Consider the following 288,358-nt stretch of genomic DNA (forward strand, 5'->3'; position numbering starts at 1 on the left):
GCTCAGTGTCCATTTTGCGTGGCCAGCATGGCTACATTCCCTCCTTGTGATCCTCACAATCATACTATTGTGAAGGATCACCTATGTACTTTGCCTTCCTTGTGTTCTGACCTCTTGCCAGTTCCTGTTCTACTCTGTTCTAAACTATGGGAAGAAGAGAAAATTTTTTTTAACTAACAGTTCTACTTGGCCCTATGTCAAAGGGACATGCATTACTACAACTGGGAACCTCTACCTATCACTCTAAAACCTTAACCATTCACACCACAACATCACACTTCCCAACTCGGCAGTCGAGTATGGAACAATATAATACATGGCTGAATTTTTATTTACAGAGTGTTGTAATCAGTGAGGGGTTGAGGGGTTTGGTGGAATCCGAAGATGGGGGATTGAACTCTATAGATGGGTGAGGTGCTGGAACGAGAGGCTCTCCTCTTCCATTTCCTCAACCTGAGGGTCTGCACTAGGATGATGAGGATCGCGATCACCAACAGTGATTCGATTATATAGGACATGGAGTACCACGTCATGAATTTAGTACACCAGGTCTGAACCTCGCTGATCAGAGCTGAGCACTGGGGGTTTGCTGTAATTGAAGCATTTACGGTGGGGGTTGTGGGGGAAACGTGTCTTGTTTCCACACATATACATATGACATTAAACAGTAATAAGTGGGCTTCCATCATTTTGCTGTTCTTCTTCTTTCTCTTCCTTCTTCCTCCGGTATTGACAATCCTGGCTTCGACCTCTGTCTCGTCCTTTGAAACCTTTGGGATCAAGCACAGTATCTGTCAATACACAGTTTAAGACCTTTACTTGTTAGTGCATCTGTCTTTCAAAACCCAATTGACCCTTTAAAATGACTGGCTAAGTCACACCCTGTGACTCCCCTCATTTTTTTTTTAAAAAGCGAATTTAAAGACCAGCATACACCTAACAATCCTTCCTTCTGCGAGCCGTCTCGCAGGCTTTGCTGATTTACCATCCGAATGTTTCCGGATGTAAATAGCATGTGGGATGGCGGCCGAAGGGCTACCTAACGTAAAATGAAAACAAACTTTGAAATAAACATCCGAATGAGTTGCGTATGGGCCGCGACGGGTACGAGTTGGATGGGATCCCCGGGTAGGGCGTGCTGTGCCATACCCGAGCTTGGCTGACCAAGGGTTGGTTCTCAGACAGGGCGGGTCCTCAGTGCCGTTTGTCCACTGCCTGAGTAACCTGGAAAGAAACGGGTACGAATGTGTTGACCATGACTTGCAGCCTCTATTTCGCCGAATAGAGGGGCACCTAAAAAACCAAGGGAGCCAAGATGCTCCAACTGAGGACATCACTGAAGTTCTCAGAGATATCTGCGGACAAGCTATTTGGCGTGTGGCCTTACAACTTTGGAAAAGATCTCCAATCAAACCGAAGTTCTCAAAATTATCTGCGGACAAACTAACGTGTATGTGAGGTGGTCACAATCTTTTCAGCTGAAAAGAAGGTGTCCATCCTCCAACTGAAACATTTACATTCCTGAAAACAAGCAAACATAAAACGAAGACAAACATACGTGCAGGTTCCATCAGAAAGGACATCGTTTCCCTCAAACGATTCCTATCTTACATCATCTGGACACCTCACTTTGATTCTGCCTCTGTGAACAGGGTCACAAAGGGGTTGCCGTGTCGGGATTCAGACATCGTGTCGTCCTGCTCTCCCGGATCCCACACCCTTGTGTGGATCAGGCATGAAACTTTGGAGTTGTGTGACCGGGGGTCACTTTCATCATTGCGGACAAGTCTGTAGGAATTGTCCCTGTGCCATTGTGTAGTGTCGAGTGTGTTGTCGGGGTAGTCGGGGTCGGGTGGTGGTTCTGGGTATTTGAGGTAGGTGACTTCCATGGGGTCACTGGAGTCGGGGTCGTAGTTGGTGCAATGTGGGCTGTATGGCTGTGTGGTGTCGCTGTCTTCAGAGGCAGTGTCTGTCCTACTGTCTCTGCTGTGGCAGCTTGTGGGCGTGTCGGGGCGTGGTCTGTTGTGGTCAGTGGGCGGAGTCGTGGGCGAGTCCGTTGATGAACTGGTCTGTGAGGGGGATGGTGGAAAAGTGTTTCTGGTGGGCGGGGTGAAGTGTTCTGCTGCGTCTAGCAGGACATGGTGGGCATGGTTGGCCTGTGTTCCATATGCCTTTAACTGGTTTATATGGAACCACGCGGTCTTCCCATTAGGATACTTTATCCTGTAAACGGAGGGGCTAATTTTGTCCGAAATTGAGTAGGGACCGGAATATTTTGGAGCCAAAAAACTGCTGGGGTTATAAACAGATAACATTACCTGTTGCCCAACCTGGAATTCTGTGGTGTGTACGGTCTTATTGAAACAGGCAGTACGTTGCTGGCGGCGTTTCCCTAGCTGGACTGCGGCTGCGAGCTGTGCAGACCTCACAGTCTCAACTAGTTCTTTAACTGCCTTTTCATGTGTGAGGGCCGTCACTTCGGGGCTTGTCATGTCCAGTCCTAAAAGGAATTCTGTACCTTTCATAGGGCGTCCGGTCATGAGTGTATGTGGTGTGTATCCTGTAGATGTGGAGACAGTGTTCCTTATGAACATGAGTGCAAATGGGAGCACTGAATCCCATGTGGAATTGTTCTGTTGAACCATTTTCCTAAGGGTAGTTTTTAGGGTCCGATTCATGCGCTCCACAATCCCGCTGGACTGTGGATGATACGCAATATGGAAGTTCTGTTTGATTCCGAATATTGTCAGGACGTTCCTCATGACCCGTCCTGTAAAGTGAGATCCCTGGTCCGAATCGATACTTCGGGGTAAACCCCATCTCGTGAAGATGTGGTGGGTCAGGATCTTTGCAGCTGTCTTTGCTGTATTTGTCCGTGAGGGAAATGCCTCTACCCATTTGGTAAAGGTATCTATCACCACCAGAACGTATTTATAGCCATTCCGACAAGGGGGCAATGGACCTATAAAATCGATCTGGAGGTTTGTCCAAGGGCCGTTAACTGGGCGAGTATGCCGAAGTTGTGCTTTCTTAGAATACCTCTCCGGGTTATTCTGAGCACAAATCAGGCAATTCTCAATGTAGTGCGTTACATCAGTCCTGAGATTAGGCCACCAACAGAGTTGCCTGAGGTGCCTCGTTGTTGCATCAATTCCCTGATGCCCGTGTCCGTCATGGAACAAGGCAATCATCTGATTCCTGTCCTGCTTCGGGACCACATAAAGTTGGTCCTTAATGATCACACCCTCATGTGTGGTCAGTGTGTGTTTAAAGTGCTCGTACGCAGGCACAAAGTTTCCCTTGAAAACCTCCCTGAGGTCTCCGTCCTGTTTCTGTGCTGCCACGAGATCTTTAATATCAGTCTGTGAGACTTGGACTGCGCTCACAGGGGCGCTAGCTGGTGCGCTAGCTGGGGGGGTCCATAAGTGTCCTCTCCTGAAACCTGCCTTAGCCAATGCGTCGGCTTTTACATTCCCAGGGGGTGATGACCTATGGTGGCTGCGAACTTTTATAATGCCGAAGGTCCTGTCCTTTGCTTTCTCTAGGATATGCTGGAGTAAGGGGGCTGATGGAAGGGGTTTTCCGTCTGCGGAGACAAAACCTCGTGTCCTCCACAGGGGCAGAAAATCTGTTAGGCTATTGCATACATATAAGCTGTCTGAATATATGTCTGCTGGGCTGGGGAAAGAATCGGGGTGGTCCACTATGTACGCTATGGCTGCTAGCTCTGCTGCCTGCGTGCCTAAGTGACCTGGTAACTTAAGAGCTATCTCTTCGAGAGCGCGCCCCTGCGCGTCCTCGACATAGATGCCGCATCCTGTGATACGCTCACCATTTAAAACTGTGGAGGAACCGTCTACATAAATCCTCAAGGGTCCACACGTGTCTGTGGGCTGGGGGCTTTGTTTCGGGTTCCCTATCTTCCTGGGGGGTGTTTTTGCTAAAAAGGGTCCTGTGTTATGCAGGGGAGCTACAATTTCACAGTCATGGGGCTGTCCGGGGTATTGGAGGTTGTCTGCTAAGTATGTGTGTGTGCGTGTCCGTTTTACTGTAATGTCCCGTCCTTGTAAAAGTAGGGTCCACCTAGCTGCCCTAATCTGGCTAACTGAACCGTCCTTCAGTCGACCGTCTAGTAGTAGCTGTGTGGGTGTGTGTTCGGTTAGAATGGTGATGGGGTTTAGTCCGGTGATGTATGAGAAATACTGCACTGCCCAGAAGACAGCAAGGAGGTGCCTCTCACAGGCTGAAAATCCTTGTTCTACCGGGTCTAACAGTCGGGAGGCATAAGCCACTGGTCTTAGCTGCTCGTGCCGTTCCTGAAGCAACACGGCCGAGAGGGTTAGATCTGTGCTAGCTACCTCGATTGCGTACGGTGAAAGTTGGTCGGGGACTAGCAGCGCGGGTGCTGCACTAAGGGCTCGTTTCAACTCTTCCACAGCGCCTGTATGCTGCGGAAGCCATTCCCAGGGGGCTCCTTTCTTAAGGAGGTCTGAAAGTGGGGCGGCTTTTGTCGCGAATCCGTCTATGTGGTTCCGACAATAGCCAACCAGTCCTAAAAACGACCGGAGGGCTGAAACATTCTGGGGAAGGGGCAATTTGACAATCGAATCAATTCTTTTGAATTCGATCTCGCGTTTGCCGTGCGTGATGACTGTTCCCAAATACATCACTTTACTTTCCAATATTTGGGCCTTTTTCGGGTTAACTTTACAGCCAATTTCAGTTAAGAGTTCCAGGAGTTCGGCCAGAAGCGAAATGTGCTCTGCCTTTGTGTCTGTCTGCAGTAGTAGGTCGTCTACATACTGTACCAGACATTCGGGTCGGGAAAATTTTTCTAATCCACTTGCCAGCTGTCGGTGGAAAATGGAGGGTGAATTGTGGAATCCTTGTGGGAGGCATGTCCACGTGTACTGCTGAGTTTTAAAAGTGAATGCGAATTTGTATTGGCACGCTTTTGCCAATGGTATTGACCAGAATCCATTACTGATGTCCAATACCGTGAAGTACTTGGCGTTGAGACCCTGCTTGAGCATGGTCTCGGGACTAGTAGCTACCGTTGGGGCTACTGCGGGGGTTACTTTGTTGAGTTCCCGATAATCGATGGTCAGACGCCATGATCCATCGGGCTTCCTCACTGGCCAAATAGGGGCATTGTTGGTGGAGGCTACCGTTCTCAGAACACCTTGGTCCAACAAGCTACCTATAACTTTTTCTATTTCCACCTCTGCCTCGAGGGGAAATCTATATTGCTTTTGCGGTCGGGGGTCCTGTCCGGTAACATGAACTTGTCCAGTCATTCTGCCACAGTCATGACGGTGACTTGCAAATGCTGTCCTGTGTTTGTTTAGTAGGGCCTTAATTTGTCTGTCGGTGTGGAGTGTAGTCAGGTCGAATGAGTACTCTCCCACTGCGCTAATCCGATTAGCGTAGTCTCCTACTGTGAGGGTGGCTGGGGCTCTGTCTGCTCTAGCCATTCGCCAGACACACTGGTTCACTGGGTCGAACGACAAGCTGTGAGCGTTCATAAAATCTATCCCCAGGATGTGTTCTGCTGTCCGGGGAAGATTTACTAGAACTACGGGGTGCCTTGTGCTAATGTTCCCTAGCTGAATGGCTATGGGTGCTGTAATGTGCCCCTGCTGCGAGTGTCCGGTGAACCCGCTAAGTGTGATGGTGGAGGTGGTCGGCCACGTGTCTGCGTGTGCCGTGGTTGTGGAGTTAATGGTGGTGCGGGATCCTCCTGTGTCCCACAGTAACTCTATGGGCTTCCCTTTGACTTTCGCCGTGACTACGGGCCTCCCTGATGAGTCCCATAGTGTGTCACAGACCCAAGTGGGGGAGCCCGAACACCGTCAGTTCGTCTCGTCCACATTGGTGGGTCCTGACTGTACTGCTACATTGTGGATGGGTTTTGCTTTGTTGCGGTTCAGAGTGCCTGTCTGCTGGCCTCTCTGAGATCGCTGGGGTGCATTACACTCTTTTGCCCAATGCCCTAACTGTCCACAGTTATAGCATTCCTGTCCTTTATGTTGTGGGCTGCTCTTGCCTTCATTTACCCATGCGGGCTTCTGGTGCTCTCTGACTGCTTGGATATCTGCAGCAGCCTGAGCCTCTTCTGGGGATCTAACCTTTCCTTTTGCCTGAAGCGATTGCTCCCAAGCGCGGGACAATCTTTTCAGGACCCATTTTTCGTTATGGGCCTCTTCTGAGGGGTCGTAACTATTGCAAGCGCTCTGTCCTGCTTCTGTTGCGTGTGAGATAATTGTGCGCGTCCACTTAACCATGTTTTCGCGGGTTAAATGCGCTCTATCTAGCTGTCCGAAAACTGCGCTGAAATGAATCCACAGCCTTCCTGCGAATGCTGTGGGGTGTTCGGATCTCTTCTGCCTGCACTTACTCAATCCTTCTACGGGGTCACCTCTATTGTACCCGATGGCATCTAAAATGGCGGTGTGCATCTCCTCTAGGCTGCCTCCTGCCACGTTCTGTGGGTCGGGGAGGGCTGCTACTACACTTTGGTCTAAGCTCAGCACGGTGAGCTTAACCTGCTCTCTCTCATCCAGGCCGTACATGGTAGCCTGCTGTTTTACTTTAGCGAAAAACTGGTGGGGGTCTGCGGTGGGGAGGAACGGAGTGATCTTTTCACAAGCGTCCCTTAGCTGGGTTACTGTTAAAGGGGTGGTGTAAGTTATGTCTGGGGCGCCTTCGGATTTGGCTTTTCTCTGTGTGGTTACGGGATTCATGGGTGCGGTTATGGTCTGAGTTGTGGGGGGTTGGGGTGCCTGTCGTTTCTGCTGAGCTGCTGGCGCACATGTTCCCTGAACATAACGCTGCGCTGTCTCACTTAATTCCTACCAATCTGGGGCGTTTTCCCCATCTAACTGTGCTCCAAAGGTGCTTTGGAAGCCATTCTGCACCGAAAGCAGAGATTGCAGTTCCGCAATCTGTTTCCTGCATTTCGCGTGGTCAACTGTGCTTTGTCTTTGTTCGGTCGTTGCAGCATGGAGTGCTCTCAAAGCTGCTTTGAGATCGGAACATTGCCTCTGCAATGCCTCCACCTGCTTTTCCGATTCCTGTCTTATCAGAACGGCACGTTGCACGTCCTGATAGGCTTTCTCATACTGGGTCTGGGAACTGTTCAGATGAGCTAGACAAGACTGGTGAGCCCTCTTGGCATCATCCACCTCTCTATCCTTCTCTGCCAACTTCCCTTTTAATTCCAGGTTTTCTTTCTCGATGTCCCTGACATCGACCTTACTCATCCTATTCCTCTCTTCTAAATCTGTCCGGAGCGTCCTGATGACCTCCTCTGCGCCTCGCAACTGTGCCAAGCAGGACACAATCGCCATCGGCTTGCGTGCTTTACCTAAACTCTTTTTGTGTATTTGAGAGAGGTTCTCCCACCAAGTATGACCTATACTCCCGGGACCTGTCTCCTCATTTGCACAAAACTCTTTCCAAAGGGGCCATCCCTTTCCCTGCAGATATTTGCGGAGTTCCAGCTCCCACGTGGGACACTGGCCTACTCTGCTACTGCTGCTGGTCGCTGCGACCACAAACTTTGCTGGATCCATCAGACGTTCCATTGCCTGCATGGCCATTTCCTCTGACTCTCTTTTTATAATTTGGAACAGGGGGTTGTTGGGGTGGTGTTTCGAAAAAAGGGTACGGCTTACGCTATTTTCCGATCACAAAACTACCGAAAGTTTGTCGCAACAAAAAGCTTTCAGTTTTACCTTACAGCCCTGTTAGTACGCATGCACTAAACACACTTCCGAATTTCGCTTATTATTCTGAACACCTTGAATACTTGTGATCTCTTTCTTTCTCTGCAATTTGGAGTTCCAATTCAAATTTCAGGGTCCTGGACGCTGTGGTGTTTCCACTTACAACAGGGTCCCGGCGGATGTCGCCACTAAATGTTGCACGTTTTACTATGGGCGTAAAACGCGTTTATTGGAGTGTATTAACACGCCTCCGAGTTCGACGTGTGCTTAACACTACTAGGCTCTGTTCTATGTAATTATTTAGCTCTGGAGTCGCCAGTTGCCGTATAGGCAACGTCACAAGTATTCCAAGGTCAAGTTCAAAGTAATAAAGACGATACACCGATTAGTAAAGTTCAAATGATCAATATTTATTATATAGTTATAATAAATACTCATGCACACTCTAAGAGACTAAGCTATAACTAAACTTAAGTGAACAGAATACTTATCTAACAGGAACAGGCAAGGTCAGAGAACGAGGCCTTCGTCCTGGTTTTGTCTGCAGCCTTCAGCAAGCGTTCTGGTACTTGGGAGTCTAGTGGGCTTGGATCGCGTAGCGAGCGTTGAACTTACGGTTTCGGCGGCTGGTGCTCAACGGCTGGAGTCAGGATGCAAGATGTCAGTCAGAGCCGGAGCATGGGTTTAACAGACCGGGGCTCTGTGGGGGATTTGCTTTTATACCCCTCTCTAATGTCCTTGCCCCCTTCTAGGCGGGCTCTACCTTTCGGTACCGATTGGAACGTTTCCAAACGGCTACCTTCGAAATCCTCCAATGCGGGGCTTTCCTCGATGTTGGGGGGTGGTTTCGATATTTGTTACTCTGGTGCCATCCTGTCTACTCCACCAATTAACTGCTACATTGAGATGGAAATGTTGCCATTGTGTGTGTCTGGATCTGGGCCGCCTCATTAGGATGTTAAGCGCTTTGCCATTAACACCTTTGGCTTGGAGATCTGCACCTGGCCAGAAAACTGGTTTGCTGCTTGCAAAATGCTAATTAGTTGAGAGCAGGCTGTCTGTTCTTACTAAACAGGCTTTCCCTGCAGTCATCCATTTTAGTTTGGCTCAGTGTCCATTTTGCGTGGCCAGCATGGCTACAGGAGCTCGATCCTCCACCTCAAGATCTTATCATTTTTGATCTTACGCCGCTGTGTGTTGTTAAACATGAAGGCAACCGACCATTGGTCAGTGAGGAGAGTGAGTCTCTTGCCAGCCAGGTAATGCCTCCAATGTCGCACAGCTTTGACGATCGCTTGGGCCTCCTTTTCGACGGAGGAGTGCCGAATTTCGGAGGCATGGAGGATGCGGGAAAAGAATGCCACAGGCCTGCCTGCCTGGTTGAGGGTGGCGGCCAGAGCGACGTCTGATGCATCGCTTTCGACTTGGAAGGGGAGCATCTCGTCAACTGCGTGCATCGCGGCCTTGGCGATATCGGCCTTGACACGGTTGAAGGCCTGATGAGCCTCGGCCGACAGTGGGAAAGCAATGGATTGAATGAGTGGGCGGGCCTTGTCCGCATAATTTGGGACCCACTGGGCGTAATACGAAAAGAACCCTCGGCATCGTTTGAGGGCCTTGGGGCAGTGAGGGAGCGGAAGTTCCATGAGGGGGCACATGCGATCGGGGTCGAGTCCAGGAACTCCGTTCTGAACCACATAGTCGAGGATGGCTAATTGGTTCGTGCTGAACACACATTTCTCCTTGTTGTAAGTTAGGTTGAGGAGAGTGGCGGTGTGGAGAAATTTGGAAAGGTTAGCGTTGTGGTCCTGCTGGTCGTGGCCGCAGATGATGACGTTGTCCATGTACGGGAAAGTGGCCCGCAGTCCGTACCGGTCAACCATTCGGTCCATCTCCCGTTGGAAGACCGAGACCCCGTTGGTGACGCCGAAGGGAACCCTAAGGAAATGGTAAAGGCGGCCGTCTGCTTCAAACACAGTGTATGAGCGGTCTGCCTTACAGATGGGGAGCTAGTGGTAGGCAGATTTCAGGTCCACTGTCGAGAAGACCTGGTACTGTGCAATCTGATTGACCATATCAGGTATGCGTGGGAGGGGGTACGCGTCGAGCTGCGTGTACCGGTCGATGGTCTGACTGTAGTCCACGACCATCCTGTTGTTCTCCCCGGTTTTCACCACTACCACTTGGGCTCTCCTGGGGCTGTTGCTGGCCTTGATAATACCCTCCCGAAGGTCCTGTCCTGGGTGCTGTACCGTCTGCTCATGGTGGCAACGGGTTTGCAATCCGGGGTTAGGTTTGCAAAAAGGGAAGGTGGGTCGACCTTAAGGGTCGCGAGGCCGCAAACAGTAAGGGGTGGTAAGGGCCCGCCAAATTTCAGGGTTAGGCTCTGGAGGTTGCACTAGAAGTCCAGGCCGAGTAGCAAGGCAGCGCAGAGGTTGGGGAGGACGTAGAGCCGGAAGCCGCTGAACTCTGCCCTGGACGGTAAGGGTGGCGATGCAGTACCCCTGGATCGCCACGGAGTGGGATTCGGAGGCCAGGGAGATTCTTTGGTTAGCGGGTGTACCGCAAGGGAGCAGCGTGTTACCATATCGGGGTGGATGAAGCTCTCAGTGCTCCCGGAGTCCAGAAGGCAGGATATCACGTGCCCGTCGACCTTCACCATTGCCGAAGTAGTCTCAAGTTTGTGCGGTCGAGACTGGTCAATCGTGACCAAGGTGAGACGCGGCCGGTCGTCGGTGGTTGCAGGCGATGAGCGGCCTGATGAGGAGCTCGACAGGCAGGGGTCCTGAGGCGGGTAGGATGGCGGCGCCCATGGGCCGCACGTGTCCTGCGGCAGGCAAGATGGCGGCGCCCTCGGGCCGCACGTGTCCTGGGGTAGGCAAGATGGCGGCGCCCACGGGCCGCACGTGGTCCGAGGAGGGGAAGATGGCGGCACCCACTGGCCGCATGTGGGGGGTGCCGGGACAATAGCGGCGATTGAGCGGGCCTGGCACACAGCAGCGAAATGTCCCTTCTTGCCACAGGCCTGGCAGAGCGCGCTCCACGCCGGGCAGCGCTGCTGGGGGTGTTTTGTCTGTCCGCAGAAGTAGCATTTGGGCCCCCCGGGGTTGGTTGGCTGCCACGCGGCGCAGTCGTGGGGTTGGCTGGGAGCGATCGCTGATGGGATCCACGATGCACAGGGGGGGGTGGGCCGCGCGGTCGGGGGCATAAGCCTGTACGTTGCGTGAGGCAACCGTAAGTGAGAGCGCTAGTTTCTTGGTCGCCGTGGTCAAGCGTGGCCCCTTCTAAGAGGTCCCTTCTAAGAGGTGCTGGCGGATGTAGTCAGACCCTATGAAATGAAATGAAATGAAAATCGCTTGTCAATAGTAGGCTTCAATGAAGTCACTGTGAAAAGCCCCTAGTCGCCACATTCCGGCGCCTGTTCGGGGACGCTGGTACGGGAATTCAACCGTGGTACTGGCCTGCTTTGGTCTGCTTTAAAAGCCAGCGATTTAGCCCAGATAGGAGATGCCTGGCGTAGATCTTGTTGGTCCGCTGAGCGTAATTCTCCTTCAGTAGCGCCATGGCTTCTGCGTAGGTCAGTGCGTCCTGGACGAGGGGAAAAACGTTGGGGCTCAGCCGTGTGTACAGAATTTGGAGTTTCTGTGCTTCTGGGATTGGGTCTGGCGCAGACCCGATGTACGCTTCAAAGCAAGCTAGCCAATGTTCGAAGTCTTTTTTGGCGCTGTCTGCTTGAGGATGCGGCTGCAGGCGATCCGGCTTGATGCGGAGGTCCATCTCTGAAAAATCTCTGTGTAATTGATGCACTATCAATTACGACAGGACGAGAGTAGAATGTAATCAAGGCTTTATTACACAGAAATGTGTGGCTTACTACAGCAGCTGACGAAATGGCTGCTGTACGGAGAGCATACACATTTATACTCCGCCTACTGGGCGGAGCCAGCAGGCAGGGATCTACCCCTGTACCTGTAGTACAGGGGCCTTACCGTAAAATCCATATATACAATATAATACAACAGTGGTGACTACCACATGGGGCAGACTCGATGGGCCGAGTGGCCTAATTCTGCTCCTATGTCTTATGGTCTACCTGAGCAAGACTGTCCACTTGTACGTCTTATAACCATCTGCTGATGGCTGATGTGCCTCCACTTATATTGGAGTGTCTTGTCACATGACCAGTGTCTTGAGACTGCATGGTCTGCCTGTACCACCACCTGCTGGTTGGTGGTTGCATCACCAGCCATCTATGATATTGCTTCCAGGCATATCACCACAGGTGCATCCTGGATTTGGACACCTACGAGTTAATAGTAGGGGGGGGGGGAGGGATTGGAATATACAAGATCCAAGCTTAGACAGGTGTCAGCCGCGCCAGATGGCTCAAGTCAGTGGGGGCGAAGGTGCTGGCTGTGCTCATGAGAGAGATGGGAGTAGTAGTCCCATGGAGGTTCCTGCACCCGAGGGAGCGGGAGTATTTGTTTCTCTCCCGGGACATAAAGTGTATTCGAGGATAGACTTTTTTGATGGTGGAGAAAACGTTATTCGCCGGGGTCAAATGGTCGGAGTATTCAGCGCTATTGATTTCGGACCATGTGCCACATTGGGTGTTTGTGATTCTGGAGAAGGGGAGGCCCAGAGGCCGAGGGAGGTGGCGGCGAGGGAGATAGTCCAGGCGCGGGATAAGGTGGGGAAGCTGGTGGTGGCATCGGAGCAGATCAATAAAGTTTTTGAGGAGTTCTGTGAGAAGTTGTGTAGGTCGGAGCCACCGGGAGAGGAGTGAGAGATGAGGGAGTTCCTGGACGGGATGGAGTACCCAAGGTTGGGGGAGGAGGACAGGGCAGGGCTGGAGGGGCTGGTCGAGGAGCAGGAGGTAAAGGAGGCTATTGAATGTAGGTGCCAAGATATTGGCAGCAAGGTTGGATGGGTGTCTCCCGAAGGTGTTAGAAGATCAGACAGAGTTTGTGAAGAGAAGGCAGCTGTTTCTGATTGTGGTAATGTTGTTGAATGTAATCATGTCTCCGGTGGAGAGAAAGGAGACGGAGGTGATGGTGGCACTGGATGCAGAGAAGGCGTTTGATCGGGTAGAGTGGGGTTATTTTTTTTTTAATTTTAGAGTACCCAATTATTTCTTTTTCCAATTAAGGGGTAATTTAGCGTGGCCAATCCACCTAACCTGCACATCTTTGGGTTGTGGGGGTGAAACCCACGCAGACATGGGGAGAATATGCAAACTCCACACGGACAGTGACCCAGGGCCGGAATTCAAACCCAGGTCCTCAGCGCCGCAGTCCCAGTGCTAACCACTGTGCCACATGCCGCCAGGGTGGGGTTATTTGATGGTGGTCTTAGAAATAGTTGGGATCGGGCCGAGGTTTGCAGCGTGGGTACGGCTGCTATACAAGGAGCCGATGACAAGTGTTCATACTAAATTTGGGATACTTTACTCCGATTGGGGTATTAGGCGGGGTGAACTATGTCCCCCCCTGTTGTTTGCACTGCCTCTAAAGCCTATGAGGATATTGCGCTAGAGAGCTTGGGGTTGTGGAAGGGGATAGTGAGGGGGGGTTGGAGTATAGGGTATCCTTGTACGCTGGTGATCTGCTACTGTACATTTCAGAGCCCAGCACGTCGGTGGGGAATAAAATGGGGCTGCTCCAAAGATTTGGGTCGCTCTTGTGGTATAAATTGAACCAAGCCAAGAGTGAGTATTTTATGGTGTCCCACCCAGGAAGGGGGGGCGGGGGTGGGGGACTGCCATTTTGTATGGCGGCAACCCACTTTAGGTACTTGGTGTAATGGTATGTATAATGTAAGAAGTGTAAAGGGTTAACAAGATGATGTTCATGTATCTCAACACTAGATGGCATCACTGAGTAGTCTTATCAAAGGCTGCGTCTCTAAGATTCAAAAAAACTGACTGCCAATTATGTGACTACAATGGGAACACAATTACTTCTTTGGGGTCTTGCTATCTCTTAGCGACAAACAAAGGCACTGAGATATCCTTGCGATTCAAAATTGTTGAAGCTAGATGATCATCACTGTTAGATGCACAAGCCTTTCAAGACATATACCTTGTGAAACAAATCTACAACACCGACAAAACTCTTCCACCTGTGCAGGAACACTTTGAAATCATCCTAGCAAAGTTTCCTCAGGTATTTGAAGGCATGGGCACTCTTCCTTTCCAATACAAAATGCAATTAAAAGCGAATGCTAAACCAGTGGTACACCCTCTGCTCTGTTACATGACCGTCTCAAGCAAGAACTGGAACAAATGCAGCACCTTGGGATTATTTCCAAGACCACTAAACCTACAGATTGGGTCAGCTCGATGGTGTACGTTAAAAAAACCCAATGGCGACCTCAGGATTTGTCTTGATCCGAAGGATCTGAAAATGAACATCAGACGTGAACACTATCCAATACTATTCTCACTCTAACGTGAATATTCTCACCAATAGTAATATTTTCTTTTTTTTTAACAAACAATTTTATTGAGGTATTTTTGGCATTATAAACAGCAACAATATACAGTTGTGTGCAAATATAAATAAAAAAACATAGTGCAAACAAAATAACTCCTCTCTCGCAAACAAACCCATCTATTCTTCCCCTCCTACTTACTCCACGCTATTCTACCCCCTCCCCACCCCCCCCTCCCCCCCCGCTGACGATTAATTCTCCGCAAAGAAATCGATGAATGGTTGCCACCTCCGGGCGAACCCCGATAGTGATCCTCTTAAGGCGAACTTAATTTTTTCCAGGCTGAGAAAGCTCGACATGTGCGGAAGCCATACTTCGGTCTTTGGAGGCTTTGAGTCCCTCCAGGCCAACAGTATTCGTCGCCAGGCTACCAGGGAAGCAAAAGCCAGAACATAGAACATACAGTGCAGAAGGAAGACATTCGCCCATCGAGTCGGCACCGACCCATTTAAGCCCTCACTTCCACCCTATCCCCGGAACCTAATAACCCCGACTAACCTTTTTTTTTGGTCACAAGGGCAATTTACCATGGCCAATCCACCTAACCTGCACGTCTTTGGACTGTGGGAGGAAACTGGAGCACCCGGAGGAAACCCACGCAGACACGGGGAGAATGTGCTGAACCTACCCTGTCTAATCCTGTTAGAATTTTCCAAGTTTGAGATTCCCCCATACTCTAAACTCTAATGAATTAATCCTAAAGAATTTAGTCTCTCCCCATATGACAGTCCCGCCATCCCAGGAATCAGCCTGATAAACCTTCACTGCACTCCCTCCACACAGGCAGTGACCCTGCCGGTAATCGAACCTGGGACCCTGGTGCTGTGAAGCCACAGTGCTATCCACTTGTGCTACCGTGTTGCCCAGAACGTCGGCCTCTAGCCCCTCCTGGACTCCCGGATCTTCCGAGACCCCAAAAATTGCCACCTGTGGACTCATCGCCACCCTTGTTTTCAGTACCTGGGACATGACGTCCGCAAATCCCTGCCAGTACCTCCTGAGTTTTGGACATGCCCAGAACATGTGGACATGGTTTGCTGGTCCTCCCGCACATCTAGCACACTTGTCCTCCAGCCCCAAAAAATTACTCATCTAGGCCACGGTCATGTGGGCCCGGTGGACGATCTTGAACTGAATCAGGCTGATCCTGGCACATGTTGCGGTTGCGTTTACCCTCCTCAGAGCGTCTGCCCATAAGTTCCCCCTAACTCTCCACCAAGCTCCTCCTCCCACTTGAGATTCAGTTCCTCAGACTGTGTGTCCTCTGCTCCCATAAGCTCTTTATAAATATCCAAGACTCTCCCCTCTCCCCTGGAAGCTACCCTGTCCTGGATCCCCCTCAGTGGAAGGCATGGAAAGGACGGGACCTGTCTACTGTCTACGTACCTGAAATCTCGCCCGAATTTCTCCTCCAGCGCCCTCATGCTCGAGAAGTTCCCTTTTCGGAACAAGTCGCCCATCCTTCCTACCCCAGCCCTCCGCCTCGAAACCCGCCGTCCATTTTCCTCGGGGCAAATTGGTGGTTGAACAGTAATAATATCCTCACCCAGACAGTAATAATATTCTCACCCAGACAGTAAAAATATTCTCATAGGACCATAAGACATACGAGCAGAATTAGGCCACGCGGCCCTTCTCACTCTAACAGGACTATTCTCACTCTAGCAGTGGGCTGGTTTAGCTCACCAGGCTAAATCGCTGGCTTTTAAAGCAGACCAAGCAGGCCAGCAGCACGGTTCGATTCCCGTACCAGCCTCCCCGGACAGGCCCCGAATGTGGCTTTTCACAGTAACTTCATTGAAGCCTACTCGTGACAATAAGCGATTTTCATTTCATAACAGTAATATTCTCACACTGATAGTAATAATATTCCCACAGCAATAGTAATAATATTCTCACTCAAACACAGAAACATACATAGAAAATAGAAGCAGGGGGAGGCCATTCAGCTCTTCGAGCTTGCTCTGCCATTCATTATGATCATGGCTGATCATCGGGTTCTATACCCTTTCCTGCCTTCCCACCGTATCTCTTGATCTGTTCAGCCCCAAGAGCTCTATCTAATTCCTTCATGAAATTACCTCAACTACTTTCTGTGGTAGTGAATTCCACAGATTTGCCATTGCCTGGTTGAAGAAATTTCTCCTCACCTCAGTCCTAAAAGGTTTACCCCTTATCCTCAAACTATGACCCCTAATTCTGGATGGATTCCCCCACATTCTTTCTGAACCTACCCTGTCTAATGCTGTTAGAATTTTCCAAGTTTGAGATTCCCTCATACTCTAAACTCTAATGAATTAATCCGAAAGAATTTAGGGCGCGATTCTCCGCAAATGCGGCGAGTCGTAAAGGCTGCCGTGAAACTGGCCGTGTTTCATGGCAGCCTCCGTGCCCCCTCCCGGGACCCGATTCTCCCCCCCGGGCGGGGCTAGCAGCGCGGCCCCATGAAGCATGGCATCGCGGGCTTAGCGACCGTCGCTAAGCCCGCGTGCCAAGCGTCACGGCGGCTGACGCGCATGATGACGTCAGCCGCGCATGCGCGGGTTGGACGGCTCCAACCCGCGCATACGCGGATGACGTCATCACGCATATGCGTCAAACCCGCGCATGCGTGGGCCGTCATGCCCCTCAGCCGCCCCGCGGACTGATCCTGCAGGGCGGCGGAGGAACAAATAGTGCACGGGTATCGGACCCGCTGCGGCCGTGCCAATCGGTGCCATGGTTGTCCGGGACGGCACTTTGCGGCCGTTTTCACGAACGGTGAGAGCAGGTGTGTTTGAGTTCGTGAAAACGGCCGTAAAGGCCTGGGAACTCGGCCCATTGGCCTGGGGAGAATCGCTGTTCGCCGTAAAAAACGGCGAGCGGCGATTCGTGTCGTGGGGCGGCCGTGGGGGGGGGGGGGGGGGGGGGGGGGGGAATAGCGGGAGGTGGGGAAAAATGTCGGGAAGGCCCTCCCGCTATTCTCCGACCCGTCGTGGGCAGCGGAGAATCGCGCCCTTAGTCTCTCCTCATATGACAGTCCCGCCATCCCAGGAATCAGCCTGGTAAACCTTTGCTGCCCTCCCTCCGCAGCAAGAACATCCTTCCTCAGATCATGATACCAAAATTGCACACAATACTCCAGGTGTGGCCTCACCAATGCCCTATGCAATTGTCATAAACATCACTATTCCTATCCTCAAATCCTCTTGCTAAAACGGCCAACGTACCATTTGGCTTCTTTACTGCCTGCTGTACCTGCGTATTTACTTTCAGTGACTGATGTACAAGGACACCAAGGTCTCGCTGAGCATCCACTTCTCTCAATTTACACCCACACAAATAATAATCTGCCTTTCTATTTGTAGAATCCGATGGGAGAGACAACAGGAAAGCACGGTAGGGTAGAAATGAACAAAAGGTTTATTACGGTGTACATAAATAACAAAACTACAACTCCACTTCCTGAAGGGCCCCCTCCCTGACCTGCACCCAGGCCAGTGTAGTTATACTGAGTGATTCCCCCTTGTTAAAGGAAAACCCGCCCCAATTACTGGGGGAGCTCATACTCAGCTATGTAAGGGAGGAATTGTATAGTACACAGTCCTTGGTCCCCAAAGGGGCCCCACCACCACCAAGTCTGGAGAAACATCCATGTTTAGGGGCTGGTTTAGCACAGGGCTAAATCGCTAGCTTTTAAAGCAGACCAAGGCAGACCAGCAGCACGGTTCAATTCCCGTACCAGCCTCCCCGAACAGGCGCCGGAATATGGCGACTAGGGGCTTTTCACAGTAACTTCATTTAAAGCCTACTTGTGACAATAAGCGATTTTCATTTCATTTTTCATTTCATGTCTTCAGGCCGAGGCTGAGGCCCTCTTGTTCATTTGGGGATTGGATGACAATCCGGCTTCAATAGGATGGGTCCGGGAGGCGTGTAACGCACCTGTGACCGACGTTTTCAGGTGGAGCGTCGAGGCAGGAGTAGTGCAGCTGGCAACGGTGCCGGCGTTGAGGGCGGCTGGTCGACTACAGCGGCCAGGCCAGTGTTAATGTCTGAGTCAGTGTGAGAGTCTTCTGATGAGGCCTCTGGCATCACAGCTTCCTGGGTTTTGACGGCAGAGGTGACAGTGATAGGCGTGGCGACCGAGGCGGCGATGAGGGGCGTTGGCAGATCTGATTGGTGCATCAGGAGCCTGTTCTGGAGGCTCCTGCGTGCGGCGGCAGTTGTGGTCCAGGTGTTGGCTGGCTTCACATCTATGTGCCTGGATCAAATTGCAAACTGGACCAGTTGCCAAGAGCATGATGCCCGGGACCCATGTGGTGCCGGTGCTGAAACTGCGCATGTATTCAGTGTCCCCTACTTGAGGTTGCGCAGCTGCGAGCGTTGATCAGTTCCGTCTCAAAGTGGTCCTGTTGCTGGTGGATCTGAGCCCCTATGTCCAGAAAGACGAGACTGAGAGGGGTCTGGATCCGACATCCCTTTAGCAACTTTGTTAATTTAACACCCATAGTAGCATTAGGGGTTGTCAGGTAACTGAAGAGGAAATGGGCCAGTCACGTCTCCCAAGATCCTGTGGTCAGTTTCTTCATTGACCTTTGGAAGATTTAGACCGCCCGCTCGGCCAAACACTTTGAGGCTGGGTGATAAGGGTTGGTTCATAGATGCCGAATTCCGTTTGAGACCATTAATAACTCTAACCCCTTGCTGGTGAACGCGGTGCCGTTATCCGACACTAGCACATTGGGTATTCCATTGGTGCTGAATATGTGCCGCAGCCCATCCACGGTGTCTTTGTGGTCACAGTTTGCATCTTGTGGACCTCGAGCCAAGTCGAGTGAGCATCTACTGTCACGAGGAATGTTGCCCGCTGAAACAGGCCAGCGAAGTCTATGTGGACACGGGACAAAGGTTTTCCCGGCCATTCCCGAGGGTGCATTGGCCAGTGGGGCTTTTGGTGTTCTTGGCAAGGGCTGCAGCACTGGGTTACCTTCTCGATGCCAGAGTCTTTTCCAAGCCACCAAACATAGCTGCGGACAGGTTTCTTCATCTTGGATACCTCCGGGTTTCCAATGTGGAGGTTCTGTAGCAAGAGCGCCCGGGACGACCACCCATATCCCCCATATTAAAACTCCATCCTCCATGATCAGCTCCGGGAGCATCATCATATAGGCCTGCAGATCGTCGGGCAAAGCTCTACGCTGGCCCCAGGATCATGTGTTAAACCTGAGATAGCTGTGGGTCTGCCTGAGTCCACTCTTTTATGTGAGCCGCCTGTGACTGGCAATGAAGTGGAGCGGCCGCGACTACGTAAGCGGCTGAGGCGAGTGCCGGGAGTCTCGTGCAGAGGGGCAGGCGGCTCAATGCATCGGCATTTGGGATCCGCGTGCCCGGACGGTGTTCCAGTGTGTATTCGTATGCTGCTATGCTGATAGGAGTAACGCCCATCGCTAGACCCTGGTGCACACGATCACAAAATCTCTCCACCCTCTTTGAATATCCCAAGTAAAGGTTTGTGGTCGGCATAGACCATAAATGCATAAATGCATGGCCATAGACATACCGGTGAAATTTCCCTACAGCAAATATAACAGCGAGGCCCTCCTTCTCAATTTGGGCATAGTTCCGCTCGGCAACGGCTAGTGTGCGCAATGCAAAAGCGATTGGCTGTTCTGACCCGTCGGGTATCCGGTGTGCGAGAACGCTTTCTGGTGCGGGGGGTCTAATGCCCACCGGTGTCCTTTTTGTAACAATTGGTGGAGCGGGCTAAGCAGCATGGCTAAATTGCAGATGAATTTCCCATAGTAGTTGATGAGCCCTAAAAAGGAGCGGAGTTTGGTTGTGCCTTGTGGGATTGGAGCTTGCTGGATGGCCCGCACTTTGTTTTCAACCGGGTGAATCTCCCTGCTGTCTACCTAGTATCCTAAATAGGCGACTTCAGGGGCGTTAAAATCACATTTCTCTCTGTGGAGGTGGACGCTGGGTTCTTCAAAATGCCGGTGGACTTTTGCTGGTTCTCGAAATGTTCATTGTCCGAAGCCCTGGTGTCAAGTACATCATCCAGGTGTACGGCCACCCTGGGTAGGGTTCACAGGTTGTTTCCATCATGCACTGGAAAATCACTCAGGCCAATGAAACCCTCAAAGGCAGTCGGGTGTATTCATACAATCCTCTGTGGATATTTACCGTCACATACTTCCAAGAGTCCGGATCCAGGACTAGCTGTAGGTGTGCGTGGCTCATGTTGAGTTTCATGAATGTTGTTCCTCTCCTGAGTTTGGTGTACAGGTCCTTGATGCAATAGATCGGGTAACGGTCAAGGGGAAAAAACGGTTTACTGTCATCTTGTAGCCCCCCCACAGACGTATGGACCCGTCGGGTTTTAGCACCGGGACCACTAGCGCAGCCCAATTGGTGAAGTGGTTGGGGCGAATGATGCCCGAGGGTTCCAAACGATCCAGCTCTGCATCGACATTTGTCCACAGCGCATATGGCACTGGGCGGGTGTGGAAATAACCGGGTTGTGTGTTCTCGCCCCACTGATTTTGGCCACTGTGCTTTTTATCATCCTACGGCCTTCAGTGAAAACTCCTGGAAACTCCTTGGCCATAGGGGACATGGGGCAGACACGTTGCCAGTCCAATTTTAAGTCGCACGGCCAATCGCGGCCCAGTAAGCTGGGTCCTCCTCCGCGGACTATCACCAGCGGCAAACATGCCGGTTGGTCCCCATATGCCATGGTCACGTGGGTGGTGCCCTCAATGGCCAAAGGCTCTACACGGTGCATGTCACCAATCCGGCATCTGTGTTGTGTCCTAAAGATCCAAGGTCTAGAGATTGGACTCGATCACGGCGAATGTCCAACGGCTGATCACCAAGTCTGCCGTTCCAGTATCGAGCTCCATTTCAATGGGGTGTCCATTCACCTTTAATGCGATTCAAATGGGTGCGACCCTGGGGGCTGTAACGCAATACTTATACTCTTCCTCTTGGCCTTTAACATAGTATGTTCGGTGCCTGTGGGGGGGGGGGGGGGGGGGGGGGGGGCCTAAAACACCTGGAGGTTGGGTGGGAAATGGCACCTTCACGGGCCTGTCCGCCATCCCAGCCCTTTATGCGATGTCCAGTCACTATCTTGGTGCCCATTCAGGGGAATCATCCAAGTTGCACCTGGACGCGCCATAGCGACAGCTTTGGTTCCCGTGGTCAGTCCCTCTTCACAGAAGCTCGCGCCTTTTGGGCCCTTGAGCGGCCGGTCGGCCTTCGCTTCGGCAAATGATGTTCAGGGACTGACAAATCCTGCAATTCTTGGACCCCACGCTCCAGCTCTCCCAGGAAATGATGATGTTGACTGCCCGCTGGAGGGTTAAGTGGGCCATCCTAAGGAGTTTCCAGCAGGATAACGGTCTGCCGTTCATCCCCCAATAATTGCTTTAGACAGAAAAAAATACTGTCCCTGTTCTACATACTGGGTCCAGTCATCAGTACCAACATCAAACTGTTCAAATTTCCCAATATGCGGCATCTCACCGTTCAGAGTGCCGCATATTGTGGGCTGGAGCAAAGTGGGTTTGCGGTATAACGCACGGTTGTTGCGGCAGCTCCACTTCACCCTCGTCGCCAGTGTAGAATCCAAGGGAAGAGACAACAGAATACACAGTAGGGTAGAGATTAACAAAAGATTTGTTACAGTATACACAAATAGCAAAGCTACAACTCCTCTCCCCGGAGGGACACCCTCCCTGGCCGGCATCCAGGCCAGGGTTTAATAGAGTGGTTCCCCCAATTACCAGGGGAGCTCATACTCAGCTGTGTAAGGGGGGAGTTGTATTGAGCACAGTCCTTGGTTCACAAAGGGGTTGTAACACCATTTTTGCGACCAAAGTGGTTAACCTTACCTTTCTCCATATTATACTACATCTGCAATGCATATGCCCACTCACTCAGCCTGTCCAAATCCTGCTGAAGCATCTCGGCATCCTCCTCACAATTCACCCTTCCACCCAAATTTATATCATGTGCAAATTTGGAAAATTACATTTGATTCCCTCATTCAAATCATTAATACATAATGTGAACAGTTGGGGTCCTAGCACAGATCAGAGCGGTATCTCACAAGCCACTGCCTGTCAATCGGAAAAAGACCAATTCATTCCATCATTTTGCATCCTGTCTATGAACCAGCTTTTTATCCATCTCAAGATACTACCCGCAAACTCATGTGCTTTAACTTGACATAGTAATCTGTGAGACATTGTCGAAAGTCTTCTAAAAATCTGAATAAACCACATCCACGGGGTCTTCTTTGTCAACTCTACTAGTTACATCAAATAACTATATACTAACAGTAATATTCTCACACTGACAGTAATAATATTCTCACTAACAGTAATGATATTCTCACAGTAATGGTAATAATATTCTCACACCAACAGTAATAATATTCTCACTCTAACAGCAATGAGCGGCACGGTAGCAGTGATTCAATTCCTGGCTTGGGTCACTCTGTGCGGAGTCTGTACGTTCTTCCCACGCGTGGGGCGAGATTCTCCGAAAATGCGGAGAGTCATAAAGGCTGCTGTGAAACTGGCCGTGTTTCACGGCAGTCTTCACGCCCGTTTCCGGGACCCGATTCCCCCCCCCCCCCATTGGGGCTAGGAGCAGGACCCCGGGAATCACAGTGTCGCGGCCTTAACGACCGTTGTTAAGGCCGCGCGGCAAGATGACGCGCTGCCGGCTCCAACCCGCGCATGTGTGGATGACGTCATCACGCCATTGACAGAACCCGCGCATGCGCGGTTCCGCATTTCTCCACCGCCGCCCGACAAGATGTGGCGGCTTGATCTTGTCGGGCGGCGGAGGGGAAATAGTGCGTCCCGTTTGGACGCAGGCCCGACAATCGGTGGGCACCGATCGCGGGCCTGTCCCCTCCCGAGCACAACGGTGATGCTCCCGTCCCAAACGGGCCTCTGGATGCCCCAAGCAGGCATCCAGTGCCCGTTTTTACGATGGCAGCAAGCAGGTGTGTTTGCTGCCGTGAAAAAACGGGCGTAAAGGCCCGGCCGCTCGGCCACGGAGAATCGCCGCTCGCCGTAAAAAACGGCGAGCAGCGATTCGTGACGTGGGTCGGGCGTTGGGGGTAGAATAGCAGGAGGGCGTGAAAAATGTCGGGAGGCCCTCCCGCTATTCTCCCAACCGGCGTGGGCAGCGGAGAATCGCGCCCGTGCTGTTTGGCAAATTGAACATTCTGAATTCTCCCTCAGTGTACCCAAACAGGTGCCATCTTGTGGCGACTAGGGCATTTTCACAGTAACTTCATTGCAGTGTTAACATAAGCCTACGTGTGACACTAATAAAGATTATTATTATTATATTCTCACAGTAATAATATCACACTGACAGAAATAATATTCTCACTCTCAGTAATATTCTCACACTGGCAGTCATATTCTCACTCTAATAGTAATAATATTCTCACAGCAACAGGAATAATAACTTATTGCCACAAGTAGGCTTCAATGAGGTTACTGTGAAAAGCTCCTGGTTGCCACATTCCGGCACCTGTTCAGGGAGGCTAGTACGGGAATTGAACCCTCGCTGCTGACCTTGTTCTACATTACAAGCCAGTGTTTAGACAACTGTGCTAAATCAGCCCCTGACTAAACCAGCCCCTGACTAAACCAACCCCTAGCTAAACCAGCCCCTGGTTTAGAATAATAACCAGAATAATATTCTGACTCAAATAGCAATATATTCATATTGACAGTAATAATATTCTTATTCTGGCAGTAATATTCTCACTTGAGGAGTAATATTTTTTACTACTGTATTGAGAATGATGGGTCTGTGTCACACCCTCATTTACATAGCTACTTTGCATGTATTAACAAAATGACGATATACGTACGCACGACAAACGTAGTGACGTCATCGCGCCGCCTGCAAGACCCACCGGAGCTGCAAAAACAAAACCGCCTGGAGAATAAACAAGATAATACATCCATAACCGGCGGAGAAAACTGCAATCACCTGTCCCGTCCTGAAGCCCCGTCCTCTACCCGAACCCGATCCGGAACCCGCTACCGGTCTGCGGGAAGCCCGAGCCGCCCAGGGGGTCCGGGAATCTCCATGACACCAGCCCGGGAAGATGGCGGCCGGGTGAGTGTGAAGGAGTGGGAAGGGGGGGGGGGGGGGAAGAGGGGGATGGGAGAGGGAAGTGGGAGGAGGGAAGAGGGGGGGGTGGGGAGGAGGGAAGAGGGGGGGGGGGGGAGGAGGGAAGAGGGGGGGGGGGGGGGGAGGAGGGAAGAGGGGGGGGGGGGGGGGAGGAGGGAAGAGGGGGGGGGGTGGGGAGGCGGGAGGGGGGGGGGGGGGGGGGAGGAGGGAAGAGGGGGGGGGTGGGGAGGAGGGAAGAGGGGGGGGGGTGGGGAGGAGGGAAGAGGGGGGGGGGTGGGGAGGAGGGAAGAGGGGGGGGGGTGGGGAGGAGGGAAGAGGGGGGGGGGGGGGGGATGGGGAGGAGGGAAGAGGGGGGGGTGGGGAGGAGGGAAGAGGGGGGGGTGGGGAGGAGGGAAGAGGGGGGGGGGGTGGGGAGGAGGGAAGAGGGGGGGGGGTGGGGAGGAGGGAAGAGGGGGGTGGGGAGAGGGAAGAGGGGGGGGGGTGGGGAGGGGGGGGTGGGGAGAGGGAAGAGGGGAGAGGGAAGAGGGGGGTGGGGAGAGGGAAGAGGGGGGGGTGGGGAGAGGGAAGAGGGGGGGTGGGGAGAGGGAAGAGGGGGGGTGGAGAGGGGGAAGGGGGGGGGTGGGGAGAGGGAAGAGGGGGGGGTGGGGAGGAGGGAAGAGGGGGGGGTGGGGAGAGGGAAGAGGGGGGGGTGGGGAGGAGGGAAGAGGGGGGGGTGGGGAGAGGGAAGAGGGGGGTGGGGAGAGGGAAGAGGGGGGTGGGGAGAGGGAAGAGGGGGGTGGGGAGAGGGAAGAGGGGGGTGGGGAGAGGGAAGAGGGGGGTGGGGGGAGGGAAGAGGGGGGGTGGGGAGGGGGAAGAGGGGGGGTGGGGGGAGGGAAGAGGGGGGGTGGGGGGAGGGAAGAGGGGGGGTGGGGGGAGGGAAGAGGGGGGGTGGGGAGAGGGAAGAGGGGGGGTGGGGGGAGGGAAGAGGGGGGGTGGGGAGAGGGAGGAGGGGGGGGGGGGGGGAGGGAAGAGGGGGGGGTGGGGGGAGGGAAGAGGGGGGGTGGGGGGGAGGGAGGAGGGGGGGGGGGGGGAGGGAGGAGGGGGGGTGGGGGGAGGGACGAGGGGGGGTGGGGAGAGGGGGTGGGGAGGGAAGAGGGGGGTGGGGAGAGGGAGAGGGGGGTGGGGAGAGGGGAGAGGGGGGTGGGGAGAGGGGGGTGGGGAGAGGGGGGTGGGGAGAGGGGGGGGGGAGAGGGGGGGTGGGGGAGGGAGAGGAGGGGGGTGGGGAGAGGGGAGAGGGGGGTGGGGAGAGGGGAGGGGGGGTGGGGAGAGGGGAGAGGGGGGTGGGGAGAGGGGAGAGGGGGGTGGGGAGAGGGGAGAGGGGGGTGGGGAGAGGGGAGAGGGGGGTGGGGAGAGGGGGAGAGGGGGGGTGGGGAGAGGGGGGTGGGGAGAGGGGGGTGGGGAGGTGGGAGAGGGGGGGGGGGGAGAGGGGAGAGGGGGGTGGGGAGAGGGGGAGAGGGGGGTGGGGAGAGGGGAGAGGGGGAGGGGGAGAGGGGGGTGGGGAGAGGGGAGAGGGGGGTGGGGGAGAGAGGGGGGGGGGGTGGGGAGAGGGGGGGGTGGGGGTGGGGAGAGGGGAGAGGGGGGTGGGGAGAGGGGGGTGGGGAGAGGGGGGTGGGGAGAGGGGAGGGAAGTGGGGAGTGGGGGGTGGGGACTGGGGAGAGGGGAGTGGGAAGAGGGGGGTTGGGGAGAGGGGGGTGGGGGTTGGGGAGTGGGGGGGTGGGAAGTGGGGGGTGGGGGGTGGGGAGTGGGGGGTGGGAAGTGGGGGGTGGGGGGTGGGAAGAGGGGGGTGGGGGGTGGGAAGAGGGGGGTTGGGGAGTGGGGGGTGGGAAGTGGGGGGTGGGGGGTGGGAAGTGGGGACTGGGGAGTGGGAAGTGGGGAGTGGGAAGTGGGGAGTGGGGAGTGGGGAGTGGGAAGTGGGGAGTGGGAAGTGGGGGGTGGGAAGAGGGGGGAGGGGAGTGGGGGGAGGGGAGTGGGGGTGGGAAGAGGGGGGAGGGGAGTGGGGGGTGGGAAGAGGGGGGAGGGGAGTGGGGGTGGGAAGAGGGGGGAGGGGAGTGGGGGTGGGAAGAGGGGGGAGGGGAGTGGGGGTGGGAAGAGGGGAGTGGGGGTGCGGGGAGGGGAGTGGGGGTGCGGGGAGGGGAGTTGGGGTGCGAAGAGGGGGGGAGGGGAGTGGGGGTGCGGGGAGGGGAGTGGGGGTGCGAAGAGGGGGGGAGGGGAGTGGGGGTGCACAGAGGGGGGAGGGGAGTGGGGGTGCGCAGAGGGGGAGGGGAGTGGGGGTGCGAAGAGGGGGAGGGGAGTGGGGGTGCGAAGAGGGGGAGGGGAGTGGGGGTGCCAAGAGGGGGAGGGGAGTGGGGGTGCCAAGAGGGGGAGGGGAGGGGGGGTGCCAAGAGGGGGAAGGGAGTGGGGGTGCCAAGAGGGGGGGAGGGGAGTGGGGGTGCAAAGAGGGGGAGGGGAGGGGGGGTGCAAAGAGGGGGAGGGGAGTGGGGGTGCGAAGAGGGGGAGGGGAGTGGGGGTGCGAAGAGGGGGAGGGGAGTGGGGGTGCGAAGAGGGGGAGGGGGGTGGGGGTGCGAAGAGGGGGAGGGGAGTGGGGGTGCGAAGAGGGGGAGGGGAGTGGGGGTGCGAAGAGGGGGAGGGGAGTGGGGGTGCCAAGAGGGGGAGGGGAGTGGGGGTGCCAAGAAGGGGAGGGGAGTGGGGGTGCCAAGAGGGGGAGAGGAGTGGGGGTGCCAAGAGGGGGGAGTGGGGGTGCCAAGAGGGGGGAGTGGGGGTGCCAAGAGGGGGGATGCGAAGAGGGGGGGAGTGGGGGTGCGAAGAGGGGGGAGTGGGGGTGCGAAGAGGGGGGAGTGGGGGTGCGAAGAGGGGGGAGTGGGGGTGCGAAGAGGGGGGATGCGAAGAGGGGGGGAGTGGGGGTGCGAAGAGGGGGGAGTGGGGGTGCGAAGAGGGGGGAGTGGGGGTGCGAAGAGGGGGGAGTGGGGTGCGAAGAGGGGGGGAGTGGGGGTGCGAAGAGGGGGGGAGTGGGGGTGCGAAGAGGGGGGGAGTGGGGGTGCGAAGAGGGGTGGAGTGGGGGTGCGAAGAGGGGTGGAGTGGGGGTGCGAAGAGGGGTGGAGTGGGGGTGCGAAGAGGGGTGGAGTGGGGGTGCGAAGAGGGGTGGAGTGGGGGTGCGAAGAGGGGTGGAGTGGGGGTGCGAAGAGGGGTGGAGTGGGGGTGCGAAGAGGGGTGGAGTGGGGGTGCGAAGAGGGGTGGAGTGGGGGTGCGAAGAGGGGTGGAGTGGGGGTGCGAAGAGGGGTGGAGTGGGGGTGCGAAGAGGGGTGGAGTGGGGGTGCGAAGAGGGGTGGAGTGGGGGTGCGAAGAGGGGTGGAGTGGTGGTGCGAGGAGGAGGGGAGTGGGGGTGCGAAGAGGGGGGGAGTGGGGGTGCGAAGAGGGGGGGAGTGGGGGTGCGAAGAGGGGGGAGTGGGGTGCGAAGAGAGGGTGTGTGAGGTGCGAAGAGAGGGGGAGTGTGGGTAGGGGAGAGCGGGAGAGTGGGGGTGCGACGAGGGGGGAGGGGAGTGGGGGTGCGAAGAGGGGGGAGTGGGAGTGCGAAGGGTAGGGGAGTGGGGGTGTGAAGAGGGGGGAGTGGGAGTGCGAAGGATAGGGGAGTGGGGGTGTGAAGAGGGGGGAGTGGGGGTGCGAAGGGTAGGGGAGTGGGGGTGCGAAGGGTAGGGGAGTGGAGGTGCGAAGGGGAGGGGAGTGGGTGTGCTGAGGGGAGTTTGTTTATTGTCACGTGTACCGAGGTACAGTGAAAAGTATTTTTCTGCGAGCCGCTCCACAGATCATTCAGTGTATGAAAATAAAAGAAAATACATAATAGGGCAACACAAGGTAACTACATGACACCGCATCGGATGAAGCATACAGGGGTGTAGTCTTAATGAGGTCAGTCCATAAGAGAGTTGTTTCGGAGTCTGGTAACAGCTGAAAATAAGGTATTTTTAGTCTGTTTGTGTGTGTTCTTAGACTTTTGTTTCTCCTGCCCGATGGAAGAAGTTGGAAGAGTGAGTTAGCCAGGTGGGAGGGGTCTTTGGTTGTGCTGCCCGCTTTCCCAAGGCAGCGGGAGGTGTCGATGGAGTCACTGGATGGGAGGCAGGTTCGTGTGATGGACTGGGCTGTGTTCACGACTCTCTGAAGTTTCTCGCTGTCTTGGGTAGAGCAGTTGCCATACCAGGCTGTGATGCAGCCAGATAGGATGCTTTCTCTGGTGCATCTGTATAAGTTGGTAAGAGTTAGTGTGGACATGCCGATTTCCTTAGTTTTCTGAGGAAGTCTAGACATTGTTGTGATTTCTTGGTGGTAGTGTCGAATTGGCTGGACTAGGACAGATTTTTGGAGAAGTGTAGCCCGAGGAATTTGAAACTGCTAACCATCTCCACCTCGGCCCCGTTGATGCTGACAGGGGTGTGTACAGTACTTTGCTTCCTGAAGTCAATGACGAGCTCTTTAGTTTTGCTGGCATTGAGGGAGAGATTGTTGTCGCTGCACCACTTCATTAGATTCTCAATCTCCCTCCTGTATTCTGACTCTTCGTTATTCAAGATCCGGCACACTATGGTCGTATCCATGATGTGGAGATGCCGGCGTTGGACTGGGGTGAGCACAGTAGGTTAAAGTCCAACAGATTTTTTTCAAACACAAGCTTTCGGAGCACTGCTCCTTCCTCAGGTGAATGAAGAGATATGTTCGAGAAACATATATACAGACAAAGTCAAAGATGCCAGGCAATGCTTGGAATGCGAGCATTTGCGGGTAATCAAATCTTTACAGATCCAGAGATAGGGGTAATCCCAGGTTAAAGAGGTGTGAATTGGCTCAAGCTAGGACAGTTGGTAGGATTTTGCAAGTCCAACAAACCTGTTGGACTTTAACCTGGTGTTGTAAGACTTCTTACTATGGTCGTATCGTCAGCAAACCTATAGATGGAGTTGGAACCAAATTTTGCCACGCAGTCGTGTGTGTACAGGGAGTATAGTTGGGGGGGCTAAGTAGCCAGCCTTTTGGGGCCCCGGTATTGAAGACTATTGTGGAGGAGGTATTCTTTATTCTTACCGATTGTGGTCTGTGGGTTAGAAAGGGGAGGATCCAGTTGCAGAGTGAGGAGCCAAATCCTAAATTTTGGAGTCTTGATATGAATTTGGCTGGGATTATGGTGTTGAAGGTGGAACTGTAGTCAATGAATCGGAGTCTGATGGCCGAGTCCTTGCTGTCGAGATGCTCTGGGGATGAGTGTAGGGCAGGGAGGGAGCGCAAAGAGGGGTTGGGGAGAGGGAGGGAGGGTGGGGGAGGGGGCGTGAAGAGGGGTGCCGGAGGGGGAGGGAATGCAGAGGGGTGGCGGAGGGGGTGGGAGAGTGAAGATGGAGAGTGAAGAGGGGTAGGGAGCGCAAAGACGGGGAGGGAGCGCGGGGAGGGAGAGGTAGCGCGAAGAAGGGGAGGTAGAGCGAAGAGGGAATGTGAAGAGGGAGAGGGAGTGTGAAGAGGGGAGGCAGAGGGGAGGGATGTTGAGGGATGGAGGAGAGGGGGAGGTGGGCGGTTGAGGTGGGGGGAGGGCAGGGGAGGTTGAGAGGTGGGGGAGAGGGGTGGTTGCGGCGTGGGGAGAGAGGGAGGGGTCTTTGAGGGGGGGGTGAGAGGTGTTGGGTGGGGAGAGGAGAGAGGTTAGGTGGGGAAGTGGTGTGTGGGGTGGGTAGGCAGGTGACATATGTGTGGGGGGGGGGGGGCAGGTGGGCGAGGGGCCAGGGGAAGTGTGGGGGATGAGGGGAAGTTGTTGGTGAGGTGTGGGGGAGGGGCAGTGTGGGTGAGGTATGGGGGAGGGGGAGTGTGAGGGAGGTATGGGGGGGGGGGGAGTGTGGGGGAGGTATGGGGGGGAGTGGGTGAGGTATGGGGAGGGGCAGTGGGTGCGGTATGGGGAGGGGCAGTGTGGTTGAGGTATGGGGAGGGGCAGTGGGTGCGGTATGGGGGAGGGGGGAGTGTGGGTGAGGTATGGGGAGGGGCAGTGGGTGAGGTATGGGGAGGGGGAGTGTGGGTGAGGTATGGGGAGGGGCAGTGTGGGTGAGGTATGGGGAGGGGCAGTGTGGGTGAGGTATGGAGAGGGACAGTGTGGGTGAGGTATGGAGAGGGGCAGTGGGTGAGGTATGGAGAGGGACAGTGTGGGGGAGGGGCAGTGTGGGTGAGGTATGGGGAGGGGCAGTGTGGGTGAGGTATGGAGAGGGGCAGTGTGGGTGAGGTATGGGGAGGGGCAGTGTGGGTGAGGTATGGGGAGGGGCAGTGTGGGTGAGGTATGGGGAAGGGCAGTATGGGGGAGGGGCAGTGTGGGTGAGGTATGGGGAAGGGCAGTATGGGGGAGGGGCAGTGTGGGTGAGGTATGGGGAAGGGCAGTGTGGGGGAGGGGGCAGTGTGGGTGAGGTATGGGGAGGGGCAGTGTGGGTGAGGTATGGGGAGGGGCAGTGTGGGTGAGGTATGGAGAGGGGCAGTGTGGGTGAGGTATGGGGAGGGGCAGTGTGGGTGAGGTATGGGGAGGGGCAGTGTGGGTGAGGTATGGGGAAGGGCAGTATGGGGGAGGGGCAGTGTGGGTGAGGTATGGGGAAGGGCAGTGTGGGGGAGGGGCAGTGTGGGTGAGGTATGGGGAGGGGCAGTGTGGGTGAGGTATGGGGAGGGGCAGTGTGGGTGAGGTATGGGGAGGGGCAGTGTGGGTGAGGGGCAGTGTGGGTGAGGTATGGGGGAGGGGCAGTGTGGTGAGGTATGGGGAGGGGCAGTGTGGGTGAGGTATGGGGAGGGGCAGTGTGGGTGAGGTATGGGGAGGGGCAGTGTGGTTGAGGTATGGGGAGGGGCAGTGTGGGTGGGGGAGGGGGTGTGTGGGTGGGGGAGGGGGGGTGTGGGTGAGGTATGGGGAGGGGCAGTGTGGGTGAGGTATGGGGGAGAGGCAGTGTGGGTGAGGTATGGGGAGGGGCAGTGTGGGTGGGGGAGGGGGTGTGTGGGTGGGGGAGGGTGGGTGTGGGTGAGGTATGGGGAGGGGCAGTGTGGGTGAGGTATGGGGGAGAGGCAGTGTGGGTGAGGTATGGGGAGGGGCAGTGTGGGTGGGGGAGGGGTGTGTGGGTGGGGGAGGGGGGGGTGTGGGTGAGGTATGGGGAGGGGCAGTGTGGGTGAGGTATGGGGGAGAGGCAGTGTGGGTGAGGTATGGAGAGGGGCAGTGTGGGTGAGGTATGGGGGAGGGGAAGTGTGGATGAGGTATGGGGAGGGGCAGTGTGGGTGAGGTATGGGGAGGGGCAGTGTGGGTGAGGTATGGGGAGGGGCAGTGTGGGTGAGGTATGGGGAGGGGCAGTGTGGGTGAGGTATGGGAAGGGCAGTATGGGGGAGGGGCAGTGTGGGTGTGGAATGTGACGGGCAGTGTGGGTGAGGTATGGGGAGGGGCAGTGTGGGTGGGGGAGGGGGGAGTGTGGGTGAGGTATGGGGAGGGGAGTGTGGGTGAAGTACGGGGTGGGGCAGTGTGTGTGAGGTATGGGGAGGGGCAGTGTGGGGGAGGGGCAGTGTGGGTGAGGTATGGGGCAGGGTGATGGGTGTTGAACTGCAGAAATGAGATTTCTGGATGTTGAACCTTAGTGGGCGGGCAAGAACTGACTGTGCACTGGGCAAAGGATCAATATTGGGAGGGTCAAATTTTAAAGGGGTTTGTAAATTTGGGTGTCACAGCCAGGTGTTTAGCACTGCTGCCTCACAGCACCAGGTAACCAGAATCGATTCCGGCCTCGGGTGACTGGAGTTTGCACTTTCTCCCGTGTCTGCGTGGGTTTCCTCTGGGTGCTCTAGTTTCCTCCCGCTGTCCAAAGATGTGCAGATACGGTGGATTGACCATGATAAAATTGCCCCATAGTGTTCAAAAGTTAGGTGGGGTTACAGGGACAGAGTGGGGGCTTGGGCCGAGGTAGGATTCTCTTTCAGGAGGTCGATGCTGACTTAGAACATAGGTAGAACATTACAGCGTAGTACAGGCCCTTCGTCCCTCGATGTTGCGCCGACCTTTGAAACCCCTCTAAAGCCCATCTACACTATTCCCTTGACAGGCAGAATGACCTCCTTCAGCACTGTAAGGATTCTACGATTCTAAATTGGGGGTAATTGGAGTAGGAGGGTCTGAGGATGTGGGATGATGCCCGGGGGTGGGGCCGGGGGGGGGTTCATCTTCAAACGTTATTTTTTTTGCCTATTGCTGTCAGTGTTTTGTGTGCAGTTGCATAAAAAATATTGTGGATCCATCCCTTGGTTGTTTGGGCAGGAGGGTTTTATGGATTTGTATAAAACTCCATTGACATGAATAAATGCTCATGAACAAGCAAACAAATATCATAACAACTGAAGCTTTATCTTAGCTCTGTTGAGTTACAATCCATACATTTGTCCAGCTTTGATGGAGACTGAACTCCGCTAAATCATCAATCTTCACTTAATCATCTACGCTTTATTGAGAACAATCCCAGTTTTTTTCTAGTCCATCCACATAACTCACTCCTGGTATCATTCTAGTAAATCCTCACCTTTGTGAACCCCAGGTCCTTTTCCTGCACCCTAGTTAAAATATCAACATTTAATTGCCCATCATTGCAAACTGTATCACTTCACACTTCTCAGCAATAAATTTAATCCGCTTTGTGCCTGGCCATTTCACCAGTCTGACTGTTCGGAAGCTTGCTACTATCTCCGCAATGTGATCCGCTTTTTGTGAAATGCATGCTAGTTTTCATTGAGCTATAAAAAAGTTTGGGTCCAGAAACAGGCCATACAGCCCGTCATGCCCGTGCTGACCATTGGTGTTTGTGGATCAGTCCAGGAGGTAGCTTTGTTTAATTTCAAAATACAGTGCTTAATCTTGGACAGATTTTTAATTTCAAAAATTACCCCATTTTAGCGAGACAATTCATTTTCTCGGTTGGTTGTAACTTCAGTATTTGGACCAGCAGTTGGTATATTGAGCCAAAGCCCTTGTTTCAACAAATGCAAAATATTTAATGACACTATTTTTTTTTGGAGCAGAGAATTCTGCTAGTGTCTTGGTCAACATCCTGAACTCAGCATCAGAATGGGGTGATATTTCGCAGGGTTGATGCAGACTCGTTGGACCGAATGGCCGCCTGCATTGTAGGGATTCTATGATTCATCCCTAATTGCTCTTGAAACTGAGTGGCTTGCTAGGCCATTTAAGAATCAACCACACTGCTGTGGGTCTGGAGTCACATGTAGGCCAGATGAGGCAAGGGCAACAGATTTCCTTTCCTAAAGGACTTAGTGAACCAGATGGATATTTACAATCTACAATTAGACTTTTAATTCCAGATTTTCATTGAATTCAAAATTCACGATCTGCCATGGCGGAATTTGAACCCAGACACCCAGAACATTATTCTGGATTACTAGCCTGGCATGAATACTATTATTCCACTGCCTACATTTCTGTGTTGTATAAGGTGATAGATATATTTATGTTTAAAAAAAAAGAGTTGAAAGGATATGGGGGACAAAAGGGGAGTTGGATTTGAGACCAGGAAGAGATAAGACATGATCTGATTGAATGGCAGAGCAGGCTTGAAGGGCTGAACTGCCTACTTCTCCTCCTAATTCCTATGTTCTTGTGAATTTTCTCCAGTATTGCTTATGTAGTAATGGGGCTGTTATGGGGCTGTTTTAGCTCACTGAGCTAAATCGCTGGCTTTTAAAGCAGACCAAGCAGTCCAGCAGCACGGTTCGATTCTCGTTCCAGCCTCCCCGGACAGGCGCCGGAATGTGGCGACTAGGGGCTTTTCACAGTAACTTCATTGAAGCCTACTCGTGACAATAAGCGATTTTCATTTCATTTCATTTCGTAGTACGTTGGAGTCAGGGAAAAAAGGGTTAAAAAGGTGGGCAAATGAGTCAAAGATTTTAAGGGGTGAATGGACCATTTTATACTTGCATTGTATTATTTCATCTGCCAATCTGTCTCTCTAATGCAGGGGTGGGCAAACTTTTCCGTGCAAGGGCCACATTCAGAAATTCACAATTTTAAAGGGCCGCATAGTATATTAAGTAAAATAATTACTTCACCCGGTTATGATTCTGGGCGCCTCATATAGAACATAGAACAGTACAGCACAGAACAGGCCCTTCGGCCCTCGACGTTGTGCCGAGCAATGATCACCCTACTCAAGTCAACGTATCCACCCTATTCCAGTAAGTAACCCAACAGCCCCCCCATTAACCTTAAAAAAATAATTAAAAATTAAAAAAAAATAAAATTTAAAAAAAAAAATCTTGGTGGGCCGCATAAAGACCTTTGGCAGGCCGTAGTTTGCCCACCCCTGCTCTAATGGCTTCAGCATGGTAGCAATTTGGATATTCTGATTTCTCCCTCCGTGTACCTGAACAGGTGCTGGAGTGTGGTGACTAGTGGCTTTTCACAGTAACTTCATTGCAGTGTTAATGTAAGCCTACTTGTGACAATAAAGATTATTATGATTCAGATTTTCTATTTTTCCCCTATACTTTGTGTTAGTGTCTGATGTTTTTTCTCAGTGCTTTTTATTTGTCTATTATTGGGCTTGCTCAGTGTTGGAGCTATGGGAGGTGGTTGAAAGGGTTGATCCAGACGCACAGACAGTCTGACAAATAGACAGAAAAGAGGATAGTTCTAATACATGTTTCTAGTTGTTCTAACTTTCTCCCTTCTACCAGATCTGCACTTTCCTGTCTGTATCTGTTGAAGCTTAATGACTTTCTGCCGAACTGCAATCCACATTCATTCCCAAATTCCCTGTCCCCTCATTCACTGTTGATTTGTATTTCCCATCCATTTTCCCATCCTCTCTTCTACAAATCTAGCACAGTGGTTAGCATAGTTGCTTCACAACGCCTGGGAACCGGGTTTGAATGCCGGCTCGGGTCACTGTGTGGAGTCTGACGTTCTCCACATGTTTGCGTGGGTTTCCTCCGAGTGCTCCAGTTTCCTCCGAGTGCTCCAGTTTCCTCCCACAAGTCCCTAAAGACGTGCTTGTTAGGTAAATTGGACACTCTGAATTCTCTCTCAGTGTACCTGAACAGGCGATTTTCATAGTAACGTCATTGCAGTGTTAATGTGAGCCTACTTGTGACACTAATAAAGATTATTATTTAAAAATCTCTCTTAAAAAATAAATAACCTCTTTTTCCACTGCTTATATCTTATCTTCAGCTCTTATTCTCTTCTTTCTTGTCCATCCCAGTCTTCCTTTGCCCCATTGGGCTTGGCACCTGATATTTGGCAGCCGTAACCCATTTATTGTTTACCTGTGACCTCTTCCACTGGCCCAGACCTGATTGCCAATAAACCAGTCAACTAAGACTTAAAATACCTTGCATTTGAAAAATAATTCAGTATTTGAGAATTGCCTTGGGATGTTTCACTCTGATAAGGCGCTGTTTACTGCTAAAGGAGTATCTCTGTTTAACCTTGCATTTGACAGTGGTGTGTTTGTGTGCTCCTTTTGAAGAGCAAGATATAAACTAATTTGAGGAATTTGCTCCACAACACCATAGAACATAGAACAGTACAGAACAGAAAAGGCCCTTCGGCCCTCGATGTTGTGCCGAGCAATGATCACCCTACTCAAACCCACGTATCCACCCTATACCCGTAACCCAACAACTCCCCCCCTTAACCTTACTATTAGGACACTACGGGCAATTTAGCATGGCCAATCCACCTAACCCGCACATCTTTGGACTGTGGGAGGAAACCGGAGCACCCGGAGGAAACCCACGCACACACGGGGAGGACGTGCAGACTCCACACACAGTGACCCAGCCGGGAATCGAACCTGGGATCCTGGAGCTGTGAAGCATTTATGCTAACCACCATGCTACCGTGCTGCCCACTTAGTTAATATAGCTTATAACTATCACATAACTATTGTATTGTTGATGATTCCTAACTGAAATTTCCCATGTAACTACTAATTATATAAGCATTGCTATTGTTCTATAATGTCATGAAAAGTGTAATAGTCATAGCAGTGAAAGTTTTGTCAGTTGTGGGCAGACGAGGCACACTGGTTTTGTGTGGAATAATACTGTTGAGAATATTGATTGGCTGGCTTAATAAGTCTTTTGGAGTTGTTCAATTATCAGTTCCATGGGCGGGCTGCCATTGACCAGGAACTGAATTGGACTTGCCATATAAATACTATGGCTACTACAGCCGGTCAAAGGCTAGGAGCTCCGAGGTTAGTAACTCACTTCCTGACCCCCTAAAGTCTCCACCACCCACAAGGCCCAAGTCAGGAGTGTGATGGAATACTTTCCACTTGCCTGGAATCCACAAACAATCACTCCCTCCACCACCGCCCACAGCAACATCCGTGTGTACCATCTACAAGATGCACTGCAGCAACGCGCCAAAGTTCCTTTGTTTTCCAAACCCATGACCGGTGTCATCTCGAAAGACATAAAAACATAGAAAATAGGTGCAGGAGCAGGTCATTCGGCCCTTCGCGCTTGCACCACCATTCAATGGCTGATCATGCAAATTCAGTATCCCATTCCCACTTTCTCTCCATAATCCTTGATCCTTTAGCCGCATGGGCCACATCCAACTCCCATTTGAATATAGCACGGGCAGCACGGTAACATAAGTGGCTAGCACTGTGGCTTCACAGCTCCATGGTCTCGAGTTCGATTCCCTGCTGGTCACTGTCTGTGCGGAGTCTGGACGTTCTCCCCATGTCTGCGTGGGTTTTCTCCGGGTGCTCCGGTCTCCTCCCACAGTCCAAAGACGTGCAGGTTAGGTGGATTGGCCATGCTAAATTGCCCTTAGTGTCCAAAAAGTTTAGGAGGGGTTATTAGGTTAAAGGGATAGGGTGGAAGTGAGGGTTTAAGTGGGTCGGTGCAGACTCGATGGACCGAATGGCCTCCTGCACTGTATGTTTGTTATGTATATCCAACGAACTGGCCACAACAGCTTTCTGTGGTAGAGAATTCCACAAGTTCACAACTGTCTGAGAAGAAGTTCTTCCTAATTTCAATCCTGGATGGCTTCCCTCTAACTCTTAGGCTGTGACCTCTAGTTCTGGATGTCCCCATTATCGGGAACATTCTTCCCGCATCTAGCCTGCCCAGTCCCATCCACTGGTTCACCCTTGTCCACTCTACTAGGCACATCCTCAAAAAAATTCCAGAAGATTTGTCAAGCATTATTTCTCTTTAGTGAATCCATGCTGACTTGGATCGACTTTCCAAATGCTCAGTTATTTGATCCTTAATAATTGACTCCATTTTACCCACCACCAATGTCAGACTAACCGGTGTATAATTCCCTGTTTTCTCTCTCCCTCTTTTAAAAAGTGGGGTTACATTAGCTACCCTCCAGAGTCTATCGAATGCTGGAAACTGATCACCAATGCGTCCACTGTTTCTCGGGCCTCTTCCTTAAGTACTCTGGGATGTGGAGCATCAGGCCCTGGGACTGCAGTGTGTTGAACTCAGCCCAACCCTTCACACAAGCTTGCCACCCTCCCATTGATTCAACCTAACCTCCCACTGCCTCAGGAAGGCAGACATCATTGTCAGTAACCCCTCACACCCAGGCTTTGGATTTGATTTGTTTCTTGTCACGTGTACTGAGGTACAGTGAAAAGTAGTTTTCTGCCAGCAGCTCAACAGATTATTAAGTACATGAAAAGAAAAGGAAATAAAAGAAAATACATAATAGGGAACACAAGGTACACAATGTAACTAGATAAGCACTGGCATTGGATGCAGCATACAGGGATGTCAAGAAAAGATAAGAGAGAGGATAGTCATGAATGAAAAAATGAAAATGAAAATCGCCTATTGTCACAAGTAGGCTTCAAATGAAGTTGCTGTGAAAAGCCCCTAGTCGCCACATTCCGGCACCTTTTCGGGGAGACTGGTACGGGAATAATGTTAGTCTCAGAATTAAATTTTAAAAGATTTGAACGATTGTAAGTTAAGTAAAAAGTGGATCTGTCAGGTAGAGCTTGCAGAGTCGCCTCTCTCCGGCGCCATCTTATGCAATGCTTCCAGACCCTTCCATCAGGCAGAACATACAGAAGTCTGAAAACCCACACATCCAGACATAGGAATAGCTTCTCCCCCACAGCTACTAGACTCCTCAGTGATACTCCTCAATGATTCTTCCTTGGACTGATCCGTTCCCTGTAAGAATACTATACATGATGCCCTATGCTGCTCTTGCTCATGTATCAGGGGCCTCACGGTAGCATGGTGGTTAGCATCAATGCTTCACAGCTACAGGGTCCCAGGTTCGATTCCCGGCTGGGTCACTGTCTGTGTGGAGTCTGCACGTCCTCTCTGTGTGTGCGTGGGTTTCCTCCGGGTGCTCCGGTTTCCTCCCACAGTCCAAAGATGTGCGGGTTAGGTGGATTGGCCATGCTAAATTGCCCGTAGTGTAAGGTTAATGGGGGGATTGTTGGGTTACGGGTATACGGGTTACGTGGGTTTAAAGTAGGGTGATCATTGCTCGGCACAACATCGAGGGCCGAAGGGCCTGTTCTGTGCTGTACTGTTCTATGTTATCTATGTATTTGCTTTGTTTGGCCCCTTGTTCCACACTGTAACCAATTGCTATTTTTCGATGTACTTTGTGATTTTTCTGTCTACTGTGTACGTTCACTTGGCTGCAGAAAAATGCTTTTCACTGTACTTCGTACATGTGACAATAAATCAATCAGTCCAAAAAAAATCAATCAAAAACTTAGCGGGTTTTGATCCCATAAATTTCCCCAATACAATTTCCTGACTAATAAAGATTTCCTTCAGGTCCTCCTTCATGCTAGACTGTCTGTCCCTGATGGATCTCTATGTCTATTCGGAACCCTAGATATCCGTTATCCCATCTCAGTCCCCAAATAAAAGAGGTCAAGTCTGTGCTTTTTGGCAAAGTCCACTTGTACTTTATTTGTCAGCTGTGCCACTGGAAAAGTTATTTTCAATACAAAATTTAGAAAGATTCCAACTAGCCCTCAGCAAGCTAGTTAGATTGATTGTCTTTAGCGAATACAGTAGTTGAGTTGTCTTTAGCGAATACAGTAGTTGAGTTTTCATTCAATCACAGATTGTAGTAATTCTTCAAATCATAATGCACAGGATGAAATAATTAAGTAAAGAAAGATGGTGATTAGCAAAAGCAAGCAGCAAAGGAAATAGGTTTCAGAAATGTAGATGGGGTGATCTCGAGATGAGTTTTTCCATTTCGGTAAGTGATTCTTAAGGAGATTATTATCTTAAGGTCTAGCTTTCTTTTTACTTCTGATTGGCTTTAACTAATTTATAATTTACTCAATTGCGCCAAAATGTCTGACCATTAATTTAAGAGATATATGTATTTAAACATATTAGTGCAAATTTCCATTTACATTGCTTGCCAATTTTCCAAATTATCCACATCTGCACCTAACATTAATTCGAGAAACACAGTTTTTTGGTGACAAGGTACGTATTCATCTTGGCTATCTTGATATTCCTACTCTGCCTAGCACGTGGCACTGGTAGCAAACCTGAGATTACACCTGTGAGATCCTACTTTTTAGTTTAACTCCCTAAATTTAGCTTGTGGGACCACAGCCTGTGTTTTTACCTGTATCCTTGGTGCCTATGTGCACCGCGACAGCTGGCTGTTCACTCTCGCTGCCCCTCCGAGACATCCTTGACCCTTGCACCATCGAGGCAACACACCATTCTGGAGTCTTATTTGGGGCTGCAGAAATTGAATCCCCTATTGGGGCGAGCAGTGGCTTTGTGGTATTGGCACTGGACGAGTAATCCAGAGACCCAGGGTAATGCTATGGGTCCCAGGTTCAGCTCCCACCATGGTAGATGGTGAAATTTGAATGCAATAAAAATCTGGAATTTAAAGTCTAATGGTGACCATGAAACCGTTGCCGGTGGTCGTAAAAACCCATTGGTTCACTAATGTCCTTCAGGGAAGGAAATCTGCATCCATACCTGGTCTGGCCTATATGTGACTCCAGACCCACACAGCGATGTGGTTGACTCTGAATGCCCCCCACTGAAATGGCCTAGCAAGCCACTCAGTTCAAGGGCAATTAGGGATGTACAACAAATGCTGGCCCAGCCAGCGACGCCCAATTCACAAAGAACAAATTTTAAAAAACTAAAGCTCTGCCACTCTTTTTCCTGCCCACCTGTGCAGCAGAGCCAGCCACGATGCCATGAACCTGGCTGCTGCCATCTTCCCCTGGTGAGCCATTCTCCCCAACGGTATATCTGTTTTGGAGGGAGATGACTGCAGGGGGCCCCTGTACTGCCTTCCTACTCTTCCTCTGTCTGGTGGTCACCCATTCCCTATCTTCCTCAGTAATTTTAATCTGCAATGTGACTAACTTACTGAACGTGCTATCCACGATTTTCGGAGCATCGCGGATGCTCCGAAGTGAATCCACCTGCAGCTCCAATGCCATCAAGCGGTCTGTCAGGAGCTTAAGTTGGATACACTTTCTGCACGTGAAGGAGTGAGGGAAACCAGATGGGTCCCTGAATTCCCACATCGCACAGGAGGAGCATGACACGCATCTGGGATCTCCTGCCATGACTTAACCCCTAAGTTAACCCAACAACAACGCCAGAGAGAATAAGAAAAAATAAAATAAAAATAAAAACTACTTACCTGCTGGCCGTGATATCCTTCTTTACCCTTGCTTGTCCTCCTCACAGTGCCTTTTTTTTGGTTAGAGGAGGAGGGAGGAAACACACAGTACAGTCGATGGTACTGAGTTGACTTCTCTCAGAATCCTCTTCTGCCTTCTCCACTGGTTCGACATGGGCAACAGATACCTGGGAACGCCACGACTCGGAGGTTCCCCTCCAAGTCACTCGCCATTCTGACTTGGAAATATATCGCCGTTCCTTTACTATCAAAAATCCTGGAATTCCCTCCCGAACAGCACTGTGGGTGTATCTACACCTCATGGGTTGCAGCGGTTCAAGGTCGCAGCTTACAACCACCTTCTCACAGACAACAAAGGATACGCAATAAATGCTGGCCTAACCAGAAACAATCATATCCTGTAATTAAATTTATAAATGACAATTACTTGATCCATATCCACAAAGTGATGAAACAAGATCAATCCATTTACCATTGTGAACTTGCGAATAGTATTTATGAATACTTTGTGGAATGAAGATTTCCACCTGGCTCATTCCTACACCACCAGCTTATTCCTACATAATCAGCTTTCATCTGTATATTTCATCTTTGCTATTTCAAAGCACAGCATGGATAGAAAAATAGTTGGGAGGATTTTTGAGTTAAGCATTTGCTGTTTTACAGCACTCGCAGTATATTCAGTCCTCAACTTGCATAAAATTTAGATATTGATAGACCTCCAAATTAGCTAAGCCGTTTGGCGTTTTTGTGTTTGACTGAAGTATGAGTGGAGTTGAAATGTTGAGACCCAAGAAATGGTCCTGCAATTTTAGCAGCAGTGTGGTCTTGGAGTTTTGAGCTGTTGATAGGGGATATCAGTAATATTGGGTGAGAATCTGTGTGCTTCAGCAATATTGAGGGAGTAGTCCTGGAGTCTTGATGAAGTAGAGAGGAGATTCTTGAATCTGGCACAGTGTATGGAGGAATCCTGGAATTTGTCATCGGGACAGATAGGGAAACCAGGATTTATATTAATGTCGTTGTAATTGTGTATTATTTGATTGTGGGAGGAGTGTTTCTGGGATGTGGTGTCCTAATCTGTGGTAACATAATGGCGGTGGCTAAATGGGATTCATTTTTACACCTCAGCAATCCGATCTCCCCATAGCCAGCTATTGGAAAGCCAAGGTATCTATTCTCTCATCTCCCCATTTTGTTGTGGTCTCCTTGCTCCCCCACTTCCCCCAAACATTGGTGGATGAGCAGATAGAGTGCGATGGATGAATTCACAAATGACATTAGGGGGGAGGAGTTGGCTGGCAATAGCATGTTGAATGGGCAGATTTTATCTCATTCCCCACCCACCTGCTTTCCCTTATTGCACACTTCCAATCTGTTCCCCTGGAACAGCTTCCAAAGTGACTGCTCCCAGAATGCTTTGGTGATCACCCGAACAAAAACATTTGTTGAAAACTAGAATAGTAAATTAAAGTTTCAGCCAGGCAGGAATCAATAAGATAAACAGGATGCTGTTCAGCTGGTCATCCTGACTGCTACTCTAGTCTGCACTGTGAGCTGATGAGTTTAAAAGATTAATTTACATCTAAAGTCTGGATTTTTTTTACCTTCATCCAAGTCATTTATATAAATTGTATGGTTGCTAAATTGGCTGAAGATAAATAGGATAACGTAGCCTCCTTGGGTGAAGTAAGTGAACAAAGATCTGGTAAATGGAGTATAATGTGGGAAAATATGAAATTGTCCATTTTGGCAAGAATAATAAAAGGGCAGCACGGTGGCACAGTGGGTTAGCACTGCGGCCTCATGGCGCCGAGGTCCCTGGTTCGATTCTGGCTCTCGGTCACTGTTTGTGTGGAGTTTGCACATTCTCCCTGTGTTTGCGTGGGTTTCGCTTCCACAACCCAAAAATGTGCAAGCTAGGTGGATTGGCCATGCTAAATTGCCCCTTAATTGGAAAAAATGAATTGGGTACCCTAAAATGAAAAAAAAAAGAATAATAAAAAATAATAATTTTTTTTTTTGAAGAAAGCTAATTATCTAAATGGTGAAAGATTGCAGAGCTCTGAGGGTGTCCTAGTCCATGAATCACAGGGCTAGTATGCAGACAGTAAGTAATCAAGAATGTATTATTTATTTCGAGGGGATTTGATTATAAAGTAGTATTAGTACTGTAGGTTATGCTTCAGTTGTACAAGACACTTGTGAAATCACATCTGTTTGTGTACAGCAGGTCTCCTTTAATTAAGGAAGGGTGTAAACATGTTAGAATCAGTTCAGAAAAGGTTTACTCAACTCAGACCAGGAATTGGCAGGTCATCTTTTGAGGAAAGATTGGACAGGCTAGGCCTTTATCTTCTGGGGTTTAGAAGAATAAGTGGCAACTTGACTGAAGAAGCTGAGGGATATTGACAGGGTGAATTTGGAGAGGATGCTTCATCTTGTGAGAACCCTAGAATTAGGTCACTGTTTAAAAATACGGGATCACTCATTTAAGATGGAGATAATGAGAAATGTTTTCTTTCAGAGGTTTGTGGTTTTTGGAATTCTCTTCCTTAGAAGACAGTGGAAGCAGTGTCTCTGAATATTTTCAAGGCAGAGAGGTTCTTGATAAAAGGGTGAAAGGTTATCGGGGGTAGGTGGGAGGTTACGGTCAGATCAATCGTGATCATATTGAATGGCAGACCAGGCTCGAAGGCCCGAGGGCCTATTTCTGCTCCTAACTCGTGTTCATATGTATGTGTCTTTGTAATAAACAATATTTTGCATGGTTGGTTGGGTTATGTTTAATTGGGCAACTCTTTTTGTCAAAGATAGAGCTTCTGGAATGGGCTGTTTGGATTTTCTATCAAAAAGATTGGATTTTTTTCTGCATTAACATCACCGTTTTCTAAAAAGCTTGTAAAGTTTAGGGAGAATATGATGGCATTCGAGATGAGAATGGCAGGTTTTAAAGTTGATCAGGCTGGGACCAAATGAAGTACATCCAAGGACACAGAGAGAAGTGTGAGTGAAAATTGAAGAGGCACTGGCCACAATCTTTTAGTCTTCCGTAGACTCAGGAATGGTGATAGAGAACTGAAGAAATGTGAACATTAAATTGCTGTTCAAAATAAGATGTAAAGATAAGCCCAGCAACTACATGCCAGTCAGTATAATTAACTTTGCTGGTGAGGAAACATCTATGAACAAAAATTCTAAACAAGATTAATTGTCCTTTGAGCAATTGTGGGTTAATTAAGGAAAGCCGGCATGGATTACTTGAGGGAAAATCATTTTTAAATAACCTGCTGGAGTTTTTTTTGAAGATGTATTTTTTTTAAAAAAAGCTTGATGAAGGCAATGATTTGTTGTCCATGAACTACAATGTTTGTGGTGGAGTTCCCCAGGTGACACTGTTGGAACCCTTGCTTTTCCTGATGTATATTATTGACATAGAGAGACAATACAAAATAAGGGATACAACTCTAAATGGGGTGTAGGGACAGAGATGCCGAGGTGTGTATGTGCAATAGTCATTAAAATGTCAGGACAGATTGAGAGAGCATTTAATAAGATATATAGTCCAGGCTTTATTAATCAGGGCATAGAGTATAAGAGCAAGGAGGTTAAAAGCAAATTACTGCCGGTGCTGGAATCTGATACGAAAGAGAAAATGCTGGAAAATCTCAGCAGGTCTGGCAGCATCTGTAGGGAGAGAAAAGAGCTAACGTTTTGAGTCCGATGACTTTGTCAAAGCTAACAGACAGAGAAAGTGGGAAATATTTAGACTGTGGAGTGAGAATGAAAAATGAGTCATAGCCACAGAAACCCAGGGAAACCGGGTGCTAATGGCCACAGAAACCAAGGGGAAAGAGTGCTAACGGCAGTCCCCAGAGCAAGGAGGTTATGTTGAACTTGTGCAAGACACTTGTTAGGCCTCAGCTGGAGTATTGTGCCAGCTCTGGCATTAGAATGCGGAAAAGATTCATTAGAATGGTTCCAGGTATGATGAACTACAATTATGAAGATGGTTTGGAGTAGTTAGAACTGTTTTCCTTTGAGAAAAGAAGGCTGAGAGGAGATTTGAAAGAGGTATTTAAAATCATGAGGGATCTGGACAGAGTACATAGAGAGAAATAGTTCTCACTTGTTAAAGGATCGAGAACCAGAGAGCACAGATTTCAAGTAATTTGTGAAAGAAGCAAACGGTATGAGTGGTAAGGTCTGGAATGCACTGCCTGAGAGTGTGGTGGAGACAGGTTCATGTGAAGCATGCAAAAGGGAAATAGGCTGTTATTTGAATAGGAAGAATGTGCAGGGTTATGGAGAGAAGACCTGAGAATGTCACTAAGTGATGTGCTCATTTAGAGAGCCAGTGCAGATATGATGGGCTGAATGGCCTCGTCCTATGCTGTAGTTGTTCTGTGGTTCCAGAGATGGAGAATTTCAGTTTTGTAGATGGATTGGAGAAGCTGGGGCTATTCTTCCTGAATCATAGGCAGTGCTTTACAGATGCTCGAGAGTGTGGAGAGGCAGGTTCAATTGTGGCTTTCAAAAAAAGGGGACTATTTACAGGGGTGTGAGGAAAAAGCAGAAGAAGGTGACATAGGTGCATTGCTTTTGCAGAGAGTTGACACAGCCATGAATTGCCCCCTGTATCATCATCATTTTACGATTTCTTGATGGTAGATTTGAATAACAACAATTAGTGGCGGCCGATCAGAGCAAAGCACTGCAGTGGTGGGCATTAAACAACTAACGGGTGAAGAAGGCTCCACAAAAATATCCTCATCCTCAATGATGGGGGATGGGGGGGGGGGGGGGGGGCAGCACATCAGCAAAAGATGAGACTGAAGCGCTTGCACCAATCTTCAACCAGAAGAGCTGAGTGGATGATCCATCTCAGCCTCCTCTTGAGGGCCCCAGCATCACAGATGTCAGTCTTCAGCCAATTTGATTCATTCCTCGTGATACCAAGAAATAGCTGAAGGCACTGGATACTACAAAGGCTATGGGCCCTGACAGCATTCCAACAGTCGTAATGAAGACTTGTGCTCCAAAACTAGCTGCATCCCTAGACAAGCTGATTCGGTACCTTCAATACTGGCGTCTACCTGGCAAAGTGGAAACCTGCCCAGATATGTCCTGTCCACAAAAGGCTCCATCCCAGCCATTTACCGCCCCTGTCTATTCTCAATTATCAGCAAAGTGATGGTAGGGTTGGTGACAGTGCTATCACGTAGCACTTACTCAGCAATAACCAGCTTGTTAACACTCAGTTTGGGTTCTGCCAGGTACACTCAGCACCAAACCTCAGCCTTAATCCAAACGTGGGCAAGAGGGCTGAACCCAAGGTGGGATTGACTGTCCTTGACATTAGGGCAGCATTTGACTGAGTATGGCATCAAGGAGCCTCTTTGCTGTTTACAAGCACTATTGTGCAAGCTATTAATACTTTATGAGGGCATGAAGTATAGTTTGAGTAAAGTATTGTCCTTATCAACTACTTTGACAGGCTTTTTGACAAGCTTGTCTTAAATAGTGGTCATTTTAATTTTCTGTGAGAGATTATCTTTTAAAGGTATTTGTTTTAACTGAGTGGTCCAGTATTGAAGGGGGAAGGGGGAAGGGATCGTGTGAGAGGAGATGTGGTAAATCAAAGTGTTGCAGGAAGGGACAGAGTGCATCAAAAGAGTATGGCAGCAGATAAGGCCAGAGGTTGCAAATCGATAAAATGTCAGAGTTAAAGACTCGTATCTGAATGCACGCAGCATTCATACCAAAATGGATGAGTTATTAGCACATATATAAATAAAGATGTATGAACTCTTAGCCATTGCGGAGACATGGTTGCAGATTGATCAAGGCTGGGACCTGAATATTGAAAGGTATCTTGACATTTTGAAAAGATAAGCTGGAAAAGGTGAAGGGGTACTTGGTTAATTAGAGTAAGAGGTGACCTTATTTTGAAAGAGGAAGATGTAGAATCAGTTTGGATAGAGAGAAGTGTTAAGGGCCAGGGCGTAGAAATTCCAAAGTGCATTAAGAAGCTTATCTGACGTCTAATTTTTGTTGAATTTGGCTAAGATGAACACAAGAGCCTTCACTTCAGGTGTGATTCATCAGACGTCCTAGGCGCTTTTATCAAAAACAAAGTTTATTATAAGAATGTAGTTAACATAAGTAAAACGCTTAGCAAGAATTTGTTATCACTTACAAACATGAAAAAACAAACAGCTACAGTAATCTATGTATATAACTCTTAATGAATCCCCTGTAGCTGTTCCAATTCAATACAAAATCCATTAAAACCAAAACCCCTTTCAAGGGTGTTGCCCAACACACTGTAATCTCACTTGAATGGGGCTGGTCCTTCCCCTGAGATTCTGATCCAGTTTCCAACCAGCAGATTCAAAACTCCTTCTGGAAAGCAACTCTAGCTTCAAGGTTACCAAGGCAGTTTGCCACACACAATGTACTTTCAGTTCACTGGAACAGCTTTAGAATAAAACCGAGAAAACAGGGAATCTTCCTGCAGTTTAACACAGTGCTTCTTCACCTGGAGTCCAAACCAACTAACCAAAACTGAAATCAAAACACTAAACCCCCTCTCACCTGACAGCGACAGCCCCGTTCCACCCACAAAATTATATCACTGAAGCCATGCTACAAACCATGTGGTAAAACAAAATCTTTCTTAAAGGGACGCTCACATGACATAAGAAATAGGAAAGGTTAGAGGTCACTTGTTGAGTTACAGACCCCCTAACAGTAGTTAAACTGTAGGGCAGAACATACAGGAAGAAATGAAAAGACGTAAGAAAGGAACTCCAATCATTCTGGGTTACTTTAATCTACATGTAGATTGGGTGAATTAGATTGGCAGTGAGCCTGAAAACGTAGTTCCTAGGGTGGACAATTTATTCACAGTATATTCTAGAGCCAATCAGTTATTGTGCTGAGGGACCATAGAATCCCTACAATGCAGAAGGCAGCCATTCGGCCCATCCAGTCTGCGCCAATCCTCTGAAAGAGCACCCCACCTAGACCCATGCTCCCGCCCCATCCCCGCAACCCTACCTAACCTGCATGTCCCTGGGCACTGAGGGGCAATTTTATTATGGCTAGTCCACCTAACCTGCACATCTTTGGACTGTGGAAGGAAACTGGAGCACCCAGAGGAAGCCCATACACACAAGGAGAGAAAGTGCAAATTCCACAACAGATGGTCACCCAAGGCTGGAATTGAACCCGAGTCCCTGACGTTGTGAGGCAGCAGTGTAAACTACTGTGTCACTGTGCTGCCCCATGCCGCTGTGTTGATTATCATTCTTGGCACTACAATACCTCAAAACTCCATTGATGGCACAGGTGCTTCTACGCCCAGTGGCTGTGCGGTCCTGAATGTGCTTTAAATCAAGGCAAAATTAAACATTTTTGCAGGAAGTTGTGATATTTGTGAGTCTTCATCAGTGGGGGACTTTTAAAGCAAATGCAGCTGTAGCTATAGAAACATACGTAGAAAATAGAAGCTGAACCATGGCTGATCATCAAGTTCAGTGCTCTGATACCGCCTCCCACCCCCCCCAACCCCATATCCCTTTAGCCCCAAGAGCTATACCTAATTCCTCCTTGAAATTACACAATTCTGTTGTACTACTGGCAATTTAACAAATTGGATAATTCCTTTATATGAATATTTTGTTGTAATATTTGATCACCTTTTTACAGTTCCCCAAAAAAGCCGTGTGTCATAACTGTCTCTGGATTGACATGTTCCGAAATGTGATATTCTTTTTGCAATGGACTTAATTCCACATTCTTGGATGCAAGGATAGTTAATTTGTATTTAGATGTCTTTTGTTACAAGTCGTAACCAGGTCTTTGGAGGTATATGGAATGCCTGAGTGATTTGCGTCTTAGTTAACTTTAGCATTTTGTTGTGAAAGCACTTGAGCATGCTAGCTTCAAGTGAGTGTACTTGTTCTCTGGCACAATTCATAAGTAATCCTGAACTTGCTAAAAAGTAACTGGACAAAAAACAATGCATTAAAACAGAAAATGAATGGAAATGCAAATCTACTAAACTACAGATAGGTGAAAATATGTTTTTGTATATATGATTGAATTCAAATTAAAGGAATATCTTACCCTGCAGGGAATCTGGTGGGAGTTGGTGGGGGAGCTGGATACAAGAAGGTTTTCAATCAGTGAAAGAAAAGGTAAGAATAGAGCCTGCCGATGAGAATCTGAGTACTTTGGTCCAGACTTTAAGGATTTACAAATATTATTTTGATAGACAACATTGTAAGATTGGGAATTCTATTAAGATTTACCAAATTGGGGTGCACTGCTCCTACTTTAAATAATCATGTAGCATTAACTTCAAGTCATGATCTGAAACTGGTGACTTTGTATGGAATGTTAGTGTTCCACCATATTGTGCCTTAAAAACATTAAGATGGAATCAAACTGAAAAATCCCTGAGAATTATTGGACTGTCAAGAGATGGATTGAATGGAGTAAAGCAAAATTCAACAACCAATCGACCTGAATTGCATTTTATGTCTTATAATGTTCAGAGTGTCATTATTATATTAACTGCTTGTCTGGGAATGGTAAAAGATGCAGAGGAATTTAAGAGGGATGGAATATTTCCCCCCTTTTTAAAAACTTCACATAATTTAATATTGTTCATGACATCTTCCTGTCCCCTATCGACAGTCTACTGAAGCATTGGAGTTTATGAAACGGGATCTTGCAGAGTTTTCACATGTGGTGCAACATGATACAGCATGTACAATTGCTGCCACTGCGAACGCTGTGAAAGAAAAACTGAGTGTGAGTATTTATCCACATACTTCAATACATAGGTGACTCCAGTTAAAAACATTTGTTGTGGCATAATAGAATGACGGCACAGCACTCCGATGTACAATATCTATTCGTCTCCCCCGATCAAACAGAGTGCCTGATGAGGACTTGCAGTTGCTTGGACTAGCACCGCTGAGGTATTGTAATTTTAATAATATTGCCTACAGGTTATTGATAATTGAATTTTACAGTGCATAACTCACTGAATAATCTGGTTCATTTCATCTGACAATGATAGCATACCAGATATGTGTAACCAGCTTCCTTTGTTTCAGTAGTGCTTCGTAGTTGAAGATTGTTACAGTGTGAAGAGAATGTACAGACGTGGAGGGGGGAAGTGGGTAAACTTGTTTTCTTTGCTTCCTGCATTAATCCTTGTATTTACCATGCTCTTGTTTGGGACGGATCAGGCATCTCCACAAATGCTGTTGACGTGGCTTCATCATGATGCAATGCTTCTTCAGATGTTGCCACCAAGAAAGGCAAACTTACTCCTCAAGGCAGTCATGATTATGTATGCTTGTTGATTGCAACCTATGATTCTATTTCAACCTCAAATATTCCAGCCACCTGTTAGGATTTCTTCCTGCATAATTCACCAGCATGTCTTCTATTTTAAGGTTTATTTTATTTTTTTACATTTCTGTTCATGATTTTGCAGTTTTGATAACTTCGTCACAGAACCCTGAGAAGCTCAAAACAGTTGTAGTGGCGTCAGATGAGATTTTAATAACAATCTTTGTGGGCATTTGTATGACTCAATTAAATAGTATCTGACCAGCTTCTGGTGCAATGGAAAGATAATAGTGACTAATCGCAAAATCCATGGCTATTTGCTATTCACTCGCACTTAGTCTTTTATTTGGAGCTTGGGGTGATTCTCAGAGTCATTCCACGCTTAGAATTCTTTCTGCTGTGGTGAACCAAAAAAAGACACTGGCAAGACAGGCACCGAAGAGATCGGAGTGCCATTTTTAAAGGGTACCCAGATCTCAAAATTAGGTTGAGGGTCACCGAAGGATATTGCCCCCCCCCCCCCCCCCCCGCATACATGTGCACCATCCTCTACCTCGGAGGGGCAACCCCAAAAGTCTGCATGACCGTGTCCCCCACACACAACACCTGGACGTTGTGTGGCCTGGCCCCACCCCACCCATCCATCCTCGTCAGAATCGGACGCAATGTGGTGGGGAAATCGCATCCAGAATTTCTTGATTGCTTTTCTCCCCAGTATTTCTCTGTGTTCAGTAAGTGCCTCTTTAGCGTCGCTTTGAACTCCCATTGGCATTGTATCCACACTAATGCTAAGGGTGTATATTACACAAGTGAACACGAAACAGCAATCATCTCTCATAATCTGAGAATAAAGTTCAGGAAGTTTTGCAATTCTCAATAAAGGCCTGACATTCAATAGGAAAAAAGTAACCAATAAATTTAAAAATGTGAAAAATATTGTTGCAGGAGCTGCCATGCTAGTGATAGAGTATACATTGTTTTATTATATTAATTGAAGGAAGTAATAAAATCTAAGTGCATTTCTTTTGATATTTTGTTGCAGGCAGAAACTTCTACAGGAACAGGGCAGCAAGTCAAAAAAGGATTATCAAACATTCTAGGAGTCCTCTCCGACACATTTGCTCCCCCTCCAGACAAAACTATTGATTGTGATGTTATAACACTGGTTGCAACACCATCTGGTACTACAGAACTCTATGACAGTACTAAGGTACTCGGAGTAATTTGCAACTCCCTTCTAATCTTTAAGAAGCTACTTATTTCAACACTTACTACCTTTGAGTGTTACTGTGGTGGTGAGGTGGCCAGCCACATCATGGGTGTATATAAATTATAATTTCTAAAGCCATTTTAGTACAGACTGCTTGAATTTCATCTGAAATTTTAAAGAAAACTTTCATTCCTCCAACAATGTATGAACTTCGTGGCAAATTAGTTCTGTTGCATTATGAATTTGGGGTCTTAGTTTCCTCTATTTGTATAATTTGTAGTGATGCATCTGATTTTGGGTGCAATGAAACGTAGCGAGTGGAAACATGTTTCATTATGCAACTGTAATAACTACATTTCTGGAAAGTCAATGGAACAAAATTGTGACAAATGCAGAAGACATTTACTAAATAATTACTTAACTGAAAAGACTTGACTATTTTGCTTAAATTTTTTGTCCTTTACTTTGGGCTAAATGCTTTGTTTGGTATTGTCATTATATTTACATTCCATTTAAAAAAAATATTTTTATTGGCATTTTTCATATTTATATACACTTGTGTGTATATATCCATCACACTTTTGCTTTTATTGTACAGAAAGGTTTATTCTGCCCTTTGAATTGACCCTATATACATTCCGCCGCCCTCTGGTTCGGTCTATGGTCCACCCCCGCTTGCCCTCCCTCCCTCACATACTCCCCCTGTGTCCTCCCCCCTCCCCATTGGCTTTGGCTGTGTTTTTCTTTTATGTTCCCCCCACCCCACACAAACGCCATGATTAGACTGTCAATATTTTGGAAGAAGGCCTTGGGGATGAAGATCGGTATGGATCTAAACAGTGAGAGGAACCTCGGCAGTACGCTCATCTTGATCATCTGCACATTTGGAGCTTGGGGAGATTCTCAGAGTCATTCCACGCTTAGAATTCTTTCTGCTGTGGTGAACCAAAAAAAGACACTGGCAAGACAGGCACCGAAGAGATCGGAGTGCCATTTTTAAAGGGTACCCAGATCTCAAAATGGCATGGAGCAGGGCAAGGTCCTTTTTTTACTTCCTCCACCAGGCTGGTCAGGTTCCACTTGTGGATCTGTGTCCAGTCTCTGGCCATCTGGATCCCCAGGTAACGGAATCTGTTCTGGGCCGTTTTAAATGGGAGCCCCTCCGGCTCTGCCCCTCCCCCATTTGCATTCACTGGGAATGTCTCACTTTTGCCCAGGTTAAGTTTGTAGCTCGAAAAGGTTCCTAACTCTTTCAGGATTTGCAGTATTGCCTTCTGTCCTTCCTGTGGCTTTGAGACATAAACGAGCAGGTCGTCTGCATGGAGTGAGACTCTGTGCTCTCTGTCTCCTCTCTGGATGCCCTTCCAGCTTTTTCGCATCCCGCGCGAATAAGAGTGAGGCCAGTGGGCAGCCCTGTCTTGTTCCTCTCTGTAGCTGGAAGTATTCAGAGCTGGTGGTGTGTGTTCAGACGCTCGCCTTGGGAGCGTTGTACAGGAGTCTCACCCAGGCGGTGAACCTCGCTCCTAGCCCAAACCGTTCCAGTACCTCGAAGAGGTTCTTCCATTTGACTCTGTCGAAGGCCTTTTCTGTGTCCAACGAGATGATCACCTCTGGTGTTCTCTCCCGGGGGCGGGAGGGGGGGGGGGGGGGGGGGGCTGTTTGCGGCGCTATCTTGGTTCCTTGCCCTGCTCCATGCCTGCCGAGGCCTGTGTCCATTCCGCTTCTCTTCCTCAAACTTCCCTTTGCTTCCTTTTTGTCCTGCACTCTCCCCTCAACCCTCTCTCCCCCACCCCTTTGTGCCTGGCGATCCCTCTCCCCTGAGAGGCGCGCCGCAGCCCTCCTTGCTTTCTGCCCTCCCGTGTTAACCGTCCTTGCTAGTACGGTGGTCTCTCCCAGTGCTTTTCTAGCTCTGACCCTGCTTTACCCTCCTTCCACCCCTTATCTCGCCCTTCTGCCTGCTTTTCTCATTCTTACTCCCCTTCCTCTGCTCTCCCTCATCACATTGAGGGAAGAGACAAGCCCGAAAACGAGGCAGCGCAGTCCCATGTAAAACGGAAACATGCAGAGTTCATGGTATTATTGTCTTTGTTTGCGGTCTGTCCTCTGCTCTCTGTTTCGATCCTTTTTTCCACCCCTGCAGCTTTCATCGTTGTTGTGATTGCTGTTCTCCCAATTTGTTTGTTTTAACAAACTCATCAGCCTCCGCTGGGATGTTAAAATACAGTTCCTTGCCCTTGAATGTCACCCAGAGTCTGGCCGGGTATAAAATCTCAAATCGTACCCCACTTTTATAGAGCGCTGTTTTCGCTCCATTAAACCCGGCCCTCTTTTTTGCCAGGTCCACCCCAATGTCCTGGTACACCCTTATCTTATGCCCTACCCCTGGGCATGATTTTGTCTGGCTTTAAGATTTTTTTCCCGGTCCTGGAACCGGTGCACCTTCGATAATCGCTCTGGGCTGCTCCCCGGCTTTGGGCTTAGGCTGAAGTGACCTGTGTGCCCTGTCCATTTCTGGGGGATTTGGAAAGTCCTCCCTCCCCACTAGCTTGCCCAGCATTTGGGCAATGTAGCCCGTTGGGTCTCTGCCCACTATCCCCTCTGGCAGGCCCACTATTCTGACGTTCTGCTGTCTGGATCCGTTTTCCTGGTCCTGCACTTTCCTCTTAGGATCCCTGGGCCGTCACCAACCTTCTCACCTCGGTTTCCAGAGCTATGATCCTGTCGCTCTGGTCCAAGGCAGTTTTCTCCAACTCCAGGATTGTTTTCTCCTGTGCCTCCACCTTCCTTCCTAGGCCTTCTATGTGCGCTGTATTGTGTTTCTTGCCTCCGCCATCACCCCCTTAAGCATCATGTGGAGCTCCGCCCTGATTCCCTCCTTCATGGCGTTTAGCTCCCTTTTCAGCACGCTTCTCCAGTCTTCCCCCTGTGTGGGGGTGGTCGACGCGTCCTGCTCTGCTGTTCGGTTCGCCGGCTTTTCCTTCTCTTTCGCCTGAACTTCCGCCTCTCCTCTTCTGGTCACCTGTCTGCGCACGCAGATCCTGCCCCTTTACTTCGCTGCTGCTCCTAATATCTCACCGTCCCCTCGGTTTGTTATTGCCAGGCATGTTCCTTTCTTGCGTCTTTCGCCGTTGCATGGATTTTGGTGGGCTTTTTAAGCCGAAATTCCCGATAAATTGCCTCTGTTGGGTTCGTTTGGGAGGAGAGCCACCTGATGTGCGTCCACTCAGCACATCGGCGCAACCGAAAGTCTTACATTTACATTCCTGGTCCTAAGAAAATTCTAGCACAACGACACAGAGGACCCAGATATGGATGACACACCAGTTTTAAAGCAGAGAATAAGATGTGTAAATATTAATAATGCGTGTTATAAAATACATCTTTCAGTGACTTAATTGTGTTCATAGCATGGATTCAGTCGTAGTACATCATATATCCAGATATCCACATGCAGCAAACCAAATATTGTAATCATGTATGCCTGTCAAATTTAAAAAAATTATAGCATTTAGATCAAGTGACTATTGCAACCGTTTTTTCATTTGAAATGATGCCACTGTGCTAACATTTCTGTATTTCATGCGTTACATTGATTACATTTCAAAAAGTACATAATTGACTATAAAATGCTTTGAGATGTCCAATGGGTGTGAAAACCACTATTTAACTGCAGGCCTTTTTTTCAGACGTTTTTCAAAATAGTTTACATTGTACATAAAGTTTAACCATTTGAGAACGATCACAATTTACATCAGGGTTAAATTTGCTAAATAGAAACATAGAAAACAGCAGCAGGAGTAGGTCATTCAACCCTTCAAGCCTGCTTTGCCAATCAGTATGATCATGGTTGCTCCTCTATCTCAACACCATAACCATGTGCTCTCCTCGTACCCAGTGACATCTTTAGAGCCTAAAAATCTATCTATTTCCTCCTTAAATATATTAAGTGACTTGGTGTCCAGAGCCTTCTATGATAGAAAATTCCACAGGTTTGCCAACCATTGAGTGAAGAAGTTTCTCTTGATCTCGGTCTTAAATTGGCCTACTGTGTACCCTGCGACTGTGACCCCTAGTTCTAGAACGGTGGTGGACAATGTGCGGTCCAGGGGCCTCATGAGGCTCATCTGATTGTTGTACGTGACACATTTTCTTGACTTGCCCACAGGCAAAGTTGCCACGTTCCGATGATTTCCATCCGTTATTTTCCCTACCGAATGACTGAAGTGTTAGCATGTAAAATAAGGGCAAATGAAGTGAGGTACATGCTGATTGCTCACAGGATTGATTGTGAGAGCCGTGCGCTTCCTTTGAATCCAAAGTTCAAATATTTCCTTTGTTTTTACCATTGAAGTTGATGACAGTTCTATTAATATGTAAAGGATTAACCATTTTCTATAACTAGTTATGAAATAATCAGCGTGCATTAAATATATTTAATCTTATTCATGGGATCATGGTTAATGAACAAGCCTGCTTTCATTATTGCGACTTGCAAGAGGGCCACTCATGCAGCCCACTCACCAGCCTTGGTTGCCATCACAGTGCTGAGAGGAAACACCATTCCAGTCTGTCCAGCCCGGTCAGAATTTTGTAAGTTTTAACAAGATCCCCATTCTCTGGCTTTTCACAGTAACTTCATTGAAGCCTACTTGTGACAAAACACGATTGTTATTATTATTTGTAGAATATGGGCCTAGTTGTCCCAATCTCTCCTCATACGACATTCTGCCATCCCAGGTATCAATCTGGTGAACCTTCACTGCACTACCTCTGGAACAAATATGAATGGCTCAGTGGTTAGCACTGCTGCCTCACAGCTGCAGAGTCCCTGGTTCAGTTCTGGCTTCAGGTGACTATGTGGAATTTGCACTTTTCCCCGTTTCTGCGTGGCTTTCCTCCGGGTGCTCCGGTTTCCTCCCACAGTCCAAGATGTGCAGGTTAGGTGGGTTGGCTCTGCTAAATTGTCCCTTAGTGTCCAAAAGGTTGGGTTGAGTTACTGGGTGGAGGCGTGGGCGGAAGTAGGGTGCCCTTTCCAAGGGCCGGTGCTGACCAGATGGGCCGAATGGCCTCCTTCTGCACTATAAATTCTATGATCATTTCTTCGGTAAGAAGACCAAAACTGCACACGCTATCAACATCCTGTGAATTACCATTGGCCAGAAACTAAACTGGACTAGCCATATAAATGCTGTGGGTACAAGAGCAGGTCAGAGGCTAGGAAGCCAAGGCAAGTAACTCACTTCCTGACTCCCCTAAGCCTGTCCATAATCTACAAGGCACAAGTCCACTATCCAGTTCCCAACTCCAATTACACTCAAGAAGCTAAACACGTTCCAAGACAAAGCAACTTGCTTGTTTGCTACCCAGTTTGGTTAGCTCAGTTGGCTGCGTGGATGGTTTGTGATGCAGACGACAGCGCGGGTTCAATAACTTTACCGGCTGAGGATATTCTTGAAGGCTCTGCCTTCTCAACCTTGCTCATTGTCTTCAGTGTGGTTACCGTCCGGTTAAATTATCACCAGTCAGCTCTCTCTCTCAGAAGTGGGAGAGCAGCCTATGGTCCTTGGGGACTATGGTGACCTTCACCTTCTCCCCTTCAACAAACATTCAATGCCTCTGCCACCGATGCACAGTAGCAGCACTGTGTGCCATCTCCAAGATACACTACAGGAACTCCCAAGGTTCATTAGGCAACACTTTCCAAACCTACAATCATTACCATCTAGAAGGACAAGAGCAGCACATACCTGGGAACACCACCCCCTGGAGGTTTCCCTCCAAGTCACTCACTATCCTGACTTGGAAATATATCGCAATTCCTTCACTGTTGCTGGGTCAAAATTCTGGAATTCCCTTACTAACAGCACAGTGGGTGTACCTACACTGCATGGACTGCAGCGGTTCAAGGAGGCAGCTCACCACCACCTCAGGGGCATCTAGGTTTGGTCAATAAATACTGGCCAAGCCAGCGATGCCCACATCCCGTAAATGAATAATAAAAGACAATACTCCAGGTGCAGTCTCACTGAGGCCTGGTAAATTTGCAGCAAGACATCCTTGCTCCTGTACTCGAGGCCTCTTACAGTGAAGGCCAGCATACAATTTGCTGCCTTAACCTTGGTGCACCTGCATTCGTAAACTCATCAACAGATAAATGAGAAAAAGCAAACTGGCATTTTTCCCTTTTCTGTTGCACATACATATATCATTTTGTCACCTATAATGATTTTAAACCTATAATGATCTGCTTTCTTTTGCCGAGTAAGTCCATCGAACCACAGCTGCTGATTGCCAATTGATTGACTAAATACCATTGTTCTGATTTTTAGGCTCGTCTTTACAGTCTGCAGGCTGATCCAGCAACCTACTGCAATGAGCCAGATGGTAAGAAACATCAGGGAACCTAACCTTTTCGACAATTATTCATCATTTACAAGGTATATGGTGGTGAGTTTTGGTCTCCTATTGCCGCATGGTGGCTGGCACTACTGCCCCATCTGTGGAGGTTGGTAAAGGAGGGGTTGTGGCCAGTTCTGAACCTATTGGGGAGGACCATTCTTTCCTTGGAAGGTTAAAACCAGCCAACTGTTGAGTTGGGTTTGAGTCTAAGTACTTGTTTGTTGTGTCCAATGATTCTCATTCATTTTACGGTTGAGGTCCTGAGTGGGAGGGTTTTTCCAGAATGTGTGCGCGTGATGCGTGCTTCACGCGGACAATCAAGTTGTTTTTAAGCTTGACCTTGGCTGCAGCTTTCAGATGTTTCCCGAAGGTCAATGTCCTATCTAAGGTCACCCCGAGGCTATGTTGGGTGGTGTTTTAACGTTTCGCTCAAGGGTGGGCAAACTACGGCCCGCCAAAGGTATTTATGCGGCCCACCAAGGTCAAGTCATAAAAAATTTTTAAAAAAAAGGTTAATGAGGCGGTGTGGGGGGGGGGGGGGGGGGGGGGGGGGGGGGGGGGGGGGGGGGGGGGGGGGGCTGTTGGGTTACTGGTATAGGGTGGATACGTTGACTTGAGTAGGGTGATCATTGCTCGGCACAACATCGAGGGCCGAAGGGCCTGTTCTGTTCTGTACTGTTCTATGTTCTATATGAGGCGCCCAGAATCATAACCGGGTGAAGCGCCATTTTTGAAAAGTAGAGAAAAAGAGAGCTAAAGGCAGGATGCCGCCGGGGGAAGCGCTGAGGTATATGCCGCACGCTAATTGGTTGCAACCGGGACTATTAATTTACTATGCGGCCCTTTAAAATTTTGAATTTCTGAATGTGGCCCTTGCACGGAAAAGTTTGCCCACCCCTGGTTTAGCTATTCATATTGGCTTTTGCATTGTAAAGATGGAATAAGCTTGTCTTGAATCGTCGCCACGTGTTGCAATATTGTTCAAGTTTTCAGAGGTTCTTGTTTTGGGTCCGGCCGAGGGTGTCAAAGTCAGGGGCATGAATTGCCAGGCAGATGTCATTGGCATTTGTATTTTCGGGAGGTAGTTTATGGAAGACCATTTGTGTACAAATTGAACAGGGTTGGAGCCAGTATTGAGCCTTGGGGAGTCCATTGGTTTCAGTTTTCCATGTACATTGCCTGTCAAAGGTCAGCATGGTAGCACAGTGGGTAGCACTGTTGCTTTACAGATCCAGGGTCCCAGGTTCGATTCCTGGTTCGGGTCACTGACTGTGTGGAGTCTGCACGTTCTCTCCGTGTGTGCGTGGGTTTCCTCCGGGTGCTCCGGTTTCCTCCCACAAGTCCCGAAAGACTTGCTCTTAGGTGAATTGGACATTCTGAATTATCCCTCTGTGTACCCAACCAGGCGCTGATATGTGGTGACTAGGGGCTTTTCACTTCATTGTAACTGCATTGCAGTGTTAATGTAAGCCTACTTGTGACAATAAAGATTATTATTATGTGAACTTTGAACCTTTGATTATTCTACAGTGTTCCGATGCTTTTAGTTGGGACCGACATCAGAGAGATTGGACAGTAGCTAGCTGCATGTATGGGTTCTTTTCGGAATTTGGTATGGGGATGACTTTTTGCTGTGTCCCGTTTCTTTGGAATGATGTTGGAATTTATAAATAATTTTTATTCAAATTTTCACAAAATATCAGTAACAAAAAATATCAAGAAAAGAAAGAACAACCCCCCCCCCCCCCCCCCCCCCCCCCAAACATGTATACAAAAAAGAAAAATTAATTAGCCCCACCATTAGCAATGAACAAATATACACGTCCCTTCAGCCCAAAACAAAGAAAACGTCCCCCCTGGGTTGCTGCTGCTGCTGGCCTTTTCTACCGTTCTGCCAGGAAATCTAGGAATGGTTGCCACCTCCTGAAGAACCCCTGCACTGACCCCCTTAGGGCAAATTCACACTCTCCCATTTAATAAATTGCCATATCGTTGATCCAGGCCTCCATGCTTGGGGTCTCGCATCCTTCCACTGAAGAAGAAACTCCGCCGGGCTACTAGGGACGCAAAGGCCTCACGGTAGCATGGTGGTTAGCATCAATGCTTAACAGCTCCAGATCCAGGTTCGATTCCGGCTGGTTCCCTGTCTTGGTGGGAGTCTGCACGTCCTCACTGTGTGTGCGTGGGTTCCTCCGGGTGCTCGTTTCCCCTCCCACAGTCCAAAGATGTGCGGTTAGGTGGATTGGCCCATGCTAAATTGCCCGTAGGTACGGTTAATGGGGGGATTGTTGGGTTATGGGTATACGGGTTACGTGGGTTTAAGTAGGGTGATCATTGTTCGGCACAACATCGAGGGCCGAAGGCCTGTTCTGTGCTGTACTGTTCTAAAAAAAAAAAAAAAGGCCTCCTGCACTGGCTCCTCTGCAACCCCAAATATTGTGAGCCCCCAGCCCGGTTTGACCCTGGCTCCTACCACCCTCGACACCGTCCTTGCTACGCCCTTCCAAAATTCCCCCAGCGCTGGGCATGCCCAGAACATATGGGCATGGTCTGCTGGGCTCCCTGAGCACCTAATACACCTGTCCTCGTTCCCAAAAAAACGGCTCATCCTTGTCCCGGGCATGTGAGCCCTCTGCAGTACCTTAAACTGTATGAGGCGAAGCCTCCCACAAGAAGAGGAGGAGTTCACCCTTCCTAGAGCCCATGTCTCCTCCTCAATCTCCTCACCCAGCTCCTCCTCCCATTTACCCTTCAGCTCCTCCACCGAGGCCTCGTCTACCTCCTACATCACTTGGTACATTGCCGAGATCCTCCCCTCTCCAACCCATACCTCCGAGAGCACCCTGTCCTGGACCCCACGTGGTGGCAACAGAGGGAACTCCGCCACCTGCCGCCTGACAAACACCCTTACCTGCATGTAACTAAAGTTGTTCCCCGGGGGGAGCCCGAACTTCCCTTCCAGCTCACCCAGGCTCGCAAACTTCCTGTCTATGAACAGGTCCCTCAACCTCCTAACACCTGCCCTGTGCCAACTCAGGAACCCGCCATCAATTCTCCCCGGGACAAACCGGTGGTTCCCCCGTATTGGGGACCCCATTGAGGCCCCCACCTTCCCCACTGTGCCGTCTCCATTGCCCCCAAATTTTGAGGGTAGCCGCCACCACCGGGCTTGTGGTATACCTCGTTGGAGGGAGCGGCAGCGGCGCCATTACCAGCGCCTCCAGGCTCGTGCCCACACAGGACGCCATCTCCATCCTCTTGCATGCTGCCCCTTCCCCGTCCATCACCCACTTACGCACCATCGCTGCATTGGCAGCTCAATAATACCCACAGAGGTTGGGCAGTGCCAGGCCCCCTCTATCCCTACCTCGCTCCAGGAACACCCTTCTCACCCTCGGGGTCCCGTGCACCCACACAAACCCCGTAATGCTCCTGTTAACCCGCCTGAAAAAGGCCTTCGGGATAAGGATGGGGAGGCACTGGAACAGGAACAGAAATCTCGGGAGCACCGTCATCTTGACTGATTGCACCCTACCTGCCAGAGACAGCGGCAGCATATCCCACCTCTTAAACTCCTCCTCCATTTGCTCCACCAGCCTCGTGAGGTTAAGCTTATGCAAGGCCCCCTAGCTCCTGGCCACCTGGACCCCCAAGTACCTGTAGCTACTCTCCGCCCTTTTTAGTGGGAGCCTGCCAATCGCCCCCCTCCTGGTCCCCTGGGTGTACAACGAACAGCTCGCTCTTCCCCAAGTTGAGCTTGTACCCTGAGAAATCCCCAAATTCCCTGAGAATCCTCATCACCTCCGGCATTCCCCCCACCGGGTCCGCCACATACAACAATAGGTCATCCGCATAGAGCGACACTCGGTGTTCCTCCCCACCTCGCACCAGCCCCCTCCAGTTCCTCGATTCCCTCAGCGCCATGGCCAGGGGTACAATTGCCAGCGCAAAAAGCAGGGGGGACAAGGGACACCCCTGCCTCGTCCCTCAGTATAACCGAAAATACTCCGACCTCCTCCTATTCGTGGCCACGCTTGGTGCCTCATATAACAGCCTCATCCACCTGACAAACCCCTCCCCAAACCCAAACCTCTCTAACACCTCCCACAAGTACCCCCACTCAACCCTGTCAAAGGCCTTCTCCACGTCCAACGCCACCACTATCTCCGCCTCCCCTTCTACCCCTTCTACCGCCGGCATCATTATAACATTCAAGAGCCTCCGTATGTTAGTGTTCAGCTGCCTACCCTTCACGAACCCCATTTGATCCTCGTGGATAACCTGCGGCACACAATCCTCTATCCTCGTGGCTAAAATCTTCGGCAACAGCTTGGTGTCTACATTTAAGAGTGAGATCGGCCTATATGACCCACGCTGCAGGCGATCCTTGTCCCGCTTAAAGATCAAGGAACTCAGCGCCCGAGACATCGTCGGAGGCAGAGCCCCCCCTTCCCTTGCCTCGTTGAAGGTCCTAACCAACAGGGGGCCCAACAGGTCTGCATACATTTTATAGAATTCAACCGGGAACCCATCCTTCCCCGACTGCATGCTCCCTATCCCTTTGACCAGCTCAACCGGCGCCCCCGTCCCTCCACCTGTCCCTCCTCCACCCTCGGGAATCTCAACCGGTCCAAGAAGCCCCCCATCCCCCCTCCTCCGCTGGGGGTTCGGACCGATACAGTTCCTCATAAAAGTCCCTGAAGACCCCATTAATGTCTACCCCCCTTCGCACCACATTCCCTCCCCTATCCTTAACTCCACCAATCTTCCTGGCCGCATCCCGCTTACGGAGCTGGTGCGCCAGCATCCTGCTCGCCTTCTCCCCATATTCATATACCGCTCCCTGTGCCTTCCTCCACTGAGCTTCATCCTTTCTGGTGGTCAACAAGTCGAACTCAGCCTGGAGACTACACCGCTCCCTCAGCAATCCCTCCTCCGGCGCCTCCGCGTATCTCCTATCCACCATCACCAACTCCCCCACCAGCCTCTCCCTCTCTCTCTGCTCTCTCCTCTCCCTGTGGGCTCGAATGGAGATCAACTCCCCCCGAACCACCGCCTTCAGTGCCTCCCAGACCGTTCCCACCCAGACCTCCCCATTGTCATTGGCCTCTCGATACATCCTCGAACCCGCCCGCCCACCTCCTCGTCCGCCAGCAGCCCCACCTCCAAGCGCCAAAGCCGGCACTGGTCCCTCTCCTTCCCCAGCTCGAGGTCCCCCCAGTGCGGGGCATGGTCAGAAATGGTGATCGCCGAATACTCAGCATCCTCCACCCTCGCAATCAGCACCCTACTCGTAACGAAAAAATCAATCCGGGAATAGGCCTTATGCACATGGGAGAAGTATGAAAATTCCCTGGCCCTCGGCCTCGCAAACCTCCATGGATCCACCCCTCCCATCTGGTCCACAAACCACCTCAACACCTTAGCCGCCGCTGGCCTCCTCCCCGTCCTGGATCTGGATCGATCCAGTGCCGTGTCCAGCACCGTGTTAAAATCCCCCCCCCCCCCCCCCCCCCCATTATCAGGCCCCCCACCCCCAAATCTGGAATTCGGCCCAACATGCGCTGCATGAAACCCGCATCGTCCCAATTCGGGGCGTATACATTGACCAGCACCACCAGCTCCCCCTGCAGCTTACCGCTTACCATCACATACCTCCCGCCGCTGTCTGCCACCACATTCGACGCCTCAAACGACACCCTCTTCCCCACCAGGATCGCCACCCCCCGATGTTTTGTATCCAGCCCAGAATGAAACACCTGGACGACCCATCCCTTCCTCAATCTAACCTGATCTGCCACCTTCAGGTGCGTCACCTGAAGCATGGCCACATCCGCCTTCAGCCCCTTCAGGTGTGCAAAGACGCGGGCCCGTTTGACCGGCCCATTTAGTCCCCTCACATTCCAGGTTATCAGCCGGATCAGGAGGCTACCTGCCCCCCTCCCCCTCCGATTAGCCATTACCCTTCCTCAGCCTGCCACGTGCCCGCGCCCCCCGCTCAGCCCGTTCCCCACGGCGGCAGACCCCCATGCTGACCCCCTCCACATACTCCAGCTCCTTCTTGGCCATTGCAGCAGCAACCCGGTTACCCCACCCCCCTAACTGCGTTGCTCCCTCCATTGTACTCCCACAAGTTAGCTGACTCCTGCTGACCCCGGCCACTCCCGCCACTCCTCCGACCCCTCCCAGCGTGGGGCTTCCCTTCCTCCCCAGTGTCCACCAGCAGGTTTTCTTCCTCCCCCTCCCACTCTCAAGGGGGAAAAAGCCAGCGCTTCCCAGCTCCTGCCCCGCCCCCTTCAACCCTGAGCGCGGGAAAAAGCCCGCGCTTTCCACCTACCCGACCCCACCTCCTCTACAGCAGCTCCCTTTACCGGCCCGGTCCCCTCGCGGGGCCCCAACCCCCCTTCACACCATCAGCCCCCCACACTGCAGGTCTGCCCCCCTCCTCGAGCCCATCCAACAAACCCAAGCAGAAAACAGTGCCCCACCCGCCCTGAAAACAACAAAGAACCAACATTAATCAGAGAACCCCCCCCTGAAAATATAACACAGTTACATGCAGACCCCTGCACCCAGCCCTCAGTTTGAGTCCAACTTCCCACGCCGCCTCCGGGGACTCAAAGTAAAAGTGCCGGTCCTTGTAGGCGACCCACAAACGCACCGGCTGTAGCATGCCGAACTTCACTCCCTTCCTGTGCAGCACCGCCTTCGTCCAATTGTACCCGGCCCTCTTCTTTGCCACCTCCGCCCTCCAGTCCTGGTAGATCCGCACCTGCTGCTCCGCTCCTTCTTGGCCCGCCTGAGCACACACTCCCGGTCAGCAAACCAGTGGAACCGCACCAGCACCACTCATGGCGGCTCATTCGGCTTGGGTCTTCTTGCCAATATTCGATGGGCCCCCTCCAGCTCCAGGGGCCCCTGTAAGGACCCAGCTCTCATCAGCAAATTTAACATGATGGCCACATAGGCCCCCATGTCTGACCCCTCCAGCCCTTCCGGAAGGCCCAGGATCCGCAGATTATTCCGCCTCGACCGGTTCTCCATCTCCTCGAACCTCTCCTGCCATTTTTTATGGAGCGCCTCGTGCATCTCCACCTTCACCGCGAGGCCTAAGGTCTCGTCCTCTCTTTCGGAGGCCTTTTTCCGGATCTCTCGGATCGCCACCCCCTGGGCCGTCTGGGTCTCCAGCAGCTTGTCAATTGAAGCCTTCAACGGCTCCAGCAGCTCCGCTTTAAGATCCCTGAAGCAGCGCTGGACAGTCTCCTGCTGCTCCTGCGCCCACTGCCTCCATGCCTCCTGGTCTCTGCCCGCCACCATCTTGTACTTCTTCCCTCGCTTCTGCTTTGGCGCTGCAACCACTTTCTTACTCGCCCCACTCCTGGTCCAGGCCATATACTGCCGGGGAAATGTTGCTGGCTGCTTCCCACATCGGGAAATGTCGAAAAAGTACTGCTGGGGGCCCTAAAAAGAACCCAAAAGTCCGTTCCTGGCGGGAGCTGCTGAACGTGCGACTTAGCTCCACATAGCCGCCACCGGAAGTCCGATGTTGGAATTTATGACCATTGTGTAAAACTGGGTCAGTCAGGCAAGAGTTTGGGGCCCCACATGTTTCATAAGTTCTGGTGTGACAATAATCTTTATTATATGAATGAGCAGAGGACAGCGTTCGCTGTGCGATAAGTCATCTAAGATGAGGCTCTTCAGGGTGGGGAGTCCCATTAAGAAACTGACCCAGCACAGGTCAGGAGGGTAATCCCTACGCCATCTGGCTGAATGGAATGCTCCTCGCTGTTTGGAGTTGTGTATAAGTGTCAGATCATTTCTGAAAGCCCATTCTGCAAGTGTTCACCGTCACTGTCCAGGACTGAGTATCCCCAGTCTGAATGTTGACTGTTAAAGTCCCCCACATAGATGGCTGGGTGGGGGACGCCGAGCAAGACTTGCTCCTCCCAGCTGATGCTTGGGGGCTTGTAGACATTGGCTGTATGTAATCCATCAACCGCATTGTTGGTTCGGACATAGGTGGCACTGCCATGTTTACCATCACGGCGGTAGCACAGGAAGTCGCAGCCTCCGATGATATAGTGGCCTGCTTCTTGTATTCCAATATGGATTTCTTACAGTTAAATGGTTTCTATGGAGTGTTGAACAGCAAGGGGTTCGATGAGGCCTCGCCTGGCTGTTGCCAGGCCCTCAACATTGAGTTGGAAGATTTGAAGAGTGGGCCCTACTGCAGTGTAAACTCGGGGTGATTTTTCGTTGGTTCCTTTTGGCTTTGGGACATTAACCAGGATTCCTTTTGTGGACTCTTCTCATGAAGTTTCCGTTGGAATTTAGTCGGCTGGTAGGATCATGAGCTTTCCCAGGCAAGCCTGGATACTGTGGGGGCGGGGTGAGAAATCAAATCTAGGTTATCTTGCCTCCTAAGTTTGTATCACCTGGTTCTAGTGTTTATAGCAATTACAATTTTATTATACGGAACACTTCATCTATTCACTTAAGTGTCAAATTATTATCCTATTGTTTTCGGCACTGTTGGCCTATTTGTATGTAAACCACGTATCTCAAAAACGAATGGATGGATTTCAGCAAAATTTGGTATACAAATAAGGTATTGGCCAATGAAGATCTGATTAAGTTGTGGATCTGGATCCGGGGATTTTTTAAAGGATTCATTAACTTTGGGCGATAGACTTGCATTTACTTTTTTTTTAGAATGTTGATTGTTTTAGAATGCTGTGATGCAATTTGTAACAGCTACCAAAATGTGGGCAAGAGTTTTCAGAGCAGATTGTTGCATGTGAATTGGTTGAAGCTTTCCCAATGTAATGGAAGCTCTTAAAAAAATATTTTTTTGTCAGTTTTGTATTTTTAAAAATATATTTAATGTAACCAATTATTTTTTTTACAATTAAGGGGCAATTTAGCGTGGCCAATCCACCTAGCCTGCACATCTTTGGGTTGTGGAGGTGACACCCACGCAGGCACGGGTAGAATGTGCAAACTCAGTTTTGCATTTACAAATGTGCAAACTCAGTTTTAAGCATCAACTAGTAAGAAAAGCCTCACGTAAGAGTTGCATAATTGTAATCCTGCTGAACACTCTACTAAATGTCCCTGTTCACATGTTGAATAGTGTTTCCCTGGGCCATTTCTACGGAATAACAATTGCAGGTTATTACTGTCTCCTCTTAGCCTTATATGAGTTTGGTTCTTCTTTGCACTTCTGTAATGCCAGATGTATTTTCTGTCATGCAGTGGATAAAAGAGTGAGTACCCCTTGGTCTGGCTGATTCCCTTGTACAGACGCTTGTCTTCTGGGTTTTATGCTGCCTGACTAAACATTCTGGTCTTAAGTTATCAAAATACTTTCTGTATGAAAATAAAAGCCTGTAGTTTACGGTCAGTAGAGAGGACAATTTTCTTTAATCATATCTCTAGGCAAGATTGAAATCCAGACATCGTATGCCAATCCATTAACTAGTTTGCAAAATCCCTATATTGAAGATTTTCCAATTGAGATTAGTTTGGAAACATATAACCAAAATGAGTTTTCAGCACAAAACACTCTCAGCAGTGTAATTGAAGTTAACTTCGCAGACCCATTTGGAGACGGAGTAAGCAGAAACACATGTACAAGTATGCAAGTTATGCTTTATTATACTAACAGGCGGCACGGTAGCACAGTAGATAGCACTACTGCTTCACGGGTCCACGGTCCCAGGTTTGATTCCGGCTTGGGTCACTGTCTGTGTGGAGTCTGCACATTCTCCCTGTGTCTGCGTGGGTTTCTTCCCACAAATCTCAAAAGATGTGCTGTTAAGTAATTTGGACATTCTGAATTCTCCCTCTGTGTGCCCGAACAGGCGCCGGAATGTGGTGACTAGGGGCTTTTCACAGTAACTTCATTGAAGTGTTAATGTAAGCCTACTTGTGACAATAAAGATTATTATTATTATAGTACTTTGATGTTGGAATTTCCAGATTACAGACTTTTTTCCGTAACCGACTCTTGTTTGTCTTCAGGTCCCTTGGAGCTGTATGAAGAGTGGGCTGCTGCTTTTAATCTTGAAGACCAAAAAGGGGAAATCTCGGGCCTGTTGGTTAACAGTCCTTCAGTACGTGCGCTTTACACAAAAATGGTGTGTACTGCATAAGCCATTCCTCTTATTCTTGTTGATTCTCTCTAAATAGAAATTGTTAGATCAATCCTAACTGGGGTCATTTCAGTATTTGATATCGTCAGATTGGTGACTTGGAACATTCATGAAACAGGCATTAACAATGTCTCCTATTATAGCCTATTAATAATGATGTGGTGTGGAATAATATAATTTGGTTGATTTTCCCTGAAGTCTCGCATCGTAAATTCCCAATCATCAGCTTGTTAGATGGGAGTGCCAAACACTTTATCATAGTTTTGAAAATTGAAGATCAGGGCACCTTTGTGTACTTGGCATTAATCCTAGCAGGCAATTTAAAGAACCCTTGATCGTGTTCTGGGAGCTCATTTACATGCCTGATATGCTAGCTGGCAGACTCGGTTCTGAATGGGGTTCAATTACCAAAATGTTTGCCAGTTTATTTTAATTAATCAGTTTAAAGGTTGCATGTTTGAGTTGTGAAGTAGAACTGATATTTTTCCCCCTAAACAGGTGCCAGCAGCAGTGTCACATTCAGAATTTTGGCATCGATACTTCTATAAACTGTATCAATTGGAACAGGTGGGTCATTACTAAGAATTCAAAAATGATGGCAATGTATTTACTGCTGATATATCTGTTTTAGTGGCCAATTATTAGATCAGCTGACCAGATGTAGACATTTAGACTGGAATGGAAATAGATGCTCTTTTTTGTTGTCCCTCATCCCTTGCCCAAACTCTGCATTTCTCTAGTTCCCAGAATTTTATGCAATTACCCATGCTTCACCCCACTGTTTGTGGCTGTGTTTTTTAATTATCTGAGTTCTATGTCCAAAAATTCCCTCTCTAAACTCCTACACTCCTCATCTCCTTAATTGCACCTTTTTCACCAAAGTTTTGGCCACTCTTCATCCCCATCTCCAGTATAGAACATAGAACATAGAACAGTACAGCACAGAACAGGCCCTTCGGCCCTCGATGTTGTGCCGAACAATGATCACCCCACTTAAACCCACGTAACCCGTAACCCAACAATCCCCCCATTTACCTTACACTACGGGCAATTTAGCATGGCCAATCCACCTAACCCGCACATCTTTGGACTGTGGGAGGAAACCGGAGCACCCGGAGGAAACCCACGCGCACACGGGGAGGACGTGCAGACTCCACACAGACAGTGACCCAGCCGGGAATCGAACCTGGGACCCTGGAGCTGTGAAGCATTGATGCTAACCACCATGCTACCGTGAGGCCCCTGTATCTCTTTCTTGGACTTGACTTCAGTTTTTTTGGTTGCGCATCTGTGAAGCAAGTTGGGGCATGTTTCTGCAGTAATTAGGATATGTCGATGCATGTTGCCATGGCCTTTGGTAAGATAGAGGGAAAGGACAGAAGTTCTCAATGGCTAGAGCCAGGGATATAATATTTGGAGAAGATATAGGCTTGGTGGAAGTGACAGAGCTGGGTGCAGCAAGGCCTGAAGGGATTTAAAGATATCAAAGATTTTAAAATAAATATTTGAAGGACAGGGTGTTAACTTGTTAGATGAAAACCTGTAGTCACTGGATAAGGAGGTGATAGTGGGTGACCAGGAGTTAGTGTAGTCCAAGAAATTGTGGTAGTTTCCTGCTGCACGAGTCCAGCAACAAGAGCATTACAAAACCTAGGCTTCAGTGACGAGGTATGTATAAGGAAATGGTGGAAGTGCTGAGTTGGGAGTGGTGTTGCAGTAATAGAAGTAACAGTATTCCTGAAAATATGTCAGTTTAAAGCTCAGTTCAGGATCAAGTGGAATGTTAAGATTACAATTTGTGTGGTTCATTGGAGGTTAATTCAGTGGGGAATTAAACCAGCTCCAAGGGAACAGAATTTATGGTGGCGGTTTAAAAAGTCTTCCAACTTCTACCATCAAGAAGGACAAGAGCAGTAGATAGAAACATATATGAGCAAGAGGAGGCTGTTCGGCCCTTTGAGCCTGCTCCACCATTCTGTATGATCATGGCTGATCATCCAACTCAATAACTTGTTCCGCTTTCCCCCATATCTTTTGATCCCTTTAGTCCCAGAGCTATATCTAACTCCTTGAAAACATGCAATGTTTTGGCCTCCAACAGCTCTTTGTGTCGCGAATTCCACAGGCCGACCGCTCTCTGGGTGTGGGTGCAGTTATTTCTCCTTATCTCAGTCCCAAATAATTTACCCCATATCTCGGGACTGTGTCCCCTGTTTCTGGATTCCACTGCCATTGGGAACATCCTTCCTGCATCTACCCTGTCTAGTCCTGTTATAATTTTATAGGTTTCTGCAATCCCGCCCCCCCTTCATTGTTCTGAACTCCAGCAAATACAATCCTAACAGACTCGATCTCTCCTCACCTCTCAGTCCTGCCATTCCAGGAATCAGTCTGGTGAACCTTTGCTGCACTCCCTCTATAGCAAGAACATCCTTCCTCGGATAAGGAGACTAAAAGTGCACACAATATTCCAGATGTGGTCTCGCACATATATAATTGCAACAAGACACCCCCTGCTCCTGCACTCGAATCCTCTAGGAAGGCCAGCATACCTTTTGCCTTCTTGATCACCTGCTGGACTTGCATGCTTACTTTCAGCGACTGAGGTACAAGGACACCCAAGTCTCATTGCATATTTCCCTCTCTCAATCTATAGCCTTTCAAATAATCTGCTTTCCTGTTTTTGCTACCAAAGTGCATAACCTCACACTTAACCACATTATACTGCATTTGCCATGCATTTTCTCACGCAGCTTGTGTAAATCACACTGAAGCATCTCTGCATCCTCTTCACAGCTCAACCTCCACACAGCTTTGTGTCATCTGCAAATTTGGGGATATTACATTTGGCATCCTCATCTAAATTGTTAATATATATTATGAATAGCTGGGCTCCTATAACTGATCCCTGCGGTGCCGCACGAGACATTGCCTGCCATGTGGAAAAAGATCAGTTAATTCCTACTCTTTGTTTTCTGTCTGCCAAGCAGTTTTCTATCCGTCTCAATACACTACCGCTAATCCCATGCGCTTTAGTTTTACAGGCTAATCTCGGTCTCCAGAGGTCACCAGCATCACAGATGCCAGTCTTCAGCCAATTCGATTCACCCCACATGTTATCAAGAAATGGCTGAAGGCACTGAATGCTTCGATATTCCAGAAATTGTACTGAAGACTTTTGCTCTAGTACTTGACATGCCCCTAGCTAAGCTGTTTGAGTACAGCTACAATGCTGGCATCTACCCAACAATGTGGAAAATTACCCAGGTATGTCCTGCACACACACAGCAGGACAAATCCAACCTGACCAATTACTGCCCTATTAGTCTACTCTCAATCGATGGAAGGGGTCAACAACAGTGCTATCAAGTAGCATTTACTGAGCAATAACCTACTCGTGTTTGCTCATTTTGGGTTCTGCCAGAGTCATTCAGCTCCTGACCCCATTACATCCTTGGTTCAAACTTGGGCAAAATAGCTGAATGCCAGAGATGAGGTGAGAGTGACTACCCTTGACATCAAGGCAGCATTTGATCGAGTATGGCATCAAGAAGCCATAGCAAAACTGGAGTAAATGGGAGGGGCGGGGGGTGGAGGATTATCCACTGGTTGGGGTCATACCTAGCACAAAGGAAGACTGTTGTGTTTGTTGGAGATCAGTCACCTCGGTCCACATACATCATTGCAGGGATTCCTGAAGGTAATATCCTAGGCCCACCCATCTTCCTTCCAACATAAGGTCAGATGTGGGGATTTTAACTGATGATTGCACAGTATTCACCATTTGTGACTCCTCAGATATTGAAGCAGTCCGTGTGCAAATATAGCAAGACCTGGAAAATATCCAAGCTTGGGCTGACAAATAACATTTGTGCCACACAAGTGCCAGTTATTAACCATCTCAATACCAGAGGTGCAGACCATTGCCTCTTGGATGGCATTACCATCACTGAATCTCCTACCAACAACATCCTGAATCACCATTGACAAGAAACTGAACTGGGCTCTCCATATGTCGCTACAAAAGCAGGTCAGAGGCTAGGAATCCTGCGGCAAGTAACTCACTGCCGGACTCCCCAAAGCCTGTCCAGAACCTGCAAGGCATACATCAGGAGTGTGGTGGAATACTTTAAAAAAAAAAAATCTTTATTGTCGCAAGTAGGCTTACATTAGCACTACAATGACATTACTGCGAAAAGCCCCTAGTCACCACATTCCGTCGTCTGTTTGGGTACACAGAGGGAGAATTCAGAATATCCAAATTACCTAACAGCACGTCTTTTGGGAATTGTGGGATAAAACGAGCACCCGGAGGAAACCCGTGCAGACTCCGCACAGACAGTGATCCAATCTGGGAATCGAACCTGGGACCCTGGTGCTGTGAAGCAACATTGCCAACCACTGTGCTCCTGTGCTGCTCTTACTCCCCACTTGCCTGGATGAGTGCAGCTCCAACAACACTCAAGAAAATAGGAATTAAGAGCAGAAATAGGCAATTCAGCCCTTCGAGCCTGCTCCTCCATTCATTCAGATCATGGCTGATCTCTTCATGGTCTCAAATCCACCACCCCACCTGTTTCCCATGTCCCTTTAACCAGTTTTTGAATCAAAAATATACCTAGCTCCTTGAAACCATTTAATGACTGATTCCACTGCACTATGGTGCAGCAAGTTACACAAATTCACCGCCCTCTGCGAGAAGTAGTTCCTCCTCATCTCTGTTCTAAATCTACTGCCTCTCAACCTATCTGTGACTCCTTGTTCTAGATTTCCCCACAAGGGGGAACATTTAGTCTATGTTTACTTTATCAATCCCTTTTAGTATTTTATATACCTCCATCAGATCCCCCCTCATCCTTCTAAACTCCAGCGAGTGTAAGCCCAAACTGTTTCTCTCCTCGAATGTCACCCTTTCTTTCCGGAATCAATCTAGTGAATCTCTGAACTGCCTCCAATACCACCACATCCTTCCTCAAATAAGGAGACTGAAACTGGACACAATACTCCAGATGTGGTCTCAACAACACTGTATACATCACTTCTCTACTTTTATATTCCAGTCCTTTTGCGATAAACGCTAACATTCCATTTGCCTTTCTAATTACATGCCGTGCCTGCATACCGACTTTCTGCAATTCTTGAACAAAGACACCCAGATCCCTCTGCTCAGACACATTTTGAATCTGGTTTCCATTTCAACAATAACTTGCCTTTCTATTTTTTTCCGGCCAAAATGGATAACCTCATACTTATCTATATTAAACCCCATCTGCGAACTTCTAGACTTCGTATATCCATTGGAAAAATCTTTATCTCCACTGCCTGCTTTCCCACCTATTTTAGTATCATCCGCAAGTTTTGCTATGTTACACTCATCCCTGCTTGCAGATCATTTATATAGACTTTAAACAGTTGAGATCCAAGGATTGACCCCTGAGGCATTCCACTAGTTACAGTTCACCATTATATTTATACCAACCCTTTGCTTTCTGTCAGAAACTCGACACCAACCAGGACGAAGCTACCAGGTTGATGGCACCTTACACAAAAAACATTCACTTCTTCCACCACCGATGCACAGTAGCAGTAGTGTGTACCATCTACAAGATGCACTACAGGAGCTCACCAAGGCCCCTTTGGCCCCACCTTCGAAACCCATGACCACTACCTTCTGGAAAGACAAGGGCAGCAGATAGTGGAAACACACCACTTGGAAATTCCCCTCCAAGTCACTCACCATCCTGGCTTGGTAATATGTTCCCGCTTCTTCACTGTCACGGGGTCAAAATCCTGGAACTCCCTCCCTGATAGCACAGTGGGTGTACCTACACCACAGGGACTGTGTGGTTCAAGAAGGCAGTTCACCACCACCTTCTCAAGGGTAATAAGGAATGGGCAACAAATGCTGGCCTAGCCAGTGAAACTCGCATCCCGTAAAAATGCATTCGAAAAAAAGTGTGGTGTATCTGAAGCCTTCTGAAAGTCCAAGTAAATCACAACCACTTTTTTTCCCCTTGTCAACTCTACTAGTTAGGTCTTCAAAGATTTCCAGTGGATTTATCAAGCATGATTTCCCTTTCGTAAATCCATGCTGACACTGCCTGATCCCCTCATTGTTTTCCAAGTGCTCTGCTATTAAATATTTTGTAATAGACTCTAGCGCAGGGGTGGGCAAACTACGGCCCGCGGGCCGCATGCGGCCCGCCAAAGGTATTTCTGCGGCCCTCCAAGTCATTAAAAAAAAAAGTTTTTTTTACATTTAAAAAAAAAAATTTTTTTATTTAAGGTTAATGGGGGGGGGGGGGGGGGGGGGGGGGCTGTTGGGTTACTTACTGGTATAGAGTGGATACGTTGACTTGAGTAGGATGATCATTGCTCGGCACAACGTCGAGGGCCGAAGGGCCTGTTCTGTGCTGTACTGTTCTATGTTCTATATGAGGCGTCCAGAATCATAACCGGGTGAAGTAATTATTTTACTTAATATACTATGCGGCCCTTTGTGAATTGTGAATTTCTGAATGTGGCCCTTGCACGGAAAAGTTTGCCCACCCCTGCTCTAGCATTTTCACCACTATTGATGTCAGATTGATTTGTCAATAATCCTTTGTTTTCTTGCTCCCTCCTTTTTTAAATAGCGGGGTTACATTAGCTCCCCTTCATTCTGCAGGAACTGTTCCAGAGTCTTGGAAGATGACCATCAATGCATCCACTATTTCTAGGTCCAGTTCCTTGAGTATCCTGAGTTGTAGATTATCAGGCCTGGGGAATTATCAGCCTTCAATCCCATCAATTTCCCCAACACCATTTCCCAAATAATACAGAATTCCTTCAGTTCCTCCCTCTCAGTAAACCCTATGTTCCCCAACATTTCTGGTATGTCTTTTGTGTATCCTTTGTGAAGTACCAAAGTATGTATTTAGTTGGTCAGCCATTTCTTTTCCCCATTTTCCAATTCCTTCTTCACCAATTCTTTCCTCTTCACAAACCTATAGAGGTTTTTACCGTTCATTATTATGTTTCCCGCAAACTTACTCTTAAACTCTATTTTCCCCATCTTAATTAATCATTTTGTCCTACTTTCTTGGTCTAAACTGTTCCCAATCCTCAGGTCTGCTGTTTTTCTGGTCAATTTGTATGCCTCTTTCTAGAATGTAAAAGCATCTCTAATTTCCCTCTTAAACCATGGTTTGCGCATCTTTCTCAGTTTGTTTTTGCGTGAGACAAGAATGAACAATGGTTTTGATTCACCCATGTGCTCTAAATGTTTGCCATTGCCTATCCACAGTCCTCCCTTTAAGTAATGTTCTCCAATCTATCAGAGTCAATTTGTGCCTCATACCATCATAGTTTCCTTTATTTAGATTCAGGACCCTAGTCTCAGAATCAATGACGCCACTTCCCATCTTGATCGAGAACTCTATAATATTATGGTCGCTCATCCCCAAGGGACCACTTACAGCTGGATTGCCAATTATTCCTTTCTCATAGCACAATGCCCAGTCGAGAATGACCTGTTCTCGAGTTGGTTCCTCAGCGTATTGGTCTGGAAAGCCATCCCATATACATTCCAGGAATTCATCCTCTACGGCTTTGTTAACAATTTGATTTGCCCAATCTATATGCAGATTAGTCACCCATAGTTACTGATGTTCTTTTATTGCATTTGTCTCTAATTACCTGTAATATCATTCCAACATTATCACTACAGTCTGGGGCTCTATATACAACTCCCACTAACGTTTTTGCCCTTGGTGTTTCTCAGCTCGACCCATAAAGATTCCACATCGTCGGAGCTAATATCCTCCCTTACTATTGCGTTAATTTCCTCTTTAAACAGCACTGCCACTCCACCGCCTTTTCCTTTTTGTCTGTCTTTCCTAAATACTGAATACCCCTGGATATTCAATTCCCGTCCCTGGTCACCCTGCAGCCATGTCTCCGTAATCCCGACTACATCATACCCGTTTACATTTATCTGCGCAATTAATTCATCCATTTTATTGTGAATGCTCCACGGATCAAGGCGCAAAGCCTGAAGTGTTGCCTTTTAACATGCCTTGTCTTGTTTCCATTTTTCACGTGGCCCTGTTTGATTCTGGCCCTTGATTTCACTGCCTAGCACTTTTCTTATTCCCCTTTCTGTCTTTTGTTTTTGTCCATGTTTTCCCCTCTGACTCCTTGCATAGGTTCCCATCTCCCTGACATTTTAGTCTAAACTCTTCCCAACCACTCTAGCAAAGACTCCCCCCAGGATATCAGTGCTTGTCCACCTTGGGTGTAACCTGTCCAGTTTGTGCTGGTCTAACCTCCTCCCAGAACTGGTCCCAATGTCCCAGGAATCTGAAACCACCCCCCCCCCCCGCACTATCTCTTTGGCCACTTATTTATCTGATATTTAAGAACATAAGGACATAAGAACTAGCAGCAGGAGTAGGCCATCTGGCCCCTCGAGCCTGCTCCGCCATTCAATGAGATCATGGCTGATCTTTTGTGGACTCAGCTCCACTTTCCGGCCTGAACACCATAACCCTTAATCCCTTTATTCTTCAAAAAACTATCTATCTTTACCTTAAAAACATTTAATGAAGGAGCCTCAACTGCTTCACTGGGCAAGGAATTCCATAGATTCACAACACTTTGGGTGAAGAAGTTCCTCCTAAACTCAGTCCTAAATCTACTTCCCCTTATTTTGAGGCTATGTCCCCTAGTTCTGCTTTCACCCGCCAGTGGAAACAACCTGCCCGCATCTATCCTATCTATTCCCTTCATAATTTTAAATGTCTCTATAAGATCCCCCCTCATCCTTCTAAATTCCAACGAGTACAGTCCCAGTCTACTCAACCTCTCGTCATAATCCAACCCGTTCAGCTCTGGGATTAACCTAGTGAATCTCCTCTGCACACCCTCCAGTGCCAGTATGTCCTTTCTCAAGTAAGGAGACCAAAACTGAACACAATACTCCAGGTGTGGCCTCACTAGCACCTTCTACAATTGCAACATAACCTCCCTAGTCTTAAACTCCATCCCTCTAGCAATGAAGAACAAAATTCCATTTGCCTTCTTAATCACCTGTTGCACCTGTAAACCAACTTTCTGTGACTCATGCACTAGCACACCCAGGTCTCTCTGCACAGCGGCATGCTTTAATATTTTATCGTTTAAATAATAATCCCGTTTGCTGTTATTCCTACCAAAATGGATAACCTCACATTTGCCAACATTGTATTCCATCTGCCAGACCCTAGCCCATTCACTTAACCTATCCAAATCCCTCTGCAGACTTCCAGTATCCTCTGCACTTTTCGCTTTACCACTCATCTTAGTGTCATCTGCAAACTTGGACACATTGCCCTTGGTCCCCAACTCCAAATCATCTATGTAAATTGTGAACAATTGTGGGCCCAACACGGATCCCTGAGGGACACCACTAGCTACTATAGAACATAGAACAGTACAGCACAGAACATGCCCTTCGGCCCTCGATGTTGTGCCGAGCAATGATCACCCTACTCAAACCCACGTATCCACCCCATACCCGTAACCCAACAACCCCCCCTTAACCTTACTTTTTAGGACACTACGGGCAATTTAGCATGGCCAATCCACCTAACCCGCACATCTTTGGACTGTGGGAGGAAACCGGAGCACCTGGAGGAAACCCACGCACACACTGGGAGGACGTGCAGACTCCACACAGACAGTGACCCAGCCGGGAATCGAACCTGGGACCCTGGAGCTGTGAAGCATTTATGATAACCACCATGCTACCGTGCTGCCCCACGGTACTGATTGCCAACCAGAGAAATGCCCATTTATCCCCACTCTTTGCTTTCTATTAATTAACCAATCCTCTATCCATGTTACTACTTTACCCTTAATGCCATGCATCTTTATCTTATGCAGCAACCTTTTGTGTGGCACCTTGTCAAAGGCTTTCCGGAAATCCAGATATACCACATCCATTGGCTCCCCGTTATCTACTGCACTGGTAATGTCCTCAAAAAATTCCACTAAATTAGTTAGGCACGACCTGCCCTTTATGAACCCATGCTGCGTCTGCCCAATGGGACAATTTCTATCCAGATGCCTCGCTATTTCTTCCTTGATGATGGATTCCAGCATCTTCCCTACTACCGAAGTTAAGCTCACTGGCCTATAATTTCCTGCTCTCTGCCTAACTCCTTTTTTAAACAGTGATGTCACGTTTGCTAATTTCCAATCCACTGGGACCACCCCAGAGTCTAGTGAATTTTGGTAAATCATCATTAGTCCATCTGCAATTTCCCTAGCCATCTATTTTAGCACTCTGGGATGCATTCCATCAGGGCCAGGAGACTTGTCTACCTTTAGCCCCATTAGCTTGCCCATCACTACCTCCTTAGTGATAACAATCCTCTCAAGGGCCTCACCTGTCAAAGCCTCATTTCTATCAGTCGCTGGTATGTTATTTGTGTCTTCCACTGTGAAGACCGACCCAAAAAACCTGTTCAGTTCCTCAGCCATTTCCTCATCTCCCATTATTAAAACTCCCTTCTCAGCCTCTAAAGGACCAATATTTACCTTAGCCACTCTTTTTTGTTTTATATATTTGTAAAAACTTTTACTGTCTATTTTTATATTCTGAGCAAGTTTACTCTCATACTCTATCTTACTCTTCTTTATAGCTTTTTTAGTAGCTTTCTGTTGCCCCATAAAGATTTCCCAGTCCTCTAGTCTCCCACCAATCTTTGCCACTTTGTATGCTCTTTCCTTCAATTTGATACTCTCCCTTATTTCCTTAGATTTCCACGGTTGATTTTCCCTCTTTCTACCGTCCTTCCTTTTTGTGGGTATAAACCTTTGCTGAGCACTGTGAAAAATCGCTTGGAAGGTTCTCCACTGTTCCTCAACTGTTCCACCATAAAGTCTTTGCTCCCAGTCTACCTTAGCTAGTTCTTCTCTCATCCCATTGTAATCTCCTTTGTTTAAACACAAACACTAGTGTTTGATTTTACTTTCTCACCCTCCATCTGTATTTTAAATTCCACCATATTGTGATCACTCCTTCTGAGAGGATCGCTAACTATGAGATCCTGAATCAATCCTGTCTCATTACACAGGACAAGATCTGGGACCGCTTGTTCCCTCGTAGGTTTCATTGCATACTGTTCTAGGAAACTATCGCGGATACATTCTATAAACTCCCCCTCGAGGTTGCCTTGACCGACCTGGTTAAACCAATCGACATGTAGATTAAAATCCCCCATGATAACTGCTGTACCATTTCTACATGCATCAGTTATTTCTTTGTTTATTGCCTGCCCCACCATAACGTTACTATTTGGTGGCCGATAGACTACTCCTATCAGTGACTTTTTCGCCTTACTATTCCTGATTTCCACCCAAATGGATTCACCCTTATCCTCCATAGCACCGATGTCATCCTTTACTATTGCCCGGATGTCATCCTTTTTTAAAAATGTTTTTTTTATTGAGTTTTCATATTTTATATACAACATATTACAAATTATTAGAGAAAAAAACACACAAAAATTTACATATATATTTACAGGTAAGCATCTTCATAATAACAATTGTGGCCGCCCCCTTTAGCCGACATACATATTTTACAATCCCCAATATGGCCGAGGCACATGTTTATAGAACCCCCCCCCCGGCTACCTTCCCCGATTCCCATCCATTTTCCCCTGATTCTTGGCCACCCGACTATTCTTCCTCTTGTTCGTTGGCCACAAACAGGTCCCGGAACAATTGCATGAATGGCTCCCACGTTCTGTGGAAGCCGTCGTCTGACCCTCTGATGGCGAATTTTATTTTCTCCATTTGGAGAGATTCCGAGAGGTCGGACAGCCAGTTTGCAGCTCTGGGCGGTGCTGCTTACCGCCAGCCAAACAGGATTCTACGGCGGGCGATCAGGGAGGCAAAGGCAAGGGCGTCCGCCCCCCTCCCCAGGAATAGATCTGGCTGGTCTGAAACCCCGAAGACCGCCACAATCGGGCATGGCTCCACCCTCTCCCCCACCACTTTGGACATAGCCTCGAAGAAGGCTGTCCAGTACTCCACAAGTCTGGGGCAAGACCAGAACATGTGGGCGTGGTTGGCCGGGCCTCTTTGGCACCGTTCACATCTGTCCTCCACCTCCGGGAAGAACCTACTCATACTGTTTCTCGTTAAGTGGGCTCTATGTACCACTTTTAGTTGCGTCAGGCTAAGCCTTGCGCACGTGGAGGTGGAGTTGACCCTATGCAGTGCTTCGCTCCAGAGTCCCCACCCTATCTCCATCCCCAGGTCGTCCTCCCATTTCATTCTTGTTGAGTCCAGTACGGTGTTGTCCCTTTCTACCAGTCGGTCATACATGTCGCTACAGTTCCCTTTCTCTAGGATACTTGCGTCCAGTAGGTCTTCCAGTTGTGGCGGTTGTGGGTACGTCCTTGTCTCCTTTCGTAGGAAGTTTTTGAGCTGCAGGTACCGTAGCTCGTTCCCCCCAGCTAGTCGAAATTTCTCTGTCAGTTCGTCCAGTGCTGCGATCCTGTCGTCCGTGTATAGGTCCCTGATTGTTAGTGTCCCCCCCCGTCCTGCCTCCACCTTTTGAAGGTGGCGTCAGTCAGTGCTGGTGTGAACCTATGGTTGTTGCAGATGGGAGCCTTGTCCGACATTTTGGTCAGGCCAAATTGCTGCCGCAGTTGGTTCCAGGATTGGAGGGTGGCTGTCACTACTGGGCTGCTGGAGTGTTTTTTGGGTGGGGATGGGAGTGCTGCCGTGGCGAGGGCCCGGAGGGAGGTCCCCATGCAGGAGGCCTCCTCCGCACTCACCCACTCGGCTTCTGGCTCGGATGTCATCCTTAAATAACAGAGCAACACCAACTCCCTTACCATCCACTCTGTCCTTTTGAATAGTTTGATACCCTCGGATATTTAACTCCCAGTCATGACCATCCTTTAACCATGTTTCAGTAATGGCCACTAAATCATAGTCATTCATGATGATTTGTGCCATCAACTCATTTACTTTATTCCGAATACTACGAGCATTCAGGTAAAGTACACTTATGTTGGGTTTTTTTTAACCTCTGTTTTGAATCTTAACATCTCCAGTTTTATTCCTTTTAGTATTACTGGGCCTATTCACTGAGCTCCCCTCAGTCACTGTACCTTGTACTGTATCCCTTTTTGATTTTTGACTATGTCTTCTCTGCCTTGCACTTTTCCCCTTACTTCCTTTTGCTTCTGTCCCTGTTTTACTACCTTCCAACTTCCTGCATCGGTTCCCACCTCCCTGCCACATTAGTTTAAACCCTCCCCAACAGCTCTAGCAAACACCCCCCCATGGACATCGGTTCCAGTCCTGCCCAGGTGCAAACTGTCCGGTTTGTACTGGTCCCACCTCCCCCAGAACCGGTCCCAATGCCCCAGGAATTTGAATCCCTCCCTCTTGCACCATCTCTCGAGCCACGCATTCATCCTATCTATCCTGACATTCCTACTCTGACTAGCTCGTGGCACTGGTAGCAATCCTGAGATTACTACCTTTGAGTTCCTACTTTTTAGTTAACTCCTAACTCCCTGAATTCCGCTTGTAGGACCTCATCCCGTTTTGTACCTATATCGTTGGTGCCTATGTGCACCCTTGCACCAGGGAGGCAACATACCATCCTGGAGTCTCGATTGCGTCCACAGAACCGCCTGTCTATTCCCCTTACGATCGACTGATTTCTGTTCTGACTGATCCTGCGATCACTACCACTGAGATCCTACTTTTCAACATACTTCCTAACTCCCTATATTCTTCTTTTAGAACACCATTCTTATGTCATTTGTACACGGCCACTACCTGTTCACCTTCCCTTTCCAGAATGTTCTGTAGCTGCTCTTAGATATCCTTGACCCTGGCACCAGGGAGGCAACATAGTATCCTGGAGTCTTGTTTGCAGCCGCAGAAATGCTTATCTATTCCCCTTACAATTAAATCTCCCATAAGAATTGCATTACCACACTTTTTACTCCTCCCCTGAGCAGCAGAACTAACCTTGTTGCAACAAATTTGGCTGTTGTTGCTTTCCCCTGAGAGGCCATTCCCCCCCAACAGTATCCAAAGAAATATATCTGTTTTGCAGCGGAATGGCCACAAGAGATTCCTGCATTGCCTGTATTGTCCTCTTGTTCTTTTGGTGATCACCCATTCCCTTCCTGCCTGTAGAGGCTGAGCCTGCAGTGTGATCCCTCTCTAAACATGCTGTCCACGATGCTCACTGCTTTGCTGATGCTCCAGAGTGTCCCCAGCTGCTGTTCCAGTTCTGAAACCCAGGCTTCTAGGAGCTGGAGATACCTGCGCACACATACTTCCCTGAGCATTCCCTGGAAATGTTCCTGGCTTCCCAGATAGAGCAGGAAGAGCACACCAGTGCTTTGAGCTCTCCTGCCATGTCTTGCCCTTTAAATCAAATCTTTTGGAAGATAATTAAAATCAAATAATATTAATTACTCTAGAGCCATTCTTCCCAGGTCATCGTTACTACAGAACCTAGCCCTTACATCCACAGACTACAAAATATAGACCACACAATCTGTAAACGATAAAAGTAGGATATACTTGTCCAACTGCACTCACTCGAACTTGCCCAATCAGCTGTTTCCACTTGACCTGCGACACTTTTGAATTCTGATATCACCTCAAGAGCTCCAAACTACAAGCTCGCTGTCAGCCTCTCTCTCGCTTTTTTGTATCCTCCCGGTTCCCCCCTCAGTCTCGCTCTTTCTTGTGACCTTTTATCCTTCCCGCTCCGCTCTCCTCCTTCCGGACCTGCCTGGCTCTGAGTCCAAAATACGATATCCATCTTCGTTTTCCTTGAGCTCTATGCAGCATTTATTAAGGCTGTCCATACCATCTCCCAATGCCCCTCCTATGATCCTCTTCTATGATCCAACTCTTTGGGGCCTCCCACTCCCTGTTTTTACTTCCACTATTCTAAACACATTTCATTTGGCCCATTGAGTTCTTGTTAGTGATTGCTATTGTCCGAATAATCCTGTACTATAAACTGTTTTGACTGGGGAGAGTTAAATATAGTAATGCTTGACAGTGTGATTCCCTATTTGACCATTGATGACTAAATCGTTGTGCTCCAGGTATGTTTGAATTGTGTTTCTCTGACTTGAAGGACTTGGGTTGACTGTGTGAGAGCAACACGGTTGAGACATATAATTCACTGCGTGCAAGTGAGAAGGTACAGGCAAGGCGGCGCTTCTGTAGATTTAAAAAAATAAATAAATTTAGAGTACCCAATTATTTTTTCCAATTAAGGGGCAATTTAGTGTGACCAATCCACCTACCCTACACATCTTTGGGTTGTGGGGGTGAAACCCACGCAAACACGGGGAGAATGTGCAAACTCCGCACGGACAGTGACCCAGGGCCGGAATTCGAACCCAGGTCCTCAGCGCCGTAGGCAGCAATGCTAACCACTGTGCCACCGTGCTGCCCTGCGCTTCTGTAGATTAATAGTGGCTCAGGTGTTGTGATGGCTGAAAGGGAAAGATGAGGAACTTGGAAATTCAGATGATATGGAACAGTGTTCTTCAATTATTTTGCACATTAGTTCCCCTGTTTCCATACCTATACTTGCATCAACTTGCAGTTAGTTGTAGATGCTGTACACTCAAATTGGGCATAGTATTATTTGATTTTGCATACAAGGATTGTTGTTAAAATATAATATTTATTCATTTAATCTTTATCAATTTGATTTTAAAATGTTGCATTTTATTGTAGTTTCCTATCTACAAAATTAGCACCGTGCCTTGTTAATCTTTCCAAATGTCATTTCTAGTAGTTTATTTGGAGCATATACTAATTGTCAATGTGTCTTACAGGAAGAAACTAGGAGAATAGCTTTGAAACAGAGAGCAGAACAGACTTCTCATTCAGAGGAGCTTCGGTGGGAAGAGGAAGAAGGCAAGAATATTTTGTGTGTGAACAGAAAAGTGAATAAATATTGCTGAAACCTTTGTTGCAGCAGTGCATTGAATTGCAAGAGATGTTTGAGAATAGTTGGACTATTCGCTAAAATAGTCGAATTTTTAAGCTGCGTTTTGTTACTCACAATTGTTTTTTTTAAATTACAAATAATTCCCATTAAGCGGCAATTTAGTGTTGCCAATCCATCTAACCTGCACATCTTTGGGTTGTGGGGGTGAGACCCATGCAGAAACGGGGAGAATGTGCAAACTCCACATGGACAGTGACCCGGGGCTGGGATTGAACCAGGGTCCTTGGTGCTGTGATGCTACAGTGCTAACCACTGCACCACCATGCCGCCCTCCTCACATCATTGTAATATACTGTTGTCCTTTCTAAAAATGGCACTCGGTGCAAGAATATCTTCCAAGATCTCCTTTGCCATTAAATGTGTACAGAATTATTTGATTGTTTATGTAAGAGATTAAATGTTAATATATTGAATGGACTGGGTGGCACAGTGGTTACCATTGCTGCCTCACAGCACCTGGGCCCCAGGTACAATTCTGGCCTCGGGTGACTGTGGAATTTGCACCTTCTCCCCGTGTCTGCATGGGTTTCCTCCAGGTGCTCTGGCTTCCTCCCACAGTCCAAAGATCTGCAAGTTAGGTGGGGTTATGGGGATAGGGTGGGGGAGTGGGCCTTGGTAGGATGCTCTTTTGGAGGGTCGGTGCAAACATGATGGACTGAATGGTCGCCTCCTGCATTGTAGGGGATTCTATGAGAATGCTGAGGTAGAATAAGTGGTTTTGTATTATGGAAATTGAACTTGAAATATTAATTTAAAATGAGCACAGGAGGTAACAGGATACTAGTATTAAGGGGAGGCAGTGGAGTAGTGATATTGTCACTGCATTAGTGACCCAGAGTCATAGAACATAGAACATTACAGCGCAGTACAGGCCCTTCGGCCCACGATGTTGCGCCGTCCTGTGAAACCCCTCTAAAGTCCCTCTACACTATACCCTTATCGTCCATATGCCTATCCAATGACCATTTGAATGCGTTTAGTGTTGGCGAGTCCACTACTGTTGCAGGCAGGGCATTCCACGCCCTTACTACTCTCTGAGTAAAGAACCTACCTCTGATATCTGTCCTATATCTATCTCCCCTCAATTTAAAGCTATGTCCCCTCGTGCTGGACATCACCATCCGAGGAAAAAGGCTCTCACTGTCCACCCTATCTAATCCTCTGATCATCTTGTATGCCTCAATTAAGTCACCTCTTAACCTTCTCTCTAACGAAAACAGCCTCAAGTCCTTCAGCCTTTCCTCATATGATCTTCCCTCCATACCAGGCAACATTCTTGTAAATCTCCTCTGTACCCTTTCCAATGCTTCCACATCCTTCCTATAATGTGGCGACCAGAACTGCACACAATACTCCAAATGCGGACGCACCAGAGTTTTGTACAACTGCAACATGACCTCATGGCTCCGAAACTCAATTCCTCTACCAATAAAAGCTAACACACCGTACGCTTTCTTAACAACCCTCTCAACCTGGGCGGCAACTTTCAGGGATCTATGGACATGGACACCGAGATCTCTCTGCTCGTCCACACTACCAAGAATCTTACCATTAGCCCAGTACTCTGCCTTTCTGTTATTCCTTCCAAAATGAATCACCTCACACTTTTCTGCATTAAACTCCATTTGCCACCTCTCAGCCCAGCTCTGCAGCTCATCTATGTCCCTCTGTAACTTGTAACATCCTTCTGCACTGTCCACAACTCCACCGACTTTAGTGTCATCTGCAAATTTACTCACCCATCCTTCTACGCCCTCCTCCAGGTCATTTATAAAGATGACAAACAGCAACGGCCCCAAAACAGATCCTTGTGGCACACCACTAGTAACTGGACACCAGTCAGAGCATTTCCCATCAACCACCACCCTTTGTCTTCTGTCAGCTAGCCAATTTCTGATCCAAACTGCTAAATCACCCTGAATCCCATGCCTCTGTATTTTCTGCAATAGCTGACCGTGGGGAACCTTATCAAACGCTTTACTGAAATCCATATATACCACATCAACTGCTTTACCTTCATCCACCTGTTTGGTCACCTTCTCGAAGAACTCAATGAGGTTTGTGAGGCACGACCTACCCTTTACAAAACCATGTTGACTATCTCTAATCAAATTATTCCTTTGCAGATGATTATACATCCTATCTCTTATAAACCTTTCCAAGACTTTTCCCACAACAGAAGTAAGGCTCACTGGCCTATAGTTACCGGGGTTATCCCTACTCCCCATCTTGTACAAGGGGACAACATTTTCTATCCTCCAGTCCTCTGGCACTATTCCTGTAGACAAAGATGACTTAAAGATCAAAGCCAAAGGCTCAGCAATCTCCTCCCTAGCTTCCCAGAGAATCCTAGGATAAATCCCATCCGGCCCAGGGGGCTTATCTATTTTCACACTTTCCAGAATCGGTAACACCTCCTCCTTATGAACCTCAAGCCCTTCTAGTCTAGTAGCCTGTATCTCAGTATTCTCCTCGACAACTTTGTCTTTTTCCTGTGTGAATACTGACGAAAAATACTCATTTAGCACCTCTCCTATCTCCTCGGACTCTACGCACAACTTCCCACTACTGTCCTTGACTGGCCCTACTCGCTTGGCTCTTCTTAGCTCTCTCTTTAGAGCCTTCCTAGCTAACTTGTAACTCTCAAGCGACCCAACTGAACCATCACGTCTCATCTTCACATAAGCCTCCTTCTTCCTCTTGACAAGTGATTCAACTGCTTTAGTAACCCATGGTTCCCTCACTCGACCACTTCCTCCCTGCCTAACAGGTACATACTTATCAAGGACACGCAGTAGCTGTTCCTTGAACATGCTTCACATTTCCATTGTGTCCATCCCCTGCAGTTTTCCTCTCCAGGCGATGCATCCTAAGTCTTGCCTCATCGCATCATAATTGCCTTTCCCCCAGCAATAACTCTTGCCCTGCGGTTTATACCTATCCCTTTCCATCGCTAAAGTAAACATAATCGAATTGTGGTCACTATCACCAAAATGCTCACCTACCTCCAAATCTAACACCTGTCCTGGTTCATTACCCAGCACCAAATCCAATACGGCCTCGCCTCTTGTTGGCCTATCTACATACTGTATCAGGAAACCCTCCTGCACACATTGGACAAAAACAGATCCATCTAAAGTACTCGAACTATAGTGTTTCCAGTCAATATTTGGAAAGTTAAAGTCCCCCATAACAACTACCCTGTTATTTTCGCTCCTATCCAGAATCATCTTTGCAATCTTTTCCTCTACATCTCTGGAACTTTTCGGAGGCCTATAGAAAAGCCCTAACAGGGTGACCTCTCCTTTCCTGTTTCTTAACTCAGCCCATACTACGTAAGTATTCGAGTCCTCATCAAATGTCCTCTCAGCCACCGTAATACTGTCTTTGACTAACAATGCCATCCCTCCCCCTCTCTTACCACCTTCCCTGAACTTACTGAAATATCTAAACCCCGGCACCTGCAACAACCATTCCTCGCCCTGCTCTATCCATGTCTCCGAAATGGCCACAACATCGAAGTCCCAGGTACTAACCCATGCCGCAAGCTCACCCACCTTATTCCGGATGCTCCTGGCATTGAAGTAGACGCACTTTAGACCACCTTCCTTCCTGCCGGTACACTCCTGCAACTTTGAAACCTTACTCATGGCCTCACTACTCTCAGCTTCTTGTGTACTGGAGCTACAATTCAGGTTCCCAATCCCCTGCTGAACTAGTTTAAACCCTCCCGAAGAGCATTAGCAAACCCCCCCCTCCCCCCCCCCCCGAGGATATTAGTACCCCTCTGGTCCAGGTGTAGACCATCCCGTTTGTAGAGGTCCCACCTACCCCAGAATGAGCCCCAATTGTCCAGGAATCTGAAACCCTCCCTCCTGCACCATCCCTGCAGCCACGTGTTCAACTGCTCTCTCTCCCTATTCCTTGACTCGCTAGCACGTGGCACGGATAACAACCCAGAGATAATAACTCTGTTTGTTCTAGCTCTAAGTTTCCACCCTAGCTCCCTGAATTCCTGCCTTACACCCCATCCCTTTTCCCACCTATGTCATTGGTACCTATGTGGACCACGACTTGGGGCTGCTCCCCCTCCCCCTTTAGGATCCCGAAAACACGATCTGAGACATGGCGGACCCTGGCACCTGGGAGGCAACACACCAACCGTGAGTCTCTCTCGTTCCCACAGAATCTCCTATCTATCCCCCTAACTATGGAGTCTCCAATGACTAATGTTCTACTCCTTTCCCCCCTTCCTTTCTGAGCAACAGGACAGACTCTGTGCCAGAAACCTGTACCCCATGGCTGACCCCTGGTAAGTCTCCCCCCCCCCCCCCCCCCCCCCCCCAAACAGTATCCAAAGCGGTATACCTGTTACTAAGGGGTACGACCACAGGGGATCCCTGTACTGACTGCTTACCCCCAGCCCCTCTCACCGTCACCCATCTATCTTTATTCTTTGGCGTAACTACCTCCCTGAAGCTTCTATCTATGACCCCCTCTGCCTCCCGAATGATCCGAAGTTCATCCAGCTCCAGTTCCCTAACACGGTTTTTGAGGAGCTGGAGTTGGGTGCACTTCCCACAGATGAAATCAGCAGGGACACTGACGGCGTCCCTCACCTCAAACATTCTGCAGGAGGAGCATTGTACTGCCTTCCCTGACATCACCTCTAGATTTTAAAAAAAAACAAGAAAAAGAAAGGAAGAGCTTACCTGATAGTCCCCCAAACCCTGCTCCCACTGAAAGGTAAGCAAATTTAAAGGCACTCACTCACCTTCATGACAGGCCCCTGCTCCCGCTTCCCAACGACCGTGGTTTTTTTTTTTTGGTTAGAGGAGGAGGTAGGGGGGGAAACACTGATGAAGTGTTTCGGGTTTAACTGTCACTTGACAACAGCCCCTCCACAAACCACCTTCAAATTAGGCTGACCGCACTGCACGTATGCAAATTTCCACGGAACAGCCAATCAGTAGCTCTGCTCTGCTGCCCTCTGCTGGATGCTTGCCTTCACTCAAACTCCTCGGGTCTCCTTCGCAGGTACACCTTCAAATTAGGCTGACCGCACTGCACGTATGCCAATTTCCACGGAACAGCCAATCAGTAGCTCTGCTCTGCTGCCCTCTGCTGGATGCTTGCCTTCACTCAAACTCATTGGGTCTCCTTCGCAGGTACACCTTCAAATTAGGCTGACCGCACTGCACGTATGCAAATTTCCCCGGAACAGCCAATCAGTAGCTCTGCTCTGCTGGATCATGCTCTGGGGACCAGGGTTCGAATCCCACTATGGCAGGTGGTGATAGTTAAATTAAAAAAGTTGGAATTAAGTGACTCCAGACCCACAGCAATGTGGTTGACTCTTAAATGCCCTCAGGATGGGCAATAGGTGCTGGCCCAGCCAGTGGCACCCACATCCCATGAATGTATAAAAAAAAGGACTCAATTTCAAGACATGGGCAGATTATTTTCTTATAAACTTACCTTGAGTTATGTTGAAGCTGTAATTGTAGAGGTACAACCAAAACACAATTAATAGTTAAATGAGTTTAGGATTTTACAGAAATTAAAATAATGGCGCTAGAAAACTACAAAACATGAAATAAGGAGGAATTACTTGATGTATTAACTTAGCTTCCTTCATGGATTGTACCTTATCTGCCCTCTTGTGAACACTATGTAAACTCCAGATTGGTGAAAATTCCACATAAATACTCAATCTCTAAATCTCGACTACCAGTCTATTCCTTACATCAGCACTATTCACCCTCTGGCTAAATTTAGGCGTACAGTAGCATTGTAGCTAAGCTACTGCACCAGTAATGCAGAGACCTGGAATAATGGTACAGAGAAAGGAGTTCAGATTCCACCACTGCAGCTGGGGAATTTGAATTCCATTAATTAACTAAATCTGGAATTAAAAGCTAGTTTCAGTAATGGTGACCATGAAATTACAGAATTTATCATAAAACGACATCTGGGGCAGCACGGTGGCCTAGTGGTTAGCACAACCGCCTCACGGCGCTGAGGTCCCAGGTTCGAATCCCGGCCCTGGGTCACTGTCTGTGTGGAGTTTGCACATTCTCCCCGTGTTTGCGTGGGTTTCGCCCCCACAACCCAAAAATGTGCAGAGTAGGTGGATTGGCCACACTAAATTACCCCTTAATTGGAAAAAATAATTGGGTAATAAAACGACATCTGGCTCGCCAGTGTCCTTTAGGAAGGATATCTGCTGTCCTTACTCAATCTGGCCTGTGTATTATTCCAGACTCTGTGGTAACTTGAGCACAAGAAAGGAAGTTAAATCTTTTCATCAGAAAACAACAAGGTAATAATACAGTTTGGCTTCAGACACTAGCAGCAGCTAAATGCTCAAATGCACAATCTCCTCATGACTGTACTGAAAACCCGAGCTCTCAATGACGCCACAAGCGTACTTTTGGTAAGACGGCACAGTAGCACAGTACAGTAGTCCCCCGTTATACCGCGCTCCGCAATACCGCGGTTCGCGATATACGGCGGGTGGGCTTATGGACCCCAACTGTCAGCTTCCCTCTCCGGATCAAAGTGAGCCGGCCGCTGAAATTGACACTGCCGGCTGATTGGAGGGAGATTCAGTGAGAGAGGAGCAGCTCACACAGCGTCCGGAAGTGGATAGTGCAGAGCTACAGCTGGTACCTCCATAGTGGTTACGGTAGGGTGGGGGTGGCGGTGTGGAGAAAGGCCTGAACTGCAGTGGTTTGGGACCGAGGAGAGATGCGACACCCCCCCCCTGCCGCTTGTTCACAAACCACCAAGTTGACAGCCCTGACACCTAAAACTGAATCCCCGCCTTGCCTTTGAAACTGACATGCAGCGCAGGGTGCAAGCGCGTGCGGCAGATGGGGTGCAGACAGCAAGACCTTGTAAGTTCCTGGTAAGTTTCTGTGGGTTCTTTTAATTAGATCCACGATGGGGGTTTTAAATTTATTTAAAAATCTATGCATGCGCTTCCCATTGTGAGTCTACGGGTGTCTGATGTCTTCCCCCCGCCCCCCCGTAGACTCACAATGGGAAGCGCATGCATAGATTTTTAAATAAATTTAAAACCCCCATCGTGGATCTAATTAAAAGAACCCACAGAAACTTACCAGGAACTTACAAGGTCTTGCTGTCTGTACCCCATCTGCCGCACGCGCTTGCACCCTGCGCTGCATGTCAGTTTCAAAGGCAAGGCTGGGATTCAGTTTTAGGTGTCAGGGCTGTCAACTTGGTGGTTTGGGAACAAGTGGCAGGGGGGTGTCACATCTCTCCTCGGTCCCAAACCCCTGCAGTTCAGGCCTTTCTCCACAATGGGAAGCGCATGCATAGATTTTTAAATAAATTTAAAACCCCCATCGTGGATATCCGCGGCTCGGATGCAACGCGGGTGGCTGTCTTGGACCCCAACACCCGCGTTATAAAGGGGGACTACTGTATCATAGTACCGTGGGCGGCACAGTAACACAGTGGTTAGTACTGTTGCTGCACAGCGCCAGGGACCTGGGTTCAATTCCTGGTAGGGTCACTGTGAGGAGTCTGCACGTTCTCCCCGTGTCTGCGTGGGCTTCCTCCGGGTGCTCCAGTTTCCTCCCACAAGTGCCGAAAGACGTGCTTGTTAGGTGAATTGGACATTCTGAATTCTCCCTCTGTGACCCAAACAGGTGCCGGAATGTGGCGACTAGGGGCTTTTCACAGTAACTTCATTGCAGTGTTAATGTAAGCCTACTTGTGACGCTAATAAAGATTATTATAAAGACATGCATATATATATACCGTATATACTTGCGTATCATTCGATCTCGCGTATCATGCGACCCCTAAATTTTCGTCCCCAAAACATGATTTTATGTTATACCTCATGTATCATGCGAGTCACTTTTTTTGGAAATTAATTTTGGAAACTAAAACTTCCAAATGGTATCATTGTGTGTGGCTTCTGCAGAGTGGATTCTGCTGTGAAAGCTGTTCGCGATTCAAACAGCTTTCCAGCTGGCTTTACTAGCGTCGTTCAGCCACTTGCCATTTCCATTCATAAAAACATGAATGGAAACGTCAAGTGGCTGAACATCTTCCCATCAGAATGCTGTGGTCAAAATCTGAAGAGTAGTATTCTGATGGGAAGATGTTTAGCCACTTGACGTTTCCATTCATGTTTTTATGAATGGAAACGGCAAGTGGCTGAACGACGCTAGTAAAGCCAGCTGGATGCTATGTGACTTATCTTGGCCAGCATTTCACACCCGCGATTTTTGTACCTCGCGTATCATGCGACCCCCGAAATTTAGGCTTCAAATTAGGTGCCCAAAAGTTGCATGTTACGCGAGTATATACGGTATATAAATCAAATAAGAAGATACTTCAAATAAGATGCTTATTAAAACACTCAGTAATATGGTTAATTCTTAACTGTCCATTTTATTCATTTGTGTGATATGGATATCACTGGCAAGGCCAGCATTTATTGCCCATCTCGAATTGCCCTCGAGAATGTAGTGGTGAACTGTCTCTTGAACTGCTTTCAACTGGTGTAAGTACACCTATAACAGTGTTCAGAAGGGAGTTTCAGGATTTTGACCCAGCGACAGTGAAGGAATGATGATATAGTTCCAAGTGAGAATAGTGTGTGACTTGTAGGGGAACTTGTAGCTAATGATGTTTCCACATGCGCTGCCCTTGTTTTTCCAGACTGTAGAGGTTGTAGGTTTGGAAAATGCTGTCAAAGGAGCCGAGGTGAGTTGTTGCAGTACATATTGCCGATACTGCAACACTGCACACCAGTGGTGAGGGGAAATGAATGTTTAACCTGTTTTGTCCCGGATGGTTTCCCCCTTCTTGAGAGTTGTTGGAGCTGTGCTCATCCAAGCAAGTGAAGATGACTTAATCACATTCCTAACTTTTGCCATGTAGATGGTTGTCAGGATCTGCAGAGCCAGGAGGTGAGCCTCCAGCCTTCCCTTGTAATCACAGCATTTATATGGTTGGTCCAGTTCAGTTTCTGGTCAATGGTGACCCCCAGGATGTTGATGGTGAGAGATTTTGCAATAGTAACATCATTGAATGTCAAAGGGAGATAAGTTTGTGGCAGTTGTGTGGTGCAAATGTTACCTGCCTCTCATCAGCCCAAGCCTGAATGTTATCCAGTTTTTGCTGCCTGGGGCCACTGACTGTTTCATATCTGAGGGGTTGTGAATGGTAGTGAACACTGCAATTGCCAGTGAACATTCCCACTTATGATCTTATGTTAGAGGGAAGATTTCTGAAGCAGCTGATGATGGGTGAACCGGGGACACAGCCCTGAGTAACTTCTTCACTGACAATAACTCTGGGGCTGAGTTGATTGGCTGACAAAAGTCCTAACTTGTTTTTTTGTGGGAACTTTTTCCCCGATTCCAGGTGACTCAATTTAGTTAAGGCTCCATGGTGCTGTCAATTGCTGTCTTGGTATCAGGGGCACACATGCCTCCCTGTTGGAATTCAGCTCATTTGTCTCTGGGTCAAGGCTATAATGAGGTCTGGAGTTGAGTGTTCCAGGGGGAACCCAAACTGAGCATCGATCAACAGCTCGTCAGTGATTAAGTGCTGCATTCCTTGATATTACTAATGATGAAGCTTAGTTTGGTGGGGTGGTATTGGTGAGTCGATTTGTCCTGCTTTTTGTAGACAGGACATTACTGGGCAATTTTTTACATTGTCAGGTAGATGCCAGTGTAGCTGTACTGAAGCTGCTTGGCTCTGGGTTTAGGCAATTCTACAGTATATGTCGCACTGCACCTGGAACATCAGGGTCCATAGCGATTGCTGTATGTGTTAACTCTAAAATGACCTAGCAAGTCATTCAAGATGACTGCTCGGTGCCACCTTATGAAGGGTAATTAGAGATGGGCACCACCCACATCCTGTGAATGAGTGAAAGAAATTCTCTCCCTTGTTTTTTTTCCTTCACCCTCAACCCTAGCAGCATAGAAATTGTAAATATAGATTCAAACCCATTATTTTTAAGGTGCAATTTAGCGTGTCCATTCCACCTACCTGCACATCTTAGGGTTTAGGGGGTGAGACCCACCCAGACATGGGGAGAATGTGCAAACTCAACACGCGGCCGGGATCAAACCCAGGTCCTTGGCTCCGTGAGGTAACAGTGCTAACCACTGCACCACCATGCCACCCTCAAATCCATTCCTAATTCTATTATTGTCAGTTTGTTTATGAAGGAATTAGTTAATTGGATCAAGGCAAATCAATGAGCCAGATTGAAAACTAGCTTAGCTCTACAAAACACATGATGATAAATGGAAAAGCTATGACTCAGAGACAGTTCCACGCAAATCTGTCTCAGTCCCTGATGTTGCTACGAGACAGGAATGATTTGAAGATATTATTTCTTGTAATGATTGTAATCTAGTTATTTTCTTGAGTCTTTTTATTCTTTCATGATATGTGGACGGGGTGCGGGTCTCACTCGTGCCTGACACTGTGTCACTCCTCGCCCCCTCTGTCGGACTCCTGGAACTGGCATATCATAATTGAAGGTTCTTTTAATTTTCTGTCTCCGTAGATAGTTCAGGCAGTGCCCTATTTGTCCCCCGCCTTCACGAACACTTTGACTCCCTCCTTGCCCACCACACTCTCCACCACCCCCCTTCCTTTCCCTTCTGTTGTTACAGAGGCAAGGGTATCTGGTCTCCCCAGCACAAAGTTTAGTGCTTGTACCATTTTTTTTTTTGTGGAAACGTGGTGTGAACTGTTTTAATAATCAGGGTATCTACCCCTCTCCTACCTGTACATTGGTACTGAGGAGAGGGTACCCTGTTTCTCCAACTCAAAATTACTGTTTGTGCCGTTTGGCCTTGTATATATTTTTTACTGTTTTATTAAAAAAATATGGGCGTCACTGGCAAAGCTAGCGTTTGTTGTCCATTCCTAATTGCTCTTGAACTGAGGGCCATTAAGAGTCGACCATATTTTTGTGGGAGTGTAGCCTCATGCCAGACCAAGTAAGGACAGCAGATTTCCTTCCCTAAAGTTCAGTGATGAACCCGATGGGTTTTTACAACGATCGATGTTAGCTTCATGGTATCATTAACTGAGACGAGCTTTATATTCCAGGTTTATTAATGTGAAGTTAAAATTATACCAGCTTCCTTGGTGGGTTTTGAACCCATGTTCCCAGAGCATTAGTGTGGATTCCTAGCCCAGTAACGTAGGTGAAAAATACAAAAGTTAAATGGCACTCAAAAAGGCAAACAAACTGAGTTGAGGAACCATGAAGATGTACAAGAATTTTAGTGATGGTCATGCCAACCTTAAGAAAATCCATAGTGGAACAAGGAACATGAAATAGGTACACAAGAAAGCAATGTCTGAAAAGTTCCAGCAAACGATCAATAATTTCCTCTATCTCCAGCTTTGCTAACATCCAATTTAAAACTTGGCAAAATCAGAACGTCAGAATACATCTCAGTTACTTAATGATCAAATATTATTCAGCATCTCTGGTATGCTCTAGAATAGACTAGTCAAACGTGAAATAAACAGTAAATACTGAACATACTCAACCGGTTAGGCAGTATGTGTTCAGAGAAACAGTTAATGTTTCAGGTTGTTGAGCACTTATCCTTCTGATGAAAGATCATTGATGGAAAAGCTAACTCTGATTCTCTCCACAGATGGGGTTGAGTGTTCCCAATTTTTTCTATTTTTAGTTTGGATTTCCAGCACCCAGTATTTTGGTTTTGTATTGGCCATTATTTCAAATTTAAGTCAAATTGTTTGCAGAAGTGTGAAAATAAATTCCTAGAACAACAAGGTATACAACAATTATTTTAAATCCTTTTCAAAACATGTTAAAGTAGTATTTTATTGATTATAATGGATTTCACTCACATGGCAGTACAACCGTAGGATTCTTGAGTATTTAGATCTTTAGAATGTTCAACATGAAGAATTAACTCTATACAGTGCAAAAAAATCAATGCAATGTTTGTACTCTTGCAGATGAATTCGTAGGGTCTTCGCCTGTCAACTCAGATTTTTACCATTTGCCACAAAGTCCGTTATCAACAGTGCAATCTCCAGTCGCGTGCTCTGTGATGGAACATTCTATAGAACTTCAGAACCAGAATATTGCTGACATTACGCAAAAGTCAATGGGATGCCAATCTGTCAACACTGTCAGCATTCCTACAGAACTCCAATTGAGAAATCAGATCTCCACTTCCAGTGAGACATCTAGATCTGAGGAGACGGTAAAAGAAATTGCTGGGAATGTGGTAGAAACCAGTGTGGAGCTGGTGGTCGAACAGGAATTGAAGCCCAAGGCTAAGGATAGACTTTCAACCCTAGACAAAGAAGCAAAAGGATCACCGAAAGATCAAAAAACAAAGGAGTTTACTGCAGTATCTGGCATAATGATTGAGGCAAAGAACACAAGCAAACTGGAGACTACAAAAGATGATGGACCAATTGATTTGAGAGTCTATGAACTCAACTCAGACAGTGGTAAATCTACACCTTCCAATAACGGAAAGAAAGGTGATTATTGGTGCAAATGGAGTATACGTGCAGAGTAAACACGGAGCGAGGATGAATAATGGAAAATAACCCACGCTAGTCTTAAAATTGTAACCAAAAGACGTTTTTTTCAAAAATTGTTCCAATTAAGTGAAAATGTAGTGTGGCCAATTCGTCTACCCTGCACATCTTTTGAGTTGTGGCAGTGAGACCCACGCAGACACTGGGAGAATGTGCAAACTCCACATGGACAGTGACCCGGGCCGGGATCGAAACTGGACCTCAGTGCCGTGAGGCAGCAGTGCTATCCACTGCACCACTGCCACCCAATAACCAAAAGAAGTTAGAAAAGTTTGACAAATTTCACTCTTTTTAATGTGATTTTTAACTAAAGCAACTTGGAGGTTATCTATTTGAGTCAAAAGTGATAGGGATCTATGAAATGGAAAGAAATTAACAGAATAAAACTTTTGCCATTTAAAAAAAAAGCATATCACAAATGAGCAAAAGCTGGGTGATTTTGGGTGCTAGGTTTTTAATGCATTGTTCCATCACTAAAATCAAAACAAATTAGGTGAAACAAAAACATCTCTCTTCTCATTTTTATTTGTTTCCAACTACAGTAAATGTCTCTAGCTCTCCGAATCAGCAATTCATCTATTGCCATTCCCCACCTTATTCCTGTAACCCTACGTATTCTTCCTTTTCCAATAATCATCTGTATGCCTTTTGATTGGACCTGCCTTTACCACACTCCAGGCAGTGCATTCCAGACCTTAATCACTCGCTGCATGGTAAAGTGTTTTTCTCGTATTGCTTTTACTTCTTTTACTAATTACTTCAAATCTTTTAAAAATAAATTTAGAGTAGCCAATTATTTTTTCCAATTAAGGGGCAATTTAACATGACCAATCCACTTAATCAGCACATCTTTGGGTTATGGGGGTGAGACCCATACAGACGCGGGGAGAATATGCAAACTCCACAGAGACAGTGACCCAGTGCCGGGATTCGAACCCGGGTCCTCAGCGCCGCAGTCCCAGTGCTAACCACTGCGCCACATGCAGCCCTAATTACTTTAAATCTGATCGATCCTTTCATGAGGAGGAATAATTTCTCCCTGGCGGGATTTAATGGAAAATAAATAGAGTCCCGTTTTTGGCACGTTTAGCGGGGTGTTGCCTGCCACTTGCAGCGCTGAGAGCGACTCCGCTATTAAACGGGACTCTGCTTCTTTTTTGGGCCTCAGTGAGGAACGCCCCGCCAAGGCCGCTCTGGACTCATTTCCTGCACTAATGAGCTCAGCTCGTCAGTGCAGGAAGAGATCGGGGCACCATTTTTAATGACATCACGATCTCTGAACACCACCCACTGCGACCTTTGGACCCCTTAACTTACCAAGTAGGGGCTCCTTGAACCCCTTGCACCTTACCTCAAGGACATGGAACCGCTGAGTCCAATCCCTGGCACAGGCAAGATGCCATCTGGACACCCTGGCATTGCCAGAGTGGCACCCAGGTGACACTGGCAGGTGACATCAGGAGTGCCAGGGTACCACCTTGCCGAGAACTCAACTACCCTGGGGCCCCCGATCGCCTAGGAGACCCCCCTCCCAAGTACCGGTATGCCTTGGCTACTGGGTCTTCGAGATGAGGGCGCTAGGTCCCGCACCTTGGGTAACTCTGGCACCGACAGATTCATGTGCGACTACCAACTCACTTGAATATGCAAATCTGGATCCGCCCATCAAGGACGTCATCCTGACCACCACGCCTGCAAAATCTCGTTCGATATCGCAAGGTGTAATTTAACGGCCTGGCCGGTTCCCGAGCCAGGTGCGATGAGGCCGGTAGATTGCATCGGTGCCTATTCTGTCCAGACCCCATCATGATTTTGAATACTTCTTTCATATCATTAGGAGCAGGAGCAGACCATTCGGCCCATCCAAGCCTGCTACTCCGTTCAGTTAGATCATGGCCGATCTTCTATCTGCATTATCTCCATATCTGTTGATATCATTCGAATCTGTCAATTTTCTATCTTGAACATGCCAAATGATTGAGCCTCTGCAGCCCTCGGGATAGAGAATTCCAATGATTCACCACCCTCTGAGTGAAGAAATTCCTCATTTCACGCTTAAATAGCCTGCCCCTTATTCTGATTCTGTGTCCCCTTGTTCTAGATTCAACAGCCAAGGGGAGCATTCTAACACATTCACCCTGTCACTCCCTGTAAGAATGTTTTACATTTCAAATGGATCACCTCTCATTCTTCTACAATCTAGAGAGTACAGGCCCAGTCTCCTCAATCTCTCTCCATAAGACAATCTCACCATCCCAGGATTAGTCTGGTGAACCTACGTTGCACTCCCTCTATGGGAAGTACACCCTTCCTTAGATAAAGAGACCAAAACTGCGTACAGTACTCCAGGTGAGGCCTCATCAAGACGGCATGCAATTGTGTGTGTGTGTGTGTGTTTGTTTTTTTGTTTGGGGGGGGAGGGGAAAGAGAGGTGGGTCATGCCGTACTGCAGTTGGGGCGGCAGGGGGTGTGTCAGGTGTGACCGGTGTTTTAGAGTAGGGTGGGGCGGGAGTGATTCGGGCCTGTCAGGTGGGAATCGGGTTTGTGTTGGACTGGAATTGGGTGGTGAGCTTGGAAGTCGCAAATGGGGCTGGCGGGTGGGACCTGAGATGGGTAGGGTTGGGTCTGGAGTGGTGGGTCCCCTGGGGGGGGGGGGGGGCTGTTTGTGTGGGATGTCCTGTGTGAGGCTAGGTCTGTGTGTTTAAATAGTTGCTCTGGAGCTAGAAAATATTTTTTTCCTCTAACTCTTTCAGAGTAACTGTCAGAACCATCCCAAGTGAGCAATGTAATTTGCTCGAGTCGGATGGTTCTCAGCCCAGCGCAATTGCCCAGAGGCAGTTGGCACTTCTCGGTAATTGCTGGGTGTAACCTTACGTGGGAGCCTCCTGGAGGGGGTTCCCCATCGCATCACAGGGTATCCCCTAAATGTGATGCTGGGGAACCAGGAACTTGTAGACCAGAATATTCCATCTGCCATGTCTTCCCCATTCAGTTAGCCTATCCAAGTGCCCTTGAAGCCTTCTTGTTGCATCCCCATCATGAACTTAATTTCCCACTAAATTTTGAAATATTATATCTGGTCCTCACATCCAAACCATTTATTTGGGCTGTGAACAGATTTGGTTCGCAGCAGCCTCAAATAATTTTGTTTTTAGTGCTAAATTTTTATTAATACTAATTTCCTCCACTTACTAATTTTCACAAACCCCTGCCTAGTCTGCTAGTAACCTAGTATTTCTGGGTGATTTTCTGTATCTTCCTTTCTGAAGAGAGACACAAAGTAATTGTTTAGTTTCTCTGCCATTGCCCTATTCTCTGCTTTCAGTTCTCCTTTTGCTGCCTATAACGCACCCACATTTGTCTTTGCTAATTATTTTTCTTTTCACATACCATTAAATGAGAATTTACAATCTGCCTTTATGTTTCTCGTTGGCTTTGGTTTCTATTCTCCTTTTCCTTTCTTTAGCAGTTTCTTGGGCCTCCTTTGCTGGATTCAAAATTGTTCCCAATCCTCGGTCGTGCCACTTTTTCTGCCAACTTTATAAGCCACTTTAAGTTTAGTTCATCACAGTTAATTCACCTTTCCTATTGATTTTTTGTGTCTTAGAGGAATGTATATTTATTGCAGACCATATAACACTTATTTAAATACTAGCCTTTGCCTGTCTGCCATCAATTTTTTAAAGTATATTTTTCCAATCCACCGTAGCCAACTTGCTCCTCATACCTTCATAGGTTCTTGCGTTCAGATTTAAGATGCTAGTTTCAGAATGAACTATTATCACTTTCTCTAATTCCTAACGGTCCTTTTAATGCACGGTTATTAATTTGCCTTTTATCATGCTAAATCTAAAGTAGGCCGATCTCCAGTTGGTTCTTCAACATACTGCTTCATAAACCCATCTCGTGTACACTCCTGGAATTCATCCTCTGCAATTTGTATGTAAATTTAAGTCACCCATTATTACTGTATTACCCATGTTACATGCAGCTCTAATTTCCTGATTTATACTGTGCCCACCATTACATTGTTTGCTGCCCCATTCTATTTTTTAGTTTCATCCAAACTGATTCTACATCTTGATCATTTGATCTGAGATACACTCACTGATGTACTGATCCCGTCCCTCGTTAACAGTGCTACCCCGTCTCCTTTTCCTTTTTGCTTATCCTTCCTAAAGGATGTTAAAATAATGCAATAATGTTAAAGAGATAACGTTAAGGACACCCTATCTGACTATAAGCAGCATTTACAACAATGTAGATGATTTGTAGGGACAAATAACATAGCTGGTCATGATTTAATTGCCTTTACAGAGACGTGGTTATAGGGTGACCGAGACTGGGAGCTAAACATTTTAATTACATTCATAATTTGGGAAGGATAGGTGAAAACGTGGTGGGGTAGCACTGTTAATTGGTTCCTGGAATGAGGGGAGTGTCCTATGATCGGAGACTGAGTAAATGGGCTAATGTTCTTTTCAGTTTTGAAGAATGAGAGGTTATCTCAGAAACCTACTAAATTCTGAATGGGCTTGATAATCTTTATTAGTGTCACAAGTACACTGCAATGATGTTACTGTAAAAATCTGTTCGGATACACGGAGATAATTCAGAACTTCCAATTCGCGCAACAAGCACATATTTCGGGACTTGTAGGAGGAAACCCACGCAGACACGGAGAACGTGCAGACGCCGCACAGACAGTGACCCAAGCCGGGAATCGAACCAGGGTCCCTGGTTCTGTGAAGCCACAGTGCTAATCACTGTGCTGCCGTAATGCTGAGCGAGTCCGCTGATCAGGAAATCTAAAACATGGGGATACCGGCTTCGGATAAGGTCTGGTCATTCAGTACTGATATAAGGAGAAATTATGTCACTCAGAGTTGTGAATCTTTAGAATTACGTACCTAGGTTTATGATTAATCTGTATTCAGCTGAATCTAGCTGATAAGTTGACAAGAGTGCTATATTTGGTTTACACACTTCCTAGGGTTGCCAGAATAGATGTTTGGGTTCCCCCTTTGCTGGACAAACAAATGTGTGCATATTTGAGAAGAACTGATCGGACTCAGTCCCAGAAAATCCTGTGATCATAGTGTGTTGACGCTCCCTATCCAAGTGGTGTTGATACTTGTAGAACAACAACCCAGCCAGGAATCTGCATGTTCAGAAGAAAAGGATGAAATTTGGTACAGAAAGAATTGAAATTTGGTCCATAAAGAATGTTAAGCTGATTGCTAAATGCTAATAGGTCACTCAGAAAATTACTTGGAAAAGAGCCTGGGGCTTTTTGGAACTTTTCCAGTTTTTTGTCACTTGACTATTTAAAAGAAATTTGAGTTTCACATTTCTGATCACTTGCATTCTAATTAAATGTCACTTATTTCAGGGTCTAGTACGGACATCAGTGAGGATTGGGAAAAAGATTTTGATCTGGATATGACCGAGGAAGAGGTCCAGTTAGCATTGTCTCGGGTGGATATGTCAGAACAGGTACAATTCTTTGGTTGTTATTTATTGGATTGAATGCAGTGGGATTGCTTTAATGTTACTGGCAACTGCTGCCTACCTACTACTTTCCACAAGTCTAAAGAATTGATCTGTCTTGGAATTATCAGTGTCAGAAACATGGAAGCTGCAAAATAGTTTCATAGAAATTTTCCCTCTCTGCTACTGAACGGAAGGATTAGAATCATAGAATCCCTACAGTGCAGAAGGAGGCCATTCGACCCATCGAGTCTGCACCAACGCCCCGAAAGCGCATTCTACCCAGGTCCACATCCCCATCCTCCCTGCCCTATCCGTGTAACCTCGTAACCTGTCCTGCACATCACTGGACACTGAGGGGCAATTTAGAACGGCCAATTCACCTAACCTGCATATCTTTGCACTGTGGGAGGAAACCGGTGCACCTGGAGGAAACCCATGCAGACACTGAGAGAATGTGCAAACTCCACAAAAACAGTCGCCTATGCCCAGAATTGAAGCCAGGTCCCAGGTGCTGTGAGGTAACAGTGTTAACCACTGTGCCACCTTGGACTTACTTGAGGACAACTTTCAAAAATACATTTTGGACTTTTTCCTGATACTTTTGGAGTCCCTGGCTGAATTCATTTCTCGAATGGACTGATCGTTGTTTTATTAATCGTTATTAGTGTCACAAGTAGGCTCACGTTAACACTACAATGAAGTTACTGTGAAAATCCCCTAGTCGTCACATTCCGGCGCCTGCTGGGGTAGTACACAGGGAGAATTTAGAATGTCCAATTCACCGAACAAGTACGTATTTCGGGATTTGTGGGAGGAAACTAGAGCAGCCGGAGTAAACCCACGCAGACACTGGGAGAACGTACAGACAGTGACCCAAGCCGGGAATCAAACCCAGGTCCCTGGTGCTGTGAAGCAACAGTGCTGGCCACTGTGTTACCGTGCCGCCCATACTCCAAAACTAATATCTGTATTCATTATTCGGTATGTGTTCCTGCAGCCCCTGTTTAATGGTTAATGTCATCAATGGGTTATCTGCTACATTCCCTCATCGCTTAAGAGGATAATAAGATGATGCAGTGAATATAATTTAAGCTACTCAATTTATAGAATTGAATAATATACAGAAGTAAAAAGGCAAATACCAAATGTCATCAATAATTTGTACCTTTGTGGGCTTATTAGTAACATATCACTTTTTCTTGCCATCATCAAATGGCAACTCTTTTTTGAGTTGACAGTTGTGTTTTGTCTTTTTGCAATTTTTTTCAGGCATGAGGTTGCACAAGGGTAGAATAAACAATCCTGTTGGTACTGATGATTACAGGAGACTTTCTCAATCTTGTGTAGTTTAATGGCTTTTGAATGCCTGATGTGATCAAAAATACATTATTACGGGTGATTATGTTAAATAGTAATGAACAATGTCACAATATCTGGGTGTCTAACTCGTACAAGAATTATGAGCATTGTTATGATCCTTGGCCAGACTCTGGATTGTTGGGGTAAGGTAGATAAAGTTTGAGATTCAAGACGCATGCTAAGTGAACAAAGCAACAAGATTTAATGGTTTGGGAAAAACAAAAATAAACTTTACTATGCAAGGCCACAAAGATAAAACAATTTACAATATCTATCTTATAATGGTAAGGTACATGTGAATCAACAGGCAAGGTGTGGTCAAACAAACCATACTACACAAAAAATGACAGATGCGAACAAACCCAATTCCATGGATTTCTCAACAGTTCATTGATAACAGACATTGGTCACATTGTGAGCCAATCAATCACTGATATTTCCTCTTTCTCCATGAGGGTTTCCAATCTCCATCTTTGAAAGACCTCGCCTTGGAATTCTCTCCAAACGTCGCTCCCTCATGACGGCTTTAATAATGACCCGCCCCGCAGAACTTTAATCTTGCCTTCCAAGATTCTTTTCCCCTGGATCTACATTCAAGCTTCAACCTCCAAGCACAATTTCAGATCTTTGGCCATGCCAAGCAGAACAATCCTGCTCCAAAGGGGTACCTTTGCTCCAATGGCCCCGCAGGACCTTGCTTGAAGTCTGCTATCTGCAGCTTTTTCTTTAATTTGGAACTTGTGTCTTTGATCCTTTATTTTAACTTAACAGCACCTATTGCTGGCCCCTCACTCTCGGTCCCTCATTTTCAGTCCCTTACCTAGGACTTGTTTTAGGGACTACTCCCTGTCCCTCTCCTGTGTCCTCCTCCCTGGGACACTTCCTATTCATTGGTGTTCACTTCCAGGTCCTCTCCCTGCATTTCCACGTCATTTCCCTTTACTTATTCTGGAGGTGGGTGTGTCTCTTGTCCCTGACAGTTACCTGCAAGTTAAACGGCACATTAAAATCCTCTGAGTTGCTAATATTGTCCTGTCCTCTGTGCATTGAAATCAGTGAGTATTTTTGCTCTTGATGTATAGGTGTTTCTGTAATATCAGTCAGTTACAACAAACACTCCTGAACTTTCAGCTTTATTTGCATGCATTGGCCAACTGTGATAGAACCTGACTTGCTCCATTCTTGCTCCATTCTTGCTCCATTTGATTTCTGACTAACAGTGAACAAGGCCACAAGAAAATTCACTCATTTAACAAAACACGGTCATTTCCCTATTTGTGACACTGTACATGAAGGAATATTATTCTAGTGCCTTTCATTGGACGTTCTAATGTACTCTGTTTAAATATGTAGATATTCAGTGGTAAATTGACATTGTGCTTCTAAAAATAATTCATAATATTGAACATGATGAAGTACTAAGTTTGAGATAATGTTACATGCATATAAATAAAATTATTTGTGAATTTTATTATTGTTGAATGATCTCGGTGCTACAGTGCTCATATGTTATGAATATTGATAGCTAATAGCTGATTATGTAGCCTAAATTAGTTGGAGCAAAACAAATAAAAATTCAAATGTTATTAAATTGATTGAGTTAAAATTATGTTCTTATGAAAGGTAGTAATTATCTTAGATTGGTTTCTTCAGTCAAAACAGTGAAGGAGGATTAAAAGTGAAAGCTTTTAGGGAAACATGTCAGATCTTAATTTGAATCTATACCTTGATATTGGCTAATATTCCATTTACTAGTTAGTTACACAAGCTCCCTTTAAATTATTTTGTGGAGACGTGCAAGTACGTTATTTATCACAGAACAAGGCTTCCGTGGTACCTTCTGTGGGGCTATGCAGCTTAACAGGAACTTCACTCATTATTGCGTTTAGTTTCTTGTAGAGGGAAAGGTTTTCTTACTGGGAAACTAGAATGTGACATGGAAAGTTGCCCTGCCAGACCACTCTGCTGTACTGTATCCTATTGTGTCTGAATATTTGTACGGCAGAGGTAGATAGATTCTTGATAAGCAAGGGGTGAAAGGTTATTGGGGTAGGCAGGAATTTGGAGTTGAGGTTACAATCAGATCAGCCATGATCTTAACTGAATAGTGGAACAGACTGGAAGGGACGAATGGCCTACTGCTTCTAATCGGTAGGTTCAGTTGAAGACCTGCGTTGTGCTATCATTTGACCTACCAGCCAGAGTGATTGTGATGGCAGTCAAGCAGATTGTGAATGGAATTGGTAATATAGAGTGATGGGACTGGAGAGAGAGATGGTAGTAAACCATTTTGTATTGGAGAAACCTTTCTGATAATATCTTGATTACAGTATTATGTGCAATGGCACATTAAAAATGTTGGCATAAAAGGTTAATACTGAAAAAACAAGTTGTCTTTGGTTGTATCCATTTTTAGATGCTGTACTTTTGGCTTCATCGAAAACTAACCAGGTGGCTATTCCTAATTGTTCACTCAGGATAAGCCACATACAACACAAATCTGCTCGACTTTGAACTGAGCTTCAGCCCCCCATTAAATTTGTTGCCCTGCTAACATGCTCCCTTCTCTGCAACATTACCAGCCTTTGTGCCTATTATTACAATCCCAGACCAGACCCCAACAGTGGCTAGGATACTGGACCAAAATACTAATATTAGTTTATTTGGAAAGAATGTGTGGAAAGAATGATTTGCTCCAGGAGTGATTGCATGAAGAAATAGAGATTTGCTATTTCTAAAACAAAACTTTATTATGAATACAATATTAAACTTTTAACTTCACACTCAAAAAGAACAACTTGCAATTATCCCTTAACACAACTATACAATTCCTCAGTAACAAGGAGAAAAGAAACATAAAGATCTTAATTCAGTTTAAAATAGGCACAGAGTAATACTTGCTTTATGAAACAGATTTAGCTCTGGTTGGAACCCTTCAGACTCTGACCACATGTCTTCAAATAACTGTTTTTGTCTTCAGACAAAACTGCTTTGATTTAAAATATTATTACTCTATTTTTTAAATATCCTACTTAGAAAAAATTGTAGGCTGAGTCAGGCAGATCAGAACTCAGCCCTCTCTTGATCTCTCTCTCTCTCGCCCTCGATCTCCCTCGCCCTCGATCTCTCTCGCCCTCGATCTCTCTCGCCCTCGATCTCTCTCGCCCTCGATCTCTCTCGCCCTCGATCTCTCTCGCCCTCGATCTCTCTCGCCCTCGATCTCTCTCGCCCTCGGTCTCTCTCGCCCTCGGTCTCTCTCGCCCTCGGTCTCTCTCGCCCTCGGCTCTCTTCGCCCTCGGCTCTCTCCGCCCTCGGTCCTCTCTCGCCCTCGGTCTCTCTCGCCCTCGGTCTCTCTCGCCCTCGGTCTCTCTCGCCCTCGGTCTCTCTCGCCCTCGGTCTCTCTCGCCCTCGGTCTCTCTCGCCCTCGGTCTCTCTCGCCCTCGGTCTCTCTCGCCCTCGGTCTCTCTCGCCCTCGGTCTCTCTCTCGCCCTCGGTCTCTCTCGCCCTCGGTCTCTCTCGCCCTCGGTCTCTCTCGCCCTCGGTCTCTCTCGCCCTCGGTCTCTCTCGCCCTCGGTCTCTCTCGCCCTCGTTCTCTCTCTCTCTCGCCCTCGATCTCTCTCGCCCTCGATCTCTCTCGCCCTCGATCTCTCTCGCCCTCGATCTCTCTCGCCCTCGATCTCTCTCGCCCTCGGTCTCTCTCGCCCTCGGTCTCGGTCTCTCTCGCCCTCGGTCTCGCTCCCTCGCCCTCGGTCTCGCTCCCTCGCCCTCGATCTCGCTCCCTCGCCCTCGATCTCGCTCCCTCGCCCTCGATCTCGCTCCCTCGCCCTCGATCTCGCTCCCTCGCCCTCGATCTCGCTCCCTCCGCCCTCGATCTCGCTCCCTCTCCCTCGATCTCGCTCCCTCGCCCTCGATCTCGCTCCCTCGCCCTCGATCTCGCTCCCTCGCCCTCGATCTCGCTCCCTCGCCCTCGATCTCGCTCCCTCGCCCTCGATCTCGCTCCCTCGCCCTCGATCTCGCTCCCTCGCCCTCGATCTCGCTCGATCTCGCTCCCTCGCCCTCGATCTCGCTCCCTCGCCCTCGATCTCGCTCCCTCGCCCTCGATCTCGCTCCCTCGCCCCCCCTCGATCTCGCTCCCTCGCCCTCGATCTCGCTCCCTCGCCCTCGATCTCGCTCCCGCGCCCTCGATCTCGCTCCCGCGCCCTCGATCTCGCTCCCTCGCCCTCGATCTCGCTCCCTCGCCCTCGATCTCTCGCCCTCGCTCCCTCGCCCTCGATCTCGCTCCCTCGCCCTCGCTCCCTCGCCCTCGATCTCGCTCCCTCGCCCTCGATCTCGCTCCCTCGCCCTCGATCTCGCTCCCTCGCCCTCGATCTCGCTCCCTCGCCCTCGATCTCGCTCCCCTCGCCCTCGATCTCGCTCCCTCGCCCTCGATCTCGCTCCCTCGCCCTCGATCTCGCTCCCTCGCCCTCGATCCCGCTCCCTCGCCCTCGATCTCGCTCCCTCGCCCTCGATCTCGCTCCCTCGCCCTCGATCTCGCTCCCTCGCCCTCGATCTCTCTCCCTCGCCCTTGCTCTCGCTCCCTCGATCTCGCTCCCTCGATCTCGCTCCCTCGCCCTCGATCTCGCTCCCTCGCCCTCGATCTCGCTCCCTCGCCCTCGATCTCGCCTCCCTCGATCTCGCTCCCTCGCCCCTCGATCTCGCTCCCTCGCCCCTCGATCTCGCTCCCTCGCCCTCGATCTCGCTCCCTCGCCCTCGATCTCGCTCCCTCGCCCTCGATCTCGCTCCCTCGCCCTCGATCTCGCTCCCTCGCCCTCGATCTCGCTCCCTCGCCCTCGATCTCGCTCCCTCGCCCTCGATCTCGCTCCCTCGCCCTCGATCTCGCTCCCTCGCCCTCGATCTCGCTCCCTCGCCCTCGATCTCGCTCCCTCGCCCTCGATCTCGCTCCCTCGCCCTCGCTCCCTCGCCCTCGATCTCGCTCCCTCGATCTCGCTCCCTCGCCCTCGATCTCGCTCCCTCGCCCTCGATCTCGCTCCCTCGCCCTCGATCTCGCTCCCTCGCCCTCGATCTCGCTCCCTCGCCCTCGATCTCGCTCCCTCGCCCTCGATCTCGCTCCCTCGCCCTCGATCTCGCTCCCTCGCCCTCGATCTCGCTCCCTCGCCCTCGATCTCGCTCCCTCGCCCTCGATCTCGCTCCCTCGCCCTCGATCTCGCTCCCTCGCCCTCGATCTCGCTCCCTCGCCCCTCGATCTCGCTCTCTCGCCCTCGATCTCGCTCTCTCGCCCTCGATCTCGCTCTCTCGCCCTCGATCTCGCTCTCTCGCCCTCGATCTCGCTCTCTCGCCCTCGATCTCGCTCTCTCGCCCTCGATCTCGCTCTCTCGCCCTCGATCTCGCTCTCTCGCTCTCGATCTCGCTCTCTCGCCCTCGATCTCGCTCCCTCGCCCTCGCTCCCTCGCCCTCGCTCCCGCGCCCTCGATCTCGCGCCCTCGATCTCGCGCCCTCGATCTCGCGCCCTCGATCTCGCGCCCTCGATCTCGCGCCCTCGATCTCGCGCCCTCGATCTCGCGGCCCTCGATCTCGCGCCCTCGATCTCGCGCCCTCGATCTCGCCGCCCTCGATCTCGCGCCTCGATCTCGCGCCCTCGATCTCGCGCCCTCGATCTCGCGCCCTCGATCTCGCGCCCTCGATCTCGCGCCCTCGATCTCGCGCCCTCGATCTCGCGCCCTCGATCTCGCGCCCTCGATCTCGCGCCCTCGATCTCGCTCCCTCGCCCTCGATCCCTCGCCCTCGATCTCGCGCCCTCGATCTCGCGCCCTCGCCCTCGATCTCGCTCCCTCGCCCTCGATCTCGCTCCCTCCCCCTCGATCTCGCTCCCTCCCCCTCGATCTCGCTCCCTCGCCCTCGATCTCGCGCCCTCGATCTCGCTCCCTCGCCCTCGATCTCGCTCCCTCGATCCCTCGATCTCGCTCCCTCGATCCCTCGATCTCGCTCCCTCGATCCCTCGATCTCGCTCCCTCGATCCCTCGATCTCGATCCCTCGATCTCGCTCCCTCGATCCCTCGATCTCGCTCCCTCGCCCTCGATCTCGCTCCCTCGCCCTCGATCTCGCTCCCTCGATCCCTCGATCTCGCTCCCTCGATCCCTCGATCTCGCTCCCTCGATCCCTCGATCTCGCTCCCTCGATCCCTCGATCTCGCTCCCTCGATCCCTCGATCTCGCTCCCTCGATCTCGCTCCCTCGATCTCGCTCCCTCGATCTCGCTCCCTCGATCTCGCTCCCTCGATCTCGCCCTCTCGATCTCGCCCTCTCCATCTCGCCCTCTCCATCTCGCCCTCTCCATCTCCCTCCCATCTCGCATTCGATCGCCCTCTCCATCCGCCCTCTCGATCTCGCCCTCTCGATCTCGCCCTCTCGATCTCGCCCTCTCGATCTGCCCTCCGATCTGCCTCTCGATCTCGCCCTCTCGATCTGCCCTCTCGATCTCGCCCTCTCGATCTCGCCCTCTCGATCTCGCCCTCTCGATCCGCCCATCTCGATCTCGCCTCTCGATCTCGCTCCGATCTCGCCTCTCGATCTCGCCCTCTCGATCTCGCCCTCTCGATCTCGCCCTCTCGATCTCGCCCTTCGACTCGCCTCTCGATCTCGCTCGCCCTCATCGATCTCGCCCTCGCCGATCTCGCCCTCTCGATCTCGCCCTCTCGATCTCGCCCTCTCGATCTCGCCCTCTCGATCTCGCCCTCTCGATCTCGCCCTCTCGATCTCGCCCTCTCGATCTCGCCCTCTCGATCTCGCCCTCTCGATCTCGCCCTCTCGATCTCGCCCTCTCGATCTCGCCCTCTCGCTCTCGCCCTCTCGCTCTCGCCCTCTCGCTCTCGCCCTCTCGCTCTCGCCCTCTCGCTCTCGCCCTCTCGCTCTCGCCCTCTCGCTCTCGCCCTCTCGCTCTCGCCCTCTCGCTCTCGCCCTCTCGCTCTCGCCCTCTCGCTCTCGCCCTCTCGCTCTCGCCCTCTCGCTCTCGCCCTCTCGCTCTCGCCCTCTCGCTCTCGCCCTCTCGCTCTCGCCCCTCTCGCTCTCGCCCTCTCGCTCTCGCCCTCTCGCTCTCGCCCTCTCGCTCTCGCCCTCTCGCTCTCGCCCTCTCGCTCTCGCCCTCTCGCTCTCGCCCTCTCGCTCTCGCCCTCTCGCTCTCGCTCTCGCCCTCTCGCTCTCGCCCTCTCGCCCTCTCGCTCGCTCTCGCCTCGCCCTCGCTCTCGCTCTCGCCCTCTCGCTCTCGCTCTCTCGCCCCTCGCTCTCTCATCCCTCGCCCTCCTCTCTCCTCTCTCGCCCTCGCTCTCTCTCTCTCGCCCTCGCTCTCTCTCTCTCTCTCCTCGCTCTCACTCCCTCTCTCCCTCTCGCCTCTCCCTCCACTCCCTCTCTCTCTCGCCCTCCCCTCTCTCTCTCTCGCCCTCTCTCTCTCGCCCTCGCTCTCTCTCTCTCTCGCCCTCGCTCTCTCTCTCTGCCCCTCGCTCTCTCTCTCTCGCCCTCGCTCTCTCTCTCTCTCTCTCGCCCTCGCTCTCTCTCTCTCTCTCAGCCCCTCTCTCTCTCTCGCCTCGCTCGCCCTCTCGCTCTCGTTAGATGTATTCGATGCTGTTGTATCGTGGTATGAAGAGACAAAAGTCCTGTTCCTTTTTCACCAACGCACCTTTATTTCTCCCAACAGACTCTGCACAAAACTCTACACATCACCTGACCCAGAGGCCACCTGAAGCCCCTTTACATATCAGTGCCAATTATTGGACACTTTCAACATAAATTAGACAACTAATTGTAACGTCTCTTAACCCATTACTTAACAGCTATCCCTCTCGCTCTCGCTATCCCTCTCTTGCTCTCTCTCCCTGAGCTTCTCCAAACTCACCTCCTCTCTGCATTTCGAAGCTCCAGACACCAAAGGCGGGAATCTCCCTTCTGGGGATTAAGACCCCACGTCCACCAGAAAACGGGCTGGAATCACGCCGGACTTTTTCCTAGAAAACCCGGGTTGATTTCTCCCACTTCAAGGGGGCTAGCAGGGCAACGGCGTGCGTCCTGCAGCTCCGGCTGCTGGCGGGGCTCTGCAGTTACAGCCGTGCATGTGCACGGCGGCTGGCCACGGGTCCGCGAATGCACACAGCGGCCATCTTAGCGCAGGCCCCCACGCAACATGCCGGCGCTCTACAGGGGCCCGGACCGGTGGAACGTAAGACCCCTGGAATGAGCGCGCCTGCCGATCGGTAGCCACCGATCGGGCCTGGCCATGACGGCTTCCGCAGCCAGAAAGCTGAGGTCTCGCAGGGTGGAACCACATCTGAACCACGCCGACGGGACTCGTCGGGCACTCGGCCCGACGGGACTCGTCGGGCACTCGGCCCGTCGAGCACGGAGTATCGCCGCGGGGGCTACTTTCAACAGCCCCCGACCGGCGCCGCGTCAATTGCGCACGAGCGGCTGGCGGCGATTCTCAGGTCAAGAATTGCGTGCCGGCGTGGGCGCCTATTTTGGGTATTTCTAAGCCCCCGCGCTGAGCGCAATTTCGGTGCGGAGGATCGGAGAATCCCGCCCCTTATCTCCACAAGCTGAAGACACATGGGGCGGGATTCTCCATCCAGCGACGTCAGAATTGCAATTGGGCGGTGAATCGTGCATCGGCCAAAAATCTAGGTTCGTGCCAGGCGCCTTGATAGTGGCATGAATGCTTTCCATGCCTCGCATCGGCGTGAATATCCGATTTTTACAGTAACGTCCATTAGCATATCATTAATGGGCCCGACACGGTAGTCTCTGGCCTCCTGCGATCCTCTGCCGGGGAAAGGGCTGCCGGCGTGGTTCACTGTGGTATTTAAAAATGGGAACAATGGGAACAGCGCTGTGGCTGCTGAGGGTGAGAGGGGTGGTACGATATGTTTCCAAAGGCACAACTATGAGTTGCTAGTTGTGCCAATGGCTGGGTGGGGTGGGACAACTGTCAGGACCAGGGGAAGTAACCGGGGGGGGGGGGGATCAGGAAATGGGCTGTGGGCCCGGGATGTCGGGGCCGATCCGCCATTGCTGCAGTCTGCAAGGCAGCCATCTGGCTACGCACTCTACTAACTGCCCACTGTGACCCATAATTGTGCAGAGCGCCGCCGGCCATATTGGTGCCCTTCTCTCAAACCCCTAGGCCATCGCCCAGGCCCCAGCCGACCCATGAACGGGATGGGTATGGCCCACCAGGTATTGGCATCCCTCAGTGCACCCATCCGAGGCACTGACCCACTGCGGAGGTGCAGTATGCAGCCTGAATAGCGGACGCATGTACCTTGGCCCTTGCCACTGCCCCGGCACATAGTCGCCTCAGGGCGGATGCCCCACCAGTAGCATCATCAGCTAGACCACCCTGCAGGAACCAAGCCCACCCTGCCTCCAAAGAGCTAGGCACAACCCGTGCGCCGCACACCGGTCCCATGGCACACTGCGGCTGAGATCTCAACAGGTGACCAGTCACTTCCGCAGTCCCTGCTTGCACGCATGCCATCAGGGATGGCATCGGTCGGTGGCATGTGGTTCCCCCTCCCATAACTTGGTTCTTAAAACAGGACAAGGTGTTATAGGTGTTTGATTCACCAAAAAGATTTTGTCAGTTTGCACTCAGACCTGCAGCCATGCTTCTTTCGTCTCACTGTCTGTCCTGTGACTGAAGGTGATATGTGTGCTCAACAGTTTTAACACTGGATCACTTCAGGCAGTCATGGCTATTTCTTTGGCACCCGTGGATGGACACCGATGGGGCTGGGGCCGTGGTGCGGAGGGTAGAGTGTCAGGGGGAACAGCCGGGGGTGGAATAGGATTATGAAGGGGATATATTCGAGCAGTGGCTACAGTGCAGGCCAGGGCCACCATGTAGCCCGTTGGAACTAGTAAGGCACATGAGTACACACCATGCTAACATGTCTGCCCTTCAACCCCCCTGCAGAAAATGGATTTTGGTGTGCATACTGGTGTGGTTGGCATTTGACTGGCACCGCAGCCCTGACGGGTGCAATGAGGCTGCATGAGTAGGAGCTGCTCGGGGAGGACACCACAGAACAGGAGCCTGCCCCCAAGCAGCAGGAGCCAGCCGGTGACGGTGGAGTGCCGGCTGTCCAGCAGGCCGAGGAGGAGGTGGGAAGGGGGCGTCACATCAGGCCTCTTGTATACTGACCGTGCCTGTCGTACGAGAACCTGCCGGACCAGGCGTGTCGCCAACGACTGCGGCTGAGCAGAGAGACAGTGCGATATCTGTGCTGGATAATGGCGCATTTGGAATCATGGGGGTATGGAGCAGACACCCGCTTCCTGAGGCCTTCAAGTTGATGGTCACCCTGTACTTCTGTACCACCTGTCTTGAATCTCCCAGATCCGTGCACAATTGCATCCGTGCTGTAATGGATGCTCTTTATGCTCGGGGGTCACAATGCTTTGCCTTTGGTGTGGACTGAGCCCATAGGTTGCCTGGGGAGTGGGATTTGCTGCAATCGATGGGATGCATGTCCTCGTACGGACCTGCATTCAATTTCAATTTAATACTCTTTCTGGCCAATTTTACTTATGTTTTTGTATTTTGTGATAATATTGAACATTTAAAAGTGATCACGAGGGGGAAAACACCACTGCAGTTACTAAAGTTTCAGTATGTGCAGCAGGATTTTGGCTGCTAGTATGATTGGTGCTTTTCAGTATTTTAGCTTTTTGGTGATTTGTGGAATATATCCTTACTGCTTAATTATATAACTGTTAAATTCCATCGATTGACTAATTATAATTTTAAAAACCTCATTTATTTCAGCTGGAAGAGGACGACTGGGAAAATTGGGAATAAAATGGAATTGGACCTTGCTGCTTCAGTTGATTCTTGAATTATTTCATTCTAATGTAATGACCATTGTGTTTATATTCTTAGCCTGTAGTGTATATACAGGTTTCCTGTGCCATTGCTTCAATAAGCTAGGGTAACATGTTTTATACTGCATGCTATTGTATCATATAGCAGGTTTTTTAGCATGTAATTACAAAGGACTAAGAAGCATGGGTTATATTTCATTGTTTAGACTAAAGTTATATTCAATGGGAGACATTGCTATTACTGTTTCTAATGGTGTTTTGGTTTTGCGTAATTAACAGCTGATTGGTTGTGCAATATATATTTTAAATATGCATTTTCTAGCTTTCAGATATGGGAAACCATTAGTTTTGTAATTCGAATTCCCTTAGATCTTTTACAGATTTGCACTTACATCTATTAAACTTAAATTATACAAAGTTAACTGACTAATGCTTTCAGTGTTTAAGCACTTTTTAAATCAAATAAAATGTCAGCTAAAAATGCGCATTGGAAATTGAATTCCTCCATTTTACTGAGTCATGGTGGAAGAAATGCTCTTTTAAAACTGGAGGGTTCCCAAAAAGAGGGTTATAATTCTGATGCCTGAGCTACCTGGCATTTTAACTCCTTTGAATGCTGATTTTTAAAAAAACTTTCAAGTAGCTTGTAACCAATCATACATTTCTACAGATTTGCTACTCTGTAAATTTTGAATGGTGATTATTGAAACCTCTCTGGAACCTGTAAAGGACTGTCATATTTGTGGTGAAAAGCAGAAGCTGCTGAAGGTTAATCTGTTGATCAAGTTAAGGTTTGTAGTTTTTTGAGCTGAAGCACATGCTGCTTTAACGCTTCATCTTTTTTCAGGGAGGAGGCATTGGAGAGAATTTGGAAAAATTGGATTGTTGCATTGATTCCATGAATGTACTAGGAAGCAAGTGTGACAAGTAGTTCAGAAGTTTGTTGGTCATTGACCAAATCTCCCTGTTAAATGGTGACAACCTGCTCTTTAAAGCAAGCCAGAAAACAAAGCAGTCCACTATGCTTTGGGATAGCTAGTATTTAAGTGAATCGAAACACTAATAGCGCCAATAGTCATTTGTGCTGCATACAGCTTGTGCCTTCACTACTGATGCAAATTATTACCATGGTTTCTGTACATAATGATTGAATTGTCCATTGGCTATCAGCATGCTTTAAATTTGAAAAGGTCAATGTGAAACAAATATATTCTAAAAGGAAAATATTGCATTCTGGAAATTTAAAAAAAACTGAAAACACTTGGGATACTCAACATGTCAGCCACACCTGTAAATAGAACATAAAAACCTAGTTGATATTTCGGTACAAGGATGCTTCCTCAAATGTCTTCAACCCAAATATTGGCTGACTTCTGCTCTTTTGACAAGCTCCCCGATTTACTGAGTATTTGCTGTTTTTCATTTCTTTAAAAGCATTGTCATATTAATGTGACAGATGCAAATATTTCAACGGAAGGTACATGACATTTTTTGAAACCAAAATACATGTGTTGAAACTCTGTGCTTCTTAGTCATGTAACAATGGGTTGAAGCACTCACATGTGATCTCTCCGACCGCAACTGGAAGTGATGAATTGAGTATCGCTTAACTCTAAAGATTACTTAGTGGGGTGCGATTTCCCCTCCCTGCCCACAACTTCTATCATGTATTGTTACTAATATCACATAAACCCAGACTAAACTGATGCAGATGGAAATTATGGTACCTGCACTTTTTGTTGAAGAAACTTGGCTGTAAATAAGACTTAATTTTTTTCTTTGTTTTAAATAAAATAAAAATCTATCGTTTACTGTTTTGACATTGGTACAGCGTATTGAACACTTATGGTAAGTAACTTTCTATAGACTGCTGCTTTAATTCTCAGTTTAGATACCGTAGATGGTGGCATATAAGATGGCCTCTAAAGGCCCAAAATATCCCTCCAAAAATCGGAGTCAACTTATCGATTGAGTGTACAGGTGGCAAATGATCACCATTTTGAAATGTCATTAGCGTCTGATGCAAAGCATGGGCATGTCTTAAACTACCAACAATCTGCAGGTTAGATTGATTGGCTCTGATCAATACCGAGGTTATAGGGATAGGACGGGGGAGTGGGCCTGGGTAGGGTGCTCTTTCAGGGGAGTTGGTGCAGACTTTTGGGTGAATGTACTTCGGGGATTCTGTGATATTCTATCAAACTCCCATACATCTTAACAGCATAGGCTGGCTGTTGCCTGCTTCACCTAGTTATAAGATATCATCAGTAAGTAAAATGTGTTTGTGGGGGTGAAAAAATTAAGGCTGACTTCAAGTATGATTATAGCATGTGGCTTAAATGGGAGGTCGACATATACACTGAGTATATACAAAAACATGATTTTGCAGCCTAGAAAATGGGGTCAATGTATATGCCATGATTTACGCCATCTATTTTGTATGTGTGTTCACACCAGTACTTCCTTTAGTTTTATCAGACTCAAAAAAAAAAACTCAAACTAAAAATGTAGTTTGAAATTCAGTGAGGATTAGAAGTAGGTATTTTGTAAACTGGGAAGATTGTTGATGTCATGGTCTGAGATTGTGACTGACATTTACATTAACCAAACCCTGCATATCATAAAGCAGCAGGGCCCTGTGGTTTCAAAGTTCTGAATACGAACTGAAGCATGTGACTTACTTGCATTACATTCGCTTGAGTTATGTCTTCCAGATATTGCTTTAAATTATGTTCTCTTAGCCTACTAATTATATATTTTTAGTATAAATAGTTAGTGCTTGTACATATTTTCATTTATTGTCTTTTAAGAAAAGAAGCATTTTCATCAGACTTAAGACATTAGGTTTGTATTGAAACAAATCTTGGTATACTTTTAAGTCTAAGTCATTCCTTTTACTTGTCAAGCTAACTTGAGAGTTCCACAGGATGATGTTCAGCTGCTTCATCAATGACTTTGTCTCCATCGTAATGTCAGAAGTGGGGATGTTCCTGGATGAATGGGCAGTGTTCACACCATTTGTGAGTCCTTAGATATTGGAGCAGACTGTGCCCATATGCAGCAAGACCTGGACAACATTTTGGCTTGTGCTAAGTAACATTTGTGCCAAGCAATATCCCTCCTCAGATGATCAAATCTAATAATCGCCGGATGACGTTCAATGGCATTACCATCACTGAATCCCCCACCATCAACATCCTTGGCGTTACCATTGACCAGAAACTGAATGGGAACAGCCATATAAATTGTTAAGAACCCGTGCCAGACCCCAACATTTGCCCGGATACCAGCCAAGAACATCAAACACTTATTTTTGAAAAACATTTATTGAAAGCATTTTTTCATGTAATACATACCCAGGAAGTACAAAAGCAACAGGAAACATAGCCCTCCCTCCTGCACAATGCCACCCAAACAAAAAAATAGAACCACCCCAGGTCCCCCAGCTGACGGCTCAATACTCCTATAAAAAAGGCAATGAACAGCTTCCACCTCGAGGTCGAGGTGAAGCCCTCCTCCACACCTCAAATGATCTCACCCATACTCCTGCCTTTGGCGGCTCCAAGTCCCGCCAGTACAAAATCCGTCTCTGGTTATCAGGGAGGCCAACACGTCAGCCTCTCTCCCCACCTGCATCCCCATATCCTCCGAAACTCCAAATATCACCATCTCTGAGCTACTCCCAAAATTTTGGTCATTGCATCTGAAAACCTCTTCCAAAACCCCCTCAACTTTGCAGCCGTCCAAAACATGCACATGGTTCACTGGCCCCCTTGCACTCTGCCTGCATCTATCCTCCACCCCTGGAAAGAACAGACTCATCCTGCACACTGTTATGTGGGCCCTGTGCACCACCTTAAATTGGCTAAGGCCTAGCCTTGCACATGATAAAGGCGTATTCACCCTCCACAATGCTTCACTCCATACTCTCATGTCCCATCCAACTACTCCTCTCGCTTATGCTTAACCTCCCCACTGGAGCGCTCTTCAACTTCCCATATGCATCTGCAATCCTGTCCCCTATTTCATACTCAGACAAGCTTATCTTACAACGACTCCATGCACCTTCAAACTGACCACTCATGCACTGCCCATTTCCAAACCATTGCAATATTTGCCGCTCAGTAGTAGTTCAAGAAGTTCGGTAACCCTAACCCCCTGCATTGATCCCTCTCCGAAAACACCCGTCTAACCCCCAGAGCTTTCCCTGCCCACACAAACCTCAAGATCATCCCATTAACCTTCCTAAAAAAGGACTTGAGCGCAATTGAGAGATTTTGAAACACAAACAAAAAACTTTGTCAACACCGTCATCTTTACCGTCTGGACCCGACCCACCAACGACAATGGTAGCATCCCACCTCCTAATGTCTGCCTCCATTCCCTCCACCAGCCGCACCAAGTTTAACTTATAGCCCAACTCCACACCACCTGTATCCCAAGGTAGCGAAACCTCGCCCCCACAAACCGAAGTGGCAATTCGCTCAACCGCCTCTCCTGTCCCCGTGCATTAATTGGGAGTACTTTGTTTTCCCCCTTATTAAGCTTGCACCCTGAAAAGTGGCCAAACTCCCCTGTGATCTTATCAAAGCTACTGACCAGATTCAAAATATATAACAGGAAATTATCTGCATTTGAGGAAACTCGGTGCTCCACACCCCTCCCACACTTTCAATCACCCTCTCCCCCCTAAGCGTCAATTGCCAGGGCAAAGAGCAGTCGAGAGAACGGACACCCGTACCCCGGTGTAACCCAAAATAATTTGTATGATCTTGTCTATCTGAATGCTCGCCGTAGGCACATTATACAACAACCACAGCCAATTTTTTAGAATAATCTTTATTGTCACAAGTAGGCTTATGTTAACACTACAATGCAGTTACTGTGAAAATCCCCTAGTCGCCACATTCTGGTGCCTGTTCGGGTACACCGAGGGAGAATTCAGAATGTCCAAATTACCTAATAGCACATCTTCCGGGAGGAAACCGGAGCACCCGGAGGAAACCCGTGCAGACTCCGCACAGACAGTGACCAAAGCCGGGAATCAAACCTGGGACCCTGGAGCTGTGAAGCAACAGTGTGTTGGGGGGCGGGGCGGGGGGCTGGGGGTGTTAATGGGAGGGATAGTGTGAGGGGTGGTAGGGTTGATAGGGAGATAGTGTGCATGGGGGGTGTTGGGGATGTAGTGGTGGAGGGTACTGGGAGATGGTCTGTGTGGGGGGGGTGAGGAGACAATACGCAGGGTTAGGGTGAGGTTGCTGGCGGGGGGCAGTATGTGTGTTGGGGGTGGAGTCTGAGGTGATGACGGGGGGGGGGGTGAGGATGAAAACGGGGCAATGTGTGTGGAGGGTGATGAGGGTGGGGGACAGAGTGTGTGGGTGGTGATGGCGGGAGGGGCACTGTGAGGGTGATGGGAGTGGTGATAAGGGTGGGGGATAGTGTATGGAGGGTGATGGGAGAACTTGTCTGAAATTCTGAAGTGTTGGGGATATGGGTAATTGGGGGTGAGGGTTATGTTGGGGGGGACTGAGAGTGAGGTAGTGGGGGGGGGGGGGGACTGTGTGTGGGGTAACTGGGGGAGGTTGGGGTAACGGTGGGGGTGACTGTGGGGGGGGGGTCAGGGTGATGGTGAGGGAGACGGTGTGCGTGTAGGGGGTGATGGTGGGGTGACATAAGGAAAGTGTCATAAAAGCATTTTATATTTCCATGATTACTGCTTTTATAATTTAAAGGGAGAAAATCCCTGGAAGGTATTTATTTTTAGGAGGGTTCACAAGATTTGGCATTTTTATGGGATGTTAAAGTTTGGGAACCATTGATCTAGTCTATCGTTAATTGGATGTTCATCCACAATTCAGATCAAATCATGAAAGATGGACCCTAATCAGAGTGCGATTCATGTACTGAAACTCAAATTTAAAATGTAAAGGATGTCACATTTTAAGGGTACTTGGGAATCTGCATTATGAAGAGAAAATAAATTCATCAACATTTTGTGTCGACAAAGTGATGACGACAAAGGTGTGAAGGCTATCATGCCCTCTGGAGCCTGGCGCCAAATCTTAGAACTCAATTTTTGAGAATATACTCACAGGAATTGAGAAATAATGGCAAATAGGGACAAGACTAACGTCCTGTTTTTAATCATTGTGTTTTATAGAGTGTGGTTAGATGGATCATTTGAAAAAAGATGGTAGAACCAGACATTCACCTCTGCTTATCAGTATTATTGAGTTTAATATCATGGGTATTTATTTTCACAGAGAATCACTAGATTGTTCCTGGACTTCCTGGTTGTAGGGGCAAGTTATGAGTGTGATTAGGGATGAACAACTGTGATATGGAGCTTGGGGTTTTCCTGCAGTGGGCAAAGGTTTTAATGATTTTTGATGAGGTTAAGTAACTGGTTTACAAGATTGCACTGCTGACATGTTAATGTGGACCTGACCTGTCTTTCCCTGAACATTATAATACTTACCTCCTTCCATAAAAATAAAGCATTTTTCTTTGCCCATATTTCATTCTCTTTCCATATCATAATCTGTAAACTATATTCTCCTTTCCAGTTTCCATAAGAGATATCCTCCACATGCTTGACAAAATTACCTTATTTACATTGTACATCAACACAGCCTGGGGGCTACCACTGACCAGAAACTGAACTGGACAAGCCACATAAATACTATGGGTGGATTCTCTGTAGCCCCACGCCAAAATCGAAAACGGCGATAGGACAAAGAATGGCTCCCGACTCCGAAATCCGGGCAAGCGATTTGACGCTGCTTTGCGATGCTCCAACCCTGTCTGGCGTAGTTGCAACCCTGTTGGAGCGCCATCAGCCAGCCCATCCGCAATGCTCCGCCTCTGATGGGCCGAGTTCCTGACGGCACGGGCCATGTGTGGTCCCAGCAATCGGGAGCGTGGCGTGCCGGCTGGGGACAGTGTCCAGCGCCATCACACTCAGCTGAGATCTGTGCCGCTGGCCTGGGGGGCGCCCAGGAGTTGGGCTTAGGGTTCAGGGTGGGCGGGTACGCGGTCCAGCACAGCTGCCGCCATGTTTTCCGGCATGACCGGTATGTTTGTGGGGGGTGTAGGCATACGCGCAGTTGCAGCTTGTCAGCCCTGCCCATGTGCGGCCCGGGACCCGGCGATTCTCTGACAGTTTTCTGTGCCTTCATAGAATTTACAGTGCAGAAGGAGGCCATTCAGCCCATCGAGTGCACCGGCTCTTGGAAAGAGCACCCTACCCAAGGTCAACACCTCCACCCTATCCCAGTAACCCCATTCAACACTGAGGGCAATTTTGGACACTAGGGGCAATTTGTCATGGCCAATCGACCTAACCTAAACATCTTTGGATTGTGGGAGGAAACCAGAGCTCCCGGTGGAAACCCACGCACACACTGGGAGGATGTGCAGACTCCGCACAGTGACCCAAGCTGGAATCGAACCTGGGACCTTGGAGCTGTGAAGCAATTGTTCTATCCACAATGCTACCGTGCTGCCTTCTGCGGGTGTTCCATGCTGTGCTGGTGCTAGCCACTCATCGGTATCAGTGAGGGCTTCGTGCCAATTTTCCCATCATGAAACACCACGGATCCTCCATCGGTGCCGGCACTTAGCCTCAGGAATGGATAGCCTCCAGCCCTATGTCTACAAAAGCAAGTCAGAGGCAAGCAATTCTGTAACAAATAAATGCCTTTGTTGGAGCAAGGCAGGATAAAGTCCTGTGGATGGTATTCTACAACTTCAATAGAATTACAGCATCAAAATGGGCCATTTGAGTTGGTGTTAATTCTCCACCTGAGCAGTAGCCCCAATCCTGTCCTGTGTTTTCTTTTCACCATCTTTCTAATCTTAAATATTTGTTTCAATCACCATGTCCTGTAAACTCCTAACCCTCAGTTTGTGTTAAGTTTCTCCTGTGTCTCTTAATTGCTTATATTTAATCTTGTGTCCTGTCTTGGCGGATCATTCATTTACTGGAGGCAAGTTTGCTCCACTCTCTCCTAACCTTTCATAATTCTAAGTTAAAATGTTAGGTGCGATTCTCCAGCCTCGTTGTGCTCACGCTTCAGCGAAACAAGGCCGGTGAATAGCCGGAGAAGCCGAAAACGAGAACCGTGTCAGGCACCAATGTTTGCCCTGCAACCAGCCCGCTCCCATGGGCGAAATTGGGATCTCGCTGTAGCCTGGCAAGAAACTAATTATTTTCACTTATGCCTTATGTCCATACAATTAGTGAGAGCCACCCCATATCCAACGGCCTCCCATCATTCAGAGTCCTCCCCAGCTGGTACTGTTCAGTACTCCTTTACAGAAATGTGAACCTGGTAGAAGGGCTTCTGTGAGGAGCCGAGGAGGTGAGTGGGCTTCCCACCCCAGTGCTCGGCGCGGGGGGGGGGGGGGGGGGGGGGGTTGACTCTCGGCTGGGGGTGGAGGACCCTCCCCTGGGGTGGGCCACCATAGAAGGGGATGTGCTGGGGGGCAGCTGTGGGGGGCAAATATGCACGGCATCAGCATGTCAGCCCCTGGATCATGTGTGCCCATTCTGAGGGCAACTCTCGTCCCTGCCTGTCATACCCACTGAGCACCCAAACTGCTGAGGTCTCTGTCTGTGCGGCTGAAGCCCATTGCTAATAGGGATTTGGCAATCGGCATTAAGTGAGCACTTCACACAACCCAAGTGTATTCCCGTGGGGGTGGGCGGGCCATGTAACATGTGAGTGTCACTACCTAGCATCCCAATCAAACTGCGATGCCTGGACAATGCGGGAGGCAACACCACACGTGCAGCAGTCAAAATCCAAACACCCAGGGGATGGGACACAGCTCCGGTAGGGTGGTGCCATGGGGAGGAGGAGATGGCTGGAGAGATGGGCCAAGGGTTCGAAGGTCAGCCCACATTGTGGAAGAAGGTGACAGAAGCATCATATTGATTGTGCACAAAGGGTGCTTATTGTGTGTAACAATTTCCACACTCATAAAAGTGCCAACCCCCTCCTCCCCCCCCATACCCTCTCACTCCATACCTACCCCCCACCCCTCCCATCTTTCCTGGTGCCCTCAGTGATCCTCGATGTGCTTTGTCTTCTTACCTCTACCGTTACGTCTTTTGACCATCTTTCTAATCTTAAATATTTGTTTCAATCACTATGTCCTGTAAACTAACTCTCAGTTTGTGTTAAGTCTCTCCTGTCTCTTAAATTGCTTATATTTAATGTGTGTCCTGTCATGGCGGATCATTCATTTACTGGAGGCAAGTTTGCTCCACTGTCCTAACCTTTCATAATTATAAGTTAAAATGTCGGGCGCGATTCTCCAGCCTCGTTGTGCTCTCGCTTGAGCGAAACAAATCCGGTGCATAGCGGGAAAACAGGATGCACATCTAAGGTAGAGGCAGCCAGCTGCTTACCATGTCCCATGGCCTTCGATGCCCCTGGTGGGCGTCCTCTGGGGCTGGAGGGCCCCAGCTCACTTGTCGGCGGCACATGCACAGCTGTGCCACCCTCTTACGCAACCTTATAAGAGGGCTGGAACTCGGGGGACCTGGTGACCACCATCGCCATTCCATGAGACGAGTTTGGTTTGGTATTCAGTGCCCCCTCCTCCAGGCCGATGCCCATAAGGCCTTGGGGTTCTTCTTGGGATGGAGGGGCAGTAGGTTTGAGCCGCAGCTGCCCCTGCATCATCTGGCTCTCAGCCTGGGTGGTCCCCCATGGTCTGCACCATCGTGTCGATGCTCCTCAGTGACTGGGACATGCTCTGTGGTGCCTCGGCAATGCCCAACTGCGACTGGGACAAGATCCACAGCTCCTCAGCATGTCCCGCAGAACCTCCTCAAGGTCAGCCCCCCCCCCCCCCCCCCCCCAGCCCCCTCTCCCTTCAACCCATCAGACATTCTGTCAAACCCTCAGCCATGGCCGTCACTGACTGCGCGACACCTTGGACAGCTTCATTAATGGTGCCGAAGTCATGCACCAGGCTCTCCACTGCGGTCGCCATCCTAGCAATGATGGCCTCGGTGCCATGCGTTGCTGGCGAAATCTCCTGCGTCCGTAGTCTCTGGGACTCCTCGAATCAGCCATGGATCTGCTGGAGTGTCGCTGACCTGTCCCTCTAAATGTCCTGACTGCTCCTATCACCTCCATCAGCTCCGGGAAAATCTCTTCCACGGGCTCAGCATCAGGCTGGGACCCAGCTGGGTCGTGGGATCCAGCAGACCTCCGACTGCTGTCTCACCTGGGGGTTCCTGCCTCCACCTGATGTGCATCAGGGGTGGCACGGTGGCACAATGGTTAGCACTGCTGCCTCACAGCTCCTGGGACACATGTTAAATTCTGGCCTCGGGTGTCTGTGTGGCGTTTGCACTTTCTCCCCGTGTCTGTGTGAGTTTCCTCCGGGTGCTCTGGTTTCCTCCCACAGTCCAAGGATGTGCTGGTTTGGTGGATTGGCCATGATAAATTGCCTCTTCATGTCCAAAAGGTTCGGTGGGGTTGCTGGCTTACAGGGATAGGGTGGAGGCATGGCTTAAGCACTGTGCTCTTTCCAAGGGCCAGTGCAGACTCGATGGGCCGAATGGCCTCCTTCTGCACTGTAGCGATTGTATGATTCTATAATCAGCAGCTGTGTGGTGCTCACCAGATTGTGCCCCAGAAGCCTGACCACTAACATTTCCCACTGAGGTGCATGTATCTGTGCTGGTGGAGGGTGGGGATGACAGCTGTGACACCTCAATCATGTCTTCCTTGGAGCTCCCCTCCGAGGTGGTTGGAGATGGACCAGCGTATTTGGCTGGAGGACCTGCGGATGAATAGACATGTGGTCAGTGGAAGGGATAGGTTAGTCAGTGAGGCAATAACAACTCACGTTTGACAGATCCTCCGGGTGGAGCCTGGTGGTTCGCCATCCTCTGCATTGGTAACCGCTCTGTCCTTGGTTACTCCAGTCACTACCAGGGCCTGTTCCTCCAAGGAGTTGAGGATTCTTATGTCTGACACCCCACTACCTGTCTGGGTCCTCTCCCGACGGAGAGTCAAAAGCAACCGCTACGCGTTCCAAAAAGAAAGGCACCAGCAGCACCGGCTGCACAGGTCGCACCAACTCCCACAGCTGCCCGACACCCATGAATCCGGTCACCACAGAAAGAAGGATAAGGGATCAGGCAGGTCCAGATATAGATAGATAGATAGATAAATACAGCACAGAACAGGCCCTTCGGCCCACGATGTTGTGCCGAACTTTTGTCCTAGGTTAATCATAGATTAGAATTTTGGACACTAAGGGCAATTTGGCATGGCCAATCCACCCAACCCGCACATCTTTGGACTGTGGGAGGAAACCGGAGCACCCGGAGGAAACCCACGCACACACGGGGAGGATGTGCAGACTCCACACATACAATGACCGAAGCCAAAACCGAACCTGGGACCCTGGAGCTGTGCAGCAATTGTGCTATCCACAATGCTACCGTGCTGCCCTTAAGAACAAATTAATCTACACTCCATTATTCTACCATAATCCATGTACCTATCCAATAGCCGCTTGAAGGTACCTAACGTTTCCGACTCAACTATTTCCACAGACAGTGCATTCCATGCCCCCACTACTCTCTGGGCAAAGAACCTACCTCTGACATCCCACCTTTATCTTCCTCCATTTACCTTAAATTTATGTCCACTTGTAATGGTTTGTTCCACCCGGGGAAAAAGTCTCTGACTGTCTACTCTATCTATTCCCCTGATCATCTTATAAACCTCTATCAAGTCGCCCCTCATCCTTCTCCGTTCTAATGAGAAAAGGCCTAGCACCCTCAACCTTTCCTCGTGAGACCTACTCTCCATTCCAGGCAACATCCTGGTAAACCTCCTTTGCACCTTTTCCAAAGCTTCCACATCCTTCCTAAAATGAGGTGACCAGATCTGCACACAGTACTCCAAATGTGGCCTTACCAAGGTTTGGTACAGCTGCATCATCACCTCACGGCTCTTAAATTCAATCCCTCTGCTAATGAATGCTAGCACACCATAGGCCTTCTTCACAGCTCTATCCACTTGAGTGGCAACTTTCAAAGGTCTATGAACATAGACCCCAAGATCTCTCTGCTCCTCTACATTGCCAACAACCCTACCATTAACCCTGTATTCCGCATTCATATTTGTCCTTCCAAAATGGACAACCTCACACTTGTCAGGGTTAAACTCCATCTGCCACTTCTCAGCCCAGCTCTGCATCCTATCTATGTCTCTTTGCAGCCGACAACAGCCCTCCTCACTATCCACAACTCCACCAATCTTCGTATGATCTGCAAATTTACTGACCCACCCTTCAACTCCCTCATCCAAGTCATTAATGAAAATCACAAACAGCAGAGGACCCAGAACTGATCCCTGCGGTACGCCACTGGTAACTGGGCTCCAGGCTGAATATTTGCCATCCACCACCACTCTCTGACTTCTATCGGTTAGCCAGTTCATTATCCAACTGGACAAATTTCCCACTATCCCATGCCTCCTTACTTTCTGCATAAGCCTACCATGGGGAACCTTATCAAATGCCTTACTAAAATCCATGTACACTACATCCACAGCTTTACCTTCATCCACATGCTTGGTCACCTCCTCAAAGAAGTCAATAAGACTTGTAAGGCAAGACCTACTCCTCACAAATCTGTGCTGACTATCCCTAATCAAGCAGTGTCTTTCCAGATGCTCAGAAATCCTATCCCTCAGTACCCTTTCCATTACTTTGCCTACCACCAAAGTAAGACTAACTGGCCTGTAATTCCCAGGGTTATCCCTATTCCCTTTTTTGAACAGGGGCACGACATTCGCCACTCTCCAATCCCCTGGTACCACCCCTGTTGACAGTGAGGACGAAAAGATCATTGCCAACGGCTCTGTAATTTCATTACTTGCTTCCCATAGAATCCTTGGATATATCCCGTCAGGCCCGGGGGACTTGTCTATCCTCAAGTTTTTCAAAACGCCCAACACATCGTCCTTCCTAACAAGTATCTCCTCGAGCTTACCAGTCTGTTTCACACTGTCCTCTCCAACAATATGGCCCCTTTCATTTGTAAATACTGAAGAAAAGTACTCGTTCAAGACCTCTCCTATCTCTTGAGACTTAAGGCACAATCTCCCGCTACTGTCCTTGATCGGACCTACCCTCGCTCTAGTCATTCTCATATTTCTCACATATGTGTAAAAGGCCTTGGGGTTTTCCTTGATCCTACCCGCCAAAGATTTTTCATGCCCTCTCTTAGCTCTCCTAATTCCTTTCTTCAGTTCCCTCCTGGCTATCTTGTATCCCTCCAGCGCCCTGTCTGAACCTTGTTTCCTCAGCCTTACATAAGCCTCCTTCTTCCTCTTAACAAGACATTCAACCTCTCTTGTCAACCATGGTTCCCTCACTCAACCATCTCTTCCCTGCCTGACAAAGACACGCAGTACCTGTTCCTTGAACAAGTTCCACATTTCACTTGTGTCCTTCCCTGACAGCCTATGTTCCCAACTTACGCACTTCAATTCTTGTCTGACAGCATTGTATTTACCCTTCCCCCAATTGTAAACCTTGCCCTGTTGCACGCACCTATCCCTCTCCATTACTAAAGTGCAAGTCACAGAATTGTGGTCACTACCTCCAAAATGCTCCCCCCACTAACAAATCAATCACCTGCCCTGGTTCATTACCAAGTACCAAATCCAATATGGCCTCCCCTCTGGTCGGACAATCTACATACTGTGTTAGAAAAGCTTCCTGGACACACTACACATACACCACCCCATCCAAACTATTTAATCTAAAGAGTTTCCACTCAATATTTGGGAAGTTGAAGTCACCCATGACTACTACCCTGTGACTTCTGCACCTTTCCAAAATCTGTTTCCCAATCTGTTCCTCCACATCTCTGCTGCTATTGGGTGGCCTATAGAAAACTCCCAACAAGGTTACTGCTCCTGTCCTATTTCTGACTTCAACCCATATTACCTCAGTAGGCAGATCCTCCTCGAACTGCCTTTCTGCAGGTGTTATACTATCTCTAATTAACAATGCCCCCCCCCACCTCTTTTACCATCCTCCCTAATCTTGTTGAAACATCTATAACCAGGGACCTCCAACAACCATTTCTGCCCCTCTTCTATCCAAGTTTCCGTGATGGCCACCACATCGTAGTCCCAAGTACCGATCCATGCCTAAAGTTCACCCGCCTTATTCCTGATGCTTCTTGCGTTGAAGTATACACACTTCAACCCATCTCCTTGCCTGCAAGTACTCTCCTTTGTCAGTGTTACCTTCCCCACTGCCTCACTACACGCTTTGGCATCCTGAATATCGGCTTCCTTAGTTGCTGGACTACAAATCCAGTTCCCATTCCCCTACCAAATTAGTTTAAACCCTCCCGAAGAGTACTAGAAAACCTCCCTCCCAGGATATTGGTGCCCCTTGGTTCAGATGCAACCTGTCCTGCTTGTACAGGTCCTACCTTCCCCAGAATGCGCTCCGATTATCCAAATACCTGAAGCCGTCCCTCCTACACCATTCCTGCAGCCACGTGTTCAACTGCACTCTCTCCCTATTCCTAGCCTCGCTATCACGTGGCACCGGCAACAAACCAGAGATGACAACTGTCTGTCGTGGCTTTTAACTTCCAGCTTAACTCCCTAAACTTGTTTATTACCTCCACACCCCTTTTACTACCTACGTCGTTGGTACCAATGTGCACCACGACTTCTGGCTGCTCACCCTCCCCCTTCAGGATCCTGAAGACACGATCCGAGACATCCCTGGCCCTGGCACCCGGGAGGCAACTACCTTCCGGGAGTCTCGCTCGCGACCACAGGATCTCCTATCTATTCCCCTAACCATTGAATCTCCTACTACTATTGCTTTTCTATTCATCCCCCTTCCCTTCTGAGCCCCAGAGCCAGACTCAGTGCCAGAGACCTGGCCGCTAGGGCCTTCCCCCCGGTAGGTCATCTCCCCCAACAGCATCCAAAACGGTATACTTGTTTTGAAGGGGAACGGACACGAGGGATCCCTGCACTGTCTGCTCGATAGTTTTCTTTCCCCTGACTGTAACCCAGCTACTCTTGTCCAGTCCCTTGGGTTGGCTACCTCCCTGTAACTCTTTCGATAACCCCCTCTGCCTCCCGGATGATCTGAAGTTCATCCAGCTCCAGCTCCCTAACACGGTCTCTGAGTTGGGTGCACTTACCGCAGGTATAGTCAGCGGGGACACCGGTGGTATCCCTCACCACCCACATCCTACAGGAGGAGCATGCAACTGCCCTAGCCTCCATCCCTTCTTACTTTACAGAATATAGCTGCCCTGTGGACCAACTGGACCTCCGCCCTCCGACTCTGCTTCCAGTCAGCTGCACTCTGTAAACTCCTGGCTCCCTTCTCGCTCTTTGCGGAAATGAAATGAAAGGAGCACCTTTCTCCCACCTCACCTAACTCCCTCAGTCACCAAACTCTCACTATAGCACTCAAATGCACCAAGTTCAGCACTCCAGTGCAAACAAATATCACCTACATCACCCCACTTTCGGTCACCCAGTTAAGGGACGCTTGCACTAAAGTCACTCCATTTCAGCGCACCGCCAACCCACATAGCTTCTTTGAGGAGGTGAGCCAACAAAAGGTTATGTATGGATTAGATGAGACGGAGGAAGTAAAACTGATCGTAATGAGCCTCAGCCAGTTGGTAAGGTTAGCTTTCCCAGATCCCCAAAACGTAGGAGGATGAACCCTAGAGGAAATGAAGGCCGCAATATTAGACGCTATCGGATACAACAAAGGGGATCCGGCAGAGGGTTTAAACAGATGCAGACAGAAGGGGAACACCTGACCGCCTTCACTGGTCGCCTCTGGGTTCCAAGTATATGGAAACTTAAACCGCGCTCACCTAGATGAGGAAGAAACCACTAAATGGTCCCATAATTTAGTTTTGCATGCCACTAAAGCAGGTAAAAGGACTTGCGCTGGAGGCGGGGCTATGGCAGGTGCCCTAAGCAGGATTAATACCTCCTCACCATGTGCCAGGCTTAGCCTGATACAATTTAAGGTAGTGCACCTGACACACATGACAGTGGCTAGGATGAGTAAGTTCTTCGGGGTTGAGGATAGGTCTGTGAGGTGCGCAGGAAGCCCAGCAAATCATGTCCACATGTTTTGGGCTTGCCCGAAGCTTAGAGGGTTTTGGCAGGATTTTGCTAAGGCAATGTCCACGGTACTAAAAACACGGGTGGTGCCGAGTCCGGAGGTAGCGATCTTTGGAGTGTCGGAAGATCTGGGAGTTCAGGGGCGAAAGAGGCCGACGTCTTGGCCTTTGCTTCCCTGGTAGCCCAGAGACGGATCTTGTTAATGTGGAGGGACTCGAAGCCCCCGAATGTAGAGACCTGGGTTAGTGACATGGCTGGGTTTCTCAGCCTCGAGAAAATAAAGTTTGCCTTAAGAGGGTCAATGTTGGGGTTCTCCCGGAGGTGGCAGCCGTTCGTCGACTTTCTAGGGGAAAATTAAAATGTCAGCAGATTCAGTATTCCAAAGGGGGGGGGGGGGGGGGGATTGTTGTTCCATGGTTGAGGTGTGAGAAGACTGGGCTGTGGGGGAATTATTTATTTTACCATGTTGATGTCATTGTTTATGTTACTGTTATAAAAATTTTCAAATACCTCAATAAAATATAATTTTTTTAAAAATGGGCTTGCGCAAATTATGACCCGGCAGATACCACACGCAATGGAAATTAATGTTAATAGTATTGCTATAAAAGGTCTTACAGCACCAGGTTAAAATTTAAAATCACTAGCTTTTGGAGCACTGCACCTTCCTCAGGGGAATAGTATTGCTGGCCTTGCTGGGCCGAGTGGCAGGAAGCATGTGGCAGTTCCCGCTCACTACCAGATTTAGAAACCTTTCTGGAGAATCGCGACCGTAATCTCCATTGTCGGAATGAAAACCCTTCAGTCTTCACGATGTCTCAACCTGCTTATAGTATGGAGCCCAAAACTGCACAGTGCTCCAACGGTCACCTTCTTAAGGTTTTATATCATTTTTCCAGTATATTTCAGTTTCTATATTCCAAACCTCTTGCCATTTTAAATAGTTTTATTCAAAATGAGCTTATCCACCTGAGTTCCTGATTCTTAATGTATTTTAAACTTGATGCTGCAAATTCTTGAATTAAAAACAAAATGCTTGATGAACTCAGCACGTTTGGCAGCATCTGTACAGAGAGAAACAGAATTAACATTTCGAGTCCATATGACTTCTGCAGAACTGGAGAGTGGTAGAAATGTAATTAATTATATAGTTGGTGGAGGTGGGGCAGAATAGAAGGGCAGGGGTATATTAGAGCAAAGGAGAGATTGACAAAGGTGCCATGGACATAAGGGGTGCAATAGTGCTATTAAGGACTGAACAATGTTAATAGTTACAAAAAGTAAGAGCAGAATGTGTTAATAGAACAATGGTCAGTGCTCAGTAGCAGCAAACCTGAACAAGGGACAAGAGACCATGTGTGGGTAGGGTTGTGTTGGGCTTGTGTTGTTAACTCTGTTTTTCTCTCTCTACAATTGCTGCCAGATCATAGAAACCCTAGAGTGCAGAAGGAGGCCATTTGGCCCATCGAGTATGCACCGACCCTTCTAAAGAGCAGCCCAGATCCAATCCCCTGCGCCCTATTCCTGCAACACCACCCTGAGGGGCAATTTAGCATGGCCAATCCACCTAACCTGCACATCTTTGGACTGTGGGAGGAAACCGGAGCACCCGGAGGAAAACCACACAGACACGGGGAGAACGTGCAGACTCCGCACAGTCACACATGGCCAGAATTGAGCCAGGGTTCTTGGCGCTGAGGCAGCAGTGCTAACCACTGTACTGCCCCACATTTTTCCTGAGTTTCTCCAGCATTTTCCTTTCATTTGGCGGCAAATCTGCTCTTGCCCATCAACTAGCTTTCGCCCATTCCCGCTATAACTATTTTGTAACTAAATAATAATAATAATCACAAGTAGACATCAATGAAGTTACTGTGAAAATCCCCTAGTCACCATATTCCGGTGCCTGCTCGGGGAGGCCGGTATGGGAATTGAACCCGTGCTGCTGGCATTGTTCTGCATTACAAGCCAGCTGTTTAGCCCACTGTGCTAAACCAGCCCCACCGTCCCCACATTGGACGTTCACTGACATTGAATTCCACCTGTCACAAAACGAGATGGAAATTTAATGTCAAAATATGGAACTTAATACGCTTTCCGTCACTTTGTAGTACAGGACTTAAATATTGCTGAAAAGAGAGACATGTTGCCGAAATTGTAATCTCACATTCATCAGGACAAATACAAGAATGCCAAATTTCAAATGATCACAACAATTTATACTTCAGGAGAAAGGATTAACTGATTGGTTTGCAAGTCATAGTCTACTTCCCAACCAATCAGCAACCCTTTCTCCTGCAGCATAAATTGGTGTTGTAGTTTGAAAATTGGCATTTTTGTGTTTGGACGGGTGCAAGATGAAAATCTTCGGCAACAGGCCTCTTATTTTTTTAGCAATATTAATGGAGTATAAAGGGACCCCCATCGTCCACAAAACACTGATAAAACTTCTAATCTTACCATCGTAACTCATTAACCTTACTATGGTTATGAAGTCAGGTGACTGAATATTCCCCCATTCAATAGATACTGGTTCTCCTTTCTGTGGGTGCTCTCATTTTGCAGGACTGGTGTCTGGTTAGGCACTGGTACCTATACACAGAGCAGATTGTTACAGGTCAGATAGTTCTGGTCCAAGATGTCACTGGTTTTTTTGCACAAGTGGGAGAATTTCAGCCAGAAATGAAAGACACTGTGGGCCAAGGTTGTTTCTGGTTGAATATCTTGTTTATTGGAGCACACAATCTGATTATTTCAGCCCAGAATAACTTTTTTCTGAACACCACTGCTATTGACTTTAAAATCTTTACGCACGTGAATTATCCTGACCACTTTCTCTAAGGGCCGAGCACTCTCCCACCCTGATAGAAATGTGTGTATATTAAATATATATTTAAAAATAATATCTTCTCCAGCAGGGTCTGTGTGATTTGTCTGCTCAAATACGCCGATTCGATGACCCTGTATCTTCGTTTCTCTGTGAAAACCAATCTGACCACGATCGACATCCTACCCGTGGAACAGGAATGACCAACCTTTCCATTTCTGGATGCTTAATGCAATAATTGATTTGAAAATAAATCAATTAACTATTTTACACCTCTCCCCCCGCCCCCCACTTCTACCCCCCCCCCCCGCCCCCCCCCCCCCCCGCCCCCCCCCCCCCCCCCCCCCCCCCCAATTACTTCCCTTTAAAATTTAAGGAGTATTCCGAATGTTTATAACCTACATGACTTGGCTCACCCTTTCGCAAACCTTTTTTTTGCAAACAAAACTAGGAGTGGCCAGGATTGCACTAAATAAAAGGGCCAACAGTTAATTCCTTGGTGCTTTCACCCGGGTTTATCAATTACCTGTAATTTGGATGCATGCTCACGCCCACTAGCCGATGGTGACCCTTTAATGACAAGTAATAATCTGAAAGAAAGTATTCACTGAAGCTAATTGCAGTGTTGTTACAATGTTTATCTTGACAATAATGCTGGTATTGCACAGGAGAGCTTTGCTGGAGTGTGCTGCCTGCCCTCCAGTTGCCAGATCTACTACAGCTGTCTGTTTTCAGTAACTCGACAGCGAGTCTTGCAATCGGGTGGCTCCGTGTCTGCAGCCAGTACTCACGCACTGTGTACTCTATATTAAACTGTTTTAAAAATGTAAAACAACCAATTTGATTCTCATGTTTATTGGCTGTCTGCTAACCATGGATGGAAGCCGACCTCCTGGATTGGAGGTCTCAGACTGCAATCGGGTTCCAACAATCTCCCAACAAGATCTCGACACTGCCGGCTCAATTCCAATTGCTGTGGAAAGGCCACCCCATTCTGCTGGAGCCACAACATCTTCGGGATGTTGGAGTCATCGAAAGGCAGGTGGCCGCAGAGCGTGGTGTACAAGACGATGCCCATACTCCATATGTCGCTCTTGATGCTTTCATGTGGAACTCCCTGCAGAACTTCGGGTGCAGCGTAAGCCGTGCTCCCGCAAAATGTCTTGCTTAATTCAGCCGTACCGGTCCGGAAATTCTTTGCGAAGCCAAAGTCTGCCAACTTCACGTTGAAACCTTTATCCAGCAGAGTGTTCTCACACTTGAGGTCTCGATGAGCAATACCGCAGTCGTGGCAGTATCGAATTGCTGCTACAAGTTGACGGAATAAAGTTTTTGCGAGTTCTTCAGGTAAGGGCCCTTCCCTTTTGATGTGTTCCAGAACATCTCCCCCTTCAGCAAGTTCCATAATTATACAGATCTTGCCATCGTCGCTCTCCCAGATCTCGTGAACCTTAATGATATTTTTGTGATCCAAGTTCTGTACTATTTGCAGCTCTCGTGGGAGAAATTTGTGGATGAAATCTAGAAATGGAAAATGAATATTTAGAGGTTGAAGCAAAGAAACAAACAAACAAAGAAACAAAGAAAAGTACAGCACAGGAACAGGCCCTTCAGCCCTCCAAGCCCGTGCCGACCATGCTGCCCAACTAAACTACAATCTTCTACACAATCTTGTACTTAGTCCTACCCAAATAACATTTTGCTTAAAACGACAGGTTTTATATTGAAAATGGCACTGAATGTGGTTCAACAGGCGCCTCCTCAGGTCAGATAGTGAATGGTCACCTTGCTAGTGGTACCCATGTCCCAGGAGTGAGTAACTTAAGCTCGACTGTATGTGTGTGCAAGGTCCAACAGCTTTATTTGGAATCACTAGCTTTCGGAACGTAGCTCCTTCGTCAAGTGACTCACCTGATGAAGGCGCTACACTCCGAAAGCTAGTGATTCCAAACATACCTGTTGGACTTTAACCTGGTGTTGTAAGACTTCTTACTGTGCTCACCCCAGTCCAACGCCGGCATCTCCACATCATGTGTGTGCAAAAACAGCATTACCTTCAAACTGAAATGCTTCAGTTGATTTACCACCTCGCAATTTGCACCTTAAAATGCACAATTCGCCTTTGAAATTACAACTTAACAGGAGCCTCGATCAGATTTAATATTCCAGGTTCCGCGTGGCTTCTGGTGCCACCAAATGGACATCACGAAAAGCAACAGAGATAAATAAAGCAACTGCCATTCAACATCTCAATTGTTTTTGAATTTCTAGTGGAATTTGGGTTTGGAGGTTTAAATGTTATTTTATTTGGATTACCTACAACTTCAGCTGTTTTATTAGGTACGTGGGGGGTGGGGCTGGGGAGGAGTATCTTAGCCCCCTCGATTCTGACCTTGTTTTATGTTTAAATTGAATACACTATATAGATTATGAAATATTGCAAATCCATATCACACCCCCGCACAGTTTCCCCTCTTTCTCATTCAGCTTTGCCCCAGCTGTTGACACTTTATCTCTTTTCAATGTTTTCAGATTTATCATGTTTCTAACCCTTTTCCTGTTACTTATCATTACAGATCTGTCACCATCTGCTCTTCTCTCTGTGATGACCTCCAGTTAATTCTCCTCCATCCCTGCTCTTGCCTGTCAAGGGGGGTGGTTTAGCACAGTGGGCTAAATAGCTGGCTTGTAAAACAGACCAAGGCCAGCAGCGCGGGTTCAATTCCTGTACCAGACTCCCTGAACAGGCACTGGAATGTGGCGACTAGGGACTTTTCACAATAACTTCATTTGAAGCCTACTTGTGACAATAAGCGATTTTCATTTCATTTTTCATTTTTCCTGTCTAATTTTTCAAATGCTGTTCCCTCGGCATTTTTCTATTTTGGAGGGTTTATAGCGGAAACATTGTTCTCTTCATTGATACTGACCGGTGAGTTTACAGAATTTCTGTCTTTGTGGCAAACTTGGAGTTTTAGCTGTCGCCGCCTATTGTGTTTTATTTAGCTGTTGATTAATGCCCAGTGGGCCTTTACAACTCAAAACCCGGAATAGTCATTTTATTTTGCAAATCTGCAATTAAATTAGAATGTATTTATTTAATACATATCCGATTATGGAACAAATAATGATGCTGCTGACAGGGGATGCAATGTATCTTATTTTTTATGAAGTGAAATATGAACCATTAAATAATACACAATAGATCTACACGCTGGGCAAATATCCATTTTGCTTTCATTGTAAAACTCTGAGCTGCATGGCTGAATTGAGAGACGCCAGGTTGGCCCAGGGACCAACAGAGCCAAGCAAATGTTGGCAGTAAAGCTAGTGGAAATTTACAGGAAGTGAAACTCTTCAATGGAGGACCAGTTCACCCGAACGCAATGGATTTGAGATAGCTGCATCTTGCATTACAAATGGGTCACAAATGGGACTTTTCAAAATCGCGTTCGGAGGGAATAGAGGCAATCTACCAGAAGTCTGAGGAAATATAAATCCTTCATTTAGCTTATTTTGCTGGAGTTTTCTAAGCACTGGAGGAGATTATTTAGAATGTATCTGGTATTGTTGGTGGATAAGTGGACTCCAGGCAAAAACGTGACAGATCTCCCATTTCTAATTTCTGCTTGTTAGACTTATTCCAAATGCCAATTCTGGATATAATTTCCGGGAAGCTGCCCTGTGCATTAACACATGTGAACCCTAGTTAATATGTTGTGTGAAATAATAGCCACGCCAGAAACACGGCGCTGGTTCAAGGTGAAATCTGCCTCATTCGGTGATGACTGCCCGTCATCAGGTGCATATTTTGCACCAGCCGATATTTCTAAATCCGGGATCAAATTGTTTCACAAAACAACGATTGAATTGGCAACCCAAACGTCTGAATTTGCCCATTGTGTTGTCTTACCCTTTGGTGCTGTCTGTCGATTAATGATTTTGATGGCCACTTTCCTCTGCTGCTTCCTGCAGTAAGCTTCCTTCACTTTGGAATAAGTCCCCTCCCCGATCGTGTTTCCAAGTTGATATCCTTTAGACAGGAGCAGTTTTTCCATTGCTTCTCATCCACTTTCTTTACCAGTTTCAGCGATCACATTCCTCAATTATCCAGTTCCACGCAATCTAAACAACGTTTCTCGGCTTCCTAACTTATTTCTAAAATCGGACATTATATAAAAAAATAGCAATCCCAGGTGTGACCACCCAAGCAAAATAAACTCAGCGGAGATAAATGTGACTTCATTATGATGCCATAATTTGCCTGTTACTAAGGAGACTTTGTGCTATCTGCTGAAGCAGGCGTTGCTAATATTCATGATTTGAAAAATCTTTATAACTAAATCCTTTTGTGGATAAATTATTTTGATTGCACCCTGGCAGCACCAGAGATAATCCCCATTCTGGTCTGATGCTCAATTTGCTTTGAAGTTCCCAGGTAACTGCTGCCCTTGTCCTTCTGGATGGCAGTGGTCATGGGTTTGGAAGGTGCTGCCTGAGGAGCATTGGTGAGTTCCTGCAGCGTATCTTGTAGATGGTACACACAATTTCTACTGTGCATCGGTGGTCGAGGGAGCGAATGTTTGTGAAAGTGGAGCAATCCAGCAGGCTGCTTTATCCTGGTTGGGGTTGAGCTTCTTGAGTGTTGTTGGAGCTGCACTCATTCGGACTTGTGCCTTGTAGTTGGTAGACAGGCTTTGGGGAGTCAGGAGGCGAGTTACTTTGACCTGCACTGGTAGCCACAGTATTTATATGACTAGTCCAGTTCCATTTCTGCTCAATGTTAACCTCCAGTATGTTGATAGTGGGGGATTCAGTGACAGTAATGCCATTGAATGCCAAAGGGTGATGATTAGATCCTCGCTTGTTGGAGATGGCCACTGCCCTAATTTTAATTCCAAAAACAAATGTTGCTTCTTCCAATCTAGCCCAGGAAACTGCATTTTTAGCTAAACTTGACCTCAACCTTTGTTTTCAGCCTTGATAAAACTATAACCTAACATCCATGCCAATACTCATTTCCTTTACATTGTTACATTCATATATATTTATCTGTGTATTTCTCCATTTCATAAAAATAATTTTATTTGAAATGTGAGGCCCCTTCTGTTTAATTCATGTCTGTTCCCTTTTCCTCCTTTTTAAAATTTCTGTTATTCTTTTGGCTATTTCAATTTTTGTACAGGGACAATTAATATACGTATGTCTTTAAGATGGATTTTCCCTTTAATTTGGGGCTGGTAAGCTAAAGGTTGACCTATGATTCTAAGGCTAGGCAGGTTGCAAGAAGCTCTTACATTTCAGATCAGCAAATTCCAGGGAGATCAATGCTGACACACCTCAATGGACTTGGCTGTCGGCCAATGGACTATTTTGAATCACTGGGCCTTATCAATGGATCATTTAATAATTTTTCTTGACACAAGTAGGCTTACATTAACAGTGCAATGAGGTTATTGTGAAAAGCCCCACATTCTGGCGCCTGTTCAGTTATACACAGGGAGAATTCAGAATGTCCAAATTACCTAATAGCATGTCTTTTGGGAGTTGTGGGAGGAAACCAGAGCACCCGGAGGAAACCCACGCAGACACGAGGAGAACGTGCAGATTCTGCACAGACAGTGACCCAAGCCGAGAATTGAACCTGGGACCATGGAGCTGTGAAGCCATTGTGCTACCCACTGTGCTACTGTGCTGCCCACATCATACTGCTTGGTTGGGTTTTTCTCTGCAATGTTCTTTCCTCTGTTAGACTGTGTTTTCTCTTTTCAGCTTTGTTTCTGGGATCAGAGCTAGGAGCAGCTGTTCTGATTCTCTCTCTGGGTCTGAGTCGTTTCAACCTCTCTGAAAAACCTATGTGGGGAATTCTTCTCTGTCCTCAGTATGGCTGGAGGATATTCTAGTGACCATGGAAACCAATTAAATTTAAAACTCTGGCGGGAGCTAGGCTGAAATGAGACGGAGTCTGAAGAATTAAACAGGCCTGAGGCTGTTCCTTTGAGTGAAGGCCCAGGTTAATGAAAGGTAAAGTGATTCTCCAGAGGAAATCTTACTGTCTGGGAGTACTGGCTGAATGCTACTGCCAGAAGATCATCTCTAACACTACACCGGTGGCTTTGATCTCTAGGCATCCTGGGAGGATAGCTGCTGCAATGACTTCAACATCGGAAGCAAGGACACTCATCTTTCTTTTTGGCTTTAAACATTTATAATTTTTACCCCATCCCCATCCTCTGTGTGTGTCTAGTTTGTGTGTGTTTGGGGAGATGGTGGGACGATTAAAGGGAGTAGTAGATTAGCTGTTATAATTATTGCGTTTTCAACTTTGTTTCTCTTATAAATAAACAGTTATTGTGTTCAACTTGCAAATATGGTGGCTATAACTTATTGAGCAGTGAAAGGGCCAATTATTATACAAATTTTATATGAATTATTGGCTAATTCATTTGTGTTGTGACTCTGGGGTCTGTGGGGCTGAAATCGACCCCAAACTACCCCAGGGTGTCGTAACAGAAATGAGATTTGTAATGGGTTCATGCTATTCCCATTCCATTCAACAAGTTAACTTTATATAGGAGCATCTACAGCTTAAAATGCACATTTTATAAGCAGTAGCATATAGTAAATGCCGCAGAATGTTAACATTATTGTGTGTAACACCTCTTGGTCCAAAACATCTTCAATATACAATATAGATTAAATGTTTTGGATTGTGATCTAGGAATTACAAAGCAGCTCAAATAAATTTAACACTTGTAATGACAAAAAAAACTAGTAGTTTACAAAAATTTAAAAAGAACAATTTACGTATTCTTTCAATATGAATGTATCAGGAACAATGGCGTATCAATTATGTTACTGAACTGCTCATTCACAGATGCGTTTAAATTCAGTTAATTCATTAAATGTGGAATTTAAAAAATCTAGTCTCCATAATGATGGCCTTTAATTCACTAACTGATTTACTAATGTCCTTTAGGAAAGGAAAGTGCTGTCCTTACGAGTCAGCGTACATGTAACTCCAGGCCGACAGCAATTTGGTTGCCTCTCTGTTGCTCGCTGAACAGACCTAGCAAACCACTTAATTATATCAAACCAGAAAAGTTGAATCAGAAAAGTATGGATAGACCACTCAGCATTGTATTCAGACATGACAAAGGAACACCCTGCCTAATTGCCCCTATATTTGGAGACTTGTGCCAAATTTGGGAGAGCTGTCTTACAGACTTATCAAGTGAAAGCCTGACGTTGTCATACTCACAGAATTGTACCTCACAGCTACTATCCCAGAATACACCATCACCATTCCTCTGGGTGTATTCTGTCACACCGGCCAGACAGACCCACCAGAGGTGGTGGCACAGTGGTATACAACTGGGAGGAAGTTGCCCAGGGAGTCCATAACATTGGCTCTGGACCCCATGAAGTTGCATGGCATCAGGCCAAACATGGACAAGGAAACTTCCTACTTGTTATACAATCCAGTACCCTCCCTCAGCTGATGAATCAGTACTCCTCCGGGTTAAATACCACTTGCATGAAGTATTGAGGTCAACAAGGGCACAGAATGTACTCTGGTTGGGGAATTCAATAGTAGCACCAGTACTGACTGAGCGAGCGGAGTTAGAATCATAGAATTTACAGTGCAGAAGGAGGCCATTCATCCCATTGAGTCTACACCGGCTCCTGAAAGAACACCCTACCTAAGCTCACACGTCCACCCTATCCACGTAACCCAGCAACCCCACCTAACTTTTGGACACTACGGGGCAATTTAGCGTTACCAGTACACCTAACCCGCACATCTTTGGACTGTGGCAGGAAACTGGAGCACCCGGAGCAAACCCACTCAGACACGGGGAGAATGTGCAGACTGCGCACGAACAGTGACCCAAGCCGGGAATCGAACTCGGGTCCCTGGCGCTGTGAAGCAACAGTGCTAACCACTGTGCTACCGTGCCACCCTTGTTGAAGGATATGGTGGACTGATAGTAAAAGAACAAACTAGAGAGAAAGCTCATCCTCACCATTATACCTGCCACAGGGATATCTATCCATGACTGTATTTTTTTGGAGTTAACACCAGAAAGTCTCATTTTCACACTGAGTACATACATATCATAGAATTTACAGTGCAGAAGGAGGCCATTCGGCCCATCGAGTCTGCACCGGCTCTTGGAAAGAGCACCCTACCCAAGGTCAACACCTCCACCTTATCCCCATAACCCAGTAACCCCACCCAACACTAAGGGCAATTTTAGACACTAAGGGCAATTTAGCATGGCCAATCCACCTAACCTGCACATCTTTTGACTGTGGGAGGAAACCGGAGCACCCGGAGGAAACCCACGCACACACGGGGAGGATGTGCAGACTCCACACAGACAGTGACCCATGCTGGAATTGAACCTGGGACCCTGGAGCTGTGAAGCAATTGTGCTATCCACAATGCTACCGTGCTATACATCCAATAAGACACTATCATTGTGCTAAATGGGATAGGTTCAGATCAGGTCTAGCAGCTAAAACTGGGCATCCATGAGATGCTGTGGAACATCAGCAGCAGTAGAATTGGATTCAACCACAATCTATAACCCCATGGGCTTGGCATATCCTTCATTCTACCAATATCATCAAGCTGGGGGACCATGTTGCTTCAATCAGAAGTGTGGAAGAGCATGCAAGGAGCAGCATCAGGTACATCCAAAATGAAATACGATGTGACAACATAGGATATGAACAATAGAAAGAGCATGCTATAACAGCAATGCAACCCTGCTACCAAAAGATCAGATCAAAGCCACAGCTGGTCATGAATGGATAACGAAACAAGTTCTCGAGGAAAAGGCACCATACACACCCCTACCCTTGATGATGGTGGATATCACACAACAATGCCAAAAACTCCTGGCTGAAACATTTGCACCCATCTTCAGCTAGAAATGTCAACATCTTAGCCTCGTCCCAAGGTCCTCCTCATCACAGCTGCCAGCCGACAACCAATTTGATTCACTCTCCATGATGTCAAAAGCTGACTGGATGCATTGAAAATTATGGACCTGAACAATCTTCTGGTGCTGAGGCCAAACTTTTCCAGTACAGCTACAACACTGGTATCAATACGACAATGTGGAAAATTGCCCTGTCCACAAAACACAGGACAAACAATTTAATCTGGCCAGTTAACACATTATTAGTCTACACGCAATCACAAGCAAAGTGATAAAAGGTGTCATCGACAGTGCTATCAAGCAATATTTACTCACCAATTACTTGCTCACTGATACTTGGTTTGGGTTCCGTCAGGGCCAATCAGCTTCAGAACTCATTACAACTTTGGTCCAAACATGGGAAATGCAGCCGAAGGTCGGGTGGTGGCTATTAACTTCAAGGCAGCATTTGAATGAGAGTGGCATCAAGGAACCCTAGCAAAATTAAAGTCAGTGGGATTTGGAAAATCTCGCCACTGGCTGTAGTCTTATCTAATACAAAGGAAGATGGGATACGGTCGTTGGCGGTCAATCAACTCAACCCAGGACATTGTTGCAGAAGTTCGCCAGGGCAGTATCCAATAATGAAATAGCCTGTGCTCACATGCAGCAATACCTGGACAATATTCAGGTTTGAGCTCATAAGTAGCAAGTAACATTTTCAGCTCACAAGTGTCAATGAGCATCTATAGCGCATCTCTAGAGAGTCTAACCATACCCCCCTGACATTCAATGGCATCACTATTATCGAATGAGAGGAATGTAGGAACAGAAGGGGATATTTATCCCTGGAGCCTGCTCCTCCAATTCAATGAGATCATGACTGATCCATGATCTAACTCCATATGCCCACCATATTCTTTACTTTTTGGTGACCAAAAATCTATTAATCTCCATTTTAAAATCAATAATTCATCCAGCATCAATTGTCATTTGCAGTGGAGATTCCTGGACTCCCATCAACATTTACATGAAAAAGTGTTTCCTAATTCCAGCCCCGAAAGATCGAGCACTAATTTTTATACTTTGTCCCTTAGCCCTAGACTCCCCCAGTAACAGAATTAATTTGTCTCCATCCACCTTATCTGTTTTTCTTACTGTCTCTGTGTACCTGTTCATATCAGCCTTCTAAATTCCTGGAATATAATTATAGTTTGTCGAATCTCCTTGTAGTTAACTCTTGGCGGCCTCCCTCCAAGGTCCACTCTGCAACTGGATCCTTGACTTTCTGACCAACAGACCACAGTCAGTAAGAATGAACACCAACACCTCCTCCACAATAGTCCTCAATACCGGTGCCCCGCAAGGCTGCATACTTAGCCCCCTACTCTACTCCCTGTACACACACGACTGCGTGGCAAAACTTGGTTCCAACTCCATCTACAAGTTTGCTGACGATACGACCATAGTGGGCCGGATCTCGAATAACGACGAGTCCGAATACAGGAGAGAGATAGAGAACCTAGTGGAGTGGTGTAACGACAACAATCTCTCCCTCAATGCCAGCAAAACTAAAGAGCTGGTCATCGACTTCAGGAAGCAAAGTACTGTACACACCCCTGTCAGCATCAACGGAGCCGAGGTGGAGATGGTGAGCAGTTTCAAATTCCTAGGGGTGCACATCACCAAAAATCTATCCTGGTCCACTCACGTCGACGCTATCACCAAGAAAGCACAACAGCGCCTATACTTCCTCAGGAAACTAAGGAAATTCGGCATGTCCACATTAACCCTTACCAACTTTTACAGATGCACTATAGAAAGCATCCTATCGGGCTGCATCACAGCCTGGTATGGCAGCTGCTCGGCCCAGGACCGCAAGGAACTTCAGAGAGTCGTGAATACCGCCCAGTCCATCACACGAACCTGCCTCCCATCCATGGACTCCATCTACACCTCCCACTGCCGGGGGAAAGCGGGCAGCATAATCAAGGATCCCTCCCACCCGGCTTACTCACTTTTCCAACTTCTTCCATCGGGCAGGAGATTCAGAAGTCTGAGAACACGCACGAACAGACTCAAAAACAGCTTCTTCCCCACTGTCACCAGACTCCTAAATGACCCTCTTATTGACTGACCTCATTAACACTACATCCTGTATGCTTCAACCGATGCCAATGCTTATGTAGTTACATTGTATATCTTGTGTTGCCCTATTATGTATTCTCATGTATTTTCTTGAATTGTTTAATTCCCTTTTCTTCCATGTACTGAATGATCTGTTGAGCTGCTTGCAGAAAAATACTTTTCACTGTACCTCGGTACACGTGACAATAAACAAATCCAATCCAATCCAATCCAATATATCCTTCCGAAGGTCTGGTGCACAGAACTGCTCACAATATTTCAGGTGCGGTCTAGACAGGACTTTCTATCAATGCAACATGATTGCTACCTTCCAGTCCTCTAGATATAAATGGCAGCATTCCACTGGCCTTTTGGATTATTTTGGCACTTATTCATGACATTTTAATAATTTGTGTACTTGGGACCCCAACTCTTTTTGGATCTCCTCTGTTTTCACCATTTTGAAAGTTCCCAGTTCCATCTTTAATATGTCCACATTGCATGACCTCACATTTGCCTACATTGAAATCCACTTGCCAAATATTTGCTCATTCACTTACTCCAGCAATACTGCTTTACAATTTTAAACTTCCATCTACAGTACTTACAGTGCTGTTTATGTTTGTGGCATTGGCCAAACTGATGATGTAGCTTTCTTTCCCATCATCAATGCTGTTAGTGAATAGCTGAAGTCCCAACACAGATCCCTGTGCATCACACCATTCACATCCAGCCAGCGTGCCTGCCCATTATTTCCACTCTGTCTCCTGCTACTCAGCAAATTTGTTGAACAGGTCAATCATTTGTCTTAAATTCCATAAACTTTAACTTCAGCCAATACTATCTCATGAGGAACTGTATCAAATCAATCCACCACCATCTATATCCTGTGGCATCAGCAATGGTCAGAAATTTTGTTTGACCAGCCGTATAAGTACTGTGGTTGGAATAGTAGAGCAGAGGCTGCAGAGAGTAATTGACCTTCTGACTCTCCAAACCCGTCCACAGTCTAAAAATAACAATTTTAAAATAATCTTTATTGTCACAAGTAGACTTACATTAACACTGCAATGAAGTTACTGTGAAAATCCCCTAGTCGCCACTTTCCAGCACCTGTTCGGGTCACAGAGGGAGAATTCAGAATGTCCAAATTACCTAACAGCACGTCTTTCGGGACTTCTGGGAGGAAACCGGAGCATCCGGAGGAAATCCACGCAGACACCCAAGAAGCTTGACACCATCCAGGACAAAGTGGCCTGCTTGATTGGCACGTCATCCACCACCTTCAACACCCACCACCTTCAACACCCACTCCCTTCATCACCGACACACAGTGGCAGCTGTACCAGCTCCAAGTTGTACCGTGGCAACGTAACATGGCTCCTTTAACAGCACCTTCCAAACACCGACCTCTACCACCTAGAAGAACAAGGGCAACAGACACATGAGAACAAAGCTACCTGCAAGTTCCCTGGACTGTATCAGGCTTCTGAACTGTCCCTGGGTCATAATCCTGAATTCTTTCTCGAACAGCACAGTGGGTGTACCTACACCACGGGGACTGCAGTGGTTCAAGCAGGCAGCTCACCGCCAACCGCCATCTGATGGTAATTAGGGAAGGACAAGAAACGTTGGCCTAGCCGGTGAAGCCCACGTCAAGAATAAACCAACTGCGTTCAGCTGCCGTTTTTGTGCAGTGTTGGGGCCCGGTTATATTCCACATTGCACCATTAATAATCGGACCGTATCAACCATACAGCTAAACTGCTGAAAAACCTTGCAATAAGAGTGAAGTCCAGTAGGCTGTGCAGAGAGCAATGCCATGAGTTAGTGGTGGGGGAGAGTGGTGTTGCTGATCAATTCCAGGCCATGTTGCCAAGCGGGTAACGTCTATTTCACCCCTTGTTATTGTGACGTTTGGGCAGCAAAGTGGATGTCAGCACCTTGATCCTGAGCATTCTGATCAATCTGAAAACCCTCACGGGAGTTGTTCTTTACTACCCTGCATCTCTTTTACCAGTGAGTCGGAAGCTCTGCTATTTAAGTTGCTTTGTTTTGCAAAAAAATGTCATCAAACTGGTAACATCGACGTCATGTGGCTGACGATTAATCCGGTGTCTTTCTCTCTTTCAAACCCAGAAATGAGCTCCCCCACAGACCCACAAGCCAGGAGGTTTCCCATTGAGGCAGGCGATTCCAAGGGTTCCGCTTCGAGGACAGTAAACCCGGAGCCCGAGGTCCCACATCATCGATCTGCCAGGTAAATATTCATTCACTGAGCATCCACAGCAGCGGCTCAGCCCCAACATCAGGAACGTGTACTCCAGCTGTTTGCGGAAAGCCAGTGTCCTAACTCAAAAGTGTTTGTAGAAACAGCATCAAGGATATTTCAACCAAATGAAACTTGGGTTGAAGTCCTGACGAGTTTTATTTTCGCACAGAAACTATATTTATTCAGTCAATGTGGACAATTTACACCCAAGTTACAAAGAGCTTTCAAACTTCTCAATAGCAAACATTTACTTACTGTGCAACTTTGAAATTTTAAACGCGTTTGAGCTTCTTCATGATCTCATAAGGAAGCTTTTAGCATATTGGTGAAGCCTTTATGACATCACATCATTGCTAATCTCACCAGTGGATGTAGGTGGAAGCTGTAATATAAAGTGTAATGCTGTAACGGAAAGTGTATAGCTGTCATATAAAGTGTAAGGCTGTAGCATAATATGTAAAGCTGTAATCTAAAGTATAAGGCTGTAATATAAAGTGTAAAGCTGCAATATAAAATGCAAAGCTGTAGTATAATATGTAAAGCTCTAATATAAAGCAAAACTGGAATATAAAGTATAAAACTGCAACATAAAGTCTATGGCTGTAGAATAAAGTATAAAGCAGTGATATAATTTATAAAGCTGTAATATAAAGTGTACAGGTATAGTATAAAGTATAAAGCTGGAGTATAAAGTATGAAGCTGTAATATAAAGTGTAAAGCTGTAACGTAAAGTGTAAAGCTGTAATATAAAGTGTAAAGCTGTCATCTAAAGTATAGGGCTGTAATATAAAGTGTAAAGCTGTCATCTAAAGTATAAGGCTGTAATATAAAGTGTAAAGCTGCCATCTAAAGTATAAGGCTGTAATATAAATTGTAAAGCTGTCATCTAAAGTATAAGGCTGTAATATAAAGTGTAAAGCTGTCATCTAAAGTATAAGGCTGTAATATAAAGTGTAAAGCTGTAATATAAAGCAAAGCTGTAATATAAAGTATGAAGCTGTATAATAAAGTGCAAAGCTGTAGTATAAAGTATAAAGCAGTGATATGTGTAAAGCTGTAATATAAAGTAAAGCAGTGACATAAAGTATGAAGCTGTATAATAAAATGTAAAGCTGTAGTATAAAGATGTAATATAAGGTATAAAGCTGTAATATAAAGTGTAAGGCTGTAATAGAAAGCGTAAAGCTGTAATAGAAAATGTAAAGCTGTAACAAAGTTTGAAGCTGCAATATAAAGTGTAAGGCTGTAGAATAATGTATAAAGCAGTGATATAGAGTCCAAAGTTGCACTATGAGATGTAAAGCTGCAATCTAAAGTATAAAGCTGTAATAAAGTGTAAAGCTGTAAAGTGTAAAGCTGTAATGTAAAATATAAAGCTGTAATGTAAAATATAAAGTTGTAATATAAAGTGTATAGCTGAAATATAAAGCATAAAGCTGTGATATAAAGTATAAAGCTGTGATATAAAGCATAAAGCTGTGATATAAAGTATAAAGCTGTGATATAAAGCATAAAGCTGTGATATAAAGCATAAAGCTGAAATATAAAGTATAAAGCTGTGATATAAAGCATAAAGCTGTGATATAAAGTATAAAGCTGAAATATGAAGTGTAAAGCTATAATATAAAGTAGAAAGCTGTAATATAAATTGTAAAGTTATAGCATAAAATATAAAGCTGTAATATAAAATGTAAAGCTGTAATATAAAGTGAAATGCTGTCCTAAAGTATAATGCTGTAATATAAAGTGGAAAGCTCTAATATAAAGTATACAAGTGATGGGCAGAGAAATCAAGGACCTGTATCAGATAATAACTCTGTAAAAATGTTAAGGATGGGACAAGGAAAGTTAAATGGACTAGTTTTAACATTTTGTACCCGAGCGCACGGAGCATCCAAAGTAAAATGGATGAATTAGTTGGATAGATGTAAAAGGGCATTAAGTAAAAGTAAAGTAAAGGGGTATGATGTGGTTGCGATTATTGAGACATGGCTCCAAGGTGACCAATAATGGGAACTAAACCTTGTGGGCTATTCAGTTTATAGAAAGGACAGACAGAAATGAAACGTTGGTGGAGTTGCATTGTTGATTAAAGAAGCTATTGATATAATATTGAGGAAAGATATTAGGACAGACGATGTGGAATCTGTATGGGTCGTGTTAAGAAATACCAAGGGGCAAAAAAAAATTAATAGGGGTGGTATGCAGACCACCAAACTGCAGTGGTATGTTAGGAATAGCATTAGATTGGAAATCAGAGATGCATCTGATAAAGGAACATCTGTGATTATGGGTGACTTTAATCTGCATATAGATTGGGTGTGTCAAATTAGTCACAGTGCAATTGAGGAGGAATTTCTGGAGTGTATACGGGATGGTTTTTTGGACCGGTATGTTGAGGAACCAACAAGGGACCAGGCCATCTTGGATTGGCTGTTGTGCAATGGGAAAGGATTAGTTGGCAATCTAGTTGTGAGAGAACCCTTGGGGATGGGTGACCATAATATGATAGAATTCCTTATCAAGGTATATAGTGAGGTAGTTGATTCTGAGACCAGGTTCCCGAATCTCAAAAAAATAACTTGATGGTATGAGACATGAGTTGGCTATGATGCACTGGGAAACATTCATCTCTAACTTGTAGTTGCGATGGCCGGGAATCAAACCCGGATCAACTGTTTGGAAGGTAGCTATGCTCACCACTATACCACCATCGCTCACCCTGGGAAACATTACTGAAAGGAAGGACAGCGGACAGGCAATGGCAGACACTCAAGGAATGAATAGGTGAATTCCAAAAGTTGTTTATTTCTTTTTGGTGCAAGAGTAGAAAGGGAATTGTGGCCAAACCATGGCTTACAAGGGAAATTAGAGATAGTATTAGATTCAAAGAAGAGGCGACAAATTAGCAGGAAAAGAAAATGGCCGCGATTCTCCGCAACCACGATGGGTGGGAGAATAGCGGGAGGTCCGCTCCCGCACCTCCCGCTATTCTCCCACCCCCCCCAAAATGGCGTGTCCGGTTTTGCGACACGCCACTCGGAGAAATGCGGGCCGCCGTTTTTCACGGCGGCCAGCGATTCTCGGCCCGCATGGGCCGAGCGGCCTGCCGTTCCTGACCTGTTCACGGCAGCGGCAACCACACCTGGTCGCTGCCGTCGTGAACATGGCGCACGAGATAAGTGTGGGGCCTGTGGGGGGCGGATCGGGGATCAAGCACCACGACCGTGCTCGGGAGGGGACGGGCCCGCGATCGGTGCCCACCGATCGTTGGGCCGGCGTCTCAAGGGGACGCACTCTTTCCCCTCCGCCACTGCGCAAGATCAAGCCGCCACGTCTTGCGGGGCGGCTGAGGGGAAAGACGGCAACCACGCATGCGCGGGTTTGAGCTGCCCAACCCGCGCATGCACGGCTGACGTCATTAGGTGCCGCCGCGGTGTCATTCTTGGCACGCTGGGCCTTGAAGCCAGGGACAAGGCCGAGTTTCCCGGTACGGCCCTCCTATCCCCCCGGGATAGTAGATACGAGGTGTGTAGATGAGGGTAGTGCAGTTGATGTTGTTTACATGGATTTCAGCAAAGCCTTTGACAAGGTCCCACATGGGAGACTTATAAAGAAGGTAAATGCACATGAGATACAGGGTAACTTTATAGAACATAGAACATATTGTGCAGATGGAGACCATTCGGCCCATCGAGTCTGCACCGACCCACTTAAGCCCTCACTTCCACCCTATCCCTGTAACCCAATAACCTCTCCTATCCTTTTTTGGTCACTAAGGGCAATTTATCATGGCCAATCCACCTAACCTGCACGTCTTTGGACTCTGGGAGGAAACCGGAGCACCCGGAGGAAACCCACGCAGACATGGGGAGAACGTGCAAACTCCGCACAGTGACCCAGCAGGGAATCGAACCTGGGACCCTGGCGCTGTGAAGCCAAAGTGCTATCCACTTGTGCTACCATACTGCCCCTAGTAAGGTGGATTCAAAATTGGCTTAGCTGTCGGAGACAGGGGATGATGACAGATGGCTGCTTTAGTGACTGGAAGCCCGTGTCCAGTGGGGTACCAGAGCAATCAGTGCTGGATCCCATATAAATGACAATGTGTGGGGATTAGGTAGGCAGGTCAGATGCCTTTCATGTATCGGTGCAGACTCAATGGGCCAATGGGCCTCTTTTGCACTGCCTTATTCTGTGATTCTATTGAACTTGATGATCAGCCATGATCATAATGAATGGTGGAGTACAAAGAACAATACAGCACAGGAACAGGCCCTTCAGCTCTCCAAGCCTGTGTCGATCATGTGTCCTATCTAGACCAACTGCCTGTATCTTTCTATACCCCGTCTGTTCATGTGCCTATCCAGAAAAATCTTAAAGGTCGCTAACATATCTGCCTCAACCACCCTGATGCACAATCAATGATTACTAAAGCGAGGTTGTAGTCCAACTGAAGGCTTTAATAAGCCAGATGTTTCCCCCAGCAGCTCCGGTACAGAAAGGAAGCTGCTGGGGCGGCACAGGCTCTTATACCCCGCCTTGCAGGGCGGAGCTAACAAACAGGCTCGACCAATAGAAAGCATACATTATCTACCAATGGTGTTCCAGCATTACTAGGTACCGTAATACCTCTACACAGACTACCACATTCACCCCCTGTTAAAGAAGAGTCCGGCGGGGGTGGTGGCTTGGTATTACAACATGGTACGGTTATGGAGGTAGAAGTTATGGTTATGGAGGTAGCGTGATGCCTCCGTTCAGCGTTTTGCCTTATTATCGGAACTATTTACAATTTTACAATTAATTATATACACGTTACAATGAAGCAATCAGTCGATCGGGGGCCCTGGTCGTCCTCTGTGATCGTCGAAGCTTCGGTGGTGACGCCGGTGGAGGTTCGGGCGTCTGTGACTCCGGGAGCGTGGTTTCAATCTGTGTGGCAGCTTCAACACCCCGAGATGGTCCTGGAGGGGGAGCTGATTGACCTGGGAAGGGAGCGTCTGTGGGGTACGTCGGTGGGCAGGGGGGCCTAGACGGGGCCGGCGGAAGGACTGACCCTCCTGGGAAGGGGGCAGCTGTAAGGTGCACTGGTGGGATGGGGGGTGGGACTGGTGGTGGGGGTGTGCGCGGGGATCCGGTGGGCGCCAGGTCTCGTAGGGAGACCGTGTCTTGTCGGCCGTCGGGGTACGCCACGTAGGCGTACTGGGGGTTAGCGTGGAGAAGATGGACCCTCTCGACCAACAGGTCCGACTTGTGCGCCCGCACGTGTTTTCGGAGCAGGATGGGTCCGGGGGCTGCCAGCCAGGTTGGGAGCGAGGTCCCAGTGGAGGACTTCCTGGGGAAAGCAGGGAGACGTTCGTGAGGTGTTTGGCTGGTCGTGGTGCAGAGCAGGGACTGGATGGAGTGGAGGGCATCCAGGAGGACCTCTTGCCAGCAGGAGACTGGGAGATTTCTGGACCGTAGAGCCAGTAGGACAGTCTTCCAGACTGTTCCGTTCTCCCTCTCTACCTGTCCGTTACCCCGGGGGTTGTAACTGGTCGTCCTGCTCGAGGCAATGCCCTTGCTGAGCAGGAATTGATGCAGCTCGTCGCTCATAAAGGAGGACCCCCTATCACTGTGAATGTAAGAGGGGAACCCGAACAGTGTAAAGATGCTATGGAGGGCTTTGATGACAATGGTTGCGGTCATGTCGGGGCAGGGGATGGCGAATGGGAATCGGGAGTACTCGTCAATCACGTTCAGGAAGTACGTGTTGCGGTCGGTGGAGGGGAGGGGACCTTTGAAGTCCATGCTGAGGTGTTCAAAGGGACGGGAAGCCTTTATCAGGTGCGCTTTCTCTGGCCGGTAGAACTGCGGCTAGCACTCCGCACAGATTTGACAGTTCCTGGTGGCTGTCCTGACCTCCTCGATGGAGTAGGGCAGGTTGCGGGTCTTGCCAAAATGGAAGACGCGAGTGACCCCCGGGTGGCAGAGGTCCTCATGGAGGGCTCAGAGGCGGCCCACTTGTGCGTTGGCACATGTGCCGTGGGACAGGGCATCAGGAGGCTCGTTTAGCTTCCTGGGACGATACAAGATCTCATAGTTAAGGGTGGAGAGTTCGATCCTCCACCGCAAGATCTTATCGTTTTTTATCTTGCCCCGCTGTGCATTATCGAACATGAAGGCGACCGACCGTTGGTCAGTGAGGAGAGTGAATCTCCTGCTGACCAGGTAATGCCTCCAATGTCGCACAGCTTCCACTATGGCTTGGGCCTCCTTTTCGACTGAGGAGTGGCGGATTTCGGAAGCATGGAGGGTACTAGAGAAGAAGGCCACGGGTCTGCCCGCTTGGTTGAGGGTGGCCGCCAGAGCTACGTCGGACGCGTCGCTCTCGACCTGGAAGGGGAGAGACTCGTCGATGGCGTACATCGTGGCCTTTGCAATATCTGCTTTGATGCGATTGAAGGCCTGGCGGGCCTCTATCGATAGGGGAAAAACTGTGGATTGGATCAGAGGACGGGCCTTGTCTGCATAGTTGGGGACCCACTGGGCGTAGTAAGAAAAAAACCTCGGCAGCGCTTCAGGGCCTTGGAACAGTGAGGGAGGGGAAACTCCATAAGGGGGCGCATGCGTTCCGGGTCGGGGCCTATAACTCCATTTCGCACTACGTAGCTGAGGATGGTTAGGCGGTCGGTGCTAAACACGCATTTATCCTTGTTATACGCAAGGTTAAGGATTTTCGCGGTCTGGAGGAATTTTCGGAGGTTGGTGTCGTGGTCCTGCTGGTCGTGGCCACAGATGGGGACATTATCGAGATACGGGAATGTTGCCCGTAAACTATTGGTCAACCATTCGGTCCATCTCTCGCTGGAAGACCGAGACCCCATTAGTGACACCGAAAGGAACCCTTAAAAAATGGTAGAGCCGCCCATCTGCCTCGAAGGCAGTGAACTTGCGGTCACTCGTGCGGATGGGGAGCTGGCGGTAGGTGGACTTAAGGTCCACCATGGAGAAGACCTTGTATTGCGTGATACTGTTTACCATGTCAGATATGCGGGGGAGAGGGTACGCGTCCAGCTGCATAAACCTGTTGATGGTCTGACTGTAGTCGATGACCATCCTACTCTTCTCCCCGGTCTTTACCACCACTACTTGAGCTCTCCAAGGACTGTTGCTAGCTTCAATGACTCCTTCCCTCAGTAGCCATTGGACCTCCGACCTGATAAGGATCCAGTCCTGGACACTGTACCGTCTGCTCCTGGTGGCAACGGGTTTGCAATCCGGGGTGAGGTTCGCAAACAGGGAAGGCGGAGCGACCTTGAGGGTCGCGAGGCTGCAGACAGTGAGAGGGGGTATAGGGCCGCCAAATTTGAAAGTTAGACTTTGGAGGTTGCACTGGAAGTCTGACGCTAGGAGTGTGGCTGCGCAGAGGTGGGGAATGATGTAGATTTTTGAACTCCCCTGGACCATGAGGTTTGCTATACAGACCCCTTTATCTCTACTGAGTGGGAACCTGAGGCCAGGGAGATTTTTTGATTAACGGGGTGGACGGGGAGAGAACAGCGCCTTACCGTGTCGGGGTGTATGAAGCTCTCCGTGCTCCCAGAGTCGATTAAGCAGGACGTCTCGTGTCCGTTGATTAGCACCGTTGTAGTAGCAATTGAGAGTGTTCGAGGCCGAGACTGATCCAGGGTCACCGAGGTTAAACGTGACAGCAGCTGGGTGTTCTCGTTGGGCAGTGTGTGGTCATCTGCACTGAGGTCCTGTGAGTCTATCCAAGATGGCGGCGCCCACTGGTCACACATGGCTGTGGGTGCATAAAATGGCGGCGCCCATCCATCGCATGTGGCGTCTGCGGAACAAGATGGCGGCGCCTGGAGGCCACACGTGGCCCTGGAGGATGAAGATGGCAGCGGTCGCCGGCCGCACGGGGCCCGTGGAGAGGGTTGTAGTGGCGGTCCACATTCACTTCCGGTGACCGCAGCGACCGCCCGGGCCTGGCATACCGCCACAAAATGGCCCTTTTTGCCGCACCCTTTACAGGTGGACGAACGGGCTGGGCGGTGCTGTCGGGGGTGTTTGGCTTGCCCTCAAAAATAGCAGCGGGGCCCCCCGGGCCGTCTTGCAGCGTAAGCTTGTGGGAGAGTGTGGGGCATTGCCTCGGAGTCGGCTGCAGAGGGATTCCACACTGCCCAGGGGGCTGCTGCGCGGTCGGGGGCGCAGGTGCTGTCGTTTCGGGAGGCCACATCCAGGGAGCCGGCAAGGGCCCGTGCCTCTTTGTGGCCTAGAGTTTCTGTCTCCAGCAAACGCTGGCGGATTTGAGAGGACAGCATACCCGCAACGAAAGTGTCCCGAATCAAGTTCAGTGTGGTCGTTTGCTGAAACTTGCGAGCAGCTGCAGTTTCCCCCCAACACTAGGAGCACACGGTTGAATTCTTCCTGTGACTCACCGGGGATTTGTCGCCTCGTTGCTGGTAGATGCCGGGCGTAGACCTGATTTACAGGGCGAATGTAATGTCCTTTCAGCAACTCCATCGCGGTATCGAAGTCGTCCGCGTCCTCGATGAGGATGTAGACTTCTGGGCTCGCCCTCGAGTGCAGGATCTGCAGTTTCTGTCCTCTCCTGGGTGTGTTTTCTGCCGTTCCAAGGTAGCCGTTGAAGCACGCTAGCCAGTGCTTGAAAGCCGCCGCCGCCTTTACTGCGTGGGGGCTGAGTTGCAGACACTCTGGCTTGATTCGGAGCTCTATTCTTTAAATCTAGCTTATTAAATTGATGCATAATCAATGACTACTAAAGCGGGGTTGGAGTACAACTGAAGGCTTTAATAAGCTAGATGTTTCCCCCAGCAGCCCAGGTACAGAAAGGAAGCTGCTGAGGCGGCACGGGCTCTTATACCCCGCCTTGCAGGGCGGAGCTACCATAGAGGCTCGACCAATGGAAAGCATACATTATCTACCAATGGTATTCCAGCATTACTAAGTACCGTAATACCTCTACACAAACTACCACATTCACCCCACTTAGCAGTGCATTCCAGGCCACCACCACCAACTGTGTAAAAAACTTCCCCTGCACATCTCCACTGAACCTTTTCCCACCTCACCTTGAACTTGTGCCCCCTTGTAATTGACATTTCCACCCTGGGAATAATCCTCCAACTGTTCACCCTATCTGCACCCCTAATAATTTTATAAACTTCTATCAGGTCGCCACTCAATCTCCATCTCTCTAGGAAGAACAATCACAGTTTATTCAATTTCTCCTCCTAGCTAATACCCTCCATATCAGGCAACATCCTGGTAAACCTTTTCTGTACTCTCTGCAAAGCCTCCACGTCCTTCTGGTGACCAGAATTGGACACAGCATTCCATTTTTTGTTTAGCTTAGAATGCCCAATTCATTTTTTCCAATTAAGGGGCAATTTAGAGTGGCCAATCCACCTAGCCTGCACATCTTTGGGTTGTGGGGGTGAAACCCACGCAAACATGGGGAGAATGTGCAAACTCCACACAGACAGTAACCCAGAGCCAGGATCGAACCTGGGACCTCAGCGCGATGAGGCAGCATTGCTAACCAGTGCGCCACCGTGCTGCCCTTGGACACAGCATTCCAAATGTGTCCGAACAACATTCTATATAACTAACATAATTTTTGAGCTTTTATACTCAATACCCCGTCCTATGAAGGCAAGCATGTCATTTATCTATATTACAAAGAGCAGACGTCCCAGTACTGATCCCTGCGGAACACCGCTAGTTACAGACCTCCATTCGGGCTGGTTTAGCTCACAAGACTAAATCGCTGGCTTTTAAAGCAGACCAAGCAGGCCAGCAGCACGGTTCGATTCCCGTACCAGCCTCCCCGGACAGGCGCCGGAATGTGGCGACTAGGGGCTTTTCACAGTAACTTCATTGAAGCCTACTCGTGACAATAAGTGATTTTCATTTCATTTTCATTCATTTGCTTTCTTTACCACCGTTTCCACCTGTGCTGTCACTTTTAAGGGTCTGTGGACCTGCACGCTCAGATCTGTCTGTGTCTCTATGCCCCTGATGGTCTGCCATTTATTTTATAGCTCCCACCTGAATTGGATCAGCCAAAATATATCACCTCGCATTTGGCCGGGTTAAATTTCATCTGCCGTTTCTCTGCCCAATTTTCCAGCCTATATATATCCTGTTGTATTCTCTGTCAATCTTCATCACTATCCGCAACTCCTGCAATCTTGGTATCATCCACAAACTTGCTAATCAGACCCGCTACGTTTTCTTTCAAGTCATTTATATATATTACAAAGAGCAGACGTCCCAGTACTGATCCCTGCGGAACACTGCTAGTTACAGACCTCCATTCGGAAAAACACCCTTTCACTGCTACCCTCTGTCTTCTACGGCCAAGCCAGTTGGGAATCCATGCAGCTAGTTCACCCCTGACCCCATGTGATCTAATCTTTTGCACATGCCTGCCATGAGGGACCTTAGAACATAGAACATAGAACAGTACAGCACAGAACAGGCCCTTTGGCCCTCGATGTTGTGCCGAGCAATGATCACCCTACTCAAACCCACGTATCCACCCTATACCCGTAACCCAACAACCCCCCCCCTTAACCTTACTTTTTAGGACACTACGGGCAATTTAGCATGGCCAATCCACCTAACCCGCACATCTTTGGACTGTGGGAGGAAACCGGAGCACCCGGAGGAAACCCACGCACACACGGGGAGGACGTGCAGACTCCGCACAGACAGTGACCCAGCCGGGAATCGAACCTGGGACCCTGGAGCTGTGAAGCATTTATGCTAACCACCATGCTACCGTGCTGACCTTATCAAATGCTTTACTAAAGTCCATGGAGACAACATCCACAACCCTTCCCTTGTCAATCATTTTTGTCACATCCTCAAAACAGTCAATTAAAATTGTGAGACATTACCTTCCTCATACAAAACCATGCTGTCTGTCGCTAATAAGACCATTCATTTCCAAAACCAAAGAGAAAATGCTGGAAAATCTCAGCAGGTATGGCAACGTCTGTAGGGAGAGAAAAGAGTTACCGTTTCGAGTCCAGGTGACCCTTTGTCAAAGCCGATGAATCGGCCCTCCCCCCGACGGATGAGACCACAGGCGACCGACGCCATCGGAAACTCAGCCGGTCAGGGGCGGAGCATCGTGAAAGCGGTGCCGCCCACAATTTTGTCAGGAACTTTGATTCTCCCCCCCCCCCCCCCCCCCCCCCCTCCCCGATGCCGAACGCAATTTCGGCGTTGGCGGCAGGTGAATCCAGCCCCCTATCTCTGAGACTCTTCTCCAACAATTTCACTGTCACTGACGTCAAGCTCACTGGTCTATAATTACCCGGATTATCCTCACAGCCCTTCTTAAATAATGCTGCATTGGCTATCCTCCAATCCTCTGGGATCTCACCTGTGGCTAACGAGGACACAAAGATTTCTATAAGAAGTCTTACAACACCAGGTTAAAGTCCAACAGGTTTGTTTTGAATCACTGGCTTTCGGAGCACTGCTCCTTCCTCAGGTGAAGGAAGAGGTGGGAACCACAAACATATATATCGACAAAGTCAAAGTATCATTGAAGATGATACTTTGAATGCGAGTCTTTGCAGGTAATTAAGTCTACAGGTCCTGACGGAGCAACTGGAGAGAGGGATAATCACAGGTTAAAGAGGTGTGAATTGTCTGAAGCCAGGACAGTTAGTAGGATTTTGCAAGTCCAGGCCAGATGGTGGGGGATGAATGTAATGCGACATGAATCCAAGGTCCCGGTTGCGGCCATACTCATGTGTGCGGAACTTGGCTATACGTTTCTGCTCAGCGATTCTGCGTTGTCGCGCATCCTGAAGGCCGCCTTGGAGAACGCTTACCCAGAGATCAGAGGCTGAATGCCCTTGACTGCTGAAGTGTTCCCCGACTGGAAGGGAACATTCCTGCCTGACGATTGTCGCGTGATGTCCGTTCATTCGTTGTCACAGCATCTACATGGTCTCAACAATGTACCATGCCTCGGGACATCCTTTCCTGCAGCATATGAGGTAGACAACGTTGGCCGAGTCGCACGAGTATGTACCGCATACCTGGTGGGCGGTGTTCTCATGTGTAATGGTGATACCCATGTCGATGATCTGGCACGTCTCGCAGAGATTGCCATAGCAGGGTTGTGTGGTGTCGTGGTCGCTGTTCTCCTGAAGGCTGGGTAGTTTGCTGCAAACAAACAGGTCTCTCCCGTCATCTACCGGTTGCTTCGCTCTCCCGTCCAGGCACAACGCGGCCGGTAGATCGTGCCTAGAGTAATGTTTCGAGACAGTATGGCTGTTCTTTGGAACTTTGGTTCTGGACTTTATTTTAGAGCACAAGCTGAAATCTGATTGATATGAAGGTGGTGTTTGACCTTGTGACCAAATGGCCAGAGTAAAAGGAAAGCCAAAGCCAAATTCAATGAGAATCGGTATGGGGGGTGGGGGATCTCGCCAGCATCTAGTGTCAGGCACATTTATCAATGTTGAAATTTGTCCTCAAAATCACATAATATGAAGAAATGTATTGGCTACGGATATAAAATGGATTAATGATGATTTTTTATTTATTTAAAATGGGCTGTATTTTGTTCATTGTTATCCAAAAGGATATTTACTTACATGGTGAGAATAGAAAACAGGCCAAAGTAAAAAAAAAAATTTGCCTTTTGGGTGCAATTTCCTGACTGAGAAACTGTCCCCCTCCCTCCATTATTTTTATTATTAATTGTTCCAAACGTGGCTGGATCTCCTTGAATAGAATACATCGATCAGATGAGAGGAATTCAGAATAGGTTGTACGATGGAAAAAGGCATAACTTACTTCTGAAGTAAGTCTTGCATTTCATAGTTTCCGTCAGCTATTTATATACAAGGTGAGAAGTCATGACATAGAATTTTGAACCTGAACAAGTTGATGACCTGATTGTAGTACGGAGCTTTAACAGCCATACAAAGATTGCTTTCAGGGCTGTGAGGTCACTAACTATATATCTAACTTATTTTCTACCAATTCTCTTAACAAAGTTTTATTTTTTGTTCTGCAGACAGCTGAGACGATGTCCAGGTAGTCACTGCTTGACTATCCCTCATGTTTCCATCGATGTTTATATTGCAATGGACAGGAATCCTCCAACACGTGCAACATAACCAGCCACTAAAGTATTAGTATAAATGTGAGAATATGGGAGCAGGTAGTGGAAGACTAGGGGATTGTGGTGGCTGCCTAAGAAAATGTCTCTGTACAATGCAATAAAAATAGTCATCAAATGCCACTCACGCACCAAAACTGTGGTTTAAATTCTTATTGACTTAAGTTTTCCTTTTTTCCACCCTACTGAAGATTTCTCACATTTGCACCTTAAGTGACTTATCTCTGATTTTGACTTTGATTCTAATGATATTTATAATTACAATATCTGGAAGCACGAGTCATCTCAATCCATCAGTGAGAAAGACTTTCTGGAAATAATGCAGTTAAGTTTTTATTTGGAATGTGATGATTGGGATAAATCTCCATGTACATAATAGACAGCAATATCCCAACTAGGAGCAGGAGGAGGGCCATTTGGCTCCTCGAGCCTGGTTTACCATTTGGCAAGATCGCGGCTGATGTGATGGTGGACTCAACTCCACTTTCCAGTCTGCTCCCCAGATCCCTTTAACTCCCTCGTCAATCAAGAATCTATGCAATTCAGCCATAAAAATACTCAACAGCCCAGCCTCCACTGCTCTCTGGGGAAGCTATGTCCCCACGTCCGCCAGAAAACGGGCGCAAATCTCTCTGGACTTTCTTGGAGAATGTCCAGAGTGATTCTCCATTTTGAAGGGGGCTTGCAGAGTGCTCCACGCAGTTCCGGCTGCCGATATGGGGCCCTGCACTTCCAGCGCGGGTCTGCGCATGCGCACTGCACCACCTCCGGCGGTGGCCCTGAGCAACATGGCGGACCCACACAGCACGCCGGCCCCTACAATATAGGCCCCTTCCCAGATCGCACGCGCCCGCCGATCAGTGGCCCTCAATCGGAAACCTGGCCATCTTGGAGGCCTCCCCCCGGCGACAGATCCCCCTCCATTCCCCCACCAGGGCAGCCGTGGACTGGATCCGTAGCCGGCACTCTGAGCTCCCGCTGGGTGGAACCATGTTAGAACCACGCCGGTGGGAACTCGGCCAGCTGCCAGCGGAGAATCGGCACGGCGGCCTCTTTCAATGCCCCCCGACCAGTGCCACGTCGACCGCGCATGCGCGACTAGCAGCGATTCTTCGGTCCGCGGAGAATCGTGGGAAGGTGTCTGACCCGATTGCGGGTCTGATGCCCTATACTTCGCCCGCGTGCCAAGCGCGATTTCAGCACGGAGGCTCTGAGAATCCCGGCCAATACTTTTCCTCATCCCCGTCTTAAATGTTTTAAAACTGTGTCCCCCTCATTCTTGTCTCTACCACAAGGGGAAGCATTCTCTCAGTATCCACCCTGTCCCTTCCCCTCAATGTTTAATGAGCGATTCTTTAGATTTACTGCATATTTTTATTAGCTTCAGCCTTTCCATTTGTACAGTGCCACTGAAACTCCCTTATCATCCATTTGAATATAAGCTCCTACTATTTATCTGCCTCAGCCACTCATCCCAATCAGTTTTGGCGGCTAAAATTACAACTATCCTGCCCTTTTACAGATTAAATAATTGTTGAACTCTTAACACCCATGAAATCTCATTTATCTTTCCCTCACTTTTTATCAGCAAGAAGATGGAAGACTCACAGTCTGAACATCCTTGTTTATGTGCTCAGTGTTGGTTTTGTACCCAAATGCTCCTGTTGTGAAGATGCAGAATTTGATTGGAAAGTCTGTCAATTGGTTGGGGAGGTTTGGGGCATATTTTACACACACTTCCTCTGCCTGAGATTTTTCTCCCGGTTATGTGCTAGAGTGAGTGCTTGGACACATTTTGTGGCTGGTGTAGATTCATGTAAGAATGTATGTGTAGAACCGAAATGGAAGAGATGACAGGGACACACGGTAGGGTAGAGATGAACTATGTACACAAAACGCCGAAAGACGATGGCCCCTCTCCCTGAAGGGCAACCCTCCCTGACCCACACCCAGGCCAGGGTTTTATACTGTGGGGTTTACCTTTGTTAAGGGGAAACCCCATCCCAATTACTGGGACCACAATCCTTGACATCCAAGGGGATTAGAACAGTATATACAGCTATTTAAATGAGTAGCTGGTACAATATCCTGCTTTGGTAGGTTACACTCAACCCAATGGCCATTTTATTTTCTCTATTCTTTCATGGGATGTGGCAGGGCCAGTGTTTGTTGCCTATCAATAATTGCCTTTGAACTGAGTGGCTTGCTGAGCCATTTCAGTGGGCTGTTCAGAGTCAACCACATTACTGTGGGCCTGGAGTCACATGTAGGCCAGACAGGGTAAGGGCGGCAGATTCCCTTCCCTAAAGAACCAGATGGGTTTTTACAATTGGTGATAGTTCCATGGTCACCATTACTGAGGCTAGCTTCATAATTCAAGGATCATCTGGAAGATTAATTTTTATACACATCTCACAGTACGTTTGTTTCAAAACATCCCATAGAATTGCCTATTATTGGGCGGCATGTGGCACCGTGGTTAGCACTGGGACTGTGGCACTGAGGACCCGGGTTCGATCCCGGCTCTGGGTCACTGTCCGTGTGGAGTTTGCACATTCTCCCTGTGCCTGCGTGGGTTTCACCCCCACAACCCAAAGATGTGCAGGTTAGGTGGATTGGCCATGCTAAATTGCCCCTTAATTGGAAAAAATAATTGGGTACTCCAAATTTTTTAAAAAACGAATAGCCTATCATTGCCCGCCATTATCAAGAATGGAATAGAAATAAACACTTCCAAGACTTTAGCAGAAACAAAAAGGGAACATGGAAATGAACTCTTCAATATCCATTCTGATTGAAATGTTGTTTAGGAAGCAACAATGTATTAAGTATTAGCTCCTGTGATTTGAATAAGCTTCACATACAGGGCGCGATTTAACGGAAAGGTTTCTAAGTGTGGTAGCGAGTGGGAACTGCCAAACGTTTCCTGACTCTCAGCTCGGCGAGGCTGTCACCACTATAAGACGTTAATTGGTCCACTTAATGATGGTCCCACCGGCTGATTTGCCGGGACTGCGTTCGCCAGCCCCTTTCTAACAGAGAGCTGCACTTAAACTGATCCTGCACAACCAACCCCCCACAACACGCAGCCAAGCCACCGAGGAGACCACAATACGGGGATGCCAACTTGGGCAGATTTTTGGACGAGGTAGAGGTAAGACGTGATGCCCGACCCTTGAGGGTATCAGAGGGTCAGTCACAAGGCAGCCAGTGCCCCCTGGGAGGAAATCGCTGTGTCAGTCAACTTGGGGGAGCGTCACCAGGGAGACCGGCATCCAGTGCCATAAGAAGATCAACGACCTCCCTGGGCCACACGGGTAATTTGGCACTGGACTCCCGACGCCCCCCCCCTCCAAGAATGCAGCTGGCACCACCCTTACCCAGCACTGTTCTGTGCCTCGGCCACACATATCCAGCAGCGCCGTCCACATCGCCCCACCCCCATATCTCCCATCCCCCATACTCCCAACACACCCTCTCCCCATACCCCCTTCTCCCCATTCCCCATCTCCCCATACCCCCATCTCCCCACACCCCCCTCTCCCCATACCCCTATCTCGTCATACCCCCATCTCCCCATTCCCCCATCTCCTCATACCCCATCTCCCCATACCCCCATCTCCCCATACCTCCATCTCCCCACACCCCCCTCTCCCCATACCCCATCTCCTCATACCCCCATCTCCCCATTCCCCCATCTCCCCAATCCCCATACCTCCTCCCCATACCCCCTCTCCCCATACCCCCCTCCCCATACCCCCATGTCCCCCATCCCCCATGCTCCCAACACCCCCTCTCCCCATACCCCCAGCTCCCCATACCCCCATCTCCCCATACCCCATCTCTCCAATCCCCATACCCCCATCTCCCCATACCTCCACCTCCCCATACCTTCATCTCCCCATTCCCCCCTCTCCCCAAACCCCCATCTCCCATACCCCCATCTCCCCATTCCCCCATCTCCCCATACCTCCATCCCCCACCTCTCCCCATACCCCATCTCCTCATACCCCCATCTCCCCATTCCCCCATCTCCCCAATCCCCATACCCCCCTCCCCATACCCCTCTCCCCCATACCCCCTCTCCCCATACCCCCTCTCCCCATACCCCCATATCTCCCATCCCCCATGCTCCCAACACCCCCTCTCCCCATACCCCCTTCTCCCCATTCCCCCATCTCCCCAATCCCCATCTCACCATACCCCCAGCTCCCTATACCCCCATCTCCCCAATCCCCAACTCCCCATACCCCCATCTCCCCATACCTCCATCTCCCCATACCTTCATCTCCCCATTCCCCCTCTCCCCATACCCCCATCTCCACATTCCCCCATCTCCCCATACCTCCATCTCCCCATTCCCCATTCCCCATCTCCCCATACCCCCATCTCCCCATACCCCCATGTCCCCATACCTCCATCTCCCCATTCCCCATCTACCCATACCCCCTCTCCCCATACCCCCATCTCCCCATACCTCTATCTCCCCATACCTCCATCTCCCCATACCCCCTCTCCCCATACCCCCATCTCCCCATACCCCATCTCCCCATACCTCCATCATTCCATCACCCCATGCCCCCATCTCACCCACCCTTCCCCATACTCCCCATCCCCATCCCCCATCCCTCCATCTCCCCATACCCTCATACTCTCCACCTCCCTGCACACGCACCCTCTCCCCTTCCCATCATCCTCCCATACCTCATGCACAAGCCCCACCCCCTTCTCCCCAATCCCCATAACCCCCCATCCACCTCATCCTCCCCATCTCCCCCCACCCAACCCCTCCCCACCCAACACTCCCACGATGAATGAACCGTGACTTCTCTGTGCCCCCACAGGAGACGTTGGCCCACAACAGACTGGAGAGGGCCCAGACAAAGCGGCTGGACACTGGAAGCCGCAACCCCTACGGTGAACGGGTGCTGGAGGTTGCAGGGGGTGGCCAGGGAAAGATGTGTCACAGACAAAAGGTTTAGTGTGAGGTGCAGAGGTGAGGTTACACGTGCCCCCACCCTGATGACCTGTCACATATGAGTGGTTAATGCCATGCAGACTGATCCAACCCTCCCACTGATCACATGTTCATTATCCCACAGGATCCTCATCGATGGTGCCATCCTGTTGGGCGTGGTCCTCCCCCGCTCCCATGAGAACACCTCAGAGGGGAGCTCTGAGGACACAACCATATTCGCGGCACAGCTGTGATCCCCACCTACACCAGCGCAGAGACACACACTTCGGTCGGTGACAGTAGTGATCAGGCTTCTGGGGCACATTCTGGTGAGCACCTCACAGTTGCTGATGTACATCAGGTGGAGGCAGGAACGCCCAGATGAGATAGCAGTCGGAGAGCTGCTGGATCCCAGTCAGATGCTGAGCCTCTGGACCAGGTTTACTTGGAGCTTGTGCAGTCGATAAGGTGTGGCTGTGATATTCAAAGGGATATGTCAGTAGGGCAGCATGGGGGCACAGTGGTTAGCATTGCTGCCTACGGCACTGAGGACCTGGGTTCGAATCCCGGCCCTGGGTCACCATAAGACCATAAGACATAGGAGTGGAAGTAAGGCCATTCGGCCCATCGAGTCTTCTCCGCCATTCAATCATGGCTGATGGGCATTTCAACTCCACCTACCAGCATTCTCCCCGTAGCCCTTAATTCCTCGCGACATCAAGAATTTATCTATCTCTGCCTTGAAGCCATTTAGCGTCCCGGCCTCCACTGCACTCCGCAGCAATGAATTCCACAGGCCCACCACTCTCTGGCTGAAGAAATGTCTCCGCATTTCTGTTCTGAATTTACCCCCTCTAATTCTAAGGCTGTGCCCACGGGTCCTCGTCTCCTCGCCTAACGGAAACAGTTTATTTGCGTCCACCCTTTCTAAGCCATGTATTATCTTGTATGTTTCTATTAGATCTCCCCTTAACCTTCTAAACTCCAATGAATACAATCCCAGGATCCTCAGCCGTTCATCATATGTTAGACCCGCCATTCCAGGGATCATCCGTGTGAATCTCCGCTGGACACGCTCCAGTGCCAGTATGTCCTTCCTGAGATGTGGGGCCCAAAACTGGACGCAGTACTCCAAATGGGGCCTAACCAGAGCCTTATAAAGGCTCAGTAGCACATCGCTGCTTTTATATTCCAACCCTCTTGAGATAAATGACAACATTGCATTCGCTTTCTTAATCACAGATTCAACCTGCATGTTTACCTTTAGGGAATCCTCGACTAGCACTCCCAGATCCCTTTGTACTTTGGCTTTATGAATTTTCTCACCGTTTAGAAAGTAGTCTATGCTTGGATTCTTTTTTCCAAAGTGCAAGACCTCATATTTTCTCACGTTGAATTGCATCAGCCATTTCCTGCACCACTCTCCCAAACTGTCTAGATCCTTCTGCAGCCTCCCCACTTCCTCAGCACTACCTGCCTGACCACCTAACTTCGTATCATCGGCAAACTTCGCTAGAATGCCCCCAGTCCCTTCATCCAAATCATTAATATATATGGTGAACAGCTGTGGCCCCAATACTGAACCTTGTGGGACACCGCTGGTCACCGGCTGCCATTCCGAAAAATAACCTTTTATCCCAACTCTCTGCCTTCTGTCAGACATGATGTGGAGATGCCGGCGTTGGACTGGGGTGAGCACAGTAAGAAGTCTTACAACACCAGGTTAAAGTCCAACAGGTTTGTTTCAAACACGAGCTTTCGGAGCACGGCTCCTTCTTCAGGTGAGACAGGTGAGCCTTCTTCAGGTGAGCCTTCTGTCAGACAGCCAATCCTCAACCCATGCCAGTAGCTCACCTCGAACACCATGGGCCCTCACCTTACTCAGCAGCCTCCTGTGTGGCACCTTATCAAAGGCCTTTTGGAAATCCAGATAGACCACATCCACTGGGTTTCCCTGGTCTAACCTACTTGTCACCTCCTCAAAGAATTCTAACAGGTTCGTCAGGCATGACCTCCCCTTACTAAATCCATGTTGACTTGTTCTAATCCGACCCTGCTCTTCCAAGAATTTAGAAATCTCATCCTTAACGATCGATTCTAGAATTTTACCAACGACCGAGGTTAGGCTAATTGGCCTATAATTTTCCATCTTTTGTCTTGATCCTTTCTTGAACAAGGGGGTTACAACAGCGATCTTCCAATCGTCCGGGACTTTCCCTGACTCCAGTGATTTATGAAAGATCTCAACCAACGCTTCCGCTATTTCTTCAACCACCTCCCTCAGAACTCTAGGATGTAGCCCATCGGGGCCAGGAGATTTGTCAATTTTAAGACCTTTTAGCTTTTTTAGCACCATCTCTTTTGTAATGGCAACCATACTCAACTCAGCCCCCTGACCCTCTATAATTTTTGGGATATTACTCATGTCTTCCACTGTGAAGACAGACGCAAAGTACTTATTAAGTTCTCCAGCCATTTCCTCGTCTCCCATCACTAGCCTTCCGGAATCAGTTTGAATTGGCCCAATATCTACTTTGGCCTGTCGTTTGTTTCTTATGTATTGAAAGAAACTTTTACTATCATTTCTTATATTACTGGCTAGCCTGCCTTCATATTTGATCCTCTCCTTCCTTATTTGTCTCTTTGTTAACCTCTGTTTGTTTTTGTAGCCTTCCCAATCTTCTGATTTCCCGGTGCTTCTGGCCACTTTATAGGATCTCTCTTTTTCTTTGATACATTTCCTGACCTCCTTTGTCAGCCATGGCTGTCTAATCCCTCCCCGGATAATCTTTCTTTTCTTGGGGCTGAACCTCTGTACAGTGTCCTCAATTATGCATACAAACTCCTGCCATTTTTGCTTTGCTGTCTTCCCCACTAGGGTCTGCTTCCAGTCGATTTTCGCCAGTTCCTCTCTCATGCCCTCGTAATTACCTTTATTTAACTGTAACACCATTACATCCGATTTTGCCTTCTCTCTTTCAAACTGCAGACTGAACTCAACCATATTATGATCGCTGCTTCCTAAGTGTTCTCTTACTTTAAGATCTTTTATAAAGTCTGGTTCATTACATAGCACTAGGTCCAGAATAGCCTGCTCCCTTGTGGGCTCCATGACAAGCTGTTCCAAAAAGCCATCTTGTAAACATTCCATGAATTCCTTTTCTTTGGGTCCACTGGCTACGTTATTTACCCAATCCACCTGCATATTGAAGTCCCCCATGATCACCGTGACCTTGCCTTTCTGACATGCCTTTTCTATTTCCCGGTACATGTTGCGCCTCTGGTCCTGACCACTGTTAGGAGGTCTGTACATAACTCCCATTATGGTTTTTTTGCCTTTGTGGTTCCTCAATTCTACCCACACAGACTCCACATCATCCGACCCTATGTCGTTTAGTGCCATACATTTAATTTTGTTCTTAACTAACAAGGCAACACCACCCCCTCGGCCCACCTCCCTGTCTTTTCGATAGGTTGTATATCCTTGGATGTTTAACTGCCAGTCCTGAACCCCCTGCAGCCATGTCTCTGTGATGCCTATCACATCATAATCATTCACGATGATCTGTGCCATTAGTTCGTCCACTTTGTTACAAATGCTACGAGCATTCAGGTAAAGTGCCTTAATGCTAACTTTCTTATCATTACAGATATTGGAAGTCCTAAGATGTCCAAAGTTATCCTTCCTTTTTGTTGAATTCCTAGTCTGCCTCAAGCCTAAATCCACCTGCCTACATGTTATCCTCCTGCGTATCTTGCCATTTAACTCTATGCTCCCTGTCGCTTTCACTTTCCCTTCCCCCCAACTCAGAAGTTGTCCTGTCCGTGTGGAGTTTGCATGTTCTCCCCGTGTCTGCGTGGGTTTCACCCCCACAACCCAAAAAGATGTGCAGGATAGGTGGATTGGCCACGCTAAATTGCCCCTTAATTGGAAAAAATTGGGCACTCTAAATTTATTCAGTGACATGCCAGTGGGTCCGTAGCTGATGGGAGGAATTCCAGAGGCTACGGGCACACACGCCTACCCACAGGAATCCACTTGGGAGCTGTAAAGTGCTCACTTCCCAATTAGTAATAGCCTTCATCTGTGTGACCAGAGGCCTCCGCACTCAGTGGGAGTTATGGGTGATCGGTGGGCAGGTGGGCTGCGGCACGAGTTGCCCCCAGAACGGGACCACATGGTCCTGGGGTTAGCACAGCGGATCTGCAGGCGCTGAAACACCCGTTCCTCCCCACCCAGCCCAGGCCATGCTCCTGTTTCACAACCCCCACCTCTGATAGCGGACAACTCCGACGGCCTGGCCGAATGGTTCAGCTTTTCAAATCTTAGGAGTCCTTCAAAGCAGAAGTTCGAAACATAGTTTGGTTAGATTAACCTCCATGTGTAAATTCTGTGATAAACATCAGTAATGTTTACTATTACTGTGAGTTACTAACTCACTGCAGCAAGTGGGTGAAAAATATTGTAATGATTTTCAGCTACAGTCTATTCTTTGCTTTGAATTGACATGAAATGTCAATTCGGATCTCATCGTGCAGTGCAAAGCTGTATTTATTCTGCTATATTGGACAGCAAAGTGAGTGGTGTTAGAGTGTGGAGTGAGTTGTGTCGGAGGTTGGAGTGCGGAGTGAGTTGTGTCGGAGGTTGGAGTGCGGAGTGAGTTGTGTCAGAGGTTGGTATGTAGAGTGAGTTGAGTCGGAGGTTTGAGTGCAGAGTGAGTTGTGTCGGAGGTATGAGTGTTGAGTGAGTTGAGTCAGAGGTTTGAGTGCAGAGTGAGTTGTGTCGGAGGTTGGAGTGTAGAGTGAGTTGAATCGGAGGTTTGAGTACAGAGTGAGTTGAGTCGGAGGTTTGAGTGCAGAGTGAGTTGTGTCAGAGGTTTGAGTACAGAGTGAGTTGAGTCGGAGGTTGGAGTGCGGAGTGAGTTGTGTCGGAGGTTTGAGTGTTGAGTGAGTTGAGTCGGAGGTTTGAGTACAGAGTGAGTTGAGTCGGAGGTTGGAGTGCGGAGTGAGTTGTGTCGGAGGTTGGAGTGCGGAGTGAGTTGTGTCAGAGGTTGGTGTGTAGAGTGAGTTGAGTCGGAGGTTTGAGTGCAGAGTGAGTTGTGTCGGAGGTATGAGTGTTGAGTGAGTTGAGTCAGAGGTTTGAGTGCAGAGTGAGTTGTGTCGGAGGTTGGAGTGTAGAGTGAGTTGAATCGGAGGTTTGAGTACAGAGTGAGTTGAGTCGGAGGTTTGAGTGCAGAGTGAGTTGTGTCAGAGGTTTGAGTACAGAGTGAGTTGAGTCGGAGGTTGGAGTGCGGAGTGAGTTGTGTCGGAGGTTTGAGTGTTGAGTGAGTTGAGTCGGAGGTTTGAGTGCAGAGTGAGTTGTGTCGGAGGTTTGAGTGCAGAGTGAGTTGAATCGGAGGTTTGAGTACAGAGTGAGTTGAGTCGGAGGTTTGAGTGCAGAGTGAGTTGAGTCGGAGGTTTGAGTGTAGAGTGAGTTGAATCGGAGGTTTGAGTACAGAGTGAGTTGTGTCGGAGGTTTGAGTGCAGAGTGAGTTGAGTCGGAGGTTTGAGTAGCAGAGTGAGTTGAGTCGGAGGTTTGAGTGCAGAGTGAGTTGAGTCGGAGGTTTGAGTGCAGAGTGAGTTGAGTCGGAGGTTTGAGTGCAGAGTGAGTTGAATCGGAGGTTTGAGTACAGAGTGAGTTGAGTCGGAGGTTTGAGTGCAGAGTGAGTTGAATCGGAGGTTTGAGTACAGAGTGAGTTGAGTCGGAGGTTTGAGTGCAGAGTGAGTTGAATCGGAGGTTTGAGTACAGAGTGAGTTGTGTCGGAGGTTTGAGTGCAGAGTGAGTTGAGTCGGAGGTTTGAGTGCAGAGTGAGTTGAGTCGGAGGTTTGAGTGCAGAGTGAGTTGAGTCGGAGGTTTGAGTGCAGAGTGAGTTGAGTCGGAGGTTTGAGTGCAGAGTGAGTTGAGTCGGAGGTTTGAGTACAGAGTGAGTTGAGTCGGAGGTTTGAGTGCAGAGTGAGTTGAGTCGGAGGTTTGAGTGCAGAGTGAGTTGAGTCGGAGGTTTGAGTGCAGAGTGAGTTGAGTCGGAGGTTTGAGTGCAGAGTGAGTTGAGTCGGAGGTTTGAGTGCAGAGTGAGTTGTGTTGGAGGTTTGAGTGCAGAGTGAGTTGAGTCGGAGGTTTGAGTGCAGAGTGAGTTGAGTCGGAGGTTTGAGTGCAGAGTGAGTTGAGTCGGAGGTTTGAGTGCAGAGTGGCCCTGCACACGGTTGGACTCCTCCAACCGTACCTGCAGGTGCTGGATGCTCGCTGCCAACCCCACCATGTAGTCCCGGGCTCTGTGACTGCACCTCCTTGAGTGATAAGATTGTCCGTTCCAGAAGTACAAAAGCTGTGTGGATGTCAGCTAGTCCCTGGGGTCGGCCTTTCCTCCGACTGTCTGCACCCTCGGGAGTTCCTACCTCCAGCTGCGTACAGGATCAGCTGTGTGGTGCGCACCAGAGAGTGTCCCAGGAGCCTCTTCATTAAAGTGCCGAATCGAAATGAGTGTCTCTGGGCTGGTGGAGGGTGTTGGAGACAGCTGTGACGGGAAATCAGTGTCATCCCCAGACTCGAGCTCATGGAATTCAGAGTCTCGGGCCTATTATTCGCCTCCGTATCGATGTCCTCGTTCCTGGCCGGCAGCTGGGGTTCTGGCTGTAGCTGTGCTGGCGCACACCAGAAGGACCAACCCCATCACCGGCAAATTCTGGTCGACACAAGGCAGGATGCATGATGAGACCGCGGGCTGGGTGGGAATGGGAGTGTTGGTAGTATTTGGGGGGTTGAGTTTGGGAGGGGGGTGGCGTGGTGGAACGGGCGTTTGGAAGTGGTGTGGGTGTGGGGGTGAGGGGGAGGTGTGGTGGTGGTATGAGAATGGTGTGGGGGTGGTGTGGGAGTGGTGTGGGGGTGAGGGGGGAGGTGTGGGGGTGGTGTGAGGCTGGTGAGGGGGTGGTGTGGGGGTGCTGTGGGGTGAGAGTGGTGTGGAGGTGGGGGTGAGAATAGTGTGGGGGTGGTGTGGGGGTGGGTGTGAGGGTGGTGTGAGGGTGGTGTGGGGCTGAGGGGGTGATGTGAGGTGAGTGTGGGGGTGAGGGGGGAGGTGTGGGGGTGGTGTGAGGCTGGTGAGGGGGTGGTGAGGGGGTGGTGTGAGGATGGTGTGGGGGGGAGGTGTGAGGGTGGTGTGGGGGTGGTGTGGGGGTGAGGGGGAGGTGTGGGGGCGGTGTGGGGGTGAGGGGGGAGGTGTGGGGGAGGTGTGAGGGTGGTGGGGTGGTGAGGGAGTGGTGTGGGGGTGAGGGGGGAGGTGTGGGGGCGGTGTGGGGGGGAGGGGGAGGTGTGGGGGAGGTGCAGTGGCGTGCAGAGGTCTGGTGATGCCCGGGGCAAATCTTGATTGTATGCCCCAAAGACTCGAGTATAAGGCCTACTATACTGAGAAATATTATGAGAAAGGAAAACATTTTGAATATATAAACACAGATGAAACATGAAATAAACGCTTTATTCGATTTTAATATAAATCAATCAAATTTATTAAGTTCTTTTCCCCAAATGATACCTCCTGTCACAAAACACCTGAACTACTTCACTTTTTACATCAGCTGTGAGAAATTCTTTTTCAATGCTTATTAAAGCCAGGTTGGTCAGTCGCTCCTGTGACATAGAAGACCTCAGATATGTTTTTATTAATTTCAGTTTTGAAAATGACCTTTCACAGCTTGCGACTGAAAATGCGATTGTAAGCAGTAATCTGTATGAAACACACAGCGTCGGAAAGACATCCCTCCCATACTGCAGTAAAGACTCCAGAGCATCTTTAGGATCAGGGGGAACTCTATTCCCTCCAGCTCGAAGGAGCATCACAAAATCAATAATTTTGTCATATAACTGAATTGCAACCACATCATTGTCATAATAATTTGCAAAGTCTGAACATTCCTTTTTTAATTTCTCTCTTTCTTGTTCATCTTCAATCACTCCTGAATTCAAGTTCAGAAAAAAAGAAAATCGGTCACTGAGTCTTTGAAGACGGACACTGCGGTCTTCAATTTCAGTTTTTAATCTGTTCACAATCTCTACCATTACTCTATTAATTTCTTCTTGTGCCATCAGTCCACTATCTCTTGCTGACTCTCCAGGCATTATTCTTCTTCTCCTTGTTCGTGCAATTGGTATTCCCCAATTTTGACAATATTCATTGGCTAAATCTATTGCATTGTGGATAATTTCGTCATTCTTCAAATTCAAGATATGAATAAGTCCTCTCAGATCACAAGAAGCTTCATGGAACCCCATTTTCGGATCCTGCAAACGTTTTGAGACTTTATCCACTGATGATAAAACTGAGTACCAAAAATTTAATAAAGCTATAAACGGGAACTGTTGAATAGAGTTCAGTAGCGATCCTGCATCAGATTTAGTTTCCTTGAAAATTCTCCTTCCAGCAGGTGTTGAAGGCTTGCAATAACGTTGTCACACTCTTCGTGGATTACTTGCACAGCATCATGGCTGGAACTCCATCTTGTGTCACACTGTCTTTTCACAGTCCGAGTGACAAATGATTTTAACACTTCCCAACGAGAAGTAGATGAAGAAAAAAAAGTAGAGTTTTTCTAGAATGCCAAAAAATGTAACAACAACAGGTTGCACCTCACTTGCATGGACACAGGACAAATTGAGGCTGTGGTTCTCGCAGTTCACAAACACAGCTTTTGGGTTAACTTCAAGAATTTTTTGTTGAACACCTTCTCTCACTCCAGCCGTAACTGCTGCGTTATCATATGCTTGACCACGACAGTCATTCATGGAAATTTTGTCTTCTTCCAATTTTTCCTGAATTTTATTTACCAGGCTGACTGCATCTTTCTTGTTGACTTGAAAAAATCCCAGAAATGTCTCCTTTATTTCTACTTTTCTGTTTTCATCAATATGAACGTAACGCAGAATTTCAGAAACCTGATCTTCATGGGCAATATCTGGAGTTGAATCCAGCATTATGCTAAAATATTTTGCGTCCTTAATTTCGGAAATTATATTTTTCTTGGCAGTTTCACCAAGAAGATTGATTATTTTGTTTTGAATTCTGTTGGACAAGTAGGTGACACTTTTTGGTTTCTCTTTCCCTCTCTGTAAGTGTTTTGCTAAGATGTCATCATATTTGGCCAAAAGTCTGATTGTTGCTCGAAAGTTTCCTGTATTTTCACTGACTGTCTCCCCTGGCTCTGATAACCCAGATATTCCTTCTCCTCGATGTCCACGATAGGCCAGATTCTGTTTTGCCAGAAAGGATATAACCTCGACAATCCGTTCAGTTATAGCTTTCCATCTTTTCTTTTCAGCAGACATTTGCTGTTGAAGTTCAGCATCTATCGTAGTTGAATGATGGAGTCGAACTACAAGGTTCAGGTATTCTCTCATGTGAGCTCTATGAGAAGGGCTTTTCTCATGGTCAGGTATTGTTGGATTTAATTTTCTCCAAGTGGAGAAACCGTCTTCCTTTCCAAAGTTTGACACAGACAACAAATGCTCCTTTGAAAACAAAAAGCAAACAAAACAGTAGCATGCTTTCCGATATGGAGAGTATAACAACCATTTTCTCTCCACAATTTCTCCGTTTGTGGAAACTTTATCAAACCACTGTTTGGAAAATGATCTCCCATCCTTCTCAGCAAATGGACCACTTTTATTCTGATATCTTTCAGGGCCATGTTGTAATATTGTCATCTTCAAATGATCTGGAATCGGTTTCTTCAAACAGCGAAAATCGCTTCTTTGCAAAAATATGCAAATATCTTCTTTATTTTCTTCACATGGATCATCATCCTGACAACGAGACTGAGGAGAGAGAGTATTATGTTCTGACCGAGCTGAATCCGTATCAGAAAAATCCTTCTCTGCACCCACATCATCTTTTACTTCTCCAGGTTCTCCTACTTCTTCTTTACTTCTTTTTCTCCATGCATCTAATGCCCCTCTTTGATGGGACTCTTCTTCGACTCTGGCCCTCTTTTTTTTCCTGTTCTGTGCTCCACTCGGTTGTGCACGAAATACTCGTAACATTTCATTTTCTATGTCAAAATCCGTAAGACGCATGAGAAAATGGGAAGAAAATGGTAAACAATCGGTCAGTTGCAGACGGATAAACCATATTTCATTTCTTTGTTCCTTCGTATCAAATTATTTCACACTGATTCTCCACTGATAATTTTGTGCAATTTATATCATAGACTTGCAAATTAGTGGTATCTGTATTCGAATATTAGCATGTTAAGGAATAAATGTCTCCTATTCCGAGATTAAATGCCATAGCAGTCCTCTGATCATCCAGGCTTCACTCTTACTACATCCCACGTAAATATTTCATTAAATATCGCCAAAAAACCTATAAAAACCGTAGTTGCACCTGTTCTAGAGCTATTCACTGACCTGAGTAGGTAAAAGAACTAATCTAGATGCACAAAAAGCTGAAGAAAAGAGGAGTTATGACTCGAGGAAACGCGGGAACGAACAACCACGTCTGCTTGTTGCTTTTGATGGTTGCACCACGTACATCATGCGCATGCGTGTGGGGGGGATGGGGAGAAGGACCATTTTCTCTAGACAGAAAGGGTACACCATGTTAAAGGAATAAAGGGCTAACAACTGCCTCTGCAGTGTGGTGAGGCTCCAAAAATTGATTTATCACCGCTGAAATTTTAAAATTACTATCTTATTTCCTTCTCTGGGGCAGCACGGTGGCCTAGTGGTTAGCACAACCGCCTCACGGAACTGAGGTCCCAGGTTCGATCCCGGCTCTGGGTCAATTTCCGTGTGGAGTTTGCACATTCTCCCCGTGTCTGCGTTGGTTTCGCCCCCACAACCCAAAAAATGTGCAGAGTAGGTGGATTGGCCACGCTAAATTGCCCCTTAATTGAAAAAAATAATTGGGTAATCTAAATTTTAAAAAAAAATTAAAAAAAAAAAAAAAAAAAAAAAATTTTTTTTTTTTACCTTCTCTGATTGGATGCCCCCATCCAATGGATGCCCGGGGCCAATGCACCGTCGCCCCCCCCCCCCCCCTCTGCACGCTACTGGGGAGGTGTGAGGGTGGTGGGGTGGTGAGGGGGAGGTGTGAGGGCGGTGTGGGGGTGGTGAGGGGGGAGGTGTGGGGGAGGTGTGGGGGAGGTGTGAGGGTGGTGTGGGGGTGGTGTGGGGGTGAGAGGGAGGTGTGAGGGTGGTGTGGGGGTGAGGGGGAGGTGTGGGGGAGGTGTGAGGGTGGTGTGGGGGTGGTGAGGGGGGAGGTGTGGGGGTGGTGTGAGTGTGGTGTGGGGTGGTGAGGGGGTGAGGTGGGAGGTATGGGGGAGGTGTGGGGGAGGTGTGAGGGTGGTGTGGGGGTGGTGTGGGGTTGAGGGGGAGGTGTGGGGGTGGTGAGGAGGTGAGGGGGAGGTGTGGGGGAGGTGTGAGGGTGGTGTGGGGGTGATGTGGGGGTGAGGGGGGAGGTGTGAGGGTGGTATCGGGGTGAGGGGGGAGGTGTGACGGTGGTGTGGGGGTCGTGTGGGGGTGAGGGGGGAGGTGTGGGGGCGGTGTGGGGGTGAGGGGGGAAGTGTGAGGGCGGTGTGGGGGTGAGCGGGGAGGTGTGAGGGTGGTGTGGGGGTGGTGAGGGGGGAGGTGTGGGGGTGGTGTGAGTGTGGTGTGGGGGTGAGGGGGGAGGTGTGAGGGCGGTGTGGGGGTGAGGGGGGAAGTGTGAGGGCGGTGTGGGGGTGAGCGGGGAGGTGTGGGGGTGGTGAGGGGGGAGGTGTGGGGGTGGTGTGAGTGTGGTGTGGGGGTGAGGGGGGAGGTGTGAGGGCGGTGTGGTGGTGAGCGGGCGGTGTGGTGGTGAGCGGGGAGGTGTAGGGGCTGTGTGAGGGTGAGGGGGAGGTGTGGGGGTGAAGGGGATGGTGTGGGGGTGGTGGAGGTTGGTGTGAGGATAGTGTGGGGGTGAGGGGGAGGTGTGGGGGTGATGTGGGGGTGAGAGGGGAGGGTGTGAGGGCGGTGTGGGGGTGAGGGGGAGGTGTGGGGGAGGTGTGAGGGTGGTGTGGGGGTGGTGTGGGGGTGAGGGGGGAAGTGTGAGGGCGGTGTGGGGGTGAGCGGGGAGGTGTGAGGGTGGTGTGGGGGTGGTGTGGGCGTGGTGTGAGGGTGGTGTGAGTGTGGTGTGGGGGTGGTGTGGGGGTGAGGGGGAGGTGTGAGGGTGGTGTAGGGGTGAGGGGGAGGTGTGGGGAGGTGTGAGGGTGGTGTGGGGGTGGTGAGGGGGGAGGTGTGGGGGAGGTGTGTGGGAGATGTGAGCGTGGTGTGGGGGTGGTGTGGGGGTGAGGGGGAGGTGTGAGGGTGGTGTCGGGGTGAGGGGGGAGGTGTGATGGTGGTGTGGGGGTGGTGAGGGGGTGAGGTGGGAGGTGTGGGGGAGGTGTGGGGGAGGTGTGAGGGTGGTGTGGGGTGGTGTGGGGTTGAGGGGGAGGTGTGGGGGTGGTGAGGAGGTGAGGGGGGAGGTGTGAGGGAGGTGTGAGGGTGGCGTGGGGGTGATGTGGGGGTGAGGGGGGAGGTGTGAGGGTGGTGTCGGGGTGAGGGGGGAGGTGTGAGGGTGGTGTGGGGGTGGTGAGGGGGGAGGTGTGGGGGTGGTGTGGGGGTGGTGAGGGGGGAGGTGTGGGGGTGGTGTGAGTGTGGTGTGGGGGTGAGGGGGGAGGTGTGAGGGCGGTGTGGTGGTGAGCGGGCAGTGTGGTGGTGAGCGGGGAGGTGTAGGGGCTGTGTGAGGGTGAGGGGGAGGTGTGGGGGTGAAGGGGAAGGTGTGGGGGTGGTGGAGGTTGGTGTGAGGATAGTGTGGGGGTGAGGGGGAGGTGTGGGGGTGATGTGGGGGTGAGAGGGGAGGTGTGAGGGTGGTGTGGGGGTGGTGTGGGGGTGAGGGGGGAGGTGTGAGGATAGTGTGGGGTGAGGAGGAGGTGTGGGGGCGGTGTGGGGGTGAGGGAGAGGTGTGGGGGAGGTGTGAGGGTGGTGTGGGGGTGGTGTGGGGGTGAGGGGGGAGGTGTGAGGATAGTGTGGGGTGAGGAGGAGGTGTGGGGGCGGTGTGGGGGCGGTGTGGGGGTGAGGGAGAGGTGTGGGGGAGGTGTGAGGGTGGTGTGGGGGTGGTGTGGGGGTGGTGTGGGGGTGAGGGGGAGGTGTGGGGGCGGTGTGGGGGTGAGGGGGGAGGTGTGAGGATAGTGTGGGGGTGAGGGGGAGGTGTGGGGGCGGTGTGGGGGTGAGGGGGGAGGTGTGGGGGAGGTGTGGGGGAGGTGTGAGGGAGGTGAGGGTGGTGTGGGGGTGAGGGGGGAGGTGTGAGGGTGATGTGGGGGTGGTGAGGGGGGAGGTGTGGGGGTGGTGTGAGTGTGGTGTGGGGGCGATGAGGGGGTGAGGGGGAGGTGTGGGGGAGGTGTGGGGGAGGTGTGAGTGTGGTGTGGGGGTGGTGTGGGGGTGAGGGGGGAGGTGTGGGGGTGAGGGGGGAGGTGTGGGTGAGTTGTGAGGGTGGTGTGGGGGTGGTGTGGGGGTGGTGAGGGGGGAGGTGTGGGGGTGGTGTGAGTGTGGTGTGGGGGTGGTGTGGAGGTGAGGGGGAGGTGTGGGGGCGGTGTGGGGGTGAGGGGGGAGGTGTGGGGGTGGGGGACAGAAAACGCATCGTGTTAGACAGCCTGACACATGCAGCCCAGGGGGTGGGTAGCAGTGGCCAGGGCACCCGGCCATGGTGGCCGGTATGGGTGCATGCAAGTGGTGTAGGGTGGGAGGTTAGGCACCTCTAGGTTGGGATAACGGATGTGTGTGATGGGGTTGGTGCCTGGGGCATGGTGTTGCCTACTCACCCTGGCTGCCCTGAGAAGGTTGTGCAGTTTTTTCGGGTACTACTGTCTGATCCGGACAGTGTTGCTGACGGTGCCAGTTTTTTCCACCTGTGCCCAGGCCCAGCGAACGGCGGTGGCTGGCAGCCTCCTTCCGGACCAGGGTACAGGGTGGCTGTCTTCTCCTCCACGGCATCTAGTAGGGTCTGAAGCTCGGCATCCATAAAACAGAGTGCTGATCTCCTCGCTGCCATCATGTTGGCTGGGATGGTGTGTGTGGGGAGTGCATATGCAGCTGCAACTTCTCGACCTGCTGAGTGTCAATCGGGAACCAGGCGAATCCCACACGCTTCCTCATTGGAATCGATCATGTTCAATGTGGCGCTAGTGCTAGCTCATCAAAGGTCGTTGAATCGGCCCAGGTGTGGCGCCAGTTTTGCTGTTGTAGAAGTCCGCGAATCCTGCCCCTACTTGTGGAACACTTAATCACATTTTTCATCTTTAATCTCAGAATTTGTATTTTGAATTGTGGTGATATGTAAATACACACGGGGTTAATGTAAATACACGTAGATTAGATAGACACTAGAGGGAGCACCAGAGACATGACACACAGACATTCAACCAATTGGTCAGTAAGATAGGACACAACCAATGGGCATTCACGATACACATAGAGGTGACACTGCCACAGGGGGGGCATTATACCAACCCATATATAAGGACACAGCACACATGCTCTTCCTCTTTCCAGTGGAAACTCTCAGTGAGTACACAGGGTTGATTTGGAACACATCACACCCACCACGTGGATTGTAGCGGACTGGTTCGTCAGTCTGAGTAGCTATAGCAGGATTAACAGGAGAGTCGAATCCAAGTAGGAGAATTGTTAACAGTTTAATAAATGTGTTAAAGCTATCTCCAAGTCTGGGCCTCCCTTTGTCAGAGTGCACATCAAAGAAGCAGCTTATGCAACGTTAAGAGCATAACGAAACATGAATGCCTTCCTTTCAAGAGCCACTGTTTGAGGTGGACACAGTACCTGCCACCCCCCAGCCCACCATTCCTTCAGTGTGAAATTCCATGCAACATCTCAGGGTAGGTCTGCAGTGCAATCCATATCAAATCTTTCCAGAAGAGTGGCCAACGTACAATACCAGACACAGGTGGCAGCCATATTTGGTCAGTGCCCTTTCCGAATGTTTTTACAACAGGTCCTCTTTAACAATTCAATATGTTTTTGGTTGGCTGGTGAATTTATCGGTAAATTTCACTCAGTCACAATGTCTCCTCCTCATGGTTATAAGTTTTCAGAGAGAAAGTGTATAACTTACCAAAGTGACCTTAGATATTTGACACCAGAGACAGAGATAAGTCTGATAATGGTTAACAATGTAATCGGCTCTTCTTTGACTTCATGGAATGAACCACCTTGCTCTTGGTATTGTACAGCTTTCACCTTTCCGTTTATAAAAGGTTCCTGCACAGGTTATTGACATGATCACATTGAGCCGTCCCTATTATCCTTGTCAGAGCTTAAACTGTAAGAAGAACATAAGAACTAGGAGCAGGAGTAGGCCATCTGGCCCCTCGAGCCGGCTCCGCCATTCAATGAGATCATGGCTGATCTTTTGTGGACTCAGCTCCACTTTCCGGCCCGAACACCATAACCCTTAATCCCTTTATTCTTCAAAAATAATGTGAACTAATCTGAACTATGTCTTCAGTTTTCATTTTTTAAATTCATTCTTGGGGTGTGGAGATTTTGAAAACAACTCAAGGTCTTGCTTGGATATTTCAGGGGGCAGTTAAGAGTCACCCACATTGCTGTGGGTCTGGAGTTAGATAAGGAGGAAGATTTCTCTGCCGAAAGGGCATTAGTGAACCAGATGGTTTTTTATGACAACCGACAGCGTTTCCTGGTCACCATTGCGGGTGGGATTTTCCAGTCACTCCCAGCCCAAGACCGGAAATTCCTACCGAGGTCAACGGACCTTTGAATGGTCTGAGAAATTTTCCATCCCACCTGCGATGATTCCCGCAGCTGGCAGGATCGGAAAAGTTATCCCTGCATTTCGAATCCAGATTTATTAATTGAATTTAAATTCCACCTGCGGCTGTGGTGGGATTTGACACCGTGTCCTCTGAGCCTCTGGAATACTAATTCAATGACAATACCATGACAACGCTGCCTCCCAAATTTGTAAATTGAATGAGGACGGGGGGACAATAATGGTAAAGATTTGAACTGCTCACTGGCCGCAGTAGATGGCAGTCCAGACTGCACAAACTAAAAAAAAATTCACCCATCAAACTAAAGCATGAACTTCTCTGCAAACTTCAAATCAGAATTTTTCCAAAATCTCGGAATTCCAAATGAGAGAGTTGTGCTGTCAGGTTTTTCCGACCTAATAATTTTCTTTGATCCTGAATTTCCATCACATGTCCAATCAAACAGGGATATAGCATCGATACAGCGTGGTTAACAGAACAGACTCCACAAATCTGCCCTCTAACCACCGACTAAACTCATCCCTGCCCTCCAACGTCTAACTCAACTCACTCCACAATCCAAACTCCGATTCAACTCTCTGCCCTCCAACGTCTAACCTAACTCACTCTGCACTACAAACTCCGATTCAACTCACTCTGCACTCCAACATCTAACTCAACTCACTCTGCACTCCAACCTCCGACTCAACTCACTCTGCACTCCAACCTCCGACTCAACTCACTCTGCACTCCAAACGTCGACTCATCTTATTCTGCACTCCATCCTCCGACTAAACTCACTTCACACTCCAACCTCCGACTCAACTTATTCTGCACTCCACCCTGCAACACAACTCACTTCACACTCCAACCTCCGACTCAACTCACTCTGCACTCCAACCTCCAACACAACTCACTCTGCACGCCAACCTCCGACTCACCTCACTCTGCACTCCAACCTCCGACTGAACTCACTCTGCATTCCAACCTCCGACTCAACTCACTCTGTACTCCAACATCTAACTCAACTCGCTTCGAACTCCAACCCCCGATTCAACTCACTCTGCACTCCAACCTCCAACACAACTCACTCCGCACTCCAACCTCCGACTCAACTCATTAGGCACTCCAACCTCCGACTCAACTCATTCCGCACTCCAACCTCCGACTCAACTCACTTCACGCTCCAACCTCCGACTCAACTCACTCCGCACTCGAACCTCCATCTCGACTCACTTCGCACTCCAACCTCCGAATCAACTCACTTCACTCTCCAACCTACGACTCAACACACTCCGCACTCCAACCTTCATCTCGACTCACTTCACACTCCAACCTCCGACTCAACTCACTACGCACTCCAACCTCCATCTCAACTCACTTCACTCTCCAACCTCCGACTCAACTCACTACGCACTCCAACCTCCATCTCAACTCACTTCACTCTCCAACCTCCGACTCAACTCACTACGCACTCCAACCTCCATCGCAACTCACTTCACTCTCCAACCTCCGTCTCAACTCACACCGCTCTCCAACCTCCATCTCGACTCACTTCGCACCCCAACCTCCGACTCAACTCACACCGCTCTCCAACCTCCATCTCGACTCACTTCACACTCCAACCTCCGTCTCAACTCACACTGCTCTCCAACCTCCATCTCGACGCACTTCGCACTCCAACCTCGGACTCAACTCACTCCGTATTCCAACCTCCGACTCAACTCACTCTGCACTCCAACCTCCAACACAACTCACTCTGCACGCCAACCTCCGACTCACCTCACTCTGCACTCCAACCTCCGACTCAACTCACTCTGCACTCCAACCTCCGCCTCAACTCACTCTGCACTCCAACCTCCGACTCAACCTCACTCTGCACTCCAACCTCCAACACAAGTCATTCTGCACTCCAACCTCCGACACAACTCACTCTGCATGCCAACCTCTGACTCACCTCACTCTGCACTCCAACCTCCGACTCAACTCACTCTGCACTCCAAACTCCGACTCAACTCACTCTGCACTCCAACGTCTAACTCAACTCACTCCACAATATAACCTCCGACTCAACTCACTCTGCACTCCAACGACTAACCTAACTCACTCGGCACTCCAAACTCCGATTCAACTCACTCTGCCCTCCATGTCTAACCTAACTCACTCGGCACTACAAACTTAGATTCAACTCACTCCGCACTCCAACATCTAACTCAACTCACTCCACAATCCAACCTCCGACTCAACTCACTCTGTACTCCAACATCTAACTCAACTCACTCTGCACTCCAACCTCTGACTCAACTCACTCTGCACTCCAACCTCAGACTCAACTCACTCTGCACTCCAACCTCCGACTCAACTCACTCTGCACTCCAACCTCCGACTCAACTCACTCTGCACTCCAACGTCTGACTCAATTCACCCTGCTCTCCAATGTCTAACTCAAATTACTCCGCACACCAAACTCCGACTCAACTCACTCCACACTTTAACCTCCGACTCAACTTACTCCAAACTCCAACCTCCAACTCAACTCACTCCGCACTCCAGCGTCCGACTCAACTCACTCTGCACTCCAATCTCTGACTCAACTCACTCTGCACTCCAACCTCAGACTCAACTCACTCTGCACTCCAACCTCCGACTCAACTCACTCTGCACTCCAACCTCCGACTCAACTCACTCTGCACTCCAACGTCTGACTCAATTCACCCTGCTCTCCAATGTCTAACTCAAATTACTCCGCACACCAAACTCCGACTCAACTCACTCCACACTTTAACCTCCGACTCAACTTACTCCAAACTCCAACCTCCAACTCAACTCACTCCGCACTCCAGCGTCCGACTCAACTCACTCTGCACTCCAACCGCCGACTCAACTCACTCCGTACTCTGACCTCCAACTCAACTCACTCTGCACTCCAACCTCCGACTCAACTCACTCCGCACTCCGACCTCCGACTCAACTCTCTCCGCACTCCGACCTCTGACTCAACTCACTCCGTACTCCAACCTCCGACTCAACTCACTCTGCACTCAAAACACTGACTCAACTTATTCTGCACTCCAACCTCCGACTCAACTCACTCTGCACTCCAACCTCTAACTCAACTGGCTCCGCACGGCAACCTCTAGCACAACGCACTCTGCCCTCCAACCTCCGACACATCTGGCTCCACACTCCAAACTCCGACTCAACTCTCTCCTACATGTCAAACGTCACTCAACTCACTCCACACTCCAACTCAACTCACTCCACACTCCAACACAACTCACTCCTCACTCCATCTCAACTCACACCACACTCCAACCTCCGACTCAACTCATTCCGCACTCCAACCTCTGACTCAACTCACTTCACGCTCCAACCTCCGACTCAACTCACTCCGCACTCGAACCTCCATCTCGACTCACTTCGCACTCCAACCTTCAAATCAACTCACTTCACTCTCCAACCTACGACTCAACACACTCCGCACTCCAACCTCCACCTCGACTCACTTCGCACTCCAACCTCCGACTCAACTTACTCCGCATTCCAATCTCCATCTCAACTCACTTCACTCTCCAACCTCCGACTCAACTCACTACGCATTCCAACATCCATCTCAACTCACTTCATTCTCCAACCTCCGACACAACTCACTCCGTACTCCAACCTCCGACTCAACTCACTCTGCACTCAAAACACTGACTCAACTTATTCTGCACTCCAACCTCCGACTCAACTCACTCTGCACTCCAACCTCTAACTCAACTGGCTCCGCACGGCAACCTCTAGCACAACGCACTCTGCCCTCCAACCTCTGACAAATCTGGCTCCACACTCCAAACTCCGACTCAACTCTCTCCTACATGTCAAACGTCACTCAACTCACTCCACACTCCAACTCAACTCACTCCACACTCCAACACAACTCACTCCTCACTCCAACTCAACTCACACCACACTCCAACCTCCGACTCAACTCATTCCGCACTCCAACCTCTGACTCAACTCACTTCACGCTCCAACCTCCGACTCAACTCACTCCGCACTCGAACCTCCATCTCGACTCACTTCGCACTCCAACCTTCGAATCAACTCACTTCACTCTCCAACCTACGACTCAACACACTCCGCACTCCAACCTCCATCTCGACTCACTTCGCACTCCAACTTCCGACTCAACTCACCCCGCATTCCAATCTCCATCTCAACTCACTTCACTCTCCAACCTCCGACTCAACTCACTACGCACTCCAACCTCCATCTCGGCTCACTTTGCACTCCAACCTCCGACTCAACTCACTCCGCATTCCAATCTCCATCTCAACTCACTTCACTCTCCAACCTCCGACTCAACTCACTTCACTCTCCAACCTCCGTCTCAACTCACACAGCTCTCCAACCTCCATCTTGACTCACTTCGCACCCCAACCTCCGACTCAACTCACACCGCTCCCCAACCTCCATCTCGACTCACATCACACTCCAACCTCAGTTTCAACTCACTCTGCACTCCAACCTCGGACTCAACTCACTCCACACTCTAACTTCCGGCAGAACTCACTCTGCACTCCAACCTCTAACACAACTCACTCCGCAGTCCAACCTCCGACAGAACTCACACTGCACTCCACCCTGCAACACAACTCACTTCACACTCCAACCTCCAAATTAACTCACACTGCACTCCAAAGTCTGACAAACTCACTCCTCACTCTAACTTCCAACACAAATCACTCCACACTCCAACACAACTCACTCTGAACTCCAATGTCGAACTGAACACACTCCACACTCCAACCTCCGACTCAACTCACTCTGCACACCAAACTCTGACTCAACTCACTCTGCACTCCAATGTCTAGCTCAATTCACTCCACAATCCACTCTCCGACTCAACTCACTCTGCACACCAACCTCCGACTTAACTCACTCAGCATTCCACTATCTAACACAACTCACTCTGAACTCCAACGTCGAACTGAACTCACTCTGCACTTCAACCTCCGACTCACCTCACTCTGCACTCCAACCTCCGACTCAACTCACTTCACACTTCAACCTCCGACTCACCTCACTCTGCACTCCAACCTCCGACTCAACTCACTTCACACTCCAACCTCCGACTCAACTCACTCTGCACTCCACCCTGCAACACAACTCACTTCACACTCCAACCTCCAAATTAACTCACACTGCACTCCAAAGTCTGACAAACTCACTCCTCACTCTAACATCCAACACAAATCACTCCGTACCCAAACCTCTGACAAACAGACTCACTCTCTAACAATCCAACACAACTCACTCTGCGTTCCAATCTCCGATTCAATTCACTCCACACTCCAACATCTAACTCAACTCACTCCGCACTCCAACATCTAACTAAACTCACTCCACAATCCAACCTCCGATTCAACTCACTCCGCTCTCCAACATCTAACTCAACTCACTCCACAATCCAACATCTAACTAAACTCACTCCACAATCCAACCTCCGACGCAATTCACTCCGCTCTCCAACATCTCACTCAACTCATTCCACAATCGAACCTCGACTCAACACATTCCGCACTCCAAAGTCTAACTCAACTCACTCTGCACTCCAATGTCTAACTCAAATTACTCCGCACTCCAACCTCCGACTCATCTCACTCTGCACACGAACCTCCGACTTAACTCAGTCTGCACTCCAACGTCCGACTCACCTCACTCTGCACTCCAATATCTAACTCATCTCACTCCACAATCCAACCTCTGACTCAACTCACTGTGCACGCCAACCTCCGACTCAACTCACTCCGCACTCCAACTCCGACTCAACTCACTCTGCACGCCAACCTCCGACTCAACTCACTCCACACTCCAACCTCCGAATCAACTCACTCTGCACTCCAAACTCTGACTCAACTTATTCTGCACTCCAACCCAACTCACTCCGTACTCCAACCTCTGACAAACACACTCGCTCTCTAACCATCCAACACAACTCACTCCACAATCCAACGCAACTCACTCTGCGTTCCAATCTCTGATTCAACTCACTCCACACTCCAATATCTAACTGAACGCACTCTGCACTCCAATGTCTAACTGAGCTCTCTCTGTACTCCAACGTCTTATTCAACTCACTCTGCACTCCTACGTCCAACTCAACACACTCCTCCTCCATCTTCCGAGTCAACTCAGTCTGCACTTCAAGGTCCAACTCAACTCACTCTGCACTGCAACCTCCGAATCAATTCACTCCACTCTCCAACCTCCAACTCAATTCACTCTGCACTCCAACCTCTGACTCAACTGGCTCTGCACGGCAACCTCTAGCACAACGTACTCTGCCCTCCAGCCTCCGATAAGTCTGGCTCCACCCTCCAATCTCCGACTCAAATCACTTAACGCTCTAATCTCCGACTCAACTCTCTCCTACACGTCAAACGTCAACTCAACTCACTCCACACTCCAACTCAACTCACTCCACACTCCAACACAACTCACTCCACACTCCAACTGAACTCACTCCACACTCCAACCTCCGACTCAACTCATTCCGCACTCCAACCTCCGACTCAAATCACTTCACTCTCCAACCTCCGACTCAACTCACTCCGCACTCGAACCTCCATCTCGACACACCTCGCACTCGAACCTCCGAATCAACTCACTTCACTCTCCAACCTCCGACTCAACACACACCTCACTCCAACCTCCATCTTGACTCACTTCGCACTCCAACCTCCGACTCAACTCACACCGCACTCCAACCTCCATCTTGACTCACTTCACACTCCAACCTCCGACTCAACTCACACTGCTCTCCAACCTCCATCTCGACTCACTTCGCACTCCAACCTCCAAATTAACTCACACTGCACTCCAAAGTCTGACAAACTCACTCCTCACTCTAACTTCCAACACAAATCACTCCACACTCCAACACAACTCACTCTGAACTCCAATGTCGAACTGAACACACTCCGCACTCCAACCTCCGACTCAACTCACTCTGCACCCCAAACTCCAACTCAACTCACTCTGCACTCCAATGTCTAGCTCAATTCACTCCACAATCAACTCTCCGACTCAACTCACTCTGCACTCCAACCTCCGACTTAACTCACTCAGCATTCCACCATCTAACACAACTCACTCTGAACTCCAACGTCGAACTGAACTCACTCTGCACTTCAACCTCCGACTCACCTCACTCTGCACTCCAACCTCCGACTCAACTCACTTCACACTCCAACCTCCGACTCAACTCACTCTGCACTCCACCCTGCAACACAACTCACTTCACACTCCAACCTCCAAATTAACTCACTCTGCACTCCAAAGTCTGACAAACTCACTCCTCACTCTAACTTCCAACACAAATCACTCCACACTCCAACACAACTCACTCTGAACTCCAATGTCGAACTGAACACACTCCGCACTCCAACCTCCGACTCAACTCACTCTGCACCCCAAACTCCAACTCAACTCACTCTGCACTCCAATGTCTAGCTCAATTCACTCCACAATCCACTCTCCGACTCAACTCACTCTGCACTCCAACCTCCGACTTAACTCACTCAGCATTCCACCATCTAACACAACTCACTCTGAACTCCAACATCGAACTGAACTCACTCTGCACTTCAACCTCCGACTCACCTCACTCTGCACTCCAACCTCCGACTCAACTCACTTCACACTCCAACCTCCGACTCAACTCACTCTGCACTCCACCCTGCAACACAACTCACTTCATACTCCAACCTCCAAATTAACTCACTCTGCACTCCAAAGTCTGACAAACTCACTCCTCACTCTAACTTCCAACACAAATCACTCCGTACCCCAACCTCTGACAAACAGACTCACTCTCTAACAATCCAACACAACTCACTTTGCTTTCCAATCTCCGATTCAACTCACTCGACACTCCAACATCTAACTCAGCTCACTCTGCACTCCAATGTCTAACTGAACTCATTCGGCACTCCAAACTCCGATTTAACTCACTCCGCACTCCAACATCTAACTAAACTCACTCCACAATCCAACCTCCGAATCAACTCACTCCGCTCTCCAACATCTAACTCAACTCACTCCACAATCCAACCTCCGACGCAATTCACTCCGCTCTCCAACATCTCACTCAACTCATTCCACAATCGAACCTCGACTCAACACACTCCGCACTCCAAAGTCTAACTCAACTCACTCTGCACTCCAACGTCTAACTCAACTCACTCCGCATTCCAACCTCCAACAAAACTCACTCTGCACTCCAACCTCTGACTCAACTGGCTCTGCACGGCAACCTCTAGCACAACGTACTCTGCCCTCCAACCTCCGACAAGTCTGGCTCCACCCTCCAATCTCCGACTCAAATCACTCAACACTCTAATCTCCGACTCAACTCTCTCCTACACGTCAAACGTCAACTCAACTCACTCCACACTCCAACTCAACTCACTCCACACTCCAACACAACTCACTCCACACTCCAACTGAACTCACTCCACACTCCAACCTCCGACTCAACTCATTCCGCACTCCAACCTCCGACTCAAATCACTTCACTCTCCAACCTCCGACTCAACTCACTCCGCACTTGAACCTCCATCTCGACACGCCTCGCACTCCAACCTCTGAATCAACTCACTTCGCTCTCCAACCTCCGACTCAACACACACCTCACTCCAACCTCCATCTTGACTCACTTCGCACTCCAACCTCCGACTCAACTCACTCCGCACTCCAACCTCCATCTTGACTCACTTCGCACTCCAACCTCCGACTCAACTCACACCACACTCCAACCTCCATCTCGACTCACTTCACACTCCAACCTCCGACTCAACTCACTCTGCACTCCAACCTCCATCTTGACTCACTTCACACTCCAAGCTCCGACTCAACTCACACTGCTCTCCAACCTCCACCTCGACTCGCTTCGCACTCCAACCTCCAAATTAACTCACACTGCACTCCAAAGTCTGAAAAACTCACTCCTCACTCTAACGTCCGTCACAAATCACTCCACACTCCAACACAACTCACTCTGAACTCCAATGTCGAACTGAACACACTCCGCACTCCAACCTCCGACTCAACTCACTCTGCACCCCAAACTTCGACTCAACTCACTCTGCACTCCAATGTCTAGCTCAATTCACTCCACAATCAACTCTCCGACTCAACTCACTCTGCACTCCAACCTCCGACTTAACTCACTCAGCATTCCACCATCTAACACAACTCACTCTGAACTCCAACGTCAAACTGAACTCACTCTGCACTTCAACCTCCGACTCACCTCACTCTGCACTCCAACCTCCGACTCAACTCACTTCACACTCCAACCTCCGACTCAACTCACACTGCACTCCACCCTGCAACACAACTCACTTCACACTCCAACCTCCAAATTAACTCACACTGCACTCCAAAGTCTGACAAACTCACTCCTCACTCTAACTTCCAACACAAATCACTCCGTACCCCAACCTCTGACAAACAGACTCGCTCTCTAACAATCGAACACAACTCACTCTGTGTTCCAATCTCCGATTCAACTCACTCCACACTCCAACATCTAACACAACTCACTCTGAACTCCAATGTCGAACTGAACACACTCCGCACTCCAACCTCCGACTCAACTCACTCTGCACCCCAAACTCCGACTCAACTCACTCTGCACTCCAATGTCTAGCTCAATTCACTCCACAATCAACTCTCCGACTCAACTCACTCTGCACTCCAACCTCCGACTTAACTCACTCAGCATTCCACCATCTAACACAACTCACTCTGAACTCCAACGTCGAACTGAACTCACTCTGCACTTCAACCTCCGACTCACCTCACTCTGCACTCCAACCTCCGACTCAACTCACTTCACACTCCAACCTCCGACTCAACTCACTCTGCACTCCACCCTGCAACACAACTCACTTCACACTCCAACCTCCAAATTAACTCACACTGCACTCCAAAGTCTGACAAACTCACTCCTCACTCTAACTTCCAACACAAATCACTCCGTACCCCAACCTCTGACAAACAGACTCGCTCTCTAACAATCGAACACAACTCACTCTGTGTTCCAATCTCCGATTCAACTCACTCCACACTCCAACATCTAACTCAACTCACTCTGCACTCCATTGTCTAACTGAACTCAACTCGGCACTCCAAACTCCGATTCAAATCACTCTGCCCTCCAATGTCTAACCTAACTCATTCGGCACTCCAAACTCCGATTTAACTCACTCCGCACTCCAACATCTAACTCAACTCACTCCACAATCCAACCTCCGATTCAACTCACTCCGCACTCCAACATCTAACTCAACTCACTCCACAATCCAACCTCCGATTCAACTCACTCCGCTCTCCAACATCTAACTCAACTCACTCCACAATCCAACCTCCGACTCAACTCACACCGCTCTCCAACCTCCGTCTCGACTCACTTCGCACTCCAACCTCAGACTCAACTCACTCTGCACTCCAACCTCGGACTCAACTCACTCCACACTCTAACTTCCGGCAGAACTCACTCTGCACTCCAACCTCTAACACAACTCATGCGGCACTCCAAACTTTGACACAACTCACTCCGCAGTCCAACCTCCGACTCAACTCACTCTGCACTCCAACCTCCGACTCAACTCACTCTGCACTCCAACATCTAACTCAACTCACTCCACACTCCAATCTCTGACAAACCCATTTGCACTCTAACCATCCAACACAACTCACTCCAGACTCCAACTCAACTCACTCTGCACTCCAACATCCGATTCAACTCATTCCAACCTCTGACACAACTCACTCCACACTCCAACCAACGATAGAACCTGCTCCACACTACGGCCCTCAAATCAACTCACTCTACACTCCAACCTCCAATCCAACTCACTCCATACTCTAACCTCCAGCACAAATCACTGCACACTCCAACTTCCGACTCAACACACTCCACACTCCAACCTCCGACTCAACTCACTCTGCACTCAAACCTCCAACTCTACTAATTCTGCATTCCAACCTCCATCTCAACTCACTCCACAGTCCAACCTTCGACTCAACTCACTCCACACTCCAACCTCCATCTCAACTCACTCTGCACTCCAGCCTCCGACACAACTCACTCTGCATTCCAACCTCCATCTCAACTCACTCCACACTCCAACCTCCGACGCAACTCACTCCACACTCCAACCTCCATCGCAACTCACTCTGCAATCCAACCTCCGATTTGACTCACTCCGCACTCCAACCTCGGACTCAACTCATTCCACAATCCAAACTATGACTCAACTCACTCTGCACTCCAACCTCTGACACAACACATTCTGTACTCCAAACTCCGACTCAACTCACTCTGCACTCCAACCTCCGACTCAACTCACTCTGCACTCCAACCTCCGACTCAACTCACTCTGCACTCCAACCTCTGACACAACTCACTCCACACTCCAACCTCTGACAAACCCATTTGCACTCTAACCATCCAACACAACTCACTCTGCACTCCAACTCAACTCACTCTGCACTCCAACATCCGGTTCAACTCATTCCGCACTCCAACCTATGACACAGCTCACTCCACACTCCAACCTCCGACACAACTCACTCCACACTCCAGCCTCCGACTCAACTCACTCCACATTCCAACCTCCGACTCAACTCACACCGCTCTCCAACCTCCGTCTCGACTCACTTCGCACTCCAACCTCAGACTCAACTCACTCTGCACTCCAACCTCGGACTCAACTCACTCCACACTCTAACTTCCGGCAGAACTCACTCTGCACTCCAACCTCTAACACAACTCATGCGGCACTCCAAACTTTGACACAACTCACTCCGCAGTCCAACCTCCGACTCAACTCACTCTGCACTCCAACCTCCGACTCAACTCACTCTGCACTCCAACATCTAACTCAACTCACTCCACACTCCAATCTCTGACAAACCCATTTGCACTCTAACCATCCAACACAACTCACTCCAGACTCCAACTCAACTCACTCTGCACTCCAACATCCGATTCAACTCATTCCAACCTCTGACACAACTCACTCCACACTCCAACCAACGATAGAACCTGCTCCACACTACGGCCCTCAAATCAACTCACTCTACACTCCAACCTCCAATCCAACTCACTCCATACTCTAACCTCCAGCACAAATCACTGCACACTCCAACTTCCGACTCAACACACTCCACACTCCAACCTCCGACTCAACTCACTCTGCACTCAAACCTCCAACTCTACTAATTCTGCATTCCAACCTCCATCTCAACTCACTCCACAGTCCAACCTTCGACTCAACTCACTCCACACTCCAACCTCCATCTCAACGCACTCTGCACTCCAGCCTCCGACACAACTCACTCTGCATTCCAACCTCCATCTCAACTCACTCCACACTCCAACCTCCGACGCAACTCACTCCACACTCCAACCTCCATCGCAACTCACTCTGCAATCCAACCTCCGATTTGACTCACTCCGCACTCCAACCTCGGACTCAACTCACTCCACAATCCAAACTATGACTCAACTCACTCTGCACTCCAACCTCTGACACAACACATTCTGTACTCCAAACTCCGACTCAACTCACTCTGCACTCCAACCTCCGACTCAACTCACTCTGCACTCCAACCTCCGACTCAACTCACTCTGCACTCCAACCTCTGACACAACTCACTCCACACTCCAACCTCTGACAAACCCATTTGCACTCTAACCATCCAACACAACTCACTCTGCACTCCAACTCAACTCACTCTGCACTCCAACATCCGGTTCAACTCATTCCGCACTCCAACCTATGACACAGCTCACTCCACACTCCAACCTCCGACACAACTCACTCCACACTCCAGCCTCCGACTCAACTCACTCCACATTCCAACCTCCGACTCAACTCACTCCACATTCCAACCTCCAATTCAACTCACTGCACACTCTAACCTCCGGCACAACTCACTCCACACTCCAACCACCGCCTCAACTCACTCTGCACTCCAACCTGCGACTCAACTCACTCTGCAGTCCAACCTCTGACACAACTCATTCTGCACTCAACCCTCCGACTCAACTCACTCTGCACTCCAACATCCGACTCAACTCACTCCACACTGCATACTCCAACAAAACTCACTCTGAAATGAAATGAAAATAAAAATTGCTTATTGTCACAAATAGGCTTCAAATGAAGTTACTGTGAAAAGCCCCTAGTCGCCACATTCCGGCACCTGTTCGGGGAGGCTGGTATGGGCATTGAACCGTGCTGCTGGCCTGCCTTGGTCTGCTTTCAAAGCCAGCGATTTAGCCCTGTGCTAAACCAGCCCCTCTGCACTCCAACCTCCGATACAACTCACTCCACAATCCAAACTGTGACTCAACTCACTCTGCACTCCAGCCTCTGACTCAACTCACTCCACAATCCAACTTTCGACTCAACTCACTCCAATGGGTCATGCATGAGGATCAAGAGCAGTATTTTATGGACACGAGGAAGTTATTGAGGGGCAAGGGACTGGGGGACTTGTGAGACCATTTGGATGGGTTTGCCTGCGAAAAGGATGGACGGGAGGTGTTGTGCTCAGGGAGGGAGGGGAACTGTTTACATTTATGTCAGTTTATAATGTTTTATGTTGCTGTTCTACCTACTGTGATCAATTAGCTACATGTGTTAAAATAGAATGCGTTGTGTCTTTTGTAACGGTGGGAGTTGTGTTCAATACGTATTCAATTGTTTGGTGGGGAATGCGGGGGGTGGGCGAGAGAGAGTGTGGGGGGTAGAGGCACTTGGGAGGGCACAAAGGCCGGGTTGGGCAGAACAGGCTGAGGGGGCTTGGGGAGGGAGGAAGTGGTGTCCTCGAGTGCGGGTCACCCTGCTAACAAAGAAGGTAGTTAATGGAAGCAAAGTGGGGGTAGAGTTGGGTCAGGATGGTTTTATTTGTTTGCAGCTGGGGAGGGGGTTTGGGAGGGCAGGTTGCATGGTGTTTGAGTTTGGGGAGGGTAAGGCAGAGGGTGGGCTGCTGATGTGAATGGAGTTGGTGTGGTGCAGATGGTTATGAGGGGGAAGGTGGCAGCCATCTTGGCGGTCCCTGGAGGTGAATGAGGCAAGGACCTGGAGGAGCCCTTTAAAGAGGGGTATGGCTGATCGGGGGGGGGGGGGGGGGGGGGGGGGGGGGGGGGGTGCTTGGAGCTTCCCAACCCGGCTGTTATATTGGAATGTTAGGCGGTTAAATGGGCTGATTAAGAGGTTGTGCGTCTTTGCTCATTTGAAGAGTTTGAAGGCAGACTTAGTGTTCTTGCAGGAGACGCATTTGAAAGTTATTGATCAGACAAGGTTAAGGAAAGGTTGGGTGGAAGGTATTCCATTCAGGGCTGGACATGAAGGTGAAGGAGGTAGTGGTGCTGATTAGGTAGAGGGTGGCTTTTGCAGCGGGGAATATAGCGACAGACCCTGGGGGCAGGTTTGTGATGGTAAGTGGGAAGCTGGAGGGGGTGCCCGTAGTGCTGGTGAATATCTACACCCCAAATTGGGATTATGTAGCATCTGTGAAGAAGGTACTGGCAAAGTCCATGTCCAAATGCAGCTAGACTTGGGCAATAGCCAGGGTTGTGCTGACAAGTGGCGAGTAACATTCACGCCACACAAATACCTGGCAATGACCATCTCCAACAAAGAGGATCTAACCATCACCCTTGACATTCGATGGCATTATCATCACTGAATCCCCCACAATCCACATCCTGGGGGTTACCATTAACCAGACACTGAACTAGACTAGCCATATAAATACTGTGGCTACAAGAGCCCGTCAAAGGCTAGGAATCCTGTAGTGATTAACTCACCTCCTGACTCCCTCAAGCCTGTCCACCATCTACAAGGCACAAGTCAGGAGTGTGATGGAATACTCTCCACTTGCCTGGATGAGTGCAGCTCCAACAACACTCAAGAAGCTCAACACCATCCAGGACAAAGTAGCCCCGCCCCGCTTGATTGGCATCCCTTCCGCAAACATTCCCTCCACCTCTGATGAAGTGGCAACCATGTGTACCATCTATAAGATGCACTGCAGAAACTTGTAAGGTTCCTTAGGCAGCACCTTGCAAACGCATGGCCACTACCATCTAGAAGGCCAAAAGCAGCAGATACCTGGGAACACCACCAACTGGAGGTTCCCCTCCAAGTCACTTACCATCCTGACTTGGAAATATTTCACTCTTCCTTCACTGCCGCTTTGGCAAAATCCTGGATCTCCCTCCCTAACAGCACTGTGGGTGTACCTACACCACAGGGACTGCAGCGATTCTAGAAGACAGCTCACCACCACTTTCTGAAGGACAACTATGCCAGCGCAATAAATGCTTACCTAACCAGCGACGCCCACACTTCGTAAAATTAATTACCTTTTCCTTCTCTCACACTGTTGTGAATGTGTGGAACTCTTTCCCCAGAGAGCAGTGGATAACGAGGTTATTGAATATGGTTAAGGCTGAGTTAGATATGGTTAGATATACCAAGGTGCCAAGCTGGAAATTGGGCTGGGGTATCCTGCGTGGGGCGTGGGGGGAAGATGGGCACCTTCCCATAATTCATTGGGGCCTGGGGGAGGTTGGGGTCGCGTTGGCACGTCCCGATCTCTCGCCATACAGAGCAGTTCCATCGAGTGGAGCTCCTCAGTGCACAGAACTCTGTGTGGCCTCTGTGTGTTTCTAGCTGAGTCCCTTATCTAATGCAAGTGGCATTTTATAGCCTTACGTTTCTTGGCGCTGTGAGCACCGGGAAACACGTGGCTAAACGCGCTCGCTATGGGACTTTGTTCTCTTTGAGTTAAATTGCGGCAAGAGTTTAAATTCCCCAACTGTCAGAGTGGAATCTGAACTGATCATTAGTTCAGGCCTATCGATTACTGATCCTATAATGAAGCGAAAGTGTTTCCATACTCTCCACTATTGTTAGTATTGTTTTAATTGGATGATTAAATGACTGTTGAATAATAAACAAACTTCAAAAATGTTTTGGTGAAGGATGATAGTCCCACTTTGTTTCTTCTCCAAAGCACTTATTCCTTTATCCAGACATGACCAACCCCAAAGTCTGTTCCAGGGACAGCTGTTTTTGCAGTCATGAATAGGACAATGAAATGAATGAATTTTGACCTTCAACTGGGAAAATCTTACACAAATGATCTTTTCTTAACAAATATTTAGAACAAAAGGAGATCCCTTGCAATAATAACCCTTTTCTTCGACAATAAACATCACATCATGCGCTGTTCCCAATTAAAATTCCACTGGAATTAGGAATTTATCCATCTGTTTTACAATCTCTAACTCACTTTACTTTTCTTTATTTTAACTGTCTTGCTACAGTGCTGGCATCCTGTTTCTTCCAGCTGTCACCTCTCTCCGCAGGGTCAGACAGTCCCAGGGGCCGAGTGGGAGGCAAGATTTAAACTAAATCTGATAACTGCCCCATTTTTCAATGGAAAATGGGGTAGCAAAGGTCACCCCCATGTCATTGAGGAAGATAACGTACATTTCTTAGTCCCTGTGAAGTGAGTTGATAGTCTTCCTGCATTTGAAAACGTCAGTGAGATGTTTTGCTACATATATATCTGCAGCAAAACCTTTCAAAATGTCATAGCAGGACTCGCAGAAACCCAATAATTTGGCTCCATTTTAAGGAACAACTTCCTACATTTAAAATTAAATGAGTATTGTGAATATTAACATCAGTGTTATTTTTGACTGATGGCGGTTCCCAAGGAACAGATATTTTAAAAGTTATTTTGTAGAACAGATCAATCAAAAGTGAGAGACATGGCAAAGATTAAACATAATAAAGTGAACGTGTGTTCAATTGTAGGATGACTCTGGCCCCAGTCTTCACTTCAACTAAAAGGCCAGTTCCAGATCCTACTCCTTACGTTCTTGATTCATCTTCTCTGTTTCAGCATCAACAGCACCTAATCCTCCCACCACACCCCTCCTTATCCCTTAGGGTCTCTTGTCCCATGACATCTTGCCACTTCTCACCACCTCAATGTTCCTTTGGCTTTTCTATGATAGGCCCCTTCCATTATCCACTCTCCAAGCAATGATTTGCCTAATCTCTGCATGCTGGCCCCTGTGAGGATAGAACTGTCTTTGTTTTTTGTGGTCATATTTCTCCTATATGTTCTTCTTTGTAGCTTTAAGAAACACCAGTGCATAATTGAATCAGTTTGATGGATTTACTGGCACTTAGGTTTGAGGCCACCCGACAGGGGAGAAGGAAAGCACAAGTCTCACTAGGCGAAAATGACGATAGGTCCGATGAAATCTGGCAAAAATCTTGTGCAACCATTATTTATTTAAGCAGTTTTGAAAATGCCATGTTGGATGATCAATTGCTATAAACAGGAATTTCTGTTCTTCTGAGTTGAATGGTAAGGAAGGTAAGAATTGTAACAAAAGAAATGATTTGATTCTTGGGATCTGGCATCCTTTTATATCCCATTCTAGGAAACAGCTCAAATGCAGTAATAATTGTACAGTGGCCAGTGAAGGTTGTATCATAGAAAGCAGTGTGGAATCATAACTCATTCATGTTCTTGGGCAAATTAGTAAAATATAATGCACATAATAATTACTCCATAAAAATTTCAGACATAAGCAAAGCATTTCTATTTCGCAAAATACTTTCATTTCTAATGCCCAATACCTGCAGACATATTAGCACATTTTTAAAAGTCAAAAATGGCAGATACGTATCTGAAAATATATTGGTTATGACGCTATAACCAAGAAAGCACAACAGCGCCTATACCTCCTCAGGAAACTAAGGAAATTCGGCATGTCCACATTGACTCTTACAAACTTTTACAGACGCACCATAGAAAGCATCCTATCTGGCTGCATCACAGCCTGGTATGGCAACCGCTCGGCCCAAGACGGCAAGAAACTTCAGAGAGTCGTGAATACAGCCCAGTCCATCACACAAACCTGCCTCCCATCCATTGACTCCATCTACACCTCCCCCTGCCTGGGGAAAGTGGGCAGCATAATCAAGGATCCCTCCCACCCGGCTTACTCACTCTTCCAACTTCTTCCATCGGGCAGGAGACACAAAAGTCTGAGAACACGCACGAACAGCATCTTCCCCACTGTCACCGAACTCTTAAATGACCCTCTTATGGACTGATCTGATTTAAAAAAAAAAATTTTATTGGAATTTTTTGAAAAATATATATCAACAAAACAATAATAACAATAACAATAATAGTAATAAACACCCCCCGGCACCCGTAACAACGCATATAACAAAACCCCCCACCCCCCCAACCCCAATAAACAACAAAATAAATTAACAATAAGCAAATTAACTGAAACACTATCCCCCTAGAAACCCCCCCCCCCCCCCCCCCCCCCCCCCCGGGTTGCTGCTGCTGCTGACCTAGTACCTTATCGTTGAGCCAGAAAGTTGAGGAAAGGCTGCCACCTCCTAAAGACAGTAAGAAGTCTTACAACACCAGGTTAAAGTCCAACAGGTTTGTTTCAAACACGAGCTTTCGGAGCACGGCTCCTTCTTCAGGCACATTCACCTGAAGAAGGAGCCGTGCTCCGAAAGCTCGTGTTTGAAACAAACCTGTTGGACTTTAACCTGGTGTTGTAAGACTTCTTACTGTGCTCACCCCAGTCCAACGCCGGCATCTCCACATCATGACCTCCTAAAGAACCCTTGTACCGACCCCCTCAGGGTGAATTTGACCCTCTCCAGCTGACTGAATCCCGCCATGTCATTAATCCAGGTCTCCACGCTCGGAGGTCTCGCATCTTTCCACTGCAGCAAGATCCTCCGCTGGGCTACTAGGGACGCAAAGGCCAAGACTTCGGCCTCTTTCGCCTCCTGCACTCCCGGCTCCACCCCAACCCCAAATATCGCGAGTCCCCAGCCTGGCTTGACCCTGGATCCCACCACCCTCTACACCGTCCTCGCCACCCCCTTCCAGAACTCCTCCAGTGCCGGGCATGCCCAGAACATATGGGCATGGTTCGCTGGACTCCCCGGACACCTGACACACCTGTGTTCGCCCCCAAAGAACCTACTCATCCTTGTCCCAGTCATGTGGGCCCGGTGCAGCACCGTAAACTGGATAAGACTAAGCCTCGTACATGAAGAGGAGGAGTTCACCCTCTCCAGGGCGTCGCCCATGTCCCCTCCTCAATCTGCTCCCCCAGCTCCACCTCTCACTTAGCCTTCAGCACCTCTACTGACGCCTCCCCCACCTCCTGCATTACCTGGTAGATGTCAGACACCTTCCCATCCCCGACCCACTCCCCCGAAAGCACCCTATCCCTTACCCCCCGCGGGGGCAGCAAAGGGAACCCCTCTACCTGTCGCCTAGCAAACACCTTGACCTGAAGGTACCTGAACATATTCCCCGGGGGGAGCTCAAACTGTTCCTCCAGTTCACCAAGGCTCGCGAACCTCCCGTCGATAAACAGGTCTCCCAACTTCCTAATGCCCACCCTGTGCCACCCCAGGAACCCGCCATCCATGTTCCCTGGGACAAACCGGTTGTTCCCCCGCAGCGGGGCCTCCACCGAGCCCCCCACTTCCCCCCTGTGTCACCTCCACTGCCCCCAGATTTTGAGGGTAGCCGCCACCACCGGGCTCGTAGTGTACCTCGTTGGAGGGAGCGGCAGCGGCGCCGTTACCAGTGCCTTCAGCCTCCACAGGACGCCATCTCCATCCATTTCCATGCTGCCCCCTCCCCATCCATTACCCACTTACGTACCATCGAGACGTTAGCCGCCCAATAGTACCCAGAGAGGTTGGGCAGCGCCAGCCCCCCTCTATCTCTCCCCCGCTCCAAAAAGACCCTCCTTACCCTCGGAGTCCTGTGCGCCCAAACAAATCCCAGAATGCTGCTGTTCACCCTCCTAAAAAAGGCCCTCGGAACGAAAATGGGGAGGCACTGAAACAAAAACAAAAACCTCGGGAGCACTGTCATTTTAACGGATTGTACTCTACCCGCCAACGACAACGGCAGCACGTCCCACCTTTTAAATTCCTCCTCAATCTGCTCCACCAACCTAGTAAAATTGAGCTTGTGCAGAGTCCCCCAGCTCCTAGCCACCTGAACCCCCAGGTACCTAAAACTCCTCACTGCCCTCTTTAGCGGGAGCCTACCAATCCCCTCCTCCTGATCTCCCGGGTGTCCGACAAACAGCTCACTCTTGCCCAGGTTCAATTTATATCCCGAGAAACTCCCGAACTCAGCAAGAATCTCCATCACCTCCGGCATTCCCCCCACCAGGTCTGCTACATACAGCAGCAAGTCATCCGCATACAGCGACACTCGGTGCTCCTCCCCACCTCGCACCAAACCCCTCCACCTCCTCGACTCCCTGAGAGCCATGGCAAGAGGCTCAATTGCCAGCGCAAAAAGCAAGGGGGACAGGGGGCACCCCTGCCTCGTCCCACGGTGGAGCCTGAAGTACTCGGACCTCCTCCCATTTGTCGCTACACTCGCCATCGGGGCCTCGTACAGCAACCTCACCCATTTAATAAACCCCACCCCAAACCCGAACCTTTCCAACACATCCCAACCAAGTACCCCCACTCAACCCTGTCAAAGGCCTTCTCCGCATCCAATGCCACCACAATCTCCGTCTCTCCTTCTGCTGCCGGCATCATTATCACATTTAGCAGCCTTCGCACGTTAGTGTTCAGCTGCCTCCCCTTCACAAAACCTGTCTGATCTTCATGTACCACCCCCGGCACCCTCTTAGCCAAGATCTTCGCCAGCAACTTGGCGTCTACATTCAGCAGTGAAATTGGCCTGTATGATCTGCACTGCAAGGGGTCCTTATCACGCTTCAGGATCAGGGAGATTAGCGCCCGAGACATTGTCGGGGGCAGAACACCCCCCTCCCATGCCTCGTTGAAGGTCCTAACCAACAGGGGGCCCAGCAGATCCGCATACTTCTTATAAAATTCAACCTGGAACCCATCCAGCCCCGGCGCCTTCCCCGACTGCATGTGGCCAATCCCACTGACCAGCTCCTCCAACTCGATCGGCGCCCCCAGTCCCTCCACCTGCTCCTCCTGCACCCTTGGAAATCGCAGCCTGTCCAAAAAACTCTCCATTCCCCCTCCCACTACCGGCGGCTCCGACCGGTACAGTTCCCTATAGAAGTCCCTAAAGACCTCATTGACCTCTGCCCCCTGCCGCACCACATTCCCATCTCTTTCCTTCACTCCACCAATCTCCCTAGCCGTGTCCCGCTTACGAAGCTGGTGCGCCAGCATCCTGGTCGCCTTCTCTCCATACTCATAGACCGCTCCCTGCGCCTTCCTCCATTGTGTCTCCGCCTTTCTGGTGGTCAATAAATCAAACTTGGCCTGCAAGCTACGCCGCTCCCCCAGCAATCTCTCCTCCGGTGCATCCGCGTACCTCCTATCCACACTCAACAGCTCCTCCACCAGTCTCTCCCTCTCCCTCTTCTCCCCCCTCTCCCTATGGGCTCGGATGGAGATCAGCTCCCCCCAAATCACTGCCTTCAGAGCCTCCCACACCATCCCCACCTGGACCTCCCCAGTATCATTGATCTCGAGGTACCTCTCGATACATCCCCGAACCCTCCTACACACCTCCTCATCAGCCAACAACCCCACGTCCAGACGCCAAAGCGGGCGCTGGTCCCGCACCTCCCCCATCTCCAGATCCACCCAATGCGGAGCATGGTCCGAAATCGCAATAGCCGAATACTCGGCCTCCTCCACCCTCGGGACCAATCCCCTACTCAAAACAAAGAAATCAATGCGGGAATAAACCCTGTGCACATGGGAGAAAAAAGAGTACTCCCGAGCCCTCGGCTTCCCGAACCTCCAGGGATCCACTCCTCCCATCTGGTCCATAAACCCCCTCAACACCTTGGCCGCCGCCGGCCTCCTGCCTGTCCTTGAACTAGAACGATCCAGTAGGGGATCCAACACCGTATCGAAGTTCCCCCCCCCCATGATCAAGCCCCCCACCTCCAGGCCAGGAATGCGGCCCAGCATACGCCTCATGAAACCAGCATCATCCCAATTTGGGGCGTACACATTAACCAACACCACCCTCTCCCCCTCCAGCTTACCGCTCACCATCACATATCTGCCGCCAGTCAGCCACACCCTCAGACGCCTCAAACGCCACCCTCATCCCCACCAGGATCGCCACCCCCCGGTTCTTCGAGTCAAGTCCTGAATGGAAAACTTGCCCCACTCACCCCTTCCTCAGACGGACCTGGTCCCCCACATTCAGGTGGGTCTCCTGGAGCATGGCCACGTCCGCCTTCAGATGCGAAAACACCCGGGCCCGCTTAACCGGTCCATTCAACCCCCTCACGTTCCACGTAATCAGCCAGATCAGGGGGCACCCCGCCCCCCCTCCCCCGTCGACTAGCCATAGCCCATCGACTGCTCGCCCCTGGCCAGCACCCATTCGGCCCGTTTCCCACGGCGATAGAACCTCACCCCGACCCCCCCGACCCGCACCAACTCCTCCCTGGCCAATTCAGCAGCAACCCGGTATCACCCCCCCCCCCCCCCCACCCCCCCCCCCCCCCCCCCCCCCCCCCCCCGCCCCAGGCTAGGACCCCTCCTAGCCGACTCTCCCTCCACTGTACTCCCGTGAGCCAGCTGACTTCTGCTGACCCCGGCAGCTCCCGCTCTAACTCCGACCCCTCCCGATATGAGGTCCCCCCTCCTCCCCTGCATCAGCTCCTTGGCACCGCTTCAGCGTGGTCTACCCGGTCTAATAACCACGCCCCTCGCCACCTGCTCCACCCCCTCGTCCCGCAGCGCGGGAAACCAGAGAAAAGCCCGCGCTTTCACACTGCCCCACCCCACCAACGCAGCTCCCAAACAGCAGTCCCAACCCAACCACCAACTCCGTACAAACAAAGACTCCTCAGTAGCTCACTGGCCGCCATTTTGTCCACCTTCTCCGGCTTTTCCAGGGGAGCTGCTGCCGTTTTTCTCCTCGCCCCATTCCGGGTCCGCACCATAAATCCCAGGGGGTTTTGCTCCAGACCCCTTTATCCACCGAGAATCATCGAATCAGCGCCGTTTGGGGCCCTTAAAAGAGCCCACAAGTCCTCTTAAAGTGGGAGCTGCCGAACGTGCGGCTTAGCTCTGCATAGCCGCAACTGGAAGTCTGGACTGATCTGATTAAACTACACTCCTGTATGCTTCACCCGATGCCGGTGTAAATAAAAGCAAATTACTGCGGATGCTGGAATCTGAAACGAAAGAGAAAATGCTGGAAAATCTCAGCAGGTCTGGCAGCATCTGTAGGGAGAGAAAAGAGGTACCATTTCAAGACCGATGACTCTTTGCCAAAGCTAACAGACAGAGAAAGTGGGAAATATTTATACTGTGGAGTGAGAATGAAAGATGAGTCATAGCCACAGAAACCCAGGGAAACGGGGTGCTAATGGCCACAGAAACCAATGAAAAGTTATTTTAGCCTAGTGTTCCCTGGGTTTCTGTGGATAGGACTCATCTTTCATTCTCACTTCATAGTATAAATATTTCCCAATTTCTCTGTCTGTTAGCTTTGACAAAGAGTCATCGGACTCGAAACGTTGGGTCTTTTCTCTCCCTACAGATACTGCCAGACCTGCCGAGATTTTCCAGCATTTTCTCCCTCCTCCAGTGTCTATGTATTTACATTGTGTACCTTGTGTTGCCCTTTTACGTATTTTCTTTTCATGTGACCAAATGATCAGTTTGAGCTGCACGCAGAAAAATATTTTTCACTGTACTTGGGTACACGTGACAATAAACAAATCCAATCCAATGTCTGGGAAATAAACAGATATTGACAGTCAAATATAAACTTTTAATCAGGGATCCCTGAAACAAACTGAGTGAAGGGTAACTGACTCTACAGTACTCATTTCTATATCTTTGTCAGCTTCAGTGTTTGAGGTTTGCTGTGAGAATGTAGTTATCAAACCTCAGACCACAGGCTAAGGAATGAAGTATTTCCAGAACTAATGTCAACATTTGGAAATACTGAAATGATAATGGTGTGATGATATCTAACTTGCTTTCTCTTGGAACAGCGACTGATACTGACAGAATTGAAGTGTTGAGGGCTCAGGAGAAGCCCTGGCAATCGAAGGGGGCAGCAGAATGTTGGTGACACCGTACAGTTCACCATGAGGTGAACGTAACCCTTTGGAGGAGTAATATTCTATCTGGCACGGCCGAAAAGCGGACGTTGTGCTTGTGAGTTCTTGCTTGAGTGCAGATTTGGGAATCCAGGGGAAAAGAGTTTTGGGAGATAAGGTTGAAACTCTACGAGGTGGGCTGTGGTTGAGGCTGTCCAAGTTGGAATGACTTTTGTAAAGAATTCTTTGAGGGTGAAGACTGTATGTCCTTGTGAGCGATACAGGCCCGGATTCTCCAATCCCGTGGCCAAGTTCTGACGCCAGCGTGAAAAGCGGTGCAAACCACTCCGGCGCCAACGGTCCCCGATAAGGAGGAATGCTCCCCTTGCTGGGGGGCTAGGTTGGCGACAGAGTGGTCCTCGCAGCTCCAGCCGGTGCGGAACGGCTGGCGTGAGTTCGTGCATGAGCGCTACAGCCGGCGTGATTCAGCGCATGCGCGTGGGTTCCCGTCTCTGCGTCTGCCCTCGCGCAATATGGTGAAGCTCTACAGGGGCCCGGCGTGGAGGAACATAGGCCCCCATGGAACTAGTCCGCCTGCCGATCGGTAGGCCCCGATCGCGGGCCAGGCAACCGTGGAGGCCCCCCCCCAACCGGGTCGGATTCCCCGCACCCCCCTCCAGGACGGCCCCCGCAGACACACCTTCCACGTACCGCCGTGCAGGACTCGGGCGAACTCGGCGGCCACTCAGCCCATCGGGGATTCTCGCGTCCCCCCAGGGATTCACCGACCCCGTGCCGGGTCGGAGAATCCTGGCCACAGAGTTTCTATGAGATCAGCTGACTCACAATGTGCACTGATGTCTGAGTGAGTCATTGAAAAATCCATGGAATCTGTCTTGGTTGCACCTGCCATTTATTGTGCAGTGTGCTGTGTTCCATCACAATTTACCTGTTTTTGCGTGTACCTCATATTAACCCTGAATGTTAGAGTTCAAGACAGATATTATAACTTGTTTTATCTGTTTGAACTTGTATAATAAAGTTTATTTCTGTTTAAACCTGTGCAATCTTGCGGATTTATTCACTTCGCAAGTGTCTCCAATCACAAGCTTTGTCTACTTGGACAAAACGTTACTGGTTCCCAACCAGATCTTACTAAAAACCTGGGGGCTGATCCGGGATCACAATAATGGGTGGGCAGCCACTTGGTTTAATCTTTTATTGTCTTAGTTACAATTTATTTTAAATTACATCTAAAGTGTACTTAGAGAAACTTGTTATCAATAGGTCAATGAGGGTTTCAACTTAAAATATGTTGTATTGTGTATATAATTGTAATAAGGAAATGCAACTTGCTACAAATGACATCAGTGTATAACAATAGGGAAGGGATTGGCTTGGCTTCCTGCTGCTGATTGCTGAGAAATAGAAAAATAACTTACATTTGTATAGTGCCTTTCACATCGAAAGTGCATCGTGACCAATGAGGTATTCTGAAATGTAATCACTGTGGTAATGTAGGGAAACATGTCAACTAATTTGTATGCAGTGAGTCTCCAAAAACAACCAAGGTGGCTGACCAGTGTTATCACTGGGTGGGGGGAATGCTCAAATAATCTAGCCCCATGACTCCACCGATCATACCATTAGTTAAAAAATTTAATTTACTCACCAAAATTGCCAAGTGATGACCTTCACTACTGGTACCCAGAATGAAAGGAACTTTAACCAGGCTTCTTTCAATAAACTCAGAACAGCTAATATATTATTTTTTTTTTTTTTATAAATGTTTTTATTCAGTTTTCATATTTTATATTGAACAAATTACAAATTGTTAGGAGAGAGAGAAAAAAAAACAAACACGCAAAAATTAACATACATATTTACAGGTAAGCATCTTCGTAGTAGTAACTGCGCCCCCCCCCCCCCCCCCAACATGTTTATTTAGTTTGGTTTTGGGCCTTAGCTAGCCATCGAACCCCCATAACGAACCTGTAGCCCCCCCCCCTCCCGCTACCTTCCCCCGACTATTCTTCCTCTTGTACATTGGCCACAAATAGGTCCCGGAACAGTTGCATGAATGGCTCCCACGTTCTGTGGAAGCCGTCGTCCGACCCTCGGATGGCAAATTTGATTTTCTCCATTTGGAGAGATTCCGAGAGGTCGGACAGCCAGTCCGCAGCTCTGGGCGGTGCTGCTGACCGCCAGCCAAACAGGATTCTACGGCGGGCGATCAGGGAGGCAAAGGCAAGGGCGTCCGCAGCTAATATATTATAAAGCAAATGTATTTTTAGCAAGTTGCAAGAACTGGTTCACATACAATCATAATCTGGATACACACACACGTATACAGGCACGCATGTACACACACCACACACAGATAAGGCTACCGTGCCAGCCTGCAAATGCAGGCAAGTCACACTCAGATGAGGATTCTCTGGCTACAGCTTGATAACTACACATTGGGAACAGTGCCCTGCAGTCAGCATTGCAGTGAAGCAGTCTGAGCGAAGTGTCCTGCAGTCTGTTCTTGTTGAAAAGAGAAAGAATATTATCACAGGAAAAGCAGTGGAGCCATGGGATAAAAGAGCACGGGAAAGAGTGAGACAGAGTACGGAGCCGGGAGGATAAAACAGCATGTGGAAAATTGAGACTGAGAGCGGAGTTGAGAGAATAAAAGAGCGGGAAAGAGGGAGACTGAGAGCAGAGTGCTAGCTTGGGGTTTGCAGCTCTTGATATGACATTGTTACAACACCCTTGGCAAGTGCACGGTCAATTCCAGTCCCAGATGTCCCAGACTAACAACACAAGTGAATTGATCAATAATTCTCATAAAAATTACAGTTCCAGGTTTGTACATTGAAACAGTTACTGTTTATTTATACCAAGAATAATGATGAAATACTCAGCAGATACAGTTGGTTAAATATTAATAAGTACCGTATATACTCGCGTAACATGCGACTTTTGAGCACCTAATTTGAAGCCTAAATTTCAGGGGTCGCATGATATGCGAGGTACAAAAATCGTGGGTGTGAAATGCTGGCCAAGATAAGTCACATAGCATCCAGTAGTTAATGAAACTGTTATACAGGTATTTATTTTTGAACATAATGATATATGAAATAGGAAAACATTGGTTAAATTGGAAAACACATAAACATTGGAAAACATATCATTAAAACAAACTAATGCAGGTGAACTAAAATCCTTCGAATTCGCTATCATTGTCAGCGTCATTGTCAAATAAAGCTTTGAATTCTTCTTCATCGAGGCAGTCGTCATACTGATCATCTTCCAGGTCTTCAATATTTTCATCCTCTTCTCCTACATCTTCAAATAAAGCATCATCTTTACTTCCATCCAAAGCATTTGCTATTCCACATTTTTAAAATGCTTTAACGATCAAATCGCCATCTATCTCAGCCCATGCCTCTTTTACCCACAAAAATGGCTTATTGATGGATAAGTCAAGTGGCTGAACGACGCTAATCAAGCCAGCTGGAACGATCGCTATATCGGTGTTCGCTTTGCGAACAGCTTTCACAACGGCATCCACTCGATGTGACCTAAACATATCCCAAACAAGTAAAACTTTTTTGGCGTAGTAAACCACCTGCTCTTGATTCCCAAACTCTCTTCAGCCAAATAATGCAGCCATTATCATTCATCCAACCTTTTTCATGGACATGGACAATGATACCACTTGGAAATTTTAGCTTGGGCATTAATTTCCGTTTGAAGATGACCATTGGAGGAAGTTTCATCCCATCTGCCATACACGTTAGTACAACCGTAAAATGTGTCTTTTCATGCCCTGTAGTTTTGATAAAGATACTTTTTTCGCTGACTTTATTTACAGTTGAGTTTGATGGCATATCAAAATTCACGGGTGTCTCATCCATGTTTCCAATGCACGATAAATTATAGCTGTTAGCTTTGCGATGTTTGATAACAAATCTATGAAAATTTAACACTTTTCTTCTAATTCTTTTGGGAGTCTCTGTGCAATTTTTGTTTTTCTTCTTAACACAAAGTCATGTCTTTTCATGAACCGCGTACACCATCCGGGACTTGCAGTAAACTCACGAATGCCCATGTTTCTAGCTTCTCGTAAAGCATAAAGTCTTATTTTAGATCGTGTTATTATGTAACCATTTGCCCGATTTTCGGACACCCACTTTGAGACTTCATCTTCTAACTGCGGCCAATGACATTTCGACCCGCGATTTGTGCATTTATAGGAAGGACTTGCCATCAATTGTTCTTTTTGCTTCCTCCAGTTTCGGACACAGCTTTCTCTGACACAAAACAGGTTTCCAGCTTTAACATTGTTGCTTTGTTCCGCTTCGGCAACAACTTACTGTTTCAATTTGGCTGTATATTTCTTCGCTGATCTTTTCTCCATTTTTGCTAAGGATCGATTGTGTCACCTGTTAGGTACCGTGACTGTTTATTATCGGGTTTAGTTCCGTGATTAGAAACAGCAAAACAGCTGTTTCTCATTCGGCAGTTTTAGGCGGAAAGCTTACCTGAGTGTCAGCTGTCATGTCAAAAAGTGACTCGCATGATACATGAGGTATACTATAAAAGCATGTTTTTGGGCCGAAAATTTAGGGGTCGCATGATACGCGAGATCGAAGGATACGCGAGTATATACGGTACTTAACTCCTAGTGCAATTTGCCTCCCCACCCTCTACACACACACATAAGATCGACAAAAACAGAGTGGAGGGGAGAAGGGAAAAGAAATGTAAGTGAAAGAGAAAAGAGTCTTTGCTCCAGATGATGGGTCTTTGCAGGCTTTCTCCACAGTAAGCTTGAGAATCACAGTCCTTAGTTTGCAGTCTGTACTCACTACCATTTTCCTGGTGAAAGAGTCCCTGTTTCACCAGACTTTTTTCTCAGTTCATGACCTGACTTCAGCCTTTGTTTTGAGGAATCTAACACCCACAGGCTTATTGGAGAGAGAGAGAGAGTCAGCTGGACCATTTTGATCAGGCTTAGCCGCATTTTTCGGGAGTGGATTTAGCTGAATCTTTTACCTCCACTACCAGAATCAAAAGTGAAACTAAAATGGAATGCTATGGCTCTGAAAAAATTTCCAGAGGGATAATATCCAATCACTACCTGTTATTGGGCAAAGCACAGCCTTTTTGGTTCATTCATTGGCCATCATCCAAATCAATCAAATCAAGTCCCAGCAAACCTCTGTCATTGGTGTTGGTCCACAATTCGAATCAGTACAGCATTCTGGATCCTTCAATTTGAATTAAAGGCACAGGCCACGGCGTTCTTCTGCCTGAATTAAAATGGCAGGCTGCCTTAAAGATGCATGCCCACAAAACATCGACAGATCAAGATTGTAATGGCAAAAATGAAATAAAGCGAGAAACAAGGGAATAGACAGGGAACAAACAAGAAGGATGCGAACAACATCAAGATTCAGGAGTGACGTGGAGGAAGTGGAAGCAGCTGATTGGTTGAATACAGTCGGGTAAGTATTCACGATTTTTATCATTTATAATTTGTAAGGCCTGTATTTTGTGGTCAGTAGTTTGTAAGGGCTATGTTCTGTAGTACTGAGGACCAGGGAAAAAGAGCCCGAGAATAATTGATAATCTTTGATTTTAGGTATCTTCCAAAAGGTTTAATTTAAAGGGGTAAGTCATGGCAGGAGAGCTCAAAGCCGTGGTGTGCTCCCCCTGCTCTTTGTGGGAAGCTGAGAACATTTCCAGTGCCAGGGACCAGAATGTGTGCAGGAAGCCTCTCCAGGTGCAGCTCCTATAAGCCTGGGATTTGGAACTGGAGCAGCAGCCAGGGACACTGTTGCACAGCCATGCGGTGGAGAGTATCATGGATAGCACATAAAGAAAAGTGGTCACACCACAGGCTAGACTCCACATGTATGAAGGGAATGAGTGGCCACCAGGCACACCAGCCATAGTAGGCAGGCAATGCAAGAATCCCCTGTGACAATTCCCCTGCAAAACAGATGTACCGCTTCAGGCACTGTGGGGGAGGGAGGAGAGGGGGAATGGCCTCTCAGGGGAAAGCAGCAACAACCAAATTTGTTGGCTCTGCTGCACAGGGGAGGAGTAAAAGGTATGGGAATACAATAGTTACAGGAGATTCAATTGTAAGGGGAATAGATTGGTGTTTCTGTGGCCGCAAAGGAGACTCCAGGATGGTATGTTGCTCTCCTGGTGCTGGGATCAAGGATATCTCAGAGTTGATACAGGACATTCGGCAGGGGGAGGATGAACAGCCAGTGGTCATGGTACACATCAGTACAAACAATATAGGTAGGAATAGAATGAGGTTCTTGAAGTAAATACAGTGAGTTTGGAAGTAAGTTGAAAAGTAGGATCTCAAAGGATCTCAGGATTAGTACCTGTACCACGTGCCAGTCAGAAAATAAATAGTAGGATATATCATAGAATATGTGGCTGCAGAGATGGTGTGAGGGGGAGATTTTCAGATTCCTAGGACATTGTGATCAGTTCTGGGGATTGTGGCACCAGTGGAAACTGGATGAGTTACACCTGGGCAGGACCTGGAGCGATGACCGAGAGGAAGTATTTACTAGAGTGAGTTTAAACTAAAATGGCAGGGGGATGAGAACCTACACAAGGAGTCAGGAGGGGAAATAAAGGACAAGAACAAAAGACAGAAGACAGATTGTATTGCTGGTTAAAGAAGAAATTAACAGGGCAGCATGGTGGCGCAGTGGTTAGCACTGCTGCTTCATGGCACCGAGGACCTGCGTTCAATCCTGGCCCCAGGTCACTGACCATGCGGAGTTTGCACATTCTCCCCTTGTTTGCATGGGTCTCACCCCCACAACCCAAAGATGTGCAGGGTAGCTGGATTGGCCATGCTAAGTTGCCCCTTAAATTGAATGTTTTTAAAAAAAAGAGGAAATTAGCACAACAGTGAAGAAGGATATTAGCTCTGATGATGTGGAATCTGCATGGTTGAGCTGAGAAACACCAAGGGCAAAATAAATGTCAGTCGGTGTTGCACATAGACCCTCAAACTGTAGTAGTGATGTTGGGATTGACATTAAACAGGAAATTAGAGTTGCGATGTGAAGAGACAAAAATGTTTTTTTTAAATAAATTTAGAGTGCCCAATTTTTTTTCCAATTAACAGTCAATTTAGCGTGGCCAATCCACCTACCCTGCACATCTTTGGGTTGTGGGGGAGAAACCCATGCAGATATGGGAGAATGTGCAAACTCCACACAGACAGTGATCCAGGGCTGCGATTGAACCTGGGTCCTCAGCACCATAGGCAGCAGTGCTAATCACTGGTAAACCATGCCATTGTAGCCATCTGAGATGGCCACCTGCAAAGGACCATGGGAATTATGGCCAAACCAGGACTCAGACAGATACAGAGCTTCTGTGTATTAGAAACGCAGGTAGCTAGACCTGATCGAAACCCCTGCTCGTTTGCATTTTAATGGCCCGTTCCCCAGAACAATAGGACTCCAATCAAGAAACTGGTACAGCCACAGACTGATTGGCGCCACTCCCTTTACTCAGAATGTCCAACTGCCAAGGTCAATGACTGCTAAGGACCCGCCTAGCTACCAGGGCACCCGCCCCTTTATTGGCTGAAATTGAAGACAGTGATCAGAGCCCTGCGAACTATTGGGTCCAAGATCAAGGACTGCCCCAAAGAGCGCAAAATCCCAGAGGGATAAAAGGGGACACAGCCATGTGTTCAGTCTTTTTTGGACCGGGCCTCTTTTGGGATCAGCCTGTGCCCACACCAACTGCAGCATAACGACCAAATAGCCAAGTTCAAGACCAACGATCGCTCCCTGACGGATGAGCCCAGCAGAAACAGAGCCACTTCTTCAAACTAGCCATGTGAGATCAAGATAAAGGCCTTATCCACTTGCACAGTGCCAGTCGCCTGAAGTTAAGTATGTGTTATTGTAGTTGATAGGTGTAGTTTAACTTGTAGTATATTGTGCTTGCATGTCGAAGTAACTCTTGTGTGTAAATAAACCGTCTTTAAACTTGAACTGATTAACTGGTTGTGTGGTAATTTGACCGATATACGGTAAAGCCTTGTGGTTCAGTAATGGAAACAGAAACACCCACAGTATTGGCGACGCTGTTGGGACCTAACACCATATCATAAAAGGAGCCTCAGTATCATATTGGTGACTCTAAAGAGCAACATTATTGCTGACGCTGATGGGATAGTATTCCGACTGGCGACACCATCCCAAGAGAAAAAGATTGGTGAAGACAAATGTAGGTCCCTTGCAGTCAAAAACAAGGGAATTTATGATGGGAAACAAAGAAATGGGTGACCAACTAAATACTAACTTTAGTTCTGTCTTCACAAAGGAGGACACAAATAATGTACCAGAAATATTGGGGAAGACAGGGTTTAGTGAGAGGGAGGAACTGAAGGAAATCAGTATTAGTTGGGAAATAATGTTGGAGAAATTGATGGAATTGAAGGCTGATAAATCCAAGAGCCTGATAATCTTCATCCCAGGGTACTTAAAGAAGTGGCCCTAGAAAGATTGTATGAATCGGTGGTCATCTTCCAAGATTCCATAGACTTTGGAATGGTTCCTGCAGATTGGAGGGTAGCTAATGTATGTCCACTATTTAAAAAGGGAGGTAGTGGGAAAACAGGGAATTATAGACCAGACAGCCTGACTTTGTTAGTGGGGAACATTCTAGAATCCATTATCAAAGATTTTATAGCGGAGTACTTAGAAAACAGTGGCAGAAACAGACAGAGTCAGCATGGATCTATGGAAAGGAAATCATGCTTGACAAATCTACTGGAATTCTTTAAAGATGTAATTAGTAGAGTTGACCAGGGAGAACGAGTGAGTGTATTTTATTTGGACTTTCAGAAGGCGAATACCACATAAGCGATTAGGCTGTAAAATTAAAGTGCATGGGATTAGGGCTAGTGTATTGAGATAGATAGAAAACTGGTTGGCCGACAGTAATCAAAGAGTTGGAATTAAAGGGCCATTTTCAGATGGTAGGCAGTGACTAGTGGGGTACCACAGGGATCAGTGCTAGGACCCCAGCTATTCACAATATATATTAATTATCCAAATTTGCAGATGACACAACTCTGGATGGGAGGGTGAGCTGTGAGGCGGATGCAGAGATGCTTCAGTGAGATTTGGATCTGAGTGAATGGGCAAATGTATGGCAGATGCAGTACAATGTGGATAAACGTGAGGTTTGGTAGGAAAGAAAGGATGACAGATTGGCTATTGATTGAGAGAGGGGAATGTGGAACGAGACCTGGGTGTCCTTGCACACGTGCCACTGAAGGTAAGCATGCAGGTGCAGCAGACGGTAAAGAAGGCAAATGGTATGCTGACCTTGATTGTGAGAGGATTTGAGTACAGGAGCGGGGATGTCTTGCTGCAAGTATGCAAAGCCTTGGTGAGGCCACACCTGGAATACTGTGTGCAGTTTTGGTCTCCTTATCTGAAAAAGGATGTTCTTGTTATATATAGAGGGAGTGCAGCGAAGGTTTACCAGACCGATTCCTGGGATGACGTATGAGGAGAAATTGAGTCGGTTAGGATTCTATTCACTGGAATTGAGAAAAATGAGGGAGGATCTCATACAAATCTATAAAATTCTGACAGGACTAGACGGTGTAGATGCAGGAAAGATGTCTCCGATGGCGGGGGAGTCCAGAACCAGGGGTCACAATCTGAGGATATGGGGTAATCCATTTAGGACAGAGATGCGGACAAACATCTTCACCCAGACGGTGGCATGCCTGTGGAATTCGTTACCACAGGAAGAGAGAGCGGGAACAGGTTACTGAGTTGGATGATCAACCATGGCCATATTTAATGGTGGAGCAGGCTCGGAGGGCCAAATGGCCTATTTCTGCTCCTATTTTCTATGTTTCTATTTCAAGTAAGGCAGTGAGCGTGAGCGTGCCCATTGCGTACCATTTCTTTCTCAGTTAATCCTCCAACAAGACGGAGTCCTAAACCACAGGGTTCAAAGCTTCAAGCTTGTCATGTGATTGCCAGTGAATCTCCAGCTTTTGCCTATTTTTTCCCTCATCGATTAAAGTGATTGTAGTTCAAAACAAACTGAGAGATCTTCTTCCAGTATCATGCTTGTCAGGTGACTTCTTGGAAGAGACATACTTAGAACATAGAACATAGAACAGTACAGCACAGAACAGGCCCTTCGGCCCTCAATGTTGTGCCGAGCCATGATCACCCTACTCAAACCCACGTATCCACCCTATACCCGTAACCCAACAACCCCCCCCTTAACCTTACTTTTATTAGGACACTACGGGCAATTTAGCATGGCCAATCCACCTAATACTTGTTGACAGTTCCAAGGTGAAGTTATGACCTTTAAAAAAAAAACTCAATGCAATGTCTTTTCATATTTTAAAGATCGTGACATTTTCCCAATACCAGCAAGTCATCTAGGAATTTAGGTGGACCCATTTATATTGTTCCGCAGGTGCATTTGTTGTGCCTAAACGGTGAAGTCCTGGGTGCACATTGACAAAGATTTTTTTTTCCATCGAGCCAACGATCTGTATTTGAGGATTGGGCACTGCATGCTTCATAATAAGCCTCAGGTGATGGCAGGATCTGGGTGGGGTGACTGGTTCTGGAAGTGTGGACTGAGGGGCTGGGGTGGGTGGCTGCTAACATATTGCCATGACCTGGACTTTAAACTCCATGGCGAAGGGACAGCTGGTCACTAATCACCTCACTGACAACAGTCCCATAGAGTTTTCACCAGCTTTTGAGCAGTCATCAGGCACCTGATCAAATGTGGCTCCCTCAGGGGACCTGAGATGTCTGCAAATAGGATTAGCAATAGCAAGGTGCTTCAACCAGTCTGATTGAAGAATCTTCACAGAGACATACAGGGCGAAATTCTCCGACACCCATGACGGGTCGGAGAATAGCGGGAGGGCCTTCCCGACATTTTTCCCACCCTCCCGCTATTCTCCCCCACCCCCCGCTCAACTCCCGACCCGAATCGCTGCCGCCGTTTTTTTACGGCCGGCAGCGATTCACAGCTGTTCGATGGGCCGAAGTCCCAGCCCTTTACGCTGTTTTTACGAACGGCAAACACACCTGGTCTGGCCGTTCGTAAAAACGGCGTCACAAACTCGCTTTTCATAACCATGGCACCGATTGGCATGGCCGTACCACGGCCGTGCCAAGGGTGCCATGGGCCCGCGATCGGTGGGCACCGATCGCGGGCAGCGGGCCCGATGCCTGCACACTCTTTCTCCTTCCGCCGCCCCGCAGTATCCATTCGCGGGGCGGCTGAGGGGCAACCCGGCCCGCGCATGCGCGGGTTTCGCGCAAATACGCGATGACGTCATCCGCGCATGCGCAGGTTGGAGTCTTCCAATCCGCGCATGCGCGGCTGACGTCATATGACGCATCAGCCGGCGCTAACTCCGGCAAGCGGGCTTAACGATATTCGTTAAGCCCGTGATGCCGGAGCCTACGGCGTCGGGCTGCTAGCCCCGACCGGGGACCAGAATCGGTTCTCGGTCGGGAAGGGGCGCGCTGGCGTCAAACCCGCCCGGGTTTGACGCCAGCCTTACGATTTCTCCCGTTTTGGGAGAATCGCGCCCACAGAGTCTAAACCAGGAATTACAAGTTAGATTTTAAACATTGTGCAGAAACTGAAATAACGATTGCTAAAGACAAATATCATTTGGAAAGTAACACAAAAAGTAATTTAAAAAAAATTATTTTCAGAAACTCCTATACTAACTATTAAGTTCTGAAGAAAAGTGGTACCACACTTACCAAATTCAAATTTCAAGGCCAGAGAGGTTGTTTGTAAGTAATTATCACTTTGCCATTGAAGATATTCACATACACATGACTACACTGGCTCTTCTTTTGGAGTGTTTAGTGGGTAATTAATAGGAATCTGCTGCAGCTTCATGCCCTTGCACTGATTTTAATGCCCAGCCTATTGTTGAGGTACTAGTGTAGCACTGAATCTGGAAGGGTGGGATTTCTGTGAACAAGAAAACATCTTGGGAAGCAATATTGTTAATGCATGTTTGAAGTATCAACACGGGGCACGATTTAACAGGAAAAATAGAGCTCACTTTGGGTGCAAATAGCGGCGTGTTTCTCAGTGCCTGCAGCTGCAAGAACACTACCCTATCAAACAAAACTCTTTTTATTGGCCTCGGTGAGGGACGCCCTGCTGAGGCCACACTTAGCTTAAAAGAGATTGCTGTGTCATTCTTAAATGCTGCCCCGATCTCTTGACTCGCAACCACGTCCACCGGACCCCCAAATGTCCCAACTTACTTGTTAGGGGATCCTTGAACACCCCATCATCCCACCTCATAAGGGCAGGGCATCTGCGGCCTGCTCCCTGGGGGGGGGGGGAACCGGGCATCTGGGCACCTTGGCGCTGCCAGCCTTGCACTGGTAGCACTGCCATAGTGCCCAGGTGGCAGTGTCAAGGTGCCTTGGTGGCAGCGGGAGTGCCAGGGCACCACCCTGCCATGAGTCCGACCACCCAGGGCTTCCAATGGCATTGGAGACCACCCCAGCTGCCGTTATGCCTGGTCCACCTGTGTGTGGACCAGTGTTAAATGGCGCCATAGCAAGGCCTGCCAGGCATGGGTGCTCGTTCCTGGGCCTTGGGAGAATCTGGCGCATGCATATTTAAGCGGTGTCTCACAAGATCTCATTAGATCTCGCGAGGCATTCCCACCGTTGCAAATCTCACGAGAGGCCTCTCATGAAATTTAATGGCCTCATTGAGGCACCGGGTGGGGCGCGACGAGGCTGTTCGATCACGTCCATGAGGCTAGATTTCTGTGGGGTTTTTACTTAAACATTATTGGAACTCTTGTTTAATATTGCGTTACCAAAATGTAATTTAATTGTTTAGAGTTACAGCGTTGACACGTTTGGTGGTCTCGAACTTGAAGTTGTAATGACCACACAACTGACAGTTTTTGCTATCATTATTCTGTGAAACTGACAGCAACTTCTGGGGCCAACATTTATGCAGTTGAATCCTTCATAGGGTGTGCTGTTGTAGTCTTCACTGATGCAACTCACACAGGATCAATGATTTGCCATGGAATTCAATATTTTTAGACAGCATTGACACTGTACAAAACAATGAAAATATTTAGCATTGTTCCGTCATGGTAACTGAGTTTTTAAACTATGTTCTAATTCATTATTAAACAGCCTCTCTGGCCCTGATAAATCTATTTACAAGTATGGAGTCCCACTCCCTTAGAAGCTCCTTCACTGTTGCTGGTGTCAAAATCCTGGGAATCCCTTTATATCGGTACTGTGGAGTGCCGCGGTTTAAGAAGGCAGCTTCCCACCACCTTCTCAAGGGCAATTAGGGATGGGCAATAAATGCTGGGCTAGCCAGTGATGCCCTCAACCTGAGAAAAAGTAAAAGAAAGAACATTTGAAAATTGGCAATTTTCTCAAATAAATATTTGCTTTACTTCTTAACGTTCAGGACATTTCATTTTTTAATCTAATCCCGAAGGTATGTTCCAATTAATTTTGCTTTTTGAACAGCAGATAAATAAAAGGTATTATAATCCCTGATTTTTATTCCCTGTTTTGCAGTCTATTAGAATCCTTGAATCTGATTAATTGATCAGTCTACTTGTTAGCTTCACTAATGCTCGGCACAACAAATGGTACAAAAAGGTACAGCTATTCGACTTTAGTGTACTTCACTCTTCCACTCACAAGGAACCAGGCGAAGACTCTGACTAGGCCTTTATTATAATGCGAGAGCAAAGTGCTCGTGGCATTCCAAGAGGGACGCCTGAGAGCACAGGTTCAAAACTGGTATAGACAGATATACAGTAAGATTTGGTTACAAGAAATGAGCAGATACCAATCACTTGACAGTAGTTATTTACATCCAATGATGACTATTGATTAAGGTTACATCATGCATCGTATATGAGAATAATTAAGCAACCACATCAAAGGTCCGTATGCTTAATTAAACTATCCAATCAATACAGAGGCATGTATATGGGTCCCCTAATATTTATCACCGGCTTCCCATTATCGACAATGTGGACATCAATCACATATCCTGTCTAAGTATAATGTTGTTTCCCAAGATAAATGGTCACCTGTTATAACGATTCTGGATAGTTACGATCCCCCCCTCCCCGACTGGCTGGCACTGGTGAAATGATCCCACACTGTTCTCATGTCATACTTGATAAATAATATCTGGCTTATCTTTCTTGGGCCCCATCACCAGCGAGATGTGTCCTTGGACATGGTTCCTGTGAATGACAACTTCAGCTAAACAGCTGATGTGCAACACAGATCGATACAGAAGGATTTGAATCCATTCAGCACATTGGGATAACTAAAGTCTTTTAAAACTATTTCCAATATAAGGTCTAAAGAACTACACCCTTTCAAGAGCCTGCTCAAACGTTCCGAGCATTTTAAGGTCAGTTTTGAGAGTTGTCCTCGTGCTGTTGACTGGCCAAACCGGGTCAATGTAATCTCCAAAAATAACTAGTTTGATGTTAATTTCTTATCAACCTTCTATATTTGATGTGGAGATGCCGGCGTTGGACTGGGGTAGGCACAGTCAGAAGTCTTACAACACCAGGTTAAAGTCCAACAGGTTTGTTTCGAATCACTAGCTTTCAGAGCGCAGCTCCTTCCACCTTTCACCCAAGGAAGGAGCTGCGCTCCAAAAGCTAGTGATTTGAAATAAACCTGTTGGACTTTAACCTGGTGTTGTAAGACTTCTTTCTATATTTGAATCATACAACAGATTGCATTTATACAGCATCTTTGACACTGTTAAATGTCCAAAGCCACTCCACAGGAGGGTAACAAACAAAATCGAATACCAAACCTTGGGCAAGATCTACCAGCTGCATTGCGCCTGAAAAGCAGCATGACGAGGTTGATAGATGCTGGGAGATCCCTCTTCCAGGATGAACACGGTTCGCCAGGCCTGCCGAGATCAAATACAATATCGCGATGTGAATCCTGCCCATTATGGCAAATCAGCAGATGAGAGTGAGACAGCTAGTCTCACTCTAATGTGCATTCCTGAGATCTACTCAAGGCGTTGGGATCTAACTTTCTTGCCTTGGAGACGTCAGGTGAGCGCCATTCAGTGCTGATACCCACAAATGGAACGCCACTCGTGGGGGTCTCCCAGGGCATTGGAGGCCCCCAGGTTCTTGCACTCTGGGCAGGATGGCACCCTGGCACTGCTGGCACCACCTGGGTACCCTGGCAGTACCACCTGGGAGCCAGCCTGTTTTTTTGTGTGATGGGAATCAGGCCTGGGGATGCAGTCTGGGAGGTGGGGCCAGAATTCCTTTATAGGTGAGTTGGGAGTTGAGTCGAGAGCTCGGGACGCCATTCTCTCTTGTTGAAGAATTCTGGTGAGCTGAGCTCCTCGGTGCAGAAAATGGGACTTAATGTGCCTCGGCCGTGCGTTCCCCACTGAGGCTCTCAATTTACCCAAATATCTGTTCGATAGCATGGTGTTTCTCTGCACTCTGAGTGCTGGGAAACACCCCATTAATTGCACCCGAGGGAAGTCTTTTCCCGCTCGGGAAGATCACGCCCATGTACATTCCACACCTGGAGATATTAGAGCACATGACTGAACTCTTGGTCAAAAATGCAGGCTTCAAAGAACATCTCAGAGGTGTAGAGACAGGTGGAGAGGTTTAGGGAGAGTACTTCTGAATATCAGGCCCAAGGAGTGTGATGAATGTATAAATACTGTTAATTCGCCAGTATACTGTGTTGCATTATACCATGCTGTTAACCCTGTGGGCTTCATCTATGGGCCACTGAGTGGCTTCACCCACAGGACGAGATGTACGGGCTCCGCCCATGGCTCCACCCCTTTCAGGAAGTATAAGAACAGCTGACCTGCGGGACCAACTTCAGTAATGCACCGGTCGCAGGCAGGCAAAGTTGTAAGCTGATTAAAACCACTGTTTACTTCGACTCGAGTCTCCGAGTGAATTGATGGTCGCATCAATTTAATCAGCTTAGAGAACTACTATGGAGTCAACCCTCAAACCTGACAGACTGCAACTCGATTCCCAGGCCGCGGAGGTGAAAGACATTTTTTCACATTGGCTTCGGTGTTTCAAGGCCTACCTCGCCGCCTCGTCGACATCTTCCGTCACGGACGAACAGAAATTGAGTCTTCTCCACGCACGGTGAGCTATCGCATTTCTGCCCAACTCGACGAAGCCACCTCCTATACTGAGGCCCTCGCGATACCTGAACGCATCTACGTGCGGCCTGTGAATGAAGTCTACACGCAACATATCACACTACTCGCCGCCAGCGCCCTGGGGAGTCGCTAGATGACTATCCACGACGACCTCTGCCACCCAGGGGTCACTCGGCTCGCCCATTACATCAAGGCCCGCAACCTGCATTCTCCACCGAGGAGGTCAAAGCTGTAACCAGGAATTGCCAAATCTGTGCGGAATGTAAACCGCACTTCTATCGACCAGATAAGGCCCACCTGGCAAAGGCTTCCCGGCCCTTTGAACACCTCAGTATTGATTTCAAAGGGCCCCTCCCCTCAAATAATCGCAATACCTACTTCCTTAACATTATAGACGAGTTCTGCCGTTTCCCATTTGTCATCCCATGCCCCAACATGATCACCCCCACCGTTACCAGAGCCCTGCACAGTGTCTTCACTCTGTTTGGTTTCCCCAACTATGTCCACAGTGACAGGGGCTCATCCTTCATGAGCGACGAACTGCGTCAGTACCTGCTCAGTAAGGGCATCGCCTCGAGCAGGACTACCAGTTACAACCCCAGGGGTAATGGGCAGGTGGAGAGGGAGAACGCAACAGTCTGGAAGACCGTCCTACTGACCCTACGGTCCAGGAATCTCGCGGTTTCCCACTGGCAGGAGGTCCTCCCCGATGCGCTTCATGCTACTAGGTCCCTCCTTTGCACGGCCACAAACCAGACTCCTCATGATCTCTTGTTTATCTTCTCTAGGGGAACTACCACTTGGGCTTCGCTTCCATCCTGGCTGAGGACACCAGGCCCTGTCCTCCTTCGGAAACACATTCGGACCCATAAGACCGACCCCCTGGTAGAGAGGGTCCAGCTCCTGCACTCGAACCCACATTATGCATACGTCAAACACCCCGACGGCCGGCAGGATACCGTCTCCCTCCGAGACCTGGCGCCCGCAGGCTCCTCCACCACTACAACTCATGTACCCCACCCCCGCACTATACCTCGCCCAACCCCCCCGTGTCCTGCGCCCCCGCACCTATTTGGTTTCCGCGCTCCCTTCCACCCGGCACACCAGTCCGCAGGAACGAAGCTCCGGAAGAACCGCCCCCGGAGTCCACCACCGGGCCCGCACCGAACCCACTTCAACAGCCACCCGAAACAGCTGCGACACCAGTGCTTCGTCAGTCACAACGTACGGTCCGGGCGCTGGACCGACTGAACTTGTGAACCCGTCACCCCCGCCGGACTTAATATTTTTTTAGAGGGGGCGAATTTGGTGAATGTATAAGTACTATTAATTCACCAGTATACTGTGTTGCATTATACCATGCTATTAACCCTGTGGGCTCCATCTATGGGCCACTGTGTGGCTTCACCCACAGGGGGAGATGTGGAGCATGTACGAGCTCTGCCCATGGCTCCGCCCCTTTCAGTAAGTATAAGAGCAGCTGACCTGCAGGACCGCCTTCAGTAATATACCAGTCATAGGCAGGCAAAGTTGTAAGCTGATTAAAACCACTGTTTACTTTGACTCGAGTCTCCGAGTGAATTGATGGTCGCATCAAGGAGTTCAAGGCTGGCTGACAATACAGTACAGAAAGAAGCCATCTTGTAAGTGCCAACTCTTTGAAAGATTGATTTAATTATCCGCATCCCTCTGTTCCTTCTCCATAGCCGGGGAACTGTGGGATTATTCTATGTAGTTGAACATTGTTCAGAGTGAAGCTTTGTTGAGGAGCTTTCCATTGTGCTGCGCAGAATGCAATCAGCTTCTAATAGTCACAGTGCTGGAAATCATTGGAATATCCTGAAAGCTGCATTTCACAACAGTGACATAACAATGGTGGTCTGTGTTAGTTTTAAAGATTTACTGTTGGTTAGTAATGAACACCATTGAGTTATTCATTCACTATTCCTCTAACTCTAACTGCATATAATATTTTAATTATGCCTTCGTGTCCTTCATGACTTTCAGTCATTTGAATGTGCAATTATGAATATGCGAATATGATTTGTGTAGTACTTAATTGATAGCAGCAACACCGCACATAACATATCATTATAAATTATGTAAGGAGTAAAATTAGGACTTCGTAACAATTTGAATAGATGAGTGGAATGCTACGAATTTTCGATATAAATGTAATTATACTTGTCGTGTATTTGCTACACCAATTAGTGGTGATGGGATACTGGCTGAACAACAGTTTAAAACATTTTATTCTCCATTTTCACATTTTCTTCAGAATTTACACCCCACCAACAAACAGTAAACGGTAACGAATACAATGTCAATCCCCTTATCAACAACAACGATCCCATCCTCCCACCACCCCAAACAACAGCCCACCTGACAATATAACCATCAAAAAAAACAAACCCTCCCAAGGTGGGAAAAGAAACGAAAAAAGAGAAAAGAATCAGGAATCGCCTATGGTCACCATTAACATATACAGTCCACCCCCCAACCCACCCCCCTAACATTCAACGCCATCCAATCCCCAAAAGAGTACCGTGAATGACACCCATGAATTGTAGACACCTCCCCCCCCCCAACTCCAGACTCCTCCCCTCCACTTCCTCTTGGAAACTCCTCCCCCGAACCTCAGTTCCTTCCCCCAACTTTTCACCCCGGCTAGACTCACCGAAACCTGTTCTACCAGGCTCCGATGGCCGCAGCCCCTCCCCCGACCTCACTCCCGTTCACTGGCTGGCTTAAACTGACCAGCGTGGAGGCCCCCGCCCGGGTCTCCTTCCCCCTTGCCCGGTCCCAGGAAAACCAAGAAATCCCCTTTAGCACACAACCCCCGCATACATACCCAAGCCCCAAAGAACCATCATTGCAAATGAAAGTCCCATCTCTTCCCTTGACCAAATATATACAGCATTAACACATTTAGTATATACATCAACACGCAGTGAAAAAATAAAGTAACATGAGGCTACATCGGTACATGACCATTTCTCAATTTTGCCACAGTCCTTCTGCCTTCGCAAACTACTCCGCTGCTTGCGCCGTCCCAAAATCAAAGTCCTTGGATTTGTAAGTCAACCTCAATTTAGCTGGATATACTATGCCGCACTGCATCTTGCTGATATACAGTGCCTTCTTCACCCGGCTGACAGCAGCCCGCCTCTTCGCCAGCTCCACCGTAAAGTCCTGATATATACGTATACCAGCTCCAGCCCACTGCACCACCCGCTTCTGCTTTGCCCAGCACAGGACTTTCTCCTTCATGCTATATCTACGGAAGCACAGAGTCACTACTCTTGGCGGCTCACTCTCCTTTGGTACAGACCTCCACGACCGATGAGCCCGATCCAGTTCATAGCGGGAGGAATCGTCCCCCTCCCCCAATAGCTTAGCCAACATCGTGGCAAAATACTTTGTCGGGCGCAGATTCTGTGACAATAAACGTTTATTATTATTATCATTTCAGCATCAAACCTGCCAAGTCATCTCAGGATCTTACATGTTTCAATAACATCACCTCTAAATCTTAAAAACCTGATTGGATACAAATCCAACCTTTATGTCTAACCTTCCCTTGTAAGACAAAACCTCCATCCCAAGTATCAGCCAAATGAACCATCTCTGATAGAATTGGGCTCATTCTTAATTAAGGGGACTAATACTGTGCACAGTGCTCAGATGTGAGCTCACCAACACCCTACACAACTGTAGCAAATTATTTTGCCTCTTAACCTTTTGTGTGGCACCTTATCGACCACAATCTCTCAGGTTCGTCAATTTGCATCAATCACTGGAGGCAGGAAGGGTCCCAGAGGACTGGAAAGTGGCTAATGTAACACCCTGTTTAAGAAGGGAGGGAGGCAGAAGACGGGAAATTATAGGCCGGTTAGCCTGACTTCGGTCATTGGTGAGATTTTAGAGTCCATTATTAAAGATGAGATCGCAGAGTACTTGGAAGTGCATGGTAAAATAGGACTGAGTCAGCACGGCTTCATCAAGGGGAGGTCATGTCTGACAAATCTGTTAGAATTCTTTGAGGAAGTAACAAGGAAGTTAGACAAAGGAGAACCAGAGGACGTGATTTATTTAGATTTCCAGAAGGCCTTTGACAAGGTGCCATATAAGAGGCTGTTAAATAAGTTAAGAGCCCATGGTGTTAAGGGTAAGATCCTGGCATGGATAGAGGATTGGCTGATTGGTAGAAGGCAGATAGTGTTGATAAAGGGTTCTTTTTCAGGATGGCAGCCGGTGACTAGTGGTGTACCTTAGGGGTTGGTGCTGGAATATAACTATATACATTAATGATCTGGAAGAAGGAACTGAAGGCACTGTTACTAAGTTTGAAGATGATACAAAGATCTGTAGAGGGGCAGGTAGTATTGAGGAAGCAGGCGGGCTGCAGAAGGATTTGGACAGGCTAGGAGAGTGGGCAATGAAGTGGCAGATGGAATACAATGTGGAAAAGTGTGAGGTTATGCACTTTGGGAGGAGAAATGGAGACATAGGGCGGGATTCTCCGAGCCTCCGGGCAGAAATCGCAATCGGCGCGGGGGTGGAGAATGGGCATTGATGCCGCGTGTGTGCGGTCTACACAGCGCGGGTAGGGGGCCAATGACAGAGGCCCCTGTGGCGATTCCCTGAGGACAACTGGCGGAGGTCCCGACGGCATGGTTTTAACCACGTTTTGCCTGTCAGGAACGGCCGGTGATGGCTGCGGACTCAGTAGGCGGGTGGAGCGGGACCTCACAGGCAGCCACTCAAGTGATCGGGCGGCACCGATCCGCGGGCGCGCGCGATCTCGGGGGGACCTACTTCATCCATCATGGTCCGCAATGTGAGTCCGCCATGTTGCATGTGATGGCTGCCGCAGGCCACAGCCTTGCGCATGCATGGACTCCCGACTGGAAGTGCAGGGCCAGGGCTGTGGGAAGCACTCCGGGCCCCTGCAAGCCCCCTGCAAATTGGAGAATCACTCTGGACTTTCTTATGGAAAGTCCAGAGTGAAACGCCTGCGTTTTGGCACTGGCATTGGGACATGAATGAAATGAAAATGAAATGAATGAAAATCGCTTATTGTCACGAGTAGGCTTCAATGAAGTTACTGTGAAAAGCCCCTAGTCGCCACATTCCGGCGCCTGTCCGGGGAGGCTGGTACGGGAACCAGTATCCCCGGTATCGGTATTGGAATACTGAAATGGCTAATCTTCTCCGATGCTAAGGACATAGCCCCAGTATTGGAAAATCCTGCTCATGGACTATTTTCTAAATGGGAAGATGCTTAGAAAATCAGAAGCACAAAGGGACTTGGGAATCCTTGTTCACGATTCTCTTGAGGGTAACGTGCAGGTTCAGTCGGCAGTTAGGAAGGCAAATGCAATGTTAGCATTCATGTCGAGAGGGTAGACTACAAGACCAGGGGTGTACTTCTGAGGCTGTTTAAGGCTCTGGTCAGACCCCATTTGGAGTATTGTGAACAGTTTTGGGCCCCATATCTATGGAAGGATGTGCTGGCTTTGGAAAGGGTCCAGAGGAGGTTCACAAGAATAAAGACAGATAGATAGGTTTTTGATCAATAAGGGGCTCAAGGGTTATAGGGAGAAGGCAGGAGAATGGGGATGAGAAAAATATCAGCCATGATTTAATGGCGAAGCAGACTCGATCAGCCGAGTGGCCTAATTTTGCTCTTATGTCTTATGGTCTTATGGTCTTCAGGGAGTAGGTGGAATGTGGGGTTGATTTACAATCAGATCAGCCATGATCTTATTGAATGGCAGAGCATGCTCGAGGGGCTGAATGGCCTTCTTCTAATTCCTATGTTCTTATATATTGGTGAGGGAGAAATGGGTTTTGATTCATGAGGCACTGATACCCGTATGGAAACTGGAAGCTGTACCATTGGGAAGGCCTTCACCGGAATCGTGCTGGAATCGTGTTTTGGGAAAGGGTGTAAGTAGGGCTGTAGAGAGAGGCCTTTGAACAAAATGGTGGCGTGGAGGGTGTTGATGTGAGGGGAGGTTTGGAAAGTTCAGGAGAAAGACCAGGGCAATGGTGCAGAGTAGAGATGCAGGGAATGACAACCAGAGTGTGATCAGATGGGACAGAGAATACAAACAAGGGAGTGCTCTTAAAAAATGAACTAACAAAAGCCAACCCCAGCCTGTGTAACCTCCTCTTTGTGGTAGTTGATGATGAAACGGTATCGGTATTGGAATACTGAAATGGCTAATCTTCTCCGATGCTAAGGAGTCATGACATGAAACGGCAATGGAATGAAAAAGGCAGATATACGGCTTGGATTCGACTGACTCTCTGCATGAAATTTCACATAACCAATCTTCCTCACTCAAGAAATAGTATTGTGTGCAGACACAGCAGAAATCAGCTGCTTGTTACATGTAGGCACATACTCTGGCTCTTGGGTAAATGATGACACTCCTGGGACACCACAAATGTTCTCCTTGTGAAAAGGAAATGGTTGACATTTTGGATTATTTAGTTGATGGAAAGTGTAATGATGTATTTAAAAACAAGGTGCCACCTCTGCTCATTCTGTTTAAGCGTAACAGCTGCAGAAACCGATTGTCACCAAGTCAAGTCCACAGGAAATTGCAGCATTTCTGCAGAGCTGATTCCCCCAAGCAGGCATGAACCATTTGCAGAGATAATTGCTGAAAAGATTTCCCACGTTCTGTTCGGTACAGACCACAAACTAAACAGACAGATTTTTGAATAACTGGTATAATATACAAGTTGAAAATGCAAAGGATGGGAAAAGACTATCAAACTTTGGGAATGATGAAGCCAAGTAAACCACTGACCCTTTCCCTGGAAAAGACAGAAATAAAGGGAAAATTAATTCAAGGTTAAAGTTAGGAAATTCCTCCCTAATTCCCGAAGACAATCAATTAAAGATCGAGGAGACAGCAGTAAGACATGTGTGGTAGTAACCATAGGGTATGTACGGTAAGGCCCTGTACTACAGGTACGGGGGTAGTCCCTGCCTGCTGGCTTCGCCCAGTAGGCGGAGTATAAATATATGTGCTCCCCGTTCACCAGCTGCTGTAGGAGGCCACACATCTTAGTGTAATAAAGCCTCAGTTGTATTCAACTCTCGTCTTTGTGTAATCGATCGTGCATCAATTTATTACACCAAAGTTTTCAGAAGGTGGACCTCCGCATCAAGCCGGATCGCCTGCAGCTGGATCAGCAATCAAGCAACGCCAAAAAGGACTTTGAACACTGGCTAGCTTGTTTCGAAGCTTACTTCAGGTCTGCACCAGACCCAATTCTGGAAGCTGAGAAGATCCAGATCGTCTACACATGGCTGAGCTGCAGCGTTTTTCCGCTTATCCAGGACGTGCCGACCTACGATGAAGCCCTGGCGCTACTGAAAGAGAATTACGCTCAGCGGACTAACACGCTTTACGCCAGGCACGTCCTCTCAACTCGTAGTCAGCTCTCTGGTGAATAATAGAAGATTTCTGGCGTGCCCTAATTCCCCTGGTCAGAGACTGTGATTGTCAGGCCATCACGGCCTCGGATCACTCGGATTTATTCATGCGGGACACTTTCGTTACGGGGATTGTGTCAGATCACATCCGCCAGCGACTTTTAGAGGGGGCCACGCTCAACCTCGCGGCAACCAAAAAGCTGGCGCTATCGATGACGGTCGCCTCGCGCAATATCCAGGCCTACAACCCCGGCCGCGTGGCCCACCCCTCCTACGTATCGTGGACCCCGCAGGCGGCCGCCCCATCGGGGACCCCACTGAGCCAACCCTACGCCTGTGCCACGTGCCAATCAGCCAATCCTGGGGGCCCGAGATGTTACTTTTGTGGGCAGCCAAAACACCCCCACCAATGCTGCCCGGCCCGGAGTGTCCTTTGCAAGGCCTGCGGCAAAAAGGGGTAGGCTCGCTCAGTCGCCGCTATCGCTCCGACCCCCCCCCCCCCCCCCCCCCGCGTACAGACAGGGGGCGCCGACATCTTCCGCTCTGCGGACCATGCACGCCCAGTGGGCGCTGCCATCTTCCCCTCCCCAGGCCACGTGCGGCCCATGGGCGCCGTCATCTTGTTCAACCCCCGCCACGTGCGGCCCGTGGACGCCGCCATCTTGTCCTCCTCAGGATCGTAGGAGCCGCCATCTTGTCTCCCCCACAGCACGTGGGCGCCACCATCGTTTCAGGACCCATGCCCCCCGGGCACCCCATTGTCTGACACCAGCGACGACCAGCCGCGGCTCGCCTCAGTCACGATCGACCAGTCTCGCCCGCACAATCTAGCAACCGCCTCCACGAGCGTGAAGAGCGAGGGGCACGAGATCTCCTCTCTGCTGGACTCCGGCAGCACCGAGAGTTTCATACATCCCGATACGGTAAGGCGCTGCTCCCTCGCGGTACACCCCGCCAATCAGAGAATCTCCCTGGCCTCCGGGTCCCACTCCGTGGCGATCCGGGGGTACTGCATATCCACGCTCACTATCCAGGGCATAGAGTTCAGCGTCTTCCACCTCTACGTCCTCCCCAACCTCTGCGCTGCCCTGCTACTCGGCCTGGACTTCCAGTGTAACCTCCAGAGCCTAACATTGAAATTCGGCAGGCCCCTACCACCCCTTACTGTGTGCGGCCTCGCGACCCTAAGGGTTGACCCACCTTCCCTATTCGCAAACCTAACCCAGGATTGCAAACCCATTGCCACCAGGAGCAGACGGTACAGAACCCAGGACAGGACCTTCATCAGGTCCGAGCTCCAGCGGCTGCTTCAGGAAGGCATCATCGAGGCCAGCAACAGCTCCTGGAGAGCCCAAGTGGTAGTGGTGAAAACGGGGGAGAAATACAGAATGTCGTGGACTACAGCCAGACCATCAATCGATACACGCAGCTCGACACGTACCCCCTCCCACGCATATCTGATATGGTCAATCAGATTGCACAGTACCAGGTCTTCTCAACTGTAGACCTAAAATCCGCCTACCACCAGCTCCCCATCCGTAAGGCGGACCAACCATACACTGCCTTCGAGGCAGATGGCCGCCTCTACCATTTTCTTAGGGTTCCCTTCGGAGTCATCAACGGGGTCTCGGTCTTCCAAAGGGAGATGGACCGAATGGTTGACCGGTACAGGCTGCGGGCCACTTTCCCATACCTAGACAATGTCACCATCTGCGCCCACGATCAGCGGGACCATGATGCCAACCTTGCCAAATTTCTCCGCACCACCACTCTCCTAAACCTCACTTATAACGAGGAGAAGTGCGTATTCAGCACGAACCGCTTAGCCATCCTCGGCTATGTGGTCCAGAACATGTGCCCCCTCATGGAACTCCCCCTTCCCCACTGCCCCAAACGCTGCCTGGGGTTCGTTTCTTACTACGCCCAGTGGGTTCCAAATTATGCGGACAAGGCCCGCCCACTCATCCAGCCCACTCTTTTCCCGCTGGCGGCCGAGGCTCAACAGGCCTTCAACCGTATTAGGGCCAACATCGCCAAGGCCGCGATGCACGCAGTCGATGAGACGTTACTCTTCCAAGTCGAGAGCGACGCATCAGACGTCGCTCTAGCCACCACCCTCAACCAGGCAGGCCGGCCCGTGGCATTCTTTTCACGAACCCTTCATGCTTCCGAAATTCGGCACTCCTCCATCGAAAAAGAAGCCCAGGCCATTGTTGAAGCTGTGCGGCATTGGAGGCATTACCTGGCCGGCAGGAGATTCACTCTCTTCACTGACCAACGGTCGGTAGCCTTCCTGTTTAACAACATGCAGCGGGGCAAGATCAAAAATGATAAAATCTTGAGGTGGAGGATCGAGCTTTCCACCTACAACCACAAGACTTTGTATAGTCCCGGTAAGCTCAACGAGCCCCCCCATGCCCTATCCCGAGGTACATGTACCAACGCAGAGGTGGACCGACTCCGGACTTTGCACGACAACCTTTGTCACCCGGGAGTCACACCGTTGTACCACTTCATTAAGGCCCTCAGTCTGCCCTACTCCGTCGAGGAAGTCAGGGCTATCACCAGAGACTGCCAGGTCTGTGCGGAGTGCAAACCGCACTACTACCGGCCAGACTGCGCGCCTGGTGAAGGCATCCAGTCCCTTTGAACGACTCAGCGTGGACTTCAAAGGGCCCCTCCCCTCCAAGGACCGGAACACGTATTTCCTCAGTGTGGTAGATGAGTACTCCAGATTCCCCTTCGCCATCCCGTGCCCCGACATGACATCTGCCACCGTCATCAAAGCCCTCAACACAATCTTCGCTCTGTTTGGCTTCCCCGCCTATATCCACAGTGACAGGGGATCCTCATTCATGAGCGATGAGCTGCGTCAGTTCCTGCTCCACAAGGGTATCGCCTCGAGCAGGACGACCAGCTATAACCCCTGGGGAAGCGGACAGGTGGAGAGGGAGAACGGGATGGTATTGAGGGCCAACCAGCTGGCCCTACGGTCCAGAAATATCCCGGCCTCCCGCTGGCAGGAGGTCCTCCCCGATACACTGCACTCCATTCGGTCGCTCCTTTGCACTGCGACTAACGACGCACCCCATGAACGTCTCTTTGCCTTCCCCAGGAGGTCGACCTCCGGGGTGTCGCTCCCGACTTGGCTCGCAGCTCCAGGACCCAGACTCCTCCGTAAGCATGTACGACTCTACAAGGTGGACCCGTTGGTGGAAAGGGTGCAGTTACTCCACGCCAAACCCCAGTACGCCTACGTGGCCGCCAAGATTCTGTCTCTCTCAGGGATCTGGCACCAGCAGGTTCCACACACACACACACACCCCCAGCCCAGCGCCACCCTTCCCTCCCCTGGCGCACCCAGCAGCAACCCCCCCAGAACCATCCGTCCTCCCCCTGCCCACATCCGAGGATGAAGAGGATATCGGCACACACCGGAGTCACCAAGGACCTGACCAACGCCAGAATCGCCGCCACCATTGCATCGCTCCCAACGTCAGATCAAGGCTCTGGACCGGCTAAACCTGTAATTGGTTCTGGACTCAAAGTTTTTTTCTCTGTATATTAAACTTGTGCTGTATATAGTTCTCCACCACCCCCGCCGGACTCAATTTTAACAGGGGGTGAATGTGGTAGTAACCACTGCTGTATATATTAGGGTATGTATGGTAAGGCCCTGTACTGCAGGTATGGGGGTAGTCCCTGCCTGATGGCTCCGCCCAGTAGGCAAAGTATAAATATATGTGCTCCCCGTACAGCAGCCATTTTGCCAGCTGCTTTAGGAGGCCACACATCTTAGTGTAATAAAGCCTCAGTTGTATTCAACTCTCGTCTTTGTGCAATTGATCGTGCATCAAAATGGTTGATTTGTACATCGACATTCTAACAGATATTGTTATTCACATAGCAGTGGCTGGCTTTGTTTGTTATCAATGGCTGAGTGTGGTCAATATGGAAAACTCCAATACATCAGCAATACGTCTGCTCAAATTGATGATTTGCCAGTATGGATTCCAGCATTGTAACTTTGTTAATTATTCAATGTGAAATGGTAACTCTACTTCTCTCTCCATAGATACCAGACTTGCTGGGTACTTTCAGTGTTTTCTTCAAAAGTGAAGAATTGTTTGTAAACTGCTTGAGGACACCTTGGGATGGAAAAAGTGGACATACCTTTGTGTGTGTCCGTCTTTACTATGGCATTGATGTGGAACTCTTTCATCTTTTGGCGTACTGGTGACATGTCAGTGTGTAATGGTTCTATTCATCACACCTCTCGACTGGTGCCATAGTGCAAAATATGGGGCGGAATTCTCCGACCACCCACAGGGTCGGGGAATCGCCCAGGGCCTTCGTAAATCCCGCCCCCGCCTTGGCCGGAATTCTCCGCCGCCCAGGAATCGGCGGGGGCGGGAATCACGGCGCGCTGGTCGGCGGGCCCCCACGGCGATTCTCTGGCACGCGATGAGCCAAAGTCCCGCCACTGTCAGGTCTCTCCCTCCGACATGGTTTAAACCACCTCTGGTGCCGGCGGGAGCAGGAGCCGCGAGCGGGCCCCGGGGTCATGGGGGGGGAGGGGGCGCGGGGTGATCTGACCCCGGGGGGGTGCCCCCATGGTGGCCTGGCCCGCGATCGGGGCACACCGATCGGCGGACGGGTTTGTGCCGTGGGGGCACGCTTTTTCTTCCGCCGCTGCCACGGCCTCCACCATGGCGTAGGTGGAAGAGACCCCCTCCACCGCGCATGCGCCGGGGTGACATCAGCGGCCGCTGACGCTCCGGCGCATGCGCGGACTCACGCCGACCGGCGAAGGCCTTTCGGCCAGCCCCAACGCCGGTCGGCGTGGCGCCAAAGGCCATTGACGCCAGTCGGCGGAGCGGGAGCCACTCCGGCGCGGGCCTAGCCCCTAAAGGTGCGGAGAATTCCGCACCTTTGGGGAGGCCCGATGCCGGAGTGGTTCTCGCCACTTCGGTACGCCGGGACCCCCCGCCCCGCCGGGTAGGGGAGAATTCCGGCCATGCTTTGTGATGGCGAGCGTTTAGTCACAGCGAATTGGGAAAGGGATCAAAGTATGAGCTGTCTGCTCAGAGTGAAGAAGCTATCTGACCTGATGCTTCATCAAGGTTTTTTCATTAGTTTATTCCATTGTGATAGACTGATTATTTGTGGGGGAGAGGGCTTCTGGCTGCCTGTACAAATTAGTGGAGAGTTGGAATTTGAAGTATTTTCCCACCAGAGTGAAGTCTGTGTGCTTGGGGAAGAAATGTGAAGGAGGAATGGATTTAGAAGTCGGTGGAGAGTTGTGTGCTACTGGAGAGGGGATTACTCCACAGGATCAATAGGCTGAGTAATGAGACTGTCATTCTGGATTTCACCCACTGTTTTCTGACAAATGTATAACTAGGAATGGAAATGGAACTTAAAAAAACTAAATGCACCTCTACCACCATTTGTAAAAATAATCTGTTTAACACATGTTTTTACTCAATGCGTGCTGAAATTCCTAAACATCCCTAGAGAGAATCAAAGGTCATGCTTTCTCAAGTTAAAACAAGGGAGGTGCTTGTTTTGTTCTGTCTTTTCTTTTAGGGTTCACGTTTTCTTCCTGCAACATTCTTGCTCCAAAGACCGTTACAAAGTTCGACACTACCCAGGACAAAGCAGGCCGCTTGATTAGCACCCCATCCACAAACATTTGGCACGGTAGCACAGTGGTTAGTGCTGTTGCTTCACAGCTCCAGGGCCCCAGGTTCGATTCCCAGCTTCAGACACTGTCCGTGCGAAGACTGCACGTTCTCTCCGTGTCTGCGCGGGTTTGCTCCGGGTGCTCCGATTTCCTCCCACATTCCAAAGATGTGCAGGTTAGGTGGATTGGCCGTGCTAAATTGCCCTTAGTGTCCAAGAAGGCTAGGTCGGGTTACTGGGTTGTGGGGATGGGGAGGAGGTGTGGGTTTAAGTAGAGTACTCTTTCCAGACTCGATGGGCCGAATGGCCTCCTGCACTGTAAATTCTATGATTCTATGACTCCCTCCACCACCGATGCACAATGGCAGCCAAGTGTACCATCTACAAGATGCACTGCAGCAACTCACCAAGGCTCCTTAGGCAGCACCTTCCAAACCCATTACCACCATCTAGCAGGACCATCCAATTGATGATAGATTCATGGTCACAGTTATCAAAACTAGCTTTATATCCATGTCCATAGCGGATTAGCCTGGGCCTCAGATTACTAATCCAATGACATTACCACTGTGCCACCTTCTGTTTGCCAGTCCCACATTAACCTTTGCTATGCAAAACACCCTAGTACATTCTGTTGTGAGCGATCGTTCTCCTTTTTTTAAATTTAAGGTATGTGGGCATTGCTGGCTAGGCCCAGCATTTATTGCCCATGCCTAGTTGGTGGCATTTCCTTCTTGAACCGCTGCAGTCCTTCAGGTGTAGGTACACCCACTGTGCTGTTAGGGCGGGAGTTCCAGAATTTTGACCCAGCGACAGTGAAGGAACATTGATATATTTCCAAGTCAGGGTGGTACGTGACTTGGAGCGGAACGTCCTGGTGGTCGGGTTCCCAGGTACTTGCCACTTCTTTTCCCTCTCTGTGGCCTCTGCTGCAACTTCCTGTGCTGTTGCAGAAGCACTGAATCCCAGTCCCCATATCCCAGCACATTTGAGTGACTGAATTCTCTGCCCTCTCTAACGTGATGCACCAGCTCAACAATAAACCTCCGCTAACAAGCCACAGTGCTTCCAGAAATGTTTCCACCACAGAAGTACAGGTATGCTTGTTACTGCAATTCACAAGTCACAGCATAGTTCATCGTTCAACATTATAGCTCACGTGGTTTAAGGGTTAACTGGGAGCTGCAGACTTGGAAGGATAGATAGATAGATAGAGAAATACAGCACAGAACAGGCCCTTCGGCCCACGATGTTGCGCCAAACTTTTGTCCTAGGTTAATCAAAGAATTTTGGACAATTTTTCATGGCCAATCCACCCAACCTGCACATCTTTGGACTGTGGGAGGAAACCAGAGTACCCGGAGGAAACCCACGCAGTCACGGGGAGGATGTGCAGACTCCACACAGACAGTGACCCAAGTCGAAATCGAACTTGGGACCCTGGAGCTGTGAAGCAATTGTGCTATCCACAATGCTACCGTGCTGCCCTTAAGAAGTTAACCTACACTCCATTATTCTACCCTAATCCATGTACCTATCCAATAGCCGCTTGAAGGTCCCTAACGTTTCCGACTCAACTACTTCCACAGGCAGTGCATTCCATGCCCCCACTACTCTCTGGGTAAAGAACCAACCTCTGACATCCCCTCTATATCTTCCACCATTTATCTTAAATTTATGTCCTCTTGTAATGGTGTGTTCCACCCGGGGAAAAAGTCTCTGACTGTCTACTCTATCTATTCCCCTAATCATCTTATAAACCTCTATCAAGTCGCGCCTCATCCTTCTCCGTTCTAATGAGAAAAGGCCTAGCACCCTCAACCTTTCCTCGTATGACCTACTCTCCATTCCAGGCAACATCCTGCTAAATCTCCTTTGCATCTTTTCCAAAGCTTCCACATCCTTCCTAAAATGAGGCGACCAGAACTGCACACAGTACTCCAAATGTGGCCTGACCAAGGTTTTGTACAGCTGCATCATCACCTCACGGCTCTTAAATTCAATCCCTCTGCTAATGAACGCTAGCACACCATAGGCCTTCTTCACAGCTCTATCCACTTGAGTGGCAACTTTCAAAGATCTATGAACATAGACCCCAAGATCTCTTTGCTCCTCCACATTGCCAAGAACCCTACCGTTAACCCTGTATTCCGCATTCATATTTGTCCTTCCAAAATGGACAACCTCACACTTGTCAGGGTTAAACTCCATCTGCTACTTCTCAGCCCAGCTCTGCATTCTATCTATGTCTCTTTGAAGCCGACAACAGCCCTCCTCACTATCCACAACTCCACCAATCTTCGTATCATCTGCAAATTTACTGACCCACCCTTCAACTCCCTCATCCAAGTCGTTAATGAAAATCATAAACTGCAGAGGACCCAGAACTGATCCCTGAGGTACACCACTGATAACTGGGCTCCAGGTTGAATATTTGCCATCCACCACCATTCTCTGTCTTCTATCGGTTAGCCAGTTTGTTATCCAACTGGCCAAATTTCCCACTATCCCATGCCTCCTTACTTTCTGCACAAGCCGACAATGGGGAACCTTATCAAATGCCTTACTAAAATCCATGTACACTACATCCACTGCTTTACCTTCATCAACATGCTTGGTCACCTCCTCAAAGAAGTCAATAAGACTTGTAAGGCAAGACCTACCCCTCACAAATCCGTGCTGACTATCCCTAATCAAGCAGTTCCTTTCCAGATGCTCAGAAATCCTATCCCTCAGTACCCTTTCCATTACTTTGCCTACCACCGAAGTAAGACTAACTGGCCTGTAATTCCCAGGGTTATCCCTATTCCCTGGAGTAATACAGTCAACAAGATTATGCTGAAAGGAGCTTTAGACATGGAATGACCAACACAGTTAATGAGGTTACACAAATTGGCTATATCAGGCAATCCAGCTCTAATCATGAAATTGAGTTCATCAATAGGTCTAGCAATCTCCGACTATGCAAGCGCAACCATGTGAAGGCGAGGTAAGAACTCTGTAACCCACAGCAACAGACAGAAAAAAGACTGATTAGGTAACCTGAACTGAAGTAAGAAGGTAGTGGGTTTTCTCCAGTGCTCCAGTTTCCTCCCACAGTCCAATGTTGTGCAGCTTAGGTGGATTGGCCAAGCTAAATTGCCCTATGTGACCAAAAAAAAAGTTAGATGGGATTATGGGTATAGGGCGGGGATGTGGGCCTGGGTGGGGTGCTCCTTCGGAGTGTCAGTGCAGACTTGATGGGCCGAATGGCCTCCTTCTGGCTTGCAGGGATTCTATGATAGTCTCTGCTGAAAACACAATCTGCCATCTGCTTTCCAGTAGATATTGATAACCCAATAATTTAATTATGGAACTGATTCAATCTCGTGTGTTCACAATGGGCTGTAAAGGTATAAAACCATGTGTAACTTGCCAGTAAATTGGAACTCATTCGGGCGAAAGATCATGTGGGTTCTCCCAACGTTGGTACAAGAAAGATCGATTGGACACTGCTTCTGAGACTCCTCAACGTTATTGAGATCCCCCAAAACAAGTCAAAACCACTTCATCTACAAGTTGAATGGCATTTCTTGATGTGGTGCAAGCTGGGTGATGGGGGTGGTGTGGACGGGTGCTGCGCTTTGTTGAGGGAACTGATTTGAATCTAACAGCCCTGGAGCTGATATGCAACATTAATGGATAGTCCATCAGTGAGGCAATCATTTTATCTATGAATGCTCATTTAGACTATTTTTTACATTGCCAGGATTTGTAACTCCCTATGTTGGATAACACCACCACTTATTCTTTAATCTTTAAATGTTGTGAAAAATCAGTAGCATTTAACTGGCCTTAATCGAAGAATTGTAAATGTTTGTACTTTTGGTGAGATTAGTCGCCATGTTATTTCCAGTATTCTCCATTGTTCCACTAGACACCAGCTATAATGGTAGGTGAGGAACTGTTAAAAACCTCGCAGCTTTCATTAAAATGTTTGCTCCTCTTTAACAAATGAGATAAATTGTGTCCTTGAGTGAATGGGGATTGCCAGCTAACTGGTGATTGAGATTCTATATTAGTCGGTGGTGACTTTGCATCTAATAATAATAATAATCATCATTAGTGTCACAAGTAGGCTTACATTAACACTGCAATGAGGTTACTGTGAAAATCCCCTAGTCACCACATAATGGCGCCTGTTCGGATACACTGGGAGAATTCAGTATGAAATGCTGAATGTTAATTCCGAGTTAGGTTGAGTAATGTGCAGTGAGAGAACAAAATATCGCACTGAAAGGAATCTCATGACTGCTTGTCTTGTATTAACTTAATGGCAGCTCTAAGGGATCATCATCTTATCTGAATCTGCACTAAATGAAATGAGAGTCCCTACTGCAGGATTAAATATTGAACTTCAGGGCATTGGCTAAATTGGAGTAACATTAGTCATGGCTACTGGAGATGCATTTTCATGGCAACATTCAACATTCTCCTTAATTTCATGATCATTAATAACAGCTCTTAAAGCTCTGAGCAATGCATCACATCAGTACATTGCATTCTTGTTTTATGTGAAAGCAATTAATTTATTTAATTTATGTTCCGCAGATGTACTAAACACTGAGAAACAAATGCTTTCCGTGTCTGGCTTATTTTATTTGTGCTTTGCACGGGAGTATCCACCAGTTCTTCACTCCCTTGTTCTTTGGTTAATCACTGACATTATGGATTTGTCCACTGGGACTTGGATTGAGAATGTCGAGACTAATTTCATTCATTGTCATAGTTGCTGTTCGCAGCAGAAAACCTGTACCTCCATTCCCAAGCCTTCCAGCTTTTCTTTTTGAAAATGAGGCCGGAGGAAGAAGAAATTTAAAATGAAGCAATGTTTCTGTTTAAGGACCACTGAGACCTTTTGGAAGTGATTGTGTGGGAGAAAAAGGTGGTGACTTCTAGCTTAAAGGTGTTTGCATAGGAAGAGAAGAACCAGGAGTAGGCCATTTGACCCATCTTGATTAAAATACCCCAACTCCACTTTCCTGCTCTACTCACATTTGGCTCTCTGTTTATTGTGAAGACATGAATAACAGGACGACAGAGTACTGGGCTAATGATAAGATTCTTGGTAGTGTGGATGAGCAGAGAGATCCCGGTGTCCATGTACATAGATCCCTGAAAGTTGGCACCCAAGTTGAGAGGGTTGTTAAGAAGGCGCACGGTGTGTTAGCTTTTATTGGTAGAGGAATTGAGTTTCAGAGCCATGAGGTCATGTTGCAGCTTTACAAAACTCTGGTGTGGCCGCATTTGGAGTATTGCGTGCAATTCTGGTCACCGCATTATAGGAAGGATGTGGAAGCATTGCAAAGGGTGCAGAGGAGATTTACCAGGTTGTTGCCTTGTATGGAGGGAAGATCTTATGAGGCAAGACTGAGGGACTTGAGGCTGTTTTCGTTAGAGAGAAGAAGGTTAAGAGGTGACTTAATTGAGGCATACAAGATGATCAGAGGATTAGATAGGGTGGACAGTGAACACCTTTTTCCTCGGATGGAGATGTCTAGCACGAGGCGACATAGCTTTAAGTTGAGGGGAGATAGATATAGGACAGATGTCAGAGGTAGGTTCTTTACTCAGAGAGTAGTAAGGGCGTGGAATGCCCTGCCTGCGACAATAGTGGACTCGCCAACATTAAGGGCATTTAAATGGTCATTGGGTAAACATATGGATGTTAAGGGAATAGCATAGATGGGCTTTAGAGGGGTTTCACAGGTCGGCGCAACATTGAGGGACGAAGGGCCTGTACTACGTTGTGATGTTCTATGTTCTATTACTTGCTCTCTTTGGGTTTGGTATTGGTAGCACAGTGGTTAACATTGTTGCTTCACAGCACCAGGCACTTAAGTTTGATTCCCGGCTTGGGTCACTGTCAGTGCGGAGTCTTCACGTTCTCCTCGTGTCTGCGTGGGATTCCTCTGGGTGCTCCTGCTTCCTCCCTTGGTCCTGAAAGATGTGCTTGTTAGGTGAATTGGGCATTCTGAATTCTCCCTCGAGCAGGCGCCGGAGTGTGGCCACTAGGGGATTTTCACAGTAACTTAATTGCAGTGTTAATGTAAGCTAACTTGTGACAATAATAAAAATGATTCTTATTAGATTTTCATTTCTTGGTTGTCGGCCATCACTCTGGTATTTACTGTAAGGTAAGTTTGAATATTACTCTGCTCAGGATATGTTAATAGACATCATAAGAACATAAGAACTAGGAGCAGGAGTAGGCCATCTGGCCCCTCGAGCCTGCTCCGCCATTCAATGAGATCATGGCTGATCTTTTGTGGACTCAGCGCCACTTTCCGGTCCGAACACCATACCCCTTAATCCCTTTTTTCTTCAAAAAACTATCTATTTTTACCTTAAAAACATTTAATGAAGGAGCCTCAACTGCTTCACTGGGCAAGGAATTCCATAGATTCACAACCCTTTGGGTGAAGACGTTCCTCCTAAACTCAGTACTAAATCTATTTCCCCTTATTTTGAGGCTATGTCCCCTAGTTCTGCTTTCACCCGCCAGTGGAAACAACCTGCCCGCATCTATCCTATCTATTCCCTTCATAATTTTAAATGTTTCGATAAGATCTCCCCTCATCCTTCTAAATTCCAACGAGTACAGTCCCAGTCTACTCAACCTCTCCTCATAATTCAACCCCTTCAGCTCTGGGATTAACCTCGTGAATCCCCTCTGCACACCCTCCAGTGCCAGTACGTCCGTTCTCAAGTAAGGAGACCAAAACTGAACACAATACTCCAGGTGTGGCCTCACTAACACCTTATACAATTGCAGCATAACCTCCCTAGTCTTAAACTCCATCCCTCTAGCAATGAAGGACAACATTCCATTTGCCTTCTTAATCACCTGTTGCACCTGTAAACCAACTTTCTGTGACTCATGCACTAGCACACCCAGGTCTCTCTGCACAGCAGCATGCTTTAATATTTTATCGTTTAAATAATAATCCCATTTGCTGTTATTCCTACCAAAATGGATAACCTCACATTTGTCAACATTGTATTCCATTTGCCAGACCGTAGCCCATTCACTTAACCTATCCAAATCCCTCTGCATACTTCCAGTATCCTCTGCACTTTTCGCTTTACCACTCATCTTAGTGTCATCTGCAAACTTGGACACATTGCCCTTGGTCCCCAACTCCAAATCATCTCTGTAAATTGTAAACAAATGTGGGCCCAACACGGATCCCTGAGGGACACCACTATCTACTGATCGCCAACCAGAGAAGCACCCATTAATCCCCACTCTTTGCTTTCTATTAATTAACCAATCCTCTATCCATGCTACTACTTTACCCTTAATGCCATGCATCTTTACCTTATGCAGCAGCCTTTTGTGTGGCACCTTGTCAAAAGCTTTCTGGAAATCCAGATATACCACATCCATTGGCTCCCTGTTATCCACTGCACTGGTAATGTCCTCAAAAAATTCCACTAAATTTGTTAGGCACGACCTGCCCTTTATGAACCCATGCTGCGTCTGCCCAATGGGACAATTTCTATCCAGATGTTTCGCTATTTCTCCCTTGATGATAGATTCCAGCATTTTCCCTACTACCGGCGTTAAGCTCACTGGCCTATAATTTCCTGCTCTCTGCCTACCTCCTTTTTTAAACAGTGGTGTCACATTTGCTAATTTCCAATCCACCGGGACCACCCCAGAGTCTAGTGAATTTTGGTAAATCATCACTAGTGCATCTGCAATTTCCCTAGCCATCTCTTTTAGCACTCTGGGATGCATTCCATCAGGGCCAGGAGACTTGTCTACCTTTAGCCCCATTAGCTTGCCCATCACTACCTCCTTAGTGATAACAATCCTCTCAAGGTCATCACCTGTCATAACCTCATTTCTATCAGTCACTGGCATGTTATTTGTGTCTTCCACTGTGAAGACCGACCCAAAAAACCTGTTCAGTTCCTCAGCCATTTCCTCATCTCCCATTATTAAAACTCCCTTCTCATCCTCTAAAGAACCAATATTTACCTTAGCCACTCTTTTTTGTTTTATATATTTGTAAAAACTTTTGCTGTCTGCTTTTATATTCTGAGCAAGTTTACTCTCATACTCTATCTTACTCTTCTTTATAGCTTTTTAGTAGCTTTCTGTTGCCCCTTAAATATTTCCCAGTCCTCTAGTCTCCCACCAATCTTTGCCACTTTGTATGCTCTTTCCTTCAATTTGATACTCTCCCTTATTTCCTTAGATATCCACGGTCGATTTTCCCTCTTTCTACCGTCTTTCCTTTTTGTGGGTATAAACTTTTGCTGAGCACTGTGAAAAATCGCTTGGAAGGTTCTCCACTGTTCCTCAACTGTTCCACCATAAAGTCTTTGCTCCCAGTCTACCTTAGCTAGTTCTTCTCTCATCCCATTGTAATCTCCTTTGTTTAAACTCAAAACACCAGTATTTGATTTTACCTTCTCACCCTCCATCTGTATTTTAAATTCCACCATATTGTGATCGCTCCTTCTGAGAGGATCCCTAACTATGAGATCCTGAATCAATCCTGTCTCATTACACAGGACAAGATCTGGGACCGCTTGTTCCCTCGTAGGTTCCATTACATACTGTTCTAGGAAACTATCGCGGATACATTCTATAAACTCCTCCTCAAGGTTGCCTTGACCGACCTGGTTAAACCAATCGACATGTAGATTAAAATCCCCCATGATAACTGCTGTACCATTTCTACATGCATCAGTTATCTCTTTGTTTATTGCCTGCCCCACCATAACGTTGCTATTTGGTGGCCTATAGACTACTCCTATCAGTTACTTTTTCGCCTTACTATTCCTGATTTCCACCCAAATGGATTCAACCTTATCCTCCATAGCACCGATATTATCCCTAACTATTGCCCGGATGTCATCCTTAAATAACAGAGCTACACCACCTCCCTTACCATCCACTCTGTCCTTCCGAATAGTTTGATACCATCGGATATTTAACTCCCAGTCGTGGCCATCCTTTAACCATGTTTCAGTAATGGCCACTAAATCATAGTCATTCGCGATGATTTGCGCCATCAACTCATTTACTTTATTCCGAATACTACGAGCATTCAGGTAAAGTACACTTATGTAAAAACATTAACAGGTCAATGTGATGTTATCTTTTGAATTTTAAATATTTGCTTGGTCACTTTGGCCCAGAGAAATCAATTTCCTGTTTCCCTTGCCTTGATCCTGCACCATATTTACTTTGTCAGCCGATATATCCAGCTTAACACCACTGCTAAACCTTTAAATCAGACATTTCTACAACTGAATATAAATCATGAACCACACTGATTGCTGAACATTGCAAATTGAAGCCCCCCCCCACCTCCAATTATCTTCAACTTAAATTAAATTGCTGTTCTGACTCCCACGGAGGCCAAGGGGTGTGTACCATTCGTATTTTAATGGCCTCCAATGAATATGAACTTCCCCAGTAGTGTGGCGGGGCTTTCCTTCTAATGAGGGGGGCCCTCACAGTATAAAACCCTGGACCTGGGCGCAGGTCAGGGAGGGAGACCCTTTGGGGTAAGGAGATTTGTGTATTATAATAAAAGAGTATTGTTTTGCATTCTACTTGCCGTTCATGCTTATTCTCTTGGTGTGGATACGACACTGGTAATGAGGATAAAGTGAAGCTACCGTTGGCACTGAGTGCTACAAAGCCTGCGCTGCCCTCCAACCCGCCTGCAGTAATGCCCACATTGGGAAGCTTGACCCGTTTAAGGGAGATATGAATGACTGGGAAAAGTACATCCAACGGATGTGATTCTTTTTTCGGACAAACGCGTTCATGGGGGACGAAAGACAGATGGTGGTTTTGCTCACGGCTTGTGGTTGTCCGACATATAGCAGAATTAAGAGTCTGACTGTGGTGAACCACTGTGTACACCTGTATTAGGGGATGTAAGGTAGGACCTGTACTACAGGTTCGCCGGTAACCCCTGCCGGGTGGCTCCGCCCACTAGGTGCTGTATAAATATGCGTGTCCTCCATTGATCTGCCATTTCGCCAGCTGCAGCAGGAGGCCACGCATCTGACTGCAATAAAGCCACAGTTGTACCCAACTTTAGTCTTTGTGCAATTGATCGTGCATCACTGATGTACCCAGATGTGCCTGATACCCAGTATTTCAATGCTTTGGTAGCCCTCAATTCGACCTGAAGCACCCGATCATCGTCCGCCGTTTCACTTCCATACCGTCATTCAGGCCCAAGGTGATGGACCAGTGATTTCCTGGCCCGCTTGAGGAAACAGGCGGAAATCTGAGAGTTTGACGCCGTATTAAACAAGACTCTGTGGGACAGTTTTGTCTGCGGACTTCAAGACCCAGCTACCCAGCACAAACTCTTGGCGGAGACTCTCCTGGACCTACAGCAGGCAGTTGAGATTGCCATACCCTGTAAGACTGCAGGGCAGAGCCCCCAAGAATTCAAGGGCCTGGCTGTGGTGAATTTAAGACACCCACCTGAGTGGCCCAAGGCAGGCAGAAACGACCCCCCCAATGAGGGGGCTGACCCCACAGGGAAGCTGGCAGAGGCCCAGATAGCCGCTGAGAGTTCTCCACAGAGACCAAAGTCCCGGATGTCATTTACAAAGGTCCGCCATCTGGCTGGGCGTGATCGAAACCCACGTAAATGGGCCTCCTATCTGGAAGAGGAAGACATCCCGACCAACAACTGCACTGTATGACGGCCCCTCAAATTGACCCCATCCAAGTAACCCTCCTGGGAAACAGTCACTCGATCCAAATGGAGATGGATACCGGAGCTCCATAGTCAGCCTCCACAATTCTGACTGCATTTGGTCAGGCCCCATATATTATTGTTACAGGATACCTGGTTCGCAACATATACGGGGCAGCTGTTGCCGATTGAAGGTACATCGGTGGTCCCCATCACATATAGGCAACAATCAGCCAGCCTACGGCAGGATGGTGGACACGGCAGTGGACCGAGTTTGCTGGGTCGCGTCCGGTTGCGGCATCTTTTGACTTGATTTGATTTATTACTGTCACATGTATTAGTATACAGTGAAAAGTTTTGTTTCTTGCATGCTATACAGATAACGCATACCGTACATAGGGAAGGAAGGAGAGACTACAGAATGTAATGTTACAGTCATAACTGGGATGTAGAGAAAAGATCAACTTAATACGAGGTAGGTCCATTCAAAAGTCTGATGGCAGCAGGGAAGAAGCTGTTCTTGAGTCGGTTTGTAAGTGACCTCAAACTTCTATATCTTTTTCCTGACGGAAGGAGGTGGAAGAGAGTATGTCTGGGGTGCGTGGGGTCCTTAATTATGCTGGCTGCCTTTCTGAGGCAGCGGGAATTATAGATAGAGTCAATGGATGGGAGGCTGGTTTGCGTGATGGACTGGGCTACATTCACGACCTTTTGTAGTTTCCTGCGGTCTTGAGCAGAGCAGGAACCATACCAACCTGTGATACAACCAGAAAGAATGCTTTCAAAGGTGCATCTGTAAATGTTGCTGAGAGTCGTAGCTGACATGCCAAATTTCCTTAGTCTTCTGAAAAAGTAGAGTCGTTGGTGGGCTTTCTTAACTATAGTGTCGGCATGGGGAGACCAAGACAGTCTGTTGGTAATCTGGACACCTACAAACTTGAAGCTCTCGACCCATTTCTACTTCATTCCCATTGATGTAGACAGGGGCATGTTTTCCTCTACGCTTCCTGAAGTCAATGACAATCTCCTTCGTTTTGTTGACATTGAGGGAGAGATTATTGTTATCGCACCAATTCACCAGATTCTCTGTCTCATTCATGTACTCTGTCTCGTCATTGTTTGAAATCCAATCCACTACGGTGGTGTCATCAGCAAATTTGAGAATCGAGTTGGAGGGGAATTTGGCCACACAGTCATAGGTGTATAAGGAGTATAGTAGGGGCCGAGGACACAGCCTTGTGGGGCACTGGTATTGAGGATGATCATGGAGGAGGTGTTGTTGCCTATCCTTACTGATTGTGGTCTGTGGGTTAGGAAGTTCAGGATCCAGTCACAGAGGGAGGAGCCCAGGCCCAGGCCACAGAGTTTGGAGATGAGTTTCGTCAGAATAATAGTGTTGAAGGCTGAGCTGTAGTCAATAAATAGGAGTCTGACATTGGTGTCTTTGTTATCTAGGTGTTCGAGTGTTGAGTGCAGGGCCAGGGAGATGGCGTCTGCTGTGGACCTGTTTCAGCGGTAGGCGAACTGTTGTACATCAAGACAATCCGGGAGACTGGAGTTGATTTGTGCCATGACTAACCTTTCGAAGCACTTCATAATGATGGATGCCAGAGCCACTGGATGATAGTCATTAAGGCACGCTGCTTCTTGAAGCAGATAGGGACCTCAGATTGTTGTAAAGAGAGGTTGAAGATGTCTGTGAATACCCCCGCCAGCTGATCCGCGCAAGGCCTGTGTGCTCGTCAGGGTACCCCAGTACGCCAGTGGCTTTCCATGGGTTGATCTTCGAGAAGGCTGCTCTGACATCTGTAATGGTGACCTTAGATACAAGTTCATCCGAGGCTTCCAGGGTGGAGGGCGCACTCTCGCTGACCTCTTGCTCAAAGCGGGCATAGAATGCGTTGAGCTCATCAGGGAGGGGTGCGTTGGAGCTGGTGATTTTACATGCCTTCATCTTGTAGCCCGTTATGTCTTGCCGACTTGTGATTGGATTGGCAGCGGGTTTGCCAAATGTGCCGACATGAACCGGAAGGAGTTTTGGCAAGTTCCCTGGCATATTCCAGGAGGGCCTGGGCACCATAAAGGGGACCGTGCGAGGATTAGTGTGGACCCACTAGGGCAACCACACTGCTTTGTGCCCGACCGATCCCATATGCCCTGCGGCCGAAGTTTGATGCGGAGTTGGACAGTTTGGAGCGCTTGAGCATCATTTGAGCCTTGCAGTTCTTGGGCTGGGCTGCCCCAGTCATCCCAGTGATGAAACCTGACGGCTCCATCTGCCTGTGCGGCAACTACAAGATGACAGTAAATCAGGTCTCTCATTTAGACTGTTACCGCTTCCCCGAATCGAGGACCTGTATGCGAAGCTCAGCGGCAGACGCACGATCACTGAGTTGGACAGGAGCCATGCGTACCGCCAGCTTGTCATGGATCCTGGCCTGTGGCAGCTTGTGACGGACAACACACAACCGAGGTCTGTACGAATGCACCCATTTGGCTTTCAGGGTTATCTCAGCATGTGCCATCTTTCAGCAGGTCATGGAAAACATCCAGCGAGGTTTTCCCCGACGATGTCCTCGTCACGGGCTCCTCCGACCAGGAACATTTATGGAACTTGGCAAAGATTTGAGGAGGCTTGCGGGAGAAATGCGGTTTGCCAGATGATTTAAAGACATTCACGGCAAAGATTGAGGAGCAGAGCGTAGAAGACGGCGTCATCCTTTTGGGGATTCGGGTGATGGTTCCCGACCGTGGGTGTGACCCACTTTTGCAGGACCTTGAAGATGGTGGCCCGCAATCACATCAGGTGGCCTGGGATTGACGGCAACCAACATTTTTCTGAGGACCCAGAAAGAAAAGCATTTCCTGGACGTATGGAAATAAGCCCCTCACAGCCTCGGCCCACCCCAACCCCAAACTTCTGAGTCGAATTAAAGGATACAATTTGGCTATTCAGTGACAATATAGAGTATGTTTGACAAACTTTTCTACCCATTGCTTTACCTAAAATTAACAATGAAGTTCCTCCAAGTAATACAGAAGCCTGACTGACACATTTGGGTCATTTAAAAACACATTCGGTGGAAGGGATGCTCCCTTTTTCTCTACCTGATTACAAATTATATAAGGCCAGCTCTGGATATCAACAGATGGCTGAGATGGCTGAGAATGTTGCCCCAATTTTCAATTGCTGAGCACTTGTGTTTTCAAACGTGGTTCGCTGGAGATCTCTCAGGCTGAGATGTGGATTCGTAAGGTGCTGGTCATTATCCCATATCTTCGCCATCCAGCCATTCATTGTTTGAGTATTGGTAGTGAGTACCCATGTAACAAGAAGATTATTAGGGACTTTTTATTATAAATCTGACCAGTTCCCATGGATTTGTCCATGTGTGACCTTCCCAATCTTCACTCTGACCTCTTTCTTTCTGGCCCGATCACAATTTGATACAAAAACAGCCACGTATTGGTTAAAAATTAATTTGATTCAGCAATTAAATGATTCGATTGAAGTGGTTAAGCCCCAATAGTGAGTGGACAGGCTGTCCAAAAAGCATTTTTCTATTAAATGCAGAATAATCCATTAAAAAAAAATTGAATGTTTTGAACAAAATTCTGATACCTATCAGTGAGAAAAGAAACCAGATCTTGCCTTTAATTAGACTGTTTTATTAAGCTTATAGAATGTAAAAATTAAACATACACTACATAAATAAGCATTATTGTGCATCGTTGCTTGCTCACTGGAATCATAGAATATACAGTGCAGAAGGAGGCCATTCAGCCCATCGAGTCTGCACCGTTCCTTGGAAAGAGCACCCTACTTAAGCCCATGCATCCAACCTATCCCCCTAACCCAGTAACCCCACCTAACCTTTTTGGACACTAAGGGCAATTTTATCATGGCCAATGCAGCTAACCTGCACATCTTTGGACTGTGGGAGGAAACCGGAGCACCCGGAGGAAACCCACGCAGATACGGGGAGAACGTGCAGACTCCGCACAGACAGTGACCCAAGCCGGGATTCAAACCTGGGACCCTGGAGCTGGGGAGCAACTGTGCTAGCCACTGTGATACTGTGCTGCCCAATGGTTTACAACTTGTAAATCCTCCATCCTGCTCATGACTTGAATGATCACCCTCTTCTCGGAAGACCCTTTGTTAAGTTAACTCTTTCTCTCTTCCTATATTTTCTTAAATCCATGCAGGTAAATAAGAAAGTGAAGAGATTGAATTATTACTCCATCCATTCAGCCGCCATAACTCCACCCAAAAAGTCTTGAAGATCAGGACTGAGAGCTCTGACTGAATTTTTCCTTCCTTCCTTTTTCTGTTTGCACTGGAGTGCTGACTTTGGATTGCAGTTGAGTGCTTAAGGGGGAGTTTTGTGACTGAGGGGGTTCGGTTAGGAGGGAGCGCAGTGCTCCTTACATTTCCTCCCTCGAAGGCAAGCGGCAGCCTTGCAACAGGAACCATCGGGGCCACCAACCGTGGCTTTCAGAGGTGAAGTCACAGTTCAGAAAGTGACGCGGGGCTAATGGACGCAACTGATTGGTGAGTATATCCCAGTGGGCATTTTTCAAACTGTATTAAATTGTTGAAAGGGTAGGGACTTAGCTGATTTATTTAAATAAAAAAGTCATCTAAAGTTTAAAATTTTTTAAATTATAAATTTAGAGTACCCAATTCTTTTTTTTCCAATTAAGGGGCAATTTAGCATGGCCAATCCATCGACCCTGCACATCTTTTTGGGTTGTGGGGTCGAGACCCACGCAGGCATAGGGAGAACATGCTAACTCCACATGGACAGTGACCCGGGGCCGGGATCAAACCCAGGTCCTCGGCGCCGTGAGGCATCAGTGTTAACCACTGCGCCACCATGTCTCCCATCTAAAGTTTTCAATTTAAAGGGTTTACTCATGGGAGGAGAGCTCATAGCTGTGGTATGCTCCTTCTGCTCTATGTGGGTAGCCGGGCTCATTTCCAGTCTCCAGGACAGCATGTGTGCAGGAAGTGTGTCCAGCTGCAGCTCCTGGAAGCTCGGGTTTCAGGGCTGGAGCGGCGGGCTGGGGACACTGTGGAGCATCCGCGAGTATTGTGGGTAGCATGTTTAGAGAGTTGGTCACACAGCAGCTGAAAGGATGCAAAGAAGGAAGTGAATAAAATGAAAATGAAAATGAAAATCGCTTATTGTCACGAGTAGGCTTCAATGAAGGTACTGTGAAAAGCCCCTAGTCGCCACATTCCATGGGTGACCATCAGGCAGTCCAAGAGAAACAGGCAGGTAGTCCTGTGGATCTGCTCCCAAATTGGTATTCCATTCGGGATGCTGATGAGCATGCTGGTTCCTCCAGAGAGTGCAGACAGAGCCAAACCTCTGGCACCTGTCTGTACAGGAATGGGGGGATGATAGGAAGATCCGTAATAATAGGAACATAGAACAGTACAGCACAGAACAGGCCCTTCGGCCCTCAATGTTGTGCCGAGCAAAGATCACCCTACTTAAACCCATGTAACCTGTATACCCGTAACCCAACAATCCCCCCATTAACCTTACATGACGGGCAATTTAGCATGGCCAATCCACCTAACCCACACATCTTTGGACTGTGGGAGGAAACCGGAGCACCCGGAGGAAACCCACGCACACACAGGGAGGACGTGCAGACTCCACACAGACAGTGACCCAGCCGGGAATCGAACCTGGGACCCTGGAGCTGTGAAGCATTGATGCTAACCACCATGCTACCGTGAGGAGATTCTATAGTTAGCGGCTACTGTGCCCTTCAATGTGACTCCAGGATGGTGTGTTGCCTCCCTGGTGACCAGGGACCACTGAATGGCTGCAGGGCATCCTGAATGGGGAGGGTGATAAAACAGAGGTCATGGTACATTTTTTGTACCAATGACATCGGTAGAAAAACGGATGAGGTCTTGCATCAGGAATTCAGGGACTGGGCAGTAGACTAAAAAGCAAGCTCTCACGGGTTGTAATCTCTGGATTACTCTCAATGCCACGTGCTCGCGTATACAGAAATAGGTGAATAGCGCAGATAAATGCATAACTTAAGAGTTTTAGGGAAGGTTTTAGATTCCTGGACCGCTGGGACCAGTTTTGGGGAAGGTGGAACCTGTACAAGCCGGACGGTCTACATCTGCCCCTGAGTGGGACTAACATCTTCGCTGCCGGGTTTCCCAGCAATGTTTGGATGAGTGCAAATTAATTCGGCAGAGAGAGGGGCTACAGACTGTTAGCAGAATAGGGACACTGCATAATACAGTAAAGCTATCAAGTCAGAGAGAATGCAGCTGTATTAAGTTTCAAGGGGGAAAGCAAGGCTGGATGTCCTCTACTTTACATATAGGATGTATTACGGGTAAAACGGATGAGTTAAGGACACGTAGAATTGTGATATAGTAACCATCACAGAGACGTGGTTGAGGGAGGGGCAGCTTAACACTCCAGCATATAGAATCTACAGGCGAGACAGAGGAGGGGGTAAAAGAGGAGTAGGCATTGCATTATCAGTTAAGGAGTCAGTTACTGCTGTAAGGAGAGATGATATCTTGGAGGGGTCATCAAATGAAGCTTTGTGGGTAGAGCTTTGAAATAAAAAAGGGACAGCCACATTGCTAGGTGTTTATTATAGACCCCCAGATAGTCAGCAGGAAATTGAGGAGCAAATATGTGCGCAATTTGCAGAGGTGTGTAAAAATAATAGTAATACGGTAATTATATTAGATGATTTCATCTTTCCCAACATTAATTGGGGTAGTCATACTGTTAAGGGCTTAGATGGAGTGGCGTTCTTAAATGTATACAGGAGAACCTTTTAGCTCAATATGTAGTGGGTCCAACAAGGGACAGTACAATGCTGGACCAAATTCAGGGGAATGAAGCTGGACAGGTGATTGATGTGTTGGTGGGGAAGCATTTAAGTGATAGCCACCACAACATGGTACAATTTCAGTTTGCTATATTCACAGAAATAGACAAGTTGCAATACAATGTTTTGGATTGGGGGAGAGCGGAGTTTGGTAAAATAAGGCAGGATCTGACCAAGGTAGACTGGAAAGAGTTAGTTGTGAGGAAATCTGCAGAAGAGCAATGGGGAGCATTCAAAAAGGAAATGGAGAGGGTACGGGCCCAACATGTTCTCTCCAGGGTAATAGGAAGGAGAAACAAGTCCAGAGAACCATGGATGGCCAGAGATATTCAGGATACAAAGGAAAAGAAAAGCTTTTAGCAAGTACAAGGGAAGCAAATTAGTGGAGGCAAGAGTGGAGTATACAGGAAGTGCAGGATGGAGCTTAAGAAAGCAATTAGCAGAGCAAATATGGGAGATGAGAAAGCTCTGGCTGGTAAAAGTAGGGAAAATCACAAGATATTCAATAAGTACATCAATAGTAAGAGGATAAGCAGGCAAAGAGTAGGGCCCATTAGGGACCAAGAGAGCAATCTGTGGGTGGAGACAGAGGACATTAGTAGAGTGTTGAATGAATACTTCACATCCATCTTCACCCAAGAGAATGAGGATGTAGGTATGGAACTTTGGGAGAGAGGCTATGAGGTTCTTGAGCGAATGGACATAAGGAGTTACAAGGTATTGGAGGCGTTGGCAGACTCAAAAGTGGACAAATGTCCAGTCCAAATGAATTGTGTCCCAGGATGCTGTGGGAGGCGAGGGAGGAGATTGCAAGGACTCTGACCCAAATTTTTTATTCCTCACTGGCCACGGGTCCGGTGCCAGAGGACTGGAAAACAGCTAGTGCGGTTCCTCTATTTAAGAAGGATTGTACAGATAAGCCAGGGAACTACAGACCAGTGCGTCTCATGTTAGTGTGAGGGGAATATTTGGAGAAAAGTCTGAAGGAGAGATTCTCTCTCCAATTGGAGAGGCAAGATTTAGTCAGGAATAGTCAGCATGGCTTTGTCAGAGGGAGGTCATGCCTAACAAAGTTGATTGAATTTTTTGAGGAGTGACCAGGTGTGTTGATGAGGATTGTGCAGTTGATGTGGTTTACATGGATTTCAGCAAAGCCTTTGACAAGGTCCCACATGGGAGACTTATAAAGAAGGTAAATTCACATGGGAAAAGGTGGATTCAAAATTGGCTTAGTTGTAGGAGACTGAGAGTAATGTCAGACCATCAGACATCAGACCGCAGGGATCTGTGCTGGGTCCCCTATTATCGTAATTTATATAAATTACGTAGATGACTATGTTGGGGGGGTGGGGGTGGGGGGGGGGGGGGGTGGGGGGTAGGATCAATGAGTTTGCGAATGGCACAAAGATTGGCCAGTTGGTGAACAGTGAGGTTGAGTGTCATGGGAATATATAGATGGGATGGTCAAATGGGCAGATAAGTGACAGATTGAATTTAACCCTGAAAAGTGTGAAGTGATACACTTTGGAAAGAGAAATTTCACAAGGAAGTATTCAATGAACGGCATGACATGGGGAACTCCGAGGAACAAAGGGACTTTGACGTGTTTTTCCATAGAACTCTGAAGGCGGGAGGGTCAGCTAATAGGGAGGTGAAAATGGCAGATGGGACACTTGCCAATATCAATTGGGGCATAGATTACAAAAGCAGGGAGGTCATGTTGGAGTTGTATAAAACTTAGGTGAGGCCACAGCTGGAGCACTGTGTGCAGTTCTGGTCGCCACATGAGAGGAAGGGTGTGATTGCACTGGAGAGGGTGCAGAGGAGATTCACTAGGATGTTGCCTGGGATGGAACATTTAAATTATGAAGAGAGTTTGGATAGGCTAGGGTTGTTTTCCCTGGAGCAGAGATGACTAAGTGGCAACCTGATCAAGGCGAACAAGATTATGCGGGGCATGGGCAGGGTGGATAGGGAGCAGCTGTTCCCCTTAGTTGAAGAGTCAGTTAAAAGGGGACACAAAGGGCAGCACGGTGGCCTAGTGGTTAGCACAACTGCCTCACGGCGCTGAGGTCCCAGGTTCGATTCCGGCTCTGGGTCACTGTCCATGTGGAGTTTGCACATTCTCCCCGTGTCTGCATGGGTTTCGCCCCCACAACCCTAAAAATGTGCAGAGTAGGTGGATTGGCCACGCTAAATTGCCCCTTAATTGGAAAAAATAATTGGGTAATCTAAATTTATAAAAAAAAAGGGGACACAAGTTCAAGGTGAAGGGCAGGAGGTTTCGGGGGGATCTGTGGAAAACCTTTTTAACGAGAGGCTGGTGATGGTCTGGACTGGGTAGAGGCGGGTTGCCTCACATCCTTTAAAAAGTACCTGGATGAGCAAAGTGACTTCAAGGCGATGGGTCACGTGCTGACAAATGGGATTAGGTGGGTAGACCAGGTATGTTTCTTGTGTCGATGCAGACTCAATAGATGGAAGGGCCTCTTCTGTACTGTATTTTTATGTGATTCTGTGATCTCAAGGGAGCTAAAGCCAATTGAGGAATCCCATCTGTTGCCGGGATGAAGATCAGTTTTCCACATGTACCAGAACCTGCTTCATCTGAATAGTTTAATTACTCATTGAATAAGGTCACTCAGCCACTGGGGGAATATATATGTTTTGTTAACTTCACAAGTAGAATTGACTTGTCTGTCAAAATGCAGTCCCACCCGACTGTGAGAGACACAAATTAACTGTGTCATTTCCCACACAGTCAGATTCTAAGTTCCACTTGGGTGCTGCTAAGCTAAGGTAGTCACGCTACGGTTTCCTTTATACATCTTTATGTACCGCATTTAAGGATAGCAACTGTGGAGGGCTGAGAAGAGAGTTCTGGCCTGTTGGAGAACGGTGAGCAGTAAAATGGAGGATTATCAAAAGAAGGCGGAGAAAATATGAACCAAAAGCTGAAGGAAAGAAAAGGCAAAAATCTACATACGTTTCAAAATAACACTTGTATCAATAATACAAACCTGTTTTGACGGAGAACTAAATATGCCCGGAAAATTCCTTGACCCCGGAGGATACACAATTCATCTCAAACCATTCTGCAATTGCCATAAACTAACAAGAAAGAAACAACATTTGAAGACAACTGAACAAGTCAAACATAATGGTGCATTGAGTTTTGTGGAATATTAATTGACTTATGAAGGAATTAAGCTCCACTGGCAGAACGGTAAATGCAAAGAATAGAAGGAAAGATTTTCTGCTTCAGTGACCTTTGTGCTTGAGGGTACTAAAGCTGAACGTCTCCCTACTCCTTTTATGGACAATATTGCAGGGATCAGGGCCATGTTGCTGAGGAGAGTGCAGACGTTTTTCACTTTGCAATCCTGCTGGTCTAAGGGGAGATCTGACTCAATCCCAGCATTTAAAATGTAAATGTTTCGATACTGGATGGAAGTGTCCACACTGTGACTTCCATCTCATCGGACTTCATTGGATTTAACTGCGGCGAGAGGGCATGATTAGGGTCAGTTCCTCCATTAAAAATTCACGGATCTACAGTAGAAATCCTTCAGCACCTGCCTCAATAAACAGCTGACAAAGGATTGTAAAAGCAACCAAACATTGTAACATGACAATCGGCACCTCACCAAAAGTCATTTTAACTCCTTTAAATAGAGTCGGTGGGCTGTCCATTCTGCTGCTGAATGTGTATTCCACCATGTGTGAGTAAGAGGTGGTGTTAACTGAAACACTGAGCTCCAAATTAACAGCATTGCAGGTTGATTGACATCATGATCTACTTACCCTGTATACGCCTGTGGGAGGGGGTCACTGCACGCATATTAAAACCCTCTCCAATATTGTGTTGGTAAGACTCCACCAGAAATTTTTGTGTGGTACATTTTCCCTGGGTGTGTCCTTTTTTTATATAAAGAATTTATCATCTTTCTTTTCTGGCTGGATTTAAAAATAAGTAAAGCCGTCTAAAAGAGAATAGAGATTGTCCAGATAGTGACAATGGATGATAGAAATGGCCATACAGCGAGGGCGATTTTGTTCCCCACTCTCATTGTCCATTGGAAACTCGGCGTAGGCTCAAAATCCGGAGAGAAGCTAAGAAATGTGACTCTCTCCGGTGTGATTGACTTTTGGGATCTTACCCCCTCCCCACTCCCGGCAGTGGAGTTTTGTGCATCGTGCCGCGTGAATCCGGGAACATCATTTTAGTACATTAGCTTGTCATTAGCGAGCACTCACTCTAGACCTTCACTGCTTATGGAATATTCACTGGGCACGGGCATGATGTCACGCTGGCGTCATTTTCAACATCTTTACATAAACGTGAATCTGGCAGCCTCCCCTCCGAAGGGATATTGGGAGGGAATATTGGAGGTGAGCGCTCAGCCAGCAATGATTCCCCAGGCGTTTCACTGCTGGAGGTGCACCGCTCATGGGGAGGGGGATGCCAGATGGGCTGGGCACCCCTGGGGCACTCTGGGTGGATGGCCCCAGGCTGGGCTCCTGCTGAATTTCTTCCCTTTGGGCGCTCAGGGGCCCTTATGCTCCTCCATGGGATGGGGGGGGGAGGGCGTAGGCAGCTGGAGTGTGATCCAGAAGCCCCACCATTCTCTGGCGCAGACATTTGTAGATTTGCACCGGTGCCTGCACCATGAAGGTGAAGCCCTGCACCACGGAGCTCATGCCCTCAGCCATGAAGGTCATGATGAACCACAGAACGGACATCCCCCGCCATGGAGTGCACATCCTGTACCAAAGTCTCCACTGAGGAACTCAACCTCATAGTGTTGGCCTCATTGTTTTGGAGTGACGGCACCATCTCCTTGGACAGAAGGCGATGAGACTCCTTCAGTCAGCCTCGCAGTCCAAGGATGGATGCTGTCATCTCTTCCTGATTTCCACGACTCTACCTTCGCAGTTCATCAGCTCAGGGATGGGCGGGCCAGGAGCTTGTCAACAGCCAGGGGCTCAGCCATGTCCTGGGCTCTGGCATCGCTGAGTGCCAGATCCTTTTAATGTCTCTGCCTCTGCCTACTGTGGATCAGCTGTGAGGTACTCACCAGTGAGTAACCTAGAGGCCTATCTATTATTTAATCCCCCTGATGTGTGAGGATCTGTGCTGGTGGAGGGTGTCAGTGGCAGCTGTGACATCTCTTTGAAGGTGAAGTCGGAGAAGTCTCCCCCTGAGCTGCTCTGCCCTGGACCTTCCCGGGGGTGAGCGGATGGTCGGGGCTGGGTGACTGTTCACCCTGCAAGGGGAGGGAGCTGACAATAGTACATCATGGAGGATTAATGGTGCAAGATTTTTGCTCACGTCAGGTTTTAGGATGAGCGTATGTCCTGAGGGTTCTCACTTCTCCTCACAGCCCCACTTGAAGATCAACACAGGTGTGGTTACACTCTCAGCGCCCCACCCCCCGCCCCCTGGCCGGTGAAAGCGGTCGATCCTCATGCCGGCTCAGGTTTCTGAACGCCCCGCATGGTTCCAGCAGGCTGCGCAGTTTCAGGCAGGTTATGCTGCAATTTGTCCTGAGTGGACAGATAGAGAGTTTGTAGGCGCCATACCTGAAAATAGAAAATGGAGATCAGCCAGACAGTTACAATGGACAATGGAGATCGGCCAGACTGTTACAATGGACAATGGAGATTGGGCAGACAGTTACAATGGACAATGGAGATCGGCCAGACTGTTACAATGGACAATGGAGATTGGGCAGACAGTGACAACGGACAATGGAGATCGGCCAGACTGTTACAATGGACAATGGAGATTGGGCAGACGGTTACAACGGACAACGAAGATCAACCAGACGGTTAGATTAAACAATGGAGATCAGCCAGACAGTTACAATGGACAATGGAGATGACCCAGACAGTTACAATGGACAATGGAGATCACCCAGACAGTTACAATGGACCATGGAGATCACCCAGACAGTTACAGTGAAAAATGGAGATCACCAAGACGGTTACAATGAACAATGGAGATCACCCAGATAGTTACAATGGACCATGGAGATCACCCAGACAGTTACAGTGAAGAATGGAGATCACCAAGACGGTTACAATGGACAATGGAGATTGCCCAGACGATTACAATGGACAATTGATATTGCCCAGACTGTTGCAATGGATATTGAAGATTGGCCAGACAGATACAATGGACAATGGAGATCACCGAGATGGTTACAATGGACAATGGAGATCAACCAGATGGTTACAACGGACCATGGAGATCACCCAGACGGTTACAATGGACAATGGAGATAACCCAGGCGGTTACAATGGACAATGGAGATCACCAAGACAGTTACAATGGACAATGGAAATCGCCCAGATGGTTACAATGGACAATGGAGATCAACCAGATGGTTACAATGGACAATGGAGATCACCCAGATGGTTACAATGGACAATGGAGATAACCCAGATGGTTACAATGGACAATGGAGAACCCAGATGGTTACAATGGACAACAGAGATCACCAAGACAGTTACAATTGACAATGGAGATCAACATCACCCAGACGGTTACAATGGACAATGGAGATCAACCAGATGGTTACAATGGACAATGGAGATCACCCAGATAGTTACAACGGACCATGGAGATTACCCAGATAGTTACAATGGACAATGGAGATAACCCAGGTGGTTACAATGGACAACGGAGATCACCAAGACAGTTACAATTGACAATGGAGATCACCATCACCCAGATGGTTACAATGGACAATGGAGATCACCCAGATAGTTACAACGGACCATGGAGATCACCCAGATAGTTACAATGGACAATGGAGATAACCCAGGTGGTTACAATGGACAACGGAGATCACCAAGACAGTTACAATTGACAATGGAGATCACCATCACCCAGATGGTTACAATGGACAATGGAGATCACCCAGATAGTTACAATGGATAATGGAATTCACCCAGACTGCGGCAATGGAGATCAACCAGTCGGTGGCAATGGAGATTGCCCAGATGGTGGCAGTGCCATACCCTGTGTTCCTGTGTTATATAGAAGCTCGAGCTGAGCCTCTACATTGCATTTGTGCTGCTTTTGGCAGGTGATTCAGATCAATCATTGCAGTAAAGCTTGAACTGCCAATAACAACTATTTAACTTAGAAAAAATCTTATCGAGAGAAACAAGAAACTAGAATCAATTTTTCTAATTATTGTTCTCTTCTCCCGATAAGAAACATCTATATTCCACTAAGATTGTCTGAAGTAAGTTGGTTGGGCAGACTGATGTAAGTCTCCTGGGTAAGCCCAGGTGAAAGAATTAAAAGTCCTTTCTCGGGGCAATCAGATTCCATACTGTTTATACTGAGGTTTTCCAAACTGACATGTGAGCGTATGAATCCAAAGCATGCTTAAAGTTTTTTTAATTTGTTAAATATATTCTGACTGAAAGAGTATGATTAACCCATCTGGAAATGCTTCTTCCACATTCATGGGTGACAGGGCATGGTATCTCCTTGAGTCAGCCTGATTGAGCTTTCAATAGAAAGCAGGAGAGAAGATACGTCACCTCCCCAGGGAGCTGAGTGCAATGGCATGTGGAAATAACAGGATATTCATGGATAAAGTTCAATAGTTCAACTTTCCTTCTGAATCTTATTGGAGTTGTGAGTTTTTAATTTCCGCACAAATAATTTACAATACTTCAAGTTTTCCAATTGGAACAACATTTTGGTGATATTCTGTTTTATTATTTAATGATCTCAAGATTTGTTTTTACAAATTTTGCTTTTGAGATCTTTGTTAATGTAACCAAGTGGTTCCAGAAATTTTTGAATAAACGATAACAGATACCCTGACGCATTTACTCGGAATTAACATCACCATGGGTTCAGATTGCAAGGAGTGATTGGGAACTTTCACCTGAATCCACAAATAACAGGTACACCAGTACAAATCATGGGCGCGATTCTCCGCACTCCCGACGGTGCGGAGAATAGCGTGGCTCGTAAAATTTTACGGCCACGCTGTTCCGACGCCCTCCCGCTATTCTCCCCCCCCACGCCCGACTCCCGATACGAATCGCTGCCGCCGTTTTTTTACGGCCGGCAGCGATTCTCAGCTGTTCGATGGGCTGAGTTCCCAGCCCTTTACGGCTGTTTTTACGAACGGCAAACACACCTGGTCTGGCCGTTCGTAAAAACGGCCGTAAACTGTCGATTTTTAAAACCATGGCACCGATTGGCACGGCAGTACCACGGCCGTGCCAAGGGTGCCACGGGCCCGCGATCGGTGGGCACCGATCGCGGGCAGCGGGCCCGATGCCCGCGCACTCTTTGTCCTTCTGCCGCCCCGCAGTATCCATTCGCGGGGCGGCTGAGGGGCATCCCGGCCCGCGCATGCGCGGGTTTCGCGCAAATGCGCGATGACGTCATCCACGCATGCGCGGGTTGGAGTCTTCCAATCCGCGCATGCGCAGCTGACGTCATATGACGCGTCAGCCGGCGCTAACTCTGGCAAGCGGGCTTAACGAAATTCGTTAAGCCCGCGATGCCGGAGTTTACGGCGTCGGGATGCTAGCCCCGACCGGGGACCAGAATCGGTTCCCGGTCGGGAAGGTGGGGGCTGGCGTCAAACCCGCCCGGATTTGACGCCAGCCTTACGATTTCTCCCCATATGGGAGAATCGCGCCCCATATTTTTCTCTGCTTGGTTGGAGTGGTTTTCTTTCATTTTGGATTACTGGGGTATTTTGGGTCGGGGTCTAATAAAAATAGTAAACTTTTTTTAGTGATTCATGGGATCTGGGAATGGCCGTCTCGACCAGCATTTACTACCCTTCCCTAGTTGCCACATGGAAGGCTGCGGTGAGCTGCCTCCTTGAGTTACTGCAGTCCCCGAGGTGTCAGTACACTCACTGCTCTTTGGGAGGGAATTCCACGATTTTGACCCAGTAGCAGTGAAGGAATGATAATACATGTCTAAGAGGATGGTGAGTGACTTGGAGAGGAACCTCCAGGTGGTGGTGTTCCCTGGTATCTGTTGCCCTTGTCCTTCTAGATTGTAGTGGTCATGGGTTTGGAAGGTGCTGCTTTTGGAGCCTTGGTGAGTTGCTGTAGTGCATCTTGTAAATGGTACACACGTCTGTCACCATACGCTGGTGGTAGAGGGAATGAATGTTGACGGATTGGGTGCCAATCAAATAGGCTGCTTTGTCCTGAATTGTGGCGATCTTTGCAAATGTTGTTGGAGCTGCACTCAGCCAGGCAAGTGGAGAGTATTCCTCACACTCCTGGTTTGTGTCTTGTAGGTGGACAGGCTTTGGGGGTGTCAGGAGGTGAGTTACTACCACAGGATTCCTAGCCTTTAACCTTCTCTTGTAGCCACAGTATTTATATGGCTGGTCCAGTTTGGTTTCTGGTCAATGGCAATGCCCAGAATGTTGATAGTGGGGGATTCAGTGATGGTAATCCCATTGAATGTCATGGGGCAATGGTTTGATGATTTTATTGGAGATAATAATTGCTGAACGCCTCTGTGGTGCAAATGCTACATGCCACTTGTCAGCCCAACATTGTGTGCAATCATCAGCTACCATCCCCCCATCCCCCCTAAACATGCAGGGGCTGTTTAGCTCACTGGGCTAAATCGCTGGCTTTGAAAGCAGACCAGGGCAAGCCAGCAGCATGGTTCGATTCCCGTAACAGCCTCCCGAACAGGTGCCGGAATGTGGCGACTAGGGGCTTTGCACAGTAACTAAGGGCCGCACGGTAGCATGGTGGTTAGCATAAATGCTTCACAGCTCCAGGGTCCCAGGTTCGATTCCCGGCTGGGACACTGTCTGTGTGGAGTCTGCACGTCCTCCCCGTGTGTGCGTGGGTTTCCTCCGGGTGCTCCGGTTTCCTCCCACAGTCCAAAGATGTGCGGGTTAGGTGGATTGGCCATGCTAAAATTGCCTGTAGTGTAAGGTTAATGGGGGGAATGTTGGGTTACGGGTATACGGGTTACGTGGGTTTGAGTAGGGTGATCATTGCTCGGCACAACATCGAGGGCCGAAGGGCCTGTCCTGTGCTGTACTGTTCTATATTAACTCAGGAAGGTCATTGATGAAGCAGCTGAAGATGGTTGGGCCTAGGAAACTACCCTGAGGAACTCCTGCAGTGATGCCTCGGATTTGAGATGACTGACCCCCAACAAGTGCAACCATTTTCCTTTGTGTTAGTCATGACTCCAACCAGTGGGGAATTTTCCCCTTAATTCCTATTGATTCCGGTGTTGTTAGGGCTCCTTGATGACATACTCTGTCAATCCTGCCTTGATATTGAGGTCAGTCACTCTCCCCTCAACTCTCAAGCTCAGCTCTTTTATCCATGTTTGAACCAAGGCTGCAATGAGGTCAGGAGCTGAGTGACCCTGGCGGAACCCAAACTGAGCGTCTGTGAACAGGTTATTGCTGACTAAGTGCCGCCAGATAGCACTGTTGATGACTCCTCCCCATCACTTTTCTGTTTTTAAAAATACATTTGGAGAGCCCAATTATTTTTTTCCAATTAAGGGGCAATTTAGCGTGGCCAATCCACCTAACCTGCACATCTTTTGGTTTGTGGGGGTGAACCCCACGCAGACACGGGGAGAATGTGCAAACTCCACACGGACAGTGACCCAGAGCCGGGATCGAACCTGGGACTTCAGCGCCATAAGGCAGCAATGCTAAACACTGTGCCACCGTGCTGTCCCACCATCACTTTTCAGATGATTAAGAATAGACTGATAGGGTTGGGTTGGATTTGTACTGTTCCTTGTGTACAGGACATACCTGGACAGCTCAAGTAATTTGTTTTGCCACAGAGCCACTCTTGGTGACAGGCAAAGTCCCCCACCCAGATTATATCTTGCCCCACAGGAGCACCAGTGCTTCCCCCAAGTGATGTACGACATGGGGCGATACGTGGTAGTCAGCAGGAGGTTTCCTTTCCGATGTTTGATGTCATGCCATGAGACCTCTTGGGGTCCAGAGCCAATTTTCCACATTGCCCGGTAGAGGCCAGTACTAAGCTGCACTGGAACAACTTGGCTAGGGGTGCAGCAAGGTCTGGAGCACAAGTCAGGGCCTATTGCCTTTGCAGTATCCAGCACCTTCAGCCATTTCTTCATATGTCGTGGCTGAAGACTGAGATCTGTGATGTTGGGGACTTTTGGAGGAGGCTGAGCTGGATCATCCATTCTCTGGCTGAAGATTGTAATGCTGCAACCTTCTGGTTTGCACTGATGGCTCCTCCATCATTGAAGATGGGGAGATTTGTGTAGCCTTCTCCTCCAGTGAATTGTTTTAATTGTCCATCGCCATTTACGATGGCTATGAATGGACTGCAGAGCTTAGATCAGATCTGTTGATTGTGGAATTCCTTAGCTCTGTCTATCGCATGTGTTTATGATGTTTGGTACACAAGTAACCCTGCGTTGTAGCTTCACCAGGTTGACACCTCATTTTTAGGTATGCCTGGTGTTGCTTCTGGCATATCCGCCTGCACTCTTCATTGAACCAGGGTTGACCCCCTGTCTTGGTGGTAATGATAGAGTGGGAGATATGCCAGACCTTGGGGTTACCGATTGTGATTGAGTACAGTTCTGCTGCTGCTGATAGCCCACAGTGCCCATGAATGCCCAGCGTAGGAGTTGCTAGATCATTTTGAAATCTATCTCATTTAGCATTCTGACAGCGATGGAGGGTATCCTCAATGTGAAGACATAACTTTGTCTCCACAAGGATTCTTGTGGACAGATGCGTCTGCACCAGGCAATTTGGTGAGGATGAGGTCAAGTATATTTTCCCTCCTTTTGCTTCCCTCACCTCCTGCCACAGCACCAGTATAGCGGCGATGTCCTTTAGGATCCGGACAGCTCAAGTAATTCATTTTGTCACGGAGCCACTCTTGGTGACAGGCAAAGTCCCCCACCCAGATTATATCTTGTCCCCACAGGAGCACCTTCAGTTCTTCCCCCAAGTGGTGTACAACATGAGACCTCTTGGGGTCCAGAGCCGATGTTGAGGAGGCAACATCTTCCAACTGTATACCACTGTGCCATCACCTCTGCTGGTTCCCATACCAAGGGATGGTTATTTTTGGGATATTGCCTGTCAGGTATGTGAAGGGAACCAGCTATTTGTGATAGGCAAAAGGTGTCATAATATACGCATCAGTATATGATGGTGCAGAGACACACACTGACTGACACACTGCAAGACCAATCAACACACACAACACAGCAGCCAATCACCAGTTCGGGCACGGTCACTATAAAGCCAGAGGACACTAGTTTTCCTGCTCATTTGGGATGCAGCCTCTGAGACAGACAGAGCCCGCATTCAGTAGCACAAACATCCACCATGTGCTAGCAGTATAAGCTGGTCAGGTTAGGCATAGGCCTTCAATCAATCTAACATAGTGTCGACCCACAGTGCAAGTATGTTCAACAGCTCTTAGTTAAATAAAATAGAGTTCTACTACTACAAGTGTTGGTAGCCTGTCTATGTTACTGCTAAGGTAAATGCAGTCTCCACAGATCCAGAGTACCCAACACATCATGGTACCAGTATGGGATGGTAGGGTTTAATAGACCTACCTGCAAGTGATCTGCCTTCGACCAGCAATCAGCCATCCGGTAGTATGGACAGCGTCCGCCCTCCACCGTCGCCCCGTATCACCAGCAACCTCGGTGCCAACTGGAAAATCTTTAAACAACGATTCCAGCTGTACCTCGAAGCTACAGACCTGGAAGCTGCTTCAGACGCCAGGAAGATTGCTCTCTTCCTTTCCACGGCCGGGAACTATGCCATCCATGTCTTCAACTCTCTCACTTTTGCTGAAGGTGAAGACAAGTCCAAGTTCAAGACAGTTCTGCTCAAATTCGACAGTCACTGTGAGATCGAGGTAAATGAAAGTTTTGAGGGCTATGTTTTTCAACAGCGTTTGCAGGGTAAGGATGAACCTTTTCAATCTTTCCTCATCCACCTTCGCATCCTTGCTCAGTCCTGTAATTACGGCTCCACCTCCGATTCGATGATCCGTGACCAGATCGTTTTCGGTGTGCAATCGGACCCCCTACGCCAGCAGCTCCTCAAGGTTAAACAGCTCACCCTTGCGATAGCCATCGAGACCTGCGTTCTGCATGAACACGCCACTAACCGATACTCATACATTCAAGCGGCTGAAACGGCGCGGCAAGGTCCCAGCGAGGCAGAGCGGGTGCAAGCCATTAAACAACTCCAGGGCCTAAGCCTGGATGAGGACGGCCATTTTGCGCACTTTTCGCATGTCTATGTTACTGCTGAGGTAAACGCAGTCTCCACAGATCCAGAGTACCCAACACATCAAAAGGATAATTGATTTAGCCATTTTGATGTAAACATTAAAGCCCAGTTTGAAATCCATTTTAAAATGGATTTCATCAAAAGACTGCAAACATAACCTTAGATTACAAAAACACACAGCTTGCAGTAACAGAAGCACAGAATATGAAACATTTACAGGCTAGCTAGAGACAAATCCAACATTTCTACTGAAAGGTTAAATTGATATTATAAACTGTCCATTGCTCTATTGAGCATAATTGCAGAAGTTCAAATTAGTTTCATTAAAAGTATTAAACAGTACCACAATCTGATCAAGGTCAAAATGAGCACCATGGCGAACATGAATCTACAATTGTTCAAAATATGAATAGTATAGCAGTTAGCAAATACCAAACTTGATAAAAAGTGTAAGTTACATTCCAACACATAAAAAGCATCCAAAGACGCAACATATTCACATATATGTTGCACATTGAGGATTGACAACTAACCATCCAATCAAATGTATTTGAAACTCACCCAAGCCAATCAGTATGACACAGGAGTAGGTACAGATGGTTTCAGATTGATAACATTTTCCTTAAAGATAGAGGTCCGGGCAGCCATTTTCCGTTCCCGGATCACTCGATACTATTTACCTAACTACTCACTATCCTTATTTCGTATTTTCATATTTCTACTCTAACTCTAAAGTCTGCGCAAGCAGTTTGCTTTGAGCAAGAAACCATTACTCTATTTTGAAAGTTCAAATTGATTGTAAACCATTAAGTTAATTATATCTCTTGAAGCCTTCTGCAGGGGCTTTCTTGAGAACATTTGATTTGTAACCACAAGAAGATCTCAAACTCTCAATTATAATCAATAGACACGATAAAAGATTTCATTTCGCACCCGAGACGTGGAGCTTAAATTTCTATTGAGTTAAAAGTGTATAGAGACTACACTTAAACCGCATGGTAGATTTCAACAGTATGATTCTGTGACGCTGTTGCTTGACTAGTTGGAGACATCTCTCCCACCTTTGCACAAGCTCTCAGATAATGAAGCAGTCCATGTCCAAATGCAGGAAGATCTGGACAATATCCAGGCTTGGGTTGACAAGCGGCAAGTTTATAAAACATTTGTTCATGAATGTGGGCGTTGCTTGCTGGGCCAGCATTTGTTTCCCATACCCGAGGGCATTTAAGAGTCAATCACATTGCTGTGGGTCTGGAGTCACATGTAGGTAACAATGACAGATTTCCTTCCCTCAGGGGCATTAGTGAACCAAATGGGCTTTTACAACATTCCACGTGGTTTCATGGTCACGATTAGACTTTTAATTCCATATTTTTATTGAATTCAAATCCCACCACCTGCCCTATCGGGATTTGAACCCATGCCCTCAGAGCATTGCCCTGGGTCTCTGGATTACTGGTCCAGTGACAATACCACTACACCACCGCCTCCCCTAAGTTACATTCGCACAACACCGTACAAGTGCCAGGTAATGGTCATCTCCTACAAGATCACCCCTTGACTTTCAATGGCATTACCATTGCTGAATCCCCCACAATCTACATCCTGGGGGTTACCATTGATAGTAAACCGAACTGGACTAGCCACATTAATACTGTGGCTACCAGGGCAGATCAAAGACTAGGGGCGCGATTCTCCGCTGCCCACGACGGGTCGGAGAATAGCGGGAGGGCGTCCCCAACATTTTTCACGCCCTCCCGCTATTCTCCCCCCCCCCCACGGCCGCCCCACGACACGAATCGCTGATCGCCGTTTTTTACGGCGAACAGCGATTCTCCCCAGGCCGATGGGTCGAGTTCCCAGGCCTTTACGACTGTTTTTACGGCAGCAAACACAGCTGCTTGCTGCCGCCGTAAAAATGGCCGCAACATGCCCGTTCTGGGCATCCAGGGCCCCGATTGGCACGGCAGTACCACGGACCCGCGATCGGTGCCCACCGATCGTGGGCAGTGCGTCCGTAACGGACGCACTCTTTCTCCCTCCGCCGCCCCGCAGGATCAGTCCGTGGGGCGGCCGAGGGAGATGACGGCCCCGCGCATGCGCGGGCTGGAGCCGTCCAATCTGCGCATGCGCGGCTGACGTCATCGTGCGTGTCAGCCGGTGTGACGCTTGGCGCGCGGACTTAGCGACGGTCGCTAAGGCCGCGATGCCGTGGTTCACGGGGCCCACTGCTAGCCCCGCCCGGGGGGGTGAATCGGGTCCAGGGAGGGGGCGCGGAGGCTGCCGTGAAACACGGCCAGTTTCACGGTAGCCTTTACGACTCGCCCCATTTGCGGAGAATTGCGCCCCAGGAATCCTATGGCGAGTAACTCACCACCTGACCCCCCCCCCCCCCCACCCACCCACCCCCCACAAAGCCTGTCCACCATCTACAAGGCACAAGTCAGGAGTGTAATGGAATACTCTCCACTTGCCTGGATGACACCTCAAGGACTGCAGCGGTTCAAGAAGGCAACTCACCACCGCCTTCTGAAGGGCAACTAGGGATGGGCAATAAATGCTGGCCTTGCCAGCGATGCCCACATCCCGTAAATGGCATAATTTTCAGGGTCAACCGGGCTGATTTTACTTTTGTGCACAAGGGTTTGTGGAGGGTGCTATCTCTCTCCTTCGTTTGTTTTTTTTTCTTTTCTCTTTTTCTTTGTTTTTGTTTCTGCCTTTGGTTTGAAGTTGCTCTTGAAGCTGGGGAGGCATTGTTTATGGAGTGTTATGTACGTTAATAGAGTTAAAATGTTTATATTTTGTATTTTGTAAAAATTTCAATAAAAATTATTTATTAAAAAAAAACAGGGCTGATTTTACTGCAGTCACTTTCAGTGCCGGGTGGTTTGTCCAGTTTCATTCCTTATAGATTTTCTCACAGTCTGATACAGCTGAGTGACTTGCTCAGCCATTTCAGATTCAACCACTTTACTGTGGATCTGTAAACCAGACAAGGCAAGGAAGCCAAATTTTCTTCTCCAAAGATTGGTTTCTGTGGGCATCATTCGACTTTTAATCCCATATTTTAATTGAATTCAAATTCCACTATCTGCTGTGATGGGGGATTTGAACTCAGATTCCTCATAACATTATGCTGGGCTTCTGGATTACTAGTCCAGTGACAATAATAATATAATAATAATAATTGCTTATTGTCACAGGCTTCAATGAAGTTACTGTGAAAAGCCCCTAGTTGCCATATTCCGGTGCCTGTTCAGGGAGGCTGGTACAGGAATTGAACCCGTGCTGCTGGCATTGTTCTGCATTAGCTCACTCGGCTAAATCGCTGGCTTTTAAAGCAGACCAAGCAGGCCAGCAGCACGGTTCGATTCCCGTACCAGCCTCCCCGGACAGGCGCCGGAATGTGGCGACTAGGGGCTTTTCACAGTAACTTCATTGAAGCCTACTCATGACAATAAGCGATTTTCATTTCATTTTCATTTCATTACAAGCCAGCTGTTTAGCCCACTGTGCTAAACCAGCCCCAATAATACTACATGTTACACCACCCTGGGCAGGTGAGCGGTCACTTTCAGCCCCATGTCCCCCAGAGTCACAACACAAGTGAATTAACCAATAATTCTTTCAAAAATCCCCGAAATCTTTGGCCCTTGGCTACCCAATAGTTACAGTCATCAGGTTCATAAGTTGAAACACAATCAATTTATTTATAACAAGATTAATGGTGAAATATGCAGTGAATACAATGAAAAAGCAAAAAGTTAACAAATTATCCCCTTTAACTACCCCACCCTCTACCATACACACAAGCCAGACAAACACAGAGGAGTGGAAAGGGCTAAAAATAATAAGGATGAAGGCCAAAAGATTTCTTTAGATGGTGCTTCTCTCGCAGGCACGGAATGCTGATTACATAGATCCATAGACCATTTAACATACAGTTTAGAAAGAAGCCATTCGGCCCATTGAGTCTGCACTGACCCACTTAAGCCCTCACTTTCACCCTATCCCCGTAACCCAATAACCCCTCCTAACCTTTTTGATCACTAAGGGCAATTTATCATGGCCAATCCACCTAACCTGCACGTCTTTGGCCTGTGGGAGGAAACCGGAGCAGCCTGAGGAAACCCACGCAGACACGGGGAGAACGTGCAGACTCCGCACCGACAGTGACCCAGCGGGGAATCGAACCTGGGACCCTGGCACTGTGAAGCCACAGTGCTATCCACTTGCACTACTGTGATTGATCAAAACCCCTGGTTCACAGCTGGTGATGGTCTTCTTGGCTGAGTCATTCAGTACAGTACTTACAGGCAGTAGGCCTTCTGGAGAGTCACTTTAGGGTCTTCAACTCAAAGTTCACATTCAGGATTATTTATTTCCCGATACACTCTGTCGCACACCAAAACCGGCCTTCAGCTCTGGGTTTGATTTCAAGCCTTTTCAGTCTCGAAAGAATAGCACCCATACTTCCTGGAGAGAGAATCAGCACCACAGTGGAGTTATGAGGAGTTTAGCTGGTTCTTTTGGGAGTGACTTCATTGGAATCCTCCACCCAGGCTGCAGAACAAAAAGTAAAATGAAAACACAAGTCTTGTGACTCTGAAAAATATCAGTGGGATCAGATCCAATCACCACCTGTTGTCAGGCAGGGCACCACCTTTTAGACCCATTCTTTGGCCTAGAGCCACACAAGTCAATCCAACTCACCACTGAGGTCAGTCTAAAACAGCACAGCATTCTAGATTTTCCTATTTGAATCAAAGGCTGCTTTGCCTTAAAGTCACAGGTCCATTAAACATCCATGGATGAAAAATGCAACAGCAGAAATAAAAGCAAGGGGGAAAAACAGGAAGGATCCTTAGATACGCCACCTCCTCCCTGTCATGATATGCTGACAGGCTGTTAATGAGATAAAGACAGGCCGATAATGAGCACAGGGAACAGGACATAACCAATCAGCAGGCAGAACACTTGGGGGTGGTTTCCTACTATAAAAGGCACACGGCTCTCACACTCCGCCTCTTTCCACTCAGGACATCTACAGAGTGAGTCCAGTGTACATATCACGTAACGCATACAACACATGGACCAGAGCTAGTCTGGTTCATTTTAGATAGAGAAATCACAGCTAGGTTAGCAGAGTGTCGAACTCACATAGAACTGTGCTAACTGTGTGACAGGTTCAATAAATCAAATTGAACTAAACTCAAGGTCTGGAGTCTACTTGAGTTATAGCTGCATCCAGTTGCAGCCCGTGTTATCTCAACGTGCTTAACACGACATTCCCCACTTACCAATGAAGCCAATAATAGAAATGGAATGAAAAGGGCTACTCTAATATTGTCCTTTATTACTACTGAAACTAAGCTTACATGGCAACCTCTTCATCAATACAGTACAATTATAAATGGTGATTAGTGTTATTATGCTCCAGTAAAGGTGGTACCAGAACATCCTCTATTTATTAGACCATTCTTGTAATGTCCTGTACTATCCACTTTTGATGAGAACTGTTACTATTTAGATTCACAATAATGCCCATTTTATGACAGATGTCCAAATCACATGAATTTCCATTTTGGGAAAAGGACTATCACCTCAATGCGGCATATTAGTGAGGAGGCTCCTGGGTCACCTTCTGGTGCGCACGTCACACATGCTGCAGCACATCAGGTGGAGGTAGATACACCGAGTGAGTGGACAATTGGAGAGGGCTGCCCGAACCCAGGAAACAGCTGTAGTGTCGACCAGTATTGTGCTTCTCATGAGTATGATTCCATCATTGGTGGCGATATAGACGCAGAGTCAATATTTGCAGCAACTTTCCAATGCCTGCAGGTGCAGCTGGATGAAACCTAACACCTTCAGGTACAGCAGATGGTGCCGACAATTTATGGCATCCAGGCCAACACTGAACAGGTGCCGCCTGCGGTGGAAGCCTTGGGTGAGAAAGTCACATCCATGGGTCAATACTGGGTGGTTGATGGCTGAGGCTCAGGACAGCGGAGTCCAGCCTCAGGCAGCCATGTACTGGGCCCACATGGACGTTGTTGCAGTGCTCCAGAGCTTGGTCCAGTCATAAAGGATCATGGCTGAGGGTATCGAGAGCAATGGCTGGGCGCTGGCTGACCTGGGCCAGTCATGAGGGGCAGACCAAGGCAGTGAGGGACATGACTCACTCACTGAGGGATATGGCTCAGTTGCCATGGTTGAGGGCATCAGGACCCTAGTTTAGACAATCACGGGCCTCCAGGACTGGCAGGGCCAGGTGACGATGGAGCATCCGGAGATCACAACGGCCACACTCTGTCCCATGGATTAGAGGGTGGGCCTGAGGGAGGAGGAAGTTTTGGGGCCCATGTCAGTGCCGTGCCTCCTACACGGAAGTTGCTGGAATACCTCAATGCTTCTGAAACCACCCCCTCTCCTACCTGACACTGGTGCATCTGATGGGCAGCAGGCAGAACAGGGTGGAACCTCATCACCCGTGACACCCGAAAGTCAGCCGGGCCTATCCATGTCCAGGCCCTCCAGAGGATCGCTGTCAAAAGCATCTCCGGTCAGAGGACGAGATACGCAGCAGGCCACCTCGAAGTCTATGTGCTGTTTGGGTTCATTCCTAGAAAGAGCAGCACACTCTGTAAAGCAAGACAATTAGACATTAATTAAGTTATTCACAGTAACTCATTGCAGTTTTACTGGAAGCCTACTTGTGACAATAATAAAGATTATTATTAAGGGTGGCACGGTAGCACAGTGGTTAGCACAATTGTTCCACAGATCAAGTGTCCCAGGTTTGATTCTCGGCTTGGGTCACTGTCTGTGTGGAGTCTGCATGTTCTCCCTGTGTCTGCGTGGGTTTCCTCCGGGTGCTCCGGTTTCCTCCCACAGTCCAAAGATGTGCAGGTTAGGTGGATTGGCCATGCTAAATTGCCCTTAGTGTCCAGAAAGGTTAAGTGGGGTTACTGGTTTACGGGGATAGGGTGGAGGTGTGGGCTTAGATAGGGTCCTCTTTCCAAAGGCCAGTGCAAACTCGATGGGCCGAATGGCCTCCGCCTGCACTGTAAATTCTATGAACCATTCTATTCTATTATTATATAACATAATCTATGGGGAAGGGTGTGGGAGAGTATGGAGAGGTGGCCCGGGAGCACTGTGGGGCTCTGTCGTGCCTGCCTGGACTACATGTCCGGTTCTTCCTGGCCATCCTCCTCATCAGGTGAGGCCTGGCTTTCTTCCTCCTCCTCTAGGATATCCCCCCTCTTCGATACAATGTTGAGCAGAATGCAGCAGGCCAGCACAGCACAATGTTCAAAACTCTCCTGGGTCTGTGTCGGAGAGCCCCACCAGAGCGGTCCAGGCATCAGAACCGCACCTTGAGGATGCCGATGCACCACTCGATGCTTCCTTGGTGTCGAGGGCAGTCACTCTCACCTCACCTCTGACATTCAGTTTTTTTTTCCATGTTTGAACCAAGACTGTAATGAGATCAGGAGCTGAGTGACCCTGTTGGAACCCAAACTGAGTGTCTGTGAGCAGGTTATTGCTGAGTAAGTGCCGGCTGACAGGACTTTGATGACTCCTTCCATCACTTTGCTGATGATGGAGGTAGACTGATAGGGTGGTAATTGGCTGGGATGGATTTGTTCTGACCTGTTTCTTATGTACAGGACACACCTGGATAATTTTCCACATTGCCGGCTAGATGCCAGTGTTGCAGCTGTACTGGAACAGCTTGGCCAGGGATGCGGCAAGTTCTGGAGCACATGTCTTCAGTGCTATTGCCACGATATTGTCAAGATCTTTGCAGTATCCAGTGCCTTCAGCCATTTCTTGATATTGTATTAAATCTTATTGGCTAAAGGCTGATATCTGTGATGCTGGGGAGCTCCTGGAGGAGACCGAGATGCTTCATCAACTCTGCGCTTCAGGCTGAAGATTGTTGTGAACGCCTCAGCCTTATCTTTTGTACATATGTGTTGGGCTCCTCCATCATTGAAGATGGGGATATTTGTGGAGCCTCCTCCTCCAGTGAGTTGTTTAATTGTCTACCACCATTCACAGCTGGATGTGTCAGGACTGTAGAGCTCAGATCTGATGCATTTGTTGTGGAATTGCTTAGCTCGAGTTACCTCACTCTGTGAGTGCCAGGTCCTTTGATCACAGGGCTGAGCTGATTGGATCTAGCTCATCTTCCCCCTGTCCAGCTTGGTAACCTGTGTGTTTAGTTGTCCAAACCCAGGGACTGTGGTTAGGCTCGTGTTTTAGAGGTTTAGGAGATTCTGGTTTAGGGTCAGAATTGGGAACTACCGCAACCAGAGCCAGTTTCAGTTGCTATGTGCTTTGGGATGGCACAACAACAGGTGGGCAATTGGCTCCTGAACTTTGGTCAGCCTTTCTGGATCTGGATGATAGGAAGATTGCCTCCTGGCAGGGACCTCTCTCCCATCCGTACTGGGCAGGATGACAATTCAATCTTGGGGTTCATAGATCATAGAATTTACAGTGCAGAAGGAGGCCATTCGGCCCATCGAGTCTGCACCGGCCCTTGAAAAGAACACCCTACTTAAACCCATACCTGTACCCTATTCCCGAAACCCAATAACCCCACCCAACCTTTTTTTTTGGAGGTTAAGGGCAATTTATCATGGCCAATCCACCTAATCTGCTCATTTTGGACTGTGGGAGGAAAGCGGAGCACCCGGAGGAAACCCACGTAGACATGGGGAGGATGTGCAGACACCGCACAGACAGTGACCCAAGCTGGGAATCGAACCCAGATCCCTGGCGTTGTAAAGCAACAGTGCTAACCACTGTAACAAATAATACAACAAAATCACAACAATGACAGAGCACAGCAGCAAAAAGTACAAGACTAAGCAACATGGATACAGAGGGGGAGAGGAGAACCAGTGTAACCAGCTCGATGTAATCCTGACAGAACTTGGTGGCTCTATGTGGGTGAAACAGGATAAAGACATGAAAACAGCAATTTTCACAAGTGTTCAGGTTATATTTTCCATGCCGGGTTTGGGTGACACCAATATATATATATATCCAGAAGTGCCAGAGGCATCTGTACCCTTTCAGGAACCTATTGTCATGTTCTGTAGACTGGTGAAGTGAATGATGAACTACAGAACATCTAGTTTACATAATTTATTGTAGAACAACTATGTGATAAGTTAACTAGAATAATTAAAATAATAAACTACTAACTATCCTCCAGCATGACCTACTCCCAACTCCAAGACTACAGGGTCACATGGTGGGTTAACACTGCCATCTAGTGGTCAGAGGTCGTGCATAAAATTTATGCATAAACTTGAAACTTGCTTCATGCATATCATCACATCCCCTTTCCTTTGGAAAATGAAATTATTTCCATACGTTAAATCACTTCTTGACATTCACGATAATATGCATATCTATTTACATGTTCAGAATATTTTACAGTCTTGCACAAATTCAGTCTTTCTGGCTTGTGCCTTTATCCTTGTAGACCTTGGTTTCTGCTGAATTTGCAAAGGTTCATCATGTTCTTTCATGTTTGTTGCTTGAGTTTGATGTTCCTCATGTATTGATCTATCATCCTCTTGTAGTATTTGTTCCGTATGTTCATCAGATGCTTTAGGACTGTTGCATGCTTCTTCAGGTGGTTGCATCGCAATGGTTTGAGGCACTTCGTAGACTCATCGGCAAACCTCTTTGTGGGTTTGGCTTGAAATCTCTCCCTTGCCTTCTTTTTTTTACAGAGTGGTTGCCTTTCTGCTTCTGGATGAGCAGAACATTTGGAACTGAAGCAGTTTACCATGTGCCTTTTGTTTGCTTCCTGCACTGTGTAGAGACATTCACCCTCCTGCACCACATTTGGGCATCACGGTAGCATTGTGGATAGCACAATGGCTTCACAGCTCCAGGGTCCCAGGTTCGATTTCGGCTTGGGTCACTGTCTGTGTGGAGTCTGCACATCCTCCCCATGGTAGTGTAAGGTTAATGGGGGGGATTGTTGGGTTACGGGTATACGGGTTACGTGGGTTTAAGTGGGGTGGTCATTGCTCGGCACAACATCGAGGGCCGAAGGGCCTGTTCTGTGCTGTACTGTTCTATGTTCTATGTTCTATGTGTGCGTGGGTTTCCTCCGGGTGCTCCGGTTTCCTCCCACAGTCCAAAAATGTGCAGGTTAGGTGGATTGGCCATGCTAAATTGCCCTTAGTGTCCAAAATTGCCCTTAGTGTTGGGTGGGGTTACTGGGTTATGGGGATAGGGTGGAGGTGTTGACCTTGGGTAGGGTGCTCTTTCCAAGAGCCGGTGCAGACTCGATGGGCCGAATGGCCTCCTTCTGCACTGTAAATTCTATGATATCTATATGCAGTTTCGTACCATTGCGCTGATATCCCGGAGGATGTCCGGCAAAAAGACCGTGAGCTGGATTCTCCGATTTTGAGACTAAGTGCTGATGCCGGCGTGGGAACAATGGTGTTCAACGGCAGGAAAAATGGCACCACAGCTGCACCGATTCAGCAAATTTAAATGGGCTAGCACCATCACCACGTGGGACGCAATCGGTTCCATGCAAAACGGTGGCAGATTTTTCGGGTCTGTGATTGGCGCACATGAGACTCACACGCTGCAGCCACACTTAAACGATCCTTCCCCACACACACACCGTTCCAGTCAAAACGATGGCTGCAAGGAGAGCAGCACCACGGTTCAGGGACACTGAGCTGGACACCCTCCTGGACACTATGGAGGAGAGAAGGATGACCCTGTACCCCGGCCCGGGAGGAAGACCGCCAGGCGTTACCGTTCGTCGTGCCTGGGCGCAGGTGGCAGACGTGATCGGTGCCATGGGCAACACCGTCCGGACTGGCCAGCAGTGCCAGAAGAAACTCCATGACACCCTCAGGGTGGTCAGAAGCGGCACTGCAACAGTCTGCCCGGAACTATGTCCTGGGGCCATTGCAAACGCAATTGTCGGAGGTCCCCTGTGCAGGAGGGAAGGGGATAGATCGATAGAGAAATACAGCACAGAACAGGCCCTTCGGCCCACGATGTTGCGCCGAACTTTTGTCCTAGGTTAATCATAGAATTTTGGACAATTTAGCATGGCCAACCCACCCAATCTGCACATCTTTGGACTGTGGGAGGAAACCGGAGTACCCGGAGGAAACCCACGCACACACGGGGAGGATGTGCAGACTCCACACAGACAGTGACCCAGCCGGGAATCGAACCTGGGACCCTGGAGCTGTGAAGCAATTGTGCTATCCACAATGCTACCGTGCTGCCCTTAAGAAGTTAACCTACACTCCCTTATTCTACCCTAATCCATGTAACTATCCAATAGCCGCTTGAAGGTCCCTAACGTTTCCGACTCAACTACTTCCACAGGCAGTGCATTCCATGCCCCCACTACTCTCTGGGTAAAGAACCTACCTCTGACATCCCCTCTATATCTTCCACCGTTTATCTTAAATTTATCTCCCCTTGTAATGGTGTGTTCCACCCGGGGAAAAAGTCTCTGACTGTCTACTCTATCTATTCCCCTAATCATCTTATAAACCTCTATCAAGTCGCCCCTCATCCTTCTCCGTTCTAATGAGAAAAGGCCTAGCACCCTCAACCTTTCCTCGTATGACCTTCTCTCCATTCCAGGCAACATCCTGATAAATCTCCTTTGCATCTTTTCCAAAGCTTCCACATCCTTCCTAAAATGAGGCGACCAGAACTGCACACAGTACTCCAAATGTGGCCTGACCAAGGTTTTGTACAGCTGCATCATCACCTCACGGCTCTTAAATTCAATCCCTCTGCTAATGAATGCTAGCACACCATAGGCCTTCTTCACAGCTCTATCCACTTGAGTGGCAACTTTCAAAGATCTATGAACATAGACCCCAAGATCTCTCTGCTCCTCCACATTGCCAAGAACCCTACCGTTAACCCTGTATTCTACATTCATATTTGTCCTTCCAAAACGGACAACCTCACACTTGTCAGGGTTAAACTCCATCTGCCACTTTTCAGCCCAGCTCTGCATTCTATCTATGTCTCTTTGAAGCCGACAACAGCCCTCCTCACTATCCACAACTCCACCAATCTTCATATCATCTGCAAATTTACTGACCCACCCTTCAACTCCCTCATCCAAGTCGTTAATGAAAATCAAAAACTGCAGAGGACCCAGAACTGATCCCTGCGGTACGCCACTGATAACTGGGCTCCAGGCTGAATATTTGCCATCCACCACCACTCTCTGTCTTCTGTCGGTTAGCCAGTTTGTTATCCAACTAGCCAAATTTCCCACTATCCCATGCCTCCTTACTTTCTGCACAAGCCTACAATGGGGAACCTTATCAAATGCCTTACTAAAATCCATGTACACTACATCCACTGCTTTACCTTCATCCACATGCTTGGTCACCTCCTCAAAGAAGTCAATAAGACTTGTAAGGCAAGACCTACTCCTCACAAATCTGTGCTGACTATCCCTAATCAAGCAGTGCCTTTCCAGATGCTCAGAAATCCTATCCCTCAGTACCCTTTCCATTACTTTGCCTACCACCGAAGTAAGACTAACTGGCCTGTAATTCCCAGGGTTATCCCTATTCCCTTTTTTGAACAGGGGCACGACATTCGCCACTCTCCAATCCTCTGGTACCACCCCTGTTGACAGCGAGGACGAAAAGATCATTGCTAATGGCTCTGCAATTTAATTTCTTGCTTCTCATAGAATCCTTGGATATATCCCGTCAGGCCCGGGGGACTTGTCTATCCTCAAGTTTTTCAAAACGCGCAACACATCTTCCTTCCTTACAAGTATCTCCTCAAGCTTATCAGTCTGCTTCACGCTGTCCTTTCCAACAATATGGCCCCTCTCGTTTGTAAATACTGAAGAAAAATACTTTTTCAAGACCTCTCCTATCTCTTCAGACTCAATACACAATCTCCCGCTACTGTCCTTGATCGGACCTACCATCGCTCTAGTCATTCTCATATTTCTCACATATGTGAGAAAGGAACAGGTACTGCGTGTCTTTGATATGTATGTCCCTGTCAGGCAGGGAAGAGATGGTCGAGTGAGGGAACCATGGTTGACAAGAGAGGTTGGCAGCACGGTAGCATGGTGGTTAGCATAAATGCTTCACAGCTCCAGGGTCCCAGGTTCGATTCCTGGCTGGTTCACTGCCTGTGTGGAGTCTGCACATCCTCCCCGTGTGTGCGTGGGTTTCCTCCGGGTGCTCCGGTTTCCTCCCACAGTCCAAAGATGTGCGGGTTAGGTGGATTGGCCATGCTAAATTGCCCATAGTGTCCGAAAAAGTAAGGTTAAGTGGGGGGGGGGGGGGGGGGGGGTTGTTGGGTTACGGGTATAGGGTGGATATGTGGGTTTGAGTAGGGTGATCATTGCTCGGCACAACATCGAGGGCCGAAGGGCCTGTTCTGTGCTGTACTGTTCTATTCTATGTGTAAAAGGCCTTGGGGTTTTCCTTGATCTTACCTGCCAAAGATTTTTCATGCCCTCTCTTCGGTCTCCTAATCCCTTTCTTCAGTTCCCTCCTGGTTATCTTGTATCCCTCCAACACCCTGTCTGAACCTTGTTTCTTCAGCCTTACATAAGTCTCCTTCTTCCTCTTAACAAGACATTCAACCTCTCTTGTCAACCATGGTTCCCTCACTCGACCATCTCTTCCCTGCCTGACAGGGACATACATATCAAAGACACGCAGTACCTGTTCCTTGAACAAGTTCCAGATTTCACTTGTGTCCTTCCCTGACAGCCTATGTTCCCAACTTCTGCACTTCAATTCTTGTCTGACAGCATTGTATTTACCCTTCCCCCAATTATAAACCTTGCTCTGTTGCACGCACCTATCCCTCTCCATAACTAAAGTGAAAGTCACAGAATTGTGGTCACTACCTCCAAAATGCTCCCCCACTAACAAATCTATCACCTGCCTTGGTTCATTACCAAGTACTAAATCCAATATGGCCTCCCCTCTGGTCGGACAATCTACATACTGTGTTAGAAAAGCTTCCTGGACACACTGCACAAACACTACCCCATCCAAACTATTTGATCTAAAGAGTTTCCACTCAATGTTTGGGAAGTTGAAGTCACCCATGACTACTACCCTGTAACTTCTGCACCTTTCCAAAATCTGTTTCCCAATCTGTTCCTCCACATCTCTGCTGCTATTGGGGGGCCTATAGAAAACTCCCAACAAGGTGACTGCTCCTTTCCTATTTCTGACTTCAACCCATATTACCTCAGTAGGCAGATCCCCTTCAAACTGCCTTTCTGCAGCTGTTATACTATCTCTAATTAACAATGCCACCCCCCCCCCCCCACCTCTTTTACCATCCTCCCTAATCTTGTTGAAACATCTATAACCAGGGGCCTCCAACAACCATTTCTGCCCCTCTTCTATCCAAGTTTCCGTGATGGCCACCACATCGTAGTCCCAAGTACTGATCCATGCCTTAAGTTCACCCACCTTATTCCTGATGCTTCTTGCATTAAAGTATACACACTTCAACCCATCCCCTTGCCTGCAAGTACTCTCCTTTGTCAGTGTTACCTTCCCCACTGCATCACTACGTGCTTTGGCGTCCTGACTATCGGCTTCCTTAGTTGCTGGACTACAGATCCGGTTCCCATTCCCCTGCCAAATTAGTTTAAACCCTCCCGAAGAGTACTAGAAAACCTCCCGCCCAGGATATTGGTGCCCCTCTGGTTCAGATGCAACCCGTCCTGCTTGTACAGGTCCCACCTTCCCCAGAATGCGCTCCAATTATCCAAATACCTGAAGCCCTCCCTCCTACACCATTTCTGCAGCCACGTGTTCAACTGCACTCTCTCCCTATTCCTAGCCTCGCTATCACGTGGCACCGGCAACAAACCAGAGATGACAACTCTGTCTGTCCTGGCCTTTAACTTCCAGCCTAACTCCATAAACCTGTTTATTACCTCCACACCCCTTTTCCTACCTACGTCGTTGGTACCAATGTGCACCACGACTTCTGGCTGCTCGCCCTCCCCCTTCAGGATCCTGAAGACACAATCCGAGACATCCCTGGCCCTGGCACCCGGGAGGCAACATACCTTTCGGGAGTCTCGCTCGCGACCACAGAATCTCCTTTCTATTCCCCTAACCATTGAATCTCCTATTACTATTGCTTTTCTATGTTCCCCCCTTCCTTTCTGAGCCCCAGAGCCAGACTCAGTGCCAGAGACCTGGCCGCTGGGGCCTTCCCCCGGTAGGTCATCCCCCCAACAGCATCCAAAACTGTATACTTGTTTTGAAGGGGAACGGCCATGAGGGATCCCTGCACTGTCTGCCTGTTAGTTTTCTTTCCCCTGACTGTAACCCAGCTACTCTTGTCCAGTACCTTTGGTGTGGCTACCTCCCTGTAACTCTTCTCGATAACCCCCTCTGCCTCCCGGATGATCCGAAGTTCATCCAGCTCCAGCTCCAGTACCTTAACACGGTCTCTGAGGAGCTGGAGTTGGGTGCACTTCCCGCAGGTATAGTCAGCGGGGGCACCAGTGATTTCCCTCACCACCCACATCCTACTGGAGGAGCATGCAACTGCCCTAGCCTCCATCCCCTCTTACTTTACAGAATTAGCTGCCCCGTGGACCAACTGGACCTCCGCCCTCCGACTCTGCTTCCAGTCAGCTGTACTCTAAACTCCTGGCTCCCTTCACACTCTTTGATAAATATAGGAAATGAAATGTAAGGAGCACCTTACTCCCTCCTCACCTAACTCCCTCAGTCACCAAACTCTCACTGTAGCACTCAAATGCCACAAGCTCAGCACTTCAGTGCAAACCACTCGTGGGGGTTTTGGGAATGGGGACAATCACAGCGTCGGGTGTAAGCCAGGGGTGGAGGGGGTCCCGGAGGTCCAACGTCCTGGGGTGAGAGCACCCTAACTCTGAGGGGGCCTTCAGAGTGAGGTGCCCTTCCTCCACCTTCCCACGGGAGATGAGGAACAGTTTTATTGCTCCTTTCCCACCCTCCCGGCACCGGCTTCGCGAGCCTAGAAATTGAGGCTGCATGGGGAAATGGCTAAAAAGTGGCCACATAAGGCCTTAATAGGTGAATGGGTGGGTTTGACACCAGAAGCCCTGCCCACCCAAGCATGAAATTGCAACTGGGTTTGGGAGGGTAGATTCCCAGGGACAATCCAGCCGATTCAATTCAATTTTACTCTCCTCCCCGCCTCAGAACCCACCTGAGGGGGGCATAAAATTCTGTCTATGGAAATGCTGTAAAAGATGAATGAGTTTTGTTTATCAATCTGAGTTTGCAGAAAGAATGAGTGTCACAGGGTGCTTAATGTTCTCAAGTTTTGTTTAGAGAACATAAAGACCAGTGCAATTTGAGTCTGGTTACAAACTGAATAGAAATGAGCTTGTACGAATGAAATAATGGCAGACCTCTCCAGGTTTGGCTCAAATTCAGCTTATTTTTCTGGATGTGTACGATTCACAGTTCAGTTGTTAGAAAATTCAGACCGAAGCAAGCAGAGTGGATGGTAACCAGGATTTTTGAGATTTGTAATATAAAATGATAGAATGGTTACAGCACCGAGATATCAAGGTCAAAGATACATTGTGTCTGTGCTACTCACTACAAGAACAACTCAGCAAATCCATTTTAAAAACCATGACTGAATCTGCCTCCACCATATTCTCAGAGAGTATATTCCCCATCCTAACCACTTGCTGAGTAAAACAATGGTTTCCCATGTAGCCTTTGGACATTTTGCCATTTTCATCTTCCGTCAATGGAAACACCTCTTTTTGAACACCTCTATCAAATCACCTCTCAACCTTCTTTGGAGAAGCTGGGGTTATACCCCTTATTCTACTTTCGTAACTGAAATTCCTCATCCCTGGAATCATTTTCATGAATATTTGTCGCACATTCTCCAATGCTTTCATATCGTTTCAAAGATGTGGTGCCCAGGAAAGGGCCCAATGTTCTAGTTTAGGCCGCACCATAGCTTCCCTGCTGCTGTATCCCTTGGCCTTCATTTATAAAATCGCGGATCCTGTACATTTCATTAACTGCTTTCTCGACCCTTTCTCAACCTGCCCTGCCACTTTTAATGATTTAGGGACAGATACCCTCAGATCCCACTGCTCTGCACCCTTTTGGAGTTCAACCCTTTATTTTATATTGTCCTTCTTCATTCATCCTACCAAAGAATATCGCTTCACATTTTTCTGAATTAAATTCCATTACATTTCTGCCCTTACCACCAACCTCTGTTCTTTTGAAGTTCATCACTATTCGTCTCACAGTTCACACTTCCGAGTTTCATGTCATCTGTAAATTTTGAAATTGTGTCCAGTACACCCGTGTCTAGGTCATTAATACAGATCAGAGGAAGTAGTCACCTAATTCCGATTCCTGGGGAATGCAACTGTATTTCTTTCTCCAATCTGGAGAACAGTCCTGTCACTCGATTGCTTTTGTATCTGTGCTGTCATTGTCCTCTTTATGTCTTGGACTTTAACTTTGTTGACAAGCCTGTTATGTGGCACCATATCAAATGTTTTTTTAGATGTTCATGTATGCCATATTACCTTATTGACACTCTCTGTTACCTCATACAAAAACTCAAAAATATTCACAATTAATATATTAGCATTGATGAATAGAGAAATAAACAAAAACTGGGGCTAGGATTTTCCGACCACTCTTGCCGGCGGAATCTTCTGGCCCCGGCGATGGTGGACATCTGCCGTTGGTTTCCCAGCGGTGCATAGAACCCATTTACACCGGGGGGGGGGGGGGAATCAGAAAATTGCACTGCCGGCCGATGGCAGGCAGTCTTTGCCGGCACTAAACACGGCACTAGATATTTGGCTTGTTTCTTTTCATTCATCGTGCAACAGAGGGGTAACGTGCTGGAGGAGGAGGAGGAGGAATGGCTAGCCTCGTCCTATGAGGCGGATGTGGGGGAGAGCGAATATGGGCATCACATGGGGCGCAGGTAGACAAGGCAGGCCACACGATGTGTGCGCCAGGGCTAACATACACGGGATGCTCCGATCATCTTTAGGTTCACCAACTGGGCCGGGGGGGGGGGGGGGGGGGGGGGGGGAACTGGCCAGGGGCACGAAGACCACATTCCACCCCCACACCCTTCACTCCCTCCCCAGCTACCCCCCCCCCCACCCACCTGCAACACTCTCCCTGATACATATCTGCCGTACTAGGGGTGGGGACCTGGGTTGGCAGTAACAGCAGGTCTGGTCCTTGGGATGGAGGATGATGACAACCTGCTCTGCGATGAGATCTGGTGCTCCGCATCGTTTGACAAAGTCCACGGTAGCACTTTCCACTATCCACCTGGGTGATCCCTACATGGGGGCTGGTCATTCCATCATAAGGTCCCATCAATTCCCTGGGGTGACGGTGGTGGGGAAGGTCGGGGAGGGGAGGTGTGGGGTGCATGGGCAACCACAACATCCATCCATTCTCCTCCCTCTCCTCTGGCCAGCCCAGACTAGTCCATTGCTCACACACATCTGACAGAGCATCAAGACAGGTTTTAACAGTGACAACATGTGTTTAATGTGAACAAATATTTACAGCTTTGTGCCCTAGCCCGTGCCAACTTAACTAGTGTCAAACTTCCTGGCCTTATGGGCCCTAACGCTACTCTAGATAATTCTCCAGATGGTACAGCAGGAGTGGAGGTGGCCTGCTATGATTCCTGCGCTGCATTGGGTCCCTGGGGACAAGAGAGGGATAGTCCGATGTGCTGTGGAGTTCTGGCACCTCTCCTGCAGGAGTCACCAGCATGGGCCCCATCACTTCCTCCTCCCTCGGGTGCCCGATGGCCCCTGGGCTACTCCATGGGATGGTGCGAGTGGAGGAAACCCCTGAGGCTCCCCCGCCATCTGTCACTACCAGTCCTGGAGGCCAGGGTCTGCGTACTCACGGCCATGGGGCACAGGGAGTGAACCATCCCCATCTAGGATTGCACGACATCACGCTGTGACTGTGCCACTACATTCTTGGTTTGTTACACATCAGCCAGAGACTGCACCATCTCCCTCTGGGACTGGGACACCTCCCTCTGTGTCTGCGCCACGTCGGCCAACGCCTGGACAATGCCGCTGACATTTCCAGCCATGGCAGGATGTGACTGGGCCATGCTCAGGAGCATTGTAGCGATTTCCAGCTTGCTCTGGCACATGGCTGCCTGAGAGTCGGCAACCCTGCCGTGGGCCTAAGCCAGTGCCTGCACAGAATGCCCCAGGCCTTGCACATGCTGATCCATGGCCGAAACCATCACCCCCGATGCCTCCACTTTGGACATCACCCGTGGGGTGTTGTCCTGGATGGCACGCATGGTCGGCACCAACCACTATTGCTGCACATGGCTGGACTCCTCCAACTGCATCTGCAAGTGCTGGATGCAGGAAGCCAACCCCTTATGTAGTCCCTGGCTCTCCAACTGCATCTCCAGGACTGATGGGTCTGTTTGTTCCAGAAGCCCAAAACCCATCTGGACGGCGGCTAGTCCCTGGGGTTCATCTGCCCTCTGCCCGACTGCCCCTTCGGGTGTTCCTACCTCCACCTGCCATACCAGAGCATTTGTTAGGTGAGCACAAGATAGAGTTCCAGGAGCCGAGGTGAGTGTCTCTGGGATGGTGGAGGGTTGAGGCTGTGATGGAGAATCGTTGTCCCTCCGGGTGGGGGGAAGAGGGGTGTCAGGTTACGTGTGTGTAGGACGGGGGTTGTTGCCAGGGGCACAGTGCTGCCTGCTCACCCTGGCCACACTGAGGAGGTTGTGCAATTTTTTACACCACTGCTGGCCGGTCCAGGTGTCGTTGCCCAGGGCGCTGACCACCCCTGCCACCTGCGCCCAGGCACGGCGAACGGTGGTACCTGGCTGCCTTCTTCCTGGGCTGGGGTACAGGGTCATCCTCCTCTCCTCCACAGTGCCCAAGAGGGTATCGAGCTCTGTGTCCGTAAACTTGGGGTTTCTCGCCTCACTGCCATCTTTTTGGCTGGGATGGTGTGCGTGGGGAATGAAGTGTATATATGTGATTGCAGCTTGTCAATCGCAAAACCGGCGAAACCAGCACCGTTTCTCATTGGAATGGATTGTGCTCCATGTGGCGCCTGTGCTAGCCCCTTAGCAGTAGCAGAGTCGGTCCAGGTGCGACGGCAATTTTTCTGTCGGGAAAGTCCACAAATTCTGCATCGGAGTCTCAGAAACAGAGAGCCCTGCTGAATGTCTCCCGTCATTACTCACTGTCCTTGATGATTCATTATGTTCTGCTAAACACTGTTGTGAATAAGGCCCTGCAGATGCAGTTCTTGTTAAAGCACCAGATGTCAACTTGTTTATTATCCAGCAGGTGAATAGCCATGTTCCAATTTTTTATCTCAAAAACCTGAGTTGACAACTTGGTGATAAAAGTGTTAACAGCGTATACTGCATACCGTGCATTTCAACAGCTCAGTTACATGATACATCAAACCCCCAAACATCCGAGGAATGAACTATTAAACTATTTAACCATATTGTTATTTCTACAAATATACAAGTTAAAAAGAAAGCAACAACTTTAATGATGAGATTAAACCAAATCCTATTTCTCGGGATGTTTAGAATTCTTTGGCAAATAGGATTCTCCTGTTGCAGCAAACTCAGGTTCAGATGTCACCCGAGAATGGAGAATGCCATTATTTTTTTTTGGGAACTGTTTTCCTGACCTTTTCAACCTATGTTGCCCGGATGATGTGACACCATCATCAGTGACTTTTGGAGTAATCAGAATCATTTCTTTGCTTCAATGAAGAAGGAATATTGGGTCAAGAGACGAGACAAAATCGACATTTCAGCCTTCTGACGCAAAATAAATCCTAACTGTGTGTTTAAGGCCCTCAGTCCCAGATTCTTTTTTGAACCTCTTAATGTCAGTGAAAATCTGTTCCTATCAATCACATCAATTTGGGATTTTGAGCTGGTCGAATCAGCCACAAATGCAGGGTTTAACCACCTCCAAATGCTACAGCTCACAAACTGGACGTTACATGATCCACAGGCTCTGGTGGTTCTGTAAACTACTCAATTAAAGAAAAGTTCAAAAGCCAATTTAATTCTTCCAGTTTGTCCATCGCAAACTTCCAGGTGGTAAAATTGTTTATGGTCTGTTGACCAGGCAGTGTCAAATAACTGTAGACAACATTTTACAATTTGACTCTGTTTTACACAGCACTGCTGTGCTGGTATATATTGGTGGAAGTGGACATTGATTGAAAAGATCATTTGTACCTGGCTAAAGGAAAATCTATCTGTCTGCAAAGCTTCAACTATTTGCTCAACTATTCTAATGAGGCTGCAGCTCTGATGTAAAATTTGATCGGAATTATAAATTGAATAGGGTGCCTATTGTCAACCAATGAGTTGAAAGCAGGGATGGGCTTATGGCTGGAGCCACAACAAATAGTCTATTTACCCATCAAGCAGAGTTTATTTAAACAGAAAACAGTCCACAGACTCTATTGTAAAATATCTTAATGAACAAGAGAAAACAGAATTTGTGGCCATAATTGCAGCAATATCACCAAAAAAAGCAGTGCAATTTTCCCCAACAAATTGAATTTGCATTTAGGATTATTACTCAACATGTAGCAATTCCGCAGTGTAACCCCAAAATTTAACAATCACTTCCACCTTCAGGTTGTTATAATCCTGGACCAGATTCCCACATGTTTGGTATGATCTCGTTAGGGGACAATAATATTTTGTTCAAAGTAGTCAAGGTTTGAGATTCAAGACACTTTTTCTAAGAGAATGTAGCCAAAAGAAACTAGGTTTTGAACAAAGGTAAATAAACTTTACTATACAAGATCAATTAAAACAATTTACAATATTTATCTTATACTTTAACATTCAGGGTTAATATGAAATACATATGAATTAAAAGGTAAGCTGTATTCGAAAACAATACACTGCACAGTAAATGGTAGATGTGACCAAGACAGAGTCCACAGATTTTTCAATGATCCACCCAGATAACGGTAAGTATTGAGTCCACTAATCTCATTGAGACTCTGTTCCTCTCATGAGAGATTCTAAGTTTCACCTTCAAAGATCTCGTCTTGGAATTCTCTCCAATAGTCCCTCCAACCTGGATGGTCTGAATGGCAGCACGCCTCGCAGGTTTCAATCTTGTTTTCCAAGACTCCCTTACTCTTAGATTCCTAAGTTCGCACTCCAGCAGCAACTCATATGCACAATTTCAACTATGTGACGATGCCAAGCACACTACTACTCCTCCACAGAGCTACCTTTGCCTCAGCAGTCCACAGCATGGAATCACCAACCTTTTGATGCCTCCTTTGATATCCAGGGTTTATCCCAAGCTTCCATTATCAAATGTCTGCATCCCTTTTTCTGCTTTGAGCTGATACACTTTGGAAGGTGTATTTTGACAAGGAAGTATTCAATGAATAGCCTAACATTGGGAGGTTCCGAAGAACAAAGGGACCTTGCCGTGTTTTCCATAGTTCTCTGAACGCAGGAGGGCAGGTTAATAGGGTGGTGAAAAAAACAAATGGGACACATGTCTTTATCAATTGAGGCATAGATTATAAAAGCAGGGAGGTCATGTTGGAGTTGTATAGAACTTTGGTGAGGCCACAGCGGGTGTACTGTGTGCAATTCTGGTTGCCCCATTATGGGAAGGATGTGATTGCACTGGAGTGGGTGCAGAGGAGAATCACCAGGATGTTGCCTGGGGTGGAATATTTAAGTTATGAAGAGAAGTTGGAAAGGCTTGGGTTGTTTTCGTTGGAGGAGAGATGATTGAGGGATGATCTGTTCGAGATATATAAGATTATAGGCCATGGACAAGGTGTGTAGGGAGCAATTGTTCCCCTTAGTTGAAGGGTCAGTCACGAGGGGACACAAGTTCAAGGTGAAGAGCAGGAGGTTTAGGGAGGATGT

The 288,358-nt window shown here is 48.4% G+C and overlaps 3 protein-coding genes and 1 long non-coding RNA gene across 7 annotated transcripts; 3 read left to right on the forward strand and 1 right to left on the reverse strand.

The window, feature by feature from the left end:
- The first annotated feature begins 24,110 nt into the window (after positions 1-24,110).
- bsdc1 (BSD domain containing 1) lies at positions 24,111-116,418 on the forward strand. 3 transcript variants are annotated; one of them, XM_038794568.1, is made up of 12 exons: positions 24,111-24,356; positions 49,235-49,298; positions 49,801-49,917; positions 50,229-50,291; positions 51,509-51,676; positions 58,006-58,060; positions 68,102-68,217; positions 68,731-68,799; positions 84,102-84,183; positions 96,287-96,823; positions 102,276-102,379; positions 114,546-116,418. In XM_038794568.1, exons 1-12 carry the CDS (start codon positions 24,346-24,348, stop codon positions 114,576-114,578), a joined length of 1,419 nt encoding a protein of 472 aa, XP_038650496.1. In that variant the 5' UTR covers positions 24,111-24,345; the 3' UTR covers positions 114,579-116,418. The 3 variants fall into 3 exon arrangements, with proteins under 3 accessions (XP_038650496.1, XP_038650515.1, XP_038650504.1); XM_038794587.1 differs by lacking the exon at positions 68,731-68,799; XM_038794576.1 differs by lacking the exon at positions 50,229-50,291.
- A 17,802-nt stretch (positions 116,419-134,220) lies between these two features.
- Positions 134,221-146,285, reverse strand: LOC119964712 (testis-specific serine/threonine-protein kinase 3-like). 2 transcript variants are annotated; one of them, XM_038794610.1, is made up of 2 exons: positions 146,115-146,285; positions 134,221-135,118 (listed from the first exon to the last, which is right to left on the reverse strand). In XM_038794610.1, exons 1-2 carry the CDS (start codon positions 146,161-146,163, stop codon positions 134,451-134,453), a joined length of 717 nt encoding a protein of 238 aa, XP_038650538.1. In that variant the 5' UTR covers positions 146,164-146,285; the 3' UTR covers positions 134,221-134,450. The 2 variants fall into 2 exon arrangements, with proteins under 2 accessions (XP_038650538.1, XP_038650529.1); XM_038794601.1 differs by lacking the exon at positions 146,115-146,285 and adding an exon at positions 137,511-137,655.
- LOC119964726 lies at positions 135,079-139,962 on the forward strand. Its single transcript, XR_005460348.1, has 2 exons — positions 135,079-138,105; positions 139,370-139,962. It is a non-coding gene; the product is annotated as an uncharacterized LOC119964726 (long non-coding RNA).
- A 19-nt stretch (positions 146,286-146,304) lies between the features above and the next one.
- On the forward strand, positions 146,305-160,218 carry LOC119964721 (protein FAM229A-like). Its single transcript, XM_038794623.1, has 3 exons — positions 146,305-146,673; positions 146,794-146,914; positions 159,991-160,218. The coding sequence occupies exons 2-3, from the start codon at positions 146,796-146,798 to the stop codon at positions 160,091-160,093; spliced, it is 222 nt and encodes a 73-aa protein (XP_038650551.1). The 5' UTR covers positions 146,305-146,673; positions 146,794-146,795; the 3' UTR covers positions 160,094-160,218.
- The last annotated feature ends 128,140 nt before the right edge of the window (positions 160,219-288,358 follow it).

This window comes from Scyliorhinus canicula, chromosome 1, assembly GCF_902713615.1.
Source record: "Scyliorhinus canicula chromosome 1, sScyCan1.1, whole genome shotgun sequence".
Classification (NCBI taxonomy): Eukaryota; Metazoa; Chordata; class Chondrichthyes; order Carcharhiniformes; family Scyliorhinidae; genus Scyliorhinus; species Scyliorhinus canicula.

What these genes read in the sequence shown, in the direction of transcription:
- LOC119964721 (XM_038794623.1), top strand. Translation starts at nt 146,796, where the DNA reads ATGAGCTCCCCCACAGACCCACAAGCCAGGAGGTTTCCCATTGAGGCA. An exon ending in CCACATCATCGATCTGCCAG is followed by an intron (nt 146,915 to 159,990) that starts GTAAATATTCAT and finishes TTTGTTCTGCAG; the next exon opens with ACAGCTGAGACGATGTCCAG.
- bsdc1 (XM_038794568.1), top strand. An exon ending in CTGTGAAAGAAAAACTGAGT is followed by an intron (nt 49,918 to 50,228) that starts GTGAGTATTTAT and finishes TTGTTTCAGTAG; the next exon opens with TGCTTCGTAGTTGAAGATTG. An exon ending in GTGCGCTTTACACAAAAATG is followed by an intron (nt 68,218 to 68,730) that starts GTGTGTACTGCA and finishes CCCCCTAAACAG; the next exon opens with GTGCCAGCAGCAGTGTCACA.
- LOC119964712 (XM_038794601.1), bottom strand. Translation starts at nt 137,655, where the DNA reads ATGGAAAAACTGCTCCTGTCTAAAGGATATCAACTTGGAAACACGATC. An exon ending in TCGACAGACAGCACCAAAGG is followed by an intron (nt 135,119 to 137,510) that starts GTAAGACAACAC and finishes TTCCATTTCTAG; the next exon opens with ATTTCATCCACAAATTTCTC.